General features: G+C 42.7%; 7 protein-coding genes, 2 long non-coding RNA genes and 1 pseudogene across 27 annotated transcripts in view; 4 read left to right on the top strand and 6 right to left on the bottom strand.

The window, feature by feature from the left end:
* sulf1 (sulfatase 1) overlaps positions 1-14830 on the top strand; it is an 88007-nt gene extending 73177 nt beyond the window's left edge. For 4 of the 5 annotated variants that reach the window (XM_086190828.1, XM_086190827.1, XM_086190826.1 and 1 more), the window contains 13 exons: positions 1-163; positions 252-380; positions 835-891; positions 2554-2680; positions 5032-5236; positions 5720-5966; positions 6048-6144; positions 6223-6317; positions 6423-6494; positions 7826-8001; positions 8420-8562; positions 8697-8820; positions 12248-14830. The exon at positions 1-163 is cut by the window's left edge and continues 13 nt beyond it. In XM_086190828.1, the coding sequence (XP_086046954.1) occupies positions 1-163; positions 252-380; positions 835-891; positions 2554-2680; positions 5032-5236; positions 5720-5966; positions 6048-6144; positions 6223-6317; positions 6423-6494; positions 7826-8001; positions 8420-8562; positions 8697-8820; positions 12248-13161 (2549 nt within the window). In that variant the 3' untranslated portion in view covers positions 13162-14830. The remainder of the gene's footprint in view (positions 164-251; positions 381-834; positions 892-2553; positions 2681-5031; positions 5237-5719; positions 5967-6047; positions 6145-6222; positions 6318-6422; positions 6495-7825; positions 8002-8419; positions 8563-8696; positions 8821-12247) is intronic. The other variant, XM_086190829.1, reaches the window with a different exon arrangement.
* Positions 14816-53556, bottom strand: slco5a1 (solute carrier organic anion transporter family member 5A1). The gene is made up of 10 exons (XM_086190830.1): positions 53474-53556; positions 51640-52995; positions 32583-32715; positions 32279-32493; positions 27676-27840; positions 22890-23088; positions 19326-19485; positions 18373-18614; positions 18233-18297; positions 14816-17389 (listed from the first exon to the last, which is right to left on the bottom strand). The coding sequence occupies exons 2-10, from the start codon at positions 52592-52594 to the stop codon at positions 16932-16934; spliced, it is 2592 nt and encodes an 863-aa protein (XP_086046956.1). The 5' UTR covers positions 52595-52995; positions 53474-53556; the 3' UTR covers positions 14816-16931.
* On the top strand, positions 21279-22469 carry LOC147241672 (uncharacterized). Its single transcript, XR_015111009.1, has 3 exons — positions 21279-21409; positions 21602-21646; positions 22360-22469. It is a non-coding gene; the product is annotated as an uncharacterized LOC147241672 (long non-coding RNA).
* Positions 53557-54175: 619 nt separating the features above from the next.
* Positions 54176-56954, top strand: LOC147241670 (uncharacterized; annotated as a pseudogene).
* A 24687-nt stretch (positions 56955-81641) lies between these two features.
* On the bottom strand, positions 81642-86033 carry prdm14 (PR domain containing 14). The gene is made up of 8 exons (XM_086191575.1): positions 85460-86033; positions 85242-85295; positions 84995-85155; positions 84641-84911; positions 84360-84562; positions 83978-84079; positions 82376-82595; positions 81642-81945 (listed from the first exon to the last, which is right to left on the bottom strand). The coding sequence occupies exons 1-8, from the start codon at positions 86028-86030 to the stop codon at positions 81776-81778; spliced, it is 1752 nt and encodes a 583-aa protein (XP_086047701.1). The 5' UTR covers positions 86031-86033; the 3' UTR covers positions 81642-81775.
* Positions 86034-90280: 4247 nt separating this feature from the next.
* On the bottom strand, positions 90281-153591 carry ncoa2 (nuclear receptor coactivator 2). 4 transcript variants are annotated; one of them, XM_086191005.1, is made up of 22 exons: positions 153383-153588; positions 135782-135864; positions 125891-125998; positions 123809-123981; positions 118262-118365; positions 114646-114823; positions 112951-113139; positions 109746-109847; positions 107815-107955; positions 107575-107722; positions 105814-107170; positions 99166-99370; positions 98544-98753; positions 97792-97995; positions 97208-97334; positions 96935-97109; positions 96557-96853; positions 95000-95077; positions 94433-94913; positions 93546-93723; positions 92617-92830; positions 90281-91738 (listed from the first exon to the last, which is right to left on the bottom strand). In XM_086191005.1, the coding sequence occupies exons 3-22, from the start codon at positions 125977-125979 to the stop codon at positions 91727-91729; spliced, it is 4662 nt and encodes a 1553-aa protein (XP_086047131.1). In that variant the 5' UTR covers positions 125980-125998; positions 135782-135864; positions 153383-153588; the 3' UTR covers positions 90281-91726. The 4 variants fall into 4 exon arrangements, with proteins under 4 accessions (XP_086047131.1, XP_086047132.1, XP_086047129.1 ...); XM_086191006.1 differs by having other exon boundaries at positions 94676-94913; positions 153383-153586; XM_086191003.1 differs by having other exon boundaries at positions 96557-97109; positions 153383-153591.
* A 1135-nt stretch (positions 153592-154726) lies between these two features.
* Positions 154727-163257, bottom strand: tram1 (translocation associated membrane protein 1). Its single transcript, XM_086191607.1, has 11 exons — positions 162947-163257; positions 161295-161358; positions 159709-159827; positions 159484-159600; positions 159337-159395; positions 159168-159252; positions 158156-158226; positions 157970-158074; positions 157723-157866; positions 157411-157562; positions 154727-156283 (listed from the first exon to the last, which is right to left on the bottom strand). The coding sequence occupies exons 1-11, from the start codon at positions 163067-163069 to the stop codon at positions 156213-156215; spliced, it is 1110 nt and encodes a 369-aa protein (XP_086047733.1). The 5' UTR covers positions 163070-163257; the 3' UTR covers positions 154727-156212.
* Positions 163258-164725: 1468 nt separating this feature from the next.
* On the top strand, positions 164726-168497 carry xkr9 (XK related 9). 2 transcript variants are annotated; one of them, XM_086191271.1, is made up of 4 exons: positions 164726-164887; positions 165222-165676; positions 166533-166750; positions 166831-168497. In XM_086191271.1, the coding sequence occupies exons 2-4, from the start codon at positions 165360-165362 to the stop codon at positions 167457-167459; spliced, it is 1164 nt and encodes a 387-aa protein (XP_086047397.1). In that variant the 5' UTR covers positions 164726-164887; positions 165222-165359; the 3' UTR covers positions 167460-168497. The 2 variants fall into 2 exon arrangements, with proteins under 2 accessions (XP_086047397.1, XP_086047398.1); XM_086191272.1 differs by having other exon boundaries at positions 164875-164887; positions 165349-165676.
* Positions 168498-185326: 16829 nt separating this feature from the next.
* LOC147241665 (uncharacterized) lies at positions 185327-206260 on the bottom strand. Its single transcript, XR_015111052.1, has 4 exons — positions 206050-206260; positions 203026-203260; positions 185579-185739; positions 185327-185465 (listed from the first exon to the last, which is right to left on the bottom strand). It is a non-coding gene; the product is annotated as an uncharacterized LOC147241665 (long non-coding RNA).
* Positions 206261-216423: 10163 nt separating this feature from the next.
* eya1 (EYA transcriptional coactivator and phosphatase 1) lies at positions 216424-279102 on the bottom strand. Of its 11 annotated transcripts, XM_086191174.1 has the most exons (20): positions 278901-279102; positions 273503-273550; positions 265232-265353; positions 250234-250361; positions 249628-249693; positions 248271-248348; positions 246181-246247; positions 245663-245808; positions 244321-244458; positions 239559-239641; positions 238876-239062; positions 237346-237488; positions 236581-236664; positions 232899-232988; positions 222476-222534; positions 222232-222392; positions 221890-222004; positions 221458-221579; positions 220205-220305; positions 216424-218563 (listed from the first exon to the last, which is right to left on the bottom strand). In XM_086191174.1, exons 4-20 carry the CDS (start codon positions 250355-250357, stop codon positions 218483-218485), a joined length of 1845 nt encoding a protein of 614 aa, XP_086047300.1. In that variant the 5' UTR covers positions 250358-250361; positions 265232-265353; positions 273503-273550; positions 278901-279102; the 3' UTR covers positions 216424-218482. The 11 variants fall into 11 exon arrangements, with proteins under 11 accessions (XP_086047300.1, XP_086047299.1, XP_086047306.1 ...); XM_086191173.1 differs by lacking the exon at positions 265232-265353; XM_086191180.1 differs by lacking the exon at positions 265232-265353 and having other exon boundaries at positions 216424-218208.
* Positions 279103-288358: the final 9256 nt, after the last annotated feature.

Raw genomic sequence — 288358 nt, 5'->3', positions numbered from 1 at the left:
TAGAGGAAACCGGAGAGCTGGACAATACATATATCATCTACACCGCTGACCACGGTTACCACATTGGTCAGTTTGGGCTGGTCAAGGGTAAATCGATGCCTTATGACTTTGACATCCGTGTGCCGTTCTTCCTTAGAGGCCCGAATGTGGAACCAGGGGCAGTGTAAGTCAAACTAACCACTACATTATCCTTTTTAGCTTTCAACTTTTAGTAATATTCTTGGCTTTTCTTTCTCCCGTGTGTACTTCAGAAATCCTCATCTGGTGCTGAACATTGACCTAGCTCCTACAATTCTTCACATTGCCGGGCTGGACACCCCTCCAGACATGGATGGAAAGTCTATCCTGAAGCTTCTGGAACAGGAAAGAACCAGCAATAGGTTTGTATGGATCTGGCACAACATTTTTGTAACGTAATGTTGCCATAATTGAACAAATTACCACAGCCAAAATGATTGCTTTTGCTCCAGCTGCACACAAAGTGGCTTCAAAGCTTTGACTTGGCTGTGGGACTTTGGCTGGGACTCACTCATTTTTAAAAAAAAATTATTTTTTTTTACTCTCTTGAAGTTTCTTGTAGAATTTGTTTGCTTGTCATTAGTTTACCCACTGAACTTATAGTGTTCAGTTTGAGTGGAAAATCTCAATCTTTCACTGTTAAGTTTGTGACATTAGAAGAAAAAGAAAGTATAGTTAATATCTGCATTAGCTGCTGCGATCATCCATTTAATCCTCAAAGAGCTTTTACACATGTTCTCCAACTTGCTGTGCCCGACGTGGTGAGTGCATTGGCCATATGAGTCCTATAAGCTTTGTGCGTTTTTGTTTTCCCAGATTCAAACCCAACCGGAAACCCAAAGTCTGGAGGGACACATTCCTGGTGGAGCGAGGGTAAACTGCAGTTCTTTATTGCCTTTCCACACCACAGGCACATCCATGTCATCGTGCCGTATTGTGTCTCACACAAACCTGACAAAACTTCTCAGTGAACCTGAAATGTGCAAAACTCCTAGTGCTAGTTTTCCGTCTTCCAGCAACACAGCTGCTTTTCCCAGTTATTGGTTATCTGACAGACGTTTCCTGACCACAGTTAGTTTGGAAGGCAACGACGGTGAAAGAAGTTGGAATATTTCTCAGATGTTTGGTAAATCTATAAGCGGCCCGGCAAATGATGACAGTTTGCGCGGGAGGTGCTGACACACGTGTAACCAGGTCATTTGATCATTTACAAGAAAAACAAGCCAAGCCTTTGTCTTGAGTGCATGATGAGGCCTTAAACCCTGCTTTAGCCAGCTGTTCCTGCAGACGGAAGATACATTTCAGTAACACGGTAGAGGCAGACAAGCGCAAAATAAACAAACACTAGCCAGGCTAAGTATGATGTTACCTGAGGAATGGCTGGAGGACATGTCACGGTCTCCCTCGACGTGGAATGCATTAACCGCTCTTCCCTCAGTGTTTTCTTTGTCGTGCCCACAATCACACTCTGCCTCTGGATATACATTACAATTTGACAACCGGCTTCCAATATTCAGCTGTGCTAATGAGAAGGTTAAACTGACAGACAACTGACGACCAGGAAAGAGAAATCTTTCTCATCATACAGGTGTCCAAGCAGCTAAAGTAAAATGAAGAAAGGCACGGATTCATTTGAAGGGGAGGGAAGGGAAGGGAAAACGGACCAACTGGATGAGGTCAGATTATACTGGCAACATACAGTATGTAATGACAGTATGTTTAATTCCTCACTATCATATCCTCCCTATTCCTCCCAAATTGCTGTCTTGGCCCACCTGTCTGTTTTTCCATCAGCAACTGAGTCACCATCTGCAGACACACATCCATCAGTCTGAAAGAACAAGTTCATGCACATCAGTTTCTCGCTGTGACTAGCTGGACCATAGTCTGCTGGTGTATGAAATGAAAAGAGTGTGACCTTTAACCTGTGGGGGGTTTAACTCTTCTAATCCTTTCTTCCATTAATCCACGCTGTTTATAAAGGCTGTCTGCTTGTGCGATTGTCTCTAAATGCTGAGATTAGCCTCCATAGTCCTTGCAGGCTGTTATTCAGGCACAGATGCAGCTGCACACACAGTAGCTAATGTTTTTAACAATTCTTTATCTGGTCATGTTATATGATTTAATATCCCCACACGCCCTTTAACAGCTGTAGAAGATCCCGTTGTCTATTCTCATATCAGGAGTAGACATAGACAACCCTACATCCAAGCCAGCATTGGAATATTGGCTGCTTTCTCCTGTAACCACAATACTCTTGAGGGGACAGGTTGCTCTGTGCCTCGTCCTTCTGTTTGTAAGTTGCGAGCGCCCAGGCTACATTGGCAGAGAAACGGGGATAGCCGGGGTTGGCATAGCTTGAACACACTCCGCCAGGCCTTGTGGTGGAGGAGATGGGACTGAGGTCAAACACACACAGTCTCCACCATGAAAATACACAAGAAAATGAATCCAGTGTTCTCATAACCTGACTCCCTGAATGAGTCAGCTTATTGATGATGGTTTCCTCTTACTTCATTTGTTCTGGTTGTGCAGAAAGATCTTGAGGAAGAAGGATGACTCTGCAAACACGCAGCACACCAACAGCCTGCCCAAGTATAAGAAAGTTAAAGAGACTTGCCAGCAGGCCGAATTCCAAACACCCTGTGAGCAACCTGGACAGGTAACGCACACTTGCACACTAGCGCTTCCTTCACATCCATAAAACTCTCATAAAGTTCTTCTGCCTGTCATGTGCCTGTGTAACGATTCTGCAGAGCCACTCGTGAGCTCGCTTTCATTACAGTACACGAGGGGATTCATAATTGGACCCTTTTGCAGTTTTTTTGTGGCTCAATAATTTTCCTTTCATCTGTGGCCATTAATTTTTGGCAGACCAGCAGTCAAGCAGTACAGAATGTGGCCTTGGAGCAGAACAATACAAATTGTTTCAGGTAGCGTAAAATGACGAGCAGCATTTCTGTCTTAATGCAACCCAGATCCGTTTTAATGGGCGCAGAAGTGTGTAACAGTAAGTTATTAGAGACAGCAATGGAGTAAAACTGGCTAAGGAGTATGTGTTGGATCTTGTGAATGAATGTTAGAGTGTGTGTGTGTGTGTGTGTGTGTGTGTGTGTGTGTGTGTGTGTGTGTGTGTGTGTGTGTGTACGTACAAGTACACTACCGAAATAGGAAAGCAGACCTCTTAACTACAGTTTCACATCCAAAGTACTGGTTAGTACCAGTAAGGTTATGGCCGTGTTTCTGCTCTTATTCCTGCTTTGCACAGCATTTACATCATAATCCCCCAGATGAAATAATAGCACATGCGTTGCGTCAACCCACACCAATGTCACCTCCAACCACGCAGTGATACTAAAACCTCAAACAATTACCAACCTCAGTTAAGCAGCTAACACGTTTTAGCAGTGGCTATTTAAGCGAATAGCATTCCATTAAGGCCTAATTATACCCGAGCTAACTGGTGCACAAGACACTGTCCAGTTGGCCAGCAGCTGACTGAAAGAAAAGCAGTGCCTCTGTTGGCAAACCTGTTGCTCCTCTGTTGTTCACATGTTGAGGACAAATGAATGAATGTGTTTCCATGCACAACCCATCACGGGAGGGGGGTGGGGACGTGTCCTGATTTGACTCAGAATGAGTGAAATGTTTTTAAGAAACCCTAAAAACCCTGTATTGTGGAACATTTGTTTCCCTCTTGGCAGTTGCAGTAATTACAAAAACACACTCAGCAACCCCCCAACCCCCCAAATCTCTTCTGCATCCAGGAGCTCTCTCATCAGATCTTTCTCGCGCAATTAAAAAAATTAAATATTGGCGACAGCTCATGAGCTAATATTCTATTTTATGCTGCAAAGATGTTTTTACAACCCTGTCCAAGAAGAGTAACGTGGGTTCTGTCAGTGCTCTGTAACAAGGAAAAAGTTAACCAATCATTAGCAGTTTGTGCACTGCATTGCTTTCTAGTGGCTCCTGAGCACTGATGGTTTTTCATTTAAAGCATCTGTAACAGCGCACCACGAAAATCCCTCCTGACTGCTGATCAGAAACGACGATGTTTTAGCTCCCCACGGCAGCTTCAACAGTTATTCGCAGACCACCTCATCCAGGTTCAAACAGAGCTGATATGATTTTGGGATACATCATGATAATGTGAATGACTTGGGGTCCTTCATGTTTCCACTTGCATACTCCCACCCCCCTCCTCTGCTGTCTAAAAAGCACTCAGAGGAGCTAAGAAGTGTGAGAAGGATGTAGAAAGCCAGATTTTGTTTTCATCTTAGTGACAATACATCCCTTTTTCTCCTTCGTCTTAACGTTGATAGAAGGGCTCTGCTGGGCCGTGAGCTCTTCATCACCATATCAGCCCTCCAAAAGAAACTTGATCCGCCTCACGGCCTGTCGTGTGGACCCTCGTTCCCACACTCTTCACTGATCATCTGCGCTGCACTCTGCAGATGTGTCTCTTCCATTTAGACAAGACCTAAACAGCGGCAGCACTCAGGGATCAGCCTCAGCTTTCTGCTCCTGGGGGGAATAAATGTTGAGAAAGATTCGGAGGATGTGCGGGGAGGGTGTGGGTTTGTATTTACACAATTATACCGGTGACGCACTTGGCAAGGACATTCCAAGTGTGAAAGTGATAGGGGTGTCCACTTTGCTTTCAGACACCAGACAGACCAGAATCTTTTCATGTGGTCAGTTTGGTTTATGTTTCCTGCTGCTTCTGCGGCCTTTTTTCCCCCCACAAGCTGAGATTTGCCTGATACACTTCAGAGGCATGTGGCTTTTTTTTAAAACAGGCTTTGTTTTAGAGTCTGACATTGTGTTTTAAGTTAAAAACTGAAGTGTTCATTAGCCATGCCAGAAAATCTGTTCATTGCTAAAGTAACATGGAAAGTTCATTTTAGATGGTTTTACTGTCTGGAAATACAAATTAAGCAAGTAGAGAGAGAGAGAGAGTGAACTTGTGCAGCAAAATAAAATCTCCTTTATATTGGTTGTTTTTGACAGAAATGGCACTGCGTGGAAGAAATCACCGGCAAGTGGAGGATACAGAAGTGTAAAGGTGGGTCCAAAGAGGGGTCCAGGAAGAGGGCTCGCAGCTTGAAACCTCGCAGCAGTTACGAAAACCAGGAGAGGGGCTGCGACTGCGGGGACAGTCTCTTCAAACCTGCCAGGATGGACCGCCGCTCCCACCGGCAGTTGTCTGGCCAGCGTGAGTATCCTAAAGATAGCTGCAACATGATTAAACAGATTATGGTCAATTCAAAATATAGAATAACGGAGGATTGGATACACATGTACATGCAGGACTGTTTTAGTAGTATCAGTTCCATGGTAGATGTATTGGCACAAGAAAGCCTGTTTCACTTCAACTTTTTTTTTCTTGACTCATTACACTGTATTGATGTCTGTCTCTGTATAGCAGCTGGCACAAAGAAGTCTGTATAGGCTTAAGGCCTGATTTCCAGTAATGGATTATTTATGCTGTAAAGGGAGACAGATGCATGGAAAAAGCAAACATCCTGCAACAAGCCCTGGAATTTGTTCTGTGTCTGTTAGTTATGTTGGTTTAGAATGGCACCCTCTAGTGGATATTGGAGAAGGTGCAACTGAAGTATCAATTTGTACCATCAAATCAAGTATCATTCAAGTAATAAAAATAAAAACCTATTCGTTCCTTTCCATCTTATGACAGGTTATCGTCCACGTTTTGTCCACACCCGCCCCACCAGATCTCTCTCCGTTGAATTTGAAGGCCAGATATATGAAATCGACCTGCAAGCAGACGATCAGTCAGCTGTCCGCCGCCGTGTCATCTCAAAGCGTCACCACAACTCAGAGGATCCAGAGTTTGACCCCGCGTCAGATGATGGGTCAGAGGAAATGCTGGCGGATGACACCAATGCCGTAGGATACCCTAACTCTGTGAAAGTTACCCACAAGTAGGTCTGCAGCTTCCTCTCTTGCATTTCCATCTTTTAGAAGAGCAGCGTACGATTTTGGTGTGTGTATGTGTGTTTCAGGTGTTACATCCTAATGAATGACTCTGTCCACTGCGAGAGAGAAATCTATCAGTCATCCCGAGCCTGGAAAGACCACAAGAGCTATGTAGATCAGGAGGTAGATCACACTTTCCCCCTGGTCACTCCTTTTTAGAGAGGTGCACAGGAAATAACCTGTATTGGCGTTTCATTCCAGATCGAAGCACTTCAGGATAAAATCAAAAATCTACGGGAGGTGAGAGGCCACCTGAAGAAGACGCGGCCAGATGAGTGTGACTGTGGAAAGAAAAGGTTGGCGTGCTTCCTCTCCTACCTTTTAGAATGGAAGTTTCTTTTCACTTGTTTTCGGCCTTGTTACAAGTGCTTCCTTGTGCGGTTCTTGCGGTTTCTCTCCAGCTATTTCAACAAAGGAGACAGAACAAAAGCTGACAGATTGAAGAGCAGGAATGACCAACTCCACCCATTTAAGTGAGTTTCTCCTCCCTTTTGTTTTTCCATTCAGTGTTTCACTTTTCCTATGAATACAATCTTATCATTGCAGCACGTTAGTACAACATTCATTATCATGTGGAAACAAAAGATCTAGTCTCGTGGAGTCTCCTGTTACAACAACAAATGTTAAAACCAGACAAGTCTCCCATTTTAATGAGTTCATACTGGTCATGAAAATCCTTGACAAGTCATGATATTTGAAAATGGACATTTGCAGGCCTGGGAAAAGTTTGTGAGACATAAATAAAGCCAGAAAAATGTGGAGAAGTTGTAAAAATTTGCTTTGCAAATTTTACCTGAATATTAGCATGCACTTGGTTCACTTAACAGAAGAAGTAAAATTACACATTTATCATTAATTTTCAATGGTCGCTTGTAAATTTTGACGTGGATGTTTCAGAGAATGTGCTACAATAGAAATTTTCGTCAAAGATGTGAAAAAAAACAAAAAAACAGCCTTTGTATCGATGCAGGTAACAGGTTTTGTGGTTTCACAAAGTTTTTCCAACTAGAAACATTTCTAGTCAAAACAGAATAATAAGTGCATGAAAATATCTTAGAATAACAAGAGAAACTTAAGAACAAACAGAATTTTCTCATTAAAGCAAGAAGCGGAGCCACATTCTGTCACGCCGCTGCCGCGTCGTCATTCACATGTTGTACTTTATTACACTCTTTGATTGTAAGTTGTTGTTGCTGGATATCTGCGTGATCGCTGTGTGCCAAGTTCACCAAGTTCACCTTCGTTTCGTGACTCTCTGGATCCCTGCTGACCCATCCAGCGAGTTTGTGTTGCAATTCTTTGTGTCTCTTAAACACAAAGGTGTGTCGGAGAATCATAGCACGTCGACGTCTTCACGGAGTGTCGTTGGAGTTTAAATGACTAAGCAGATGTACGGCCAGAGACCGATGTGTGTCTGGAAATGATTGAGCTGCTCGAAAAAGACAGCATGACTCAACAAAGGGGAAATCAGTCAATCCCTCAAACACAGTGATCAACTTGCAGCAGGAAACATTGGGAACAGATTACGCCAATACAAAGCAGCTGTTCTCTGCCGTGCCTGTTGTGTGTTTCGGCGGGGAGGAAGAGGGGACAGTGGCTAGAATGTCATCCCAAAGAAAATTGGACATGGTAAGAGCTTAAACATGAAAGTAAACAGACTGTCATAGCTTGGCTTCCACGATGCCTTCTGGAAGTCCCCCCGTCCAGACCTTCCACCACTGCGGTTACTGGCACCAGAAAGGGTAGTGGGCTGATGTCATTGGTGCGTCGAACAGTTTTGTAATGTGCTCACGTTTGTGTCCAGCAGGGAGGCTGCGCAGGAAATGGATGGGAAGGCCCAGTTGTACAATGAGATCCGCAGGAGAAAGAAGGAGAGGAAGGAGAAGAAGAGGCAGAGAAAGGGAGATGATTGCAGCCTGCCAGGCCTCACGTGCTTCACACACAACAACGACCACTGGCAGACGGCACCCTTCTGGACTCGTACGTATCATTACTTCAGCCTCATTAGAGTACAAAATACACAGTCAATCAGACTACTTGCTGTCCAGGAGCACGTCCACCTCCGGAACAATAGGTGGTTGCAATTGGACTTTCCTCCGTTTGATCTTTTCCGTCACACAGCAAACAATAAGCAGATAAAGTCAAGGAACAGTTCCATCCCTAATTGTGTTATCTAGGTTTGTTAATCTGACTTTGGAAAGTACAACATTCAAGCTAACATTCCTACATTCCTTTTAAACGTCTAACGCAAAAACATGAATGTAGTCCCTTCACATTGTGTCAGCCAGCACCAATCCTAGCTGATGACGGTTACGATTCACTCTACATGCTAATGCTCTTTGATGGTTTGTTTGTATTTGAATGAACAACAAAATAACACCTCTTCACCACTGTCTAGTGGGTGGATTCTGTGCGTGCACCAGCTCCAACAATAACACCTACTGGTGCTTGAGGACCATCAATGAGACCCACAACACACTCTTCTGTGAGTTTTCCACCGGCTTCCTGGAGTACTTTGACCTCAACAGTGACCCCTACCAGGTGGGTAAATACTGTCACTCTGTCTGAGCAGTTTCATCCACATTTGAACAGCTTTCATGCTTTTACTGCTTTTTGTTGGGGGGGGGTTAACGCACACTTCTAAGAAACATGTCGTGTGTGTGATTGCGCTGCAGCTGACCAACGCGGTTTACGCAGTGGATCGTGAGGTGCTGAACGCTCTCCACGCCCAGCTGATGGAAATGAGGAGTTGTCAAGGGTATAAGCAGTGTAACCCTCGGCCTAAAGGCTTGGACACAGGTACAGATAGTACTATTAATAATCCAATATTTGGACATAGACTGGTTGACGGGGTCTGGTGGTTGTGCGTCGGCTAAAACTGACCTCACACACAGCTGACTCAGGAGTAGTGTTAGTTCCTGCTGTGTTGGAGACCATGTTAGCCTGTGTGTTTGCACATATCTGCATGCTGCATGTGTTTGGGAATGATCTGCTCAAACATTTCAGGTGGAGGTCAAGGAACCATCATTGTGTTTTTCCTTATGATGCACACACACAAACACACACTCACACTCTCTGACCTCTTCTTTCTTATCTCAGCACCTTCCTGGAGGCCGTTCCCATCTCTGTGTGCCAGGATTTTTTGTCTTTATTGAAATATTAAAGCCGTGTTAGCGTCCTGGCCGTCCTCCCCTTGGTGACTCACCCAGTGTTTAGAGATTATTTGGAGGATGCTGTCATCGATGCAATTGCGAGCCCGTCATGCATCACTGCTATAATCAGCCATATCTTTATCGTCCCGGCATCCATGAGCATAGCGACGGCGGCAGTTTACGTCATGATGACCTAAACCTATAGAGCCCAGCTGCGTGTGTGTGGTTACGTGCATACGTGTGTGCATGGGCACGTGTGTGTGTGTGTGTGTGTGTGTGTGTGTGTGCGTGTGTGGCATTGTTTATGTCCTTGAAGGATCCAAACTGTAATTAACAGCTGGAAAGTGGCGCGGCCAAGCTCCCAGAAAGCTGATTGTGTTTCAGTGCTGGCATGCGGTGCTTGTCAAACCCTTGTGCCAACACAAGTCACATAGCAGCCGAAAATCCCTCGCTTTTGGTAAGACGCCAGAACTACAAACCGGTGAAATCACTCTAGTGGTTACGTTGAGTTTTTTTTTTTAAGGCAGATGATAAAAAAATTTGAAAGGGTATAGCAGTTTGTTGCATCTATTTGTAGAGCATCATTATCACTTAATTGGTCAGATAATGAAAACCCCCGTTGAACTCTCACGTTTCCAGTCTTTTCCTCCCTTCCCTCCTCCTCTCATCATCCAATAATGGCATTTCTCCTTAGGAAGTAGCGGCTGTGCATGAAGACCCTTCAGTGTGAATGTCTGATTTCCCCCCCACGTCTTCCTTGAATCCAAATATTAACAATGGATTGCTTTTATTTTTTCCGATCAGGAGGTAAAGATGGAGGAAGCTATGAGCCACACAGGTATCCACCAACTTTTGTGTTCTCTTCAGTGGCTTTTTTTTTCTTTTCTTTTTTTTCCCATTTTAACACCTGCATGGGCCGATTGCCTCATTCTCACTAATATTCATCCATGGAGGGTCGGCGCTTGATCTGTGGCTGCATGCTGGGGACGCCCTAACTTAAAAAAAAAAAAGGTTTTTGTTTCCATTTAAACAGCTTCATTTTGTTGTCACCTCTGTGCACATAATCTGTCTTCATTTTTTCCTGATTTTATAAAGTCAGTCCGAATGAATAAAGCAGCGGCTAAGAGAGTGTTTGGAGCCTGTTGGAGCTGGTCCAGGATAGCATGGCTGAAATAAAGCTCAGAGTCTCGGACGCCGTGTTGGGAAGCGCTTCTTCTTAGGAATCATCCAAGCATCAAGTGCACATGACTGACAATGCATGACTTCTGTGTCATCCCCCATCATGCATCGCATTCTTCATGAAGCGAATAGATTGACTTTTTTGGAAAACAGAGCTCAACAGTGATCGCACACTTTCTTCGAACGGTTCCCAGAAGTGAATTTCACTGATCAGCTTTTTCCTCCAACGTGTAAGAAATTCCTACAACCTGCAACCTACCAACCACCAGATGAATTGCAACTGCAACATGTTAAACTCAGTGGGAAAATTAAACAGGAAAATATAAAAACATGAAGGAGCAGGACTGTGTGCACAATTATCAATGCGAGTCTTCCTGAGAACGCAAGAATTCAGAAAACAAAAGCCAAATATTTCAGCTTGAAGCCGATGGAGACAAAACTGCTCCAAACGTTTGTTTACAAACTCTCACGCACATCTTCCAGTATCCAAATTATCTTTATCCAGCTGCATCCTCAGAATTAAACAAACTTACTAAAACAATTCCGGTCCGGCGCAAACAACCGTGACCAGCTTGTGCATTCACTTAACCGCACAGTCTTACACAACCTGAGGTGGTGTTGTGAAGCTTTTTTGCTCAAATTGACAGTGATTTATTTATATTTTTTAAGTATATGACTTAACAGCAAGCTGTTAAAAAAAATCAGGTTGCTCTTTTTGGCTAGAAATTGGCTCTACAAAGAACATCAGTGAACATGATTAAAAAAAATTGTATGTTTAGAAGAATTCAAAAGGGAAATAAGGTTCAAGCATTGCCATGGTAACAGCAAATGGTGATGTCTTTAGGATTGTAGTGCAGTACTGCAGTAAAATGTGTTCAGTCTTAGGCAGTTACAACATTCAGGTTAATAATCAACTGCTTCAAGTCGCACTGTTGAGTTCTTTATGCCAAGTGTTGGACTACAAGACCACCTTCTTTATGCTAAGCTAAACCTGTCCTGGCTAAAAAAGTCTTCACATCTCAGTTCTTTTTCTCCAGAAATGTCAAACTATTCCTTTAACATCACCATCAACACCCTCATGAGTCCAATCCACAGCCATTGCATCACATCCCAGTGCATCACCACCCCCCCACCACCACCCCGTCACGGTTGCTCGTAGCTGTTAGCTGGTGGTAGTATGGACGCTTGAGTTGCCATGACTTCTCTGTCCTCCCACTGACCTCTGCCCTTTTGACCTCTGTTTCTGGCACCTCCCGAACCAGGAAACAGCAGCATCGAAAGTGGTCAAAGAGGAGGCCGAGCCTCTCCTTCCTGTGAGTCCCGCAGACAAAACATCTCTAGTTACCATAGTTACGAGACGAGGGAAGCCGAGCACAAGTGGGATGAATATATTTTCTCTTCCAGACAGCAAACTTCTCTTAGACTTTTGCTGCCTTGTTATTTTTTTGTATTCCTGAGAGCATCTTTGGTCCTTCTGGTGCTTCAGCTTTCATTATTTAAGCATTTTCCTTTTTTCTTTCCTTGGCTGTTGTTTATATTCCAGGTTGCCTGATTTTTGCACTTCAAGCTCTATTAACTATATTTTTTTTGTTGTGCAGCTTTAGCGTGTTAGCTTATTTCAGTGGAGCATTCAATGATTTTCAGCTTCTTTTCGAATGCAAATTTTCCTCAGCAGCATGTTTGCACTACTTACAGCTTGAGCCTAGTGTGGATGCTGTGTTGAGCTGCCGCTGCCGCTGCTGCTGCCGCTGCTGTTGTTGTCAAGTGTGTGTGAGGCCGACGCTGGGCATGAGTGCATGCTGTTAGAGGCCAGAGATCTAATCTACATTCTGACCGTCCTGTCTCTCTCTCTCTCTCTCTCTCTCTGTGTCTCTGTCTCTCTCACTCTCCGGCAGCACACAGCCCGTTTGGGACGGACGACAGGGTTAAACTTCCTAACCTGACGGACGAGGACGTGAACTGGCAGGGACTGGAGGATCTGTATAGTATAAACGAAAGCCTTTATGAATGTAGGCCTGACTACAGCCCCAGCCCAGACAACTGGGCCAACTTCCAGAAGGATGTAGATAATATGTTTGCACTGCGACACGTTTTTAACAAATTTAACCAAACCCATAAGCTTGACGACTCCACCCTGCCAGAGCTGGGCTCCGGGGCCGGGGGTGGAGGCCTTGAAGTGGGTAGCGGAGAAGAGTTGGTGTCAGCTGGGAATGTCTGGCTTGGCCCGATTAGGGAGGATCGCCTCACCACCCCCGCCCCCAGCCAAACACCACCCATAGCCAGGCCCACGTCGGAGGAGAGGACGCTGGGATCTGCTGTCAACGACTTTCCTGAGAGGCAAATAGATGGATCCGTGAAGTTAGTGTTGGCGATGGCGTCAGCGGGTCCCAGGAGAGACGGGTCTGCCCTCCACCGCGACACGTGGGTGCAGCAGCTAGAGGAGGTGGAGGGAGAGGTGTTCAGCGGGAACGGAATGACCGAGCTGGGGTCGAGACAGGACAGCGTGCTGCGTACTCTCACCAGCCTGCAGATGGAGGCGGAGCCAGGCCACGGGGAGGACGCCAACCCTCACCAGAACCTTGGCCTGGGTCTGGCCCCCGAAGAAGAGGAGGACATTTTTCAGGACCAGGGCTTCCTCCCTTTCTCCCCACAGACGCTGAGGCCCCCGGTGCAGCCCAGCACCACCGGGAGCCCCCCCACCACACAGACTACCACCACCCCACAGAGTGTGGGGGTGCTGCTGCTGCCCCTCACCTTGGACTACGAGGGCAGCGGCTCTCTGCTTCAACCCTCCAATCAGACCCTCTGAGGCCGGACCAACCAGCCAGTGAGCTGCTGGTCGCCATAGAGACAGAGACACAGTGATTGTGAGATGAGCTCGCCCAGAGCAGCGGCGAGTGATGCCACCTCAGTCATCAGAGTTGTATAATGAGTATTAAGTTTATTTTTTTACAGGTGCCTACATTTATTAGTTAACAGTGTTACGTTTTTTTAAAAAATATATATTTAGATAAAAGCCTTAATGCAGCTATGTGTTGGGATTAATGATGAATAATTCCATGTGGATAACACCAGTGATGTTTTTAATAATATATGTTTTTATGAAAAACAAGTGAGTGGTGATCGGATAGTTGGCATTCTTCAGCTTTATTTTGTCCTCAAACATCCCAAATCCGCCGAGTCACAGAACCACTCGCCAATTCGCTAGAACGGACCCCAATGCACTTTGGAACGTCTCCTCAGAGTCACCCTCCACGGGATTAGAAACCAAGGTCCACGCTGGCGTTGAGTTTTAACAAAGGGTGATTTCTACGGACTACTTTTAAAGAGAGAGGAAGGTTTGACTGAAAATGTTACAGAAGTAAAATAGGTTTCATATTTCACTTTAAAAGAAAAAGATTTTTATTAAAACATTTCATCTTTAAGGGAAATGATATTATTTGCCATCCTCTGGATGAAAGCCTGACAAGAAGATGCGCTTCTCTCCTCTAAGGGAGCCACAGAATGGCTCGTTAGCTTAGCATAACGAATGGAAGTTGAGGGAAACTATTTACATTCTTCTGTCAAATCCTGCCCACATCAACATTACTAGGATTCTGTAGAATGTTTGCATAAAATCATTCAAAATTGAAGCATTTTAGTAAAAAAATTATTATCCAGAACTACATTCCTTCTAATCATGGCTGAGTTTGTGAGAGAGGATGAGGATTAAACGGTAACCAATAATACTGGGGGGGTATGCTTAACTGCCCATTCACTTCTGTTCATCACGTTAAGCTAACTAGCCGGGTTCAGCTCCCAAACGCACGGAGGAGAGAAGCTTATCTTCCTTCCTCGTCTGGCTCTGACGAGGTTGGTGCGAATTTCCCCAAATAAAAGTCTGCATGCTTCTGTAACTTTACTTGCCTTGTGATTATTTTCAAATTTGTGTGTTTACCTCCTTGTCGAACAGCAATAACAGTGTCTTGAGGGAAACATCTGAATGATCCAGCTGCAGCCCACAAAACTGATAATTTTAAGACAAAAAAACCCAGCTTGAGTTAGCATGAACTGGCCACTAGTTATCAGTAGTCACCGCGTTTTCTTTTTCTTTTTTTTCTTTTCAAGAAATATTCATCACCAATCGCAAATGCTGACACAATCACCAGGGGGATGGAACATGTTCATGATGTCACCTTTATGGGAGGGAACGTCACCGAGAAAGTTGTGCTGATGCTTAAGATAATCCAGACTCCAATGTTGCACATGGAAATTTAATTTTGAATGTTTTTAGTCCCTTATGACAGCACGCTGTTCTTGCAGCTTTGGCAGTATAGTCAGTCAAATACTCACATGTAAGTATTTCAACATTTCTAACCGGAGCGATGAGTATCCTCCCATCGGTGCTGCTGTCTTTTTCCTTTCTTGACAGTGTGTGTGGAAGTGTTAGACTGGTTTCTGGAAAGCCATGAAATAAACCCTCTGTCTTCTCTGTTGTCTTTTTTATTTTCTTCAGAACTTCGCAATAACGTAAACAGGCACACACACACACGCGTCTCAATATTTTTTTTCCATTTTTAATGACAAATATCAAGTATTCAAGGCATTTGTAAACCAAGTGTTCACAAACATCAATGAGACTTCTGCTCCTGAGGAACGTTCAGAATGTTAAAGCGAATCGGTCGACCTTGAAGTCGTCAGTCCGACCGGTGAGGGAGGTGCAGGCAGACGTCTTTTACCTGTCATCTGTCACGTGATTGGCTGATTCTCTAACCTTCCCCTTTGATGGCGCAGATTGGTTGTATGTACTAAAGGCTTTGATTTCTTTCAAGACCAGAGGAAACGGAGTGGCCTTGAGCATATTATTGCTTTCATAACACTTCTTTAAAGAAAAAAAACAAACAAACCAGGAGGCCAGTAAATGTTAAATATGTTAACAGGATCGTTAATTCCACATTGGTCAATTTGGAGGGCACGATGGCGCTCACAGGGAAGGTTAGAGAATCTATCAATATATATATATATATTTGGGGGGGGGGGGGCGCTCTGTGTAGCACAAGCATGGCAATCAAATACATTTCACTACCCCCCCCCCCCGACGTTTGCTGAATAATACTGCTCAGGCACTGCGAGACAAGTTTGCAGCTTTAAACCTTATTTAACTACAAGGGTTAGTTCATAAATATGCTTCTAGCTATGTGAGAGCTCTAGAATTATGTTTCATCAGTATTTACACCATGATCGTTTGAGTAATTTGAGGTACTACGTCACAAGTATACTAAAAAAAAAAAAAACTATCACTGCCGAAATGTATTGATTGCATCAGGTTCTCCATTCATTTTCCTGTTAAGATTTTGCTTGAAAGACTGATGGGAAAGTAAAATAATTTTACCTCTCAGAAGAAAAAGGGATCAGTTGATGTATCACCGAGTTCATTTGTGTAACAGTGAGAAAAAGGCCGTGTTAGCACCTCTTCAGCTGTTTTCTTCACAAACTAAACCCCATTCACAGGAATATTAAGATTCCAGTCAATGGCATATTTAAAAATTGGATCACTTCTGTTCAATGTTTTACCTCAAAGAGAGCAGCTCATCTGTAACTTTGAGCTCGTTTTCATCATTTATCTCCAGGAGCAGCAGGTTTGACGATCAGCACAACATTCACTGGCCGTCACACAATCATCCGTCCACCAGAGGGCGCCAAACACTCACATACCATTTATCAGATTGATAATCTCCTGACTAACTACTATGTACATCTGAGGACCATTGGAATGGAGAAGCCAATACAATACTGTCTTTCTGAATGAATACAAATAATTTACTCTATAGAAATGATATTTCAAAGAAGGGGGCAGATTTCACATTTCCAGTTTCCATCACATCTTGAGGACGTTACAGTAGCTTCAGCACATGGGACCCTTTCTCCTTCCAACGTCGTCATCACCTTCATCATGTTGGGGAATAAAATCATTAAGAGACGAGATGGTTGTCAGCTTCCAGCTACATGGTTGCCATGGTGAGGAGAGATTCCACTTGAATCGAGAACACAAAAGCGAAGGGCGACAAAGCAGAAAGTTGGCGCTCTACTGAGAGAGGACATGTGACTGGCTTTTGTGTAGCGCTGCTCGCTAGCTTCTTATACTGGACTGGCCCGAGACGGCCTGAGAGGCACTGGTAGAAAAAAAAGAGGCGAGAGGCTTTAAAAAAAAGGTCCTGTGTCAGTTCTGAAGACGAGAGGAGAGGAAGAATGGCTGATGACGAAGTGATGGCGAGCGGAGAGGTAAAGATACAGAGGGAGCTGTACAGGATCTTGCATAGTACAGGTGAGTCTGTTGTGCTTTAAACGCTGTGGTAATGGTGACTCTTTAATGCCCCGCCCCTTAACAGTAGCACCATGTGATGTCCGAACCTTGACCTCAGTAGAGAGTAGCTGATGATATGCTCAACGATAATGAGCAGCCCTTTAAGTACAGAGGGCTCATGTGTCCCCGCCCATCTTTCCTAAAGCAGCACCGCAGCGCTGCCTGGTGCCTGATTGGTGTAAAGCCGACACACAACAGGAAGGCACAATGAACTCCAGAGGGAGGCCTAAATGCTCTCAGACATGGGCAGAGCCTCTGTGGTGATGTGGCAACAAGATGGGAGGGGTTATTGCTTTGAGGGCGTTGCCAGGGCAGCTGAGGCTGCTGTGGCCCCGGTTGAGCAGCAGGGCGGTGGGGGGATCGGGCCGAGGCGGGATGAAGACGGGGCAGGAGCGGGTGCGGGCGTGACTTTTGTGTCCTCCCACGTGGCAGATGAGCTCGCTGACGGTGCCCAGCGGAGGCAGGTGCTGGCGCCAGCGCTCGGCTCGCTCCTCCTTGTGCTTGATGGAGTACCAGGTGAGGAAGATGAAGACGAAGCCCACGAATTTGAGGCTGGCAGCCAGACCGAAGTAGACAAAGCGGAAGGAGGTGACGTCGTACTCCCAGCAGGAGCCGTGCACACCACAGTCCTGCTGCCACAGCATGCAGGTGGTGTCGATGACGGCGCCGAAGTAGATGGGCGTGGGAATGTAGGCTGGAGGGAGAGGAAGGAGTTGGTTTACAGTGTGTGGGAGAATTAATTGACACAACTTTCCCAAAGTTTAAGATGCCACAAACACATAGAATAAAGTCTGATGAAAGATTCAGAAAGATCCGGATTTCACTGATGACATTCTATGAAAGATGGATGGAAAAACCCCATAAATTTACTTTCTGTGGTTGGAAAATAGAACATTAGTTTTTAAATAGTGGATTATAATCCCAAAGGAGACGGGATGTACTGAATCTGCTGCACCACCTCTTTACTACCACTTGGTGGCACTAGTCAGCCTCTGAAGCTCATGTCTGATTCCTCTCCTGTGTCAATGAAAGCGAGGAAAACATTTGAAGCAACTTTCAGATTAATGAATCAGACATTTTTCATTCTCTGGTCCAACATATTAAAACACAGCAGAGCTGAGTCAGCGTTTCTCTGATGCGGCGTCTACAAATCTTAACAATGTTAACTTGTTTTTGTTAAATGCATTACAGTGGTCTGGTGCAAGGTTGCATCAGGATGTATACACACACACACACGAGCGCAAACGCGTGCGCACAGACACACACACACACACACACACACTCTGTACTCATACCAAGCAGACCAGAGGCATGCTGGGGCAGAGGACAGAGGTGCTCCACACGGCTGCATTCCAATTCTCTGTTGGCTGTTAGTGAACTTCAAAAGAGAATCGTGAGAAAAGAATTCCGGAGCAGCTGAAAAGCAGCAACCCAGAACATTTCCACACTCCTGACTTCACTTCACATTCTGACCTCCTGACATCTCGCCTGAGTAGACGAGAGTCTTCACCCTGAACCACATGAAACATGAGCCTACCGAGCGTTCGCAGCAGGACAAACTGCATCCCCAGAGCGAAAGGCCTCTCTTGTTCATCCACAGACCTGAGAAGAGAGAAACAGCGTGTTGGTGATGTCACGTCCTCTCACAGGTTTTGATTAGTGGAATCATCTCCTTACCTGAGCGTGACGATGATGGCGGAGGGCTGGGCACAGGCTGTGATGAGGGTGACGATGAAGAGGAAGATGAGGAAGGGGATGAGCGTGTTGCAGGTGCGATCACATTTCCCTGAAACGGCGTAACCGTTCTCGTTCAGGTAGGTTTTGACGATGACGAGCTGGAGCTGGTTGACTTGACCGCCGGAGGACGGAGTGATGACCTGCCGGCTCTGAACGCAGCCGCAGTCCGTGTAGTTCCTGATCTAGAGACACGGACACCACCAGTGGATTATTTTAGAGATTTAAATCAATGATCCAATATGGCAGCCACAGGATGTTGGCGACGTGTGGAGAACATTTGAGAACAGTTGTTAGTGGAGATGCAAAATGGATCCCAACATCTTCTACAAATATCCACTCAGATGATGAAAAAAGACAAAAAAAACAAAAGCTGCTCACAGCTCGAGGCTTATTCCATTCAAAACTAGTCAGAGTAGCACACATGCGCGCACACACACACACACGCATGCGCGTGCACACACATGCGCAAGCACACACACACACACACACACACACACACACACACACACGGTTAATTCAAAGCTTTTGTTTCTCCGTCTCTAAAATCTTTTCTATGCAGGTATTGGTGAGTCAAGTGGGAAACAAAGTTGATCGATGAAGATGATTTCAAAGAGCTGAAGGACGTGCCACCATTCAGGCGTAATGGACCACACACACACACTCGCACATGGGCACACACAGACACACACCCACTCTCTCTGCTCTCCAAGTACAGGGAGGGACCAAACACCACAATAATGTCAGATAGGAAATTAGAACAACGCACGCGAAAAAAGGAAATGTCCAGATTCTTTGTCCAGATTGCAACACACCATTGGTGCCACCCAGTCTGTGTGTGTGTGTGTGTGTGTGTGTGTGTGTGTGTGTGTGTGTGTGTGTGTGTATACACTCACTCCGGTGCTATCATTGCCCACAGTGCTGCATCCAGCCAGACACGGGTTGAAGTAGGTTATGCCATCGGAGCCACAGACAGGAGCGTACTCATGGATCCTGCAGCCACAGTTGACGTTGCAGCTACCCGTCAGATTTCTGTGAGTCATGGTTAGGGTTGGTCTGAACACACACACACACACACACACACACACACACACACACACACACACACACACACACACACACACACACACACACACACACACACACACACACACACAGATCATCAGACCACACATGTCACCGTCATCTTCAAACTTTTAAATGTTGTTGATGTCATTGTCCCGTGGGAGGATGTGAATTCATACCTTTTTTTTAACAAATCCTCATCACAATTGAGTTCCTTCAGCCTTATTTTGGATCTGACTTGCTCTTTTTAAATCTCAGAAAAATGTTGCAAAAAAATTTTGTGCCTCTTTCCTTTTCTTTATCTCTGTCCCACTCTTTCCTTCTTTATCTCTGTCTTCCTCCATTTTCTGTCTTTGTCTCTGCCCTGCTCTCCTGCTCTCTTTCCCCCAACCGGTCAAAGCAGAAGGCCGTCCCCATTGAGCCTGGATCTGCTCGACATTCCTGCCTGTTAAAAGGAAGGTTTTGTCGCCGCTGTTGCCTGATGTGCTGCTGATGGAGAATTGTTGGGTTCATTGAAGAAGTGAGGTACTCGAGCTGCTCTACTTGTAAAGTGTCATGAGAGAACGTTGGTTGTGATTTGGCGCTAAACAAATTAAACTGACTTGACTTGAGAAGTTCCCCAGGTGGGTCATTTTTCATATTCGATCATTTCAACTTCCTTGGGACAACATTACGGGCCCAACCGCGGCAGTGTTTCATTTTCTGATGGGATCTCCACCAGTGCAGGATAGAAATGGGCCGTTTGCACCACGGTTGATGATGACAACAAACAAAAATAATGAATTACTTCTTGTGTGATTGACAGGTTGATTAGCACTTTTCTCGTTCATGTTTTTTTATTACTTCCCTTCCGAACCACGACTCACTCTTTGGAGATGATTGTTGACTGTGATGCCGCGTCAGCACTCGACCCTGCAGGAGGATTTATTCGATGTTTGTGCTTCCTCTTTACCAAGCGTCAAACTATTCCGTTTCAAGACGTTTTCAAAAGAGGTTTTTGATGCTGTATGTTGGGATTAAGTGGAAATCGAAGATGACGCTTCCTGCTGCAGAACAGATGTCACTTCCTGCCCCCCCCAACACATCACTCCGTCCAGTTGACAGACAGAATCAAAAAAATGTAACGTAACAATCCACAGCTGCCAGAAGCTGCCAGTTAACACTGTCTCATTTTTAATCTGTCACACATAATACCTTTAATTATCTGTAATATGGCTCTGGAGTTTGTGTGTGTGTGTGTGTGTGTGTGTGTGTGTGTGTGTGTGTGTGTGTGTGTGTGTGTGTGTGTGTGCGCGTGCGTGTGTGTGCGTGCGATGTTGTGCAAGTGAGGAAGTGACACCTCCTGGGAACAGTCGCTCTAAGCAAAACAGGACTTGGCCCCGTCTAAACCAGGAGCATTGAAGCGAGGCCGGGGCTTTTTTTTCTGGGAAGCTGCGCTCTGAGCCCTGCGGAACAGCCGGGGATGCCGTCTAACAACACCCCGGCGGCCCGGGATGATACATGCGCACACGCACACACACACACGTCACCGCTATTTTTGCATGCCTGTAATCTGTTTATTTGCCGCTATAAGAAAAAAAAGGAAAAAATTCCATCACGGTTCATCTGAAATATCTGTCAACTGTTAATCTTCCAGGAGACGGTCAATGACGGAAAACGATAATCATTAGAGGATCATATCTGGGCATGTCCTGACATAACAGTGTCACATACCAGACACTGGCAGTGTGTGAGTGTGTGTGTGTGTGTGTGTGTGTGTGTGTGTGTGTGTGTGTGTAAAATGGCATCAGCCCTTCCTACACTGATTGCAGAATAAATCCTGGAATAAACCCTGAACCCTCCTGGTGTTGCGCCGCTGTGAGACCGAGTGGCTTAATCGGGTTTAGAGAGGCGGCGGCAGCTATGAATCCTGAAGGTTTATGAAAAAAAATATTTGTTTTCCAATTAATGTGAAGATTTATTTTTAATAATCATTTAATCAAATTACGCCAAAGCAACTTTGTAATTACCAGGCTGAAGAATATTACATAACCAGATGTGCCTCTTGGCTCGGGAAAGGTTGGCGACCTTTCATGTCCCGTTTTTTTTCTTCTTCTTTTTTCGCCAGATTATGTGGAGCCTGTCAGCAGGGGGAGAGCTGCGTCTAGACTGTGTGAGTACAGACACAAAGGGTGGGCTCGGGGCGAAACATTCCTCATAGTGGTGCTACCAGTGACCAGCTCTGGTCATAATGAGGAGGGCAGCTCACACGGTCCGGTTGACCCCCCTTTACAGAGCGGCTTTAACAAAGACGGGGCTTGTTCCTGGGTCAGTTACGGAACTTTAAAGGCCACACTGGCTGTTTGGCAAATAATCCCTTTGATTATCTTCGTTATGTGAAAAGTAAATTTCGCAGGGGTTTAGCAGTTTCAGCGTAGTGGGATCAGAGTTTAGTGGGAAACTGAGTATTTTTATCCATAAAGTCGCAGTGGGTTAAAGTGTGTAGGAGCTTGATTAAATATAACGAAGCCAACATGGAGGACTGCTACTTGGGATGAATGATCATCAGTATCAGTACAGACTGATCTTTCTTTTTTTCAATTGATCGGTATTGATCTATTGATGATATCTCTATCGGCTCAGTTTTGCTCATCATCTGTAGTTACTGATGGGGGAACAACGCCGTAAGAATGTAATCGATGGGCTTTTCCGAATGTTTTAGGGATTCATAAAAATAGATAGCAATAAATATCTGCCCAATCGGTTGTGAAAATATCGACTAAAAAGCCAGTATATCCCGCATCCCTGGTTTGGTCCTGGTATCTTTTCTGCATGGTTCAAGGTCACTCCATTATTGTGTGTGTTCACGACAACGTGTGCCAACAGACGTGCACTCCATGTATCGGGCAGCGGCGTTGGCGTGTCAGCAGTCTGGCAGTCAAGGCAGCAGCAGCAGTTGCTTCAGAAATAGAGGTGACGGAGTGATTCACCGCGGCCACGAGAGCAGACGCAAGTGTTGCTCCTTATTCATTAACACTCCCACTACCACGTGATGATGATGATGATGATGATGATGATGATGATGGAGGCAACAGCAGATACCCACGCACTCCTCTGAGTTGTTTCAGGTATGACCTCAAAACCAGACCAAAATTTTGGTCAAGCTACACGTGTCAAATGATTAAATCTTTTTTGGACAAGAAGCTTAAAACTGCATGCTTTTGCACAAAGAGGAACATGTGTGTGTACATACACACACACACACACACACACACACACACACGACTGAAGATTCTGCAGAGTACTGGAAGATGTCTGCCAAATGTTTTCTTGTTTTAGTATTAAAAAAAAGTTTTTTTCTTTCTTCGCACAGCAGGAAGTCTCACACGTCAGAGGTAAACATGAACTGTGCTCACCCGGTGGTGTAGGGGATGTTGATGCCTCCCAGGTTGATGCTCTCACAGCCCACGATGAAGAGCGTGGAGAAGCAGAGCAGAGAGACGCCGCTGCAGATCATAGCCAGCTTAGCCGACTCTCTGGCCCCCAGCTTCAGCTTCTTGATGATGTAGCCCCCCAACACGATGCCAACTCCGGCGCTGGGTACGATGATTACACCTTGGGGGGGGGGGGGGGGGGGGGTCAGAGAAGTAGGTTGAAATGATGCAAACAGGGCAGAATTCTAAAAGTTGAAAAACGTGATTGTGGAGCGTTGTAAAAGTATTTCAACAAGGCACACAAACTTGACAAGCATGAAGATGTCACGCTGCTAAATGTGCATGTGACACACCCCCCCCCCGCCTCCTCCTCAGTTAAACCACGAATAAATAACCAGAATAGGCTGCATTGTACCAGTGTGACCAGGCTGCTCTGTGTGCTACCAGTGAGTCATTTCATGCTGTGGCGTCGCTGAGCACATGCTCACAGTCCACTAGCGTTAGCCTAATTGACAGCATGAAGAAAAGCAAAGCTGGCTGCTGGCAGGATGGGCCAGATAGTAAAGTGTCACTGGGCAGCAGTTCAGGCCCGAGGGGGCGGCACATGGCAGCCCTGGAGTTTCGCCACAGGCACTCACGGCAGCCGGTAGTGAGCGAGATCAGTCAGGAAGATGATCAGTGGAGGAATGATCCACAGAAATGTCACATGTCTGTTGTCTCTGTGCGCACTGCTACACCAGTGTTTCACATACATTTCATCTGGATTAATAGTGTGTGAAGTCCTGCAGGAAATGTGCTGTGACACATGAAAGCAAAATGATTGAAAAAAGCGTTTTTATGAAGGAAAGATACACCACCACATCTATAACAGCTGCAGTTGAGGGAGGAATGCCTGAGATGCTCTTTTATACTTTTAATAACAGCTCTTTAACTGACTCAGTAACATCAACACATCCACCGACTTCGCTCTGACATCTTTGACGCTGCACATTACTGTTTTTTAATACTCTTTCTTCCAGATCTGTCTTCAAATGCTTCACATGTACTCATTAGGAGCTGTTAGCTGTCGTCGCTATTGCTGCTATTCCAGATACTAATTTGTACTTCTATTTATTGCCGGGAAAGCAGCAGCTGCCTGAAACATAAAACACCTCACTCTCTGCGAAGCTCCGAGGATTTCCTAGAAAGGCCAACACACACACACACACACACACACACACACACACACACACACACACACACACACACACACACACACACACACACACACACACACACACACACAAAGTAAACAAAAACTGTAGAAAAGCTTTCACAATCACTGTCCAATCCATTAGTGAAGAGTTGGATTCTGTTATTCTGTTTTATGTTAAAGTAAAATACCCGCAATTTTTTTTTTTAAATCTTTGAACTTGACATGTTGGTTGATTTTTTTTACTCATCCAGCAGATGAAGTCATGCATCTGCTCATTTCATGAATGCAAGGACGATATTTTAGGTGCTTCGCTTGTCACTGACTCCAAAAACGTGGTCGCCGAATCCCCCGCGATGTTCACCAGCTTTTGACTGTCTGTGGCTTGATGCCATGCAGCTAAGTGAGAGTACGGCGGGATTTTGGAGATGACAACAGCTGAATGTATGCCGGGAAGTAATTTTAGTTTTGTGGTTTGCATTAAACGTGAATCCCCACACAAAGGCTAGAAAACACATAAACATATGAAAGGATGTGAATAGTAAAAAGTCCGAACAGTAACGAGCTGGATGATATAAAACAAATCCCTGATGAATGATATACTATTTCTAACTGGTTCAGTGAGATGTATATTTGCGTATATTTTATATTTGTATATTTCTTTCCACGTATGAACTATAAGAAGTATGAGGCAAAGCAAATATGATCAGAATTGCTCTTTCCTTCATTCTCCCAGTCTCAGGGAGAGTGGTGATCCTGACCAACAACGGTAGAGCTGGTGGCCAATACGCCAAATGAATGCGCTCTGCAGACAGTGAGAGTTAGAATGTCAGCATGACAGCATCAGCAGATACTGATCATTACTCCAAATATATCGGCGTAGGAGCCGTTTCTATGTGAACATATGTAAGGTACCAAATTGGGCCAGTAGGTGTCCTCACTGTCTCAGGTGGAAATAGGTGGGAACTTTCCATCAGGTGTCAGGTGTCGCTCGACGGAGTAGCGCAGTTTTTTGACAGCTCCACTCTGTCACGTTTGTTTGTTGTAATGGTGAAACTTGTCACAGCTGAATGGACTTTATATGCACTTGTAATGGATTCTTGCACAATATTGAAGATCCTGAGACGGTGAGAAATAAAGACAGCATCAAATGAGGAAGCGAAACTGGAAGCTGTTTGTTTCACGAGATACAAAGTCCCAGTCATGCAGTAGCAAACCTGTCAATTAATTTTAGCCTGTCTACGCAGCCCCTCAGTGGCTTTAAGTTTTAGGCTTAGCCGCTACAATCGGTATCAGTCTGATAGTTGATATTTACGTCAACCCACTTTTCTCTCTTTTTCCTCGTTGCCTGCCATTTACGATGAAGAAATAAGGCAGTAAAAATGTAATTCGTGTACTTTCACAAATGTTTTGGAAATGAAGAAAAACTACTTGAAATCTTCACGATGGTTCAGTGTGTTCTTCAGTAAGTAAATACCATATAAACTTGTTTTTAATCGATAATATTGGATACAGATAATATCTGTAAATATCAGCTAGCGTCCAATTCATCTGAACAGACATCAGGAATCCAATATCAGCATCCCTGTTCTTAATTTAAAAATATCTAAATTAAAATATATTACAATAAATTTTAAATTCAAATTCATTCAAAAAATATCGAAAAGCTAAAATACCACTACTATATAAGAATAGCTAGCTAGCGATAGGAAGGATATTAATAAAAACATCATAAATCATTTTATAGAAAAAACAGTCACATGTGGTGAGTCCATCAGGCTGCTCCCATCAACAGGAGGGTCCTCTCCTCCTCCCCTCACACCATGGTCACATCCTAGCTGGCCTGGCATCATTTTGGTGACTATGGCAACCACACCACCAGGTTGCCCTTACCCTTTGTATCCTGGCAACAGGCAGATGAGGTGAATCAATGGTATTGTGTGTGAATGTGTGTGTGTGTGTGAATGTGTGTGTGTGTGTGTGTGTGTGTGTGTGTGTGAATGTGTGTGTGTGTGTGTGTGTGGTGGGGGGGAACAAGCATATGTTGGGCCGCAAGATACTTGGACACACACACACACACACACACACACACACACACACACACACACGCGCAGAGCCATGATTGAGTTTTCTCTCCCTCCTTGAGGCGGCGACCCTGATACCAGAGGAGTCGTGTATAAGACAGGCTTCTTTGTCCACCCTCCGTAGAGCACACATTTCGGACACAGCAGAGACATGTGTGTGTGTGAGCTTGTGTGTGCGCGTCTGTGTGTGATGAATGCGTCTCCTGTACTTAACAGAATAGTGTGTTACAGTCGGGGGATGTAACTGAAGTTTATTACTGAATGAAAGTCAGTGAGTCTATGAGTCACTGGGACTGTAAATCGCTCCGGAGCATGCGGGGAGGTGAAAACAAATGTGAGCTTAAACTGCTACAGACTCATGATTTATTGAGGACATCATGATTAGATTTTCTCCTTTTTCAGAGGAGTACAATCAACATATCATGTTCTTTGAAACTAAACTTTTCAACAATGATTTATAAATGTCTAATATATTGAACTGAGGCTTTATTTTTGACTAGGAATTGAAGAACAGATATCTCCAACTGCAGAGGACAATTTGGCCTGAATTGTCTCATTGTTTGGGGGAATTTTAGACGTTTTCCCACTAATAATTCAATTGAGCTAAAACATAACTGCTCGATGACGGCATCATTATGTCATCAGCATACAAACACACATTTCTATGTCTAAGATCGAGTGACACTTGCACATTGCTGATATGAACGTATATGTGTAAGAAATGTGTCTACCAGGGTAGTGCTGCGTCTTTTGTGCTGCCTGCTTACACAGCTTGGTTGGGCGTCTGTACATTGTTGGCTTTGTCTGCAGCTATAGCTGATGTGTCCTGGTTGCTGCTCTAGCACCCCTTCTGGTCAGTCAGAGAGCGCCGGGGTGGGAGCCTACATCCAATACTTGCAGGGACTCGTGGGTCTTTTACACAGCCTCTCTTTTCAAGGTGGCGATACGACACCTTGTTGGCTGTTAAAGACATGGAATGGAGGAGCAGACAGCTCATCTCTAATCTGGTAGTGGAGGTAGTAATACCACTGACTCTTTGTTAAACGGGCAGCAGGAAAGCTCATTTAAAACATGGTGCGCCTCTGTTGCAGAATATTATGTGCATTTTCAAACCAAGGAGACATCTTGGCAGTTTTGGTTGTTCTTTACAAGCAAGGCAGAGCAAGTGTGGGCCCAATTTTATGGCATTATTGAGGAATGATCTCTCGTTTTCCCAGCTGCCCGAGGTAACTTGATTTAGGCAGACATCGAGGAGGAGTTGATCAGATTCTGGGGCTGTTTTTGGTTGTTTGGAAGTTCCTCAAATGGAATGAAGCCCAGTATAACTATTTTAAAACGTTTTCATGATTACATGTCGTGGAATGCTGCGAGAATACAGAAGAAGTCATCTTCGGTGCTGATTCAATAAGTGGAAAAAAAAACTAAATCTTGGCTTTAAAAAAAAAAGTTTAAAACAACTGAAAAAGAAAAGAGACTCGCTGTAGAAGCTTACCGGTGTAGATGCTGGCGTTGGAGGCGGGAATACCAAACTGTGATTCAATAAACTTGGGAATGAAGGTGATAAAGGCGGTGACGATGGCGCACTCAGCAGTGTAGGACAAGCTGACAAACAGGAAGGTCATGTTGCTGAGGATCCTCAGTGCTGCCTTGGGGAGGTCTGGGGGGGGGGGGGGTTTGAGGGGCAAGAAGACAAACACTTCATCACTGCGAAGCTCTAATTAACACTCAATCAGTCTCTTCATGTGGCTCTCACTCCCACACATCACATTAAAAGTATCTTCATTACTGGAAAGCAGTAATTAAGAAAGGACAGAAAAGGCTGCACATGTAACTCGACTCAACCGAGCGTAATAATAATAATGAAGCATTCAAGGGATTAAGTTAACAGGATTTCTAAATATCTTCTAAACGTGCACTCGGCTGTGTCTCATTACATCTGGATAAATATTGGCTCTCACAAGACATGCTAGAGCAAACACACACTGCAAAACACTTAATGAACGCAATCTAAACATCAACAGCGTCTTTCTAATTACTTTTCTTTGCCTGTAGTAGTGGCCTGACTTTACAGAAGCTCATGTTAAGTATTTATGTGCCATTCAAATATGTGGATCGTGTGGATCGTTGCTGTGAGCGCAGAACAAGGCGAACTCTGCAGCCTCCACGGCGTCATCCTCGCTTCATCATAACAAGGGTAAACATGCCCTTCATGTTGCCTTCAGGCTACTGTCTTCATGATTTGGTTGACATGTTGCAGAATGCCCTCTCCTTCTGTCACTCTAAAGTTGTCTGGTAAAACTCAATGTTACTGTTGCTATGCAGAATCGGCTGCGAGGACGAGCACTTACACCGAAGGGAAGTATTTTTATCAATTAACTGAGGAAAATGCAGTACAAAGGAAGTTAAAGCTCTAATAATATTCATAGCAACATCAGCAGGGTGATGCTTGCTGTCATGGCAACACTAACACAGGCCCTTCCAGAGAAAGATGTGATGTCAGGCGACAAACAGTATAACAAATGGTTTCTTTTCTTTATGTTGTTGTTTCCTGTGTTTAGTGAGCTGCAGATGTATTTACATTCTGGTGGAAAACACAGATCTGTTCTTTTGGTGCATTCCAGAAAATTGGAATTCATGAGTTCCCTGTCTGAAGAATAGGAGCCTGCATATCCCTTGTAAATCTGGCAGATTTGGTTGGTTTTAAATGCAGAAAATGAAAAGACGGGGTCGTTTAGTTAAGGAGCTTCTACTTTCTCCGTACAGCGTCTTATTTTCATTTTCCAACTGTTTTCCTTCTTCTAGTGTTGCATGAGAGGTTACAGCCTCCCTCACCATGCAGTTTTTGGTCCAAATTATACAAAACGTATTTCCCACTATCAACAAACTGCACCAGTTTATTCTGGATCAGACTACCACTTTAGCTTCAGATTTTGATTTGAGTCACCCTCCACCCACCTGCTCTGGTTCTCACATTATCTGGAAGACTTCGCTGTCTCAAGCTCCTTACATGAGAAAGGTCTGTCCTAATCGTCCTTGCCAGAGGACCAAGGTTAGAGAAAACCCTGTTCTTGAGTCACAAGAACATACAGTACAAACTTTCATCATCCACAAGGTGTACTAGAAGCCTTAGATCCCCAGAGCCATGTGACAGAATAGGAACCTCCGCAGTCTCAAGGGACTCGGGCTGCTCCTTCTCTACATTACAGGAGCCAGCTGATGGGAGTTTCAGGGTGGAAGACCAAGAACGTGTAGCAGAACTCCCCCCTCTCACATCCGCGACCATAAATTACACAACCTTTTAAAATCTATGATTCATTCCTACAATTAATTTACACAAAAAGGCAGCAGTTGTCTATTTTCAGATTCATGCACAAACATATTGCAGGGCCAAAAAAAAAGCTTCAAGATATTTTTTTGGCTCTTCTACTGTGTTACTGAGTGCCCAGTAGGAAAGAGGGTGCGAACAGAACTCCCTGATTCTTGCTGAAAACAGCTCGTCTTCCCGAACCTTGACCTGAGCTATCTGTGTGGTGGACGAGGACGCATTGAATACCTTTGAAATTGAAATATTACAGTGGATTAAAAAAAAAAAAATCATTTTAACTAGCATCTTTGTCTCGTCAGTGTCTGTGAGTGTGTGGGCTGTCATCATGAGCCCCATTTAGAAATAAACTGAAACATTTGACGGGGGACGTGTCATGCTACTAAGCACACAATTGGCATCTCTCGTTCAGCTCAGTGTAGGGGTCTTAAGCCCTTGGCTGAGGGCAAAAATTGATGACTTCATAATCTCAAGGCTATCACTAGTGCCTCCTCTGACTCGCAAGATTCACACACTGATGTTACCAAATGAAGAAAGAACAAAAGGAAGTGCTAAGTGGCTTATTATGGCCTTTTATGACAGAGGATGTATAGAAGCTGGCCAGCCCCTCATTGAGTAACACTGACCCGGGGGGGTTGGGTTGCCGTCACAGCACTAATTCAGCTACACTGCTTCTAGGTGTGGAAATGTTGGCATCTGTCACTGTTTTCTCAGATCAAAGTACCAATAGTACAGTCACGCTAATTGTTTCATTCCTGGAGAGCTGGGCTGTAATTTTGTCTGGAGGGGGACAGATGGCGAGATCCTGTCCACGTCTCCGGCAGCTGCTCGCCCAGACAGATCATGGGCTCGCAAAAAAAGCCGTTGCGCTTGTTTGTTTGTTTTTTTCCTCTGATAGTTTATTTTAGGATTCAAATCACATTGTTGCTTAAAGAAGGAGGCCGAGGGCCAAAATAGCATGTGATGTTTGTCAGTGGTAAAATAAAAACAATATTTTTAAGTTTTGGATTGTTGGTTGGAAAGGTCACCTGAGACTTGGGATTCTAGTTTTCTCCAGGGAAGAATCAAGATATTAGCAATAGCCACACCTGGTGGAAGCAGGAAATGACACATTTTGTTTCCTTTTTACACTCCAATGCACTCTTCCGAATGGGTCGACCAGATCATCTTAAATTTGGTCCGAAATGCCCGAAGAACATGAGGATGAGTCACTGTGCTAACTAAGAGGTTTGATTCAACTGTGTTACTGTGACGACTGCGGCTAATTTGGATTTTTGTTGTAGAACAGGAAATTTTCGACTCCACATGATCAGATATTTTCCAAACTTTACGCATTTGATGATAGTCCCTGCCTGAAGACATCTACAAACTCAATTTAAGTCGGTGTGTATGATTATAAGTAATTAGCTTGATGCAACAAACCAACAAAAACGACTCAGTGTTGTCTTTACGTGATATACAGCAACACGTGCTCTCTAGCACCACCTAATGGGTGCAGGAAGTGATATTTACTCACATTAGTCTGCTGCTTTTTGCAAAATCCAACCATGATCATGTTGTGATTTTGGCCTCAACTTGGTTCATTCTGCATCCTTAGAATGGAATAATCGATGTAAATGTCTGTTTGTTGCAGCTTTACAACGGAACACCTTTCAAAGAACATTGCGTTTCAAAGAAAAGTGTATACATAGTGCATCTTACAAGTCCGTTAAGATTACTTCAGTATTATAGAGGACTAAGTTCTTGAAATATGTTTATGATATATGCAGTAGCTGTTGTTCCCAATATCTAACAATGTGTCAAAGAAATGCAAAGTACTTTCTTCGAATAACATTTGATGAGGTTTTTGGAACATTCCATTCTCTAAATTCCACAGCACTGATGTGCATTACTGAAAATGTCAGTGTTAGCATTTTTCAGTGTTCGGTGTTGATGTGAAGGGCACGAAAATGCTTGTCAAAAACAACAGCTTCGGTGCAGTATAGCTTTTCACAGAAAGTGCTGAATTTGTACAATGGACAAACACCAATGCCTCAAAAGAAAGACATGCACAGCAGTACAATGCCAAACTTTGAAGTGTCAGAGGAACAAGCCGAAACATCTTGCTGGGACAAGTGACGCAGTGGGAGAATTTGCACACACACTGTATGTTATTCATGTATCAGCTCTCTAAGGTAAAACTCCATCTGGATTGCACAGATAAATGAGTATTCATCCATTTAAATACATGTTAGCATCCATGATGGCAAGTCTGCTTATGATATGCAGCTTTTTTATTTTTTGCTCGAGAGTCGGGCTGTTCCTGTGTGTGGAAATGCGACGGAGTTCCCCTGAGAGCTCATTTAGAAAGGGAGAGAGAGGAGAAGACGCTGGGAAACACTGGAGCAGGATTTGGCAGGAAGAGGAGGCGCTTCCAAGGAAAAATGAAGAGATTTCTTGTGAATCTGATCTGCAAAGGAAATGTTTTAACAGCAAGTGCAAGAGGCAAAGGACAGGATACGATTTTATTGTTTACATGTGTTGCAGATTTCACAAAGTATAGCACCGAGTATCCACTTCTCAGTGATTGACCTGCATCATTAAGTAACCATGCAGTCCACCACTTCAATCACAAATCAATAATGTCGTTGAAGCAGCACAATGAACTCTCCGCTACTGGGTAAAATGGCTAATCCTGGTCTTTGATTAGATTACCATTCAACTGCATATCAATCATCAGCTCAGCGTTCACAATGAGGAGTGAAGAGGTGGGACGTTATTGTCCATTACTCACCTTTGATGTCCTTCCCAAAGCCCATGGAGGACGAAACATTCTGGCTTTTGCTACCAGACTTCTCCTTCATCATGTCATCGTCACTAGACATGTCACCAGGTGAACCCATCTTTTTCTTCTTCTTTTTGTGGCGTGGAGGCAACTTTTTAGGAAAGGCAAACATAGGGAAGATGACCAGGAGCATGGCTATGGCGCACAGGAGGAAGCCACTCCACCTGAAAGATGCAAACAAGGACCATTTTTACAAAAGCAACAGTATATATACTAGAAACCGGCATCCATGCATGTTGAAAAACAGATTTACCAGTTGCCAACAAAGCGAGGGTCACTCTGATCGATGTTGACGACAGTTTTGGGGTCAACATAGAAGCCGATGAGCACGCCTCCCAGCAGGTAACCAGCTGCAGGTCCCAGAGCTCCCATCACATACATGATGGCTAGAGCAGAGAAAATATTTAAAAAAAAAAAAAAAAAAACTTTGTAAATTTGAATGAAGCACAAATTAACTCTCAGCATTTAGTTTGAGAAGTTTTTCCACTTTACTCATTAACGCTCTTAATGACCCGCTGTTCTATGTGGCTGTTTAAATCAGGCCTGAGGGGGCTGTTCATTACCACTGATGCATCGTGTACCACACTGAGAACACCTGCACTGTAATCTGTAGAAACTTTCCACACACCCCGAGGTCATCTCTCACAGTTTCCGTACCGTCTTAACCTACTGACCTGAAAGCTCCAGAGGTCTTGTATTGACCTGAGTGCTCGCCCACAGCTTTCCTTCTGAGCGGCTGAAAGATTAACCACAAGGGGGGTTCTCTGAGGTTAGCCAATCACACTTCGTCACTGTACCACAGGATGGCAAAAACTCATTAAAGCTGGAAAATCTTGGTTGGACAAGTAGGGAAGGAAAAACCCTGCGGATACCCAGCAGAGACACAAGTCAAAGCCATTTACCAGCCGTGATCGTAATTACACCTGGAACATTGCCGCTAGCTGTCAGGGAGTGTGTGAGAGACTGTTCATGACTTAGCATTAGCTCTTTATAGATGAGTGTGTGAGAGAGTGTGTGTGTGTGTGTGTGTGTGTGTGTGTGTGTGTGTGTGTGTGTGCGTGTGCAGTTAAATGTTTTTTTGAATGACGGAAGCAGACTCCATTTTCACTTGCAGTATAGCTTCTGCCACTCTTCACACACGCACACACACACGCACACACACAAACCAATGGATCTGGTTCTTCTCATTGTATTTCTCAGAAGTTTCTTTCTTGGACACTGCTGCTAAACCCCATCAGCAGTGTGTGCAAATGTGAAAGTGTGTTTATGCAGGTGTGTGTTGCGAACACTGTTTAATATGGAGGCGGCAGGTGTGCTATGTGTTAACACAGAACATCTCTCCCGTAACTCTTCCCCTCTCCCTTATTGCATAACAATATCCATCTCCATTTCATCTGTCTGGTTCTTTCCAGCTAGCGTTTGCATGCTGTGTCCCCACATCCCGAGCAACTGAGATCTATTACTGCCCTCATATTCCATCCAAAACTCTTTCAGCGTACTTCAACATCCTGTCCTCTATGGACGTAACCAACAGAGAACAAATATGCATGTTTGCTCCAATACTAAGGTTTCAACAATGTCCTAAACCCAAATGCTTATCTAGACTGAATCAAATCACGCTTTCCTTGTAACATACTATTAGGAAAAAGAGAAAGCCAGGAAAATATTGCTTAAAAAAACAAAAGACCCTTCGGCCAATCCTCTTATCAGCCTGAAACAGACGTGCATGAGCACAACACACTAACATAAGACAACAATGGTCTATTTCATGGGCTTTTATTTACGCAGACATGTACAAATGCTTAATCACCGAGACACAAACAAGTTATATATCTGACAAAATAAATATAAAGCATGTGTGGCCATGAATGTGAGCCTGAGGATCTGCAGATCTACATGACTCACTTCTATAAGCACCAGCAGCAGGGGTCTGTCCCTCTGTTCTCTTTACTTACGTACCATATTTATCTTTGAACTCCTTTCACTTCTCCATTTCTCATATCCTGCTGGTCACAGTGTCAATTCACTGCAGCAGTCAAACTGTTACGCAATGTAACAGGATATTACCAACCACGGACAATAATTAATTACAGCTGGCAAGAGAAGCAAAAGGTCTTGTCTGTTTGATCTGCATCTTGAAATGAAAAAATGTCTCACAAAAGCTGCTGGTGCATCAAACTTTTGTTCTATACAAAAAGTTCATTTGCATTCAGACAGCAGCGAACATAGTCGGCAATACAAAGGCTGACAATGATACCAGACAGGTGACTGCAGATGAGTCTGAACGGTTGGAAAAACATCCTTCTATAGACAGCAGGGCTTTCAGACTTGAATCTACTAAGATGTAAGCAAGTGAACACACACAAACCAAAGCGTGATGCAGGAGCTTTGAGGATAATATACTTCTACAGATAATACACCCCAGCTTTTGCTTCAGCCAGTCGAGGCAGATGGCAGCCCATCCTGAGCCCGTATAAAGGCAGTATTTTTTCGTCTTTAAGTCAAATTCAGATAGTACTCATCATTGCATACAATCTCTTTTCCTGAGGGGTTTAGTTCTTAGAAACCAAACATAAAATATCGTAAAAGGCAGAAGCAAGAGAAAAATGAGAGAATGATTCAGAGAAAGGTTGTCTTGAGCTAAGGACATCAACATTTCAGAAAGGTCTTTGCCAGTATGTCATCGAATTGAATTATTTGTTATTATTGTGTAAGAAGCTGGACCTGCTCTATTTGCACAGAGTCATTCTTTTGCTGTGATTTAGCGCTATATGAATAAAACTGATTTGATATTACGAGTGAATCAGTTATGGAGGATTTCAGCTCTTAGTATGACTTAATACTTAGACACTCATCATAGTCACCTTACTGAATGCTGGCACTTATTCAAACACAAGCTGGTATCAGCGTGCATGGAACAGTTGGCTCGTTGGGCAAAGGTCCCTCCACCAAGTATGGTTGTTTGGTTTTGCTCCAATCTCAATCCTCCTCTTTCTCTCAGACACCCAGACAGCAATATTTTATCTCCCTCGGGTGATTGTGTAAAAGCCTGTCTCGCTACTCCATCAATCATGTTAACAGTGTTCTCACCCACTGGAGGACGAGGGGAGTCATAAAGCGTGCCTGTCTTGCTCATTGCCCTATCTCGCCTGCTTGGCACCAGGCCGCAGCGTTTCAGGAACAGTAATTCGGGTTGAACGGACTGGAGGGCTGCAGCCAGGCTGAAAAGCGAGTGGGGTAACAGATTGAGAGATATAATGGCACAGCGGCAGCAGCAGTGCTCCATCACACACAGTCACACACATGCTCAAGCGTCAGAGGAGCGTAGGGGTGCATGACAATGAAGAACACGCCGCGCCACCGGCTCCCTTTACTCAATTACGCAATAGACCTTCACCGGCAGCACGTGAAGGACAATACATTATAGCCTTCTTATGGCTTTGCACACGTGTGGAGGTAATGGATGAGGACCTGTTATTGCTGTTATTGGTTTTCACTCGTGCGTTATACAAAGTCAGCAGCTACATGACCGTTCAGGCTGACTTTCAATATGTTGTGCTGACGACGTTCTGTACATTAGATATGCTACAAAAAGACACAAAATGAAAACGAGTACCCAGCAGGATTCCATTTCAGCAACAACAGTTTGATGAGATTTGATGTTTATTGCGCAAGCACACACAAGAACTGTCAATGGCAACGCAAAGATCCAAGGTCAGTGCCTCTGCATGTGACTAGAATACACAAAAGTGCTTGAGTGCATGTACATCATGGGTACGAATGAAGAAAGGGAGTCATCATCAACCCCAATTTCAGTTCCTTAGTTTGTGATGGATGGACATTGCAGGGTCGGACATCCACAGATGAGATTTACTCAACAGTAATCCAGGCGGAGTGAGGTATTATAGTGAGAAAAACTCATAAACTGAGAGTCAGGAAAGAGACAGCAGAGAAAACAGACGAGGTGGGAAGAAACAGAACAACATTTGAGAGTGATAGAACACAGAAAAAGAAGAGGATTGAGCTGCAGTCTGTGGCGACTGATCCTGCTGTGTAACCGAGTGATAAAGCTTGCTCAGCAGCAGCCTCCCTCTCATATCCCTCCTTTAGGGACCAGCGCTGCTCTGTTGTCTGCCTCCTCCACACTCTGCTCCTCCTGACTCTCTGTATTCATCATCTGCACTGACTCATTCACAGCGTCTCCTCTTAGATGTGAATTAGATGCACGGTTAGAGGAAGGTAAATGTCCAGATGGGCACTGAGGCTTTTGTCCTGGTAAAATCGTCTTTACTGCAGGGCTATTTTGTATTTCAACCGTCATTTTGCCCAATTATCAAGGGATGGAAGTAATGGTTTTTCTTTTACCAATCAGATTAGTCAGTCTTGCAATTCTTTAGTTTATGGAATGCCTGCAAATTGTGAAAAATTAACTTCCCCCTTTTTTCCCAGAAACTGTTAAGTGACTTCTTTGTCCAACCAAAAATTAAAGCTAAAACATATTTGATGTGTATTGATAAAAACACATTAAATCTGGAAAGTTAAGTAGATATATTTTACAAAGAGATTATGCATATTTCAACTGACTAGTTCAATGTCAACAAAGCCTCTTGAAAGTAAGTAAATTCAAAGAATTCTGGGATTTATGGCACCCAGCTGCTTCTATTGTTGCCTTGGCTTTGAATGGAATTTCAGCCATAACAATAAAATGGCGTCTGCAGCAACCCCCCAACCACCCCCCCCCCCAGCTCTTTTGACCTTCTGCTCACCTAACCCTCCCTGAATGACAGCCTGAGCACCAGAGAATGAAGGAGGGGTTGGTGGAGCAAACACACCTGATGAGACGGCACATTGGGCCTAATGAAGCAGCTCCCGGGTGGCCAAACTCATTAACACAGACTAATGATTTGATTTAATTACGTGGACAAAATAAAGGGCAGGACATTCACGGCCTTGTAGGAGCACTATGGGGTTAAAAGGCAAGAAGTCATTGAACAGAAGAATTATCAGGGTCAAACTGTCCGTTCATCACAACTCAATACAAAGTGAGTTGAGTACAAATGTGTTCAAGTGAGTGCTGACATCTGGTTGCAATTATGTCTTGTTCAGGAGTTTGTTGCTCTCTAGCCACCAAGAGGGTTCAATTAATTGGACTACTGTCATTAGCTGTGTTTGCATTACCCCTAGAATTGCGCAAAATCTAAATATTGCAATAAAAAAAATAGTAATGGAAACACCTACATTTCAAAAGGCTCTCAAATATCATTAAAGTTTGTACGCTCTCATGATGTGTTTTTTCAGATGTGGCGATATAAGAGTATCGCAAATGTGCAATGGAAACACTTTTTTCGCATTTAAACGTGACCAGACATGACGTAGGGAGTTAGGTTAAATCCCTTCGCAATCCCTTACTCATGTCCGCTCCCATACATACGGACTTTGACTTTGAACGATCATTCGCCGCCTTCGTCTTGTGATGCGAACAGTGGAAGCAGTAGTTGTGACAACCCAAATAGCTGCTCCTATATGCAAACTGTTTTATACCTCCATCCTCCTAAAAGTGGAGTCTTGCGGGACAAGATTTTACGAGAATTAAGGCTTATGCGCTAAACACCTTTCAATGGAAACACCGGCAAATCGTAAAAGTACTTTGTTGGTAATTTAGAAATATCGCTTTATTTTGCGAAACACTGTAATGGCTACAGTGTACAAGAACCAGGTAAGAATTGTTTATTATGCAGTGAAGTTGCAGTCTTTTTTCTGGTTCACCTTTTGGGTACATAACAACCAGGATTTTTCCTATTTAGGGGTGTCAGAGGGTTGGTTGGAAGGATCACAACATTCTGCCCAATAACCCTCCACCAAACAACCAGAGGAAGTTCTAGTGCAGTGATTGAGGTTTTGATTGACTCATGTAGGTTCTCAGCCACAGACACAATGGGCTGTTCTCCTACCAGGGTGCCCAAAATTAAACACTATTAAAGAAATGTGGACAACTATGCAGTACATGTCTTGTTTGCGGGGTTTTGCCATTGCACTTCTTTTACCGTGCAAGTTAGATTTGCATACTAAACATCATAGCGGGACCTACGGAACATGTGCACAACGCTGGCCAGTTTGGGGTCAACTGAAGCGTATCATAGTAGATAAATCCTCCAAATATCTAGTCGCGTTTTAGCCAAACACATAAATCCATTTCAAATGTCACGTAAACATACCGATTTCCTTTGAATACAAGGTTGAAAATGATGGTTTTATCGTCTCTCTGCCAGCAGAAGACTCAGGTTTTAGCATCCAAAGTCTAGTGAGCAAACAATCTCAAGAATGGCTGACAGACATGCAGGTACACGACCTTGAATTTGTGTTCAGAGCTTTACATGCGTGCTGGCCAATCTCAGAACGATGTGATCACCCCGTCTTCCCGGCATTACTTGTATGTAGCAGTATGCATCAGATATTATTGAATCACTAGGACTTGCTAGAATAGTAGCTTTTTATCACAGCTCTCTCTAAGATAAATGGAGCTATTCTGCTTTGTTGAATAATTTTTACTCTTTTTGATGCATGGACGCAGGCATGGTGCAGTCCAACTGAATGGTTGGATCTCTTTGTAAAGTGTTGCTGCAGGTGACAACTGCATGATAGATGATCTATGCAGCTGTGGGTGTTGAAAAGAAAGGGACACCACTCTATGTATCTGTCGGTCATGTGACCTTCCCCCCATCAGACAAGAGAAAGAAAAAGACAGTGAAATAGGGGAGCGATAGCATTGTCATAGCAACTTGCTGACATGGCAGTGTCTTCTTACAAGTCCTAACCTTACAGTTTTACCCAGAGGGCATGCAGAGTGACTGTAACTGCTCTCTCACATACACACATACCGGTAAAGGACAAGGGTTATTAATATGCATGTTATTGACACAACACACCACACCACTGCTTTTCCAAATGCTTTCTCTCTTCTTCTTTTTTTTTCAAGATTCCATGTTCTTTATTTGCTAAGGGCGCAATGCTTTTTTGTTTTGTTTTGTTATATTTCTGTCCACAAAAAAAAACCTGACCAAGTGAAAGTCCACATCGCGACTGTAGCTCCAGAATTCAACGTCACACCATGGCAAAAACAAAAGTCGGCTTTCTCTGAATTCATTTGTCATGTGTAATCATCTCTTTTAAGATGTTCTGAATCCCAAAACTGATATACACCCCTTAACATCTCATTCATAGTCATGGGAGACAGTTTGTGGGAGAACGTTCATGTGATTGTCAGTGTTCATGCATTAGGCATAAGGTGAAAAATGGGGGGAAAATGCACAAGTGCTTTTCATTGAATAGGGAGCGTTCGAGAGGGAACGAGATGGAAGTCAAGAGAGGATGTGAGGCGGGGTGAAATGAAAGATGACAAAAGGCAACAGAAGTGATGGAAATGAAAGAGAAGCTGTTCAATCGAGTGTACCCAGAATCATAAAAATGGTCTGAGAAGCCATTTTCGTTTGAGTCAGTAGCTTTTCTCTCTGCGATACACAAATGAATGCTGTTCACTTTTGGCGATCTGTGGCATCGTGATCAAAACAGGTCACAAAACAATGTCTATTCATCATTACTGTGTCAAAATAATCTGTGAAAAGATGAACCTGTGATAAGACAAAGCTCCATCCATCCATTGATCCATTTTCTACTGCTTATCCTGTTAAGGGTTGTGGGGGGGGCTGGAGCCTGTCCCAGCAGCCTTCAAGTGAGAGGCGGGGTTCACCCTGGACAGGTCACCAGTCCATCACAGGACCAACACATAGAGACAGACAACCATTCACACTCACAGTCACACCTACAATCAATTTAGAGTATCAATCAGCCTCGTCCCCTCTTGATGTCTTTGGACTGTGGGAGGAAGCCAGAGTACCAGAGAGAACCCACACAGGAACAGGGAGAACATGGAGACTCACACAGAAAGATCCTGTGCTGCCGCGGCTTGAACCCGTAACCTTCTTGCTGTGAGGCGACAGTGCTGACCACTGCACCACCGTGCCGCCCCTTGATAAAACTCAGCATCTCTTTTTCTTGTCTTTTTTGTCTTGTTTAGTTTTACAGTAACCTCCGATGTATTACAGTGTTTGTGCTCCTGGTCTGTCTTTAAGATAAAGAGGCCTGCCTAGGGAGGTGTTCCAGGCGCATCCAGGAGGCGGCAAGACAGAGGACCAGGCGGAAGGATTAAAACGCCACACTGGCCTGGTAACATCTTAGCCACCCAGTCAGAGCAAAGTCCATGTGGTCAAGAAAGGGGAAGTTGGGGTTCCCTGTTCAAGAGGGTAAAAATGGATGGACGGAAGCATCATAACTGTATAGCTGTTTTAGATTCTGTCGTGCTTTCCCTGAAAACTTTAACGGATAAAATAGAGTAAAGAACTTTGATCCTGGTATGAATCCAGTACTGACTGGTACAGGCCGAGAGCTCAGACTTGAACAGGCTGATGGGTCTTCAAAGAACTCATTGATCACACTTATCTAAGCTTTTCAAGACTTGTAAGTCAACATCCAGGCCACCCATCGTGCCTTTGTACCACTTTACCTCCCATGAATAATTACTGTAAGCCCATTAAAGACATGACAAGTCACAAGGGGCTCAAAGAACTTAATAAGCATCAGTTTGCTTTTCACATTTCTTCCTGCCTCCTACATCCTCTAAACTGGATGCTGCTTATTCAGTAGATGGAGCCTGACATAAATCTACCATTCCTGCGCCACAGTCCCTCTTTCTGAAAGAACTTGTAACTTTTTAATCTTTGTCACAATGGAGAAGACTGTTGCAGCAACACTGTAATAAATCTACAAGTAAACTGCGATATTTTGCATTCAGGGCTTCTCCAAGCTGCCAAATCAAATATTTGGACAATTGTACAAAGAAAAGAAAACAGAGGTTTCTCTACATCTATCTGCTGCATCAGGAAAACTACAATAGGGTTATAAGTCAGTGAGGTATAACAGAGCTCTCATTCACAGCCTTTTGTTATTAAATGGTTATAACATTTTCACAGAATTAAAACATGACCCACATCTTTTGCAGCATCGCATCATCCCTGATCCTGATACCTAATGACCCTTTTCAATTGTTTTCTAACGCCGTGGAAGGCTACTGGACCTGCACTGACAGCACGCCGCCGCTAATGTGCTCTGTCGGATGTCTAATTGAAGGGCAAAGCGAATACATCTGACTGCAAAAGTCATGAAGTCAAATAGTCCATCTCACACTCTCACTAAAGTCAATCAGACATAGTTCTTCAGCTGTATCAGTGATGGAATATGAGTCAAAGAGTTCAGCCTGAGAGAAATGTACCACCTCTCTTTAATAATACTTCCTCTTCTACCATTTCCCAGAAGTCTTGCAAATGCTGCCGCATAAATTAACCCTGCTGCTCTCTCCTTAACTCTCTAAACCTCCCTCTCTTCAGGACTTTTCTCCTAAATCTCTCTTTCCTTCTGACTGTTACTCTTGTTTTTGTTTTTTTTGTTTTCATGAAGCACTGACTGAACTCTTATCTCACAAATATACAGAACATCATGTACAGGCAGGGGAACAGGCAGGGAGAGAGCGCCCAGGGTCAGGCTCACTTTGGGGCCAAACTACACTTTGCTATTCTGGGTTTGAATAGGTCATCAGATCTGTGAGATTAGGGGCACAGTCAAGGTTTATAAAGACCTTTATAGGTTAGAATATATCAAGCTGGAGCTTCCTAACTTAGAAGTGCAGCTCCAGAGCTCAACATGTCCATGTCGCAGTTTGACAAAGGATACAAGCCAAATTGATATTGGCCCAGAATTTCATGACAGACACCAGAGAAGCATTTAATCAGCTGACCTGAATCTGCTGGAGGTGTCAGTTAGTTAGACATCCTACTTGACTTACTATGAGATTTTAGTTCCAATTTTTCCACGCTTAGGCAAATCCACAAATCAAAAGACATAGAGATTCTGCAGAGTGAACTGACAAATATCTTGCCAGCTAAATATCTTTACAAGCCACAAGAGTTTAAACATGGGGAGGGGGGAAACCGGCAGGAGGCATCATCTGAACCAATAGGAACTTCTGTCTTTACATGCTGTTGTTGTGCCTCGACAACACTCTACATTGGGCACTTTCACTTACAGGCTATTCAATGTGAACATGTGCAAAACATTTCAGTCTGTTCTTTCACCCAAACGTGCTCAGATGTTTACAGCTAAAAAAAAAAAAAGGGGGTCCAACATGCCTTACTGCATGACAAATCTTTGTCCAAACTTTTCAACTCGTAGGTTGCTACTAGCTAGCTGGCTAAGAAATTGTTTCAAACAGCAAGAGGTAGGGGCGGCGGGGCTCAGAGGTAGCGTGGCCGTCTAGCAACCCAGGGGTCGTTGGTTCAATCCTCACTCCCCCGGTCAAGTATCCTTGAACAAGATACTGAGCCCATAACTTGACTGTAGTTTCTCCTGATGGCCCTGCGACGGACTGGAAACCCGAAAGCGATATAGAAAATGGATGAATGGACAGCAAGAGGTACTTTGAAAATGGCAGCACACAGAAAGAGGAAAGGGCGGACAGTGCCACCTGAAATAATATCCTGACAGTAAGATTATACCTAAAATGATGTTCTGGTAAACTAGACTAAATAGTGTGGTTGCAAGTTTTGTAATTTCTACTGAATAAGACAAGGATTCAGCTACGAGACTTTTCAACTCTAGTTTAGCAGTCAAACATCCAAATTACGATGGCTGTTACAAATCATTTGTGGTGTCAGAAATGTGAGAAACAGAGCAAATTAAAAAGCCCCCTGTGTTACAGCAGCTGCCCGATGTAATGACAAACAAGTCCATCAGCGCTGTGTTTGTCTATGAATAGATAATGTTCCAGCGTTTGAGAGGGTGGCTGATCATCTTGCAGCTGATGAGTGGCCATGAATGAAGCATCTGGTAAGGGGGGTAAAACCATATTATTCCAGGGGTCTATTTGTGTGTGTGCATTTGAATACATCAGAGTAGTTAGCACAGATCTGAGCTTGTCAGGCACCAGCTTGCACCTGCAGCTTTTTCAGCCTCATTTTCAGAAACACCACAGAACTCTGGCCCATGGTACTAAAAGATTAACTAAAAGAATTTGGCCGATACATTAGTGAATCCTCCTCCCTCCAATCCTCCTTAAGAGCGACTCTTAAAGAAGACAAACCGATTCCAAATGTACTACAGAGCTCAGTCAAAAACACGCTTCTTTTTACTTAAAAGTACTGTTTCCAGTTGTTCACAGGCGCTTGTATCTTGCCTGACAAACAAGATAAGGCAGGATGTTGAGGTTTTGTCTTAATCTCATTGATTGCCGTTCTTTCTGTTTGCAATACGCTAAATTTACGTGACAATAATAAGAAAAGTCAAGATTAAACATTAAAAAAATGTTTTAAAAAAATCAATAAATCATATACTGTGGCAGGCTTGTCTCATTCACAGCCTTCATACACAGATGTTACCGCTAGCAGGAAAACTACTGCAAACACAGTCGCTCACAATAAGCCCCAAATCTCATCCGCCCCCTTATTGCAGGTACACACACACACGCACACAAACTAAACCCCTGTGCAAGCACCCTGCCAGTTCTCAACAGATGCCATCCCCCAACTCACACCCTCAGAACATCTACCCACAATTTGGCTCCTGACCTGTTAACAAAGTCTGACAACAAGATAAATGTTAGAAAGTGCCTGCATACTAGCTATCAAGAGTCCTCCTTTAAATAAACAAGCATTTTCCCACCACATCCCAAACTCATGTCAAAACACTGCCTCTCCAGTGAGCTACATCTTATTACATGTTAGCCTATTAGCCTGTCTTACATAATGCACAACCAGCTTAACGCTACATTTAGTGGTGTGACAGACCCTGGCAGAAGTGCTATGAATGTGCATAGTGTAATTCGCCCCGGTCCGTACGCCTGTCAGGCTGCATTTTAGGTCTTGATGCATTATTCTGCTGCAGCAGGTCTGTATCACTGATGGGCAGCGGCAATCCCACAGGGTTGAGTTGAGAGAGAGGCATCACCTCCAGGAAGTTCAACCCTGATGGCAAAGCCAGGACAACAGCGGAAGGTCAGACAAGGATACTCATTAATTATGTGTATAAATGTCAATAAAAATGGAGATATATGACTGGCAATTTTATTAATTTTATCACAATTTCTTCTCTAAATACCACAACTTTTTCTTCTCTACGCGATTTGACACTTAAGTATATGCCATTAACACTTCTCCCTCCAGCATCCCTCCCTCCTTCCCTCTCCATCTTTGCAGAGCTGAGGTCAAGGAGAACAATAGCCAGTCCGTTGCTCTGCGGGCACTCGAAAAAAGGGATGATTTTTTTCATCTTTGCAGCAAAATAACACTCCTAAAAAGAGCCTCGAGGCAGAATAGATGGCTGTCTGAGCTGAGGAGATAAGATGTTGAAGAGGGAGAGAAGGGAATTAAACTGAATGTAACTTGATGTGCTGGTACTGGCTGTGTCTCTGTTCACCAACTATTTCACCCGGTGAGAGTTAATGCTGCTGCAGGTCTTCTTTAGTGCATGATAACAATCACCCCTTGGATAGGGTATCTCAAAACATTCTGTGTCCCACCTAACAGCTAGCAACTGGTAATTATTGACAACAACTCATTTCCTGGCTGCTGGATGCCACAGGCAAGAAGAACATATCACTTTTCCCAATCTCCATTAGCTTAATCAGAGGTTTCAGGTATTCAACTTGGTAAATGTCACTTTTATATAATTAACGTGTGACTTTCATTTACTTTTATGAATAAACCTCTGTTATTTGCCCAAATTCACAGGAAACTGAGGCCATCGTATAATTCCCACGATTTAGGAAAAAAAAAAAAGTTGGGTGGAGGACTTTATCTTGAGTGTTAGAAGTTTTTGATGTTTTGTTTCGTCCATATTGGCTACCCATTTCATTGATTTAAAAAAAAAAGTTTTAAAAGGTCAAAATTGCTCATAAATCTGTTTCCATATCCTCTCTTTTGTCCATATGTATTTTTCTCTTTTGCTCAGGCAGTTTGTACAGTTTGTGTATGTAGATGATATATTGATTCATTTTAACCATTATCATAAACCCTTTGGTGTTTTTGGTAAAATACCTGGATATAACATTATTTGTGTGAAACAATCACGGATGCTTCTGGTTGACTTTAATGAGCAGGCACGCACCTCCTAGGATCATTCCATGTGAGAAATCTCTTCCTCTTGAGAGACAACTACAAACGATCAGCACATGTTGTCAGCCGGACTCGTGACTGCTAAATGAAATACGCTTACCACTGGAATAAAAAGAACCAAAAAAAGAGCAGCAAATATCTCTGTAAGTCAGAAAAGAACTTAAATACAGCTGAGTATGCTGCAGTTTATCGTGTTGTTTACATCGTGCAACTAGTTGTTGTGCATTAGCCCAAACTTTTATTGAGATTATTGCTGGAAAAAAAGAAGGGTGTCAGTAAGGGAACAAATGGCTCTTAAAAGCTGTTTTTTTCAGTTTCCATGTATTGGTTTGCTCCCATTTTTCAGAATATTATACAACTGCTGCATGTACATTCTCTATACCATTGAGGGAATAAGCGTAATAATCCAATTCCTTTGTGTTGGAACATTGGTGATTTATGTCAGTAGGGGTCATGGGATACTTGAGCAACAAAGGGGATGGGGTGGAATGGGTGGGCTGTACTGCATGTCTTTTGCAGGACTTCTTCTTGTATGTACACCGCCTTCCATGGTTTATCATGCCAGGGCTTAGTGTGTTGGTTTGAGAAAATATGGTAAATGAGGGGTGTTTAACTGTTGCATTTCACCTCTGTGACTGTCGAAAAACGACAATCATTTACATTTACAAACCAGTTTCTTTTGTTTAAATTTGCCGAAATATGAGAAATAAGTGTTTCCATGCTTAGACAATTAAACTACTTTGAAAGCTATTTTGGGAATCTATTTAATTTTAGCCAAAGCCAACAAGCTCCGGGGATCAAGAAGGATTAGGGGGAACAACATGGACCAAAGAGCCAGCAAGAACAAAGAAAAAATGTTCATTTTTCCATGCATAGCTGACAACAAAAGGTTTCTCAGCATTCCTGCTATCACAAAACCCTGTTGTGGCATTTCCCCAGGAACCTTCCCACACTGTCAAAACAACGCGTCCACGCCACTGATAATGGCCGGTCATCATCAGCCAATGAGGTCCAGAACTGAACAGTCGCTCTGCCTCTGGAAACAAATAAACTCCCACACACTCCAAGACTCTCTGCCTTCGACAGTCGCTCCTACTCTTCCTTCCAAGTGATCACAGAGGAAACTGCAAGAATTACAGGTTGTTGGAGGAAGAAACAACAGAAAAAATAATGACGAACGAACAGAGTCATCAGTAGCGGCCACAAAAAGGTCAGTGAATCACACGGGAGCAGAAGTAGAGAGAGTCACTCCTGGCAATCCTGCAGCTAAAATGTCGCCTGCTGCCGAGTAACCCCGAGGGCCAGTATGGCAAACAGGACTGCGTGGAACAAAATTTAACCACCATGTGAATAAGCCAATGGCACAGTGATGAAATAGGACCCGCCTCCTTTCTTTAAGTGTGCCAGCTTCTGACGGGGGCCAAATGTGCACCATAAACCAATCCTGAAATGCGATCTGTCAGTCTGGAGGGGCAGCTGGGAGAAGGCCGACTCTCTAGAGACTGGTGCTTTAGCTGAACAGGACACATGATTTATTAAAACTGACTGAGTAAAGAAATTGATGTGCTGAAGCAGAGACTGATAATCCTGAATCTGAAAAAAAACAAAACAAAAAAACACAGCAATGAGGTTTGTAAACTACTTTTTTGGGCTTTAATCTGCAGGGAACACACATTACATTCACACACACACCACAAAAAAAAAACAACTTCAGGACAGAAACTGAGAGCAACTGTTCTTCGAAATGTGAGCAGAACACACCCCTTGCTTATGCAAGCATGTGTGACAGGACCAGTGTTCAAGTGTTAAAGCGCCTCTCTTCCTAAAACTGGTCTGCACTTCTTTTCCCCCTCTTCAATAAATAAACAGTCCTCTACAGCCGCAGCTTCAGATTATTGGTTTTACCCACAGGTATTTAATAAAACAAGCTCAAACACTAACATATAAGATGTATCATAAGGAATCAGCCCATGAACCTTGTGCTGTTCGTGGTAAACGTGGCGCCATGCATATTTGCATACAAAGAAGCTGCAAACTAGACAAAACCATGGATGCAATTAAGTGTCCAAGAGTGCAAGTTAATGCATTTTAAAGAAAGCTCATCCTCTGAAAGGTAGGGAAGAGGACCGCAATCTAATCTGACCTGACCCCCCCACTCACCCGTCAATAACACCCTCTCAGAATCACTAGCTTGTAAATCACACAAGATCGTCTGTAAGGACAAAACTCCCGTAGGTCACAGTCACTGTCCAATGTTTGGAATCAATGACCATTTAAAACGCATGGGGTCAATGCTTTGCCAAATCAGATGGAGATGGTGACATATTGTCAGAGACATACATAAACAACAATAGCAGAACAAAAGCAGGACAGCGTTTCAAATCAGTTCCTTCCCACTTTGCTCCGTTCAAAACAGGCAACCTCATCCAATCCGACGAGCCACTTTCACAAAAGATGGAGTGGCTTCACAGGGAAGGGCATAGACAAGCCTTCGCCATAGTAACGTCAAGAATGGTGTGATGTAAATCTGTCAGAGCAGAAAGAGAGACGAGCTAAGGAGAGGGGGGGGTGTGCACACTACCATGCATTTCCAGCACTAAATCCATCGGTTCCTCTCTTTTTACTCACTCTCTCTACTTCCTTTACACTCCTGAAATTTACTGGTTTCATCATTTGCTCACAGAAAAGAGTAAAAGATTTTCTCAACAGCACAGTTCCTTCACACTCTGTTCCTCCTGAGGCCAAGGACTGGCACCCTAAAATGTGGGGAACACACATTCGGAACAGATTAGTTATCTAGTGGATGCGCATCATTGAAAAGGTCAATTCAGTTCTGCTGCAGTGCTACAATTTCATAAACAAAAGTAATCAGTGGTAAAGATGCAAATAGAAGGACTTTTTGTACTTGACTTGGTATCTTTGCAGGGGGACAATCTATTTTATCACTTTGAAAATAGAGGACTTTCTACCTCATTTCACGACATTCCATACACTGCTCATCCTCGGGTCAGAGGTAAGGTTCACCCTGGACAAGTTGCCAGTCAGTCACAATTTTAAATTCAATTTTCAAAGGGAATCATATCAAGCCTTCCCAGAGCCACCAGAGCTGATGGCAAACAGGCAAATTAGCAAACAGCTCACAAAAAAATATGCGACTTTTCTCTCCAGCAGTGATGGAACGATCACCTATCAAACCAGGCTGCACCCTGCATGGTCAGCGATGCTGTCATTCGGCACTCACGTCACCCTTGTATGTGCCATTTACCTTTAAAGTTGCTTGTGCAGAGGATTGTGGGTAAATTAGGACCTTGAACTGCCCTTCTGTAGTGCTTGATGATGTAACATATGGCCTTTTTTGTGATTGAGAAACACCTTTTCTCCCTCTCTCTCCCTCCCTCAGTGTCGACAACATTGTCCTCCAACAGAGGGCAACTCCTCCCCTCTGAGCAGGAGCAAATTGAGATGGGGTTTACGTTAATGGGTTTGGGGAACACCACAAGGTACAACGGGGGGGTATTCCTCCTAAAGAAATGGGTGGCCTGTATCTACATGAAATGAAACCGGTAGAAAGTTGATACAAGTCTGCTGGATAAACATGTAGCTCTTCTTTTATTTCTCCTTGTTGCAGGGGAAAATAAATGTAGAAATACAGCTGATTCTTACACAGGAGTGAGATGCGTGTGGGTTTCACTCAAATCAAGATAATACCTGACAGCAGTAATCACTGTCTCACCTGTGACTGACTAATGCAGCAAATACCACAATGGGCATCTGAGAATATCAAAGATATAAATGCATCCAACACACACCTGAATATTAACACTGAAACTCAGTTACCATGGTTATTTCCAGTATCTGAAATGCAAATCAAGGACATTTCCCACCCTTATTTTCTCCTACGGACATGTCAGAACATGTCTCTGTTCAGGCTCTGCTGGAACAAACGGCTCATCCCTCTTGGAGTCGCCTAAAAAATAAAACAGTCAAGATCATTTTAGCGTGTGTCAAAATACAGGTACAAGATGATTTGACTCGCGAAAAACTCGAGATGCTGATGCATTTGCTCTTAAGTACCTCGCTAACGTGAAAGGAAAGCATGTCAGCATTGTTTTCTCCCTGTTTTCCCCTGCTGGTTCAATAGCTATGCTGCATTGGCTACCAGTGACGCAGGGACCTAATCAATACTGGGTCTTGAGGGCAGCAGAGCAGGCAATGTGAGGACTCGGCTGCAAATATGCTCTATCGGCTGTGTAATGTTGTAATGAGCGGATGGTGTCAGCAGCACCTTGGCTAATGCTGCACAACCAGTTCAGTCTGTGATTTCATTTGATTCATCACCATTTTAGACACTTAGTAGATAATGTTTTGGATTAAAACAATTGTGACTGTGACTAAACAGTAACACATAGCCCTACATAGAGCTCAGTGCCCATCTGTGTGAAATCCTGCACAGGTTTGAGGGATGACCCTGTCCCTATGATGCGCTGTACGTATGCTGAATTTTTCTGAGTCCAACCCAGAATTAAACATCGGCGTGGGCTCCCCTTGACAGGAAGCCAACAGGATTTTTACAATGGATTATTTGCAAATAAACATTTCAGATTTACAAGCTGGTGTTGCTAGATAATCTTCAACAAATGGAAACCACTTTTGTGATTTGAGAGCCGTAAGTGTGCATTTCTTCAAGGTGCAAAGCTGACGTGAGCGAATTACAACAGCAACTACTGCAACTAGAGATGGAATATCGGAAACAGCTGACTATACATTCGCAGGGTGGATATTGGAATGATGGTGCTCCAAATTTCATTCCAGATGCCTGCACCGGATCATGAACTTGCAGTGATATAACGTGAGAAAACTCACAGACGCCGTTCAAATAAACTGCTTTGAATCCATTTAAACTGAATGCATTTGTGTATATTTTTCAGCCATTTTAATAAGTGTTGCGCTGTTTACAGCAGCTTCATGATGCAACTCTAAACACAATACCGACAACAGAACAAATGTTAGAAAGACAATATGCTTTGGTATTGAAATCAGAATCTGTACCACAGGATTTGTGTACGAACTGGAACCGAAAATAATGTGGATCGGCACATTTCTAACTACCATTACAACTACATGACTTCAACGTTACTGCATCGGACGTTTGTGTCTCCGCTGTTTTTGGCATGATGAGGTTTAAAGTCTGGAAGATCTTTTGCAGTCTCATTAAGCCACTTGTAAGACACTTAAGTGGTGCATCTTATGCCATAGAGCATTACATTAAAATATCTCAAGCCTTTATGTCAGGGATTTCCCCAACAGCCCATTTTCTTTGAGAAGAGGGAATTGGATGTACAACAACTTTCTTCTGTGGTGTAGCGCACATTTCCATGATTACTTCTATCATCATCATCTCCTATATGAACTATCTAAAATGTGTGGGAAGCTGAATCATGCTAAGCGTAATAATTAAGGCCAGCAAAACCCCGCTAAGCCTGTTAAATTACATGAAGCCTGTGCAGAAATATTCCAGTTATTTCAGGGGAAACCCTTGACTTTTCTCGGTGAACACCAGAGCATGTTGTTCTACTGCTGCCAGCCTTGCATGCACACTAAAACCTCAGGACACAGCAGTATTATGCATGCTCGCACACTCACACACACATATGCACACAAAGTACTGGGCCCATTAATCATAAGCAACCCAGTTCTGCTTCTTGCCCCACACTCCTCTCATGTTCTTCTGGCTGAAGGTTGACTTTGCAGTCTCTGTATTTACCTCAGTATGGAGCAGGGGTTGTATGCCATGGAGATTCATTGAAAAGGACACAGAACCGGGGGTGTCAGGGATATTTACATGTATGAACCCGGTAAACATCAGGTCTGAAAGGTTCTTCTGCATCAACTCATTCCATTTATAACGAGCATTAAACCAGCTTGGACAATAACTGTGGTAGAGACCGCTAAATGTGTAACCAGAGAGCTCTGAACCTGAGTTGCTTTAAAAAGGAAGCTTGTTTTCTATTCTACATCTTTCAAATAAATTCTGCTAGTCTGAATTGTTTTAACTGAATCTCTTGCGCAACAGGAACACCCAGATTGCCTTACCCAAGTAGAGCGATGCGTTTTCTTTCTTCACATTGTCATCCAGGTAGGTGGGCCCCAGAGTGTAGATTGGGGTTGACCCCATACCAACGAGTATCTGGGCACAGATGAACAGGGCCACATACAGGTTGTGCTCATTGCCCTCCTGGTCACGAGGACATGATGCCACATCCAGTAGCTCACGCCCGCTGTTGTTGCTGCTGAGACAGAGTCCTTCATGACCCGCTGATGAGTTCATCTCCTGGATCTGGTAGGGTGGCGAGATGAAGTGGGGTAGTGAAAATAACGCTGCCCCTACAGCAATGACTACGCCACCCACAGCTAGCCAGCGTGGCCTCTGACCTCTACCTCCAAAGTAGGAGATAAACACCACCACAAGGAGGCTGCCTATGTCGAAGCAGCTGACCAGCAGGCCCGACTCAGAGCTGCGGAGGCTGTAGCGCTTCTCGATGGTGGTGATAACACTGCTCAAGTAGCCCGAAACCATTAGGGACTGAATGAAGGTCAGGTAGCACATGCAGAACAGGAAGCAGCGAGAGTCTCGGAGGATTACACGCACATACTTCCTGGCTGGGATGCGGATAAGGCGAGAAAGAGAGAAGCCAACTTTTTTACCCCCTGAGCCTGCAGCCCTGTGACCATCCACAGCTAGAGAGCTACTGAGCCGCACCATGCTGGACACGGAGGGGGAGAAGTCTGTCCTGGATGAGGGCGACTCGGCTTGGCTGGAGTCTGGCGTTTTGGGCTGGAGCTCGCTGCTCTCATCCACAGCCACACAGGTCGTGTTGACCAGCCGAGCCTCCGCCGCCTTACAGTCCTGTTGACAGGGTCCATTCAGAATGGGTAAGCTTTTGGACTTGAAGCAGTTCTCAGAATCCATGTACTGATCCTGGAGCTCGCAGATCTCCAGAGACTCAGATAGATCGCTCCCCGTTTCATCGCTCTCAGGTGAAGTCATGGTTCGGTCGGGCTCCTGGCTGCGCTGGCAAGTCCGTCAGTATCTAGTGCCACATAGGGCCACCGCAGAGCTGCTGCACAGATGGGTGGTGGGGTAAAGACTCTGCCCTGCCAGAAGGACTGAGGCAAACTGACCCCCCTCTAGTTATGTGCATGTTTTATTCCACATGATGATTTACAGCAGCTCAACTGTCACAAGAAGCCCTTACCACATCACACATCATCCTTGCAACAGAGAAGAGCATCACCTTTCTTCACACCGATGTTCAGCATTTATCAGCAAAAATAATCAAATGATGAGCTGAGCAAATGATCTTCGCCTACTTTAAGAACCCATTTTAATCTTGATTTCATGGGTCTTTGTTTGCTTCATAGCCTTTTAGTTTCCTTTGTCCCATCATCCTAAAAGAAAAAGATAAAAAAAACGTGAAATTAACAAATTCAAAACATATTTCCAAAATGAGTGCCAATTTCGCCATACGTTTCTACAGCTAGAAAACATGACGATTCTGATTACACTTGTCCAACTCCATTATTATATCCACTTGTGTCGTTAAATTGCTGAATATGACCAAAAATCCCGCTTTGAAAAACCCACAAAAAAACACAAAAAATAACCATATATATCGTTTTCTAAAGTGTCAGGGCGGTTAAACAATATAACACCCAGCTGTCCTTTGTCAAAGCAGAAATATAGCTAGAGAACAAAAGACCACGCTGTCCACAAACGTCTCAGTCATGACTTTGAAAAGAAAATAAACCCCCCGAGTCTACGGGAAACTGTCTAAAATTTTGCCGTGTAAAACGAAAAAGAGGCGACGGAAAACATTTCACAGAACTTCTAGGGAAGAATGGAGGCGTAGCTGACGGTTGTACTCACCCAGGACAGGGGGAGGTAGCCTGTTGTTCTCCCGGAGCGGCCACTCGCTGAATGAGTCTGGGATGCGGATAGCAGCCTCTGCCGCTGCTGGTGCTGGCGGTGGGCTAATGCTGCCTTCACTGACCGTAGAACATTGGGGAATTAAGACTCAAACAAAGTGATAAGGCTGACAACGGGTTGATTCAAAATAGAAACAAACAAAACAAAACAAAACATACGTACATATCACGTAACAGACTGACTTTTACTAATTACACTAAATAATTGGGTGGATAAATCCATTAATCAACTCTATCCAAAGTGATTCCATTGTCTGAACTTAGGCTGCATTTGCCTTGTGTTTTATTATAAATTGTAACGGCAATCACAATTCATCTTTTTTTAATCACACGAGCAGAAATACCCCAAAATCCCGTGAATGTATTTCAGGCCACGAGTGTCACTCAAATCATCGAGGGAGCCTGAACGCAGCCAAATCGTAGGGCTGAATTGTTTATCACACTCGACACCTCGGGACTTGTAGTTTCTTTTTTGAATCTGTGACATTATTCATACCCCTTTTGAACTTCATATAAAACGGAGTTGATTAACAGCAACACCCTGAAGATATGTCACATCTCAAATGATTCGAAAATTTTACTCTGCAGATTATTTCATTGAGATGAATTTAGCTACACACACTCCAGGACTTCATAAACCAGCATGCACATCGGCTTCCATATGGTAGCTTGTTTAGGAATCTACACTACGTCATCTGGACAGCTGGGACCCTGCTGACCCTGTAGTGATTGACTGGTCACAGGCTCTAAGACAATGTGCCTGAGCCTGATGCAATAAAAGGTGGGACTATACATTAATAAAAAATATTCATTTTAATAGTGCTTGAATTAAGATGACAGATTATCCTCTTAAAAATGTGAATCTAGTTAATCCAACTACGTATCACTGTATGGGATCGATGAGACTTTCGAAGCTCGCTGAACGATCAGCATTGTAGCTCATATTGAAATAATCTTTGTTCTTTCTTAGGTCTATTGCAACACAATGGAATAGATATATAGATGTATAAATTGATTATTGTAGCGTGTAGGTATTGATTGTGCGTGTAAATTTGAACGTGTGAATGTTCTGCAGTGTCATTTGTGTAAAAAGAGTAGAAACTAAGAGCCTGTGGAGAGGATGCATGGCTTTCACCCAAGGTCATTAATTAATGTCCTCAGCTTGGTAAAGGCTGATCAGTCCTCTCCTCCTTTTCCTCCTCTCCTCAGTCTTACCCCTCTGGAAGAATGATGACTTAATGCAGGCCTATTGTAACTCCTTTTAATAGAAAATGTGTTCAAATATTAACATCTTTTTACTTCGGTTGAGACTCAAACTTAGGGTTTTGGTTTTTTTTCCACAACATGCAGCGTATACATTGACTATCTCTCACCAGTCAATCAGTGGAATCAATACGAGGGATCTCAGGCCTCTGTTGTCTTTTTTTCCCCATCTCTCTCTCTCTCTGGCGATAAGTTAATCAATACCACAAACCACCACAAATACACTGCAGCATGAGAGGATGCGATGATTGAGCAGATATCCAGAATGCACCGTATCTTTCAGGCAGACTTATTGTAACCCACTTGAAAAAGCTGTTGCCGCTGATTCTGCTATCTTTTGTCAAGTTCACATGTTATTCAAAGCTTGTTACATGCACCCAACCCTCATACACCATGCGTGTTGGATTCTTAATTGAGAAAGCTGAGCGAGCGGTGGTTATATAAGTCAGACTCTCAGTCACTCTAATCAATGATCTGATGAATGGCAGTGGAATTTCACACATGGTCTCTGGAGGATGAACCCTTTTCCTTGTGAAATACTCTGGTATTTACTTTATGGAGACATAATTCTTCCCAGAAAATGACTCCTGACAGACTTGAGTGATGCACTGAGTTCTCCGCCAGCACCACCAGGATCTTTAGTGGATGGATTTGCATCACATTTGATGTAAAAAATTAATGTCCCACACTCATTAATCGTTTACACGTTTTGTCGTCATCATCATTTGGTACAGGACCAAATGTCCATTAAACTAATGCCATTCCCCATCAACCTCAGCAATACTTTGCATGTGCATCTATAAAGGAAGTATCAAGGCTCTTAATTTGACACAGGAACATAGTATGTTTGTCATGATAGCACAGCCTCAGGATGGAATCACAATAATTCAGTTCATCATTTGCTCTCCTCTACCTGCGTTGCAGTAAGTGTGTGACCTCACTTCCTGTTTCTGTGCATTGCTGAACGCAGCGCTTTGCTTTGTTGTGCTAGCTAAAGTGTGATCATCCCTGCTAATTCCTTTTTTCGTTGACTAATTACCTGCCAAAACGACATACCTAATTTCTTTATTTGGCTGAAGTTTAAAGACTATCTGTCCTGTAGCAACAGTCTTTCTTTCCTGTAAACTCTCCACTCAAAAGCTCACGATTGCGTCCCCCTCTGGCTCTCCTCTCTCCTGCTCAGTGTGCCACATGTTCAGTTTCTCCTTAGCCTCCTTTAATGATTCGGATAAGTGTGTTAAATGTAGTTTGTTTGTAGCGTTGGAGGCAAGGCTTAGCAAGGGTGAATTTGGCCTGCAGCGGCTCCGCACCGATGGATCCAAACAATTAGCCGCTAGAGCTAACCAGTCCCCATTAGCTGGTGCAGACCGCCTTAGCTTAGCCCCAACTACCGCTCCCTTGGCAGCTCCAAAGCAGCCGGGAGACCAGGGCAGCTGGGTGACTGTCTGAAGGAAGCGTAGTCCTAAGCAGAAGCCTGCTGTCAGTGACCAACCCCTTGAGACCCCTTCACGTCTCTAATAGGTTCTCCCCACTTGGCAACACACCCGCCAAGAAAACAACTCTGGTAATCGGAAGTTCCATTCTGAGAAACGTGAAATTAGCGACACCAGCAATCATAGTCAAGTGCATTCCAGGGGCCAGAGCAGGCGATGTTGAGTCAAATTTGAAACTACTGGTTAAAAGTAAACATAAATATGATAAAATCGTTATTCACGTCGGCGGTAATGACATCCAACTACGCCAGTCGGAGGTCACAAAATTAATATTGAGTCAGTGTGTACATTTGCAAAGACGATGTCGGACTCCAAGTAGTGTTCTCTGGTCCCCTGCCTAATCAGACCAGCGACAACATGTTTAGCCACATGTGGTCGTTCAACCGCTGGCTGTCGAAGTGGTGTCCAGAAAACCAAGTGGGCTTCATAGAACGTTGGAAAACTTTCTGGGGGAGACCTGGTCTGATTAGGAGAGTCGGCATTCATCTCACGTTGGACGGAGCTGCTCTCATTTCTAGAAATATGGCCCAGTTTATAATAGAACCTAAATCCGGACAACCCAGAGTTCAGACCAGGAAGCAGAGCTGCCATCTTACACACTTCTCTGCGCGTCCACTAGGGGGCAGCTACCCACCCACAACACCAAACACCAAACACCAAAAATGACGAAGCGATTTTGTACACCGATTTGTGACCGCCTAGCACTGCATCAGCATCAGCTAATTGCCGCCAACTGTTGCCTTCGCTTGTTTGTAGCTGAACGAACGATCGTCGTGCATTGTCACGTTACAATCGGTAACGATGTAACACGATGTCCTCCTTCTATTAGCTGAAGATGCAACGGTATGTAGCATTTATTTGTGTGATCTATTTAGCAAAACATTTTGGTGACAAGTCATTTCATTTTTTGTAACCACACAGAACTTCAAACTTGTCCCTGTTATTTAATGTAAAGATGACTCTATGCAAGTCAAACTACTAAACAGTAAAAATACATAAGTATTAAAAGTACGACTTATTTATTGCAATAGTTTGACTGACCGGCCCATTGTTACACCAATTACATCATGAATATTGAAGCACGAGTGTTAGATCAGCATGTTACTGTTGTAACTGCGAGGGTTGAGGCAGTTAGACTCAAAGTACAACAAAAAGATATAACAAAAAACACAGCACGATTCATATAAATCCAACACATTTTATTTCAAACATTTTTGCCTTTTCCTCAGCCTCCACCCCCCAGGTTGTACTGCCAGGTCAATGCTTCAGTGCCACTCCTGGCAATGTACTTTGATGGGGAAAGTGACCTGCGCCCAGACGCCCGCCTCACCAGGGAGTCCTTCAGGGGTCTGATGGCCGTCCTAGGCACCCAAATGGACCATGACTGGGGGCCCACCATCGAGGCCCTGGTCTTCTTATTTTGGTTGGCCAGTGGGACTTACTGTGTTGTGGCCATAGCCCTCGCCATGGTTTGGACCACTGTGCACCGCACGGTGCACAAAACCAGCTGAAAGGTCATGGTGCTCCTCAGCTGAGGACCTTCCTCACCTTGATGCTGGTTTTGCCAAGTTGGCTGGGTCAGCAGCGTTCAATAAGGTTGTTGGCAGCATTGATGGCTGCCATATACGGGTGAAGCCACCATCCCAGCATGCACCCTGTTCCCTGAACAGAAAACTATTTCACTCAGTTCAGTTGCAGGCTGTGTGTGATCACACAGCCAAGTTTATTGAAATTTTTGTGGGCTTCCTTGGGTCAGCACATGATGCCAGAGTGCTGAAGCACAGCTCTATTTACCTGCAGCAGAAATATCCTCCGCTGGGCTTCTGCATCCTGGGTGATGGTGGCTACCCCTGCCTCAGGCAGCCCATGGCCCTCATCACCCCCTATCGGCAGCCTCTCCAGAGGAGCTACCATCTGTGGAGCAGACGACAGGCACAGGCTGTGCAGTGTGACACCAATGGTTAATTGGAAAATGTCAAGTGAATTCTTATGTTTGAATGTAAATAGTATCTGTAAATACCCCAAAACTAATGTAATGTAAATAGCTCATTGTACATAGACCAAAACTGATGTTAATAGTTCAGAGTATATGGCACAGAATTCACATCGTCCACTTACTATTATTGTTGTCTTGCTGTTTTTAAATGTCCTTTTTTATGTTCATGTGCACCGTCCTTCTGCCGTCAGTTTTCAATCTGCTGTAAAACTTAACTTACACTTGCCTTCTCATGTCTGAACATTTATTGGAAAGAACAGAAAAATTACAGACTATTTACATATTAAACAATTAGAACTAGATAACTAAAGATAAACTTAACATAACTACTTTTCACAACATTTTCTATAAGTATTAAAAAATGTTCCTCCCTTGCAGCCATCTCCCTGTCCCTCCTCTCATCCCTCTCTCATCTCCCTGTCCTTCCTCTCATCCCTCTCTCATCTTCCTCACTCCTCTCATCCCTCTCTCTCATCTTCCTCCACATCCTCTCCTCCCTTGCAACCGCTTCCTCGTCCGTCCCTAGAAAGAGCAAAACATATGACGTTACAAACGAATGAAAAGTGAACATACAAATAATGATGTGATATGCTGCTGACAAACCTCCGTGGCTGATACTGCCTCTATCCACAGGCCATCTAGCCAGCTAGCCAACAATAATTGCCGTATTATTGCGAGTATTTATGATGAAGCGAAGGCTTTGCTGATATTAGTGCAGCAGACTGAGGCGACCAAGAAAGAACTACAGTGCACCGCTGCAGTTAAAATACAGTACACCGATAAATTAAAATGTCAGGGTCGGTGCTTCTGGCTGCATCGTGTGTGAGCAGGCTCTGCTGGCCCGCTGGTTATTTTTACTTGCCACGGGTAACGCTTCGGAACCCGGCAGCTATTAGCTAACTCGTATTAGCATTCGCGATACCGTTTGTGGTAAATGACAAAAAAACAGGTTACACCACAAATATACTCAAAACGACAAGCATTGTTGGTGCTTGGTGGAAAGAAGTATTGCATACTCAATTTTCGCATACTATCCATACTTTTTTCCATTTTGAGTGGAGTATGCTCAAAATTGTAAGAAATTAGTGAGAATGTGCAATTTGGGACACACTTGACCGATTTGAGTACTTCATCCGCGTATTTTTGCATACTCAATTTTCGCATACAAGCCATACTTCTTTTCCATTTTGAGTTGAGTTCACATAAGATTTTAAGTATGTAGTATGGAAGTATGCAATTTGGAACACACCACATGTCTCTCCTGTACTGGCTTCTCTGCATTGGCTCCCTGTCAAATTCAGAATAGAATTCAAAATTCTCCTTCTAACATACAAAGTCCTCAACAATCACTCCCAGGATGCAGGGTTACTTGTGGTCCCTAGAGTTTCTAAAAGTAGAATGGGACCCAGAGCCTTCAGCTATCAAGTTCCCTTCCTGTGGAACCGTCTCCCAGTTGCGGTCCGGAAGGCAAACACCCTCTCTACCTTTAAGAGCAGACTTAAGACCTCCCTTTTTGATCAGGCTTATAGTTGGGCTGCTTAGGCTGGCCCTTAGATATGCTGCTATAGGCTTAGACACTGGTGCACTGGGCTTCTCTCTCCTCCTCTCTGTCCTCCTATATGTGTCATACATAAATCACACTCATATGTGTTACTAACTCGTCTTCATTTTCGGAGCCTTCAGGCTCCCCGCATCCCAGATCCCGGGTGCTGCTGGAGGAGGCTGCAGACCTGAAGAGGCTCAAGCTGCCACCCGTAGCTCCACCTGCTCACGTCCCCGTCTGTCCATCAGTCTCTTCCCTTTCTCTCTCTCTTTATCTCTGTCCCACTCTTTCCTTCTGCATATCTGTCTTCCTCCATTATCTGTCTTTGTCTCTGCCCTGCTCTCCTGCTCTCTTTCCCCCCAACCGGTCAAAGCAGAAGGCCGTCCCCATTGAGCCTGGATCTGCTCGACATTCCTGCCTGTTAAAAGGAAGGTTTTGTCACCGCTGTTGCAGGATGTGCTGCTGATGGAGAATTGTTGGGTGTAGATTCATTGAAGGAGTGAGGTACTAGAGCTGCTCTACTTGTAAAGTGTCATGAGAGAACTTTGGTTGTGATTTGATGCTATATAAATAAGAATTATGCCCCCAAAATTACGCCGCCAAAAATATGCCCCAATGATACGCCCCCAGAAATATGTTCCTGAAGTACGCACCCTGAATTACGCCTCCAGAATTACGCCTCCCGAAATACACCCCCAGAAATATACCCCCAGAATTACGCCACCAGAAATATGCCCCCAATTATACGCCCCCAGAAATGTGCCCCAGTATTTCGCCTCCTGAAATACGCCCCTAGAAATATACCCCCAGGAATACACCCCCAGAATTACACCTCCTGAAATATGCACAGAGAAATATGCTCCCAAATTATGCACCCTGAATTATGCCCCCAAAATTTTGCCTCCCGAATTACGCTCCAGAAATACATCCCCAGAAATTTGCCCCCAGAAATACGCCCCTAGAATTACACCCCAGAAATACGCCCCTAGAATTATGCCCCTAGAATTATGCTCCCAGAAATACGCCCCTAGAATTACACCCCAGAAATACGCCCCTAGAATTATGCTCCCAGAAATACGCCCCTAGAAACACGCCCCCAGAAATACGCCCCCAGAATTAGGCCCTCAGAATTTCACCTCCCGAAATACACCCCGAGAAATACGCCCCCAGAAATACGCCCCCGGAAATATGCCCCCAGAAACACGCTTCCAGAAATACACCCCTAGAATTACGCCCCCAGAATTATGTCCCCAGATATACTCCCCCAGAATTCCACCCCCAGAAATATTCACCCAGAATTCCGCCCCAGAAATATTCACCCAGAATTACACCCCAGAAATATTCACCCAGAATTACACCCCAGAAATATTCACCCAGAATTCCGTCCCCAGAATTACGCCCCCTGAATTACGCCCCCAGAATTCCACCCCCAGAAATATTCACCCAGAATCCCACCCCCAGAAATATTCACCCAGAATTACGCCCCCAGAATTACGCCCCCAGAATTACGCCTCCTGAATTACGCCCCCAGAAATATGCCCCTGAATTACACCCCGAGAATTTCGACCCCAATTATACGCGCCCAGAAATATGCCCCCAGAATTATGCTCCCAGAAATACGTCCCCCAAAATGTGCCCCAGAATTTTGCCTCCCGAAATACGCCACCAGATATATGCCCCCAGAAATACACCCCCAGAATTACGCCTCCTGAAATACACACCCAGAAATTTGCCCCAGAATTTTACCTCCCGAAATATGCATCCAGAATTATGCCCCTAGAAATATGCCCCTAACTATACGCCCCCAGAAATATGCCCCCAGACATATGCCCCCTGATTTATGCCACCTGAATTTCGCCCCCTAAATTTCACCCACTTCATTACACCCTCTGAATTACACCCTCTAATTCATTTTAATGTCATTTTTTTTGTCTGAATTACAGCTGACAGGGGCAGCCTTTACCAAAGGTTAATATTTCTCAGCCTTTTCAGAGATAGTTCTTATGGGATAGAGTGCAGTTTCTGGAAAAAAAGAGCCTCAATTTTCACACTCTGGGAAATGAACAATCTGTTTTTTGGTACAGAAAGAAGAACTTCCCATGTGAACAAGCCTGCCTGCATTTTTATGAAGGAGGAACGCCACAAAGCTTTTCTTTGTTATCTGAATGTTTCCCGCCATCAATGCCAGCATTTTTTAAAAAATTATTGGACTTTTCATAAACCGTGCAACAGCATACACAGATTCTTCTTAGAATAACTATAACTTTTTATGGGTCCGATATCAAATAATAATGCTGTTCAATATTCAGCCCAGAGTTAAGCAGAAGTAACTCATTCGTGTTTGAACTGGCAGTGCAGAGTGATCACAATCAAAGGAGATAAGAGTGGTTTACTCAATGTTTTATAGAGGACACAAAACTCCAAATACATTCTATACCGTGACATCATACAAGGTAATGTGTTAGTATGTTTAATTACAGTATGTGATGACTCAGTTTAATTTCTAGAAGAGGAGCGAAATCCAACACTGCCCTCTAGTGCCTAACCCCGCGCAATGAAAGCAGGGGCTGCGGCGTAGCTGCCTCTTCAAAGATGGCCAGTAGATGATGCTCTGGCATTAACGTTGGCAGCAGAGAGTCAGCAAGTGCTGCTTTGTGAAACTTGAAAATATGGAAAAAAGGAAATATGGCTTAAAGTATCACAGCAAGATAGCACATACAACTTTAATCAATAGAAGTAACATCTTGTTATATCTTGTAGTGTGCTATTATTAAACTATGATTATTTCCCACACTGGTCACAAATGCTTTATTCCTTCCCAAGGAGAAATTCTTCACATTACAGACACTCCCTGTCCAAATCTAACAAATATATGAGAAAATAGAAATTGTTGTAGAATAGAGGAATGTAAAAATAGATTAGTTTTATGACAATATATAAATCACAACCCAAAACATCTGAACGATTATAGTATGTACACAAATCAGGTATGTTTTCAAATATGTGCCTTAAATGTAACAGCCTATTGCTGACTATTGCACTCTTGTACTAAAGGGCATTACATTGATTTTACTCACAAATGAAGAATACTACTAATTAGAATAATGATTTTGGCAAAGACACTTCCTTTAATTTTTAGAAATAATAACATCAAATCATCTTGATTTGGGAGGAACTGGAGTCCTGAAGGTTGAAACCATGTACCAGGTAGGGAGTGTCCGGTATGCACTTGTGTCCATATAATAAATAAACAAGGATCTCCCTTGAATCTGTTTGACCTCTCAATGTCCCCCTTGTTAAAACATGCAATGAGACTTATCATTTTATTCAAACAAAATCTCCTCCAATCACTGCTAGCCAGCACACCCTGGACTTCTTTGTTACTAAGACGCCAACAACCTCCTCTTGTCAGATGATGAGTGATGATATCATCTCCGTCACCATCATCACCATCATCATGTGCAGCCTGGTCCAACACTTCTCATGTCCTTGGGTCTGTCTCCCCCTACTCCAGCCCACACTCTTCCTGTCAACCATCCCAATTTTATTGACATTACAGGAATCACTAATGTCTCAGTTCGTTGCCTGTGAAGCTATTAAAGGGAATCATGCAGACACAGAAACTTACGTGTGTGTGTTCGTGAATATACCCCCACCACACACACACACACACACACACACACACACACACACACACATACACACACCACTGCAGTCTATGTAACCTTGGATATTATGCCTACTGTGTAATATACGGGAAAATAGACTCTAAGGTGTGTGCATCTGTAACTGGAAGTCAAGGGTGCTTATCGGAATACTGTCCGACATGATAAGAGTTACCCTCAGGATTTTTTTTTTGTTGCATCCGTTTTTTCTCCTTTTTTCCCCTGAAAACATCACAAGAAAACACTCCAATCATGTTGCGAAGCTTCATCAGCTAATGGCTTTAACAGCACTCAGACATATAGAAGGACTCTATGTTTGAACTATAACCCTCTGTGGTACTGTTTTTACCACATTCAGCTTACAGGAAAGCCACCCTTTTACATTAGCTGCACTCTTTGTGCTGCCTTCTAAGGTGAACATTCTTGTATTTGTGGACACACTCTTTGGAAGGACCACTCCCCAAATTAGTTTAGCCATTCAGAGAGGCTTCTCCAACTCTGCAAGCCCAAGAGCACTAATGCATATGAATAAGACAAGCAGATGAGGGCAGAAGGGTGGTGTAGTAATTGTGTTAAAAAAGTGCAAGGGCTTCCAAATAAAGACCTTCAGTTTAAGCCTGCCGAGGCCCCCTTACTGTGCAGAGCAATCCTAGCAGATTGGGCTCCATGCTTATGCTAAAATCCCCCCCCGGAGCCCATCACCCTTACTGCCAGGTGACCCAATGAGTGTACTCACACAGGTCTCTCCATGACAAAGGCTGGCTGAATATCCCTTTCCTAATAAATCATGAGGGCATTAACAAAAATACACAGCAGCTTCATTCCCTGTGGGGATCTATAACACCGATGACATACTGCTTCGATTAGCAAGGACACACACACACACACACACACACACACACACACACACACACACACACACACACACAACATGGCTGGGAACTCTCCAGTACCGAGGTGGAGACAAGGAAAACATTTGACACAAACACAGAAATCTATAATGCCGAAAGAAACACGATTGATGAGAAGATATGCTGTTTAAATTTGACATGGGTCTTTCAGAAGTAATGTATATTTTTGCCAGTTAGATTTAAATATCCAATCTCAGTATAATAAATCATTCTAATTGCTCTTAGGAATAACTAATAAAGCCTATGTTTGCTTTCTGACTTGCGATAGACTATTTCCAATGAGATTATTCAACTTTTTTGGCTTTTTTCCTTTCTAAGTAATGTGAAAAAGTTAAACAGCGTTCACATTTATGAGATGGGAACATTGTTTATCATAACTTTGCAGAGTATTTTGATTGCTTTCAACTCTTTTAAATTTACAACGAAAGAAAATGTTAAATGTTCAGCTGTGTGAAAGCATTTTGTATTCTTGAGATTTCTACTTTTAGAATGTTTTTGGTTGTCAACAGATGTATCTATGTATGTATTTATATGTACTTGTACGACAGAAATAATGACACAACATGAATAAATAGTATATTCTAAATGGCGGGTTTCTTCTCTCTGATCGAAATAATTCTAATTAGAGATTCCACATTAGCTGTTTACATGGTTAACAAATATTTACAGTCCTCTTAGTCTGGATGAATATTCCTTCCTATCTTGAGTAATCCAGCCTGATTGAAGCGTTTACATGTGACATTTTTTATTCAGGTTTTGGTTGTAAAACAATATCTTTCCAACTGTATGGCATCACTGTAATTTACAATTAAAGTTGTATCATCTTCCCAAAATCGAATCAAAATCCATCTTCAACTTTTTTTTTGGATTATCTTGCTATCAGAGAAACAAAAGCTCTTATTAATAAGTCATAAATAAAGCAACACATATTGCCACTTGAGCACAAATTAAATTTTGTTTTCGGGAATTATTTCATGCTTTATAGTAGCGGATGAAAGTGGGCGAGCAGGCGGAGAGAAGCGCCAGTTCAACTGCATGCTTTGCATTTCTGTCCTTCCAGAGACTCGGAGGAGTTTACTGTAAACAGGGGGTTTTCAAGCACTCTCAGTTCCTCTAACACATATGGAAATTGCCAATACCTCCAGGGCTTTGTCCTTCTGCAAAAGCATCCACATGGCCCTCACAATGTTAAAGAGGGGACTGCCAAACATTTCATATTCATGGCAGACAATTACCTCCATATCAATGGAATAATTGGTCTTTAGAGTTTTAGGGTGAAGTATTTGTGCGTTTTTTAGGCCCTTAGGCAAAGGTGATCAGCCACCTAAGCAGAGGGTCTGCTCTGTCATCTGTTAGAGGGATGTTGCCTGCAAGTCGTACTTTTTATCGAGTGCTTTTATTGGATGCTTTGCTGGCTGAAACTGATTTGTTCTTGTTGTTATATATGTTGTTAGTGGAAAGGAAGCATGATTGCTGGAGATAGCAGTCAAAGAAAATATTCCCTGTTACTGGCTATTCAGCAATAAATGCCTTTAGGACAAAGATCTTTCGAATAATAAAAGGTGAGATAGTAACACACAACATTTCAGATTAGAGAAAGAAATACTCTGTAGGATCCAATCAGACATTTTAACAAGTGGGAAAACAATCATTACGCTCTGGTAGCTGTTGCCTCTTTTCCTCTTAATCCAGCTGCATCTGAAAAGAAATCCCTTTCTCATTGTGGCCCGTGCACCGTGTCACATATCCTCTGCCCTGGTGCTTAGAAGCCAGAGGTACTTGAGTGTGTGTGTACCGCCTTAACCCCTGAAGAGGATCCTTCTGCTCAGCTCATCCCACTAATTACCTTCAAGCCATACTGTAAATGGGCCACTCCTGATAATCAGCCTAAGCTGGGAGAAAGGCTGGATGGAAGCATAGACAGAGGAAGACTTGGATGGATGGAGAGGTGATGAGAGGAATTGTGTATGTGTGTGTGTGTGTGTGTGTGTGTGTGTGTGTGTGTGTGTGTGTGTGTAGCACCTGATCACATTGAAGCAATAGTGCTGAATACCCAGATGGACAACTTTTATAGTTCTCCTCAGGATACATATTACTAATTCTGATGACATTACATCTTAAATGTGTTTCAGCACCACACACACACACACACACACACACACACACACACACACACACACACACACACACAAAGAGTGAGAGAGAGAGAGGAGGGGAGAGAGGGAGGAGAGAGAGAGAGAGAGAGAGAGAGTCTGTCACCTCAGAACTTGAGTCATCTCAAATGCTCAGTCTTTCATCTTCATCTCAACCAACTGTCATGTCAGACCTCAGACCTCAAGCCTTCAAACTAGAATTCCTCGAGACACCAACAATGCAAGTTTGACACCAATCGAATACACACACACACACACACACACACACACACACACACACACACACACACACACATAAAAACCCTCCTCTTACAGTAATCAGTATTTTGAGTCACAGCTGCTAATGGAGCCATACCTTCTGCCCCCTACCCACATGTCTGTATACACCCCCATCACACACACACACACACACACACACACACACACACACACACACACACACACACACACACACACACACACACACACACACACACACACACACACACACAGACACACACACTGAAGCAGTTTTTGTAATGCAATTACAGCAACACTGTCTTTGTGTGGACAGTAATCCATTGTTGGTCATACATGCCTGCTCCTTCATTATTACCGATGCTCAGCCTTCATGTTGCCCCCCCCCCAAAAAAAACCACTCCCAAACCCCCTGAAAGCCTGTCTCCCTTTCACCCCCCTCTGCCCCACAAACAAGAGAAGTGTGCTGCACCACAAAGGGACTAAAAAAGAGGTTACAATTAGCCCCCGCGACATAAGAGGTGCAGGAAGCCTGGCGCACAATGGGACAAACTTTTATACGACACTTTAACGCAAACACAGGAGTGTGCTGCCTCGTGCCTTGGTGCTCGGAGCTGGACTAATCTCATCACAGGCCTTTGTGACACTCACACACACACACACACACACACACACACACACATTCATTTAGTTTATTAGTCAGCCATTAATTGGGGAGGTAACGAGGGAGTTGGTGTTACACAGAAATGATCAGCTGGCTGAGGCTTTAATTGAATCTCGTGCCATGTCATTCAGCCATTGTTCTGTCAATGATTATAAGACTCAATTCAGTCGGGGCAATGTGAGACGGTGAGCACACTGCTGTTTTCTTTTATTGCTATAGGCAGCTTGCAGGAAAACAATGTGTGTGTATGTGTGTTTGTGTGTGCACTGATTTGAACCGGTGTCTGAGCACTTCAACAGGTTTTCACTGCGGGTTTTTATTTGCACTGCAGGACCCACATCAATGATCGGCAGGCTTAGATAAATCCTCTGTGGTTCTTCTCTATCGATCAGGTGATCTGGCTATCAGATAAGCTAACAGATCTATGAGGGACTTGTGCAGTAATTGAGTTGCTCAGTGGGAGTGTTGCTGTGTTCTTTACAGGCACAAGGTTTGTTCCTGAAGGATTATCAGTGGCACCCTTTATTAAACACAGTGCTGCTTTTCTCCGCGTGCGTTTCATACTGTCGACCCAAAGGGGAGATGTGCTCCCTGCGCTAATTATGAGTTGTTAAGCAGGTTGTGATTGCGGTTGTTGGTTTGAGTCCCAGAGGGGGATCAGTATTCAGTCTGTCCATCGTGGTGTATGATTAGAAAGAGTGGGACGAGGAGGAGGGTAAAGTTTGGACGGAGTTGCATGAAAATCTCATTGATTCTGTCATTCAGTAGCTTCCAACGAGACTTTGTTTCTCTATGCGTTGCTCTGATGTCAAAATGATCACAAAACAATCCTAAAAAATGAGAAAGATGTCGTTATTTTGGGAGCAAAGTTAACCATAAACCACATCTGATATGCCATTCCATGTAACTCTGCTCTCAGGCTTTGGGGGAACAATCAAGAAAACAACAAATCAAGCAAGAATTTGTGATGGAGCTGATTCACAAAAGACAAATTGGTGGCTTTGAAAAGTCAATATATTCAGTCCAAAATAATGGCATGAGAAAATAAGAAAGGAAATTTCATCGGGACACATTTAAACTGTCTTGCCTAAAAGGCTGGATGGACGTCAACCACAAACAAAAGATACTGCGTCAAGTAGTTTTGAAATTTGACTGTTTCTATGCAGATGTACCTTTAATATTCAGCAAATTAATCTTTCGATGTTTGAAGTTTATTTATATAGCAGTAAATTGCAATCTGAATATTAAGATATTCAAAGTATTTCTATTTATTGTAAAAGAAAAATTTAGAGTCTCAATTTAGAGGAAAACCACACTGATAGAAACACAGCATCGCCAGTGACTTTGTGTAGCTTTGAAACAATACTAATTAAGTTAAAAAAGACGTAAGAATACCATGGATTTTGTGTGTGTGTGTGTGTGTGTGTGTGTGTGTGTGTGTGTGTGTGTGTGTGTGTGTGTGTGTGGGTGTTAGTCACACCCACACACAAGGGTTGGACAACAACAGTCACAATTAATGGAAACAGAATATGGGAGTGGGCATCATTAGATGTGTTATTTTTTCCACGGGAGTTGAAGGGACAGTCTAATGGTCAGGTTCAAGACTAACAGGACCCCAGGGGATAGGAGCACCTGAAAGAGAGGGATACACTCACACACACACGCACACACACACGCACACACACACACACACACACACACACACGGACTGTATAAAGGATGATCCATGTGATAATGATGATAATGTTATTGAAGCCTGCTTTGAAATGAACTTGAAAACTAAGTTTTTCTTCCATGTCCTCCACACTGCTGCGTGGAATTACACTTTGAGGCTGGACAGTCCTTCTCAGATAAAAACTTCAACACTCCGAACACCACAGAGGAAGAGAGATTGGCGCTGGGAATCTCAGACAGGTACTCAGATGCAGTGTACAGAGAACATTGAAAGAGAGAGCGAGGGAGAGAGAGAGAGAGTAAGAGAGATAGATAAATAGATAGATAGAGAGAGAGAGAGAGAGAGAGAGAGAGAGAGAGAGAGAGAGAGAGTAGAAAATGTGCACCCTTTTATCCAACACTCTCTAAAGCAGATGCCCATCTCGCGTGACCCTGACCTTACACAGCTGCATCCACACACTTACACAGTTTCTTCTGTGGCAACTGTGAGGATGACAACCCCGCCTCCTCCTCCGCCTCCTCCTCCTCCTCCTGCTACGCTCCAGACAGGAATGTTTGTTCGCTGCTGTAAATCTGGCCTCAGCTGAAATGAGCCCGTCTTTTAGGCTTCACCTCTCTTGCAGTGGTGAAATATTGAGGAGGCTGATGATGGTGATTATTGGTGATTTCCTGTGCCATTAGAGGAGGAGGAGGAGGAGGAGTTGGAGGAGTGGTTATTCTTTATGTGTGTTTGTGTTTGAAGGCCTGCTCGAGCCAGGATGAATCGTCTGTCCTCGGGTCACTGTTCGGATCACCTGGCTGATTGTATTTCAGCTGCTGATTAACTAGATGAATGGGAGAGCTTCATGCGCCAAAAAGAGTGAGCGATGCTTCAAACTGCGTCGTCCCACTGTCCTCATAAATCGGGGCTTTATAAATGGAGCTGAAGCTCTCTATCTCTTTCTGAGGCGAACCCTATCGCTCCTGCTCTTCCTCTCTCTCCTCATCTCCATGTTCCCTCTTCCTTTAATTACCGTCTTCATGCTTGACGGGCACTGATGACTTGATTAAGCCTGTCGTGTGCAGTTCCAGTCTCTACCCCGCTGATGAATGAGGCTAAAGCTTATTAACTTACTCATTCTGATCAATAAGGCGCTGGGCCTGAACGCCGCAAGGACAGAGGGGCTGCTCGGACTGCATCGCTGCCAGAGAGGAAGAAATCAACACACATGATTAGCGTGTGTAACCAATCTGGCTGCTCAGTGGGGAGATGAGTACAGGTGGATTGATTTTTCTGGATGACTCTCGGTTGCAGAGCCTTAAAAGCTTCCCTTCTTATATCGTGACAAAGATAAATGGCTGCCATAGTAAAGTTATTCTTCAGCTTATTTTGACTCATGAGCAGCTCAGCGTGTTTTGGCTGTTTTTCTTGAAGGATAACACAGATAAAATAAAAAAAAAGTCCTATATTGCTCACTATCATTTCTTTTCTAAAGAATTCAATGATGTGTTTCTGTAATATACGATAGCTCAATAACTGATGAATTGATTTTGGTGAGATTTGCTGAAAATATGATTAATTTGACAAGAAACATGCGATCAAATTTTGGAGGCAAACTACAGATCCAGGATCCTGAGGACTGTTCTAGGCCAGTGGCAGGATGTAACCATTAGCTGTATTTTTCTGGATATGTCACAGATGTATTTTCAATTGAATCGCTCGAGTCCACTTGGAATTGTTAAATCATGCAAAGAACAATGTCCATTCATCTTTTTGGTCGCGTTGTGGTCAAAACCACCCAAAAAACATTCTTATCTATTTTAATTGCAAAGCCCCCTGATGGTATAGATCATATTCTAGAAATGGAAGACTTATTCATGAACAGAGTCATTGGTGATCATATTTTGTGTCTCGGTGTAGTTTCCTTGGTGTAGGTATGCGCCCTTCGAGTGTTGTCTCATACTAAATATCATTTTGGGGGTATTTTAAGGCTTTATCAGATATTAGAGAGGGGGGGGGGGGGCTGGATGAATATTTGAGAGATGACGGTCCGTGAATGTCGCAGCTAAGAATTATTCAAGAGCAGGACAACAGTCTCAACAGAAATTTTCAAAAAGTTTTGGGGTTTTCTCGACAATTATGACACGACTTTCCCTCCATTCTACCTTTTTTTGCCGGGATGACGTCAGCTGCGAATATGTTCTCATAACTTCGGCCGACATTAGCTTCACTTTCTGATCAAACCTGAAAGACAAAGTGTTCATCTCTTCCAAAGAACATGTTTGGTATGCTTTTCAATTGACATCGTCTCTTTTTATTTGTGAGATTTAACAAGACAATCTGTTTTACTTCAACATTCTGAAGATGTTGTGGAAACAGCAGAATTTTGAATATTCAGAAAATAACCAATAACATCCTCAGTTGTCTTTGTGAACCTGAAATTTGATTTTTTTTAAAAAAAATCTTTATTTGAAAAGACTAGGCACCACCACGGCAAGGGCACCACTTTTTAGATACCGTGATATATAAAGAGTCCAAATTAGGTGACGTAGACGCTAATCTGACTCGGATTCATCTATTTTAAAGAAAAAGGGTGCTAAAAACGATCAAATGTCCTCTTGATCAGAGTCATGACATAGAACTACACAACAAAAAAACCCTACATCTCTGCTTGTGCCACACCTCAAACACAAGCCAGTCTCTCTTGGGGAAGTCGTCTCAGAGCGCCGCAGCTCACCAGGACACAGAAGAAGAAGAAGAAAGGTCACAAAACCTTATTCCCCCGAGGAGGCCTTTCAGCTCCGGCGGGGCCTTTAGAACTGAGAAGCTCATCATTGACGCTAATTTCACCTCCAATGACTTCCAACCAGGAAGTCAGCCTGCAGAAGCCACGAAGGCTAGAAGGAAGGTGACATCTCAGCTGCTCATCCTTGGAACCAGTGAAAGGAATATTTCTTTCTCTTCTGATATTGATTATGTTTTGGTATCCATTGTTGCTGAGAGGTGCCAGTATTAATGTAATGTGTGTGTGTGTGTGTGTGTGCGCGCACGCGTTTCTTTTTATACAGACAGCAAGGCCACACACATCAGAGGAAAGGTGTTGGATTCATTTTTCATTTCAGGAACCAAAAGATTCCTTCTATCATATCAAATGATATCCACCTCCATGTTTGAGAGCTCTCTCTGGTTATGTCGGGGGTCCTTAATGAACAGGACTTTGTAATGTAAGACTCTAACTGTTAGCAGGTCCAGCAACAGTATTGACCTCTGTTTCTCCTCTGCTGTGTTTGAACAGCACGTAAGAGTGTGAGCAGGAAAAGTCTTCTGGGAAAGAACCCTTTAAGATGATGTGCACCGTTAATGTGACTGCACATCGGCTCCATTTCACAGACATTGATCCGCCGCTGGAGCTTGCAGAGCGCCGTCCGTGGCGGCAGAGCAACTGAGACGGAGAAGACGTGGAGAAGGAGCAGAGATGCAGCTAAACCTGTAGCAGTTAGGGGCACTAATGCACGATGTCTGTTTGTTAAACACAACCAGTTGTTGGTGTATCCTGGTAAACTCAAGAAAATCATCATAAATCAAGTATTTATTTTTGTTGTGTCAAAATATTAAATATACAAAAACATAACTTTGGTTTCTTTGTCAGTATTATCTTTATTAACATTCTGTTTCACAATATATAGAAGAGTTTAAATTTAAGTCTAAATTTTAGGTACTTTAAGGAACTTAATGTGGTTAAATAACTTCTCGGTTTGGCATCTTGACTTTGAAAATGAAAATGTTCAATATAGTGGCATTCTGGCAGGTAAGTTAGACACAGACACACACACACACACACACACACACACACACACACACACACACACATTCATTCTGCTGTACCTCAATGTCTTTTTTACCCTATTTGATTATACATTTAGATTTAAATCAATCCAATTGTTTGATGTGTTAATCTCATCGAAACAGCTTTTTCATAGTTGATGGGTTCCTAAATTGGGGGTCTATATTCTATAATATAATACAATAATAATACAGTATAATTAAAAATATATTTCTATCTACACAAAATTCTTTGCAAACTGACAATCTGTGTTGGTCCAGAACACAAAGAACACTGCTGTCATGAGGAGATCCAGAGCTTAGACAGGTTCAGGATGTTTCAGTGAGGGAGGATGTCATGTGATATTTAAGGTAGTTGAGCTTTTGCCTATGAATTTTTTTTATTTTTTTTTAAACAGAATAGCTTTATAAAACACATCCGCTCTGCATCTGAAGAATTTATTTCACAAAATCAATTCAGAAAGACCAGCGGAGATGGTTTATACCTGTAGTCTAGACACTCAGCGGGCGCCATACATCCCTGCTAGAAAATACATTCTAAAGTGTAGAAAAAAAAAAAACCTGCAGAGCTCTGCAGTTTTCAACAGAAGAATGTACTTTATCAGAAATATGGGCTGAGTCTTACCGTATCCTTGGAGTGAGCCATCTTCTGTAACTTCTAGTCAATAAATAGACTGTCAATAATCTTGTCTGGGAGGGCTTGCGTTGGTTCTTTCTCTAAATTGAATATTTTACGTTTTAATTAAAAACTGAGAATGTATTTATGGAGGTTTCTGAAATGTCACAACAACGCTTTCGTAACGATTGACTCCCCCAAAACTGCTACCACTAATTAATTGGTCTCGGTGTTACCAGATGAATCAATGACCATCGGAAGATTGTTTACGGCTGAGATGAATCTCATGTTAAAAAAAGGCATAAATAGATCAATGAAGCTTGACTTTATAGTCTTGGATATGGCTTACGTATCCTCTCTGGTGAGTGAGTGTGTGGGGCCGACGGGCCGCCCGGTAACCAGAGCTGTAACGCAAGCTCATTTAGCATATGGCATTTTTACCATGGAGAGGTAAACACAGTGGGGAGGCCGGGAGAATAGTAAAACACACTACTTGGGCTGGATGTCCCTGCGGACACACACAGGGTGGACACACACAGAGGACACAGTGTCAAGCTGCAATGACAAGCCGGGGTCATTCTGCTCCACACAGGAAGTTTTTAACCTGTGCTTTACCAGTTTCGCTGAAAAAAGGTAAATTAAAACATCTAAATCCCTTCCACCTTCGAGTTTTAGGGTGTATTTCATCTTGTCCAAACACCAAAGGATGTTGATATCAGCTGTCAAACCTTATACCCTAATGGGGCTTTCTTTTCAAAGTGGCAATCTTAACAGATCAATGCATCCAATCGGAGTCGGATTACAGAGATGGTCAGTGACCACACGTGAAGGAGAACATGGAAGCATATGACTGAACCGACTAAACCTGGTTTAGAGGGGATGTTTGCGCCGTCTCCTTCCTTTCTTTCTCTCTGCAAGGATCCTCAAACTGGGAGGGTGTAAACACACAAACAGCAGCGACGGTGTGTTAAGAAGTTAGATGCCGGGAAGCTGCACTAAGGTGGCGCTAGGCTAGGGAGAGGCCATAAAGGGCTGTTAGGGTACATTAGGTGGAGGAGAGGGTCTAAAGGCTTCATGAATGTTTCAGTAGGATGGGCAGAGGGGGGGTATGTGTCTACCAATTCAAAAAGCCTTCATGACTTAGTGTTAGAAGTGGGCTGCAGCGAGAACACGACATCACGGTACTCACGCACAAGTACTCTGCTTATCCGCTACTCACAACTTCTCCTCACCAACTTAAGATTTAAGACATTTCAGTTTGACAACTTCCACGCTTCTACAGCATCAGGTGCTTAAACAGTCATTCCAGCTCTCTTCCATAGCTCCTACTTATCTGAAGCTTGAGGCCTTCCAGGATATATTCTCACCTTTGACCCTGCAAACCCTTGGGAGCTGCCTGAGGGTCATGGCCAATTGTCCCCTCAACCACAGAGGTGAGCGCAGCACACAGTCTGTACAAACTGGTAGGTAAACTGGAGAAGCAGGGCAACAGCATCGTATCAGCATCTTCCTGGAAGCCTGCTCTTGTTGAATTCCTTGAATTACACAGGAAGTAGTGGGATGCTATGGATATCAGCGTGCTTTTGGATGACTATTTCCCTTTCTGCGTGTGTGTTCTGCATTTTTAAAGTCCCTCACTGAACATGAAACAACTACATCCTCCGAGCTAGCTTGTTGGTTGTGGCCCACACACAGAAAATGGTGGGGTTTTTTTTTTCAAGATTTGGATTGTGCAGAAACGCATAGACGAATAGTTGTATACGATCCAAATGTTTGGAACGTTTGCTGTTGTGCAGGAATGTTCTTGCATGGTTCCCCTGACAATTTTTTGAAAGGGCACCATGGCTGCACCCAGGGTTTAGCGCCGTACGTGATCATAATTTAGATTCTGTCCGAATTGCTGTCTTTCCTAATGTCTCATCTCACACCTAAGCCTCCATGAAACAATGTGCTGGCTCCCCTTTAAGGTGAGGAGAGCTTCAGTATTAATCATTAGGGAGTCAGAGTAGAGGAAGTGATGACAGGAGGCGGAAACTAACTCTCTCTTGTCCTCTCTTGTCTGTGTGTTGTTCACTGTGTTAAATGTGACTGACAGCCATTAATGGCCACTGACCTCCCCCTCTCTCTGCCAACCCCCTCATCTGTGTGTCCGTCTGAACACCAACATATCCGCGCGTGTACATTTGCAGGATTTTGTATGCCATTGCGTGTGAATGTGTGAATATGAGGATGATGGATTGGTTGGCTGGTGTGGTTCATTTTCATGAGGGCCCCTGGGGGAATCAATCATCGTCTGTCCTGTGTGGTTGGTGACAGTGCATTCTGCTACACGCAGAGATGAAGGGTGGTGAGAACAAGACGAGAGTGCTTATCTAGTAATGCCCTTCAAGAGGGCTGAAATCTCCCATTTCCTCCACCCTTTTCCTGCTCTGATCATCTCCAGGCAATTGTGCACTGAAAGATTCTGTCTTATTCTGTTTCCAAACAAAACAAAAAAACCTCACCAAATTGCATCCTTCCCCCCTCTCCAACACTATCAAGGAGAAGGCAAACACTCCTATTTGAGAGAAGTCGATGTCTAGCATACGGGTGGGTTGCCCTGTAAGTGTTCATCTAAATGGACAGCTTACCAAGGATTAGCTGGACTAACAGCAAACATCTTTAGAGGCAGGGAGGTCACCTCGCTGGTGCATGGATGCGCATGTGGCAGGAGTACAGTGTCCATATGTCGTAAATCCTTCCCTGAGGCACAAAACGCACAGTCCTCTTTTTACTGACAGATAATACAAATGCAGGTACAACATGTGCATTTTTTACATGCAAATAAGTATTGCTTACATTTAACCCCTCACCAAACAAATTCCTACTATTTTCGTGAACAAAATCTGTATTTCACACTCCTACTGTTTTGTGTAGTTTTTAAATTTAGTTTCTGTGGGGATATTCTCCAGCTAACGCACTTGCAGTAATATGTTTTACAATTATCTGCCACGATAGCAAGTCTGTTATTAACTCCTAGCGACCTTGGTCTTGCAAGCACACTGGCTACACAAATTCCATCCAAGTTCAGCTAATTAAGACAAATAACAAAATAAAATCAACGGATGGAGAAGCCTGACATACATATTGGAGATCATGGAGGTTTCCATTGTGAATTTACAAATTTATGGACTCTGGACGTCCGTACGTGGAAATGAGGCATAGGCGCCACTCTTATACATGTTGGTATTAGTAAAATATTTGGAGTAGCCTACACAGCTGTAGAAAGGTTCTGCTTTTGTTATCAGTTCTGAAACCAAGCCAGGGGACCTTTTGTGGCTGTGAGTGTTTTACGTTAGTGGGCCAGTTTGCGAGCTAGTCAGTTAGCTAACTATTTAGCCAGCTAACTAGTGAGCTAGTCAATGGGCAAGTCAGCAAGCTAGTTAGCGAGCTAGTCGGTGAGCTCGCAAGCGAGCTAGCAACTTCTATGACCTTACAGTTACAAAACGTTCAAGAAGGGGGAAATAGAAGTGACACATACTGGCTTTAAAGATTACCCAGGGAATCTATTGCTGAATTCTTTGCAGGCAGTGAGTCTTTTCTTTGACCTGTAGTGTCGTAGCACCACGGGGTCCAATTGTTTTAAAGTATCAATTTAAAGGACCCCAGAGCCTTTCAACACCAATACCCCACCGAGACAAACATTCGCCTGAGAATAAGCTCGACACAGCAGGTTCAACCAGCACCACGAGACAACTGTCACACGGGAATTACGAGTCTATGAGAACACAGTGTATCCAATATACATATACTTTTTTGATTGTCAAGACAAGGTCGAGGTCGTGATGATACATCCGCACAAGTATGACAACTGCGTAGATTTACGCAGAGCAAAAAAATGTGGGGTGAAGCCGGAAGTGAGTGAGTGAGAGCAGTTAGTGCTCTTCCTGCTTCCCTCCTCATCACCTGCAGGAATAACAGTTACGCACATACAATAGTCTTGCGCATGAAGACACACAAATAGCACACTGAGAACTATTGTAAAGCATGACGCACGGGGAGAGGAACCCTATAACACTTTCTAACATCCCGAATGACAATGCCAGATGTCAACCTACAAGCTGATTTATTCCTTTCAGCCAGCCTGCATTTAAATCGGTGCCCTGCAGTCCATCAGAGGTGAAATGGTTCAAACATTAGCAAGGAAATAATGTGTTGTTTTTCTACTTCATAGAAAGATAGATGTATACAGTACATTTGGCGATGGGTGGTTTGAGGGTGTGTGTTGGGGGTAGCAGGGCAAAATATGTTGCCCCTTGGGACCACAGTGGAACCTCACACCAGCCCCCACAGAGAAGGATAAGACCATCTGCCTTCCTCGCGCATCAATCCCACCTAGAAGACACACACACACTCTCTCTCTCTCTCTCTCTCTCACACACACACACACACACACACACACACACACACACACACACGCAGCAATATGGAGAGGCTTTACAGGCAGTGTTTGATCTGGCTTTTCATCCAGGAGGCAGCATGCAGGACACTGAGCTGTCCTGTGTGTCTGCTGCTCTACTGTCCAGCGTCCCAGTGGAAATCACAGGCCGACAACCTGATGCATGAATAGATGAATGAATGAATGAATGAATGAATGAATGGCGAGCTGATCAGGCTAATCACTTGACTTGACTTGGGGGAGGTAGTGTGTGTAGGGGGGCACAGTTCAGTGGATTTATTTGCACTTAAATGACTTCAAAAAAAATCACATGAGATGAAACACACGAGAAATCAGAATGGGAACAGAGGAGCTCGAGTGAATTCGACATAAATAAAATAAAATAATGTAAAATAAAAAACAAAAAGTAAAATATAAAGATGCAATCACACTTCCATCATATGGTGTTAAGAGGCCAGGGCCCTTTTTTTGTAAGGAATCTTTTTTTTTTTGTTTTTTTTAGTGAGATCAGGGTGCAAGGGTATCTACTGACTGGCTTTGAAACCCTGAGGAGGTCAAATGAAATTAAATGATGTAGATAAACTGATGTAGCTAAAATAAAGTACTTTTATAGATTAATTAACAGGCAAAAAAAATGCAGGGAGATGGGAAATGGGGGGGGGGGGCAGCTAGTAGGATAATCAGGGTTCGACAAGCCCTGAAGTAGCCAGAGATAATACTTTTTTTTTTCAATTTATTTTATGCTTTTGAATAATTTTTTTTATGTACTTCTACTTACTGGTTGAAAAAAAAGGGGGGCCAAAAGAACTTATATTTTTCATTCTATATAGCCATTCCAGGGGTCCATACATGTGCAAAAAAAAGAAAAGAAAAAAGAACAATAAACCAACTGTGCAAAGATGTTATTTTGTTGAAGACCTAATTGTATATGGGGAAGTAGCATATCTCACAGTTTTCTCTCAGCTTCATCACAGTCAGTGAATTTCCATGTGGTTTGAGAGGTTGTATGAAGGGATGCAGGCGGCCAGATGGAGCGAGAGCTGGTGTGGTTCTAGTTTATGAGTCCACTCAGCTGAGAGTCTGAGGCCTGTCTGGAGCATCATCAGCCAGACAACACACACGACGCACACACACACACACACACACACACACACACACACACACACACACACACTCACACACACACACACACACACACACACACTGACAGCTATTAGGCAATCAATAGAGGCTAATACATCAGAGAATTTGACCACTCAGCTCCACCAGCTTAGTAGACAGAGGGAGAAGAGAAGAGAAGAGAAGAGAAGAGAAGAGAAGAGAAGAGAGGAGAGAAGGAAGAGAAGAGGAGAGAAGAGGAGAGAGGAGAAGAGGAGAGAGGAGGAGAGAAGGAAGAGAAGGAAGAGAAGAGGAGAGAAGAGAAGAGAAGAGAAGAGAAGAGAAGAGAAGAGAAGAGAAGAGAGGAGAGAAGGAAGAGAAGAGGAGAGAAGAGGAGAGAAGAGGAGAGAAGAGGAGAGAAGAGGAGAGAAGGAAGAGAAGGAAGAGAAGAGGAGAGAAGAGGAGAGAAGAGGAGAGAAGGAAGAGAAGGAAGAGAAGAGGAGAGAAGGAAGAGAAGGAAGAGAAGAGGAGAGAAGAGGAGAGAAGAGGAGAGAAGGAAGAGAAGAGGAGAGAAGAGGAGAGAGGAGGAGAGAAGAGGAGAGATAGCTGGATGTGTTATCCAAGGATGAGGGAATGAATCCCATTTGTGGGTGGCAACAGAAATCTATTCTTCATATCAATGGGCATTATTAATTAATCAAAGCATAAATGTATGAAAGTGTTATCAGCTTTTATTTGATGGCTGATTCATCCACCCTCTGAGGGACTTAACCTCAGCAAACAAGAGCCATTAAAGTCTTATCATTAATATCACATTAATACAGAGATTCATGGACGATGGCTCTCCAGAGGGCCTGTTAACTTGCCAGCAGGTTAAGTGTGAAATCAATCCGTATAAACAACACAGATTAAAAAAAACAGTCTCCATCGTGGAGAGGGAGCCAATCAGAGCGGTGCTAGTAAAACCAGTCGCTAACTATCTCGGTATTTCAGCTCTGGCAGCTCATTCCCCTTTTTCTCCTTCTGTCTTTCTTTGTTCCTGGTTCCACCCTTCTCCTCCACCCCTCTGCTCCTGAAGACCACAAAGGGGAGGATCTGCTTTTCACAGCGGGCCCTTCATGGAGGCTCGGGGGTGTTGTATACATGGGAGGGGCAGGGCCAATGATGGTTGATATACACTTGTTCAAGCCACCATATTTAGGCTATTTGAGGGGAGAGGGAGGCAGTTAAACATTCAGTGAGGAGGTGACCCCTGACCCTGAAGGCTGCCCGCCATCCGTTACAGCAAAATCAAAGCAGAAATGAATGCTGTCGTCTTGAGAACATCCATATAGAGGATCAGACACAGCATCGCCACTTCCCTCCTCTCTCTTATTCCTTTTTTTACTTCAGCGTCACATCTACCCATCTATCCATCTATCCATCTATCTGTCTATCTGTCTATCTAGAACACATGGGGGCCAGTTGTTGACAGTGTGAGGGCAGATGTCGCTCACGGCGAGCTTCTTTGTGCGTGTGTGCAGCAATAGACCACCTTCCTACTGCTACACACTGTTGTCATTTATTGGGTCCAGTGGGCTTTGTTCATTTTCACTCAGGCAGCATCACTCAGACACACGACCGGCAGCATAGAGGCACACAAAGAGACACGCTGACAAAAAGGTGATAAATGGACAAGCCTTCAAAGTGATCCACTGTAGAGCTCAAGCATGTTCGCTTCCAAAAGAATGCGCTCTGATGAGTGCAACTGGCATTCTTGACCCAATATTTGTTATTTGTCTCTAATATTTAAGTCATGAATGCGAGTGTCCGTTTTGGAGAGAAGACACAACAAAATTTAAATTATATATTTTTTAAAAAAAAAGAAGAAGATCAATTTCTAGTGGTTTATTTACACCACGACTGCTGTACCTGCGTGAAGATGTAGACAAGAGTTTGTCAGCACAATCAAAGGGGAACTAAACAAAAACAAAAACTGAGGGATGGTTGTGCTGCACTGATACATTTTTTTTTTTTTTTATTAATGAATAAACACAATTATTTCATTACAAAAATGAAGTAACCAGAAACATTTTCATGCGCTGATTTTTTATTTATTTATTTGCAATTCATGTAAAAGCGGATGCTCATTGCGAACAAACGGTGACACTCTGAATGGCCTCTGCTCATTACGTCACAGTAAAAATATGATCAGACGTCATAAATTAAGAAAGAGCAAGTAACATTTGTTTTCATAGACAAATAGGCTCCAATCTACAAAAAAAATATCTGTGCTTTTCAAGCGAGAAAATCCAATGTAATAACAATAATATTAATCATGATAATGATGATGATAATAATATTAATATTAATGATAAAAAGGGTCCACAAAATCGCATCCGAGTGAAAGCTTTTAGCCACAAAACAACACACAATACATTCTTATAAATAGATTGAGACACATTCGTGTCTATTAATTTAAATAATGGTGGCAACAATCAAGACAGTCTTTCATGAGCTGCAGTTATTAACACGTTTCACCTCAAAGTTGGCCCCTTCATCGCAGTGTCCCTGTGTGGACGCGGCCCTCGCTCTTCTATTTGTGGTTTGTTTATTTATTTTACAGAATTAAAGTGTTTTCTTTTTTTTTCCTTGGTCGGGTTTTTACTGCTTCATTTTTAAGATAAGCATCAATTCCACGGCCGATATTCCGGGTTTAAAACCGTTAACCCGGTGTAAGGGAAGTTTTGTCCGGCGTTTTTCTGTATTTTTGAATTGTCTTTCGCTGGCGACACAGAATCCTCTAAAGCTCCGCTGCCTGGAGAGGTGGACACGGGTGAGCCGTCCGAGCCTTGTCTCTCTGCAAAGAAGTAAAAAAACAAAGCAAAAACAAATGGAGTAAATAACCAGTTTTCTGGAAGGAAACCACTTTGTTAAAAGCCCATAGGCCCACATATAGAACAGCCCACTGAAAGCAAGACAGAAGCTGAGAACCAACTGCATCCGTAAAGAACAACCCAAAAAAACCACATTTATTGTAGGCGATATAAACAGCATGAGAAATCACTTCTTCTTTAATACATGTATCAGTATAAAATGGTTTCATATTGATGGACAAACGTCGCCCAAAATGATGGTTATTTCGTTTAATATTCGATGGTTTCAGGCAGTTGCGAGTATAAATGATCGAATATCCCACAGCATCTTCAAGTAAACAAATTAAAGAGAGAGGAAAAATAGTCCACAATCTGTGACGTTTTATTTAAAACGTGAATGAATCATTTTCTTACTTTTATGGGTTTTCGTATGGTATAGCAACTCCTGCTCGTCTTGAAAGGAGGCTCCACATAGGTCGCAGGGAAAGGGCTTGTCTCTGGCGTGGGTCCGCCGGACGTGGCTGTCGTGGGCGGCGTGGGAGGCGAAGGCCTTGCCGCAGTGTTTGCACTTGAAGGGCCGCTCTCCGGAGTGCTGGCGGATGTGTGTGCGCAAAATACTCGAAGCGGTGAAGGCCTGAGGACCAAGAGGAAAACAAACAAACAAACAAAAAAACACTCAGGAAAAATAATATTCAAGCTTTTCAACCTGGTTAGTTTCAAGCAAATTATGTCCAGGTTATTTAGTGTGATGTTAACAAATATATATATATATATATATATATATATATATATATATATATATATATATATATATATTTATATTTATAAATACGTTCCACTTGTTTAACAGGCACGATTTTATTTAATGTTGGATACCAGTCAGACTTAGTGAGCAAGTTGTTTAAGTTTTAAGGGCAAGTGAGATTATCTTTAACAAAAACCCGCACAAAAAAGAGGAGGATATCGAGGAGGACAATGAACAACAACAACAAAAACTTCTGCCCATCCCAGAGCCGTAAATTAAAAGTATAAAGCCGGCAGACAAAAGGGGGTGTACATCTGGCGATAATTAGCATGGAAGTGTCTCGGTGGAGCGTGCCCGCGGAGGGATACAATCACCAGCGGCTCGTGCCAAATGCACCATGAAACGAGGAAGTCCTGAATGGACCGAGGCTCGAAGGCCCGCGGGTCTAGGACCTCATCTCAGAGGGGGACTTTGTCTTCATTTTGTCTCTCATTTGATGATTTAGTCTCGGGTATAAGACGACTTTTCATTCGATATAAGAGCTGATTATTCGTGTTCCTTCGCTGTTCAGTGTAAACAGTGCAACATTATTTTAATTGAATCCTTTTAAGATATTTTTTCTGGTATTAAATTACTACTTCACCTCATAATTCTGTAAAACTCCCAGATTATAACGAATAAATATAAAGGCTGCAGTGTGCTCCTATATTAACAACGATGTTATAAGTTACACAGAGGGCGATATATTAACATCACATTGATACATCATCTGGATATACCAAGATAATAGAAATATGTTAAATACACTGATTAATACATGAACATATCTATAAAAAAACCACAAGATAACGTTTGTCTATCTATTTAATTCTAATTCTGTTTCTTCTACTTTGGGAAAGACGTGGAGCAGTTGCATGTGTATTTTTGCTAAGATAATAATAACAATAACAATAATAATAATAATAATAATAATAATAATAATAGCACAACCTATAGATGTCAATATGTGATATCGTTCCAGTTTAGTTTAAGAACTTCTTATTGAACACGTTCAAATCTCCCGTCCACCACCACCCCATCCCCCTTAAATGGATCCAATGTCTACAACATTCCATACAGTTTCTGTACATTTATTTATGTGCGCATCGATTTTTTTCGACTTCACACCGACATAGGCTGTATTTCAAATATGTTGTATCTGCATATGTACAAGTAGCAGACCTCGCATGCAAGCATAAACAAATGAGCAAGTGAATAAGAAGCCTTCTCACCTTGTTGCAGTAGACGCACTTGTACGGCCTCTCTCCGGAGTGCACACGCATGTGTTTGTTGAGGCTGGACGACTGGGAAAAACTCTTCCCACACACCGAGCACTGTGAGTCAGACCATCGACACATTAAAACGAATTCAGGGTATTCGATGATTCGAATTTTAACGAACTTAAACGAATATTATTTGTTCAATCCTTGTTCGTTCGATGTTTTTTAAACATGTCTTTTGAACGATATTCATGCAGAACACGTGGCTTATTCGCGGGGTGTCATTTGGATCCTGTCTGTCTTCGTACTGGCCCTGGTCAGGTCCAGGTTGAGGCTGTGCGGAGCTGTTCTTTCAGCACCACCCAGACAAAAATAACTCCTCTCATTTTAGTACCTTGTGAGGTCGGTGTTTCTCGTGAACGTGCAAGATGTGGATCCTTAACCGGTCTCTCTTTTCGAAAGATCTGTTGCAGAGGTGACAGGGGAACTTCCTGTCCCCTTGGTCCACGCAGCGTGTGTACTTGAGGTGTTTGTCTCTGTAGTACTTGTACGCGAACACCTTCCCGCACCTGTCGCACTTGAACCCTTCACCCGTATCTGAGGAGAGACGGGATCATGTTTAGCACGGCTACTAAGGAGGCAGACCGAGCGACCCGTGCTAGATTCACCTCTGACCTTCAGCGGGAGGAACCGTGCTGGCGTCTTCTCTCAGGTCTTTCAGGGTCAGTGGGATGCCGAGGAACTGCATGTAGCAGTCACCGTACCACACCAGCAGCTCTTGGTTGGGTCTGATGTCCTTGCAGGCCTCGTAGAAGATCTGACCCTGGACCTGGACAGCTATCAGGTTCTGCTCCTCGGGGAAGCGTGCGCACTTTACCAAAGACATCCAGTTCCCTGATCCTCCTCTTCCATCCACAAAATGGCTCAGCCGGCCGTTCTCAAACACCTGAGGCGGGAAAGAGCGCGTTTAGAGAAAATCTATTCTCCATTTGCGGGAGCAGAACTGTGAGACAAAAATGCAGCAACTACCTCCCACATGAGAGTGTTGTCGTCATAGGTTTTAATCTCGCTGGTGTTGACCAGTTTTCCCTGGAAAGGTCCGAAGCGCGTCCCTTTAGGAATGCTGCTTTTGTCCGTGAAGACTCCACAGTGGGAGACGTGTCCCCAGGCTGTCTGCAGGACGGTTAACCCTGGAACACCAAGACAAAGACGGGGTCACACATCAGAGGTGGAGGGTATCCAGGAACGCCGAAGATAGGACAAGACAAGTTCGTACCTTCTGGAAGATCCAGAGTTTCTTTGTCAAGAGGGAGGATGTTCGTGTCAGACACTGCAAGAAAATCATGTATTAGTACATGTGTTTGGGGGAATCTATACTGCATTATTACATTAGTATACTACATATTATTACGTATCATTATACGTGATCTTCAGAGGTTTTTGGATGTCAATTTAACAACTCTAAAATAAGCAGATTCAATCTATTTTCTTTACCTGGTTTCTCGGGCAGGGCCACTCCGGATATAGCGTGGCCCCCCCTGCGCTCCTGGCCCCCCGAGTAACCGTACAGCACCAAGGACAAGTCGTCTTCGCTAAAATTAAACGCCGTGCGCGTTTTCTCTTGCGACAAGTCCGCGCCCCGCAGCCGGAACACACTCTGCTTAGGCGGCGAGGTGGACGCGGTCGAGCCGCTGCAGGAGGACCTCTCACTGGACGGGCTGCTGAAGTCTGAGGACAGCGGACCGGCGGCGTGCTCCGTTACCACCGCAGCCAGCTCCTCCGGTTTAGAGTACATCGGGTGTCCCGGCAACATCTGGCTCAGGTAGGGGATGCCAGAAGCGGTCAACATGTGTTCGTGCAGGAGCGAGGCGTGGTGGCCGCCCTGGCCGAGGAACGGAGCCGTAGCACCGTGCAAGTTGAGCGGCAGAGACGCGTCCGACACCAGGCGACCGATAGACTTTAGAGGCTGGAGGAGGCTGTGCGTGCGCGGGAAGAAGTCCATGTAGTGATGGTGGCCGGGGAGAGGGGCTGGGTAGAAGCCCCGGGCAGGGCTGCCCTTCAGCATAGCGGCTCGGTGCAGGTTCCTCGGTCCTGGGGGAAACAAGAGGGGTGACTAACATTTTAATGCAAACTTAAATTCCAATTTTGTTAAAATACTCAAGTAAACTACATCCGACATTATGTGCATGAGCCTTTTTAATTTAATTTTTTTTTTTTTTTACAGTTTCAAGAGCAACGATCCTCTGAATTCTAACATCTTAAAACCGCTGATGCAAATACTGGGGCCAATATTGCACCATGAAGTCTACAATTAGACAGCCGATTTTGCAATATTTCCAGCTGAGAGAACACACACACATCACACACACCATTACCACTGTTCCAGTGGAAATGACTGCATCGCGTGTGTGTGTTTTTAGGAACCGTTTACCAATCAACCAGTAAATAGAGGTACAAATGAGGGTCATGACACTAGTTAAAGAGCAGGCGGCCAGAGCAGAGGTCAACATTAATGAAGCCGTTATCTATATAGACTTTACCATCATCTTCAAAGAGGCTCCAGCTGATGGAGAAAATGATAGAAGCACGAATATAGAATTTTGACAGTGTTACAATAACCATTCCAGCAGTAATTTGAAATAAAAATGTTAAAAATGCACACGTAATTCGAAGGACTGAGCCACAGCCCACTAACACACAAGCGCCTAAGTAGGTAACGGGAAGTGCAGTGATTTTACAGAAAAAAAATCTTACCTCCAATAAATAAAATGATGTTTCACAGCCAAATTTTCATGTCCTGCAGGTTTCAAAATATCTCCAGAGAGGTGTGCAACACTGGAAGCTGCTTCTGTTTGTTCTGTGTATGTGTGTGTGTATGTGTGTGTGTGTGTGTGTGTGTGTGTGAGGGTCTGTGGTCATCTGAGGGCACCTCTACTGTACACACTCAGGTCTGCTGTTGGAGATGTTTCCTATTGGTCAGCAGCTCAACCTCATGCATCTCAATGTCTCATAGGAATACATCTGGGACAACCCACCCTGTTAACCTCTCTCTCTCTCTCCCCACACACACACACACACACACACACACACACACACACACACACACAGAAACACACACGCACACAGCTTTCCTCACCACAATGAGGCTGATTGAGAGGATCCCAAAACATTTCCATATGAACCCCCCCCCATTTGATGTTATCCAGGGACCCCCCACCACTCCAGCCCACTACTAGTTTGTTATTATGACTTGGATGCGGCAAAATTCTCACCACACAAAACTTCATGTCATTGAAGAAAAACTGATTTGGTGCGATACAAATGATTTCAATTATTTCTCATCTAATTATTAGAAAAAAAGAACACCAAAAATGCACTTCCAGTTGAGTTGAACACTTTTTAAACAACTGGCGGATTTTTCAGCAGCTTAAAGCTCAAGACGCGTGTCTCAGTAAGAACTTTTCTATGGTGTTTTTGGATTTGGTGTTAATGTTGCATTTTCGAGGTACTTTTGATCATTTCAATCACAAGTAACACCAAAAATCTGAGGAACAAATACAGACGTAAAACTTGTGAGACGTACTTGCACAACGGAGTGGTCAGCAGGTTCAGTCGCAGGTTTCAGATGATGTCACCACCGCTGCCTCGCCGCTGTTCTCCCCAAACAAAGACAAATAAAAAAAAGTCTATCGTGGGTCTCTGTGGGTTTAAAGCAAACCACAGTGAAGTATAAAAATGCATCACTACCCTCACAGATCTAAAGGAATGCAATACAATTTCAAGTACTTTGCTAAAGATGAGGGATACTCAATAATATCAGCATTTCGCTGGTAAATATCTTAATCTACAGGCTAACGGCAGATATTTATATCGGCCTGCTTTTGCTTGAATCTTCCTTGTTCATCATTTGGGATGAGGAAGTGAACGATTTGGAAATATAAATCAAATACACAATGTTTAAATGTGCGTTTCAATAAAAGTACACAGTTTTTACACTTTAAAATGTAAAAGTATACTTTTCCTCCTTTTACACAGATGATTCTGACGTTAAATAGTGGCTACGGGCTAAAATCAGTTGGAAAATATTAGCTAAAGTCATCATCATTTAAAACCAAAACACTTTCCAAACCTCGAAAAAGTCTGCATTCGAATTTCAAGTATTTTCAAGGATTCCAGCAACCCGTAGAAACCCCGGTGACTCTTATTACATGTAAATTACTTGCAATTCACTTCTTACACTTCATGAAATAGAGACGTAAGCATGTCTTTGTCCTGTTACAAGAAAACCAGGTGAAATAAAAGCGCCTCGCATCAATATTGCAATAACAGAATTCTTTATTTACAAGGCAGATAGCATCAGCGAAGCCATATTAGTTCACAACTTGCATAACTGTGGTTTTAACTTCTCTTGTAGGCTATATCTAGTTTTGCATAAAACGCTCACGCACACTAATGTTTGATGCGGGGGGGGGGGGAGGAGGGGGGTACAGTGTGATTTTTGTGAACAATGCAGAAATAACCCTCAGGAAAAGGAAAAAAAAAAACACAACAAGCTTTCTTCAGAAAGTCCATATAGTATATTACATATTGCTTCAATATCCCTATGTATCATCTTTTTCTATACAAACAGTGAGGAGGGGTGGGGAGGGGGTGGGGGGAGAGGGTGAAATCAGTCTTCAACCCAACACAGAACAGAGCGATGACAGGAGGGGGGGGGGGGGGGGGGGGGCAGTTCAACTGTGAACGAGTCTCCAGCAACTGAGGAGTTGAACCGCTGTTAACACCCACTCAATATTGTACAAGTCATTATACAAATTTATACAGACAGCAATGTAGTGTACAAGAACAACAATGGACGAAATCTAAGGCAATATGCTAGGGTTTTTAGCATTTCGAGGTTGCATCTTAGCTCTAAGAAATTGGCAGAGAATACAAAAGGGCATTTCTTCAAAACCATAAGAGGAAAAAAATATGTTTTTTTTTTCTTTTTTTTCACGTGGGTCCAAAGCCTTGGCGAAATCATCGATTTGCACCGGTCCTCATTATAAATGCTAAAAAAATGCATTGCTACCACATGGCTTTTTCAAAAATCTTTGACAATCTTTGGAAATTTGCAAATGGGCGTGTGAATCATTCTTTCAAATGGCTCAAAAGTAATATCAAATAAATAAGAATAGTAAAAATAAAAAAAAGGCTTGTTTTGCAGGACTGTATTTTACAATCAAAACAGCACTTCGTTAAAAAAAAGAAAAAAAAAAAAGTGTGATCTCATATCGGCCATCAAAACATTTAATATCTGTCCCGAAGTCTGCAGCTTCCACGTTCTTATGAAAAGGAAGTGAATTAGAGAAACGAAGCGATAATGGGAACCTCCTATGTAAACACTGAGAAGAGCCTGTGCACCACCAGTCCGATTCTTAGGTTTCTTTGTTTTTAAATAATGACAGTACATTCAGAATGACTTTCCTGTTTTATGCTGCATCCTCTACATTGGACCCTGTTAAGTGACATCATCATAAATTTCTCTGGGCCTCAAAGCGAACCAGCAGACTATGAACATAAAAGAATTTAGAAATCCAATTGAAAGGTGAGGAATATTTGGCTTGCTCCAAGTCTGTCCTGGGTTAAAATAGTTTATATAAAAAAGTGTTGTTTTTTTTTTTTTTTTTCTTGAGGAAATTTTTTTTTTTTTGAGGTTAAGAGAGGATGACATGCATTTGATCTTGTGAAGGTCAAACCACACCCCCCCCCTCCCCCTCCCCACTCCCTTTTAATGGGGGCACAAGAATAGCACGCCATTACCGAACACTTTATAGTTGAACTAACTGCCTGAGGTCATAAAATATGGCTGTCTGTCAGAGCAGGTCTTGTGAACCATGCAGTCTCAACTCGGACCTCTGCTATAGAAGAACGGCCTCGAGTCAGAGAGGGTCCACCATGTCTGTCTACGTCCCCTCTCCGGGCTTCAGCCATGATGCTGCATAATCTAATAGAAACGCTGTGTGTGGATGTTCTTGGTACAAAATGCAATAATTCAAAATAAAAACAAAAACAAAAACCCAAAACTTTAATACTGCATCCAAACATGGAGCAAAAAAAAAAAAAGTCCTTTTAATTCAGGAAACTGTACAAAAATTACAAAAACCAAATAACACACACACACACACACACACACGCACACACACACTGGAAAAAAAACCCCAAGAGATTCTCAAGTAATCGTTATTGCTTGTTTACATCACACCCGAACAGTTTGCACCTAGCAGCTTGTATGAAGCATTTTTCACTCCAGACAACATAGAAAGCACACTTCTGTTTGTTTTTTTTTGTTTTTTTAAAAGTTTTTTTGATTTATCTTATGGCTGTGTTGAAATTGATCCTGTTCTATTTTTCTTTTGTGTTTGTGTGTGTGTTTGTGTGTGTGGTGTTTTTATGCTAAAGGCAGAGAAGCAAGCGATAATCTGTACACTGTATACACAGCACACCCTCATACCTCACCACCCTCTTCCTCACCCCTGTCGGCATCGTACCAGAAGGCTTCCAACCCCCTCCCCCTCCAAAAAAAAACTAAAACAAAACTGAACGATTTAAAAACAAAACAAAACCAAAACTCTGCTGCTCCAGTTGTCACCAGACAGGGGTGGCGGGGGAGGGGAACCAAAGCCTTCGGAATAAAATAAATAGAACAACAAAAAAAAAAGTTTTACTTATCGGTATGTACAATCTCTGTAATTAATGCATTTTGACATCTTTTCTGAAACTACAGGACCCAAGTATAATCCATTATTCAGGTTAACAGATTTCTCAGAAAGAATACAACCATTACTGTTAAAATTACGTTAAAAAAAGTGCCTTTGTCCACACTTTTAGAAATAATCTTCTCTCGTTGCTACCAGGATCAACAATAATTAAAATGAATCTATACAGAAAAATAAAACTTAATTTAATACACTATATAAACCTCTCGACTAAATCATTCTAATTCAACTCAAACCATTCTTCTGCAGTGTTTTTTTTTTCCAACCACACCATCATTCTACATCTTAACCTCCCTCCAAAAAGAAAAATACAAAAGAAAATACAGCTAAAAAGGCAAAACCGGCTAAGTATTTGAGCTCCAGCCACCATTCCTAACATGTCTTTGCTGCCATTTGTTTGGAGCTTTGTGGAAATGTCACACGTGTGACAACGGTGAAACAATAACAAAAAAACAAAACAAAAAAAACTAAAGAGAAAGGAAAAATCAGTGATTTTTTTTGAGATGAGATTGTAAATGGCCACTGTCCACTGAGAGGAATACATTCATCAGAACGAGGGATCCCACCCACTGCTGCCCCCTAAAGTCAGTGTCCCCCACCAGGAGGCCTACAGTAAGTCACACTACGGTGAATGCAGCTGGACAGGCAGACAGACGGGCTCATTGAGAGAGGCGCTCCTCTTCCTCCTCTTCTTCCTCCTCATCCTCCTGCTCCTCCACCAGGTTTAGGCATGTTTGGGGACAGAGCTCCGCCATCCTTCACCAGCCCTCTTTCACGGTTCAGTGTCTGTTCGAGGGGTCCGGGCTGCTCCGGAACTGCTGGAGACGCCAAGACGGAAAATATGCGCTTGAATGTGTGTGTGTGTGTGTGAGTGTGTGTGAGTGGGGGTTATCAGGGCACGGCCTGGCCCGGCTGGCTCTAGAGGGCTGTCGGTTACATGTTTGTACAATTTTTTGCTCCGTGCACCAGCTGATCACTGAGGTTCAAGTTAATTTGATGAGGGTCAACAGTATTTCTGCAATGAAAAAAAAAAATCATGAGAGACATTTTTGGATTAAATCACTTTTACAAACAAAAAAACAATTAGACCCCGTCTTAGAACACAACTTAGAAGAAGTCAGTAAATTGTGTGAGGCTGCACTAATGGCCTAACAGTAAATAATTGAAATAATCGGAGTGCCAATATATTTCTATAATCCAGCAAGAGGGATAAATCAAGTGACAGATATACTGGTGCGATACAACAGTCTGAAGAGTGGTTAAATATTCATGGCGCTTTATTAGGCTTAAAAGCATCATGGACAACAACAGTGCATTCCACGTAGCTGGCTAACAATACCAGCGAGACAAAGGAAGAAGGATTAACATTAAATGAATGATAATCAACAGACGAAGAAATATAGACAGTCTCTTATGGTGTGTGTGTGTGTGTGTGTGTGTGTGTGTGTGTGTTGGTGTGACAGCTCTAAGCCACACCTAAGTGTTCCATGTTAACAGCGAACGACCTGGTAATGTCTATATAGTCTAAATGGTCTGGCTCTAAAGTGCCTGCTGCTAATTACATCATTGTCCTCTAAGTTCAAGTCGAGCACTAGAACTTTGCTAGGAGGAGTTACGTAAACTATGGAGTAAATTATTTACTAGCATGGCAGTCCAATAAGTGTACCCAAACCCTTTGGGTCTCACAATGAGACGGACATAAGTAGCAAGACGGAGGAAGAAAGACAAGAACCCTTTTTTGTTTTTTTGTAGGCCGCCGTGATCACTGTTGAAAGTGCACAGGGTTCATTTTGTTAACTCCTGACATGTAAATCAGTGAGCTTAATGTGCAAACGTTGATGGACAAAACTGGCCTGGTCATACTGCATACTCCAAAATTCTTCTGGTGTTTACCTGTTCTTGTCCCATGGAGGGTAAGCCGGGCGAGGGCCCCGAGGCCATAGATGTGACACTCATCTGTCCAGCCATCTGGCCCATGCTGCTCATGCTGCTGGTCGCCAAGTTGCTGGCCATGGAGACGTTGTTGAGGTTCATACCATTGCCGTTGTACATGTTGCTGTTACTCTGCTGGGTGAACTGGGGCGACGCCTGCTGCTGCGAGAACATACTGGGGGGGGGGACGACAACATGTGAATGATGATTTAAAAAATAGGGACAGGCCAAGAGGTGAGGGGTTAAAAAAAAAAAGGTCATCATTGCTTTCAACCCATTCCTCAAAAAAAATATAACTATTACCCATTAGATCTGCATGATGTCTAGCATCTCATCATAAAGAAAGAACAAACAGTACAGCAGGCAAAAACACAAGAATTATTTACACAAAATACTGACATTAAGTGCAATATAGACAGTGGCAGTATATCTTGAAGACAGCCTTCCCCCCTTGATTCATTTAAAATATCTCATGTCTTACTTCCTGGGATTTTGTATTTCCAAAACTCCATATTAACTTAGAAATCCAGTATTTTGAAGGATTAGCAGATTAAATTCCTAGCCCCCTAAGAGTTAAACCCAGAGAGCACATACCTTTGCAGAGGTGAACTCAGTTTTTGCTATGTTAAGTGGATTTACCCCAGAATGTAATGGCGTCTTCCTGGGCCGATACTACACCCCTCCACCAATGTGTGGTGAAATTCAACTTCTTCGTTTTTGTGTAATATGGTAAACAGGAAAACACTTAGTTAACCCGTCTGAATATCTAAGTTATGCACTTCTTGGTTTAATTATGCTAAACAGAAACTAATCCCGAGCCATAAATGACTCCAGGCCATCTGATACGTGAAGCACCAGGAGCTGAGTGCAGTCATTTCCAGCCCTCTTACCTGTTCCCTCCCATGTTGCCCTGCGGCCAGCCGTTCATGTCAGGTGAGCCCTGGAAAGCAGCGTTTCCTTGGCCCTGTTGCATCATGGGTGACTGAGTGTGGGCCATGCGTGGTGAAAGCAGGGGGCTCTGCGGTGTACCCGGACATCCGAAGCCACCGTCTGCCTGTTGGCTCATACCTGCGGAAGACAGATCAGAAGGCTCAACCAGAGTAGACCAGGTTAGTGAGTATTCCATGTGACTGACGAAAACATACAGATTTGGAATGAGCAACTCTGCAAGTGTGACACTTAGTCTGAGTGAACATTCCAGATTATTTGCAGGCATTTAAGATGACCTATTATGATGCATAAGCAGTGAACAAGCAAAGAACCAGGAAGTAGAGGACTACAGAGACAGCTGAGGTGAGAAGGGAGAGGACAGGAAGGACTGACATGATCTGAGGGTTTATGACAAAAAAAAAAAGGAAAGAAAAAACTCCAGCATGTCATCAAAAAAATTGGTATTACATGGGATTATCCCCGGATTATTGTTCTGCCTGGTGACACTTTTAGGGCAGGTGTCAAAAATGCGCTAAAATGTGATTGTTGTGCTGCTGATGCCATCTAGTGGACAGAGTGTATACTCAAAACTATTTTGGTCAGTGGAGAAACAATGTATGTCCATGAGAACACGTGAGTGGGGGGAGGTCAAAATAAGCAGCATGACTGGAACATTTGATGGCAGCTAGTGAATGCAGTCGTCGGTTCAATACGTGACAGACGGGATGATAATAAAGCATGTGAAGCTGTGTCACTACGTCAACACAGAGACACAATGGTACACACACACGCGCACATACAGGCTGTGGGGTGAAGTGTGTGGTAGGCCGGGATGTGGAAGCAGTACCTGAGTTAGGAAACTGAAAGGCACTGTGCTGCATTTGGGGGCTGAGTACTGCCCCGTACTGTCCGCCCATCATGTTTGTGTTTCCCATCATCATCTGTGAGGAGGAGGAGGAGGTGGAGGAAGAGGAGGAGGTGCCATGCAGGTGGAGCTGGGGGTTTGGGGGGAGAGATGGCAGGCTGGGGGAGAGAGGGGAGGAGAAAGGGCTGGTAGGGGGAGGTGGCGAGGCCAGGCCTGTACTGGTACCGTAGCTGGGCGGGTAGGGGAACTGCTGGGGGTTGGCCTGGGGGATCCGTGGATTACTCATGCCTCCGGCAGCCATGTTGGGAGGCAGGTTGAGGCCCTGGGCCCTCATGGCCATCGTGCGCTGCTGCTGGACCTGCTGGGCTTGTTGGACCTGCTGCTGTTGCTGCTGCCTCTGTCTCAGGTGATTACTCAGCATCTCCCGCTGTCGTTGCGCCAACATCTGAGCGTTGATAGTCCCCTAGAGGGAAGGAGCGGATGGATGTTCGTGACAAGAGAAACACTGACATTTTGACATATTGTGATACAAAGGCAGCGGTGACTTACCTGGTTTGGAGCACTGGCTCTAAGAGGTAGGTTCACATTTGACACACTACTCATCTGAGTCATCATAGGCTGTCGGTTCTGATAGAGCAAGAGACAGAAGAGATTAAAACAACAACCATCCTGTTAAGTAAAATCCTTTACTCTTGAAGTCCATATAAAAATTCAAACTCCATACTTGAAGCTAGGATTAACAGTATAAGAATACACACGAAAATAATTCCAACACAGTTAGAATCCTGCATGAACCACGACTCAGGATGACATGGTTACAATGGGGGATCCAGCTCATCTTTTCTTTAGAACAATACGGATATGACTGGACTAAAACAAGGGTCCAGAGGGGGAACCACTTAAAGACCCACTCCGATGAAAACCACGTTTTTCAAGTTGTTCACATGTTCATATGGCATATTTCTGGTTGCAATGCTAAGAAGAAAGATAATGACATTAGCTTTCAGAATCTACTGAATCACTGCTGAGAGAGAGCAATGAAGGAGGTTTCTTGGTCATAGTAACATAATGAACCACACATTGGTTTGCAGTCAACACTTCACACAAGACTGTTTCACCAACTGGCAGCAGAAAAAAATGGTCTTCGCCAACAAGTTAAATTTGAAGCAGGATGCTGGTCCTTCCATCCAGTGGGCAGCCTGTACTTTTACCGGTAAATGTATTTTTTCTGTTGGGTGCTAATAATTCAACTGAGCCTGCCCAGGAGGTCCTAACCAGGTGGCACACCATCTGAAGGCCCCCGCCAGCCCAGGTTGTCAAGTGCAGCTGGCATTTCGGGCAGACAGTTCCTCCGGCACCATGGGTTCACCTCTATCGGCTGGGAAAGACGTGTCAGGTGACCACCTGTCCTCTTCCCGATCGCCGACCCCCGCAGAATGAGACCGAGACATCCTGTCTACCCTTGCGGTTTTGCCACAGAGCCTGCCACGTGTCCGGTCCAGTCTCCACCGCCAGCGTGGAGGTTCGGGATGGTGAACACGGAGGGTTTGAACTCTACAGCGAACACGGCAGACCTACAGACCTACATGTGGGGTATTGCATGTGAGGGAGGGCACTGAGCAGTGCTGTCTCCGCCCGCAACTCAGAGGCGAATTGCTAATGAGCTACTATCGCTCTGCAGAAGCAGAGTCCTGGAAATGGCACAGGTTTTATGATTTGGGCTAAAAACTTCATAATCGCAATTCAAAGACTGAGAGAACGCTTTAAAATAGCAAAAAGGAGGACTTGAGTGGGTCTTTAAGGTACGGACGGGTAGGTTGTGAGATAGTTTCCAGAATTAAAAAAAGATTAAAAAATAATTATGAAAAGATGAAGTCTCTTAAGTTGTGGGTGTGTATGCAGGATTTGTACGCTTTAAACATCTCAGAGGATAGTGGGGGATTATGAGGTTCCTATATATCTGGGGTCCTGAGCTGAAAAGTTGGGGAACCCCTGCACTAAAAGAGCAGCAGGGGAAAGGTAAAGTAAGGCAACTATGTCATCCTGAAGGATAGACAACACCACCTCTGTCACATCCAGCTGTGTAGCCAGTGTTGCTGCGTGTACCTGTTGGGACTGTAGCCGGTGCTGCAGCTGCAGTCGTAGCGCGTTGGGCTGATTGGGGACGACTCCGGTGGGCCTAAGTCCAGGCCGCGCCTGCATCCTCATCATAGGGTAACCTGGCCGAGGGCCAATCTGACCAGGCATAGGATGGAAGCCTGGCTCTTGCATGGCTGCACCAGGGTAGCCCCTTTGGGCCATGTGAGATGGAGGGGGCCCGAACTGCTGGGTATACATTGGCGGCTTCTGCTCTAACATCATGGAGGGGTCCTGCGGGAACTGGTCCTGCTCCAAAGTCTGATTCTGAAAGGGAATGATCAGACAAAAATGTAGAGGCACAAGTGATGATGAAGACAAATGAATAACAGCAAATATTGATCTCACCTGTTCTATCAGAGCAGGGATCCCGAGGGCTCGATCAATCTCCTCCAAACCATCGAAATCTTTTAATGCAGTGTACAGTTGGGACATCAGGGCACCCTCGTCTACTACGGTGCCGTCACCTGTGCTGAGCCCTGTACTACACATCAGGTCATCCTGGGGTGCTGAGTGTAATGGTCTGGGCAGAGATGATGCAGATGGAGGAGTACAAGGTTTTGGATATTCTCAAAGTTAAAATTTGAGCTTGACTGCTCATATGGAGGTGTGGCAACTTACCTGTTCTGGTTTACAAAAGCTGTCTGGTCAATGGGCATCATACTATCCGGCCATGGAGCTGTCTGGTTAGGTGGAGCCTGCTGCTGGGAGAAATGGCCCACAACACCGATATCCATGTCAGGCTGGGCTAAATGGGGGATGAGGAGAAAAAAAAGGATTACGGCAAAATAGTGTCATGTGTAGCTGATGCAAATGGGCAAAATGACCCAGAAACAAGCACACCACAAGGAAAATCATGAAGACTTTTATGATTATGCCATGTACTATCTTCATCTCACCACTAGATGGCATCATTTTAAAAACTACAGGAGAGTTCAGGCCTTTTCATTTGAGCCTTCTGCGCCATAAGTTTTAGATTTGGCAGATTGGACATTCTGTACTGAAGCTTAATCCATAAATGTAAGTGCTTTCATCTGCACTGAAACATTTTAGCATCTGTTAAATGGATACAGGCTGGAGTTATAGGGGCTTCATTGTGCTGGGTGACCCGGAAATCTACTGCATACACACACACTTTTATTGTCTAGTTATGGAGTTGGAAACACAAAATCAACGTATGTATCCAGGGTCAACCAGGGTCTTACCATTGGCCATCATGGAGGACTGCAGTATCTGCCGGGGCCCTGGCTGGCTGTTGGGCCTCATGGGAGTACCGTTGGGACCCATCCTACCCTGAATGGCACCTTGCTGCCCGGGACCAGATGCTCCAAGAGGAGGGGCAGAGGCTGAGCCCACCCAACCCTCCTGCTGCTGCATGCCTGGCCGTGGACCACCTGGACCCATAAGACCTGGAGGAAGAAGAAGAAGAAAAGCGTAAGAAACACACTAAAACAGAGGCTGTCCACCGTACCCATGAAGCAAGAGAGCAGTATTAGGGGCAAAATCCAATGTCCAGATGTTTGCAAACTGATAAACTTTGTGCCAGCACGAGTGGCATTTATTTCCTATCACAGGAAACAATTTTTGTTACGATGAGTGATGCCACACAGGAGGAGCGGGAGGAAGAGGTCTTTGTGACACTGAATGAGAGTGCACACAATCTCACACATGGCAGCATGTCTGCTTCAAATTGTGACAAATGTTAAAAGGGGAATTAAAAAGTATGACACTAATTAAAATATGCACAATTCCCATTTGAAACATGGTTCCTGTGGGAATCCAAACAAATAGCGATGGACGTTCTATGAGAGAAGTCCATTTCTTATGACATCCCTTCCCTGTGGGGGCTGGTCACTTTCACTTGAAGTACATGACACTATGAGTCACTATTCAACCTGGTTGTTTAATAGTATCTATGCATGGCAAGCAACAATATGCTATGAACTGGAACACCGACCTGTGCCAACCATGCTGGCCTGGTTAGCCATCATGCCATGGCCTCCCACCATGCCTTGCTGCTGTTGCTGCTGCTGCATAAGGGTGTATGGGCTTGTAGCCCTTATGGGGTATTGTAATGAGGGCTGCTGGGGTGAAACATTCATGTCCAGAGACACACTCCTCACAGGTAGACCCCTGCCCGGTTGGCCTGGACGCACACCTGCAAAGTCTGGAGAGGGAGAGAGAGAGAAATGGATTTTAGATGTAAAAGTCAAACACGAGTGTCAACAGTTACATGATAAAGGAAAAGTAAAAAATATCAAAATGATGTTTCTCTCTTTTTATGATGCTTTTAATACTGATGTTGCACATTTTAAGTACAACAGCTGTTTATATGCTGTATTTAACGTGGTTTTATTTTTATTTTTTTAAAGTATACCACCACCCACAGCATTATGTAGATGTATTTGGTGGATTCAATCAATCCAAAAGATCATATGACACATTAATGTGGTGCAGATATTGTGCCTGATCGCCACTATATTTGATTTACTTGAAATTCTCAATCAGAGTGTTTTTGGCACATTTTGAACCCAGGAAAGTCAGTGGGACTGTAACTTCTGAGTAAGTGTGGTACTCACTGGTCGGGCCCATGCCAGGCCCAACGTTCCGGTGAGGCTGCTGTTGCTGTGCTGCCAAGGTAGGACTGGTCTCGGACATCTGCAGGATGTCATTGATGATGTTCTGTTTGTCCATGGGACTGGGTAACGACACAGGCCGTGGCTCGCAGAAGAGCTGCGGCTGAGCGTTCTGCAGGTCATTCAGGATGTCGTCCAGCTCTGATGACTGGAGGGAACAGGGGACAAAGAGGGGAAATTACAAGAAGGAGAAATAAGAGGCTTCCAATTCAAAAAGCAATTGCTGCTTCTCTTGCAGACACATAAAACTGTGGCAGGATTGGACATTGACTTGGTGTGTAAATACAACAGTACTTACATGAGGACTCTTATCTAGGAGATGAGAACTTGGCCTTGTTTATACAACAGCAGGACTTGAGGATTATATGGACCGCTTTCTGTAAACTACAGGCCACAACTGACTTTTATTTAACTTACTATTTACAGATTTTATAAAGAAAAGTCCTGTACCCCATATCAGTATGTTCACTGTTGTCCTTTTCTGATGGGAGGGCAGAATGAAGTGGCTCTTTGGCCCCAACAGTAAACAGAAGTACTCAGTCTGCCTAGTACACCCTCAGGCTGCCATCATATGCAGCTGAGTTGTGGGTTATCTGGACAGTTCTTGTTTGGTTTTTCACACAACAATCTTAAACAAAGACCATGCTGGGGTCTAGTTTCACTTGCCGAATTGTAACACTGTTAGAGCTGTGAAAGACAAATGTCCCGATAGAGTTTAAGGACACTGACACTGTCCTGTGTGTGTGTGTGTGTGTGTGTGTTTCCTCTTCTTAGTTTGACATTAAACAATTAACAACAGCTGCACTCATGCAACACTGAACCCGAAGTCTATAAACAAGAGGAGTATATGAACACTAATTTGATTGCAGTGTTACTGCATTATACTGGAAGACAAATACATCAATATAAATCTTTAGTCCAAGAGAGGCCTGAGGGACATTAGGTAAATAAGTTGCAATAGCTAAAACCGACCACCAGAGTGCAGCACACCTGGAAGGACAGACACCTCCTGCTCGTGACATAATGTACAGCATGAAAACAGCACACCAGCTCTCTTTCAAACATGTACTTAATGTCACGGATGATGAAATGACGCATGTGGGTCACCAAAAGTGGTCATATTTTATTGTTAATCCTCTAGCCCCTCCTCTTTTGAAGATCCCATTTCGAATCACAGCAGCACACGGAGCACCACACAATGCTGATGTCTCTATAAACATACAGGATATATGGGAGAGAGTAGCATAGACAGAGAGGGAGGGGTGGTGGTGGTGGTGGGAGAGAGAAAGGCCCTAATGAGGTCAGGAATGATGTAATGCTCCTGTACACTCAGTTTGCTTTCCTCCTCCTCCTCCTCTTTTTCTTTCCCCTCCCACTTTCTATTCTCTTGACCTCTCTAGTTGCTTTTACCCTTAATGGGTCCTATTTCTATCAATCCCTGTTACTCTCGTCTTTCCATGCATGTCAAAGCATGTAATGCAATCCATGTTCTTCTTCACTGTTTGTCATCACCACTATAAAATATATAGCATAAAGGTCACGTCCTATTTTCGGATCATAATTTCAAATCTTGACGTCAAACACAGGAAGAGCAGCTGAGGACACATAGATTACATATCGATAGGCGTCTGAAAAAACAAAAAAACTCAAGAGATTTTGAAAAGGAAGAATGACACGACTCACAACGCGTCAGTTTCAGTCATGCTTTATACAAAGTGGACTTGCTCCAGAGACAGTAGCGTGCTCCCGAGAGCAGCAGAGGCTGATTTCTAACAGCAGGATATCTGTGAGGTCCTGCCAAATGTGCAGAACTGACAACACGACTTCAACCTGTCTTGCATTTATTCTCTCTCTCCACACACACACACACACACACACACACACACACACACACACACACACACACACACACACACACACACACACACACACACACACTCCCTCACTCACAAAATTAAGCCAGAAATTATTCATACCCCTTGCAAATTTTGACTTGAAGTTACTTTATGCAAGTAACCAGCAAGTATTTTCTACATTACAAATGACACAGGCGTCTCCCAGAAAATATAAGACGATGTACAAGAGGCGCCAATGTGGAAAAATATTTCTCACCTTTAATTTATATTTGAACAAAAAGTGTCATGTCCAAAATTATCCATACCATTTGCAAACTGTTACAGACTATGGGAAAAATCCAAAGTTATATACCATTCCAAATAGTCCAAGCTAATTTAAAGCATCCTTATGGCACTGATTCAATGGGAACAGCTGTTTTAATGAACTCTACAGGTTAAAAACAGCAGCTCTCCTCAATTGGTTTGTGGAAAGTCATGGCTAAGACAAAGGAGCTCACTGAGGACCTGTGGCTGCGCGTTGTGGCTGCTCACAAGTCAGGGAAAAGCTACAAGGCCATATCTAAATGTTTTCAAAATCCAGTGGCTACAGTGCAAAGTATTATTAAAAAATACAGGACATTCCGCACTGTGGAACATCTCAGAGGACATGGTCGGAAGCCAAAAGTGACACCTGTGCTGGACAGGAGGATAGTGAGAGGTGAAAAAGAATCCAAGGATCACCACCAAGGCCGTTCTGGCGAATCTAGGCTCTGCTGGTGGCAACGTCTCAAGGCAGACAGTCCAACGAACCGTGCACATTGCTGGTTTCCATGGACGCAGACCAAGGAGGACACCACGTCTCCAGATAAGGCACACAAAAGCCTGCCTGGCTTTGCAAATTCTCATCTTGACAAAGAAGACTTCTGGTGTTCTGTTTTATGGTCAGATGAAACAAATATGGAATTGTTTGGCCACAATAATGTGTCCTTCATTAGGCATTAAAAAAAAAGGAAAAGCCTTCAACCCTATGATCACCATCCCCGCTGCCCATGGTGGTGGGAACCAAATACTTTGGGGGTGTTTTTCAGCCAATGGACCAGGGAACGTAATCACAGTGAACGGCACCATGAAAAAAGAGCACTACATCAAGATTCATCAAGCAATCTGCAGAGAAACTTGACCTTGAGCACCAGTGGACATGTCAGCCCGACAACGACCCAAAACATAGAGCAAAAGTGATGAAGATATGGTTAGCGGACAAAAACATTGACGTTTTGCAACGGCCCAGCCAATGGAGAATCCAATGAAGAATCTATGGAGGGAGCTAAAGATCAGGGTGAAGGCATGGAGACCTTCCAACCTGAAAGAGTTGGAGCTCATCGCTAAAAATGAATGGGCAAATATACCAGTGGAGACATGCAAAAAGCTTGTCAGCAATTAAAGGAAGTGTTTGATTGCTGTAATAGCCAATAAGGCTTTTCTGTTGATTATTGAGAAGGGTGTGAATAATTCTGGACATGACACATTTTGTTCAAATGTAAATAAAAGCTGAGAATCCCCCCCCCCCCCCCACAATGATGCCTCTTGTACATCGTTTTATTATCTTTTGGGAGACGCCCATGCTATTTTCAATCTATATTCTATAATCTGTATGTATATGTATGTATGTGTGTGTGCGTGTGTGTGATATATATATACAAACACACACACACACACACACATATGTGTATATGTGTAAACAAACACACACACACATACATATATACACACACGCGCGCTGAGATGTCAGTGTAGGATTGAGGGCAGCGAGGCCGCTGGTGTCTGTGACCTGGCCTGTGTCATTTGGTTGGAAGGGGAACTGAGAAAACAGGGTGGGGTAAAGCAGAAGTACCACTGTCAAGTAACACTAAAGGGAAAAGTCCTTACTGTCCCCCAAATGTATTCACTCAGAAAGAGCTGAAGCAGCACATTTTACAGTCACAAGGATGGCAGCGACATTAACTGCAAGTACTGCAATATTCAAAAGGTTAACTTCTATGTTGGGAGTTGCTTCTTTGTTTTTTTACTGTGGTGCTACTGTGAGATTATTTTTCAATTCTTTTCTTTCAAACATGGATTAATAAAAATTAATATTTATGCTATGTCCACCTCCTTTTGTTTCTATCCTTTTACCCTTGTATATAAAACCACCGAAACACTTTTTTAACATGTATTCGTTCTCAATATTTTTAGCCACCACCTCTCCCCTCCGTGATTCATGATGTGCTAATGAACACGTCTCAGTGTTGTAACACGGTGTTGATTACAGAAGAGAAACATAAGCTGCAAAGTTAATTACATGCAGTAAAATATGAATACTGCTGCAGTGGAAGCAGCTTTTATTAAGCCTCAGCAGAAAGTATGTTTACATGAAACTATGCAACACACACACACACACACACACACACACACACACACACACACACACACACGCACGCACTATAGAAAACAGATACTCCTGCCTCACAAAGACCCATGGGACTAGTCCCATACCTATAGTTCTTTCAGCCATCAGCCAAGCAACAACTAGTGAGCTCTGCTCTGATTTCTCATCTCGCTCTGCTCCGGCCATCAATAATTCAGCCCTCAAACAATCATGAGAAGGAGGAGGGGAGGCAGAGCCGGAGGGAGACGGCGAGAAAACAGTGGGTGAGGTTGGAAGCGAGGAGGATGAGTGGACTTTGTAACTAGTACAGTCATCGTTCACACACGGCTGAGCAGCCATTCAGAAACCCACTCACAAACACGTAATGAGGCGAGCGACGTCACAGCAGAGTCTTACAATTGTCAGTTCTGGGTTGACAAAAGAGCAATAACATAACCACTTGAAGCTACAAGTTGGTTGCTCTCTATGCAGACGTAAAACCACAAAATAGTCTAAATTTTTGTATTAGTTAGAGATGATTACATTCACATTAGCAGAAATAAAATCATCAGCATCAAGAAATGTCTATTTCTCTTCCTTTCTCTTTTCTCGTTCTACAAACACCACTCCCTCTGCTTTCTACCTCCATGATAGCAGAGAGGACACACAGGAGCATATGGCTCATCATTTTCACTCCGCCTGCCGTGGCTGGGCTCTCCTGGGGGTATCTACACCTCTCTCATCTCTCCCTTTGTTCAGTTCAACAGCAGTTCTTCCTTATTATCCATCCAGTCACCTTTTCCTTTTACATGTAGTCAAGCCTAACACATACTGAACATGTACTGAAAGCAGGCTTTTCGTAGCAATGCCCCCTAATTCAGTCTGCATAGGAAACCCACGTTGCTTCGACACAAATACTGCAGAGTGTCTGACTGATCTGCTCTGTTAGCCGGCATGTAGCATGACCTGCTTTCAAGACAAATATACATATGATGCAACTTTGCTCAAGACGCAAGAAGTGCTTGAGTGACTTTTTCCAAGTTATTGACATTTTATCATCCTGTGCTAGAATGTAGCCTCCACTGACTGATCTCAGTTAATGAGAGAAACACAGACAGCAAAGTGTACAAGAGCGCTCAAGTCACTTGGTGTAATTCTATGTAATTTGGTGGTTAAGCAGTGATGCGTTTGATAGCACTCAACTTGCAGTGTGTTCAGTACATAATACACAGGTTGTGTGTGTGAAAGGTTATGCATCTTAAATGCTGACTTTCTTTTCTTGCATTAGATAATCAAACTGTTATAAAAAAAACAAAGCAAAACACAAAAAACTCACAATTTTGTTTGAGTTGCACCAGCAACACTCTCCCAACTCTTTTCTCCCCCTTCCTTCTTTCAGCGCCAGCCATGACCTGAGCTCCGTGCCAAACCCGTGGATTCTCGCCAAACGCAACCAGGATCAAATGGCTGGAGAGCTACAGGGGCTCCTTCCAAATGTCAGAATTGTTTGAAGCTGGTGGACAGCTTCCCTTGGTTTGTGCTGCCAATGTGTAGGCAGCGAAAGGACCAGATGTATTAAAACTTACAATGTTTGAGATTGCTGTCCTGGTTGACTGGGTGACACCTGTTACTGGTGGAAACTGGCGGTTTGACACTGCTCTTTCCAGAATTGTGCAGGCAGTGTAACACACTTGTTTTAATGAAGAAATCGGGTAACAACTGACTTTTTTCCCATCATTGTGTGAGCTACCATGATCTGGTTTTTATGCTGCCAATCAGCAGAGTTCGCAGAGAAGTCGGTGTGCAGTCGCACTCATACAACACCGACAATGGCAGGTGTGTTTGTTTTGGAGCTAGTCAGAGTTTTCTAAGTCAACCCTTTTTCAACAGTTATTTTGTTCTTGATGCGAGGCAGCAGAAATGCAACATCACTCATTTTTTTTCAGTGAATATGTATGTGACACACATCTTGTCCATAATGACTGTCAGTGGTCCATAGGCTTACTTATGTTACCTCATTCAGCAATAGACTTGAAAGTACAAAAGCTGACTGATTTCTCCAATGCCTGACCTTGTGTTGAGCTGTAGCATCCTTTATGGTACTTGGAGGAGCCAACCTCTGCTACCTAACCCAGATTAACACTCTAAAAACAGGCAAGTGGAGCGGAACAGTGCGACAACAACATGTTTTTAGTAAATGGCGAGACAGAAGTTTGGGGTCAGCTCTGGTTCTTTCATCAAGATGGAAGGCACAGCAGAGGATATTTTTCTCCACAAGCTTAAGTGGAACAAACTTGTTTTGGTGTTGCTGGCACTCCAGAGTGAAGCGCAAAGGTTTTTATAAAAACTAACCTGTTCAGCCCGGTCGTATCCTACGTCTTGTTTCTCTGCTTTGAGCGGGTGTTTGCCCCCTTCCACCTTCACCTCCCCGGGCTCAAGCTTAGGGACTTTGTCCTTCAGTACAGTGTCATCCTTATCAAGTAGGTAGCGTAGCAGGGCATTGTCCTTCTTCTTTGGGCTTAAGGGCTCCTGCTTTGGAGTGATTTCGGCCCCAGATCCTGCACCGCCTGCACCTTGGCTTTGCTCTTGGCCAAGCTCTTTGCCTGTGGCCTCTGCCGTGATTTTGGCAAGGTCTACAGGAGACGTACTATTCTGAAGCAGTTGGTGGAGGATCTTGTGTTTTTCTTTAAGGGATGTGGCATGAGTATTCCCTCCCGTGTGGCCACCCCGGACCCCTGTCCCAGCCTGGTCTTTGCCTTCGCCACCTGCATTTGGGGACAGGGGTGTCTCCAGAGGCTCTGGCTTGGTGGTGAGCAGTTGCAGTAGCTTAGTGTGGCCCTTGTTGTCGTGAGAACGATTGTGACCATCATGACCCTCGAGGGGCCCTTCCCTTTCCTCCTTGGGCTCAGCTAAGTTGCTTTCTGTTTGGCCCTGGGTGGGCCCCTGACCCACCTCATTGTGAGGGCCAAATGAGTCTCCAGTACCACCAGTACCACCAGTACCTCCTCCTAGTTTTGACATTAGATGAGTGTTTACTCCTGACCCAGGTGTAACTCCAGCTGGGGAGCCAATCTTCCTGTCTGGAGACCCCAGTGTGTGTGCATGAGAGGGCGCATGCCCGTGTCCTACACCGTGGCACTCACTAAGGGCCTGTAGAGCTGATAGAGAACTGCTAGTGTAGCTGTTAGCATGGGTGCTGGTTGTGCTATTACTTCCTGCACCTCCAGGCCCTCCACCACACATCCCCACTGGGGAGGGTGAATGCAGACCTCCTGCTACACGAGGGCTGCCCGCACCGCCAGGACTCCCACGGTGCCTGGGAGACAGCATAGAGTTCTGTTGAGGTGGATGAGGTCCACCAGCTGGGCTTGGGCTGGCACGAGACGGGCTGTTCATTCTCCAGTTTTGGCCCTGCTGGGGTGGTTGCATACTCCCAGTGTGGTTGTGTGGTGGGGGACAGCCAAAACGGTAGCCCTGCATGTGGCCCCCCATGGCTGCTGGTTCTCTAGGTCCAGCAGGTCCAGGAGGGGAGAAAGGCGTGCTGTTGCTGCTGATGGTAGTGTCTTGGCCCTGAGGTCCCGAACCTGGCAAACTGCCTGGGGTTGGAGGAGTCATGGAGGGAGTGGAGGAGTTCATTGGTTTGGGAGCCATCCCTGTGACCTGACTGCCAGGGCCCATGTCCTGGCCCATTCCACATACTGTCTGCTCCCTACACATACAAACACACAAAATACAGTTAGAATACTAATCTTCTTGTAGCACTTCTGGCTAAAGTTAAAAAATACAGAAAAGGGACCACTGCAAAGTCTTTGGTGGCATTTGTCCTTTCATTTCATTAATGGATTTTTATTACCAATTTCTTTTTTTTTTAACAACAACAGTGCTTTGAGCAGGGCAAATTAAACCCTGTTCACCTGAAATAAATGAGACTCAGAAGTGATGTAAGATCTGTTATTTTTTCCAGTGAACCAACACCTATCACCTGGCAGGCATAAATTAACATGCAATCTCACCCACGCAGCATGCATAATCCTATCAAGCCTGGCTGCAGGGCACCAAAGGTTAAAATGTGTAAGAAAGTTCATGCTGCAGAGAGTAGATAGTGAAACACACCTCTGTAGAATGTGTAGAGACATGTAGAGCTGGGGCTCGTTGGTGGCAGGTGAGCGCACCAATTTGCTCTTGGTGTGGGCTGACACAATGGTTCCGTCAGAGAGGGAGAAACGGTAGATGGGGCTGAATGCTTGGCCATGGCGGAGCACTAGGGACACGTGTACTTACATTAGCACAAGAAGCTCCACAAATATTTGTTGTCACGCCATGATAACATATTGCTGTAGTTACTGGCATTACCTTCCTGCTGGTGTCGCTTGGCAAAAGACATCTCTCCATCGTTTTGTAGGTGGAACCTCTGGATGCAGCGCCGCACCAGATCCTCCCACCCAGGCTTCATCGAAGCCCGCAGCAGACTGGTATCCAGGGAGGTTATCTTACCTTGAAACCGTAAATAAAAAGGTCAGACACGGTGGTTAATATTTATACATAAATCTAAAAGGACCGAATAAAAGATGTTGTCCCTTCGGCTGTTGATTAAAAAAAAGAAAGGATTTTCTAATTTTTTTTTACATTTATCACAAAATATCAAAACTTAACAAAAACTAATTCAGCTTGACATCCCTCAAAAAAAAAAGAAAAAAAAAGAAAGATCAGATCATCAAACATATATAAAAATGTAAGCATGCAACATCACATCAACTTTTTCATACAACAAGGAGAAAGATTCCTTTCATTAGCCACCAGGGCAGCTTAGCAAAACATGTTTAGACCTCAACAAATACACTACATCTGTATAACAAACACATGGCATTGTACAGTTGTCCCCGACAGGGTTGCAATCTAAATAGAGGCAGTGATGCATTTAAAAGGCTGACGAGCAGAATGCTGTGTGAATGACAGCTGTAGGGACCGTTTAAAGACTTGTCACTGGCATTTATTATGGAAGCCTTCTGCATTTGTAACATAACTGGCACAAGCAGATTACAGAGACGTTTTTTTTTTTATTATCTAAATAAAAAGGTAGCGTAAGTGGGAAAATTAAAGTAGTTAAACTATGCTTAACCATGAAGCCGTAATAGGAAGGCACACAAACATGGGCATGTATAAAAGTAGACCTACAGCAGTCTGGATGGGGAACTACGGTAAATTACTGCATGTAAGTGAACAACTATGTGGGTGCATTTATGTTGTTTCTGTGTGTGTGTGTGTGTGTGCGTGTGTGTGTGCACAAACACAACATAAATGCACAAGAATATGAAGGACCAGGTGAAAGACAGACAGCTGTCTGAGTCAGTGTTCAGACAGGTACTTTACCTCCCAGAGTGAGAACAAGCCTTCATAACACGCATCGACTCCACTGAGACCTTACCAAGGCTATAATCATCTTTAAATATGTAGTGCGAGCTGATTTATGGGCTGATATAGTTGTGTCAAGACACTATTTCTTTAAAATGCAGGGCAAAGCTTTATTTTAACAGTTACAAGAGTAAATCTTAACAGGTGAACTAGTACGGGGGAAGGGGGGGGGGGGGGTCGGTCACAATATAAAGTAGTCTCTCTGGCTCAATCCCAAACTGGCCCCTGTTTACTTGGCCTTTGCTGCATAGTTGGGGATAAATGATTAAAGCCTTCATCAGCCGACTCCACCAACACCTCTGGCCCTCGGTGCATCAGTTAACTGACAGTTGAGGAAACATCATACAAATACCTTGCTACTTTGCCAAATATTAGATGTGGTCATGTATTTGAACACACTTAATCACGGAGTGTGTGGGTATGGTAAGGCAAACGAAATATTTTGTCCCCAAATGCACTCAAAACCTTTATTTCACAGGTGGTCAGTGGGGTCTCCGCTCATTGTTTTGAGGATGGAGTACCATTACAGGGACTTTTAAAAAGAATAAAGCCCTCATCAGCCTGATAACCAAGCATGAAAACATGTTTAGCAAATTGAAAAATACAGCCAAACAAGCTTGATTGTAACCATGGTGAGGGAATCTTCTGGTTTCTGGGGGAAAATGGCAAGGACGTCCGAAAGCTTTTACACACTCCCCTTTAATAAGGAGTGCCCTCAGGTGGTTACGAGTATGACTTCACGCTCCCAGTGACGAGAAAGCGGATTTACTACACTTTACTGGACAGAGAAATTTTGGTTTAGCCTGTTGGGAGAAAGCTAGTCTTCGTCTACAATGACACTAATCTCTGTGCAGTGTGACTGATTAGTGTACCTTGTAGGTCCTGGCGCGTGGTGAAGCTCTCGTGCGTAGGAAGCATGGGTCTTTCCTTCATGGGCACCCTGCGAGCCACACAGATCAGGCATGACTGAAAGTCTAAGAGGGAAAACAGAGAAGATAAAGGAAGAAAAAAGATTAGGTGGAGGTTGTGAAAAAAAAGAGAACAGGGCAGAGGAAGAATGAATGAACGGGGATGAGAGACAGGAGAGAAGAGGAGAGGAGAGGAGAGGAGGATGGGGGCGTAAATGATAGAGACAGAGGGAGGGAAAGAAAATGAAATGCATGTTATTCCCAGGCAGCATAATTAATACAGTTATTAATGAGCATGGGGATCAGGGCCCCTCTCCTTTCATGAGGAGGAGCTGCGATTGCTGGCGAGGGAAATGATGAAGCGTGACCTTTTGAAGGTGTGTGTGTGTGTGCACTTGCATCTCTGGATACTCACACCAACAGTACAGTGCCATCTCACACTGATGACACTTCCCCTGGCTCAACATTAAAAGATCGCTATCACTTAAATCATGACAGTTGACACACGCTGACACACACACACGCTGACACACACACACACACACACACACACACACACACACACACACACACACACACACACACACACACACACACACACCGCCAAGTCCAGGTCTGGGGTGACCCCAAAAACTCTGCCATCTAACTTTCCTGTGCCACTAATACCCACAATCCCACACGTCTCTGACAAAAAAAATGCACGCCAGGTCTGACACACACACATTCCTCATTTCAACTTGTAAACAGAGCCTCTTGGGTGGTCTAGTCGTTAGATCAGTGAATCTCTCTCCATTCTCTCTCTCTTTTCCTTCCTTCCTTCCTCTGTGCAACAAGAACCACTGATCCTGCCTCCTCTGGCCTCAATCCTAGTTGCTCTATTTGCCAAACTATGGCTGGCAAGCAGCTGGTGGACAAAAGAAAGACAGGTTGAGAGACCGAACCTGGAGCGAGAGTTTATAGCGATATAGCATGCCAGTGAACTCATTGGATTAAATCAGAAAATGGGGTTAAGGTAGTTGTGATGTAGAATATTCCGAATCGGGATCTTTTTGAAACGATGATCCATAAAGAGCTGTAAATGTTACTCAAACTATGGGATCTTGAACGCTGGTCTCCAGCCATGAAAACCACTGGAGGAGCCCAGTGACCTCTTCATGACTGAGAACAGAAAGGAAAGAAGAGACAACATGCAATTTCCACAATTTCCCAGAAAGAGTGAGCAGATGTTTACACTGGTGGCTACCACAAATGCAACTTTTTTCCATCTACTCCTGTAGCTTCAAATACATGTTCATGCAATGTTGATATAATGTCCCTAAGATGATTTAAAAGTTACCTAAAAGTTGGTTGACTTATGCAATTGCAGTTGTTTTAAACACACATACTGCTCTTGGACTCACAGGTCCGCATTTAGGAAGACCATGCATGAATTATAGATGGGCTTTAATGACAGCTGCCCAGCCTCTCATCTCCCTGGTGTCACTTAACTTTTCATTGATGTCAGCCGAGTGGCAACGGCACTGCTCTTGATCGATTGCTTATGCCCCTTTTCCCGTACGCTACCTACAGTAAAGCAAAATCCCAATGATCCAATTGTAATAAATCTAAATGTTAATGGTTGCCTATTGGAATTAATAGTGGAAACAATTTTTCATTCTGCAACAAGACAGCTTCTTTACTCTTTCTAAAGAGCCTACTCATACTGGGAAATCCGTATCGAAACAAGTTCATCCAACAAAATCCAGTTGGTTTGACTGGTGCTACTGCTCCATACCTCACCCAAGCCTGGACCGCTTTCTTGGCTCTGGCATAGTTTGAAGAGGTGGAACTCAGCGCAGTACAGTTGCATGAGCGTGAAATGTGATGAAAAAAAAACCTTCAAATTCTTATGGAGACCCCATTGAGCACAGAGTGATACAAGTCTATGCTAGCTCTTCCTGACAACTTTGCTGTAGGGGCGCACTCTTGTCACCTTTCAATACAGTGTGTGTTACAGTGTGTGAAGCTCGGTGATGACATAAGAGTTCTTAGACCAGGTCATGCTGGAGAAATGGGAGTGCAGGCCAGTATGGGAATGGTGAGGAGGTGCCAATCCAGACCAAGTGTGAGTGCACCCTTACTTACAACATGACAAACCAACTCTGCTGGCAGACATCATTGCTAGAGCCTTTGGTATAAGATGACTGGTGAAGTGAATATAACAGTAATGAAGATGATGCACAGGTTTTTACCATATCTAAACGAGAGATTTTTCACAGTTCCACCTAGACTTGAAGTTCTGAAACCATGCGTCATCTCTTCTATTACTACGGGTTTTAAGGCTTATGTGTAACCAAGACGACCCGAAATGTGTACAAAAGTGGAGGGATTTTTGATTTCTTGTAGAAACTAAAACAATTACAGTTAGTGATGTCATCTCAGTGCATGAATGTTTATTGTTGCAAGGCTCTGCATTGTGATTTGTTCTGCAATCAAAAGTTGACAAAGACTGAAGTATAAAAAAATTGCATTTCAAAATGAAAACATTCAAAGTTATCTTTGCATCTGTTGTTATGCAACATACAAGATTCAAAGCTGTAAAATGTTTCTAAATGACTCGTGCAAGAAAGGAAATGCATCATTTGGCATGACTGTCACTTGTGACAAGTGGATTTACGTTGAGATAACATGGAGACTGGCCAGGCTGAATAACAGAAAATGTGCATTTATTTGGACGACTAACTTTCTTGGTAAGGGGTTGGATCATTGATGGAAGATACTGTATGATTCATGTCACAGTCTGGCAGCAACAGGGGAGGAGACACAAGGTTGTGTTTTGACATATTTGCATAAAAACGTAAATGTAAAATCAGTGCATTTCATATCTGCATCTCCGTGACTACCAGGTTTGAGGATGACATTTCTTGTTTCTTGGTTGGTTAACAGACTGGATTAGAGTAGAGAGGTCAAAAAACCTGGAGAGACGCGGAAATTTCCTTCCTTGAACCAGATTAAGTGTAGTGAGTAGGGAGGGCAGTCACCTCACCTCAACCTTAAACACTGGTCTACAGGCTACATAATCAGCAAAGTGACCACCACAACGAACAACCAGGTTCATGAGTATGACACTCAAGTGTCAAATAATCTCTCTATTCACAACCCCTCTACTTATCCTTCTCTACTTCCTTACCATCTCCTTCCTCCTTGATGGACTTTGGCTCCGAAACAGCGAAGCACTGCATGGTCTCGTATTTTTGCTGCTGAGGCTCATGCTCGTGTGGCTCGTCCTGGCTTTCGCTGTGGGGGTTGACCAGCATTCGGCAGTTGAAAGTGTGACTGTTCCTTCTTGGACCCTCGCTGGACCATGGGACACCATTCACTGTAGGAGAAGCAAATAAAATTACAAGATAGTCTCAAATGGATTTTATCTGACTAAATTTATTGTGGCTGACAAATCGAGGAAACTGGGAGCAGTGATGATCGAGCCAAGAGAGGCTGCCACGCTGCAAGAGAAAGACCTAATGAGAGCAAGACAGAGAGAATGAAGGCTGAAAAAGTGTAAAAAGCAGAGAGTAGTTGCTGGGTAGAGATCAGTAATGAGCAGTTGGAACCCTGAGCCCTGTGCCATCTATCCACAGCCATGCATCACAGCCAGGCGTCCATATGCATGTCCTCTAAAAATGACTGCCAATCTTTCTTCTTCTCTCCAACACTTTAACAGGCACGAGCAAACACGCATGTACACACACGCATTCAAATTCACATAAAAATCAGACATGTACAGTCTCACACACACACACACACACACACACACACACACACACACACACACACACACACACAACTCTCCGTTCACTCTAGCAAACTCCCATCACACTCCATCTGGTTTGTGATCTCATTTGGTGCCTTGATAATCTCCCAGTATCTGGGACACAGCCCACTGATGGTTTCCAGGGTACTCTGCTCAGTGCTGCTCTCCCGCCCAGATGGCTGGGCACTCAGACCTCAATCCGAAGCACCAGGAGAGGAGAGGAGAGAGGAGTGGAGAGGAGAGGATAGAGGAGAGAGAGGAGGAGAGGCGAGCAGAGGAGGGGAGAGAGGTCGGTGTCAAATAGAGGTGGGTACGAGAGAAGTGAAAGCAGACATGTTTTCCTGCAAATGTTTGCCTTATGAGAGGAAATGGCCTGTTTTCATGAGTTGCATGATGCTGGGATAAAGGTAGTGATTTTCAGGAGAGCTCAGAAACATGAAAATAGGAAGTGAGGGTGTGTAGCAGAGAGAGAAAGAGAGAGAGAGAGAGAGAGAGAGAGGCAAATGAGAAAGAAGAGAGAAGGGGAAGGAAAGCATGAGATGAGGATATAGAAAGGGAGCGATGCTGCTGACAGGAGCAAGAAGCTGAAAAAGGAAGTTAATTAGCTGAAAAGGGAGGGAGGAGAGAAGAGCAATAACAAAATGTGTGTGCTGAAGATCAGCAAAAAGACAACATGACAAGTGTACAGGTATTAATGTGTTGTGCCAACTGTTTGACATTTAGTGGGGGAAAGGTGGCTCATGCCTTTTCCTACATCCATCCACAGCAGAAAGGCATGAAATGGACACTACCATAAAGCAGCCACCTACAACATGAATGTCTAAACAGGTGACGGTGCTATGAAAGTAAGGCGGCGCTTGATGTGAAAACCAAGACATGAGGCCAGGGTATAAATCAGAATCTGCTTCATTCTGCGCAGGGGAGGTGATGCAACATAGAGGACATACAGAGATGTAACCCCCCCCCAAAAAAACCACAACATAGGAAGAGAATGAGAAGACCAAAGACAGACACGAGAAAGTCAGAGAGCAAAAGTAAAGCTGGCTGGCCGGGTGAATAAGCTCGAGGGCTAACCGAGGGATTTGGGCAGCAGGTTCTTGATGAACTCAGCATGATCTCCGACATGCAGCACACTGTAGACGCTGGTGTTCATCAGCTCCTCCTGGTTGTAGTGCAGGTACTGGGTCACATTTTCAGACACGAACACAATGTTGCCCTCCATATTCACCACAAAGAAGAAGCCGTCCAGGGCCTTGAGGGCAGAAAGAGAAGGAGAGAAAAGACAAGTCAATATTGTTCACTGGTATTTGCACCGACTGAAACACAGTCACGTGGGCGCAAGTGTAGGATAATTCAGATAAATTCTTCCATATGTGCAATATTTTGACAAAAATTACAGTTGTGATGTCAAACACTGGTTTTATTGCCAGAGGTAAATTTTGCAATTAATGTTACACAAAAGCTGCTATCAAACTTCTACCACCTTTCAAAAATGACTCTTACCCCTGATTGTAACGTCAGTCTTTGCACATGCTACAACACACGTAGGACAGTCTTTACAGGTACACCACTTCCCCAACACTTGGGATTGATTCTGCAATGCAGGCTTTTACAAATTTCTAATTGTTTCAACACACTTTTAGCAAGAAAAACTCTGAGATTTTCATCTAGGAGTGAAACTGATCTGCCGGTCTTCATTTTTGAGTTAGTTTCATTGCTCTGGTGTCAAATACATCAAACACCATGAGCCACATTTGGCTAACAAGCAGAGGTTTTCCAGGACTTTCTTAATAGTCCACATAGCAATTTGAGCTGTAGTAAATAAGAAATATGTGCACAGTGTTACTGTTGGTTCAGTATCTACTTTGCCTGACATAGGGATACTGTCTATCAGCAGGCATTCACATCCTGCACTAAAATTTCAACAAAGGTCTTATCGAGTTGTTCAAGTACTCATCTCCATTGTGTTTAAAAAGTGGTGATTAGTGCGGCATGTGCCGGCTACATCCATCACTCCTGCAGATGCTCAACATCGGTGTGGCTGATGGAAAGCAGGGTAAAAGCATTGTGCCTGCAGAAATAGAGGATGAGGAGGAGGAGGAGGAGGAGCACTTAATTGAAAGAATACAGCCCCAGGTCAGCCATTACAGACAAGATGGTGGCAATTAGGCCATCAAATCACCCACAGCCCTTAAAAGGGGAAGTCTGGTGGTTGTAAAACCTGGTGTCAATATAAGAGACAAGAGGCTCCTGCCAAGTTGTTTGCTCCTCACCTCAGCTGTAAGAATAATTACCCACAAGCTAAATGTTTTTATAACAACTTATATACTCCCATGGGTATCACTCCAGTTAAATACACAACTTTGAGCCTTAATTTTGAGGTGTGTGTGTGTGTGTGTGTGTGCGTTTTTATACATTCAATCCATGGGGATAGAAATGTTCCCTTGCCTGAATAACCAAAGCTTAATCTGAAAAAAGCTTTAAGGAGATCTCATCCATCACTACATGATGTGGTGCTGATCCAAAACGCAGCACGGGTTTCTGTTTAAGTCCATTCTGCGTGCAGAAAGGCTGTGTACTGGACCAGCAGGGCAAACAAATAACAGCAAACACGCTCGGCTGCCAACTCCTGCCTTCCTCCAGAAACTCTTACATAAGGCTGTTAGCCAATACCTCAAATACCATGGAGCATAATTAAATATACACTGTAGAGATGACTAAAGCCATTACATATTAATATTAACTCGATAAAAAAAGCATTTTCCTCTTTGCACCAAGCCTAGTGTCTTGATTGATGACTATAGTGCTCTGTGTTGTAAAGGAAGTATTGGATTGGCCAAAATGTAAATATGTTCTTTGTAATCCAAGAAAAAAAATGAGGCAGGTTATCTTTTTTTTGTTTAATACTAATACATATGCAGTTGTGCTAACATGAATTCAGGCCTGTTGTAGACTTGAGAGTTAAATAAGCACTGGCTCATAGAAAGTGGTGGTGACATTCACAAATGTCAGATAAAGTTACTCACGCAGTTTTTGGGGAATCGGAGACCCTTCATCGCAAATAATGTCTAACCTAGAAACAGGAGGAGTCCCAAGGTTTCTACACATATTAATGTAGCATGTATGTAAATATACCAAATGACGGATGCAGTAATGTTGACAGCTGGATGAAGTGGAAATATTAGTTTACAGCAATAAAAAGTGGATAGGGAGTGTAGTAATGGAGCCCTGGGAGCGGAGGTCAGGTCAGCTGCCCTTTCCTCTGGAGGTTGTGTTGTTATCCTTGTGATCCTGAGGCTTTGTGGGCAGGGGCTCTCGTCACATGTAGACAAAGCGTCACTATCATGCTTATTATTCTCTTGGGGCACCCATTGAAGAACAGCAGCATTCTGGATCACGCAGAACATCTTGAGGGCTGACTGGCTTGACTTGAAATAGTGCAAATATACCTGTGGTGGTATGATAACGACGACCGAAAAAGTTCTAATTGTGGGGAGTATTTGTAATTGGTTAAATCCTTTTTGTGGTTATGTTATGTGCTGTATTTAAAGTGAATCAATTAATTGATTCGTGCAAAACTACCATGAATAAATGTATCTTTTTCGTGGCTGTTGACTGTCGATAATGTCAGAAAATACTTCACAAATCTTCACCCCGAGTTAAGGACCGCCAAGTTCTGTTCTCATTAATATATTCCTCAAATCAATTTTAGCCAGGATTTCAGATTCTAAGACCTTTGAAAGTGCATTGAAAATTGGGATTTTACTTGGGGAGGGGGGGGGGGTTTCCCCCCCTAATATTGGCACAAGTATAAATAAAATAAAATGATCAGGAAAACAAAACAAAGCAAAAACAAGACTCAGTCAAAACGTCTTTTAAACAATGTTGTGAAGCTCCACAGCAGCTAACATATGGAGCAGCCCTACCAGGAATGCACACGACATGCCACAACGGTCATATGACAGAGCAGGACTCCCTCCCAGAAGGTTAGAACCGCAACACACTGGTGTTTTTTCACAGCCCTCCGCCCTGCATGAGGGTGGGCTCCAGAGAGGCTTGGAGGAGGGTCATGGGGCACGTGGGTGCATTTCCTGCCGGCAGCCATTCCTCTTGGTGCATCCTCTAATGAGCCTGGGCTGGCGAATGGGAGAGGGGGGCATGGCTAGAACAGAGCGGGTGTGAATGGCCGATTGCTGTGTTTTGGGGCTGCTGACAGATGGGAAAGCATGCAGGCAGCACTGGGCTATATTTAGCCGCGAGTCAGTATGTCGATTCAGTGACGCTGGACCAGGAGAGCTATAAATATTCCATGACAGGACAGATCTAGAGGCGAATGAAGAGAAGACGAGAGGGAGAGAGAAAAGTGAACTGAACAAGTAGGAGAGAGAAAGGGAGGGAGGAAGTGAGTGCGAAGACAGGCTCAATGGAGTGATTCATTCGCCAGGCTGTTGCTTTCTTTCCCATTATACGTAAGCACTTCAGTGGCCCTCCGCAGGACAATGAGGCCATTGCTCGGCTCTGTGATTTACAGCCAATTCAGGGCAGATACAAGATGCTGGCAGCTTTTACTCCACACACACACAGCCACTACAGGCCCATTTGTGATTGTTCTCAGAGGACAGCACTCTTCACTATATAGCACCTCCGTGTTAGTATTAGAGTTCAGATATCCTCACAGATTTCTACTCACTTCTAGCATCATTGGTCCCAAGGCATCTTTGTCAATCACACTTTGGCCCGTTGATGACACGTCAGCCTTCTGCACCTCCTCCTCATTCGCTGCCGCAGCTTTCTCTGTTGTCGGGAAAGTAAATGGCACAAGTTACAAAGGAAAAAATTAAAAATAACAGATGCTATTGCAACTTTTACTGGCTATCAGACTTGAGCTGGGTATTGTAGCCTTTGACCCGTACAATCAACAGACAATTGAAAGCTCAAACTCCATTTTAATAACTCTAACGAGAACAATGTTCATGTGCGAGCTGGAGCAGAGAATATGTGGGAAATAATTCCAGTGAAAGAAAAATGATGGAACAGCTGCGCTCTGTGGGATTTTATGGATGTAATAATGTGTTTTGGACTTAATGTTTTACTGGATGGGATCGTCCGAATCTGTAACAAGACTGTTTTTACTGGAATGTCGTCAAACTCAGTGTCAGATCAGCTGAGTCGCTGTTTATTTTTTAAAAAAGATTTTAAAAACCCACATGTACTGATCAGCATTTAGGTAATATTTTAGATTATTTCTCAAAGGTTTTAATGTGTTTCACAAATAATATTATTGTATTTTTGTGAATTTTTTTCTTGTTAAAATACTCACACCCTTGAAAAGTGCTATAAAATGAATTTATTCTTACTGTGAAACACTATGAGGCTTCATAGGTGAGTCGTCTCTGTTTTGTAATTTTTTTTTAAACAAGACTCTACACTCTTAGCACCCACTCACAAAACACTATTGTGTATTTTAACAGGTAGAAGCTGACAGCATCAACTTGATTTATGAAAGAGACTGACAAGAAATGACTTCATTAAATACTGTGGTTAAATCTTGAAACTGGCCTGATGTTGCCTTAGAAAAATTCAAGCAGAATTGAGGACAAGTGGTTTCACGGGTCAACTTGTTTTGTTCCATATGGGCACAGACAACATCCCTGCATTTCAGAGAAAATGTAGTTGGCTCCTTGTGAGTTCACATTTAGATAATATAATCTACTTCATGGCGGCACGGTGGTCCAGAGGTCAGCACTGTCACCTTACACTAAGAAGGTTCCAGGTTTGAGCCCCAGCTCCAGCATGGGGTCTCTCTATGTGGAGTCTGCATGTTCTCCCTGTTCCTGTGTGGGTTCTCTCTGGTACTCCAGCTTCCTCTCACAGTCCAAAGACATCAAGAGAGGACGAGGCTGATTGATACTCTAAATCAGGGGTCACCAACACGGTGCCCGCGAGCACCAGGTCGCCCCCAAGGACCACATGAGTCGCCCGCAGGCCTCTTCTAAAAATAGCACAACTCACTCGTGAGCTGCGTCTAAAATTTAATTTAATTTTTTTGCTATTCTTTTTTTAATCACACTTGCATTTATATAGATTTAAAAATGACAATATCTTAAAAATATGTTCATCATACGTGAACTTTAGATCAGTTTAGGTGAACTCTGACCTGCTCTAGTTCAAAAGTCAGGATTGAGTGCGTGACAAAACCAGTGCTAGTGGAGAGTAAGCTAGCGGGCGCAGCACGGATGGACGCTGGATGGTGTTTCTTACCCCAAAAACATGGCAGAAAAAAAGAGAGAAAACGTATCACTTTCACAACGAATGGGAAGAGGAGTTCTTTTTTACAACTGTGAAAGAAACCTGCATGTGTCTCATTTGCAGGGCGAGTGTGGCGACGTCAAAGCGGCACAACATGGAGAGACACTTCACTACTTGTCATAAAAGCTACCATGCTAACTACCCACCGGGAAGCGCACTACAGGCAGAAAAAGCCCGTGAGCTGAAGGCAGCTTTGGGTAAGCAACAGTCTTTTTTCATGAGGCCGGCGAAAAAGTCACAAAAAGCAACCGAAGCCTCGTTATGTGTGGTGATGTAGGTGATCGTCTGAAAATGTAACAATTACTGAGATTAATAAAGTGCTGAATATTGATATGTTTCCCACCTTTTGTCATTGTTGATCATTTTTGTGACAAATCATTAACGTGACCAGTGTCTTCACATAGATGAGTGTCATTAATCATTATTAATAATGTATAACTCAAGGCAAACTGAGCAAATGTGTTATTTCAGGAGAGCCTTTCTAATTGGTAGCCCTTCGTATGACTCAGTACCCAGGAAGTAGCTCTCAGTTCCAGAAAGGTTGGTGACCCCTGCTCTAAATGAACTGTAGGTGTGAGTGTGAGTGTGAATGGTTGTCTGTCTCTATGTGTTGGTCCCGTGATGGACTGGTGACCCATCCAGGGTGAACCCTGCCTCTCACCCTAAAGCCGATGGGATAGGCTCCACCCCCAGTGACACTTAACAGGATAAGCAGAAGAAAATGGATGGAATGATGGATGGATTTACTTCATAGAGAGTTACTCGTCTTAAATTAATAAATACGGGCAAAAACAAAAAAGCTGATGATAATTTGCCAGAGACACACCGATGAATAAAACCCAAATCTCCTGATCCTGAGAGTGGTTTATTTAAAAAGTAAAAACCTGGACTCTCCATGGCTCTAGACTGTACCTGTGCTACGGTTCTCGGCGTATGTCCATGTGAGTGATTGGGTTAATAACCATGCAGAGAAGCCGTATGCTTAGAGTGTAGGCTGCCCTACTTTTGGAGATTGTGATGAGAGGCGGAATATGAGTGGGCTGTTGGGGAGGGGAGGGAAGGAGAGTTGGGGGGGGGGGGTCACATTTAACTGTTGCACCACGCCAAAAAGAGGGCTTACCATATGGTGAGAAAATGTTGTGATGAAAAGCAATCGGAATTTTTTTTTTAAATTTTTTTTTTAGGTGTGTTACACAAATGAAGGTTCCCCATCCTGAAGTTGTGGGCTTGTGCAACACAACATAGAAGCCACATTCATCTCTTTCAGCGTTAATGATGTATGCATCAGCAGGACCTCTCCGGGCCCAGCGGGGCTCGCTCTACTAGCACAGCTGCCCAGGGTACAGACCCATCACTCAACGTCAGAAAGGTCCTCACTGGCTCTCAGTCCGTCTGAAGAACTGTGCTATGGACCGAGGGGGGGTGGACTGGTTCTAAAGCTGCATCTTGGAATTGCTAAATAATCCATAACTACATGTGGCAAGCTATTTGTTGATTACTTTTCTTCCTAATGTAAAGCAGCAATATTTATTTCATATATTAGGTGTAGAAATTATAATCCTGAAAGTATGTGACTGTAGTGAAGCTATATTTTCAGCAGGGGCTTGTCTGCATTGGCAAGAGCGAGCAGCTTAAGGGTGTAAAGAAAGCTGTAAAACTCTTGGCTGGGTCATTAGTTTATAGGCACTATAAAGACATCATTACTCAACATACTGTCTATTGGATGCAACAAGTTGGTGGGAAAACACACACACACACACACACACACTGCCCACATTTATGCTGAATAAAACTCTGCGCTAATTTCAACCAGGAAACATATGCAAGCAGATGCATAAACAGATGAATTAATAACATCGAACGGTGAAAGTTGTTCTGTCTCATGCATGCAATTTTGTCACCGTAAACCGAGCGTATCAGCAGGGCTGGGTTCTGAACTTTGCTACTTTTATGGAGCCAACTTTAAAGTTTCGATGAGAGCTGAGAGATTTGGAACAAAACTATCTAACTGTGATTATTGCGAATGGTACTGCAGTAGTCTGGAAAACGCAATATGAATGCTGCGGTATCTCTGCAGCACCACAACACCCCCGCCCCAGCTACTATCAAAACCGCCATTTTTAATTCTGTTTGCTTTTGGAATTCCTCTTGCGTCTGTGTTTCACTCCCACTTTTGGGATCACCTGTAGGAGACCATATACTGACTTCTATAAATTCCTCAGTGCCACCACGTTTTAGTCTATTGTTTTTTTTTTTTTCATCTTATGAAACTGTTTTGATTGTTTGAAAATACCAGGGAGCTGGAAACTAAAACCAGTGATTTGTGTCATAATGTGTGATGTTACTTTCGTTTAGTCAAAACAGATTCTTAATTATTGCTATTGAAAAAAGAACTGCTCATTAAATCTACCATTATCTAATTTGTTGGGTTTTTTTTTTTTACAATAACCAGCCCTGGAATAATAATGTTCAAGGTCTATAGAGAGTGACTGAAAACTACAATGCTTCAGAACATGACGCTGAACAGATGATGGTAAAAATTATGTAGTTGAACCACAATGACCTCTAGATGAGTTTTCTGTGCTTTTGCTTCTTGTACAACAAGAAAAACAAACGTCTGATGAAACGCTTGCACCTCTGAATTGTGTACGATGAGGTCCGGCAGCAATCTGTTAACTATAAAAAGGTGTCCCTAGTTTGTTTTCCAGACCTCAATAGCAAAGTAGAGAAGCAAAAGAAATGTTTAGCCCTTCCATCTGTGGTTGCTCTACAAACACAATTACGCCTTCAGATGCAGGCAGGGGATGTAACTCTAGCTCGGTGTACAAGTAGGAGAATGAGAGAAGGAATCGTTGAAGGCAGAGAAGGAGCGATTATGGAATAAGACGACAAAAAATAAAGGGGAAGGGACTGGCAAACAGTAGCGAGAGTTTATGTGTGATTTGGAATCACATTGCTCACTATTACATAACACTGGGCTCGATGAGTCACATAAAACAAGATGACATCAGTCCGATTTGTAACTGCAATAGCCCGCTCTTTGTCTAACTGTCACTTGGCTGCATTTTGATCAAGCATGGTCCACACTTATTCAAAACTTAATTACATACCTCCATATTTTCAACAAAAATTATGGATTTAAAAAAAGAAGGATAAAAGATTGAGAAGACTTGAAAGGACCAGTGTGTAGTTGCATCTATGTCGAAATGGAGGAAGGAGTCTTGGTTCCGACGGGATTATTCCCTAATGAAAACAAAATTATGAAAATTATATTCAATTTCTTTCAATAGATCTCCTTAAATCCTCCACAATGGTCCCTTAAAACCAACATTAAACGTGAAAAGACAGGCCTCAACGTCCTGCTATGACTACTAAAAAAAAGAGCTGCTTGCAAGTACAACCAGCCACACTGATCTATTTGCCTGATGTTCTGGCTCAAGATAGACGTGGAAAAGCCAACACACACACACACACGCGCGCGCACGCACGCACGTACGTACACACAAAAACAGCTCTGGAAAATGCACATTATGAGATGAAGTGATGGAGGGAGCACTAAATCAATTGTGTTACCCTCAACAAAAATATTAAGTTGTGTGTTAGTGGTGCAGATTCCAAAAGTACATCAAGTGCCATCGCATATGATGCTACACACGTGGACGTTGTGGTCAGGCTGGCCTTACAGCTGCGGCAACATTCTCAGCATATTCAGGGAATATTCTAGCAGCTTACTGACAGAATTTATGGCTACAACTGAAACGCGTGCTACATGGCACAAATTTTACAAGGATACTATGAGAGGGACAAGCCTGTGGATGAGACTTCTGAACAAGGGGTCAGCTGGGAGGTCCTTTTTTTTCCGCACAAGTTGGGTTTGACAATTTGTTGAACAGGCGTGTCACGAATCATGACATGTCGCTACTTGTACCTTGCTCCTTTATTTGTCTGATCTGCTTCACAGTTTCCTTCAGGATTGCACATTTGTCAGGCTTGACATTGAAGTTGTCGATGTCATTGAAGTTGGCGAAGATCAGCTCAGCAAGCTCTTCTATGTATTTGTTCTCGTGCTCCCGGTTGCGTTTCTCGTTGCTCCGCTTGGGACTACAGACAAAAAGAGAACAATGAGGTGAGATATAGATAGTGAGCCGTTCAGTCAAATGAGTGGTTCATCAGGGTGAACCTTGACGGCGCAGAAAGCTTTATCTGTGAAAACACTAGATTATGCTAAGTATGGCTTGAGATATTCTACACCAACACGGATCAATTAAAATATACATTCTCGAGTGCTTCTCAACAGCTAAGTGATGCAGATTTATTCCTCAGTGGTGCTCCACACTTAGTTGTCAAAATCCCTCCTAATTATCAGTTTGCTCGTGTATTCACAGTTTATCAGGATATGCATGAGTAGCTGGTCCTTGATTGAACAGCAACCATCTTCAACAGTGTTGTTTTACTGTCATACAACAGATGATAGAAGGTTGAGGTGGGCATTATAGACTATAGTGTGTTATGGTGCACACGTATGGACTTTAACTCTACAATGCCTAGCTTGCAGGAACGAGGAAGATATTTGGCTGAAACTGTCAGTGAAGCTTTCTAATACATTGATTTTTTGTGATGCAAGCCCACCAGCCCTGGCAGAGGTTATGCAGAAGTGGCAGCATTAAGAAGTATTATGATGGCTGTTTTGTTTAAATGCGTTTACTTGCACCGTGATTCTCAAAATCAAACCCTGAGAAAACCTGAGGACGGGCTGACTCCACTCCAAAAGGAGCAAAGACCGGTTTAAAATATTAGCTGGTCTAGCAGGACTTAGCTGATGAGGGGCTGCTTAATATCATTTAATGTTGGCTGGCTGTTGAAATAGTGACACTGCTGGACCTCATGACCCATGACGGTCAACTGCTCCCTTACTTTGAGTCAATGCTTCATTAACTCGCTACAACTGTAAGGGGGCAGTGTTTTATAGTTTCAGGGCCCACTCGCACCAGGAGATCTGTACATGGTAAAGTATGTTTGTCTCCCAAAATCTAGTTTGCTTGAATAGCCAGTACTGCACCAAGCTTTGGCACGCTTTCCTGGCTCCGGCACAGGATCGTTGCACGTGCGTGAAATTTGGAGATTAGCTGGTGACACATACAGCAAACTCCGGTGGATGGTGAGAATTGGTCAAGATATATAAAGAGCAATGTTGCAGTGTAATGAGGGCACGACAATACTTACTTGCCGCTTTTTTGCGCGCACTTGCTGCATGTAAAACCAAATAGCAAACCTTCATTTGGGGTTGCAGAATTCTCACCTGTCAGTACACAGGGTGAATTTTTACTCTCGCCCCATCCTGCCATGAGATGTAAACTCTGATCTGCAGGATTGTCGACTAAATATCAGATTCATGCAGTTCAGTGATGACATAAACATGTTCAGGCCTGTGGGGCCAGTGGTGCTTTTAGCGTGGTACAAGGCAAACCGGACAAGTGTGAGTGTGCCCTCAGTGGCTACTGTAGCTAAAATACAATGTTCAGAGCACCCTGAGAACAAGCCATTCACGCATGGGTGACCTAATGCAACGTTCAGGCTTTGCTTTTTGCATTCCATGGCATCTAAATCAGGTACATACAAACATGAATTCCTGTTCCTGGCCACATGTCAATGTCCATGGACCGCTGGTTCTTTGGTATGTTTTAACAGCCTTTAATTTAAGCAGATAATGTTTTACTCCAGTTTCTTAGTTTCCCCTGCTCAAGGCAGCCACGTTGCAGCATATTTGGCTCTGACGGGGTGCATCTCAGTGAGAAAGTCACGCCAGTACATACCATCCATAGATGATGCGGCTGGGTTTGGATGCAGAGGTTTTAACAAAAGTTGGAAACGTTGTTGATCTTGTGTGTGTGATAGGTTGCTCCTGGATACTTGCTTTTGCTTTACTTAAATGTGCCCATCATATCTTTTCTCTTTGCATTCAACAGTAGCAACAGAAGTATTTGAGACTGGCTAAGCGTAAAACTCTTACCTGGGTCCGAGAAGTTCAGCAGAACATTCTTTGCGTTTTCGTGACTCTGCCCTGGCAGGGTCAGATGAGTTTTCACCGACTCCACTCATCCTCAATGCATATCAGCCTCTGGAAAATGAACACAAAGAGGCACAATTTATCAGGTGAAATAAAGCATGTAATATTTGATGGATAAACTACGGGTGTGTGAACGTGCCAACATAAGCATCTGCATGAAGCGCGCACGCGCGCGCGCACACACACACACACACACACACACACACACACACACACGCACCACTGCTGGGGCACAGGTTGAACCACTCCTGGAGAAATAAGTGAAAATGGAGCACAGACAGAGATCCAATCATTTCTCTCTGATGGTGCAGCCCTCCCCAGAGAGGCTGAAATAAGAGCACAGCGCTTAGCCCACAGCACCAGACTGTAGGCTCGACTGTGTACCAAGAAAAACCTATTCGTCATATACAATACTGAGCAAAACCATCTGACATTGAAGGCAGAGTGGGGTTTTTAAAGTCACAACGTGTCAAGGTTTACTATGAAACCCTGCAACTGCTTTACCTGGATCCAATTATGTCACCACCTAGAATTACTGCCTTCCATTTGGCACTTGACATACATGCTTGTACAGACTCCCGATAAAAAGCTTGTAGAGCAGACTTTAACAGGGTTTCATTCAAAAAAAAAAAAAAAAAAAGAAATAACATGCATCATTATTCCCTCAGGGCGTTACTGATGGTACTGAGTAAAGACCAGAAAAGAGTTTTAGCAGAACTTGATAACGTCACATTGAAGGTGACCGTTTGGATAATAAATGTAGTCATTTCATGAGATATTTTTTGTTTGAAATTTTGACAAAATTAGCATGTAAATTCAAGAGTTGCAGTCACAGCGAACTTGACCTTTGACCACAAAAATCTATTAAGTTCAATCTGGACTCCAACGAACATTTTTTTTTAACCAAACTTCCAAAGTTTCACCAATGGGTTACTGAAAAGATGCATTCATGAGAACAGGATGTCAGAATAATATCCCGTCTCCTTTTTGAACTCAAAGCATAAAGTAACACATACTCAATCGAACATTCTTCCCTTGTAAAACCCCACCTTTGTGAAAATCCCCTCAGGCTATTTCAAAACTCAAACAGGGCTCTACAGTAAACCATGGTTTAATAAAAAAAAAAAAAAAAAATCTTAGCAATTTGGCAAAATTCTGAAATCTCAGTTCAACATGCAACAACTTGTTTATCTAGACTAAAACTGAGGTTAAGATTTAATTCGTTACAACTGATTCAGTTATATCACACATTCAGAGGGCGAGAGACCACACTGCGCTGAACTTTTTATTCACTTTTTCAAGGCGTAAAATTAGTGGTCCACTAGCGGGGCTTTTTTGTTTGTTTGTTTGTTTTTTTATCAGTAGCTGATGCAGAAATCATACGGAGAAAAAAAACAAAAACCTGACAAGATTAGAAGATAAAGCTCTTTGTCACTGACCGTAATGTCTTGTATTCCATTCAAGAGAATGATGAAGTGGTGCTACACATTTTAGTCATCACTGCTACACTGAAAGGTACGAAACCGCACACTTTTGTTTGTAAAATGTCTCTCTTTCTACAGCTGCCAAACTATGATACATTTCAAAACTCATTTCAAATGGGGCTATCTGCTACTTTTAAAACTGACAAGCTTCCAAGGGCTGTTGGTATTGGATCACATTTCTTGTTTTGCAATATTCACAGTAATTCAAATATGACTTCACCAAATAATGCAGCACTACGTGACACCAACTTAAGATTTTTATTCTGCTCCACCCTTTACCCTGTGAATCCCTTGCCACTGAATATATGAGAATCAATTATTGATTGAAGTCATGTCTGAATAATTACCACCATCATTTGCAGCAAAATTTGATGTTGGCTGATGGACTTGGGTTTCAATACAACACGAAGTGTACTACACATAAAAGATGTCAACACACACTTGTTGCTTTCAAAAAAATAAAATGCATGAAAGTAATTTTTCCTTGTTCATGCAAGATGAATGAGTGGCAGAGGATGCTTTAAAAGGGTTATGGAGGGAGGTGAAGAAAGACAGGCTTTACCCAGCACAGTGCAAACGGAGGGTGCACACTGTTGTGATAAACTCGTAGCCACTCTAACCATGGAAACAGCTATGACACAAACACCGCTCGCTGCTCAGCCGTTACATAAGACAGAACCGAGTACAGCACAGCACAGTGTACAAGAGCAGGGTGGCATAGTGTAGCTTAGCAGAGGCAGGCTACACTAAAGAGAGCTAGTGACCATGCAGACTGGAGTCTGGCTCCCTTCTGGCCTGGGGTGACCTACTTTAAGCTAATGGTAGGGGTCTGTGCTCAAATGGACCAAGTCAAAGCGGAGGAGACTCTGAGGGGTATGAACACAGACACCCTTCCTTTGACAAGTGATTGAATATAATTTTTGGTTTTAATAATGATACAAATATGTGTCCTTGCATTAGGCGATTTAGGAAGCCGCCAGGGTGTCTTTACAATGACACTGTGCAGTCCACTGAAATTATAACGGTCTCTATAGCAGAGGTTATGCGCTTTTATTAATGACACCAGAATCCAGGCCATTAAACTCTCACAGCTAAGTGGCTCCCTCAGCTCCTATTGGTCGTGCCTCGGCTTCCAAGCACAAGTTACCATGGGGATTCTAGCACTGATTGGTTGCGGCTGTCCCGCTGGGCTGCATGAGATTGGGTGCCTTCGTCTCCTTGACATGGCAATAATGATGGGTCATTGTATGTTGAGACAAATAAGAGAGACTAGAAGTACGAGGCACGTCTCAATGACATTACAACAGCCAGCCAGACAGTCTGTGCAGGTTGGCAGGCCATTCCTTTCGGGGGGGGGGGGGGGGGGGGGGGGGGTAGTGGTGGTTCACATGGAAAGACTTAGCGAGGCACTTCTAATGCTAGGGAATGCTCCGGATCCCCTGGCAGCTGTGAACAGCCGGACACTGGTGTTCACACTTACTGTACTGAGCTATGCCACTGACTTAATTACCATCAATGATGACAAAGGGTCAGTTTCTCTTTCAGCAAAACTCCTACCAAGGACCTCCCTGATCACAGTAAGTCTGGAACTCACTATTCACTTTAAAGTTGTGTTTCCTCTATCGTCACACAAAATAATATCATTTTTTATGATTTTCCATAACAGGGGAAAGACAGTTAAAATTGTATTTGCGGATGTGACAGGGATTGAGTACAGAACGCTAACTGTGCTTTGAAGGGTACGGACTAAACCATGTTCGCACTACCGAATACCAATTGACGCACGATCAAACTGCATCGGTCATACGTCTAACTTGCAGGGACGCCTCGCGAAACATAATTTGAAAGATGAACATTGCATGGTTTTGAGCTAGCCTAAGAGTAAGTCTCCTGTAATGTTAGCTAGTAGTGCTAGCAGTGCACCTGTAGCTACTGTGAGCAGTGACAAATTACCTGCAGCCAGTATTTCAGATGAGGATGACTGCAGCACGGCATTAACCTCTCAATTGCTGTTACAGGTAATTCACTAGCATGTCATTTACTGTATTTAGGTATAAGTTGCTTGGCATTTTATAGTACAAAAGTTAGTTAAACTAATAAAGGAAATTCATTCAGCAGGTTGGATTTTTTAATTGAAAAAAATTAAAAGAAAGGAAAAAAAGCTAGTTACCTGTCGCGTATTAGTTCTAATATTTACTGTATACCACAAGCACGCCACAGCTCTTTGACAACTTCCTTTCTATTCCTTTTTAGGATTGTGAAGCATAGAATGTATGAATGACAAATGAATTGCAATCATTATGGCAAGCAAGTTTTCATAGTTTCCAATTGATCTAATAAATACAAAGGAATTTGTCTTCAGGGGGTAAACTTCTAATCTGAAACACAGTTAAGAGAATGAGTAATATTCAACTCTGACATTTCAAGACGAGGCCTGTGCTGACTGGCTGTCAGGCTGTATATTAATGCCTGATAACAGTAGTTTTCCCCACACTGATATTAAAGTTGTGACTTTATCATGGATTTGGGTGTCAAACTCTGCTGTGAGCAACAAAGGAGCAGTTCATGTTAAATTTTGTTGGTTTATTTAAGATAAATTAATTTTAAACAGAACTGTCATTTTGTTGCATCAAGCTCTGATCTAAAGCCCCTAATATACCCAAATACAAGATGTTAAAGTGCTCCCACATTTCACAGGGACACTATGATGTAATCACCCCCCCCCCCCCCCCCCCCCCCGCCTCTGGCAATCAAATAATTTCTCTGCGATCTCAAGTACCCAGGATTGAGATTGGTTGGTAGGATTAGCTACCATTTAGACAATGTAGTCACCTTCAGGCCATGGCAGCACAGTTGTGGTGGATGGCACAGCTGACAGCATAGCGCACCCCCCACCCCACCACCACCACCATATACTGACATCTACTTATACACCTGTGATGCGGGCGCTTAAGTGGGTCAATAAAAACACTCCCTCATTATACAGCACAGTGATTTGGGATTATTCCAAACAGAATCAACTATCTTTGCAGTTCACTGAATAGTCAGCTTGTGTATTTCATTTGTGTGTTGAGACATATGCTCCATCATTCCCTGCAAGCTGCTAGAGGTCAGCTACAGAGAGTGAGAAATGAGTGTGTGGCTAAAAGGATAGTTTAGATTCAAGGAAGAAGTGAATGAAAGCCATCATGCAGCTTTGTTTTAGAGCTCTGGGGTCTGAAGGGTATCACAGGCCACAGCAGACCCTCATTACACAAAGAAAACAGTCAGATTAACTAAACTTTCAAGAGAGCCAGGCAAATTAGGATGAGAGCCTTGTACATAAACAGCCATGGCACATTTTATAATTGAAATATCATCCACAATGTACAGATAAGAACTGCTAACTGTTACTGGCAAAGCACTGGGAACGTATAAAGTGAAGACCTGACTGGAAATGATACCGGCGCCACGTGGATAATTTGAGTAGTTAACCTTTAATGCAACTGTTTTGCTACTTTGATGTTGTGATGGGCCAAGTTTCTCATCACACGAGGGTACTAAACACCTTGAACCCCTCTCGCTGTCTCACCCGCCCAAATGCTCGTGCAAAAATATTATATAAGTGTATACTTGTGAGCTCACAATTTCGCCCTGCCAGAGTAAAGTCAACAATTCATTACAGGTTTTCATCTTCATCGAGGCCCGTCTCGGTGACTGACTCAGAGGGCCAAAGGAGGGTTATGTTATTAAAGTACCAACCGCAACACTGCCACAGCAGCAAAAATCCAAGGATGTTCCAGGAATTTAACGCTCTCATACATCGGGACAACATAAAACATTTGGTAATCTGTGAAACAGTCGTTAAGATTCATCTCAACCGTCTATAAATCACACAATACCCATGGAATTAAAGATCATTTGACCAAATGGGAGGACACACTTTCTAACACATGTAGAACTTTAAGAAAATCAATTGACTTTGAAAGCATTAGGTGCACTTGAGGGAAGTAATCCTGTCATTGTGTCATTGCTTATATCTTAGGTATCACGAGAGCAGACACTCCAGGACAGAGCTGGAGCCAACAAGTCTGGCTGGGGAGGAACGCCGAGACAACAAAGAGCTGCTGCCTTGATTTCTGGAGACAATTTTACCTCCTGTCGAACCATGCTGGTACAACCTGTGCATGGCACGCTGCATCGCACTACAATAAACACCTTGGTTGCTCAACAAATTTAACCTTTAAATGCACCTGTGAGGCCGCTTCAAGTGATATAAAATGCAACAGAGAGCAGACAGTGGTGGGCACATTTCCAAGTGTGGGGGCTGAGCGGTGATGCTGCAGCACACACATGCGATACAGCTGTAGGTCTCCACCTCTCTACAAGGTACCACTCTGCTGCTGTTCAAACTTTTATGCCCATCTTGATCGGACTCCTTGGGTTGTTTAAGTTTACAAATGTGGAGCTCATATTAATTTGAAAAGACACTACAGGAAGCTGAGAAACAGTTATAGATGATGTACAAGTCAGGAGCTGGCAGTCAACAGGAAATCAAGAGGAATACATGGATGTTTTAGGGTTTATGCTGAAGTCAATTCTAAGGGCGTTACTGCTATCATCTATATACAGAAATCTATCAACAAGGAATAATCCTGTTTAATTTATATTCATATTCCATATTATATCTCGTGTAATTTCATGGCACTAAAGTGGGATTAAATAACAATAACTTTTATTTTAAACATAGGTATCAATCCTGGCCACACATTTCAGAAACCAACATCGCTGACATCATTTAATGATAGTCTAATGTATCTACTTTTGTTATATAATTGCCTACATTTATGCAATACATGTTTTGTTCGTATCAACCACGTCTGTAAGACTTGGAAACACATTTCTATGACACAATTTTATTAAGCCAAAATATGGTCCTTTTTGGTCTTTTGGATATAAAACGACCAGCAAATACAATATTTTTTGCGACTGTACATTGGTTTGTTCCAACAATATCTGAACAACTTTCTGATCATTTTTTCCCCCCAAAAAATATTTCAGAGCAATGACGCCCTTTAAGTACCAGGGGCAGACAGGTTTTCGGTAAATTTGTGATTTTTTTTTTTTTTTTGGCAACTTAAAGGCAGCACAAACAAGTCACTGCACTCAGCTTTTAAGCTACTAAATTGTGTTCACCAGTTTGTCACAGCCTCCTGTGGCTGCTATGGATGGTTATGACATGTTATCGTTGTAAAACACATTGTAGCCACCTCATTTAAGCCCTCATAACCCCACAAATCGAGCGGGGCCGCATACACCTAACAAAAAACACACAGTCCCCCTCCCCAGTTATAGTATGATGCAGGGAAATAACATCAGTGTGTGACTGCCAAGGGGGAGAGGGCATGTGCCAGTCCTGTAATCATGATGTTAGCAGAGCTTTGATTATAGAGGCACACCTAGCGCGCCTTGAGCTCAGAGTGATGGGCATGACTTTGCATTTAACAGCAGCAAAAGCTGTTGAGGAAGTGTTTGAAGTCTCCTGCACTATAATAATGAGGGCCCTTCCAGAGAGCACAAAAACCTCTGTGGGGCACAGAACAATGTCCGTAGATGTAGTGTGCAATCTGTCCTCACATGGCTTTTTGGCACAACAGGAGACAAACGAAATAAAAGAGTGCTCCGATGAAAAAAAGTGCTTCTTATGATTCCCTTTGCCTCATTTGAGGAGGGAATTGCGATAGGGGAGGGGCCCATAGGAATTATGTCTTCTCATTTTACATCTCAATATTTGCAAGGCTGAGGGGAAACACAGAGAGCCAAAATACACACAGAAACATGTTGGGGCTGAGTCAGATGGTATTAAAAACAAACATGTATTTAAAATCAATTTGAGTGACTTGGTAGGGGGTCCTCAGTGAACCCCGGCCTTGCTGACAGCTGCTGTTACCTTGAACCAGGCCTTCTGATAGAAGCCGTGGGTCAAGGCAGAGGTGCAGGGAGGGGGAAGGAGGAATGTGATAATAGAGGGAAAAGAGATTAAACCTTGAATGTTGATTTTAACCAAAAGGAGTCAGCTCAGTCACAAGCTAGCATGGTAAATGAGAGATCAGAATATGAGACAGCTGAGGGAAGAATAAATGGTATATGAAACTTCTTCAATTACCGGTGGGCAAACATGCAAGAACATCCCTGTTTGACAGCAAATACTGGAAACATATTTGTTGCATATCTCTACAACTACTCACAAAATTTAAGACAAACATGGCTGCATGACAATCTACATCTCATCAAAATTAGCCTTTTTTTTTTTTTACCTAGTTAATACCTTTTACTTCATGTAGCAAGAGGGGTTCAATGGCAAGCTTAAATCCATCATACTGTTCCAATTAACTAGACTAGATTTTCCTTTAAAACAGTGGCAATCTAGTAGGGAATCTAGGGAGAGACAGAGAGACAGACAGAGACTTTCCTATTTGTCTTGAATGCAATGCGCCATGAAAACGTGATTAAGTCACGCCCCACAGCTTTTACAACAGAGAGCAGCAACGGCGGGTAAAAGCAGTCAAAAGTGTCGCTACACTTTTCAAAAATGGATGGAAACAATACCTGCAGTGACCTTTGGAATGACATGGCTTTTCAGGATAATGTATCTAAGTTGTGGGAGCACCAGAAAAACATCAAATATATACTTAAAGGTCGACGATTGCACATTCTGGTAGCCAAGCTGACCTCAAAGCGTCCAATTGTTACATTAGCTGGTAGAAGCAGTAGCGTGCCGGCAGCTAGCCTGAGCAGTGGCACTTTGCCTGCAACCAGCAAGCTCGACCCCAAAGATGACTATGACACGGCATCTCACAAGTATCGTTCCAGGTGCTAAATGATCCTGACGTTTGCTTTGTTTTGGATATGCCAGTGTGCTTTGTTATTGTCTTGGCTAACATTAATTTGGTGAATTTCAGTAATACTAAACAAAACACATGTGTGAAGTTTTAAACTTTGGACTTTTTCCCCTAACAAACAACAACTTCCCAAAAAAAAGGTACAGTTGAGTATCAGTAAGGAATTTCAGAAACGAGTTAAAAATGTAAACATTACCGCATTAGTTCAGCTCTAAACGGTATCCAACTTTAGTCACAACAGCACTACAAATAACAACACCTACCTCAAACAGATTCAGTAAAAACTGAACGTTACAAACACCATGTAGGGAGAATTTGTTGCAGACGTGTTATACTATACTGTATTATCTAGGTGTAAATATGTTATTTACAAGTGTGTCTGACACAACCATACCAAAGAGGCCAATGTTGGTATGCTTGTTACTAAGCTCCAGTGAAAAGCGTGTCCACTCTAGAATCACAGGAAGGTAATGGCTGTAAAGTGCTGGAGTCCAACCAAGAGCCAGCTCCCCCTTTGCTGAAAGCTGATCATGCTCATGAATCTTTAACACTAGCAGTCACTTCAGGATGTCGCAGGATGGGAAGGGGAGGGCTTTCAGGATAATAAGCACACAGCAGTGGAGTTTGGCCGTCATGAGAGATACACATAGGAGACGGGGAGATGCAATCAGTGGAGGAAGACACACAGAGTCAAAGGATGGGGAAATTGATTAACTGGTATAAACAACCACCTCTCCACAACAATCTAGTCATCAATTCAACTGTGGCTGATGTCGTAGCTGGAGGGTAGAAACTGACGTCACTCTGGAAATCAAGCTTCTATCTACTCAGTGAGCTGATCTATATGTACGGGTGGCTAGTTTTTAAATTGATCAACGCTACCATATTTTGCTTCACTCGTGTGCTCTCGTATGCCAGCAAAAACACACACCATTGCATCCTACTCACAGCTTCCGTGAGCAGGTGAAGTGTTGGAGCCAGCCAGCCCTTTCAATTAATGATACCGACACTCACTGTTTGATGCTAATAAAATAAATGCATCAATTTGCATTTTCAGGTGCTGTGTGCTTTAAAAATGCTGCTGTTAGTGTAAAACCACTTATAAAAACCTGACATCTCTCAACTATTAACATACAAAACACTTCAGAAGGCTATAGGACATTACATTAAGCTCACAATTTATCTGCAAGCCAGATACTTGTGCATTAAATCAGATGTATTATGTAGGAAATTGGATTAATACTGCCTAGAAGAGTTACGGCCTCACAGATATTTGCCTCTACAGCCAGTCCAGTTTATGTAATGTAGTGCAAACATGAAGGAATTTAATAAAAGGTTTTGAGTTTATTATTTGATGAGGAGCTCATCATCATTCCCTCAAGGTGTTAGTGAGATGGCATCGACTAAAAGCTGAAAAAGGTTTACTTTGGGTTGCAAAAATGACAGCTTGCTGCGGCGATGCTTCTCACCTTTGTTTCAGTCCAGTGAGTCCCTCAGGCCATTTCTGCAAGACGGTAAAGCTAGGAAACCTTTGAGCCTCATCCACTTCTCCCTGCATCAAAATTGATATATACAGTGCATCGAGTCAATTGGCACAATTATCATCACAAAGATATGACAGTGTAAAGCTAAGGCATGCTTTAAGATTGAGGCTAGTGGTGGAGATTGTAAAACTTTTATCGATACTGATAAAATTACGACTGCTTAACGGTGACAGTCTTTATCGATATATCATTTGGTGCAAAAAGCGGCAATAAATCCTTAGCAATCCTGCAACGGAGGATCGCTCACGTTTTGTCTTACAAGATAGTAACTTACAACATAAATGGCACCTCATCTTCTAACCAAGCAACTGACTAATCCCCAGTAAAATGATCATGATGCACAAAAACACAACACTACACACATTCCACATCTCATAATAATGATAGGATCCTCTTTTCTTGATGTTTTAGTCCCCGCAGGCAAGTTTACAGCTTATTGAGTTTTTTGGTTTTGAGAAAATTTGTAGTCCATAGGGAGTCAGGTCTCAGTAGAACTCCTAATGGTATCCTCTATGCAACGAACAGTGATATTCCTACTATGGTATTCAACTGATGAGAAGTATCAGTTTCGAATTTAAATAAAAATTAATGGATGACTAGGAAGCCTCCCCAAAGCATCTGCGAGTGAACCCCCCCCCCCACACACACACACTAGATTCAAAAGGTTGGTGAGACTAAACAAAAACAATTTTCAAAAAAAATAAATGTCATAAACCATACATGAAACATAATTATTGGAAGGTGAGTTTCCCCAGTCGTAACTGTTTATGGGTTGTGTGGAAAAATCACGGGAAAAGCAGGTAAGCAGAGATTTAAGGACCATTTACTAGAATAAAAAGTGTATTTTAATATCTTGTGTGGAGTATTGCATTAGTAGTACCACAAGCCATTTGCTATTCTAATAGTATGTTAAGCTGAAGATGCCGTACAAAGTTGCTCACCCAGTGATTTTAAAAGCCAAAGCTATTCAGGTAATGTGTACTGTGCTTCAAGCCCGGAAGAAGTCATCTTATCTAGTGCTAACTGTTTGAATTACGTTAGCATGTTCTGCAAGTTAAGTGTCTAAGGGGGTCTTTTCAACTCCTTGGGGACCTCAAAGCCTATTACATCGTGGAACACAGTGTGCCTTTTTAATCACGCCGCACAATTAATTAGACGGGAGAAAAGTTTCAATTTAAAGTCATATTCCCTTTTGGATAATTAGAAAATACAACTAGCAACTCAAAATAGGATTCTGCTAAGAGGACTATGTTGAAAAATGCTTCAAGTGAACGGTTTCTGTACATGCAGTCTTAATGCAAGCGGCCCGTCTTGGCCTGAGTGAGTTCTCTCAAATACCTGCCAAGTGAGCCAGCTGAAGAATGCACTCACGTGATGTCATGTGCTGACATAACTGGAGAGTAAACCATTTCCCTCGTGAACCCTGCTCACGTCCAATGCAAGAAGCAATGTGGAACCATGGTATTTATTATTTTGGATGCTGTATATCTGTGATGAGTCAGGGGATCAACAAAGAAGGCGCTCAAATGTCCGCTCACTGATATAAATGTTGATACACACACTCTCACTCCTTCCTTTGCCTGCTAACAGCTAACGTCTTCAATGTTATGGTCGAACTGAAGTTTGTTAAGCCATTTTACTTTGCAGTATTTCTAAATTCCACCTTCCTCTTTTTCCTTTCTTGCGTGGCTTTAAGTTCTCATCCTCTGGAGGAATTTCCTCTGAGCTTTAATGCTGTCACATGCTCACATCCAGCCCGACCCTTGATCTCTGGACTGGGCAACAGAATAAGGCAGGGCGTGAAAATACTCCACTGAACTAGTTTACAAGGTGGCATGTTTTAAAAACTGAATCAAAAGGGATTGATCTGAACATTGAGGTATTACCAGGATCTAAACAGAAATAAATAAAACAGTAATTTTCCTCTGAGAACATCAGACTGAAGCTTGAATTTAGTTTCCAGGCAAATTTGGGGAGTCCTGGAACATTTGTAAAGATGGAAGTGTGCATTAGGTATTTTTTTTAAGTTTCTGTCAATTTGGAGAGAAAAATACCTGCATCGTGCCATCGCAGATCGCAGTATAACCATGTTATGGATGGCTTTAACTGCTCTTTAGTCAAAGCAAGCATTGGAGAGTTGCATGCTGTCTGGAGACAAAGTTTGGGAATATCCGTGAAGACCCTTTTGTTGGTCAGTCATATGAGATAAAGTTTCACTACGTCAGCGCTTATTTCATAAGGGGGTTCCACCTCCCGTTCTGACCATTTGACCTTTTCTAGAAAAGACAAAAAACTAGCTTGTGCAAATTTTTAAAAAAATTATTGCACAAATTTAGCCATTTCTGTAAGTCTTTTCTCATGCGATTCTTCAAAAATCGGCATCAAAATAACTTGATGGAAACTTACAGGACCAACGATGATACTCACTCACTCATCACAGAACATAAAGAAGAAATACTGGGGGGGCATCTGTACATCCAGTACAACCCCTTCAGCCCCTGTCATCCATCCAGTACGAGCCATCTATCAGACATTAAACCAGCCGTGCCGTGCCAACACCTCCTGTGATATTAGAGGTGGGTACACGCTGACAAAATTAGTGGTGTGACCCATGACCAGCGGTGAGTCACACCAGAGCTATGCGTGCACAGATGCCTGCATGCATAGAGTCCAAATCATGCAGATACACTGAAGAGGAAGACCTCCAGAGGAAAAAAAGGCTGCATTCTGTTGAGACACAGGCAGCGCTCCATCTCTGAAGAGCTATTCTCCTTGGCGCTAGAGTGTTGAGTAACATATGGTGTCACGTTAACAAAAACACACATATCGCAGCCAGATTTGCTACTGAACTTCAAAAGAAACATGTGCTGCGTTAGCCTGCATGCTGACTGCAATCAATACTTGTAAGTAAAGAAAATGCTCTTTTCAAGTTGAGACAGAAATATGGAAAGTTATAAAAACAGCTGAAGGCAGAGAAATACACCCGCTACAGACTCGCACCTTCACATTCTTCAACCTTGACACTGGCTCATGGGCGAGCGAGCGAACCTCATGGCCAATACCACTCTCACAATCCGACCATCTGTTGGTGTTTAAAACGAGGTCAAAGATCATCAGATTAAAAGTTCAAGCTCCTTTTGCAGCCAATTAAACTAGCAAGAGAAAGTTAGTGTTACAGTTTGGCTAAATGAAAAATGAAGAAAGAAACCATTTGTGACCTGAAATAGCTGAATGTACAACAGATTACACGTATGAGGTCAAAGTTTGAATGTTGTACATTTCCATTGACACAACTGGCATTTGAGCTCAAGTGACAATGAGAGGTGAGCGGAAATGTTGCCTTGAGCCTAACCTTGGGGGTGCTTGTCGTAATCCCTCCTTTATCCCAGAGTTGGTGATGGGCTCTTTCTGAGTGAAAGGCATTTGACACCCAGGCTTGGCTAACAATGCTAATGAGCCGGCAAATCAGCCTCAAATAGGACAAAGAGTAGAGGGTTCATGTGCCAGAAATTGACCATAATGGACAGGTCAGTGAGGGGCTAAACGCCAATGGAGCCGCTACTGGGGACACTCTGAATGACCCACTAATGGCCTTTGATTCAATAAGCACAAAGGTTGTTGTCTAACCTAATGAAAACACCTGGCCTTTTAGCCCTGGACAAGTCATGCTAAGGTTCGGTCAAGATCCCCTGAACATCAGTTAAAATAGTAGTTTTCTATCTGAGGGGTCTCAAAAGGAGCAATTATAAACATGGGGTTAGATAAATCACATAATTTTTTTTTTTTAGCCAAGGAAAATTTTCATCATGTGTCTCAAAACAGGTATACAAAAGTGGATGTTTCACCACTAATGAGGTTTGTAACAGTTGAAGTGAATTATAAGCACATAGGAGAAATTCTAACTCCAGAGTAGCTACACTTGCTATAAAAATATTCAAATTTACAGCATAGGTAATGTGTTAGGATGCCCCAGACAGGCCCTGGATATCAATTTCATCTCGGTGCATTTTGTACAGAGCAGCAAGGCATAATATAACAGTGCAAGACTGTAAAATGAGCAATAATATCCTCCCTTAAAATACCACACGAGTGATTTATCACATTTTAACCAGTACCTTATAGAGTATCAATAAATACAACATGATGTTAAGATTATAATGCTTCAAATTCTCCCAGCTACTGACCCTGGTTTAATAACATGGTCATTTCCATGTGTAAACACATCTACATGAAAAGCAGACCAACAGGTCTTTCTGCTTCCCAACCCATTTCACCTGATTGACACAAACCAGTGTCCTAAATCTATTAGAAATAAACAACTTTTCATTTGAGCAATACTGACTGTGTTCCTGATAGCATCAGCAGAACCAGACGTGCTCAGAACCAGAGGGACGGTACACACAAATGTGTAAAGCAGCTTCTCCACCAACTGGTAGCAACCTGAATTTTCCATCCAGCGAAAGTTGAGGACGGTGTCTGACACTTGAGGTCTCTAGCGAGCTGTGTGGACGGTAAAAGATAACGTGGAAACACTGGAGACCACTTGATTATTGCATAAGACACAGGTGGGCTACTACTGCAGCTGCTGCAAATGTTTTTATTGACTGGAGACCTCAAATAAAAGGGAATCCGCAAAACCACATGGTGGTCAACTGAGGAGGTGCAGATGTTCCTGTTTTGGTTGTCGGCAAAAGAACTCAATGATGGAGCAATATGGACTGTAAAGAACTACCAAGAAGAGTGCAGGACCACTTTGCTCTATTTTACTGGTTGTAAACACACCAGTGCTGCAGCTTGATTGGGGGTATTGATTTTTGGCCTTTCACCAGCACGTTGCTTCCTGTATACAATGCAAGAACGAGAATTTTGTCCCTGGTCAGTTTGCAAACAGTGGGCTTGCACTGGAAGTCTCTGAACTGTTGTTGTGCGTTCAAAAATATCACTGCAGTTTCTCATTGGGTTGCTGTGACAACCGGCTACTGTGAATGGGCACTATGTGCAGTGGAAAACAACATCCTGGTACCAAAAAGTGAATAGTCATGTTAACAACAGAAAGCAAACGTGTGTAGCCATGGAAATGGAGAGTCAAGACTACAACCTGTGTGCACAGATGTTTGAGTCAGGCTTTAAAGACAATTTGGAGCTCATCCTGTGACCATCTTCTTTTGGATGTCAATTGCTGATCTATTGTGCCTGTGTCCACCATCTTTTATTGCCTGTCACAGTTTGTAAGGAATCAGTTCCTGTGGAGGCCCCTGGGGCTGTACAGTGGAACAGGAGGGGGGATCAGCTGACACAACTATGTCACTTTTATCTGCTGAAGACTGAGACAATGTGACAGGACAGTGCTCAGCGTCACAGCAAAGGCACGCGTGTCCAGCAAGTCTGTACAACACTGAACTAATTTCAATGTGGAAGGATAAAGAAATCGATTCATAGTGTTTTTCTGCTCTGCTGAACCAATGTGTGAGCATGGTAATAATCTGCGGAGAGAGGACGAGAAGGGGGATGACTTTAAACCCCAGCATTACCTGATTAAGAGTGCTGCTGCTCTGACAGTGGAACATGTAATTGGACCAGACAGGGCAAAGAGCAAAGTGAAGCAGCCTTCTCTCTCTCTCTCTCCTTCCATTTACATAGTCCCCTGTTGAAACACTCCGCATCAGCCAGGTCAGGCAGACCCTACAACTGAGGCTATTTAACCTTTACAGTCAATAGTCCAAATTCCATCCAAATATCAACCCCGATCCACAACAGAGCCAGACAATTTTTTTTAATGCCCTCAATTATTTTGTCCATTTTAAACTTGCACCTTAAAACGCAGTGTTTAATCGGCAATCAATTAATGGAGATTCAGCTATATTGGATATCATCTCATTGGCTTTGCCTTCTCGTTCTCATACTACATGATGCCATCACCCCACAGGTCACAATCACATCTCTACAACCTCCCTGTAAAACGCTTTATTGAGCACCAATCCTGTTTTGGAAGCCAACAGGTGCTGAGCAATAATTAAGTACTACTTCATAATAAACAGGGAATACCTGCAAATTATTCATTGTGCCAACTAAAAAGGCACTTTTCTAGCAAACCACCATCTGACCACGCATGCAACAAACTCTACCAGACCAAACAGGACTATGGTCTTCATATCAGATACAGCAGTGACATCCACCTGACTGGTTACCACGGACCGTTCATCAAAATGGGCCCTGACATCCATAATGAACTGGTACACTTTCTCCCGATGATGATGATAATGATGATGCTGTGTGTCATATGTATTTCCGATTGTAAATTAATCGTTTAATACATTTCATGGTGCCGTTTCCTTTCCTTTATTTTTTACCAATACCACAAATAAATACCACAAAATGATGTGGGGTACATCAATAGGTATTATTACCGTAATTAAAACAGTAGTTGATGCTAACAGAGGCGCAAACAGCCAGTGGTAGCAACACAAAAAGTGATACAGTGTTTCTGAAATGGATGTGTTTTAATAGAAAGACACATTAACATAAGTAGATTGTGTGTTAAGAGATGATGTCAGTTAGTTGAGAGCTACAGAGGATGGAATCGTCCATCTTTGCTCACAGCATCTCGGCCTCATCTCCTTTCAGACGTGCATTTAACTACAGGCTTTGGACTTAATGAGGAATTAAAAAAGTATGAAAATGTGAAACTTGATGATCAGTCATCCCTATTGGTTATAACATGCCGCTAAGGCACACACTTGCTGGCTAGCCATGTTGTGCATCCCTAGTTTTAAGTGTGTATTGAATGCTCCCTGACTCTTAATGTACATGAAAAACAAAACAAAAAATAACTCTGAAAGCTGAAAGATTAAAAAAACAAATGTGTAATTTCACTGCTGTGTGGAGCAGACAAAGTAAAATAGTATCACAATATAAAATGGCGAGTAAACTCACAATCACATTAAAAAACTACTTTGACACCCGTGTGATTAACAGCATGAGCAGAAGGGTGACATATCCCAAGATCACTTGATATATTATTGAAGGTTCTAACAAACAAGTCATTGGTTTTTTTCTCTTATTTCCAAAATACAGACAAAGAAAGGGACAAAAGCCATAGAAGGAGAGGAGAAAACAAAAATAGAAACTAGAAGGAGGGAAGTAATCTCTAGTTTATTTCAAATTTCCTTTATTGGTTTCTTATGAGTAATTCTTTTTTATATTTTCAGTTGTGTTTTGTTGCCAGTTATAAATAGATGTTGGTTTAACAACCAGCCAATTGTGTGTTAATGTCTATTGTCTACTCGATCTTCCATTTACATGAAACATTTATCTACTTCCAAGTTTGGTTTCTAATATAAAATTAGACGACCGTAACAACGTCTCCAAATCTAAACTAGGCTGGAGATGTGCATGGTTAGCCTCCTGTTCCCCCATAATTCCCTCATATTTCTGGTGTACTGTACTTTCATTTAATTTTGAGTGTCATGAATAGTCTCGTGCTAAATTTCCAGGGGAATTCTTTCCAATAATTTGATTGTGTTTGGAAAAGTTTTTTTCCCAAAAATCATCCCATTTTGTCTCAAGTGTCCACATTTACCTTTGTTCCCTGTAGCATTTTAGAATTAGCTTATAAGTTACAGAATAAAGGAGGGGGGGGGGGGGGGCACAGACCTTCACCGGCCACATTGAGTTGTAACATACAGTCACTCCGTGTCAGTAACTGCAGCATCAATATACCATCATGGCTTATCTCCAGTATAATATTCTCTCCTATACAATCAGGAATGCCTTTGTTTCATACTCCAGCGCAAGATGAGAAAGGAGGTGGTTTTGTTTTGACGGCCCACTTCTTCAGGTGCCAAAACCACAAATCTCTGGAGCAGCCAACAGGCATGAATGGAAGCACTTCAGCATGCAAACAAACACATGAACAAAACAGACAGTTCGGCAGCTCTGTTGGAAATTAATTGAATTGTGTTGATTTTAGTGCTTGCTTACAAGAATTACAAATATGACCCAGTGCTCTGAGTTGGCATTAGTAACATAAATATACCCATAGATCCTGAAAAAGTAATGAGACGTGCATCATTTTCAACCATTTTACCAGAAGAACATACTTTTTAGCGTGGCAGGATGTGTGAATGGGTACTGATTTATTACTACCAACAGATCCTAGAGAATCCCCACCCTCATGAATTAAGCAATACTTGAGTAGTGAATTCCTGCCAGTGCTTGTCTACTGATGAATGAACACCAGGTGAAGTTTATTTGTCTAAACTGGTCAACCTCACAAAACAGAGTAAATAAAGAACCCCAACAATCTGAGCATTTAAAAAGATACAAGTTGTATTCGGCAAAGGCAATTCAATTTTTGCAGTCATTTGGTCAAATAAATCACAAGCAGATACGATCGTCTAAAATGAGGAAAAATACCTGTTCCTCCAACATTACTTGAGTGTATTTATTCAGGCAGGACAGTTTTTTAAGATATCATGTTGGATTTTAAAGTACATCATGTTCTGAAAGGGGACTGCGCATTCCCAGCTCTATCTCTTTACTCTGGGATTCCACTTGAGCAGCTTTGCATATTCACACTAAACAAATAATAAAAAAAAAACATCTGGAACTTGTCTTATATTGGCGCTTTCTCTTAAAATTCAATTCATAGTCTGTCCGAAACCAGCTGTTTTAGCATCCGTCTCTTGAAGGAACCTATACCCTAAAGCTCAAACTCTGAGGACTTGAGCAGTAGTTCTGAGAAGTTTTGTTCCTAAATAAATAAATAATGTCTAATTTGAAAGTCGGACTAAAACTGAATATCTAATAAATACCGACTTGAATTGTACTTATGTCTCATCTAGATAATGACTTTGGGAATAAAAGAACTCCGGCACTTTATATGTTTCATTCGTCCCAAACTGGCCTGGTGTTGAGCCCAAACATGTCCCTTAAGTCCAGCTATGGTATTTTACATGCGAGTCATCATCAACTTTATGCAGTCACGATTTAAGGAATTCTCTGGGTTTCTTTGATTGTCCATCCACTGTTTATACTGCTCATCCTGCTGGAGGTTGTGCGGAGTCTGGGTGGAAGGCATGGCACACCTGGGGCAGGTCAGGGCAGACATACAGAGACAGACAACTTTTCACACTCATATTGTCACCTACGGGGAACGTAGGGTCCCCAATTAACTGAATTTGCAAGTTGAGTTTGCAAATTTGAAAGAGAGCACGCAAACTCCACCAAGAAAGGCCCCCAGCCAGCTAGGTCCTAACCACCACAATGCCACCTTCTTTAAGTGTCTTTGAATGCCAGTCCAGGGTTGTACGGGGACATCGCCGGTTAACTTGTTTTGGTTTGAGACAGAGAAGGTGAACCGGAAAGAATTATTGTGAATCTATAGTTGGGACAAACTCCCATCAATACGTTGATTTTTCCCCAGTTCTTCTATACTGGGATGGAGACAGCAGTCCAATTAATCCAGCTACAGTACTACAATAACAGCAACTGTACTTATGAAACCTACTGGCTGACTTTGAGAGGATGGGCTTGTCTGGATAGTCTGTGAGCGTCCTGTGCCTGAGTGGATGAGCGTATCTTCACTTAAGTACAAAATAAATTGTAGGAACTCTAGTATTTTTGGTCCGAAGCCTGAGCTTCTTAGTTCAGAGATCAGTTTTATACATATTTGCCTTGTTAGTTGAACATCTGGCAAAATTCAAATGAAGGAAATTTCCTTCAATTACTGAGCAAAGCTCTGCTTGATTACATGATAAGAATCCTGCTCCGTTCACCAAACCCTGATTTAGATGCAAAGCATGTTCGTTTATTTATATTAGTCGTTTTATTAATTTTTACAGCTCATTGTGGGAGTTAATGGGCCGTGATACAAGGCTCACGCACTCGTGGAACATTTCAAACTGTCTATGATTCATAAAAAGAAAGGGGGGCGCACTGCCGCCAATGGCTTTGGGATTAATTTAATAACAATAATATTAACCTCCGCCTGAACTGTGAAAATGGATAAAGAGCACAGGTCAGCTAAGGAGACTCCCCTACACGGTTGAAAACAGTAAAGACAGAGCAAGCAAAACCATATTATAGGTCACTGACGGAACAGTGCTGAGTCAGCAGAGAGCAAGCGAGCGCTGGTCAGAGTTTGACCCTCACAATGTGTACACAAACGAAAAACCTGAAACTGAATCCCCGCATTCCTATGGCTTAATGACAGGAGAGTGAGAACGGCTCTACAACATGTCATGCTACCTTCGCCCGGCCCGCCACTGTGTGTGCGCGTGATGCACAAGTGTTGTTTACCTCTCTCTCCTCAAGAACAAGAGTGTATTCTTGATTTTCTGTGTGGACTGATTCGCACTGCATATTTTTGGACCACCCACCCAAACTCCAGCAGGCAGCTTGCTCAGTCCAAGTTTTCGCTCCTTTCTTCGGTGCCAAGGATTCCACCCTGGGCAGTGGGAAAGGTGCCAACCACACGCAAGCATCCAATACCACAAATACACTGTGGCAAGAGGGGAGAGTAATTTACCCCCTTATTAAAATTAAGATTAAAAACACACGCGCCCTTAACTGTGATGTAAAATGGCATCCTTGCATTTTGAGAGTTTTGTCTTCATCATTTACCATTTTGCCTTTTATGCCTTCCAATATTGGACTCCTCTTATTAAAATTGTTTATCGTCATATTATTGGATCAGCGGTGCCTGTAGAAGCACAGCAGAGAGCCAGATCCTCCAAAATGAAAAAAGAGCTACTTAGAAGTCCAGAATAGTAACAGCTATCAGATCAACGATACTGTGCAGCGACGTCGTGGAAGCGGGCTTATAGTGCGAGGGAGAACAGCTGCTGAGGCGTCATGTGACCTCTGTTGTCTCCTCTGTTCTGAGGGCACCTTCTTAGCGATGAGCAGTGGAAGACACCACAATATCATTTAGCTGGGGAGATCAATATGCACTTTGCTAAGGCTGACCCACATAAGCGGGTGGGGGGCGGGGTTGGGCACGGACTTTTGAAATCATTGGATTGCCCGTGAGCCTCGAGCTCCTTGGAGCCCCGGTGACATCGTCATTGGTGTAATATGACTGCCAAAATGATAGCAAATGATAGCATTTTAGGGTAACAATTTCCTGCCGGGAAGAATCAGCCCACGACAGTCCACAACTTCAATATTCTTGAATCTTCCAATGGATAGACTCTCTTTTTAAGCCGTTCAAGGAATAGTTGATTAATAGACAGAAATAACCTCCTAAATCATGAGGGTTTCCTGAAAAACTCGCTAGAATTGTCAAAGTCCACCAAAACCGTTATTTCTCAGCCTTTGTTGCTGATTGAAATCTGAAATTAAAATCAGATAAAAAAAATCTTAAGACGTTTGGCTCGTCTGTTACAAGACGTGCCTTTGCCCTCCTGTTCATTTAATATTAGGAAAATAAATGATTTAACACCAATGTGGATGTTAAGGTTTTAAATGTAGGACAACTCGTGTTGTATCAGGTGTACATGACTTTTGCGGCTGTTCAAATGTAACAGAAACTTCTACACTGAACAACTTTTAATTTTGATGAATTTTAACATTTCAGAATTTTTTTTCAAATTCTTTACAGACAAAAGAATTGCAGAGAAAACAGTAAGATGCAAGCGGCCGTGAAGATAATGTAAGCAACTTTTTTTTTTTTTTACTTGCAGCTCAAGACTCGATAGCGCGTAACCTTGAGGTGAAATTGAAGAGGGAAAAAAAAAAAAACTCTAGCAGAAGATCATCAGCAGACGACGCTCTCCCACGCAAAGCAAGTCATTAGGTTCATATCTGACAGTAATTCTTTTCATTGTCATCACCCTCAACTTCTTAGTTACAAGGTGGAGGCGGCAGTTACCGAGCCTGGATTTCTCAGCACGGGTAGATGGGACGGCAACACCATGACAAAATGCCTCCAAGCAGAGTCGGACTAAATAGTCTCGCTCCTCCTCTTACATGTCAAAGCCCTTTCAGCGTCCCATCAACCATCTCTGCTTCACTTTACACGCCTGCCTGCCTGCCTGCCTGCCTCTCTCTCTCCCTCTCCATTCCTCCCTCCCTCCCTCTCCCTCCCTCAACTGTAAAAACCTGGCCATTACCCCCACAAGCTCATCTCTCACACCCACCCAGGACCTGTCACACTGCTGTTTCCATGACAACACAAGCACAGCAGACAGCAGGGTGAGGTGCCCAATGAGACCAGGCTGAAAAGATACCAAGGGGAGGGATGTGTGTGTGTGTGTGTGTGTGTGTGTGTGTGTGTGTGTTGGGGGGGGGGGGGGAAATCATGTCAAAAATACGCTGTGGATCTTCTACTGTTACGTGATGGACAGATGCAGCCCACCACTGCGGGATGGCTGTTGTGACTTTGTTATTATTTTGCAGCCAAAGACTATTTTCTAGTTCAGTCTGAAGCACTGAACTTGTAATGATAACACACACACACACACACACACACACACACACTTTATATAATATAAACAAGAGGCTGGTCACCACTTACAGTCCAAGGGTTGCCATACAGACCCGTGCGTAAAGTAGATTCAAATATGAAAATTAAACATTGACTGTTAAAGAAAAAACCTGAAGTGTCAGTACTGCAGTTGCCGAGTCCAAAGTTCTCTCGTTGGACTGGGCTGCTGCACCGACTACACTTTGTCACCACACACACCTTCATTGCATACAAACTTAATATTGTGCAACATGTGCATAAAATACATTTATGTTGAAAACACTCCAACCGATAGAAAGAATAGTGGAGCATCATGCATGGCCAGCCTAAAACTGAATATACACATAAAACATTCCTGTGTTTTGGTGCCAGCTTTTGCTACATCAGAGTCCATAAGCACGCACACGCTCACCGTAATCAAACACTGCTGCCACTGATTGGCTGTCTAATATGACACATGATAAAAACACGCTAAAATACACTGACAAGAGACGTGCGTGAGCGTGTGTTAATGGCACTGAACAGGGATGTGAGGATTCCATTGAATTTTCAATTTTTTAAAAAAGGTCCCATTTTCATTCAGCTAGGCTACGATGCAACTGTCAATACGGCTGAGCAGCTGTTAGCTGTTAGTATTTTCAAACCAGTTGGACATTGAACCTGGTCTGGTAGTTTTTCAAATTTGACAACAAGGTGACACATGGACGTGAGTGAGGACATCCTCCTCATCAGGACCCAGGTTTAATCTAGTGTCAAAAATGTGACACTCCCAGTGCCAAATACATTTGGAATTAATCTGAGGACATCCAAATGCTGCTCTGTTTCATCAGGGTCCGTGCAGACAATGCAAATATTTGCACAGATTTAATTTAATAGCTGAAAAGCCAGAAGCTGTGTACTTGAATGCAAGACAAAGTGCAGGTCGCCGTCGTGTCAGCAGGATTATTAATGAGAAATTAAATTGTGGAAAACAGGTACTTTTTTTTTTTTTAATTGAATGGAATTTTTCTCTTTTTTAAAAATGTACTTTAAACTGTTATGCTGTGTAATATAAAATTTAAAAAAAAAAAGTATTCTTATCGAAGTCCACACTTCTGCCTACCTCTGTCAGCAAAGTGAAGTGTGCATTTTTCTAGGAAAACCAGAAAAAGCGTTCTTTGTCCCAAACCCAACTAAAAGGCCTCATATTCTTTTAAGACTCTTATAATAATCATTTTACATTCCAGGATGATTATGATTGTTTTGCTAAAACAAACAAAGTCTTAACAGAGTATTGTGTAGGCCACAGGAAGCAAGAAAAAAAAGATGAGTTGAATGTGGAATATACTAGAGACACTAAACAAGTCTCTCTGTTAAGATCACTTTTATGCACTAATAACAAAAACCGGCCAAAAATAATCTACTCAGGAATTTGCACTTTTGCAATGCAACTGCAAAAATGTGTTTGAAGAAATCATGAGAACTTTAAACCATGAATTTTATAACTCCAGCGGACATTATTGTAGCTGGAAGCTGCTGACACGTTTTAATGCTGAGTTAATTTATGATTCTGTTCACATTTTGGTCATTTTCAAACAGAACATCTGCGACAGTCGTGCTTTATTATCACCACTGCTGCAGATGTGCTTGTTCACGGGGAACTGCATGGTGTAAATTAACTGAAAGAGCAGGATGCTGGAGTCATGAGGAGTTTCATTTTTGTGATTTGGCGACATACAAGTAAAAAACTGACTTGACGGTTACACATGTATTTTGAGGTTCGCGTAGATTTTTTTTTTTTTCCCTGACATCGGTAGAAAAATTTGAGACGCACGGTAATAATGGCAAGTCAGGAATGTCGGGCTGACTGCCGATATTTTTACTGGCGTCCTGGTTTTACAATGTAGCAAATTTGATCAAATTTCAGTTCATTGCTGTTTCAAATTTATTATTCTAAAAATATATAAATATTCTTACGATAATATTTTTTAAAAAATATTTGTACATTTCTTTTTAAATAAATAATAAACTAATTGATTTTCTAATAAAAAAAAACTAATATAAAAATCTTTTTGGCAATACAGAAAAACATTACTTTTTAAAATTCACAATGTAGAGGAGTTTTCAGTGTGTGCAAAACATGGGTATCATACAAACTTGTTTTTTTTTTTTTAAATACAGATATCATCAACAACTTTCAATTATCAGCTACCAGACAAATCAGCTGTGAAATATCGGCATGAAAAAAAAAAATCGGATATTGTGCATGTCTACCAAACGTGGTGCTGCTTTTTAAGCTGTGTGGAGACTGTAGTCATCAATGGACGATGGTGCTGGTCCAACCAGAAAAGACACCTGCGGCGCGCACGACAGAGCAAGGGTCAAGTGATTAGTGTATCACACTGGTGATGCAACATGGCTACCTGTCACAGGGCAGAGGCCAGCGATTACAAAATGAGGTTTGTCTTCCAATTGAAGCAAGAATGAATGTTTTATTGGATCATCACCACACAGTAACGTCAGTCTAGAAAGATTCTTTTTTTTTTGGGGGGGGGGGGGGGTGAGATGGGAAAATTACAGGCCTGAGTGGAAAAATATAAATAGAGAGCGAGTGATCAAGGCGGAGGGACTGAATCATGTGATGAGCTGCTCTGTCACACACCTGTTGTTTTAGCTGTAGTTTATACAGAGGACGCCTATATGGGCAGAACACGTGGAAGCAAACGCCCGCTACACGCGTGGTGCCAAGTCAGTGTGAGAAAACCTCCAGTTTATCCCTGTGTAAACACCCACATACTTGCATCGACGCTGCCATGGATCCCCGAGCTGCCATGATCCCGCCGCTGCCACTTTTTTTGTTGTCGGGTTAAAATGACATCAAATAAATTAGGCAGTTAAGATAAATAGGCCTGTTTGTAAGATTAAAGCGATGTAACAAGAAATCCAATAACGCTACACGCTGCAGGAATGTAAGAAAAGGATTGCATTCTTTGTACACAAGCTGTGACAGGAGTCCTTTACATGCTCCATGTCCTCACTTAACACACCCCTCAGATCAAAATAAGGACACTGCTGTGGGGAATTTTATTTCCAGCCACATAAAGAAATGTGTGTTTCCCTGAAAATTAACTTAACACACTGTAACTGCGGGTTAAGTGCTCTTTTCAAGCTAACAGGAGGAGAATTTTTTAATTTTAAATAAAAAGGTGAAATACATCAATCTTTTGGATTTAATTAAAAAAAAAGAAAAAAAAACATCAACCGCATGCCACAATTTCTGTATTATAAACTTTTTAAGGTTCTAAAATACACATGATTGACAACCAGTAAGTCTCCATCATCTTCATGGAAGCCGCTTACGTCCCTGCAGCAGCTGCACAACATGTCACATTAAACCTCCCGTCAAGTGACGTGACAGGAGCCCTGCACACCATCAGGTGGGCACAGAAACTGCTCAACTGGTTCTGCATTCCACCTGCATTACTGAGAGCAACGTTGACAATCATTGAAATGGCACAAGCTCGTCCGCCTGTGTAGTCCTGAACCAGTCAAGCAGGAGGGCCAAAAGCACACAACAAACCTAAACCAAACCTCTCTCCACGCCGCAGCTACACGTGTTCAGTATTCAGGCTTTACTTAAACCTCCACCTTAAAACCTGGGAATGTGCGTGGATCGGTGCATCTATTAGCAGGATTTTACAAAAAAGAAAAAAAAGTGACAGGACGATTCGCCACAAAAATTCTACTAGATGTATCTCTTGGCCCAGTGACGAATCCATTACATCCAAATCTATTTCCAGCATGTATTTAATGATTCTTCACCAGTGTGAAATAGGGGACGAATTTTGGGGTTTCACATTCACGCGCGCACGCGCACACGTGCACACGCACACACACACATACAAGAAAATGAATCAAAATTGTTGATCAAATCTGACCCAGATATCCTTTTGACTCCAAAGATTAAATCAGTGCAAAATTGTGGTGAGTTTTTACAAAATATGACACAATTGAAAAAGTGACTTAAAGATGTAGAGATTTCCAACCACAAAATGATGACACAGTTACCAGCGTCTCCAATAGTTGGTGCTCTATTTCTATGCCCTGGACTTTTCTATAGATTGTTATCTCTGTCAGGTTGGTTCATTACTTCCCAGTATGCTTGTTATACTTGAAATTATGCAGAAACACATAAATTGAGGGGATTTTTTTTCTTTTTTTAACAGCCTTGGAAGAGGTTTACAGTCTTGGTCTGCTCTTGTTTTGGACTCTCTTGGAAGAGAACACCACAACAAACATTCTGGAGCCTTCTCAACCATAGAGACACAATATCACTCTGTAACTTTATGAACACTTCGTCCAAAAGTCTGAAGCCATTTCTTCTTTTTTTTTTTTTTTTTTTTACTTGAGCATGCTAGTGAAACACCTCGTCAATGCATAGTAACGCCAGTCAAACCAGAATCATAAATTTGGCAATAAATAAATAAATAAATAAAATAATACAAAGCACCCTGCATCTTATTAAAGTAGAAATTCAGTACACTTATTTAACAAAGCAAGTAGCAAAGAGTATTGGATAGCAACACAGCAAATAACCACGCAAACACATGGTTGTGACAACTGTCCTGACTCACACATAAACTGACAACGACGTTCTAGCAGCCAGACTAGCCTGCAGCTAAACAGATAGCATGCTAGCTACGTTGCTGCTGCACTGGCGAACTTCGTCCGGTGTTGTATGCACGGTCACCCGCTCACTCAGCACAAAACAATGACATAATAAAGTAATGTGCACGCCATATTTTACTTTAACTGTATACGTGACCGTTCCATCTACAAACGAAAGCTGCTGACACTCATTGCAACAACTGGTTTTGCAAGCTCACTGTCTTCTCCGTCCAAGTGAGTTTGCAGCAGAACACACTATTGACACGGGCAGCGAGCTTAGCCAGGGAGCTAACGCTTGCTAATAAGCTAACGCCGAAGCGAGAGCCTGTGCCAGACAACCGAGATTGAAGACCTCACGCTGGATCTCAACGAAAACACCGTTCCCCGTCTCAACAACACGTGTGGCTACTTACGATTTAAGACTTTTCTGCTGTGTCCTCGCTGTTAAATTCCGTTTATCAGACGAAGCTCTGACCTTCGCGGGAGTGGAACAACATTTCTGCTGGCTAACTGTGCCGCCATGTTACTCCTGCGCTGCAAACCACTGCTGAGTGTTTATCTGGCTGGTAGCTGCTATCCTCCCCCACACCAAACCACATCACGGGGCTCCAGTAGGATCAACTCAGTCACCGCCGGGCTTCGTGAGCAGCCCCGACACTGACAACTCTGTCTCAGTGACAGGCCACTATGATTGAATAGCAGTGTCTTTACTGACATTTAATCGGACAACCAATAATGAGTGGGGCCACTTAAAACGCCATTATGCCACAGATGGCAGTGCGTTTAAAACGCGTGGTTGGGTTGTGTTTTAAACATTAAGAAGCCATAGATGTATGTAACTTTACGGTAGGTGATAAATGTTTTATAAGCCAATAAAATGACGTGTTTAAGCTCTGCTGTGAATTATAAAGCTGGTAAAAGAAATGTAGTCGGACTATCCCTTAATTACATTACAAATGAAAGTTCAATTTCTGTCCAGTCAACCTGACGTTGTACAATTTCTCATTACGTGCAACACTAGCATTAACTCTGAAAATGAAATGTGCACAATTCTTTATTTCTTTTTTCAACAGGTAATTTTGCATTGTTTGTGGAATTGAAGAGAAAAACCCGCGTAAAAGTTGCAAAATTAAAGGCTATCAAACTGTAAAATCTTTTCAAACATTACAAATATGAGTGCCCTACTTATTTTTCTTATGAAATCGATACTATCATGTATCAAACAAGCACGCAGGCGTGTTCTGGCACCTTCAACTTGTGCAACAGCGACACCAAGTGGCCACATTGACATACTGCTTTCAGTACCACATAGAGACAGTTCCAGTTTGTTCATTTGTCTGGCATTTTATCGAAATTTAAGAGACTTTTTTGAAGATGGTTCTGTACAAGTAAGATAAGGAGAGAAAAGGAGAGAGAGAGAGCAGCCAAGGGAGAGAAGGCGGACAGTATACTGAACATACATACTTTCCTTTTTTTTAGTGTAAATGAAAGAATCATGTTGTCATCATGTAATTTAATTGAGTCAAGTAAATTTTAGCCTTAAATGTTGAAGTAAAACTCACTTCTAACATGGAAAAAAATGCTATTTGAAATAATCCTCCCATGAGTAACAGAAAAATAAAGAGGAAATGAGATGTCACTATTTTGTTTCAAATGTCAGTGTCATGTGTATTACACTCTCTTTGCAAAAAGCATTGAATAAAGTTTTAGGCGCTTGTAAATGCAGAAGTTTGACACAAAGTAAAAAGTGCTGATTCTCAGTCTTAAATGTACTTAAAGTGTAACAGCTTTTCTCCTCTGTAATAACGTGCAAGTGTGGATAACACTGCCATTACGTCAAACACGGCAAGAACACGATCGTGAAAAAACACTCTTTCATTAAAACATTTTATTCCTCTGATAAACTGTTGGGATAAGTTGAAGAAAAACCACATACACTGCTGATGCACAGCACAGCTGGAGGCAACAATACTACCTAAAAATCAGTTAATAGATATAAAAGAAATAAAGGTGAGCAGTTCTTACAATGCATTTGACTCCTTAGCTTGGCGTGTAAATGGAAAGGCAACAGTCAATCAGGTTCATTTGGCACAGTCAGTGGTGTGTGTGTGTGTGTGTGTGTGTGTGTGGGGGGGGGGGGGATCTTTCATGATCAGTCCAGGCTTTTACAACATTGGTCTCTTTTTTGTTTTTTTAGCAATCATAATCAAACTAATGCAGAAACTCATTCCTCTTAAAATGAATCAAGCAGTGACGTCACCAAAAAAAAAAAAAAAAAAATTAAAACGGAACTTTGAAATGCGGTCATAAATTCAGTCTGATTCCACAGCAAAAAAAACTGTTTTCTGTGATTAAAAAGTTTTTTTGAGTCTTAAAATTCATCGCTACAACGTTTAATCAACCTTTCCTTGCTACGGAAGAAGAGAGAGAGGCCATATTTGTAATCTTGTATGCCCTTTTCATAGGATAAGATACAAAAAAAAAAAAAAATTACAATTATGGCTTCTTCCCCGGCAATCTGAACTAAAAATATACTTCCGTATTACATTTATTGGTTCTTGAATTGGTATTTCAGCTTGTATTTCCTCTGGTCGTGTCTTTTGACCAGTTACACGATCACCCCGTCAATGGCTAAAGATGTTTATCACAAGATATTCATAAACTCTATATATAGTGTTTATGAGGATCCTTGGAGAGCGCTCATTTTGGGAGGAGCTAAACAGGCAGCCATAAAAAGACCAAAAGAAAAATACAGAAGAGAAATGAAAGCAATTGAATCTGCAGGATTTAGGGGGGGAAAAAAGGCAGGAAATGAGTCAGTGAGGGAGAAACATTGAACACTTGAGTCAGAATTCCTGAAGTTGTAAAATTTCACACCCTGTACAAAACAAACCTCGTCAATAGGCACTTCTTAAATAAGGTCTTTTTTTCTCCAATATAGTTTATTCCAGAATTAAGTTTTCCTTTTCATTCAAAAAAAGAAAAAAAAAATGGCACAGCAGAGCGATGATTCTGAAAAAAATCAAAGCGCGCTGGACGCCTGGCGAAGCTGAACGCGTTCTCGCCCCTGGAGGTTCAGCTCGGGAGGTCAGTCCTGTGGAAGCTGAGAATGTATATCGTGGTGGCGCAGGAGAGCAGGACTATCTCTGGGTGGATGTGGCCACTGGAGGCACCGGGGGGTAGGTGGGTGGGTGGGTAGGGAGGAAGGTAGGTCTTTAAGAAGAAGGGAAGTGGGCGGGGCATTTACGCTGACTTCTCTTTTCTTGCTCTTGGCGAGTCGGCGCCATGGGAGGTCACACCGTTTACTCCGTTGGCTAAAAAATACAAAACAAAAACAACAACGACAACAAAAGTTATGTTAGACTATTCAAGACTGCAAAGCGCCTTTGGCGAAGCACGGAAGCGTTTCACTTACCAGAGTGAGTGACTAGTTGACTGTCTACATCAAAGCACAAAAAAAATGAGTGTGTAAAAGAAGCAGAACCAGGAACTGATCTGAAATTTTACCCTGGTAGAAGTGAACTCCGGGGCAGATCCCTGCTGGGGTCCAAATCAGTCGTCCCCCTGCTGTTCGTGCGTTACGTCTGAACAAATGTGCCGAGCAGACATCCCACAATCCTTCACTTCCTGCGAGTGAGTTGGACTGTGTTCTGATTACAATGGAACCGTGTCTGGGTTTGCTTCTGGGTTGTTTTGGTCTGCACCGGAGTACAATTACTCCTTTCATGACAGACCCACTAAAGGGTTGGATTAAACTGGATCAAAGTTGCATTTGACAAATATGTCTTCACTTACTATGGCCTACTCTCCTAGGACACTTCACCAAAAATCAAAACTCTCTCCCCCGTTTGAGGATATCTGCCTTCTCTCAAATACGATGGAACTGGACGGCGTTTAACTTGAGCTGCTCAAACACCAAAGCACACGAAGAATTTATTCGTGAAGTTTTCTCTTCCAGAAATCACGGCCAGGTTTTTCAGAAGTCGACGGATGAAAATTACTACATTCGTGCGGGTTTTGAGTTGATCGGAGCCGGTGAACACCACTGTCTACTGCAGCATCATTCAACCAGGGACTGAGCGCTGAGTAAACCCCAAACCCTTTGCAAATAAAAGACAGATGTCTGCAGGCTTTCTAGCTTTTGTTTTTGTGTGTATTGTGAGGTGAATACGGTTATTGGAGGGAGAGAGAGAGAGAGAGAGAGAGAGAGAGAGAGAGAGAGAGAGAGAGAGAGAGAGAGAGAGAGAGAGAGAGAGCGAGAGAGAGCGCAGACGTCTCTATGGCTGAAATCTTCAAAACTCTCATACCCACTCGTACCTAAAGATAAACACGACAGCTTATTTTGGGGTGTACTGTCTCTTTAAGATTAACCGGACTTTAACCATTTCATTCAAGTGTTTCTTTTTGCTGACTGTTTTCCTCTCTGCGCTTCTTCGCCCACCTTTATCTTTCTTTGGTTTGCTCTTGGCAGGGACTTGTTTCTTTTTCGAGGCCTGAGCTTGAGCGTGCTCTCTCCACCGGCGCAGCTGGAAGTTGATAAATTTCCACATCATGAAGGCCTGAGTGAGGCAGATAGCAGCCAGGACGGTTATCCTGGTGGAGAGAGAGAGAGAGGGCAACGCACAGTGACTCAAAAGGGTGTAGAAATATCACCAAAAGAAAAGGAGTGAACAGATACTTAAGGACATACATGAGAGACATGTCTTCGGTAGATCTTTAATAGGATTTAACGGACGCCGTGTGACACCCTTACCTAACAAAAAGAACATTGAAGTTTCCAGTGGACAAATCAAAGCCTTGATTCTGAGACGTGGCGAGGCCGAAGCCCACCGTGAGGACAGACAAGGACAAGGTCAGCAGCCGCCCGAGGACGAACAACGCGGCCCATACGGTGAAGCTAGGAGACAAGAGGAGGACCGTGAGGCTCTCTGCTCGACAGAAGTCATCAGTTCTTTTAAATGAATGCCCAAAAAAAAAAGAAAGATGAAATGAGAATTTACCCTAATTGCCTGTTCTCGTTGCTGAAGTAAACCAGGCGGGAAACGTGGAAGAGGAGCTCGATGAAGTAGTGCAGCACTAGAAGCACCAGACCCAGACGGTTGAGACTGGAGGACGGAGGGAGACGAGATTATTAACAACACGGGGCATCTAAGGAGGAGGACAACGTTCCTTCCACTTGTTCTTACTTGAGAATGTAGGCACCAGCAATGTGGACCAGGTAGAGGAAGATGTACACAAGCTGGCGTGGAATATCCTCCTACACAGTAAACAGCAGAGGGACGGGAGGCAGCGGGCGGTCAAAATATTTACAGGTGTGTGGCTGCGCGTGAGGGATCGAGCAATGAGGAGAGGATCCCTCCAAACAATGAAACGAGTCAAACAGCCGAGTATCGAACATTCATATACAGAAGTCTAAATTTAACCTTTTGTCAGGCTATTTTATTTCTTCTTGAAATGGTTTAGTCAAAGTGCAGTGTGCCTGCCAGTGTCGAGAGTAAAGGTGAAGTGCTGAGATGTTCACTGACAGTCCGAAAAATCAAATGACTGATTCGTATCTCATCACAGCCTTTGAGATAAACCTGACGTACTGCTTTGCTCTACCCATTAACTTTTAAAAAGGAACAGATCAGACATTTTCTTCTCTCTCTCTCTTTTTTTTTTAACTCTCATTTACTTGGATGTCTTAGCATCGACTTGTTAGCTTAGCACAGTGATTCGTAGGATGGTCGGAATATGGGGAAGTCTGAATTGATCGGAAAAGTTTAACCTTTAATCGAATCATCGAGAAATTCCACACGTTCTTAGCAGGAAGAGTGTCTAATCAAGGAGGATAAATGCAACTCAAAATTCTAAAAGGACAAATTTATGGCGATAGAACACGGTGCCATTGTGAGCGCAATTACACAGTTGGGATACTTCAATCTTTTTTTCCCCCTTTCATCAAATTATGGGCCACAAGTGAACTTCACATTCTCAATATCAATCGAAACAGGAAAAAAAAAAAAACCCACGACAGACCAAGAGAGATGCACCGTAGCAGCCAGAGACAGAACGATATTTTGTGGCCACAAGATTCTAATTGTTCCCACAATTAGATTCAAAATGTTGTTTTATGTCTCCGAAACAGAGGCGGGTCCCTCCAGTGGGAATGTAAGAGAATGTCCTCCCAAGCTAAGAAATCCCCCGCTACACACATACCTTCTTTGTCTTCTGGAAGTACAGTTCAGGGAGAGCGTGTAACCAGTAACCAATCTGACAGATGTAGTAGAATTTCATCTGGAATCTGTAAGGAATTCAACAGTGTTGACGGTTTCCAAAGCCACATCTGAACTGAATTACAAATTCGACGCGCTGCAGGTGGACTTACGGCATCAGCGTGTGAGGGTAATCTTCCCACAGGGTGACTGGTTTCGACAGGAAGTTTTCCTAGTGACGAAGAACAGAGTATTTAAATGACAATTCCATGAACTGTTTAGGAGCAAAGGAAACAAGTCAGGTGAGCGGTTGTGCGTACGGAGAGCAGGATGCTGGCACCCCAGAGGGAGGAGAACAAGTAGAAAGCGCTGAGCTGGCCTGACTCATTGAACTTGCTGTGTTTGGTTTTGGAGAAGTGCTTCTTCCTGTTGATTTTCTGCACAGAGAAATGATAATAAACAATTCAGGAGGAGGGAACTGAGGACATATAATGGAGAGAGAGAGAGAGAGAGAGAAAGTGTGTATGTGTGTGTGCGTCACCTACATCCAGCACGTACTCCTGGATGATGGCGTGCATGATGATGGCTACCAGCATGTAGAAGAAGACGGTGGCCACGTCCTTGATACCATGGTGGAAGTGATTGACAGCCATCTCCTCTGGACCTAAGGTAACACACGGAGGTCAAGACGTCTGCAAACGCCGCTGAGGTCATTTTTGAGATGGCGTTCGTTTAACCAGTTTTTACACTTTGATGGGCTCCTCTAAGCGGGTCAACAAGATCCGTCCTGAATTTGGTCAGAAACACTACAAGAACCCAGAACATGGGTTGACTGTCTGTTCAATGGCGCTGCCATGGAAAGGCGGCTCATTTCTCCATCAAACATGCAGTCTTTCAGTTCTTTTTTTTTGTGGTTATTGTCCAGTTCTGCATCTCATCCTGTTTAATTGTTGCGCCTCGCCTGTTTTTGTTGTTTCAACACAAGGTGCTGTACAGTCGCGCGCGTTGTCTAGCGCCACCTAGTGGACGCAGGACACGATATTTGCATGCATCAATCTGATGTTTCAAGTAAAATCCAAGAATTAATCAAGTTTAGATCATTAGTCAACCAGCTCACTATTAAGTCAGTTTTAGTTTTGAGTCTCAGCGTCTTTATTATGTAAAACGATAAATGTGATATAGAATTATTAATACTACTTTGATGATAATCTTGCTCTTTGAAGCACCTAAACACTTCAACCTGTAGCTTTAATTAGGACACCAGCATAAAAGTACCAGTGACCAGGAGCACGCGCGCTCAATATGTTCACGCAGCTGTTTCTTTGTTTGTTTTTTTAAATTCTTTTATCCTGAACAGTCCGACCATTTTAACTGAATCAATCGACTCATCTGGCTGACGCACTCGTCTAATAACAGTCGATCCTGCCGCGAAGGACACTGTCACCAGTCTTAAGTTCCATGTCCAAAAATCCTCCTACTGCTCCGCCGTCTCTGATGCGGTCGGCGCTACCACAGAGATGGAGGACGGATGAAGACGGTTCAGAGAGCCAATAGCTTGACGGGGACCTGCGTGCGACTCCTGCTGGGAATCAATACGGATCAAAAAAAGGTGAACAGATCAGGGATTTATTCAATCGCGTTTGAGAGCTGCATGTCATTTATCTTGCCAGGGTTAAAAGAAAAAAAAAAAATCTGTAAATAAGTTACAGAGAGAAGTAAGTGGTTAGGTTCTCCTGATAAAGACTGAATCAACAACTGGCAGCACACACACACTCGTGCTCTGAGGTCGAGTGCTGCTTTAACTCTGTGTGTGTGTGTGTGTGTGTGTGTGTGAAGTTGGCAAAGAAATTGTTCACCTTGAAAACGACATGAATTGAGAAGTCTATATTACACCTTAGCCCAAATTCGCCCAGCACAACCTTGCCACAAGAGAACTTGATAAATCAGGTGGACTAAATTTAGCTCTAAAGAGAGGGGAAAAAAAAAAAAACCCTCTCAAATGGGTTTTATGTAAGACCACGCAAGTCGCGCTCCAGAATCTAAATGAGAAGCTTCCAGGAGACAAGACTGTGCACTGAGAAGGAAGAACTCCACCGCGGTCTTGCGTTTTATCCTCAAGCCTGTAACTCACCGTTTGTTGAGATGGTGACGTTGTACTGGACTGTTATGAATAAGACCGCAAACTTTGAGGTGACCTGTGTGTTAAGATAAAAAAACAAAACAAAACAACAACAATCAGACACACTCCTTTAAAGTCATATCAACCAGAATCACACAAAAGGTTTACACACACACACACACACACACACCTGTAAGTGTTACAGCACATAAATGTAGTTTATGTGCTACTGATGGAGGAGGTGTTGGAAGAGTTCACTGAATGTGATGAACATAGAGTAAAAGAGACCATAACGATAAAAAGTTAATGTGGGGGCCAGAACAGAGGGAGGAAAACAAACAGATGGTCACATGACACAAGCCCTTCTCACGCAGACACTTATCTCCTTCCCACGATTTGATCAACCCGTGGCCGGCAGATAAACAAGGTAACTTCTCTCCGCGTTTTGATTGTTTGAGTGGCCGCAAGATGATTTGGATCAATTCGAGGACAAGATATCAAACTTCTTATGACTAATTAGTGGCCAGACGTCACAGGTTCTTACAATGTAATTAACTTGAAGACAAAAAAAAAAAGATAACTGCGTGTAAAAGACGATCAGTTAACCTGCTCCTACACTTTGGGAAAAAAAAGTCCTATTTATGGCAACAAATTAATAAAAACGTATGTACCGAGGCTTGTGGGAACAACTTCAAACTCATTTCCAAAAAAAAAGGGAGCATTTTTCTCTCTCTATGACCTCTTAAATGATGAAACTGTAAGAAATGTATACAAAAAGCTCAGCTGGGAGGATGAACTGCGTAGGAGTTTCAAACAACTGTCAGCAAACTTTACTTTGGAAAATTAAAAAAAAAAAAAAAAAAAAAGGAAGTAGCTTTCATAGCGCCCAACCATGACACTTCAATGGCGCTGCTTTCTAGAGAGGATGACCAGAATTAAGCGATATTCAGAGGCAGGGGGGCGAGGAGAGGAGCGGAGCCCGGCCACGGTGCCTGTGTACGGGGAGGATGCTGGCGAGCAGCCCACGGTGTCCGGTTACATTTCAAACGCGGCTTCGCTGGTAGGAAAGTTTTGGCTTCAGGTGGCGGCGGCAGCAGCAGCGGACCAGTAGTGATGATGACAGCCCTCTCGCTCCGTGTAAGATTGCCACGTAACACATCGACGTATAAACTAACCGAGGCGAGTGTTGCACAATCTTCCAGCCGCTCGCATCGACACATCCCTGCAACTCCACCGACACGTTAAACACATCTGACTTCTATTACGTTGCTTTTGAGTAACTTTTATGCCGTGGAAGCGCGGGCCTGCGGACGAGCTGGGATGTCTTTTTTTTTTTTCTTTTTTAGATTCAACCAGATGGAAAGTTCTACATCGCGTTCTTCGAGGTGAATTTAAAAACAAAACCAATGATCCCGTTTGTGTGAGAGTGCAACGGTGAATTATAAAAGTACAGTTGAGGCAAACATGCACAGAAAAAAAAAACCCAAACTTTCGATCTCAGGAGGAAGCGGAGCGAAGAATAGACCAGAGAGCCATGTCAGCTTCCAAGAGGACAGTTGGGGACGATTCGGCATCCCGTCCCAATCCGCTCCCTCCGCCGAACCCCGCCGGCACCCCGGCACGGTCCACAACCCGAACCCATTCAACATGTGGACGGGATTTACCTCGAACATCAGTCCCAGGAGGAACACCATAGCAACGCAGGAAACAATATCTGCATGGTTCTGGATGACAAACTCGTGGCTCATCACCGGCGGGTTCTTGGTAGTCTTTTTTCGGATCCCCATGTCGACACGGTTCGGTCCAACTTTAGCTCGGCGTAGCGAAACTGCAGTCGGCGTCTTTTAATTGTGTTATCCTTGTGTACGAAGGCGCTCAGGGCTCCCTCCTGCTTCCGAGAAGCTCAGGGCCAGGCAGCAATTAAATGGCGTGTCACTCTTCTGCTAGTGGGAGGGTCCACGGAGAGCGAGGCTCTGCGCCTGACCAACGACTCGCTTTATCCACTGGAGAGACACGGCCGAGGCTCCATGTCGCCACCTGGCGGGCTGGAGTATAACACATGAGCTGCTTGCCCATTCGGGGACAGCTGGGTCTGTCTGTTGTGCTCCATTGAGACAAGACAGAAAATAAATAAAGGTTTGATACAGACACATATCAATGGATCAGGAAAACATAATCTGTGGGAGTGTGTGTGATGACACACCTTCTGGAAGAAATAGTTCTTTGATAGACTACAACAGCACAACTTTTGTCCTAGGAGGGATGAAACTCAAGCTAAGGGGGGGGGGGGGGGGGCAATGGGTTAAAAGCAAATGCATATTGTCTTAGTCTTATTATGCTTCTTTGTCTGTGCAACACTGTCCTTCCCTCCTCATTTTCTTCTCGCTTCCCTGTAATTGTCAGTCTCTTAATGAAATTATGAAATAAGACAATTAATTGTTCGTTTCCATTTTTTTAAATTCAGAAATGAAAACAGCATATAGTGACTCACTTTTTTTGTGTGAAGTATATTAATATTATTATCATTGTTGTTGCATTCATATTACAATGACTATTATTTTATAAATGACTGACCAAATAAAAACCTTGTGGCAGGCTAAAGTTTGGACCCACTTTGGGATACCTTGGTCTTAAAGCACAGACTATAAAAAAGTGAACATGTTCGCTATGATGTCATCCATTGCTTGGTTGATTTAAAGCCCTGAGTTTTGCATTTTGGAAGATGACAAATGACCATACGAGATGATGGATGAAACCGCCAGTGGCCATCAGACAGAAAGGCGTGTCTGTATTGGCTCCACCGTAACCACGCAGTTTGCCTGATGAAGACCTGGGAAAACTCATGAAAGAAATGCCATTTCTACTAAATTGCTTGGATTCATATATTTTGGTCTATCAGCATTTTCAAGAGGGCATCTTATTCTAATATGTCCAAACCGTATGCGAAGGAACCCTGTGACCAGACGCAGTAACCATGGACTTGTTCTCATGCTCATCTGCAACACAACAAACTTTATGAGTCACACAATCAACGACATGAGCAGAGTACCTGTCAATGGGGCACTCCCCTCATGGTCATGTCAGACACGACACATGCAGTGTGGAAGGGCGCGGCCTTTGGATTTTAGTTAAACTACAAATTTGTAAGATGAAGAAACTTTTTCCTTCCTAAATGAGTTTTTGTTTTTTTTCTTAGCGTATAAATTTCCAATACTATTGCTACTTAAAATAATAATAATAATAATAATAATAATGATGATGATAAAACCAGGAAAATGTTGACAAAAGGCATGTATAGAAAATAGAAGATGTTCAAAAACTTACTGAATGAATTATATATATCTATATATACCAATTTCTTGATATACAACTGTCCATTTATTATCAAGTCAGAACCGTCATTAGAATCGAGTGGGATCCTTCACCTTGGACAAAGTTTTCAGGATCTCACTCAAACACATGCATACAGAAACTATTATGCAATAACATTCTTGTAGTGGAGCGTTTCTGAGGCGGAGCCTATCAGGAGCTTCAAGGAAAGAGGAAGACTTCTGCAGAAGTGAACTGTGCTGTGCTAAAGCTGATCGTCACAGTCGTACTTCACTGTAAGTTCCACCACTGTTTTCATTGCTTTTTATAAGGATTTCAGTGTTGTTGTCAATGTTTTACCGCCGCGGGATGTAAAATTATTTGACACTGTGATGAGTTAATATTCAGCTGCTTGCTTTAAAAATACATGATATAATTCGGAGTACATGTGTTTTTAATCAGGATTCCAGATTGTAAAAGTGTTTATCACAGCGACTGAGGGGCAGGAGATAGTGACAAATCAGCTGACTTCAGCTGGAATGATGTGTCACATGTTAAGCATAGATATGAGTGGATAAAGGTGTTTGTACATGGGATGAAGGATGTAATGACAATGCTGTGACTTTACAGATGGACAAACATGGACGCTGAAGAGTTGGACTCCAAAAGGAAACCATCAAGAGCAGATTTGATTCTCGAAACCAAGCTAATAGAAACATTCACCCACCACTGTAAAACGCTTTTTTGAACTTTTTAGATGACAAGAAAATGCTTCACACGGACACGCAGTACTCCAAATTACGATGGTTGTTTACCATTGGTGGACTATTCTTTTATGTCGTGGACATTTGGACAGATGTTGGACTGGCTCTGAAATATTTCCAAGAAGAGCATTATGTATGGGCCGGACTGACTCTGGTCTTCGTTGTTGCTGGGCTGTTGGTGACGCAGATCTTCAGTTATGCATGGTGCAGAGATGACTTCAACGATCCTATGATTAACCCTGAAGGAAACACGACCATACTTGGCATGCAAAGAGGTGAACTTGCTGTTCTGCACCTGTTGGGCCTGGGCATTTTCACCAGGTATGTTCTAGCTTTAGCAATAGGAAATGGACCAATCCCGCACACTCAAAAATGGAGTTATAAGACAGGAGCAGTTTAAAGAGCACTTTTGAAAAAAGTTCCCTCCAAGTTTTTAGAACTTGAGAAGTATAACAATCGACGCCAAAAGGCCAGAAGCACACATTTTGACCAACACAAAGAGGGCGAAGTGAACAAAGGGGTACGCAAAAGGGTGCACACATTTGTACACTTTTAGGAACACACTGGTACCTCTACTTTTGAGTGTGTAGTTGAAACTGTAAGATTGCGCACCTCCGTTAAGGTGGTTAGACAATTTACGGTCACTTGAGTACTAAAGATGTCAGTCAAACTCAAATCAAAGCAAATGCATTTTCTTTTTTGTTACATCAAATGTGTCTGCCCCCCAAAAAGTAGCCTGTTTTGTAATTTAAGGGGTTTTAAATGCTAAACCCTACAACCAGTTTTGGAAAAAAAACAAAGTGCATTATAGTTTTAATGCAACAAACAAATTAGAAGGTGCATATCATCGCTGAGGTGAACCAAACCAAACACAATTCAAAGTAAAAAAGACGTTTATCCCCTGCTATGTGGCCTCCTCCTTGGCCAGTGATGCACTTCTCCATCCAGTTAGATGGAACTCAGCTTAATCGTATTTCCAGCAAAGAGACAGACAGATAAACAGACACAACCTCTCCTCGGCGGATGCCACGTTGAGGTTTGGCTGCAGGCTCTGACTCAAAACGTGAGGCACGCCAATCATGTGAAAAAACTGGAACAACCACGCTTAAATTGCAGCTCATAAAATTGCCTCTCAAGTGTTGACATCCTCTTGTATTGTCTGTCTTCATTGGCTTAGGTATTATCACCTCCTGAAAAAAGGCTTTGTTGTTGTTAGCCGGAAGACAACACATCTGGATACCTTGGCGGAGAGGAGGGTTGTGCACCACCGTCTCTTTTGCCATGCTACTGATCTGAGCATGCTCAAACTGTTGGAGGCTTTCTTGGAGAGCGTTCCTCAACTCCTTCTACAGGTGTACATTGTGCTGGGCCATGAAGAGAGCTCATACATGCAGTGTGAGTTTCCATACGTGTGCACGGATAAAGACAACACATGCATGAATTTAAAGTATCTCTACTTATGTCTCCTTTTTCAGATGTATCTATGGCATTTTCTTTTTTAAATATTGCCTGGGCCCTGGTGGATTATCGCCGCTGCCTCCGAAGATCGCTTCCTTGTGTCAGGGAGATGCCCTCGGGCCTCCCCACCGCTATTTACCTCCTCTACAAATTCTTCACCATCAGCAGCCTCATCCTCAGCTACAGCCTCCTCCTCATACTGAGCACGTACAGCACCATTGCCCTCGTCATCCTCTGGTTGCTAGGGACAACCTGGTCACACCTGCTTCGCACAAACTTCTGCTCATCTAGAAGTCTTGAGTTTCTCTACCGGGCGGTCATAGGAGTCATCCTCACCTTCACCTTTTTTAATGTTAAAGGACAGAACACGAAAGTCTCCATGAGTGTCTATTATGTCTTCTACTCTCTTATAAACATTACCGCTCCAGTACTTCTGGCATTTTTGAAGCCGGAGTCACAGACGGCTCCGTTCTTTCTACCAGTCAGCAGCGTCATCTCTGGCGGTTCAGTGCTGGGGCTGCTGTTTCTCCTCTTGTATTACCGCTGCCTGCATCCCAGGGAGGAGTTGCATCAGTCAGACGAAGTGGACGGCCTGGGGGGAAAAGCAGAGACCACAAAGACAATAAGATGCTTTTTACAACCTTGATGAAGAACTTTTTTTAATCTAGTCCTGACACTTGCCTTTCATCTAAAATAATCACATAGAAGTACCAAAATGTGCTCTTCAGATTGTTCTCATAAAACCGCTGTCCATTATCCTGTGCTTCTCGAAGATCTCACTCAGAAAAAAATGTATAATTTCTTCTAATAGTTTTATTAATTCTTATATAACATTATGAAGTACTGTATTTATTACATTTCTCTATATATTTGTATTTATTTATCTGCTAATAATGGTCAGATCTTGCTGGAAGATATTAAATCAGTCCATTTATTATCAAATGAAAAAAGTATCATGGGATTGGGGAAAAATAGTTTTTCTTCTTTTTGTCGTGTTCAAAAGGCACATTTAAGTGATGCACAAAAACACAGATACGTACGAAACTGTAACATGTGAGCTGTTTTGTCGATGTGTCATATAACCCGTATCATCACGGCCTCTTATTTTCAATGAATGGCTTGGAAATTAAACACACAAATACATAAAAGCAAACCTGCTAAGGTTAACATCATAAGTACAAACAAATGTGAAAAGGTATTGAAATAAAATATAAAAATGTGAAAAATCAAAAGACTTCAAGTAAGTTGACGAGATCGGTCCAATTAAAATCCGTAAGACCTTATGAAGTCATTAGGCACAGTAAAAAGTGCACTTGTGTGTTGCATAAACAGATTCATGATAAACTGAAGCGTAGGGATTTACAAAAACAAACTGGGTATCTAAACACATCAAGGCTATGTAAGAACAAAATCATGTTTTAATGCTAAATGTCAAGTTCAAGTATGCAAAATATACCACATAAAAAAAAAAAAATCAAAGTAAGGGTACCAAAACCACGAGAAAGCATCTTTTTGCAGGTGTCTTTGCACCTCTATAACATCATTACCTTGCAACATTCTGACACGGTGCAACTGGTGTCGCTTGGCAGGGTGTGTAATGTTGTTAACATGTAATGTGTATTTCAAACACAAGAGTGCGCCATTGTCAAAGCTGAGTTTTCTTAAACTTGACCCAGGCGTGGTTGGTGCTGTGCTGTGTTCTGAGTCAGTAAAAATACCTTAAGCTTTTAACCCGAAGCATTTTCTTATCATTCTAAGGTCATTACTGGAAATATTTACAGTACCGGTTTGCATGTCACTGTGCGTTTGTTTAAACAGCAGAAAAACGTCTTCATTTTCAAACCTAAACTGGATGTTGTACGTGATTCGTTAATCTCCTTGGAATTCCTTGTTCAAATTAAAATGAATGAATGGAAGTGAGTAGGAATACATGACATCAAGTTGGTCAAAGTGCAACAGCAGTTGGACAACGCACGGCGTCCCACCACCTACATCCTCACCTTGATTAAAACTGTAATTACCAGGTGCTCTTTGATCTCCCCCACCTTTAATCAGTCAACATTAAAGTAATGTGCCTCCAGAAATGGTCAAGAGAAGGCTAATGGATGAGCTAACTAGAAATAACAAACCGAGTACTAATTTTGTTTTGACTACCAGGAAAATATTGTGTGAGTCAATCCGGAGATGTGAGGATTCCTTCCTGGCCAGGGCAAGAGTGGGTGGAGGTGGGGAGGTGGGTGGCCGTGTTGGACAGGCCCGGTCTGAGCTCACCTGGGTGGAATGCTGATGAAATGCAGGATCTGGGGAGGATTGTTGGTGGTTGGCTCTGACATGTAAGCGGCCTTTCCTCTCCTTCATTTAGATTTGTCAGCATTGCTCCATCAGAGTCCCTCCATTAAGTGACAAATTTAGGAGGAGAGTTGTTTCAGAGAGGAAATGAATCAGCGGCAGGTAGCTACAGGAAGACTTTAAAGGGATAGGTCATCCAAAAATGACAACTCAGTTACTCTCCACCCACTCCCATGCAGGTGAAGTGCCGAGGATTCAGGACACTTGGATCATTTTGAACAAGTAGTATAGCGTCAATTTATGATTTCATTACTTGTTTTTCATCTTTGAAAATTGGTCTCCATTACTTCAGCTGTGTCAGAGATTACTGCAGCACCTTTCCCTCTGAAACTCCAGCAGTGTTTGGTGAACTTAAAAAAAACGTGCCCCAGTTTTCCATCAACTTCAGGGCGTGCAGATGATGCCTGGATTTTCATTTTTTGGGTGAACTATTCCTTTCACTCCCATCGTTGCTCCATATTTACAGGGGGAAGGGTACATGTTTTATGTAAATAATACTTGAATGTTGATGGTTAGGACAGTTGGAACCAACCTCTTGAACATTGCACCTGTGTGAAGAGTTCTCTCTATGACTCAACATCAAGGACAGATCCGATGACATCATCCCTTTGCATGTCAGATGACGGATGCTCCCCTCTCTCCCCTCTCCTGTATTTCCTTGGGTTCAGTACTAATGCGATGTAAACCTGCCAGGGGGACTTTTATTGGGAGAAGATGCATGTGTCCTGGGCTGGACTCCTTAGCAATAATTTTGGCCGTGACTCACCCTAATAGCCTTGCCAGGGACCCATCACAATCCATTGGCATGGAACATGTTGAGGAAGGCATTACCTCCCTCCCCTCTAGGTGAAAACAAGCAGAGAAAACTCTGGCGTTGACAACCTCGCTGTAATTTGCACTTCTGGCACTGAGAGCATAATACCTAGTAATCTCTGACTCTGATCTCACTGTAATGCACCTCCAGGAGGACTGGAGAGCACAGCGAGAATCTGACAAACTAATAGCAGCTCAAAGATCATCATACCTGACAGTGTAAGATTAATCTCCGCTGCGCTAGAGAGCTTCATTTTGAAAAGAAAACGATGTGATATCGAACAAATAAGAGAAGAAAACATGTAAATAGTTAGTTTTATCTGATTGCTTTGCTTTTACATAAACAGCCTTGACCACTGACCTCTCCCTAACCACCAGCTCCTCACCAAACCTTATCGTTTTGTTTTCTATCACTACATCCTGTAAGGAGGAGGTGTGTGTGTGTGTGTGTGTGTGTGTGTGTGTGTGTGGGTGTGTGTGTGTGTGTGTGTGTGTGTGTGTGTGGGTGGGGGGGCATTCCTGGCGTACGCCGTCCCCACAATTTGTACAGACACAATAAACCAAGAGAGGCAGGCTGTTTTTCATTAGGGCTTCAAAGTCCATATAAACCATGATTAATGAAGCCCTGAAATGCTGTATGTCTTTAATTATTATGACTATACTGCTGCACCAGCGCCTCACATGCATTAGCAATGTTGGCGATGTGTACACGTCCGCCCGGCTCACTTTGTCATGGCAGCTTTCGCCTCATTCCTGGAGAATTCCCCCAAATGTGGAGGAGGGCGGGAGAGAGCGATAGAAGTGACCCCCCCTATTTTTTTTCCTTTTTTTTTTTTTTCTTTTTGCAATGGCACAGAAGTTTCTTTAATCACTGTGCATGCACACTAACAAATGAGTTTGGGCAGAGACAGATTGGAGAGCAGGCTGAGGATAATTACATGCAGTGGGCTGGTGCGTGTGATCAAAACGTGGCATTGCGTTGCTCAGCGGGTTCTGTAAATAAAGCCCTCATGCAAAGAATAAAAATATTCTAAAATGCCGCAAAGTCTTCGTATTGTTGCTGTAGGGTTCTGCTGCAGAGTCGATGTTGTTCTGTGTGACAAAGCTGCAACGGTCAGTCTAGGCTGAATACTGTAGATGAGGTCAGTTGTTACCATGAATCTGACATACGGCACCAATTACCTTTAGAAACTAGTCATATGGCAACATACATCAGCTGTAGAATATTTCTTGATCCTCCAAAGCTTAGAGGTGACCATACTGAGGGAAACTTCCCTTTTTTGATAGTGCATGTATCATATTAAAGTGTTTATTTTGAGTGGTTTCAGACTGTTAAAGACACAGTACGTCATATTTTCAGATAATGAAATCTCCCTTACACACAAGCCCTCACACAAGGCTCCGTAAGCTTATCTCCACCAGGCTAATCTCTGTATTTAACAGTATATGAAGTGTGTTTCCGCGGCGATGCTGGGAGAATGCATACTGAGCGTGCTCTGTAGGCGCTGGCCTCATTGGCTTGGCCGGCTACTTTGATTTAGCTCCTTTCTAGCTCGAATAGAGTCGTGCTACTCTTCCAGACTTTCCAGTGCTATCACACCAAATGGATCAAATTGGGATTGTGAAATGAGTCATTTTGCAGTAGTTGTGTGTTCAAAACTATTTATCGACCATTTTATATCTGCACCAGTAACGATGTGGTGGGCCTCCCAGCGTTTTAGTGTCATTGTGTTCTGGTTCACTTGATCTAGCGAGTGGGTGCAAGCAGGTCCACATCCCCCATAAAATTTACAGTGACTCTGTAATGGTGGACTGAGCAAACACTCATATTTAACACTCTGACTTTAACGTGTTAATATGCTAATTTTTCCTGTATGTGACAACAAATATTGGAGAAACCCCCCAAAATGACGAGAAGATCCATCCATCCATTATAGCAAAACCCAACACACATCAGGTGAGAGGCAGGGAACTCAGGGTGTTAATAGAGAAAATTAAGAGTCTCAAATGAACTATTAACAAGATGGGAACCAGGCAAGCACGAGGACAACAGACGGCTTCCAAGTTCTTGTTGTCAGGAGTGGGTGCTAACCACCGCCCAACCTACACTACTTCAACTCTGCGAGGGGAATCTAAATACTTGCACCTCATTTCACGGCAATCATTCCAATAGGCAGACGTTGGACTCAAAACCACAACGTGTTGGTAGAGGAAACGCGAGCAAAATTCATGAATCCTCGGGGGACCAGTAATGACTATGTGAAATTGTGTGGCAATCCAGTTGTTATTGCTGCTATTTCAAGAGAGGGGATCTGACAGACAGACCAGCCTCCTGTCATTGCTACTGACTTTCACAGCAGCCGCTCTAACGTATTGTGGCGTGAACACCGTGTGATTAATAACAGTTCCGGTGGGCCAGGGTCCCAATGTGCACGCTGGCTCACTGGAACGACTGTGAGACACTGAAAAGAATGGGGACATGCTGGGAAAATGGAAGAGAAGATTATCTTAAACAACAATATTTTATCAATAAATATGTTACTTTAAAGGAACACTATATTTTTGGGGTGGAAATTCACTCATTTATCATCCTTTTCAGAGTAAGACAAGAAGATGGATGCCCTTCTCTTCACTATGTGTGCAGAAGGACCCCTAGTTAGGGTTAGTGCAAAGTTTTAGCACAACCCCGTCAGAAGTTATCTAATACACTTTTCTCCAAAATGGCCTGCATCAATCAACAAAGGCTGTGGATAAAATGTAACAGGAAAGAACTTTTTTTTTTTTTTTAAGTGCTTTCTTGCAATTTTTAAGAAAAATAGTCAAATTCCCCTTTGAAAATTCAACCAAGAAAAGAAAACGTTGCTGCTGATGATTAGACTGCTGCTGACTTTGTTAGACAGGATGAGGATGATCACTTCTTGGCAAATCATTTATCCGCTCGATGAATTTTGATGGCGGTATGCTAACACTTCCTAACCACTACCATTCATTGTGCTAAGCTAACTATTCCATTCCCTTGCTCTGGGGATGATGGAAAATGAGTGAACAAGGTCGGAATGTTCCTTTGACTCACCTTTTGCCTCCGGTGCCATAATTACATGATGAGAACAGTACTGTTCTAATAACAAAATATGTCGTAGAATAATTTCACAGATTTTATGATGTGAAATTGTTCTACAAGACTGAGAAGAGTGACATTTGTAAAGAAACGATCTCTGATTTATTGAGATGGCGGTTATCATTGGTAATGGGATTTACCAACCTGGCTGAAGGAGTCATCAGGATTTAATAATCTCAGATTAGAAACAAAAGGACATCAAAGAAGTGTTCTCTTTACTCTTTCCCAGTCAGCAGAACCCAGAAACAAACTCATTTGTGTAATCCTGGTTCAGCGCAGGAGGTTTATGTTTCACAGTCATGGACAATCAGAGAGCACTAACATAATAAGTGCGACCCATCCTGGCCCTCACACACACTCGCGCACACACACAAACACAGGCGCACGCAGTCTCTCTTCGCTTCACATACACAGTCATATACACAGATAGAAAACAGAAGCCATGTTTGTGTTGGGCACGCTCCCGCTGCACACAGGATGATGGATTATCCAGTGTTCCTGTTTATTTATGCTGCGCTGAATATAGGAGAAGACCTCATGCAGACTGCATTTATATATGTATATGTATATCAAATACAATCAACCATAAAATAAGATTGCATATTATGAATGAGAAATGGGTTCACACATACATTCACACACATGGGCTGCAATCAAACACACACTTCTTTTTTTTTTGTTGTTGCAGGGGGAGGCTTGTCTTGATTAACCTGGCCGGGAGAAACTGACGTGTTTTTCTTTTTACGTCATGGACGGTTCCCTGAGCTGCGCGGTGGAAGCCATCAATTCTACTTTGTCTGCAGTTTGTCTGTTTGAATCTTTTGCTAATCTGTATTATTCACTGATGGCCTGTTGGCCTTGTACAGGAAGCGCTGAGTGAAGACCTGTTTTTTTTTTTTTCTTCTTCTTCGTCTTTTTTAAAACTCAGACTTCATACATCATGTTTTTTTTTCTTCTCTGAGAAAATCTCCCTTACTCACTTCCTTCCTTTGCTCCTTTTTTTTATACCAAAAGAATTTAGAAGCTGCATGAGAAAAAATGTTTTATTTTGTCCCAAATTCCCTGCAGAATAGTTTTCCCAATAAGAGCTAAAGGGGGGGATTATGAACATGCTCCCTGAAAACACCGAGGAGACATGCGTATGCGGCAATGAGGGACAAATGTTTTTCTCTCATACTGCTACTCTGTGAGCTGCGTACACTACAGCTTATCACCGCTTTGACAATTTTCTGTTTCGGCCAGTATCAGAAGGCACACTGATCTCGAGTGGAGGAAAAGATGCCACGCCTGATTATAACAAGAGGTCAGGTCTTTGATGCTGGTACGGTGAAATTTGTTATACATTAAGCCAGTGCTAATGTGATTATGGACATTGATCCATTAAATCTACTGTAAAAATGCAGCCTGCACTAGTTTTGAACTCGATACCGGGGAGAAATGTGAGAGGTACTGTGAAAGATTAAAGACGCTTTGATGTAATATTTAACCCATCTGCACCGAACAGGGGGAAATGTCCATAAAATGCATTTTGAACCAGAGTAAGAGAGACGGACCAGTGTGAGAAATGGGATGTGTGATTTTCTCTCCGGTCTCTTGCAGTGCTGCTGGAGTGTGGGCATGAAAGGGCGCAACTGCTTGTCAGAATTACCCCAGAGGACGTTTTATCAGGGCTATAAAATCAAGCTCTGTGTGGCTGTTCCTGCCTGCCGGGACGGGCGTCTCAGACTGTCACCCCATTCCTGTTTCGCCGTGGGCAACAGGGGCAAGGTTTTAGTCTTCTGATGCATGTCTGACACTGACATGGAAGCAGAACTATCTTTTAATTGCTCCATGTTCACTGCTCTCTAAACTTTTGACGACACAAAGTGTAACTTAACACCATCAGACAGCAGAGGTCGACTGATCCACGCCGATGTTCAGGGATAAAAGCAGCGGGTGAAAGATGTATGAGGCTGATATTTTTTGGGAGAACTTTTTTTCATTTTCTATTTGTGCATTATATTGAGTTATCGTATATTATAAATCATTAAAAAAAAAAAGTTAGAAAAAAAGAAGTTAGCAAACATATCTCCACAGGTAATCAAAACTTTCAGTGCACTTAATGACAATTATCAGCCAATAGCAGCATCTCTTGGTACACAATTAGGCTGCCCACGGATGTGCCTGTGTGTTAATCATCCTCATTATCTCAGGAATCGATTGCCAATTGTTATTAAAAAAAAAAAAATGCCTTGACCCGAAAAAGTACTTAATTCAATTAAGGGCTTTCAATCATTTCCAACCTTTAAAAAAAAAAAAGAAGAAGAAGTATGGCCTTCTCATTATTTTAACTGTAATGTGTTCAAAACATTGGATCTGATACTATGAAACCAGTATTTATCTGATTTCATGAACTTGCCACGAACAACAGTCAGTACTGTGTAACTGATATATCTTTGCAGTAAACATGTCTGTCTTTACACTGCAGGCCTCAAACTACAGCGTGAGCCAGTAGAATGTTTACACAGACACAAATATACGTTTGACGGAGGAATAAACCTTTATCAAATCATAGAGTACTTATTTTGTTTGTTTTTCTCAGTGCCTTTTTATTTTGATGGGCTGAGCTGTTTGTTATAATTTTATTTATTCATTTAAAGTTTATTTTTACAGGTAGGCTCATTGAGACAAGGGGTTTCCATCTCAAGAGAGACCTGTAAAAGCACATGCAGGAGGATTTATCGAAATAAAACAACTTGTTTTAACTCGGTGAGCATCACAACATCACATCATCCCTGATATCACGCCACCTAAACAGGAAAAGATCTTTTAAAAGAGAGAATAAACTCTTTAAGCTTCCCTCCAGCTCAGACCTCACATCATGGAGTCCAAGCTGAGGTGGTTGACGTTTGGGTGTCAGACAGCTGGAAGTCCGGCGTCTCCGTGGGACGCTCACAGTTCACGGCCTTTCACTCTTGCCCATAATGCAACAAAGGTGCAGTGACTGACTAATCTCCTTAAACAGGCTCCCTGGTAAAGTGACGGGTTCACTCCCGGGCCCCAGAGTGTCTACCAGAGGAAACTACAGCCCCCTCAGATCCTAACTCTGATAAAACACACTGATGACATCATCATCCACCCCCCACCCCCCCAACTCTTTTTTAAAAACATCCCAGCGGTCCTGCCTTATTAGCATGTGCAGTATAGCAGGGAATAATAATGTGCTCTCCATCTCACACCGGTATTCACATTGAAACCACAAAAGCCAAAGCAGCAGCCAAGCTAAATAACGCTCAGGGTGGAAGATGGTCGAAGCATCCCAATTAGAGCCAGTTTATTTTGTCCGTGCCAGGACAGGGTCGTAGGGTGTAATTTGTGAGCGCTAGGAGAGAAAACTGTGGAAAACTTTATGAACGTTTGAAAGGTTAGGTGGAGCAAAAGTACAAATGATACTTTTATATATGACATACACCAGAGCTGGAAACATGTAAGTTAGCTCCTGATGAATTTAAGGAACATTCAAAAGAGAAAGAACCCTAGAAAGAATGAATAAGGTGCCTTGTTCTTCACTTCCCAGCTTCTGTATTAACATTCTAAAATAACAACTGTAACTTTGACTTATTATGACTCATTGGTACTTTTTCAGCATCATTGACCCTCCATTTGTAATTTGGTGTAAAACACAGACGTTAAAGCGCGTCGCACCGCGAGAAGCTAGTATGTGTACGAGAGGAAGAGTAATAGTATCAGTCTGTGTACTGAGATTTAAGTATTTGACTCTATGATGTTTTCTTCTGTTGATTCAGAAGAGTTTATATCTTAATATCTTGTTTCTTTTATTGCAAATTGCAGCGCAAAAACTATATTTTAGACTGACGTGTCTACAATTTAGCATGTTTATGCAAAATATACAAATAAACTGCTACATTAATGTATAAAAAGAAGTTACACTGACTGGCCACAATGCTACAAATGCTAAAAGATGGATAAAAAATAATTAAATATGATCATATTTATACGGGTGAGTTATCCAATCAGAAATAAGTAATTAATTGTAAAGTGTGAAAGATCAAATAAGTGCAAAATGCAAATTGTACATGCAAATAATCTCAACATGTCTCAACACAATGTGTCTCACTGATTTATCCTAAAATAATCCTCTACTGTAATCTGTAGATCCCTGCTGGCCTCTGGCCAGTAGATGGCGCTACATCTACATGCAAGTGCAAACAAAGCCATGAAGGTTTTTAAGGCCCCGCAACGCTTCCAGTCCCTGGCTGGTCCTGACTGAGTAGAGTCCAGCGGTCAGAGAGACACCTGATCCCACCTCATCACCACTCTGGAGTAGTTAGCTGAGAGGCCGCCTCAGTTGGTCCAAAGCAAACGAGTTTTTACCTAATGATGTTTTTAATGAGAATGTTGGAGTGGAACTGTGCAGGGAGCTGAAATGTTGGTTTAACGTGCTAGTTAATGCACTGACGTGACTTTTGATAGAATCTAAAACTATTGTTTTTGTTTTCACAGTGATGGAAGCCTTGTTTTACCAGATTAGGGATGAATAACTCAGTTTAGCAGCTTGAAATGCAAATAAATAAATAACAGGAAATTTAAAGTTGTTTACTGTAGACCAACATTTAAAAAACAAAACAAAACACTAAACTACACCACACTAAAAACCAGGAAGAGATCATGGAAATTAATCTTCAAGAAAAGTCCATATGTAGGCCACAGTATCATAATTTACTTTCATCTCGGAAGCATTGAACTGCACATTAAGACATGTTTATCATGTGATTAATACAGAAATTACCACATAATAGAACCTATATTATCCTGATTTAGAGGGCTTTTACACAATATATGAAGTAAAATGGAAGTAAAATTGAGATATCCTTATTAAACACATAATCATGTTTAATATTAAAAATGAATTAGAAAAATACATTTTTGTAGGCTAATCTAATCAAAATATTTTAAAGGGCCTAATTAATGCAAATAATAATAATAATAATAATAATAATAATAATGTAGAGGCTATTTTACATTTCACCACAATATTAAATATTGATTGTCTCCATACTGGCTACAGTAAATGCCTCACTCAGAGCGGCGGGTGATCAATAATCTTGGCGGTTTGGGACAACGGGGTCACATGACGGCAGATTCCATGAGAGGGACGAGCTTGACACTAAAAGGGCTATTGAATTACAAGACAGTGAGAAGTTCAGGTTTCATACCTAAAATGAAGTGCCCACAATTAATGAAACCTGGAAAATTACAGATGCTTTGTTGGTAGCTAAACAAAACTGATTTATGGATGGATTTTTATTTTAAGTCAAATACGAGCATTTTTGACATGGCATAGCCTCACACTGTCAGCTATTTGCCTGCAAAAAAAAAAAATCTCCAGAAAGCAGCAAATGCAAACCCGTCAACTTGTTTACTTTTGATTCAGATGTGACGCTGGACCTCTCCTTCAATAATATCTCCACCTGTCCTGGAAAGTGATAAAGCTCTTCATCTCATTCACATGCTTGGCCAGGAAGTGACGGCCTAGTGCTCCTACTTAATGATTTCCACAGGATAAGCTGTGCATGACAGACGCCAGAGCCCTCATCAAACACACACACACACACACACACACACACACACACACACACACACACACACACACACACACACACACACACACACACACACACACATCAATACTATCTTTGAGACGGATACTCGGTCCAGAGCGTCTCTGTCTTCTCTGTGTTTGTATAAGCTTGATTTTCACAACTGGAAAGTAATAACCATCTGCCCAAGCAGGCTGTAGGGGTATCATATGAGAGCAGGTAACTGACAGCTATTAAAATCACACACACTTTCCCTTCTTGCACACACAAGTACACACTGCAAGTTGTTGCAAGAGATTCTGAGAGAGCGAAAGAGAGAGAGAGAGAGAAAGAGGGACAGGAATGAAATATAGAGCAGGCGCCGGTCTGTCAGACAGGACATACCAGGCTGAGGAACATGGCATTGATGATGGTGATGATTTATAGGTGTAATATTTGATAAACCTACACTACACCAGCTTTGTTTCCTACCATAGAAAGGCCAAAGTGTAGCTGATGTCCAACTGGAAGCCTTTCTCTCAAATATATCACATTACTGAAGCATTCTTTGACAGACAGATGCTCATGCAGATGGACAGAGCCAGCCAGACTGGCCAACATAAATACAAGGCATGTTTATGACCAGACTGCCAGCTAGAGAGACAGACAGGTGAGTGGAGTCAGACCAGGTCCAGCTTTGCTGCATTCCCAGGCTCCCCCCTGTCTCTCCAGGTAGTGTGGGAAGGTGACCCCCCCCCCCCCCCCATACGCCTCTCGCACTCTCCACTATACAAAACCCCACCTCTCAGCCCTGCTCAAAGCACGAACGCAAACTTGTGATGACACATGACCTCTTGAATGGCCTTCCCGAGCCGTACCTGTCATTTCCCACAATGCTGCTCTCATTTTCATCTCACTGTAAGCTGGAAATTACAGGAAAGAACAGCAGACGCTTCCCCCTGCATTAGACTACAAGGGGCTTCATGTTAGCGCAGCAGTTTGGTTTAATTTATGTATTGCTTTTTTAAGCTTTAAAACAAATAAATGTGTTGGTTTCTTATGGAAGCTGCACCTTTTAGCATCTCATGTTCTCAGAGGACATATAGAGGGCTCTCGTTTATTCCCCTGGTTATCTATAACGGTTTAATTACCTTCTAAAAGCCTCAGTGTAATGAGGCTCCCTAGACATACAGGTTGATATAAGACTGCCTTCATCTCACCCTAACTGCACCTTATACACCCCCCCCCCCCCCGCCACCCGGCCTCAGAGGCCGATAGCGCAGCAGCAGCAGCTCCATCTGTGCAGGACAAGTGCAGACGGAAGCAATTGAGGTGGAACATCCAGGAGAGGGCCTGACAAGATAAAGATATCAGGAGCAGACAAGGGCAAAGGAACATATTGATGGAGAGGGCCCCCCCTCTCTTTCTCTCTCTCTCTCTCTCTCTCTCTCTCTCTCTCTCTCTCTCTCAGGGCAGCTGACACCAGATACCTGCTATTTAAAACAGTGGTTTCGCTTGCTCATGGATTTGTCGGTGCTGCAGTGCCATAGCCAAACTCAGAAGGCTTGAACTTTTCTATCTCTTCTGCCTCCCCCTCCTCCTCCTCCTCACACCATATAGGCCCGAACCCTATTTTACAGAGTCAAGCAGACAAACACTCCTATAACTCCTAATGCTGCTGACATAAAGCTCCATCTTTGGCCCCCTAATGAAATCGGAATATGTGTTATGGAGTTCCAAACTGGATCATATTAAAATGATCCACCCCTCTCCCGTGTCTCTTCCTCATGGCTCAATTCACAGTTAACCATTAGTGTTGCTCTGGTCTTTCAGAGCAACAGGGGCCCCCGGCTCAGGCTTGTCTGGCTAGGGGCCAATGCCCCTTTGAGGACGGATGCTGAGATCAGGTCTACCCATTGGCCATGCATTGTGTGAGTGGAGCCAAATGACAGTGAGTCTTGGGCAACAGCTGAAAGACGCTGGCAGTATGAACCTTATATGGGGGGTGGTGGTGGTGGGGGGGAGTCATGCCGCCTAAATCTCACAAAAGTGGAAAGTGTGCGATGGAAAATTGTAGCTGTGAAAAAGTGTTTTCTTGTTATAATTCAACGCAAAATAGACAGAAATTCCCAATTAGAATGTTTGATTTTGGTAAAATGCGCTAAAAAAAGCTTCTAAGCAACAAGCAATGAACAAAACATTACATTTTGTTACATTTTCATCCTAAAAAAATATGGAACCATGCAAAAAATGCAATTTAAAAAAAATGATTATTTTATTAGTAATATTGCAAAGGACTTTCACAGACTGAATTATTTTATTATCAATTATTAAGCTTTATCAAATGATCTAATCAGATTGGCTGAATGCTTCTATTGCTATCCATCCATTTTCTTCCAAAAGTTTATTTCTTTTGTAACTCTAAATTGTCACCTCTTAGATATTTTGTCACCAAAAAAAGTAAAAAATAAGCTAAGCTGAGCTAAGCTAAGCTAATACAATTACAGTTGACCACAAATGACCCTAACCTTAACCTGAATCACTGCCCCGAAGATCAGTATTTCAATTAGGGACACACCTTTTTTAATTAAAAATTAATTGAATTGAAAGTAAGTGGTTTAAGTCTTACACACACACACACACACACACACACACACACACACACACACACACACACACACACACACACACAAACTTTTGACATTGTTTCACCTACCTTGCATCACACACCCCTCCCTCTCTCCCAGCCCATTAACCTGCTCCATCCCTCTATAGTACACTGGCCTCTCCTCTCCCCAGTGACGGCCCCTCCTATGTCCCAGAGCCCATTATAGCCCCTCAGTCCCTTTTACCCGTCACCAGCCTTCTCCGCTTCTGCCCCCCCCTCCTGTCACATACCCCTACCCTGCCTTGTCACAGCCTTGCACTGATGGATGGTCAGGGTCACTGGTTCAGCTGTGGAGTTCAAGCCTGCGGGCTCTACACACTCCAAACTCCAACCCCCCCCCCCCCCAGCTCACTCACATACACCATCCCTCCTTTAACTACTCTCTCTCTCTTTCTCTCTTTTCCCCCTTCGGATGAAAACACTTCAGAACCCTAAAACTGGGCACTCAGCTGAGAAAACTCATAACCCTCCTCTCAGCTCCCACTGTCCCCAACACACACTGTTAACACTTTCATTCCCTGCTCGGCCCTCAAATAGACCCCGGAGTCCTGGGGCCGCATAAATCACAGCGAGGGTCAGGTCGGGCCTGGCGTCCAGTCTCACCTCCTGTCGAGTGGAAGGAGGCGCGCCACTGTCCTGAGTAATCTCTTTATAATCACGTCCTTGGTTGGCTGTAGAATATGGTCGGTTGTTTTTAATTAACTGTTCATTCAGTTAACTTGGTCACATGTACGTGGCGCTCAGGCCACATAGCTCCTGATCACCCCCGTCTTAACGACAACCACAGTGAGAGTGTCTGGAGATCCTCAGATCCTAAACTTGAATCTACACTGACACACACTCTGCACTTAACGCTAGTAACATTGAACCGACAAAGGAGGGGGCAAAAGAGGGTTTGTTCCGGATTCCGACAAATTCCAGTAGTTTTGAAACGTGGCAATTATCAGCATTAGCTTGCCCCCACCCCACAAGCCACCCCACCCAACCCAACCCGACAAAGTGAACGGAAATGGCAGCAATCATTCCCGATTTCCCCCAGAGATGCGGGACGGGCTGGACACACACACATCCCAGAGACATGGACCCTCAGTCAAAGGAGCTGCAACACAACAGCCATGCAAGCCCCTGACAGATGGAAGCTGAGTGGGGCAAGTCCTGGGGCTGACAGCAACGTTGCCAAAATTGCTCTTGGATTGACTAACAATTAAGATATCAAAAGAGATCACGGCAGCTCACTGACAGCTGCTTCAATTGTTTGCACCTGCCCCTCTGGTGTTCTGCACATGTCTGGCATGGATTAGGCTGACTTGTGCCGGCCACATTTCACCTTCCCACAAAAGTGATTTACTCCAGAATCATCCTCCTGTCTCGCTAGAGCACGCCGAACACAACCAGTTGCTTCTCCCCTGTTTGGAAAGCAGGGATTATGATTATGAATTTCTCCTGTTCATTGCCACAAACTGTTGACAGTTCAACGTGTCCACTTTTGGTTTGAGAATTGGTGTTTTCTTTAACGCTGCACGAGTGGCTTCTCAGTACGCTCCTAGAGGATCTTGATAAGCCTGTGTAAACTGAACTCCGGAGTTGAAGCCATGCTGTGATAAAGAAAGTCTTTGTGTAGTTTGATGCAGCCTGCTACTGGGTTAGTGATGGATGGACGGACGGATGAGGGTTAGACGGACGTGAGTCCAGCTCACCCGACCTATGTTTGGTGCACGTGTAGCTCATGCCACGGTGATCAGGAGTTGGTGTGATTGTGGATTCGATCAGTGTGCTTTTTTAAGTGTGCTAGAGTAAAATAGGACTTTCAAAAGTACATGTATGAAATCTTTTTTGATAAAATACGGTCGGGAATCAAATTAGTCTGGTACTCTCCAACTGGTCCCAAACTGACCCGGTGGTCCGCAAATGTTCCGTAGGTGTTTAACCCAGTAGCCGAAATATGATCAGTCACAGTTTGATCACAGCAGGCGAAACTACAGCAACAAGAATGCATTTCTGGTCAGACGAGGAGACAAATTTTCTGTTTTTCTTCAATCTTGCGTTCAGGAGTTGGATTTACTTCAGTGAATAATCATTTTTTTCCCCTGTTCATGTATACCGGAACAACAACAGTAGTTCAATTAAATGACCGCATCAAGGCACAGCTATACACAGCAGACCAACTCTTTTCAAAGTGCTGGATCCTTTGAGTCAGTACGTGTGAATGTATAGAAACTTTTGAGGTTTGATACTATTATTTGAATTTTTCTCCAGTTTTTTTGCAAATGATGATGAATGATGGTAGCAGACTTGCTGAGAGGGTAAACAATGAGCTGGTGTGTGCAATTTTGAGTGGAATGGGAATATTCATGTTAGTACCTCTGACAGGCTCACACGGTGCTTCCTGGACACTAAAAAGTTCAGTTCATTATGACTCATTCACTCATTTTTGGTAAATACTACAATGCAACCTTGCCGTTGGTTCTTCTCAGACATCCAGATGGGGTTCATCTGGGGCAAGGGGGTGGCTTCTGAGAATGCACACCTTCATAAACAGGGAAGAGCATGCACACACACTATAATGCTACCATTGTTTATGGTTGCCCTTCTCATCGTAGCTTGACCAGCAGTTTTGTTTATAGACCTGTAGGAAAGACAATTACCAAAAAACAAGAACAAGAAGGAAGGATGTAGAGCCAGCCAGCAGCCAGTGTACCCCACTCTACCTCCCCACCTTACACAACCCTCCCCTCATCTGTCAGGGGCAAGAGTAGGCCGGTTGTACCCAGTGCCAACCTCTCTGGAGCCAGGCCAGTCCCTTTGGACCCTCTGGATCGTAGTCTGGCTCTTTGGGCCGTTGTGGCTGGTGGGTCCCACTGTGTAACTCTAGCTGGGTCTTTGACACAGTACAGGTATGTCCCCTGTGGCCCAGATTACCAGGGGACTGTGTAAACAGCCCTGCTAATCTGAGGAAGTATCCTATTGGCGTGTTTGTGAAACCTGCCTCAGCAAAAGGTTTGGTATTTCCTTTGGAAAACTGTTCTGAACATCATATGAGGGATAACTGAGGGGACTTTGTTGTACACATCTAAAATATGTAAGTCTTTTGTCCACGCACACACAAATACAGATACAATGTTTTTGGACAATAGTTAATTTTCATGCATTTAATTATATATGGAGATATAATTCTTGCGTAATATTTTAAAAATGGAAAACTACATCCAAGCCTTAAAATGACCTCAACAAAATCTGGGTGTCATCTTCCGTACCTTTTGTCATGGCTTATTCAGATCCCCGTGACTTTAAGTCACTTTAATCTGCTAACAGCTTGGGCTTGGGCCATTCGGTCATTTCTTTGGCCGTCTTTCCATTGTCCTGTATGTCATCTCCAGGCAGACACTGTTTAGATATTAATGGCTGCATGATGAGATGGCCTCCTTACAAGGCTGCCACTACTGGATAATTGATCATGTAGTGAAAGACATGATGTGGTTCAGGTGTAGGTCTAGCTAGGCCAACGTCGAAGCGCGAACGTTTAGTTTCTTTACGCTGCACCTTTTATTTGACTGAAAAGATATCACCGTTTCTCCGTGTACAGAAAAGAAGGGAACGTAGCTTTAAGGCAGGAGCAAAAAAACTCGCTGGAAAATCCTGACAGACATAAATCACAAATTTAAATAATATTTCGTCTTGTGGAATATACAAGTTGAAATATCTGCGAGTGGTTTCTTTGATGACTTTTCTGTTGCGGTAACTAATCCCAAGGCCAAATGAGACAAGTAATGAGCATTCTTTTCTGACATGAGTGTGTTTATAAGAGCGCAACTCTTGCATGTAAAGAGAGACGCATGGAAGCACTTCTCTTCCTTGGAATAAAGTAATTAAGGATCTCTATATCCCATTTTTCCCTCCAGATCTCAGCCAAAGAACAGAGCTTTTCTGTATGTCAGTCGATCATCGCTGCAACTTGACATCCTGACCCGGACGTTTAATTTATTGATCTTCATTTTATTCGGATGTAAGGACCGTTTGCTCTTCAAAATTAATCCAGGTTAATTTGGCCGGGTCCTCTATCCCACCCAGCATGAATGGGTCTTCTGTTGGGTCGAGTCGGTCTTGGCCACCCAGTTTTATGGGAATCTGCAGTGAATTAGAAAATCTGTCAATGCGAGAGGAGCTACGCGGGCGCGGATATGCCGTGTCACTCCACCTGTAAAAAGAACTACTCTTTGTCCATTATCTCCCGGTCTTACCTGAGGAGAGTTAACCTTGAGGTCAATAACATCTCCATGGTGTTTCATGACTGGCTGGGCCTGGGCCGAAGGTCTGAGGAGAGCCATTGTTAACAAGGGGGCTGCAGACCCGACTTCCTCCCTCTTTGGCTCTCCTCATCACATACCTCTGGGAAACAGATCTGTAAAGAGCAGTGACGGGAGCCATAAAGACGTGATCACTTTCACAGGAAAGTGCAGCCACTGTACTATAGTTTGTTCATTGTGGTCAACAGAAACGGTCCATTTCTCTAAATTAAGTGACAGCATCTGCGCATATTCCTGCACGACGTAATTTCTTGGCATCTTAAAGAACATTTACCTGGCAACTTTTGTGTATTCATCCTCATAATTACACATAATATACAGCTCTACACTACAACTAAATCCTTGGACTGCTCTGAACTACCCCAGAACTGTTGGCTTCATGCGCTCCTCTTATTTTCCCCCTCTCCCTCATGTGATTCATTCTCCTCTCTAGCACTGGTCTTTGTAGTTAAGCATGGTATTCAAATCTAAGCATCTGAGATTGGACTATAATTTGCCTGTGCATATCTATTGCTCTATCCGTAATCATCCACATGGTTGAAATAATTGTAAAATTGTAGGAAACTTTTAGACAACATGCCAGGGAAATAATTTTGTCACAGGGGTACAACGTTATTTCTCAAAATCCCACCCCGCTGTACGTAAAAGGAAAGATATTTATGTGTAGTTGCAAATGTGATCTCATATTCAATATTTGTTGCTGAATCTCGACAGCATCAAGGGTTATCAAGTGCATTTATGTCCTTTTTGCTTTTATATTTGTTGTGTCAGTTGAGGGTGTGTTTTCTTTAGATGAAGCCATTTGAATGTGATTTGACCTGCATGTAAATGGGGGGTAAAGTTTACACTGGGAGCAAGTAAATCCAGGTGTGCTGCATCACACAATGACACTCCACCTCAAAAACAGACAAAAAATATAATGTTTCTTACTGGTTTGTTTCAGAGATATTTTAGTTTCGTAGTTTTTTTTTGTGTGTGTGTGTGCAACTCTTCATCAGAGCACATGGTAAACAACAGATTTGACTAATTTGAGAGATATTTTCAAGCCAGTCATGCATTTGTCAACAAAGCCAGGCCGACTGCTCTGCGCTACGCCAGCTGACATCGAATTAAACAGTGCTGGACTGATTACCACTTCCTGTCCAATGTGGATTTCTTTTACCAAACAAAAGCAGAGACAAGTGTCTTTTATTGAGCCACTCATGGGAAACATGTCTTTTTCCCATGATAAACACAACCATGCGTGTCACGGCTCGCCAGCACTTAGGCTATGCTAATCAGCTATTGATCTGTCATGTGGAATAGAGCGTCCCCCACCTCCTTCCCATCCCCACCCCCTTCCTCTTTTTGATGTGTGTGTGTGTGTGTGTGTGTGTGTGTGTGTGTGTGTGTGTGTGTGTTTGCGTGCGCGCGCCTCTGCTCCTTTTCTTGGAAAACTATGTTGTCATTGGCCCCAAGGGGGTGGTGTAGAGGCGAGGGAACATGCTGGGTCACATCACCTGTTCCTCAAACCAAAATAGGACACAACTTGAGATTCAATTTTAGCAGCCAGTGGGTCGCTAACTCACAGCAGCGACAACGGATGGTGATGAGTGATGATTGCAGTCCTTCACTCAGTCCCTCACGGCCTCATTTCACAATACTTGACACTTACATCAACCTAATAATAACCATGGATCTTTAAGATTTATTTCATTTTAAAGTCTTAGTTGAAATTAACTACAGTTTCAGTGCAGTCTCATCTAAAAGGAAAAGGTTGATATGTGCGCTCATCCAACAAAGCAAGAATGAGACCATCGCAGAGATGACAGACCAGGCTAATTCATCCAAATCCCACAAGGAAGTAACAAAAGCTCCTATTTCAGACAAAATCTGCATCTGAGTAACATAATCAAAAAGATTAAAACTCAAATAATCAAACTGGGCAGTAACTCAAATCAGAAATCTTCCTCAAAGGAAAATTAAGTCACAGGCTCTTCATGAACGAGACAGATCTTATTCGTTGATTCCAGCAGCTGCATCCCACTTTTTTCTCTGTATTCAATTTGAGTTTTGTCTTGCTGCCATATTAAAGTACAATAAACCCCAAAACAAATATTTATTTTTGTTTTCTCCCTGGAAGTCAAAGGGCTTTGAAATCAAAACCTGCCGCCTTCAAACTGGTGCTGTGAAATCTAAAGTGACAAAGCATTTTTCTCTCTTCCGTCAGGGTCATTCCAGGACTTTTTTAACCTGCACGTTCAAACTGCAGATGTTTCACTTTTTCATCATTTGGAAAATATATACCTGCCTTTTTTCTGCTATTGTGTATTTAATCCTTTGTGAAAGCTTGTGGTTATTTGCGGTTGTAATTAGGCTGTTTCCATTAAGGAATATTACTGCTAAATGGATCCATTACTCTCGACCCTACTCCGTCATAGGAAAATGCCTGACCACCACAGTGATTGGATGAAGGCCCAGCCTGGATCTCACAACAGAAAGAACTCACACCTGAGTGAAACAAAAGCAAAACTAATTCTTTGTGGTGGTGGAAATCCATTTTCTCCTGGGTATTTGGGTCCAAGTCAAGGTAAGCACCTTGGTCGTGTTCTCCAACTCCCTTTGGAGATCCCGAGACGTTCCCGGACCAAAATACACATTTTTTCCAGTTGTTTTAATTTTTTCTTACCAGAGAAGTTGGTTGTGCCTGGAACATCTCAGGCAGATACCTGAACCTCATCAACAAATGAGCCGCGGTTATTCCTCTGCAGTAGCATGGGCTAGCATCTCTGTTTACTTTTTACTGATGATGTAGTTCTGTTCGTTTCATCCGACCAGAACTTGTTACATGCACAGAGGTGGTTAGCGGCACTGCAGCAGAGTGAAAAGCGGAAAGCAGGACAACGTGATGGGAAATGAACTGGGCTGGCTGTGTTTGACACGACTGACACACGAATTGGCAGCGAGGCTCCTATGACACTGTCTTTAGTTTCCTCACGTCCTGTCCACAATGGCCAATGAATCACTAGATGTCACTTCACCTTTTGAGAATTGTTTTGGCATGAATGAGAAAGGAAGTGACATATAGGATAAACAGGAAGTCAATGCCTGAGGTCAGCCGGGATGCAGATGAAAAACATTCAACTTTTGTCATCCATGTTCATCGGAATGTGTTTATATCCCATCCATCTCTACATAAAGTTATCAAAACTAAAGCAAGATTAACATAGCGCTACGTTAGCTGGGTTCCCATCAACCTGTTTTTAATGCGCACTTTTGAGTATCACATCAGAAAAGTGGGGGGAAAACGCAAAAATACCCCAAAAATTAAAATCCTCTTATAAGCAAAAAGGATTTTAGGGTCGCTTGAGGTTTTATTTGACCAGTGCAAAAAACAGTTTATGCACATCTTGGCAGTATCCCCCATAACACGTGACATCATGGCGGCTAACAACAAAAAAATACATGTGAGAGAGCAAATATACCTATATTAGGTCTTATCCATGAATAAAACATGCTTACTAATTCGCCAGGGCGACTACTTGTTTTGTTCCCAGTTAGTCTCCACTTCATCTAAATTTGATTACAGCCATGTTAGGGTATGTTGCCTACGCCGCCATCTTCCAACAAAACTAGATTATCTGCTTGAACTAAAGAGGTCAAACCCCCCGTTTCAACTCAAGTAGTAAATATATGAAAGTTAAAATGGTGAAGTCTAATAATAGAAGGCAAAGCACTGATGTAGAAGAAAGTAATACTTGCATGTACAATAAGTGGATCTTTATGTACGGTGTTCATTGTCTATTTACGGTGTGTTGACGTTCTTCCTCCCTGTCAGGATCACACCACCTTAACGGAACCATACAGCCTCTGGGCTTTTTCGACACTGATCCGACTGTGTAGTCCCATAAATGGGTGACACTGACACTAGGATGTCACGAGGACTTTGTCTCTTAGCGTGCCTCCACCTCTCCACCCACAACCCTAAGGGGGATTCCCAGCTTCACTCTCTCACTCCTCCCGTTTGTATTGAGAAGGCAAACAAAGCATCCCAGAAGCTTCCAGGCTATTTTTACACCTAGTAGCTTTTGTTGTACCCTCCTTCTCCTCTTCCTCCTTGTCTTTCTTAAAAAAAAAAAAAAAATCAGAGATGATCAATTGCTCAGAAAAAAAAAAAAGTTTCTGGAAGTGATGCACAAGTGCATGTGGCCCACAGGGCTGTTCTACAAAAGACTGAAGGTCTTATTGTTGTTGTGTGTCCTCATGGTGGCATAGCGTGAGAGCATCGTGACAGCATTCTCCCTTTTCAGATGTAATATTGAACGACGTATTGTTGATAATCATAAACAGATTGAACTCCTCTATATTGAAGTTGGCATGTTCCATATGGAAGGAAACACTATTATTATGACTATCGTGCAGTGATTTAGTCGATGGGAAGATCCCTCCTCAAAAAATGAAGTATTACTGTCCGTTTTAACCAGAATGAGCTTGTTTTTATAACTCTGATGGGAGCGGTTTTGGAAGGTATTTTACAGCACGTTGAGTTCAAGTCAGTTTCCTAAAGAAACATACATCTGTGGCACAGTAAACCAAGAATCCTTTGGGTGATGGGTTATGTTTGCCTACGGACTTTAAGTCATAAGAAAATAATGTACTCCAGTGAATATAATCCACGCTACAGAAAAACACGCCGGTCCAGAGTTTACTGGTTAGTGTGAGCGTATGAATTTGGCGCTTGTTCTCTAAACATTCTGCCCTCTCAGTGAAGCATGCCCACAGATCTGTTTCCTTATTGTTATTAAGTGCCCCGTATCCTTTCCCTGGTCTTAACCGTGATGACAATGCTTTCCATATCCCAATCATTTAGAATTCTGTAAACAGACCACCGCTTTCATGTGAGCACAAACTACGCAGTGAATACCCTCTAATAGCGCATATCAATTGCTATTAAGACAAGGGGAAAAAGTAGAGAAGAGAAAAAAAAGGGGGGGGGCAGGGGGTCTGATTATCCCCAAGTCTCTCACAGGCCAAATAAATAGTACCATGTGAGTGATTTGGCCCAGATGGACACCCAAGTCCAGGGAAGTTAGAGTTGTCCAAAAACCATTACAGTTTAGGAGGAAAGTCAGGGTACCTGCCTTACTTCAGCATCCCCTCATCATTAAGGGCTTAGTGTCCCAAATGTATTTTACAGTCACTGCTCTGGGACACACAGCAGCATGGAGGCTGGACGGTGAAGCCCAATTAAAAACACTTGTGGAGTCACTGCTGCACTCTTGAATGAGGGAAAGGGTTTTGGTTTTTTTTTTGGAATGAATGAAAGAGGTCAAGAAGTATTTCATCATCGCTGTTTCCTAAGGAATGTTGTTTTAAGCTAAAAAAAAATTTGCTTGCAAATGTATGAATTACTCTCTATGTGATCTATTAATTTGGTGTACAGTAGCCAATTTAGCCATAAAGGTTAGCTCGTATTTTGAACAAATCCCTTTAAATTGGAGTATAAAAAGAATAGAGTGGGTTCAGGTTATAATCTGGATTATAGGAGGGATAAATAGAATTTTAAAACATAACAAATTGGTCTCTTGTTTCCAGTGTTTTCTGCATTGTTTACATTTGTATTGTATTTCATCCCACCATGTGAATATTAATATCTTTACTCTGATAATGCATTTGTGACCACCCTAGTGCAAAGATGTCCACATAGAAGTGGCATGTGATATTAACACAAAATTTCACTTGTTAGATTTTGTTTTGCAATGTCTCCTCCATTATTGAAACAAAAAGATAAAAATCAGCCAAAATATGTGGTCACAAAAGGAGATTTGAGAGAGTTGGTTACCCACAATGCTAAAAAACATATTTTTGCCATCCATTTCAGTTTTTTTTTTCTTCTGTGAAATGTTCAGTGTTTTACTTGGAAAAAAATGTGATCCAAAAGGTCCAAAAGGTTTCTCCGACTTCTCCGACTTAGCTAGTACTATCCATCTATCTATCCACCGTCTACCGTTTATCCTGTTAAGGGTCGCGGGGGGTGGAGCCTATCCCAGCAGCCCTCGGGCAATAGGCGGGGTTCACCCTGGACAGGTTGCCAGTCCATCGCAGGGCCAACACATAGAGACAGACAACCATTCACACTCGCTGCCACGCCTACAGTCGAAAGTATTAGCTAGCACTTGCGTCTGCTTATTCAGAATCAGACACATTTGGGTGATTCCCGCCAGAGAACTACTTAGTTAGCAGAGAAATGGCTTAAAACGCATCGCACTTGAGATCAGGAGGAAATCAATGGGCTGCAGGAACATTTGTATAAAGTCCCCAGCATGGCCTCAGTAAAGCTAGCTACTGAGCAGCCTCTTTTCTTTCCCCTCTCGGATTTAGTCCCCTCTCGGATTTAGTCCCCTGAAAGACTCTGAATGTATTCACATACCAATAAACTAATCCACCTTCCAGAGACCGCACATTGCCCATTATAACAGCAGGGAAATATGTCTAAATCTAGTGTTCTCCATAAATCTCTTCCCTCTTTTCACCTCCTCTGCATCACCTTTGTCTCCTCTTCATCATTTCTGCAGGGATGTCCATTGTTCTGGATGTCATTATATTATAGTCGGTCAGCTTCAGTACAGTCAGTTGTTCCTGGTAGGAAAGTTATCATTCCAAAAATGCAAAGGCCTTTGGTTTCTGTTTTTTGGAAACACCACGCATTTTAGTTTCAGGTGATTATACACGAATGAAAAAAAATGGACGATGGAAATGTGATTGAAATTTATGCTCATCCTAAACTCTACACACTGTACCTTTAAGTTCATGGTCCAAAAAGTTCTCTGTTCAATTTCAAATCTCTTTACAAAAAGCAGTGTCTGACTTCTGGTGGGAATGTAGTAAAACATGGAGAATTAGAAATGGCTGCCGAGTAAAAGTACATGTTTACGTACTACATACCGCTTTACATTTTGACCACACACACCGATAGCAGCAAGCAATTTGGGGTTCAGTGTCTTGCCCAAGGAGACGTTGACATGTGGACAGGAGGAGAACATTATATATGTATATCTAATATAATTGGATGATTCAACTATTTAGAATTAAAAGTAGACAGGGCATTCAGCAGAATGATTGTTCTGTCAAATGTAGATTCTGGCCAGCATCCCATCAGTTCAACATCTGCTTCTTTTACTGTCAGCCTCATTTGTGTGTGTAAATAAGCCAGAGCCTTGACCACACTGTAAGCTTGAGCTCAGACTTCACCCGATGGAAATGAGCCGCGGTGTGTCAACAGCCTTGAAGCATTTTCAACGCGCTCATCTTGCCTGTTGCTTTCGCCATGGCGAAGGCGCTGCAACATCTACCTGTCCCTCAGATTGATGAAGAGTATTTTGGAAAGATGACAAAACAAGAAGAGACGAGATTTGTCTCTCTGTCAGTTGCTATGACCTGCTGACATAAGTTGTTGTAACTTAATATCGCAGAGGAGCTGCAGCCACTAGCCTTCTGTCACAGTGTAGCGAAGCCAAGTGAGTCCACAGAAAACAGCGTCCTGCTTCCTAGTCATGCGCCCGTATGTCTAAATGCAGCAGCACATGGAAATGGTTGCAGTGGAGCTGACCTCGATCTGCCCAGTCAGTCCTCTGTTTGCGAAAGATGGAGCCTGTCTTTTATCAGTCGCCATTAAAGGGGACAGGGGTCTCAAGTGTGTGCGTTTCTGTTATGTGTGTCCTGCTGGAGCAGCCACATTAATCTCCATGAGTGAGTGCTAGCAGGTGTTAACCTATGTCACTCCTAATCACCATGGCAACAGAGTTGTGGCACCTGGAGGTGTCTGTGACGTTGTGTCACGCTGTGTCCCACCGCAGCGCGCACGCACACACACACACACACACACTTACCTAAACAATCAATGACTGAAATACATTAATGTTGTTCAAAGGTTTCACAATTTATGAAAGCTATAGCTTAGCATAAGAGATTATTCATATTTACTCTTTGCATTTAAACCTATAAAAAATGCACAATAATTCATATGTGATCTTCTACTAGAACAGGATTTTTGCAGTTATTTTTTTTCCCGCAGACACAATCAGGTATTGTGAGTGAGACATTGGGAGATTTACAGGAGGTTTTATTTAGCTCTTTAATTATTTGTAATTTATTTCAAATCCCTGAACCAAAGCCTGAACCCAATTTTATTGAATTATTGTGTTTCCACTAAAAAGCAAAGGAACATCCAGAATTTTGTGTTTCCTGCAGGCCTGTCGATGGACCTTTGCAGGATTACTTCTGACAAAGAGTTGTGCATAGCATTTCCGGAGATGGTACAAATATTTCATTAAGGTAAATTGAGTTTAAAGACTAAAAAGGTGTTGGAAGGACAAAAAAAACAAGTTTTCCAGCGATAAGAAAATCCATCCCCCTTGGATTTGGTTGGAGAGGTTGTTGTTTTACTAGCGATTATGTGCTGGAGTATTTCTCAGCCAGGAAAAGTGACTTCCTTCTGTTTTTGTAAGAATAAAACAAACAAGGTAGAACATGCTAATTAGGGAATTATAGAGGTGCAGATTTTGTTAGCTTTGGACTGAGCCAAGCTATATTCTCCCAAGGTTTTCAGTCCTCTCATCTGCAGAATAAAAGCACAAAATAAAAGGTAAATGACTTCAACAGATATTTCAAAGTCTCTCTTGGAGTTTTCTCCTCTCGTATTAGGCAACTAAATGAAAGACAGCATCATTTTCTCCAAAGGCAGAATCAATTCATCCCCTTTAGGCTCTTAAGCACAAGATGGGACTATCTTCTGAGATCAACTTCAAATATCTTCCTTACAGTGTAATCATTTCAGCTGAGGTCAAGTACCGATGGTTTTCGGGAGAGCTCTCTTAATGCACCCTTAAGTCCTCTGGCTCTGGCTATGTTCGTCTGACAGACAGAAGTAAGCGATGGCTTGTGGAGGAAATGCTTGAGGAGGACTTTGGGGCTGGAATGTGGAGCGGTTTGCTCCCAAAAGGCCATGCTGCAGAGGCCCCGATGTGGCTGCCACACGCTGTGATTGCCAGGGGTCACCGCCTGGAGCCCGGAGCCTTCAGCGCCAGACTCTCTACGCATGATTTGGGGTTAACGTGTCAGAATATTTCTCCGCTTGCTTGCTCGCTTGCAGACGCCCACATTATTCCCCCATCCCTCATCCTCAGGGAAGGTGCGTATGGAAGTATCAGATAAGCACATTCAGATCAGAGATAGAAAAAGTAAAGATAGAGAACTTGATCTCGCCAAGAAGACGTGTTACGGCAGCATTGTTTACCTTCTGGAGGAGGTGATGGCGAAGCAAAATATGGCAAGCTAATGCTGGGTGGCAGCTCTCTGAGGCCGAGCCCCCTGGGCTTTCCACGCTGGCTGGACCAGCTGTCATCTTTCTAATGATTTCTTTATTTTGCAGGAAGAGCTTGTCGCCAGGGGAAACGCGCCACTTCCGGCATGGGGAAACCCGACGCTGAGCCAGGCCGACGCTGGGACCCACTACGTCTGCTGCCACATCACAAGGGACCAAAACACCCTTTCATCCTGCCTGCGTTTCTTTGCTTTCTTTCTCCCTCTATCCACACAGTCATCAGTATCACCCTCTCTTTTTAGAGCTCCCACTTGTCCTCCGGGGTTTTACTTTACTTCTCAGGAATAATAGTTTTCTTTTGACTTCTAAATGATTATTTAGCGTTCAGTTTTGGAAGGAATATCAGCGATAATATCTAACTGCTCAATATAAACGCTATCAGACTGATTAATTAAGCTTTTTTTGGTTCTGGATATGAGAAGGTTGAAAGGGATATTTTGGACACTGAAGCAAATTCATACCTATTAACAACCACAATTCAATTCACTCTTTTTTTTTTTAACTGTTCGCCAAATAAGAATTCAAATTCCTATCACAATCAACCACATTAAAAATGCTTTAAACCACACTTTAACCACGTCATCGATTCTGTAATCTATCTGAAATCCATTAGTGAGTTTGTCCCTGGCCAGTTGGCCGAGGGTGAGAGGGGTTACAGCCCTGCAATGACTGATCTCACCCTGCTGAAGCGTCTCTCTCTCTCTCTCTCTCTCTCTCTCTCTCTCTCGCTCTCTCGCTCTGTGGGCGAGATCATACAAGATCCCAATAGCCCCTACTTTTCTTCCAGCTCTCCATCAGGAACCTTCAGAGGGCCTTGACGAAAAGAAAACTAACCCCACTCCCCTCCTTTTCCCCTCCACAGTCGAGCATAATCAGGCCCAGCCTCCCAATCATGAAACCCAAGTTGAGCGCGACTTACAGCTATTCCCCTTCCCTGTTTCTCTGCGGGGCCCCCGGCTGCTGATTGTTCCAGAAACAACAGATGGAAATTGTGAGCGTAAACATGTAAATATTGCAGGAGTTATGACTGAGAGCAGCTCGGATCAGAGGTCCTCTCCGCCGTCACAGGGAAGCTATTACAACATGAAACGGAGCAAAGCCTTCAGAAAACAACCGCTTTGTGTCAGAAGTGATAGCTGTCAGGATCCGACACACAGAAGCATAAACACACACATAAACACGCACCGTCCAACCAAACCGACATAAAAGAAGGACTGAAATGGAGCATAAGTCAGTTATTGTAATTTGATTACAAGAAAATTACACATTTTGACAGAAATTGTTGTTGTTTTTTTTAAAGAATTAAAGCAGCTCAAAAAGATGTACCAGACAAAAACTATGACCTAATCTTAAATAAAGGTAATATATACTCTCTCTATATGCGTGTTTGTCCTGTATGTAAAATTGCTCTGATTTTGATAGCTCTTAATTGTGGTGGAGAAATCTATATAGGGGCACCTGAAAGTCAAAGCATGCAGCGTAGTTGAAATGTAAACATTTTCAGAGACTGATTGGTATCCAAACCACAGGACCGTTACCTGTCAAGTCTGAGCAGTGCTTATGAGCTTGATGAGAAGTGTGTGTGTGTGTGTGTGTGTGTGTGTGTGTGTGTGTGTGTGTGTGTGTGTGTGGGTGTGAGCATGCCTGTAAATGTGTGTGTATGTACATGATTAAGTATGATTGAAAGCCAGGCCTGCTCGAAACACCACAAACGCTCTGGTTAAAATCAGAGAGTCAGCTTGACTCCAGACTGACAACGTCATCATATCATCTTGAACACTCTTTGATTTGATTTCTGGCAAAATTACAGAAAAAAAAAGGATATAACTGTGCAGTAAAAAGTGAACTGATACAGCAGATAAATGATGGGAATGAGGGCAAAGACATTTCTCAGGTTTTTAAAAAAAAAATATAATTAGCAAAAAATATTTTTTGTTTTACACATGCAGTATTTTTTCCATTCTGCTGAAATAATTACTCAATTAAAAGTAAATGGCCTTTTTTTCATAAACAGCTAGCTGACACAAAATATTTGACACACAATAATACATGAGCTCACTGACTGGTCCTGCTTTGATTTTGAATATTACAGCATTATTTATTATGATTACTGAAATTCACAAGAATATTTTCAAATTTTAATAAAACAATTCAATTTTTTCCTTTCATTTAAGCGTGAAAATTTGCACGTCAAATAAAGCGATATAAAAGAAAGACTGAGATGGAGCGTACATTCATGCTGAGGTGAACACTGTGACAAATGGCATTGTAATTAAACATAAATTGAAGACCTTAACACAGAAAATTACTGTTACAGATGTTAGCATATACACTCTATTGACTGAAACGAAAGGTTAAGAAGTTGTTTCTATTCCAGTTTTTCTTTTAAACTGTAGAAATATGATTGGATTGAGTGTAACGTCACGTCAGTCATATTATGAACTAGCTACGTAACAGTTGCCCATTTTTAAGTGTTACTGGGGTTGAATTCTGGTCACTGGTCTGGTTTTAAAACCATACCGGTTCAACATCAAGCCACATATCTTATTATTTTCCTCCTCCTTTGCCGTGACTACGGCCAACGCTACACATCACTTCCGCGCTATTGTGTGTGTGAGCAAGTGATTGACAGAAGAGCCCCGCCTGGAAACTCTGGGGGCTCAACACCGAGGGGAGACTGCCATTGATATCCGTTGTGTAATTTTCTATTGGCAGGTGGGTGATGGGTGTGATTAAATCTGGGCTTTAGCCCCGACCATCAGCATTATTGTGTCGGGATTCCCCGAGTCCCTGCTCTGCGGATCCTCTGTCACATTCTGTCATGCCAGCTTTGGGCCCTGCCAGCTGGCCCTGTCGCATGGCATAACACAGACCACGTTAGCCCCACTAAGGCCCCCGTTTATGCTCTCCCCCCCTCTAACAAACAGACAATCACGCCTTCTCGCTAGTTTTCCACCCTCCTACCCCCCTCTCCCTCTCTCAATCACCCATCATCTAAAGCCCCATGCTGCCATCCAGCAGCACTTTTCCTATTTATTTTAGTCTTCTGCTGCTCGCTCAAGCGGTCCATCATGCTTTACACATCAGCTGGGTGCAGCCGCGTACAGATGAGAGGGTCACGCCAAGTTTACCATGTCACTTCTATGACATGATTGCAGCTAAATGTCTGGGACGTGCAGGTCTGCTGGTTGTGGGCACAGACCGGGCCACCAGCTAAAGGTCAGACGTGTTAAAACAGACACACTTCCTACTGATGTCTGACTCATGTGTTGTTTTAGGAGCATGGAGGAGAGCAGAGCCACAGCCACTTTCACTGGCTTCGACTGAGGCCACTTTACCTCACACACTTAATTGGTAGGTCTCAGAACGAGTTTGAGTCACGTTTGGGCTGTCAGCATCAGAATGAGCCTGTTTGCCCTCCAAACACTGACAAATTACTCTGAGGTGAGACTTACTGAGCATTAAAAAAAAACATGAATTGTCTGAAAGGAATGTTTACATAGTTTTATTATCAGCTAATTAAATCAATTTAAAAATCAATGACATGAGAAAACTCATCTTTTTATGTGCAAGTTGTTTGTCCATGTGCTTAAGTGCATGTAAGCAGAGAAATCACCAAACACTGAATACATTCAGAAGTACCTTATTTATATACTTTGGGGTATTTAAATAGATTTGCTTACAAAGTCTCACTGTTTGCCCCACCATCATGAAATTTCAAGTCTTTTTTTTAACAAAAAGAAGTCTGATATTATTTTTCATAAATGTGTCCGCAGCTTATCTGTGGAACCAGGTTGTGGTGGCAGCAAACCCATCGAGGTAACCCAGGCGTTCCTCTCATCTGGCCTCGGGGTCCTTCAGCTCCTCAGAATGAGACATATAATCACTCCAGCGTGTTCTGGGTCCACCACAAGTCTTCTGAATGGTCAGACGTACCCGGGACGTCCACAAGGCGTCCTCACCAGATGCCCGGACCACCTCAAATAAGTCTTCTGGACATGAACAAGCAGCAGTTTTCCTCCCCTCGTCTCTAAGGCAAAGCCCAGACAACCTTTATACTTTTAAAACACCTTAACCTTGACCTCTGCCAAATTTTTCTCCTCAACATAACCTTTACTTTAACCCTAAAAATGACTTCCTCTTTATATTTACTGTATGTACTTGAGTCTACCAGGAAAGAAGTTTTGCAGACTATTAGGATGGGGGACAAGATGATTATCGATCTAATATGGTCATTCCTGGGAGTAACTCTGGGTTAGAGCACTGGTTCCCAAACTTTTTTAAAGTCCTGTAGCCCCTGAAACATTACACCTCCTGCTGTGTACAGATGGTGCTAGCACCACCAGCGGCAAGGCTGCCACAACCAACGGCTATGCTAGCATCACCATTGTCTAGGATACCACCGCTGGCAGCCAGGCTAATACAACCAACAGCTAGGCTAGCACCATTAACTGCTAGGCTAGCATCACCAATGTCTAGGATACCACTGCTTGCAGCTAGGCTAGCACAACAAACAGCTAGGCTAGCACTACGAAAGGCTAGGCCATTATCCCCCATTTGTGGGACACCACTACTGGCAGCTAGGCTCGCTCAACAAACAGCTTGACTAGCACCGCTAAACGTAATGCTCGCACAAGACTCGGTCCGTAGCCGATGTACTGCATCCACTACTCCTGTGGGTGTGAGGGTGGGTTTATTTCAACCATTTATCCATATTTCATGCAAGTATGGCAACATATTGAGTGGAGGAGGAAACAGACAAAGGCCTACTGGGTGAACATTCCCCACACCAGTTAGGAAATCAGGCCCTGAGTATACACTTTAGAACCCTATGTCAGCTGCCCAGTAATTGGATGAGGAGGGTGTCCCATGTAACAGGCCATCCTCAAGTAAATGGTCTTAAAAACACACACACACACACACATTTATAAAACTAGTACATGCAGCAGGAGACATATATCTCCTAACTGCTCCAGGTCCGTTTCAGTATCATACCTCTCTATTTTCTCACGTAACCGAAGTATTTTACCGATTCAAAATTAGTCTGTGACACGTCAGGTGTGTACAGTATATCATCTGAGCGCTGACCTCGTGAACGGCGCGCTCCATGCTGCGAACGTGTCAATATTATGAAGTGCTGTCATCTGATCTAATGGGGTCTGTGACAGTGGACGTGGTGACCTGTGTGCACGAACGTATGCGCGCGCGCACGCACGCGCACACACACACACACACACACACATCACATCAAGCTCATAAGCACTGCTCAAAGCCCAGGTCTAATCCTGGCTATTGTTTTAACTAACTGGTTTACCCTTGTGGAATTTGTTCAATGCATTCATTTGTGACTGAAGATGTTCCTGATGACATTTTTCCTGTCAGAGGACCAAATGCTGATTTGGGTGACAGGAGCCATTCAGTGACACTCTTCTTATTCTGTCAAGTCAACCCCAGAAAGCAACATTAGAGCCCCACTCTTTCCTGGAACATCCAGACGGATTAAAAAAAAAAAAAAAAATCTGTGTGTGCACCATTATGCTCTTAAGAAGCTACAAATGCCAAAACACATACACGCGCGCACACACACACACACACACACACGACATTATGTGTGTACTCGAAGAAGGAGTAATTTCAACATTGCAGACTTGGAAAAATAGAAAATCATCATTATTACCGTTTGTTTTTATTTCAGCAGTACAGTATCTGCCATTGATGTCGCCTTCTTTTTTTGTATTGTTTATCTTTAGTATCTATATCTGTTTACCTTGGGCGTGGGTGATTCCTCTGGGGTGCTTAGAAACGATTTATCCCATGACCTCATCTAGTATACTTACCTGTCAACTCAGAAGCAAGACTCAGCAGCGCAAAGTGGACGCAAACGATATATTTTCTCACGTAGTTGAGTCGTCTGGGAATGAAGAGGCTTGTCAGGTGCCAGCTAAAAGACCGGCCCAATGCAGGAAGGGCTGTCCTCCCTATATGCCACATACCAAATTTGGGATCTACATCGAATCCAGATCGAGTTAACTCGTGAAAATAATGCTGTTATATCCACGTGCGATTCGCATACAAACAGACTCATGCAGCGGCTGTGTCTGGGGCTCCCAACACTAAAAGCCACATTAAAGGTGAGTGTTGTTATTCTGCCTCGGGTCCTGCTAGACTCATCAGTTATCCTCTATGGCCTCCAGGATGTCTGCCATCCCCTCCCTTCTATTTGTTTTAAGAAAAATCTCAAAAGTACGAGAGGAGGGTGGGGGGGGGGTGTATGGGTGGGGGGGGGGGGTATAGAGTGGGTGAGTCTGACACAAAAGTAAAAACACATCTTTCATGTCTAAATAAATCTGACAAAGAAATGCTTTATGAACTGCCACCTGAAGGTAGTCCTAAAAGCAGCGGTGAGCAAAGTGGCCATAACGTTTAATCCAATTGGCTTCCAAGTTCCAAAACCGTCTTAGCAGATGGTCGGCTGTAATATGAAAGTTATTCACCCACTCACTACTGCAGTGTGTCTGTTATATCACCATGTCCTGTTATTCTTTATGGCTTCCATAGGCACTAAAGAGGAGAGAAGTTATTTTCTTTTCATTACTTCTCTCTCTAGGGGGACTGGGAGACTTGGTCCAGCTCTTCCCCTTCGCTCCAGAAATTCTTTTCAATTAAAGTCCTATCCTACCAGATGGTAGAGACATTAGACCGGTGCTCTGCTGATGTGCCGCCCCTGCAACCAACCAACGGACAGCCATTTCATTTACCAGACAGTAAATCTTAAGGCACCTAATGCCCCTGCAGTACAGGCAACCCGACAACACACACCAGCCAGGCCGGGCTCAAGAGTGTTCCAGAGCTCTTGGAACCTTTTTTTTTTTTTCCCTTTCTCCTTCCTTTCAATCTCGCTCGTACATTGTCTTTGCTGCAGATCAATTAAAAGGATGAGGTCTAAAAAAAGAGCCATTTGTAAAATGGATGTCCTAAAGAAGGAGGCACAGAGCATTGGAAGCGTGAATAATTTATCCCGAAACCCTATCACAGTGTTTGTATCAGTTTCCATCATAAAGCTTGGTGAGGGAGGAGGTGAGGGGGTGGGGTGGGGGGTGGAGGCGAATACATCAGCCTGTGTGACAGGCTCTGCAGGGAGGGTACAGTAGAGGGTCTTATGGGCAACCGCATACACATAAATCCACGAGCTGTCACTGGTGGAAGAAGGTTGAGAGGAAACGGCACACTGAGAGAAGGTACTTCTGACTGAGGAATTGTTGACCTTTCACAATAAAGGCCTTTTTTTTCTTTTTGTGTGTGTGTGTGAGTGCGTGTGTGTGTGTGTGGGGGGGGGGGTTGCTGCTGAAATGTCATAAAAGCATTGTGAAATATTGTTACATGAAAGCACAAAAAATGGGTGAAATTTTTTTTGGCAGGATTGAAAATATACAGGGAGAAATGAACGGATCCGTCTTTGTTTTCAAGGACTAAGATGACCTTTGCCGTCCCTTCAAACACACGCAAAGAACTTACAGCTTATCAAAGGACACTGCATTGCATTTTAATTTAATTTCTCTAATTGTTTTAGTTTGCTTCAAATGTGATGAGAAAAAGCCTACGTTGAGGCTTTTTTTTCCTGTGACATCACACAAAAGCACCTTCTTCTTCCCTCCTCGCAAGCTGAAAGATGTTGCTGCACACCGTTTCCTGTACACATGTTTTTATTGTAAAGTCTGAAAAGGTCAGCTATTGTGTAAATAATGTCTCTGCTGTTTCCTGAACATAAATACAGATTTGATTCTTGGCAAAGTATCGGTGGGTTCTTCTGTGTCTTGATTTACATTTTATATGTCCGTATTATATTGCAGGGAATATAAAATCATAAATTGAATGACATTGTTACCTGATTTTATTCAAAATGTGGTATGTTTTGATGAAGCGCATCATAACTCATTTGCTGCCCATTTCCTGCCACGTTGGAGACTTGTAAAAACAGAGCTCCTGGTGAGTGAGTGAAAAGCGGCGAGTCTGAGCTCACCTCAGTTTTCTATCCTGGCTGGTAATCACAGCCTGCAACTCCCACTGTTCCCAGCTGCTATGGAAGAGGAGCTGGAGGAGGGTGGGAGGTGGTGGTGAGGTGAGGCGAGGAGGGGCAGGCTGGCTGCTACTGCCAGCAGACTCACCGCGATCGACGTCTGAAGCCCACGCCAAAACCCCCTCCCCCGCGCGTCCCAGCGGACGGTGTGCCATTTTCTGCAAGAGTGAGGGGAAGTCTGGTTGAAGAAAGAGAAGGCAGCTTGTTAGGCGTCTCTCGCTCTTTCAACAGGAGCTCGGGGATATTAGAGGAAATCCCAATCGAACCCCCGCCCCCACTAAAAAAAAAAGAAAATGTCAGGGGCCACAAGCATTTTCACACATTGTTCTACCTGGGGAAGGTGTCACCTGGGAGGGATGGGTGGAGTCAGTCAAAAAAACAAAAAACCCAACCAATATTTTTGTATATATGAAGGAATTTTACAGAGTAGATTTGGCAGTTATTTCTAAAAGAGCACAAAAAAACAGTATCTTTAGTGATGTGTGACATGTGTGAAACAAGGTTGATAACCATCAGCTCCGCCAAATTTATTTTAAAAAGGAAAAAGGCTTGATTATGTGGTTAAAAAAAAAAAAAAAATCCTGTCACAATGAACACAAAAACATCAAAGTTGCAGTAAATATCAAAAATAGTTTTATTGTACGTGCGAGATTATAAACTGACGACATATGGAATATTCAAGATATAAATGATGTTAAAATCATTTTGTTCCACCAGCGACTGCACCATGAATGTGGATTTACACTGAAACAAATTCAAAGAACTGATTTGAAGCTGAGCTACGCTGCAATAAAATCACAGTTTCACAGCGTTGAGAGCGTGTCTGATTTGTCCCTCTTGTCCCGATCTGTCCTCCAGGTAACACATCATCTTTTCTCTCTCTTTTTTTTCCTCAGTTAGACGTGTCACTTTACTCAGCATCCGTAAATAGAACGTGTGGAACATACCCCCCCCCCCTTAACATATCATGTTAGCAGGGCTGAGTAGGTGCTAACCTGCTGCTGGCAATCTCCACACTAAACAATATACTTGTTACAGAGAAACACAGAAACTAGATCACCATTGTGTTTTGTGGCGTAAAACACTAGAAAGTGTAACACAATCTAATGCTCATTGTTGTGAGGAGGAGACAGAGTTACAGTACAAGTTCAGCGAATAACAGGAATGCCTTTGTTTAGGGTGTGAAATGTCTGATCAAAAGTTACGTCAAATGTATAAATGCGGTTTTCATGCCGTGATTTCTCCCAAAAAAAAAAAAAAAAGACGCAAAAGCATGCAATCAGACAGGTTAATCATCGAAATTCCACATTTTACCCTGATAGATCAGAGTTTAACCAGGGGATCTCTGATGATATATCTTACAGTTCTACTAAAGTGTTGCCAAGATTCAATCTGGAACAAATTATCTGATCCTGCCTCTCCTTTACAGGTTTAATCATCCCAAACCTTTAAAGACAGAGCGGCCCTTGTGGTTAGGCCTGTAACAATGTGTAAAAATGACATGCATCATCAGACAGTGTCAATTACACAAACCTCAACACTGCTATTAACATAGAGCATTTTGAGCTCTGACACCGTACACTCCCTGATTTAAAAAAAAAAAAAATTTGTACCTGAAAGTCAAACCAAAAAAATATCCCGGGGCATCGAACAAGCCGCTCGAGAAACCACTAACAAGTCTGCTTCCTTCCGAGACACCCTCCTCTGCCCAGTAAATGTCTTTGAGCCATGCCAGCGACGTGATAACTAATAAAGTCTTGGCTACTTCGGTGTGCCCTGCAGGCACAGGCCCATTGTTGCTGTGTTCTTTTGAAGCCTGGGAAAGATATCAAAGTGTTGGAGTCTGATGGAGCTTTGAACAATTAGATGTTGGCTCGGTGACAAGAAAACCTTAGACATCAACAGAAAACGGACTCGGAGAGAGAGGGAGAGGGAGAGAGGAAGAGAGAGAGAGAGAGAGAGAAGATATTTTGGGAAATTTCTGACTGACAAGGCAAGAAGAAGATGAGGTACTCAGGATATTAATGTCCTGACAGCTTGACATGACATCCTCCATTAACATGAAGAAGCTAGAGAGCAACCCAACACAAATTATATCTATATCTATCTATCTATCTATCTCTCTCTCTCTCTCTATCTATATAGATAGATAGATAGAGAGATAGATAGAGGGAGATACAGGTGAAGAGAGTGCAGACAAGCCAGGCTGGATGCCAGACGTTCAATCACCCCGTTTCCAATTAGAGCCAGTCTTTGTTATTGGTTTCCACGCTCTGACAGAAGAGGAAGAACGTCTGGCCTAGCTGCAGCCTGCACCGCTCCTCTGTTCCCAGCCAACGTAGGAAATGAAGAAATAGGATCGCATCAAAATATGCAAGCACCGATCATCAAGAGCACACCTTTCCGACCAACTCAGGCCAGATAACATAGGATTTAAGAGATTTGCTCTTTGCCAGATGAAACAATTCGATGTGTTATAACAAGGAACAACAATACACTGATGACTGCAGTAAATTAAAGAGATACTTCACCAAAAAAAGTGTATTTTTCCTTCCAAGTACTCACAAATAGGAATCTTGCTTTTCTGCGGTTCATTACTTGCAAAAAGAAAAAAAACAGTAAGGCAAAAATAGAATTAGACATTTAAAGCAGGTGCTGCACCAGATGATCGAACTCCATAACATGAAAAGTCTGTGCTCTGTTGCCCCCTTTCTTTGCTATTCATAGGAGCGTACCAGCCATTTAGCTAGAAGCTAATTGCACCAACAACTCCTCAAGTTTGCAAAACTTTCCGAAGAGTTACAAATTCTCCACTGCATCCTCCATTATGACCAATATTTTCTTTATACAGCCGTTTGCTCTAATCCACAAACTAATCTGAGCTTTAAAACAAACTTGCAACAAGCTTTGCTAAAGTTCCGTTGATTAGTCAGGATACAATCAATTTGCTCCAATAAATTTACTCACTTTAAAAAGGAGAAACTTGCATGCAAATGCTATGACCTGAGGTGGTAAAGGCACCATGCCAGGGAGAGAAGGCTTCAAAACTCATGATGGGATGTCAGGCGTGAGGCAGAATCAGGACCCAAATTTAGAATCCAGAAATGGCAGACAGGAGGGGAGAAAACTTGAATGTTTAATGAAAGACGCCATAAAGCAACCACTGACCTAAATATGAACATTGGTGCACTTGAGGAGAAAAAGGACAGCCAGGTGACACATGGAATAGAAGTTAAATACAAACTCTACTAACTGGGCAACAAGAACCAGGTGTGAGCGGATGAGGGCAAGGAAGGCTGACTGGCTGAGAGGCACTGCGGGCAGGGCTGTGACTGATGAGGACTGATTCACAGATGAGACACAGGTGATTCGCTTGAAAAAAGATGGAAACTGACAAACAGGTGTTTGGACGAAAAGAAACATGTAATCGATACTTATCAACTGCATCTAAAGGTGATTTCACTTCATCTTGTGTTGTGAAATGGGCGTTCTTCAAGTCAGTACCTTTAAGGAATATCAGGAACAATACTTTGGGATATTCGAAGATTTTGTTTTGTTTTTTTTCTTAATCCAAAGCATGGTTTTTTCCCCCACCCTAACTTGACCTTAACCACAGCATTGTCACAATGAAAAAAATGCTCATTTCCTTAAACCACATAAATCTCACTGCATTTTAGTGGAGATTCTCACTGCTAGGGGTAAGCACACGCAGGCACTCTAATGGCCTGGAAAAATTTGGGGAAAATGCAGGAAATAATTTGTCCTTAACTTTCCAGAAGACATTATAAGAGCGTTTCATGAGAATTTCTTGCATGTGACGACAGCAAAAACAGCAAGGAGGAGCTTCGATCAGCCTGCTGCTAGCACAACATTATCTATCTAAGTAAATCCCCTTCTATTTGATTTAATGCTTTGTTTTGTAGTCAGCGTGGTTTCGTGACAGAGGCCCATAACATGTGCGGCCCAACAGTTCTGAATATCATAAATCCATGTATAGTTTATAAACTTTCATGCATTGTGGTAAAGTACATTAACCGAGGGTAAATACATGTAATCGCCTGCCTTTGATTGATTTACTGCACATGTCGAGCATAGAACATACACAAGGCTTTGCATAGTGGCGTTAACAAAAAGAGAATTAAACCTTGAAATCAAAGTTCTTTAGATGTTTTGTTTGTTTCGTTTCACTTTTTCTCTGCCGGTGGAGATGAGGAGATCTCATGAGGAGACGTGGCGGCAGCTACGGGGTGATGTAATTTGCCCTTTGCGTCAGCGAGCGGCGGTCTTGTGATTTGGCTGTTAGTGTGCTGAAGACATGACAGAGACTAATTGCTTTCATTAATCAGGTTTTGCCGGGCCCATTCTGAGGTAAACTAATTGAAATCCTCTTACCTGTCAAGGCGCCAACCATTGTGCTCAAGCAAAGAGGAGGGGGAGGGTGGGAGGGAATGGGGTGAAGGTGCAGGGAGAGAGTGCAGGAGAAGGAACGGGGCAGGAAATGAAGCTTTAACTACAAATAAACCATGTCTTTGTCTAGACAAATCTCTTTTCAAGCCGTAATGCTCTCTGAAATGTGTTAATGTCATGTAAAGTCTTTCTGGGGGCTGTGGAGGAGAAGCCAAATGTGGCTTGGGAAGAAAGGCTTTTTTCCAGCATAAAATACCAAATCAAATTATGCCCTTGGCCCAGCTGCCAGTGGCTTCGTAGAGAGAGCGAGAGAGAGAGAGAGAGAGAGAGAGAGAGAGAGAGCGAGAGAGAGAGAGAGAGGCTTTAGGTTTTAATACCTTTGTGTGTGACAGGGGCCATTACTGAGACCCCATTATGGTGGAACACAACAGAGACATCAGAAAGACACTATGAGGACAGATGGAGACGGACGGACTGATGGACAGTGCAAGGATCAGCGATAACAATGTAGGAGTTCGTCATGTACCCTATCTGATCTTCCTGGTTCCAAATGAGGCCTGGTTGCAGGAACTTACGCACTTATGACAAAAAGTCGATTTGCATGCCCATTTTTATACATTTTGAAGTAATTTTACCACAAACATCAAGGCTTCCTGTTGTATTTCCAGCTACATCATTTTGTGCGCGGCCTATAAATGACATAAAAGCTCTTTAAATTTGGTTGAAAAAAGTCTTGCCAAGTACATTTCTGGTACAAAAATATTATTATACTTAATCTAAGACAGAATCACTTAACAAGAAGCATTTTAGTAATATAAAAGGGGCCTGTTAAGGTGAAGTAATCTTGTTTTAAGAAAGCAAACAAAATTGTGACTTTTTTTGGAGTGTTGCAGAAGGCAAATGAATAAATTCAGTGACATATCAAAAAATGCCATTGAAGCATACGATCAAATCAAAGCAAATCCATGCATTTTTTTCATGTCAAATTACAAACTTCCACTGACCACTTCTACTAATTTATGTTCTAATGAAAAGTATAAAGTCAGTTGCGTGATAACGGAGTATCCAAAGCTTACTGACAATGCAGATCACATGACTTTGGCATCGATATGCCTCCTCTTCACCTCACATATATTCTCTGCCAATCAGAAGCAGATTGATTTTAAAAGAAGGGGTCACAGCTGCAGATACATAAACTCCTATGCGCTCACACTCACACTCACACACACACACACACACACACACACACACACACACACACACCTCATTTTAGCAGTGGTATTCAGGAGTTGCATAGAAGACAAATCCAAAAGTGATTGCCGTGTGAAAGGCCCTCCTCCTGCCTTGAGAGCGCGTCTCCAGTTACGAGGTCACAGACAATTAGAGAGAGAGGATCAGACGGCCCCACTGTTGTCATGGTGCAGCTGAGAGAGTCTCGTCTCACACACACATGCTCTCTCTCTCACACACACACACACACACACACACACACACACACACACACACACACACACACACACACAGGCAGAAATAAATTATTTGATACAGTACATGCGTGTGCGCTATTGCAAAAGCACGCAAACACCTCGACAGCTGGAACCACCTCCGAGCTAACACCTTCAACCACCCCCCACCCCTCGCCCTCGGAATACACCACCCCAGGCAAAATGTAACTTAAGGTTCAGGAATGAATTTATTTGCCAAAAAAATATTATCTGTTGATCTACAGGGTGTTCACTGCTTCCTCTTGTCACTGCACTGGTGGTGCAGTGAGGAGGAGGCGGAGGAGAGGGCCTGCAGGGACACGGGCCGACTCCAGATCTTATCGATGCTACCATCCCGTGTTCGGTTACATCCATTTTTTTAATTTAGCATACTGGGAGACAAGTCAGCAGTCACAATGAGTCCTTTATGATGTGTATCACCTCAGCGCCGGGGATGTGTGTTTCTCTTTATCACACTGCTGCACCTTCACAAACACGCAACAGGCCAACGTCCAAATGTTTAAATGACGAGACTTGTATCTATTTTGTATTTTATTTTGAAAAAACTTGATCGAAAGAGCATTTAATACATTAATGGGACAAATTTTAAGTTTGCTCATATATGAAGGTAAGTGGAGAAAAGAGGGACAGAGACACCGCCGGTCTTTGCTTCAGAAAGACGACTTTTGACGACCATTTTGGTTTTGGTCTGCAGGCTAAACCTGCACTCTGCTGCCACACTGGATACTGGAAACACCAGCTTTACCTTTGGGAATTGCAAAGTTGGAGAATATTTCTCCCTGGGAACTGATCCGAAGTGTGTGAGACTGTTCACTGGTATAAAACCACTCGAGCGATCAAATCAGAAAGTCAAGAAGTTCAGAAGTGACATCATCACATCAGACCTGCACCCATGCTACAAGGATCCTCCCAACTGTCGTTCCTGCAGGTTAGACCTCTTCCACCAGGCAGACCAGTTCTGCCTTGGCCCCTGATTGACAGCACAGGTGTATGACAACATGAACTCCCTCCAATATTCCCTTCCTGGTTGTCGGGAGTCATATTTATATCGCATAGATTTCTCTGATTCTTGGATTTTGCTTTTGTGTTTGTGAGGAAAATGTAAGAGAAAAGCAACCATGTGGCAACTAGAGTGGATGACAAGTCCATGACATTCTGTGACTTGTTCCTGTGACAGTCTGAAATAACCCCTGACAGCGTGAAGGGGGCGGAGTTAAACTAATCACAACAAAGAGAGGGTGGGACATCAGTGATGGACAAATGAGGAGTATGGGAAATATAGGAGAAGGTTACCTTGCAACTAGAAGCTGCTAGTGGTGTGTGACTGTGTGTGTGTGTGTATGTGTGTTTGTGTGTGTAGAGGTACGCGGCACAACACGCTTATTGAGGCTGAAAGTATGAATGATCAGAGGGTAGAGAGGGAGGGTGCATGTGAGGGAGAGATGGGCATAAGAGAAGGTGAATGTGTGTGTGTGTGTGTGTGTGTGTGTGTGTGTGTGTGTGTGTGTGTGTTTGTGTGTGTAGAGGTACGCGGCACAACACGCTTATTGAGGCTGAAAGTATGAACGATCACAGGGTAGGGAGGGAGGGTGTGTGTGAGGGAGAGATGGGCATAAGAGAGGGTGAATGTGAGGTGTGTGTGTGTGTGTGTGTGTGTGTGTGTGTCTGTGTATGTGTGTGTGTGTGTGTGTGTGTGTGTGTGTGTGTGTGTGTGTGTGTGTGTTGGGGGCAGCTGGGGGCACAGGGGAAGGAGAGCAGGAGGGGAAGCCTCGGTTTCCTGTTCCCCAAATTCCCAGCTCCTGTCTGAGGAGCAGGTACACAAAGCCTCTCTTGAAGGGTTTCGGAGAGGGGCGGCAGGATGAAACGAGGCCACTGATGGTTAACAGATCTGTCCCCCTGGACGCCTCCTTCCCTTCCCTCCCTTCTCCTCCCGCACTGCTCGCCAGCACCGCATTTGTTTACATTCTCACAAGCCTTTTTAGCGTTTTCTAGCCAGGCCAGGAGACTTGGCGGTGCTCCACGCTGCTGATTGCCATATTCCCGGACCAGAAATGTCACTTACCACTTTGCTCTCCTTCATCCGCCAGTTAAACCCTTTGTAATCCCCCAGAAGAGCCGAGTCACCCAGGATATAGATGTTTTTTTTCTTCCTTCTGTCTCAGTGGCTCCTCGCCCGGCGCTACCCCTCCATCCCCTCTGCCCGGACCAAGCCAGAGCAAAGAAACCATTTCAGCCAACTGGAACAAGACATTAACATTCCTACTGGCCCAGTAGGAATGTTACGGAATATTGAGTCAGACCAAAGAGAAGATACCAGGAGAGCAGGAAAGATGTACTAAAGGGTGATTGGATAAATTTTTTTTTTTTAAAAAGTCAAGAAAACAAGACTTATTCTCCCAATTTACCCTGAAAATCTCTATTTAGGTATTTATAGGGTCAGGTTTATTAGCCTAGGTTTAGAGATTTCGGTCATTTCTTGTAGGGGGTGTGACGACTTGCCAAAGTTTAGGAATTATAAAAAGGTTTTGGCCGTAACTCCAGAGATCATAATACAGGATCCAAAATGGAAAATTGGAGTGGAAAACAAGCACGACAACCTTTTCTTTTAGATGTGAGTGAGGAAACCAAAATTTGAAAATGAAATGTTACTGTCTGTTCTTGGGGTGAGAGCAGAAATCTGCAACAAAACCAGGAAAAAAGATGTTATTGTACCACCAGGGGCACTTTTTTTTTTCCTTCAATTGTTCAGATGAAGAAATTAAAGGGCCAATTTTTCCGATGTATTTGGGTCAAAAGTCATTTCTTCATGTCTGTCCCCCCGGAACAGATGGTTTCAACAGTCAGGGCTTTAACTGATGTGCCGCGCCTACTGCTGCTCCCATGGGCACTGTGGCGGATCATTTCAAATGTTTATCCATATTTGAGCATGCAAGGCAACACCTACTGGGTGCTAAAGGGCCTTATTTTTCCGACCCAGGAAGATTTGGACATAGGCCCACTGAGCGCGCATCCCCAGAAGACACGCCTGCAGCCCTACTCAGCCTCTGATTGGCTGGAACTTGCTGAACGCAGGTGGAAAACATTAAAAATACAAGTTTCTTTTTGATTACTGGCCACTGGGGGTACCCATAGTCCCAATCCAATCCACATACTGGCAATCATTGTAAGTGCTTCATTCAATTAAAGAAAACATAACCACAGAGAGTAAAAATGTGTAAAATATATACATTCCAAGCAATTTATGAAGGAAATAGTGTCATCTGTAATATAATGCAAATACATACCGATCAAAAATGTAAATAAAAATATCTATCAGTGCACAAAGGAGAAATAGAAAAAGAAATGTGCATCAGTGAGTAATTTTAAATAGAAGTATGATCTAATGACACTGAATATGATGTTCAGTTTAATTAGTTTTACTCATATTTACTCAACAACAAAAATTAATTTTATCCCCACTGATGAGTTTTTGCACATTTATAAAGAAAAGTACTATAAACTCTATGTACTCACATGAAAAATATTAGCAGTTCCCTTTAAATGTCCTGATTATACGCAACAAATGAGAGGCAGTGAAGAAGTACGCCCTTATTTCCATTACCTCCTGCTGCTTTTAACGACTTGGAGCTAAAATAAAAAATATACTGTAAGTGGTGTCATATAAGAGGCCTCTACCCTGGGGACTTCGATGAGACCAAGGATCAAAATATACATTTGTAGTAGTGGTACATTCATCTGCCCTTGCAAGTATTTAATGGCTGATGTTCAATATTTCAGGACTCATATGCTTTGGCACTGTTGTGAAAAAGGAAATGAGCGAAAACCTGCATATGAAACAGACTTTGCCTTTCCTTCACTTCTACTCACAGAAAAAAAAAATATAAGAGGAAAAAGAAAACATCACCCGTGACTTATCGAGAAAAAACAAGCCAAGGTGGGACGTGCGGCTGTTTTATTAACCGGACCACATCGAGTTTATTAAACCGACCGAGAGGCTCCTTCTCTTGCCAGACTAGTGGGAGCTTGGCCTGGATCCGAGACCTAACTGGGGAGAGCCAAGCCAATTAACACCCGAGAGGGAGGTCCTTACACACACTCGCATTCACTTACAGAATACACACAAACACACATATACATAAACACCATGCTTACACACACTCACAGCAGACAGGGAGGTCTGACGGGGCCACAGCAGCCAAATAAACCCTCAGGGACCCAGTAGCTTGCAGCTCTGTGTTAGCTGTAGTTATGCACACACACTCACTGTTGTGGGGTGGCCTTAGCTTGCCATATAAATCTCTGCCAATCACCTTCAAACGAAGTGGTGCGGTGGGCCCAGTAAATACGTTTGACCACAGATGCAGGTGGAGCTGCCGTGTGGTTGGGTCCCTCTAGCTCCAGCCTCAGCAACACCATCACTCTAGTAGACAACTGGGCCGTGGTTATGACCTGTGTGTAAGTCATTGTTGCTGAATTTGCTCACAACCAGCAGAAAGTACTTAAAGGTTAAGTCCATCGTGAGGCTTGTTATGGTTTGTAAATACAACATACATTAATATTTGAGCCCCTCCTCCCAGACTCAATGGCGCCAGAAGCATATGCCCCCTGGATTGGACAACATGATCATCTCCACACAGTACATGCTAAAAAATGTCTTCAACAAGCTTAACACTGGCTGGGACAAGCTAAACACCAACCAATACAAAATAAATGCTGGCTATGATAAGCTAAATGCCAACTAGGACAAGTTGATACCTGCTGTGACAAGCTAAATGTCAACTAGGACGAGCTATACGCTGGCTACAACAAGCGTAACACCAACTAAGACAAGCTAAGTGCTAGCTATGATAAGCTACAAGCAGGCTAAGACAAGCTTAACACCAGTTACCTCATGCTCAACGCTGCCGTCAGGCAAGCTAAATGTCAGCTAGGACGAGCTAAAGGCGCTTGGTCAAGCTAAACACCGCTTAGTTCATGCTCAACACTGGCTAGGGCAAGCTAAATGTCAGTTAGGACAAGCTAAAGGCGCTTCGTCAAGCTAAACGCCGCTTAGTTCATGCTCAACATTGGCCAGGGGGCTGGCTATGATAAGCTAAGCGCTGGTTAGGTCCAGTGAAATGCCAGCTAGCACAACCCTGCTAGTGTGAGTCACGTACCTGTTCGTCAGAAAGCAGGCCAAGTCAGCATTGCCCTTCATCCCCAGCTTCTCCTTCTGTAATTGAAAGTGAAAACCAAAAGAGAGTTTCACTCGACAAGCATTTTGTCAGAAATGTCCCCACAAAACAAAAACATTGAAATACAGACAGAGGACAGACATGTCTAGAGACCCATGAGTGATATGTTAGCCAGACTAATTTTGTATATGTCTGTTTTGTTTTTTGTGTTTTTTTATGACAACATTGTATACTCTACCTTTAGAAAGAGTGTCTTTCACCTGCAGTCAGAGCACAAAAACACTACTACAGCTTTTGAAATGCTTTATCCTGTGGCTCCATTACGACCAATCAACACTTGGGGGAAAAAAAACCCTCATCTGTGAGGGCACAGTTGTAGACCGCCTGGCCCCCTCTGAGTTGATACTCCTGGCTTGGATCCCTGGCATCCACAGCTTCCTGATTACCAGCTGTCCCAGCCTCACTCTGCCTGTCAAAACCCAGTAACTGAGAAATAAACAAACAGTAAACAAAGAGCCTAGTTTAGCACCATCACCCACTACAGCATGACAACAGGTTTGTCGTCAGGGGAAACAGCAGCGTTCATCTCAAAAGCACCGCAACGAGCCCCAAACTACCTCATGGTGTCTTTGATTGATTGGTTCTTTGCCCCTCCCCTCCAACCACCTTTCTCTTATTGTCTCAATCTGTGCACATCTGCTTTCTCCAGAATCCAAACTTGAGACACACTAGCCACCAAGAGGAGAGCCTATTAATAGGCTTCCTGCTCGTAAAAAGAGATGTGGCAGATCAAGTTTTTTGGAGGGGGCATGAGGGAGGGGGAGGGGGGGTTGATATACATGTAATACAATATTAGTTCAATTGTGATGCACAGTCAGAGGCCCTCTCTATGGAAAATCTGCATGAAATCACTGTCTGGGCGAGGTTGTAAATCACCGCTGGCTTGTTTATTATTGCAGTACAGTTTTATGGAGGGTGGGCGCTTTGCTGCTGGGACGTCCCGGTGAGGAACGCCTAACACAGGACCTCAGTAATGCTATGGATGAGGATTTTTGAGAGCCTTATTGAAGCAGTGGAATATTTATGAATGAAAGGAAGATAAAACTGCTCCTCATTCTGCTATTTTCACCTCCTTGGATGCTTAAAAAACATTTCAGCGCAATGCCAGAAAAGTTCAGTCTCATGTAATCCAATCTGCGGTGTCGTCGCTTTTCGCTTTTTTTTTCTTTTTTTTTTTCTGCCAACTTTCTGAGCGGCAGGAGAAATTATCCAAGAGAACAGACGCTCGTCTCCTAAAATGACAACCAGTCAGGACCTCAGACGGCTCTTTCAGCTGTTCAGAAGTGGGGAAAAGCACATTAGAGTTCATTGTCCCCGAAAATTCCTGAGGTTGCTCTGTCCAGTCCGGCCTACACACACTCACACACGCCTCTCACTCCTGGCATTCCATCCGAAAGTATAATTGATCCAGATATTAAATGGGTCGTGCGGCTCTTAATAAAATTCCACGCATGCTTAATTCACCAGTGTGGTTTAGAGGAGGCTGTTCCTCCCTGTCCAGGCTATAGTGTTACATGATGGGCCTTCTTAGCTGTGGCCACCTCATAAAATCACTCATAAATACTCTTCATACGTTGCTCTCTATAGCGCAGAGTGGTTGGATCTATTCTAATTACACTTGGAGCCTCTTTGGAAGATTATAAATGCGAAGCTGGTTTTAGGAATGCGCAGACAGTATGAAAATAATGGTGATTGAATTTTACGCGACAGAAAAGTTCCTTGCGCTACAAAAGAGTTGGGCAATGTCTCTGTTTTACGCAGCAGCTCTGGTGCAGATTGAAAGGATGTGATTAGCGCGTGGCTACGTGGTGTTGTTTGGTCTAGACTCGCACCAGCTCCAGTTTCTATCTGTTTCCTGGTAGGATTAGCAGCCGAAGCCCGTGACATCAGTGTCAGTCTCGGGACACTGCAGCCGCAAATAATAGCTGTTATTTTAATACTAACAACAACACAATGGAGCGTTTAAGTTTAACCAGATCTAAAAAAAATAAATAAAAATCTCTCGGCCTTTAATGTTTGAAATCATTTTACATCTACATTTGAGACATTCGTACATTTGACATTTCACCCCCGCCCCCCCCCCCCCCAAAAAAGCATCCAAACCACATTTTAAACTACAAGCGTTTCCTTGATTTATGAGGAGCATGGAACATCGTCTTGTCAAAAAAAAAAAAAAGAAATAAATACACCCGAGAACATAAATAAAAAGAAAGCGACATGTACTACTTCACAAATCAGTTTTATTAATTTAAACACAATCAAATAATAATGTCAAAAAAAAAAACAACAAAAAAACATCTGTACACATATTTTTTGCAGACACAACAATCCTTTTCACAATGAGGCCTGTGTAGTGTAAAGTATTTCCAGTTTGCATTTATGATTGCAACATAATAAAAAAAAGCGTGCTGTATGAATCTATAAAAACTTCCTCTATTTACCTACCGTTACCTTGATCTAGCAGCAATACGCAGATACCCCCCCTCTTCCTCCAGGAGTGAAGTGGGGGGGGGGGGGTTTGAAGATCAGACAATGTGGTAAGAGGGAGAGGAGGAAGGGAGCGAGGGAGGCATCCGAATTGAAATGTAAAGGCCAACAGTGATCATGTGCAAAGGAGGGAAAATCAGAAACACCAGTTGGTTTCTGTTTAAGAAATTCACAGTCGATAGCACATATCCTGTATGTTCACAAACCCCTCGTAGTTAGTGGCTTTTCTCTCACTGTTAATTATGGTTTCCCAATCCACAGATGTCGAAGCCCCATGAAAAGGGCTTCGTGCATGTCAGCTCGTTCAAAAAAAAAAAGGGGGGGGGGCGGGGGAGTGGAGGAGGAGGAGGAGGAGGAGGAGGATGGTGGTGGGTGATGCAGGGTCAAAATCAAATAAAAACACCACATCGTAGAAAAGTACGCTTGCTGTACAAGAGCTTTTATAGTGCTTGTATAAAAGACGATAAAACTTATTCAAGCCTGTTTTTTTTTTGTTTTTTTTTTTATTTTAATTCAAACTTGTTGTTAAAATGGCTCTCAGGAGGCAGGAAAATTCATCTTGGGTGCCAGATTTTTTTTTTTTTGGGGGGGGGGGGGAATTAAAGTTCCAAATATTTTTGGGAGTCAGGGCTGCAAGCTGGTGAGATGACATAAAGAGTTAAAAGCTACCTAAAATACCGATTTGACTTATGGAGGAGATTAAATAATCCTGTAAGAATCAAATGAAAGGTCATTGACACTTGACATCCATGCTTTTGGTCTTGACAAAACAATTTATCACAAAATCTCATTATCTACATATTTGTTTACTGAACAAAACACATCAACGCTTTCTTTTTTTTTAAAACTTCAATGAAAAAAGCATTGCCACCTTTTAAAGAGCACGTACCTAAATGAATATAGGAAGGAATAGTCCAGTGATTACAAACTTACACACACACAAAAAAAAGATTTCCTCTGTACAAGATTGTCTCAGCGTTGTAAATAAAGTTTTTTTTGTAATTTTAAATTATTAGAAACCCCCCCCCCTCCCCTTTCTGCCATAATCCTCTTGCTGTGGTGGAAATCAATTGTTCTTTGTAAAAGGCACGAGTCTTTTGTCATGGAGGTACCTTCTTGCTCGCCACTCACAAAGTCTCCGTTCATAAATAAGAAGCACGGGACTCCCATGGCGATGGCTAACAGTCGCTTTTGTCAGTCTGTCCCATGACGGAGGGGAGCAGGAGGTGGAGGACTGAGGAACAGCAATACAGGGGGAGGTGGAGCGGGACGGAGAAGAGTCACCACCAGTGGGCCTGCGTTTCGACTGTAGCTGAGTTCTATGGCGAGGTGGCGAGGCCTTCAGTAGCTCTGCTCTCCTCACAGGTGTGAACCCTGACAGAGTCCCGGCACAAGCGGAGGGCCGTAAAACACTTTGACAGCTACAGAAAGCAGCCAATTCACAGTAACCAGGGCAAGCAGCTGCAGCGCCGTAAATTCACCGCTCTCCTTCGCTTCAAGAAGAAAAAAAAAAAAGTTTAGGGTTAAGACAAAGTGTGACCGTATGTCAGCACATTAATCGTGCGCTCTGCCACCCCTCCCCCCCATTCTCTTCTCTTCTTCCTGTGTAGTGGAAGACAGACGCCAGGTAGCACAGAGGGGTGGGGTGAGGGGGGCCTTTGCTGAGCCTCAGGGTCTGTGGTAAGCGCAGGGACGGGGCCGTAGGGCTAAGGTGAAAGGTTGCAGGGTGTGCTGAGGCAGAGCAGGGTTTACGATGGTGGTGTAGTGCTACAAGTACTCCAGGTCTAGAGCGTGATGGAGGGCCATGAGGTCTGAATGGCTGGAGATCCTCCAGAAGGGCATGTTGTGCTGCGGGAGCAATAAGAGTGGTACAATCAATTTTAACACAGGGCTGAAATAATCAATCACACTGAAAACTAAGGAGCCGTGCATATATTTAGGTTTTAAATGCTGTTATCGAAAGATCATGCATCATTATTGGATGTAATTATGGTTAATTCATCAAGAGAAGTATTTAAATCAACAATACGCCCTGATTCCTGACTTCTGCACAGCAAAGTACTACATCTGTACCTCAAACTAAGCTGTAGTTTTACACCACCAACTACTCCAGTAGCTCTGTTCCAAGGGAACTGAACATAAGTCCCCACAGTGTTTTAGAATGAATCCCCCGGCTGCGAGTGTGTGTTCAGGATAGTGCAAATGAGCTGTTGTTCCCGAGCACAGGACGGAGGCGAAACCTGAGTCGCAGAGAATGAAAGGAGCTTGTCAGGTAGAGTCCTCAGCCCCTCCGTGTGTGGAGACCATTACCCTCCCCTTATCAAAGGTATGGCCTCTCCCAGGCATATGTTCCGCTTAGAGGAGCCTGCACTGACCCTTAAAAGCTCTTTGCTTTTTGTTTTGTAAATTGTCTTTGCTTTTAAGTTTAAAAGCTGGGAGATGTTATCAGAAGTTCTCTCCCTGGCTGTGGCAATAACCACGGAGAGAACTGCTGCTGGATTTTTCTCAGGTTAGGAATGATTTTTTTGGGTCTACTTTTCGCACAGCGTCACGTCCGATACGCGCCTCCTGACGGGTGAAACTGTTGTTTTATTTCACGTAACTCTCTGATGTTGACACAGAAACCTTTTACCGCGCGGTGAGTCACGGCGAAAGGAAAAAACCCCCACCTTCGTTTTATCCTTCCATCAACGTCACACTCCAACAACTCGAGGCTGAGTAAAAACATTTGCATCTTTTTCCCACAATCATCCCTCAAGACCATTTTACTCAGGACTTTCCCTAACACACACATATTGCTTTACACACTTATCCAGGCAAAGGGCTGCGATGTCCTCTTAATCGCTGCTTCATCTGTCCTCGTGCTTCTTGTTTACCGAGAACAGGTGAAAACCGCGGCTCACCATCAAATATGCTCCTAGCTGCTGATTCCTTTGCTAATGATTCTGTTTGCTGTGTGTGGTTTGCGTCCAAACTTGGCAGAAATGCTGAATACACAAACGAGGGAGCAAGAGCCGACAGGTAAGTCAGATGTCAGATTTCCCTCTACAGACAACGGGAGATGTCGGCGTTTTTTGTCGTGCTTGCTGTAAATATTCTAATTTCATCTAAGTCTCCTTCATGTGCGCTCTATTTACCTTCAACATGCCTGAAAGGGCCTGTCTAACATTACACATGCAGCATTCACACTGCTGAGGGCGACGAGCAAGAATATATAATTATGCTGTATCCCCTCCCCTGCTCTGTAAACCTGAGATGGCGGAGGAAGAGCGCTGATTACATACTACTGACTTTCTCTCTTGTACTTGGACGACCTAGAGGATAAATGAATGAAAGTAAAGTAGTGAGGAGGAGGAGAGCAGTGGGAAGGTATGGCTGGTATGTTTTGTGTTCTGAAGCCATTTATAATGAACTCTTGACCTCGCCGGGTGTTTTCTCCTCTCCTCACCTCTCCTGTATTCTAAACTCACTCTGTACAGTGTCTCTTACCTTTTTTGAGCCTTGCTCCTCTTCCACGCCGTCTCCAACGACAATGTAAACAACTTTCCTCCCGAACCTTTGAATTACTCTCTCAAAGCAGCTCTCTTTGCCTGCGGAGGAGGTGAAGATGTTAGTGAGCCGTTGCATGGTTGCACAGACATACTGGCTAAACTCTGTCAAGTTGATTCAGAGGTGCACGGTGACAAGAGCCTCCTTTAAAAGCAGCACAAGCACAAAATAGGGCAGAGTGTAAACACTTTGATAAGATCAACCTTCAGATAAAGACAATCTGAGAAGCATTAATGCTCTCTGTCCTCCTCAGAAGTGGGACAAATGGTCAGCTAAATCACTCCAGCATAGACCGGAGAAGAAGAACTGTACTCTGCTCCAACTCTGGACTGATGGGCCTGAAAATGGCGCAGGAGTGAAACTTGATGTTTATTTTGCATTTGAAACAGCAAAGGAGGGGAAAAGGCTGGAGGAAGATTGGGGGGTGGGGGGTTTCAAGGAGGAAGAGGAGGAAAGGGGGCTGTGGAATGACATAAATGTGGAGAAGTGGTTTCATATGCAGAGACCGAGCAGGAGGAGAGGCCTGGGGAGGCCCAGCACAGGCCCAGCTCCAAGAAAATAATCCCAGGCTGATTAGAGCAAGTCCTTAGTACAAGAACATCAATCCTCCTCTCTGAGTAAATCTCCCACCTCGTCCACACCTCTGTCCCATCACTTAAGTAGCCTGTGTGTCTCCATTAATTCCTGTTCCTGTTCCTATTGAATTGTCAAGCGGATTTGAAGAAAAACGTCTTGAAAGGGAGGAGCAAATACACTACTCATTGCGTGGTTTCATCAGAAGACAGTGGTACAGGAAATGTTTGCATGGCTGTACAGAGTAGAAGAAGAAGCTTAGTCCTGGTAAGCGAGAAATTCTGAGATGTCCTTGAGGAATGACTTGGATTGTGATTGTTGCTTTGTGCAAGTGTTTCTCAAACATGCATGCTGTCCAGACAGTCTGGGAATATACAGAAATATTCCCAAACTAACAATGAGTTAAAATTTTTTCTGTCAGCGCTTATTAGAAAAAGGAGTTTCTACCACTTGTTTTACGTATTTATTCTTTTATAACGAATGGCAAGAACTACATTAAAAAAAAAAAAAACTCTTTCTGTCTCCGAAAACCTTGTATGAAAACACCACTGCTGTCTGCACTCCCTCGACCGATATAGCAACAGATTTATCACAATGAACAAAAAGCTGCAGGCGTTTACCTATTTTGGTTGCGCTATAAATATTCTCAATAGGAAAGACTATGCCGAGGCCGTAGAGCAGGACTTTGGCCAGCGCTGGGATGAGCTGCGTTGTGGTCACCAGGATATTCACACAGTTTGACCTGGGAGAGACAGAGGAGGACAGCGAAACCATGACATCATTGGACATCACACTTAGGGAGGACAAAAGAAAGTAAAAGACACAATTCAATGCATTGACAGTTTAAAAAGCATCCAGCAATGATGGATTGGATGTGCTTCTCTTTTCAGATCTCTTTGGCGCAATCTTTCAAAAGCAGAAGACTGACAGCTTCGAAGCCCTGGTGTTTTCTTTAATAGCATGGGCGGATGGAGTTGACTTATTTACACCACATGCAAGTTAATATATGTGCGGTGTGGGACTGGGTACAATTTTCCTCACTGGAGTCCTACCTTGAGTGGATTAATGTTAGTGCTTTCAGTGCCAGTGTTAACCAGGAGTCCGTCAAGGCTTCAATTTCTGCTCGCAATTGCAACCAGGCTTCCCTTTTGGCCGGGCCCAGAAGACCTGAAACGCAGAGTAACATTGTTTGGGTTGGACCAGTACTCCAAATACCGCTGAAATTTTCAAAATTTACCCAGACCAAGTGGTGTGGCATGTGTGCTTTCATGAACACACGAGTGAACACGTGCAGACACTCACACGACCACACAACGAGGAGGCATGTACGTGTCTGCATTTCTATTTTTTTTCCTGCTAATCTCTATAGAGCAGCGCTGCTTGTTGGGGATTACCTCCGACATTATTTTTGTATGTGGTGTAGATTTCTTTTACTCGTCTGTAGCGGAAGGCCAACTTTCTCATCCAGTCCACGCCACCCCTCACACCTGTGGCCAAACACAGGTTGGCACTGGTCGCTGCCGCATGGAAACCGTCAGCGCTGAAGTTATACGTGCTGGGAGGAGAATACACTGTTAGCGCGTGTTGCTTCAACACTGAAAATAAACCTTAATAAGAACTGAAGTGTGATTCTCGTACCTAAGATCCTGGCCGTTGTCATCAGAGGAAACATCATCAATGTGTACCTGGTCGCATTCCTGGAAAACCCCAAAACATCCAGTTTGAACCATGTCAGACTAACACACGCTCAACAAATGTTCTCTGTTTTCGAGAAATTCCTTATTATTTCGTTCTTAGTCATTCAGCATATTCAGGAACGCCATTCTCAGAGGGGTATTTCAACCAAAAAGTGTTTGCCTTTCAAGTACAAACAAATACATGTCTTGAGGTCACAAAGAAAAAAGCTGAAAAAATCCACTCAAAGCTCAAATCAAGGGGCTGAATAAAGAAGACATGGATAATATGTGATGATGCACTTTTAAAATTTTAGCTTTTAAACAAGATCTTTTCAGCATCGCATGTCTAACAACTTTTTAGTTTTAAACAAACATTTATTGACAGTTATTTTTCATAGTTGCTCACCAATATTGCCATTAGCTTTAAGCTAAATATACTTTGCTGGCTTTTTCTGCACTCTGGAGTTAACAAAAACATACTGCAGTGAGACAAATAATATCTTTATGATCCAAAGACACATTTTTTGAAAGTAGCTGAATTGAAAATCTATATTTTGGGTGAAGTATCACTTGAAACTACCTCTTCATCCCTCTCTCCTGTATTGACACCCATTATTCTGCCCTTGTGACCTCACTAGCTCTCATCATCAGGCCCACAACGTTGCCACCACTAGAGGGGTCTAAAGTTATGCACAGCCACGCGCGCGCACACACACACACACACACACACACACACACACACTTAAGAAATTAAGCAACTCTACACACTCTCCAGGTTGGCATTTGAAGTGCTATGTCTGCATGTACAGATATATATGGTAGAATAACGTATGTAGGCTAACTGGGTGAATAAGGAGCCTTGGCACCAATGTTCTCTGCATCTCCAAACATATGCGCACACTCATCTCCCCCCTTGGGGGTGCCTGGCTCCTCTTGGAAAGGTATAGGGATTCTGCAGCTCTTCGCTGATTCCACCGGTGCACAGTAACACAATCCAGACTTTCTGGTAAATGTAACCTACTAGAAAAATTGAACCTGATGCTAACCGCCAATGAAATTATGACCTCTGATTGCTGCTGCGCCACACACCAACACAGCCCCAGGGCCAGTCAGCCAGCCGGCAAAAGAGTGCAGGAGAAAGCAGACTAAAAATCTGTTATTAGTTTTCCATTTATAGGAGCGCTCTAGTGCCTCCCCCTTCCTCCCCTCTCCCCACCCCCTCGGCCTGCTTGAAAAGTGAGGGAGTCCTGCCCTCACATTCAGATCAACACATTTTACACGGAGCACAGGATAGAGTTGCTTTTATTCTGTTGCAGGATTGAAAATGATCATCATGTCATCATCGAATTGAGTCTGGATCTAGAATCCGTGACATAGAATATATTTGGTATCTTGTTTAAAGAATATCTATGGAGAGATAAAGTTTTTGAATTAGTTCTCCAACAGCCAAAAAGGTTAGTCCCACCTGTTTAAAGTTATGTTAGTAGTCATACGTTCTCATGAAGGAGAGAATTTCTCTGCTTTCAAATATATATAAAAATAAACACTCATGATTTTTAAAGCTTTTTAATTAAGTTTCATCCGGCTGTTAAGACACCAAAACACAGAAAGGACTTCCTTGTTTTAAGTCAATCTAACTGAGGCCAAATGCTGACGTTATTGCATTCCTCTCTAATGCTAGAGCAGGGTAGGGGTAAGGGCTTTGGACCGTAAACCTTTTTTATTTTACTGGTTCCCCTCTGAACAAATTTTTCATCTCCCTGGATTTGTGGGGAGAGGGAGGGGAGAGCGACGAGAGGAGAAACTCAAACCAGCTGTTCTTTAACAGAATTAAAATCTTGACCCCCAACCCCTGCTCTAATGCAGCCATTCTCTCGCCAAGCCTCTCCCAGCAAGCCCCGAGATCCAAAGAGGAAAAGACTTTGACCCCGTGACCCTTTCCCCTCCTCTCCGGGGCTCCGGCACCCCGATAAGGGAATGGAAGGGTAGCAGAGCAGTGGAGATGGAGGAGAGCGGTGGGTAAAGAGGCCAGGGGAGCCGGCCCAAAGTGACCTCACATGGAGCCAGCTCTGAGCCCTACGTTCCAGAAGATGGACTGCCAATTGGAAATGGGGTACAGGCGGGGGTGGGCAGGAGGGTGGGGGCTGGGGGGTGTTTTTGGCCTAATCTGTTTCCAGACACTCACCAGCCGATCTTTAATAGTTGCAGAAAGCTACAATTTGTCCCAGCTTGGCTATCTGCTGCCAGCACACTTGTGGATAATTTATGTTCACAAATTATCCAAAAATGTACCTCTGAAGAAAGCCAGAAATATCAGTGTGCACAATTCTTTTAGAAGTGTCTGTTTGTTTAGGAAAACAAAAACAGCTCCCCGGGTTAAGTATCTCATAAAGCCTCCATTCAGAGACCTCCCATTCTGGCGCAGGTTACTGGAATACTTCAATGGGCCAGTAATTATCTGCTAATGAATCAAACACAAACGGCTAACTGAAAACACTCCTTTGCCATATCACTGCTTAGTTATACGTCGCCTCCTTGTATGACGACAACAGTTCCTTATATTTGCTGTTTCAGAGTCTGACACCAGCACGGATCTAAGCTGACATCTGAGAGCAATATTACAGCATGTTAATTGTAGGTCAGCCAGATCCCAAACTCTAACATGATCCGGAACACACAAACAGGTCTCAGTAATTAGGTGCAACACAGGCTAATATAACTGCTGCCTGAACGAGGTTTTTTTTTTAAAATTCTGCAAATGAAAATAATTAACAGTTCAAACCTTTGCGTGGATGTATACCTGTATGTGTGTGTGCATTAAATAAAACAGGAAAATTGTGTGTGTGTGTGTGTGTGGGGGGGGGGGGGGGGGGGTGTTGGAAGAATGCTCCAAAAGTAAAGTTACTGTTCCCAGCTGGGCCTGGCATAAACCTCTGCACCGGCTCCCTGGGAGGACCTGGGGAAGCTAATGGAGGAGGTGGCTGTGAGTAATGTCGTACAGTAACCCTTACACTTACTCATTAGGAGCCACTTCTGAAGGCCTCGTAAACACCACAGAGCCATGGATGGTGCAGGTTCAAGTCACTTTAGCACAGTCATATAATGGAAATGGATGAGACGGAAAGAAACATGGTGTAGCAGAGGTCCAATGGACTCACTGAAATACAGGATCTTGGTATTTGCATTTCATTGTTAAGTAAGTGAACTGTGAATATGTGGCAAAAAAAAAAAAAAAAGGAAATCAGGATTAGGTGGGTCTCCATCCACTGGTTTGGGATGATTAAAACAGGCCGCCAGTGGACAGGCGATGTCAACACTTGGTTGTGGCAGCAAAAAAGAGAGGTCTTTGGGAATTACTTCGGTTGGCCACGCTGTAATTGCACGTTGACTGAAACGTCAGTCGGCCGAAATATCGGTCGGCCGACTGATCTGTCCTACAATATACCAGTCAGTCGATATATCAACCATTATCAGCCTGTCAGAGGAATATCACATATATATTCTATCTGGGTAAATGTTTACCAACATGCACCGATGTTGACATTTTTTCTTACAGCACACATAATGTAGAAAACAATGGCCATGATCACTTTAAATTAGTGTAATGTTGTGGGTCCACTACATAGTGCACCTCTGCCTTTTTTACTTCACGGTTTTATTTTGTTCTTTATTTAAGTAGTCATGTATGACAATGTTAATTTTTATCTTTTAATAAAGTAACTTATTTGTTGAAGAAATTAGCCTCCTGTGTACTTACATGTCATATCGGTACAACATTTGTGATCAGTGAACATAGATGGGGTCTCTTTTCGGTCCAGGACAAAGTTTCACTTTATCGGTCGTGCTTATTGCTAATCTGTGATTTCTTTCTGCTGTTAAATTAGTACAGGGCTAAAATCCCATATCAATAAAGTCCTGTGTGTAAGTTAAAGATTTACTATGTAAGAGCTGATTCATAAAAGGGATTTCCAACACTGTTTTGCAAACTTTCTCAAGTGAACGTGACAGTTCTTTTGAATTTCCATAAACTTTCTTAAGATAATTCATAATAAGCATCAAAATATGTTGATGAAAACCCGATTTACAATATTCTATTTGGATTAAACAATGCCACTCTTGTAAATGCATATAGAATGCAACTCAGAGCAAACAAAGATGATGTAGCATAACAATCCATCCATCCATCCATCCCTTTTTCTTCTGCTTATCCTGTTAAGGGTCGCAGGGGCTGGAGCCTATCCCAGCAACCTTCAGGGGGGAAAAGCCGGGGTTCACCCTGGACAGGTCGCCAGTCCATCACAGGGCCAACACACATAGACAGACAACCATTCACACTCACAGTCACACCTACAGTCAATTTAGAGTATCAATCAGCCTCGTCCTCTCTTGATGTCTTTGGACGGTGGGAGGAAGCTGGAGTACCAGAGAGAACCCACACAGGAACAGGGAGAACATGGAGACTCACACAGAAAGATCCTGTGCTGGAGCTGGGGCTCAAACCCAGAACCTTCTTGCTGTGAGGTGACAGTGCTGACCAATGCACCACCGTATTATAATAATATGCATTATAAATAAGGGGGGGGGGGACAAAAGTGCTTCAAAAAGATTGACAAGCCTTCAGCATTGTGGCACATTGAGGGGAAGTCTGAGAATTTCTCAGAACCTTTTGAACATCTCTTTTTCATCACATCCCCCCCATTCTCCCCTCACCAAGCAAACAGTGGTCTCTGTAAAACCTACAATCACTGCTAACCTACACCAGATGTTCCTACTGTACTCAGGAGTAAAGATTACTCCTGCAAAAATGACCACTCTCTGTTAAATTCATTAGCACCTTTTCTTTTATTTGAGGTCATTCGTCAATAATTCAGCATTAAATGATTTAAAAAAAATAAGGCACAAAAAAAGGCACAAGAAGTGAAGGACAGGATGCATCTACTTCTCTCCATCCTTCACCCTCTCTTCCCTTCTCTGTCTTTCCACTGCTCTGTTGAGAACTTTTCACCAGGGAGGAAGCTATCAGAGCTCTCTTTGTTCCCGTGGCATCTGTCATTGAGCAATCAGCAATGACGGCCTGAGTCTTCCTGTAGCCCTGGAAAGAGCTGCGAGTGGTGACGGCAGCAGTCACAGGCAGGAGACAACTGAATTCTGCTCAGAAAAAACACAGAAATTGCTGTTTTTTTCCGTTTAAAAAAAAAATTTTGTGCAATGATTGCCCCTACATAGATAGCGTCCACTCTTTAGAGACAAGCCCCTTCTCTCTCGGGTGAACCGATGGGTGGGAGGGGTCCACACAGCATGAGCGATAACAGCCATCATCAGAGAATTCCTTGTGACCCTACAGGCTAATGCCATGTGAAAAAGGCTCATCCATGGTTCGCAGGTTCTCAATACCGCCACTCCGCCGTCAGAGGCTGTCATCCCCCCTCCCCCTCCTATGCTCTGTGACCCCCAGCAACTTCCTTCTCTGTTCCCACCACAGGTACGCCTGTCTGTGAGCAGAGGAGGAGGGTGCAGAGCAAGGGGGGCTGATTACCTGGGGGTCAAACACAGGATGTGGGTAACAAAGGAGGAGTTCTTTCGAATCTGCTTCAATCCAAACCGCAAATCTGTGCTTGAGCAGTTGCGGAATTCAAACAGCGAAGCCAAACAAAGCACCGGTATAGAGAAGCCAATGCTGGTTTTACACCAATTCACACCAAAACCCACTGAATTCTGACCAAATGATTCCTTCGTAAAAGCCTGTTGTAATGACTGGGAAAAATTAGGAAGCGCCTGCCTCACAGGTAGGTGATGGACGAACTGCTTCTCATTATTCCATCTTTTCAGCATCGCATGTCTAAACCACACCAAGAGGAAAACAACATTATACAATATCAAATCTCAGTCATTTCAGTGTTTTCCCTCACTACAGTGTACACACAGAGAAACAGCTCACTCTCCTGCCAGGTGTATGGACGAATCTCCACCAACAGTACGAGACAGGTGCCGCGTCTTGCTTTGAAAGCAGGACAAGAAATCTATTATTAAATATAACCATTTGTCACTAGACAGTAATGTTATATTTTCCATGAACCCACAAACCCCTTTTGGTGCATGTTGTTAGGATAGTGGGTAGAGAGTTGGCGGGTGGGTGGGTGGGGGGGTGGAGTGCTGTGGATTGAAGACTGACAGGGCGGTTTTTGAAACCTCGACATTTTCTCTGTAGTCTTTCCAAAAACACATCAGTTGTCTCTCCTTCAGACTTGACGGAGCTCTGTCGAGGAGCATGACAGAAGCGCTGAATTAGTGGCTAATGACGAAATACCCGCATTGGCGTCTGCCAAACTTAAGAAACCAATGTGAAAAATATCGAAATAAAAATTGCATTTTAGCTCACTATTTGGCTGCAGTGCCACTGAAGACTCACGAAGGGATAGTTTTTCACCAGTGCAGCTCATATATGTATACTTTTATTTATGACGGCGATAAATATACTGTAGAACTGTGAACTTGTGTACTCAAGTAAGCAACTGAATGACTTTAAAGATTTAATGCAAAGCACAGCTGGCTTAATGTTGGGTCCTTACTGGGAATAAAAATCACAAAAAAGGAAAACACCATAAAGCTACCAATCATATGGAACAGCGAGTGCAGGATCTGACTCTCTACCGTGAGACATAAAACCAACAGAAGGGCTCAGCGCTAAGAGACTCTGGAGGCCTCTAGGAAAAGGTAACCGTGCATTTCACAGCATCTCTCATTAACAGGCCGGCCCAGGGTGAGAGTGACAGAGGAGGGTTGAACCTTGTGCCTACAGACTGGGAGCTATAAAAAGCAGTCAGCTCACATTGTCACAGGGTTGTTCCACAGATATAGTGTGTGTGTGTGTGTGTGTGTGTGTGTGTGTGCGCGAGCATAAATGTATGTGTGTGTGTGTGTATGTGAAGATGTGGGTACTTCTATGAGTAGGTGTCTTTACATGTTACATGTTATTGAGCACAACATGTATCAGGCATCAGTGGACTTTAAAATATTCCCAGAAACCCTGCCCCCCTTTTTCTGGCCGTGAGTGGTTTGCCCCTATGCCCTTTATCCTTCAGACAGGGAGAGTTGTTTTCTCACCCGGGGAGGAGGTGGAGGCGGGGAGGGAGACGGCAGCCCCTCGTACCCCACTGAGAGGAGAGCACAAGGGGGCTTGGCCAGCAAGAGAGAGGCCCCCGGTTCCCACATACCGCTGCAGCAGCGCACCTATAGTTGTCACACCCGGAGTCAGTGCCAAGCTGAGGGGGCAGGGGGCTTGGCTTAATTATACGCATCACTATAGACCACTCCACATATGACATCATGACAGAATGCTGCAATCAAAATTGCAACAGACACACTTAATGGAGAGAAAAATCTCCAGAATTAAGAGCCCTTCTGTGACCAACTTAATAAATATCGATTTTCAAGAACAATTTTTTTAACTTAATTAATCAAATCTCATTTAAAAAGCTTGTAATCAAACATACACACAGACACGCGCACACACACACACACACACACACACACACACACACAAATCAATAACTGATATTGCCTGGTTGGGTTTCTGACACTTATTTTTTTTTAATATATCCCAAAAAAATCTGAAAAATACTCATCACAACTACCCAAAACCAAAAGACTCTTCATTTTTTGTGAAAAAAATGACCAAAAGAGCAACAAATCTTTCTACTGAAGAGCCTGAAACAGCAAAGCTTTGACAATGTTCCTTGAAAAAAAAAGGCTAAAACAATAAATCGATGCTCAAAACAGGTGGCGATTACATTTCACTCAATTGCCTAATAGATTAACTGCTTCAGCTCTCATTTTTATATTATATTATCAATCATATCAATCTCTCATCTCATCTCTCTCTCTCATCTCTGTAGCTACAAAAATATGACTTTTCCAGACGGAAAATTAATTGAGTGGCGATCGCATCAATAGAGATCAAATTGCCTCGAATTACTTTCTTATTGCTGGCGTCATTGAGAACATATTTGATGATGAAAACAGATCAAATACTATTTTAGAGGCTGATTCGAAAATCTGTTTGGTGAGACGATCGATGCAGAGATTTGTGTGTTTGGGTTGTTGGGGGAGGGGGTCTTTCAAGGAGGCGCAGTACTTTTGGGACCCACCTTTAATACTACCTAACTGAATGAAAACGAGAGAGAGAAAGAGCACTGATCCAGAAAAAAAGGTTAGAGAAGAAAAAGAGGGAGAGAGAGACGTAAGGGTGAAACTGATCCCTGTTGACCCCTTTGGCATGCCCCCTTTCTTTTTATGACTTTCCTCTGAATCGTCACTCAGCAGCTCTATCAACATGGTCCAGCCTTCATTTTCACACACACACACACACACGCATGCACGCACGCACATGCACGCACGCACGCACATGCACGCACACACACACACTTGATAATACACCAGCTAAGTCCTTGCTGCAGTGTCAGCATGCAGAATACAATCTTATATTCAATTGTGATGTTTAGATGCCTCATAAAAACAACAAAAAAAACCCAAAAACACAACAACCCGGGTAAGTTGAAAATGTCGGGACTGGACTGATTTGGCTCAACTGCTCTGGCGCTGACTCAGGCCATATTTAATGTTCGCGTATATAGGCTGGCAGGACACCAGTGTTAAGACTTCGATTCACCCCTCGCACACACACTGCTAGGCCACTAACTCTGCACCTGTGTTTCTGCACAGCCTCTGGGGTCTCCCTTTATGGCTTAGACTAAATTAGATGGACCATATGCATTTCTGCACATGCTTAAATACATAACTGCTGCTGGTGGTGGTATTAATAGTTGGACTCTATTTAGCTCTATCTGAGATGGAGGTCTATAAATCAGCGGAGAGGAAACACAACTGGTTAGGCATTGCTGAGAACGGGCACTTAACACTTGGGCTGGCCCGGCTCAGTTTAAGAGAAGAGATCAATACGCATTCAGCAGAATGTCGCTCCTCCTCTAGTGTGACTGTTAGTGACAGCGTCTGCAGAGAGGTCTTTATGTTCTATAAAAGCATCCTCTAAGCCGGCTGCTATTTTAGTCGCACGTCGAGTTTGGAAAGTGTCAAAAGAAAATCTAATAATCTTAATTCTGAGAAGAAACAGAAGACGGTACATTTTTAAACAATGTTTTAAGACGTCTGAGCAGCCAAATCATCTGCGAACAGTTCCATCACACATGAAAAGAAATCAAAACACAGGACAGATGTTGAGCAAAACCACATTTAAGCGTTGTCGCAAACTGACATTTTTTCAAATGATTGGGGCACATCTATTAAAATAAAGTGCAGCTACGATGGATTCTACATGGCCAGGGCATAAGGAAATATTTAAGCAGCCAATTGCAGCCAATTAACTTTGATCACGATGACTACGTTTGGAATCTCAGTCACTCATCTGTCTGGGAGAACATTTTCTCTCTCTCTCTCTCTCTCTCTCATCTTTTTAAAAATTTTTTTTTTCCTCTGTCTTGAGTTTGCTTCATGTAACACAGCCGAACATGGTGGTGAGTAATGAGACTTGGCAGGCTGGCCACAGATCTCTTCACACTTAAGTATCAAACAAAACATTTCCTCTCCTGTGAGGTCAGCATAAAGCAGGACACTGAGGAAAAGCGCTGGGTCAGTGGGATCAGATTCGCCGGGAGGAGGCAGGGACGAAAAGAAAAAAAAAAAGGAGGAATGAAAAAAAGCGAACATTGAAAATACGAGAAAGATAAATTGATTGCACTGATACTTTGCTGACATCTGGATCAGAAGGGTAGCGGGTGCGTCTTCATGTCTTTACGTGTGTGTGTGTATAAATATACACATGGCAAACATGTATGTGCACAGGCATCTTTGCTTGGCCTCTCCCTGTAGAAGACACACACACACACACACACACCCCTATCCCTCTATTCCTGTGTCCCAGGGGCAGATTTTACACTACACGAATTGGGGGGTGGGGGGTGGGGTGTGGGAGGGAAGACAGCGGAGGATTTTAAGTCCGTGGTGTAGGTGGATAGCGACTCCAAACACACAGCATGACATGCAGACAGACAGAGCGGCCACGGAAACACTAAAGCCTGACAAATTGCGCCGGCCTCTGTGGGAGTGGGAAGGATCTGGGGGTGGGGGCAAGGCTGGGGACCAAAGAACGACTGAGACTGACAGCACATGTAAAATTCATAGTATCCCTTGGGCTCGAAGGTAATGCTTCTCCAATATGGGACTGATAACTGAGAAACAGGCTCCACTGTAAGAATTTACAATATATACTTCTCAGACTACTAAATCATCATAAGGTGAGGCACATGAGAAGAATTAAACAAAACAAAAAAATCCTTAAAGACGAGAGTAAAACACACAAACGCACGCACCTCTAAGTCATTAAAGAATAAGTGTGTGTCGGCCAAGTTGAAGATCATTTCTTCCATCCTCAGTCCTAATGACACAGATGTTGGCGGGTCCTGAAAAAAAAAAAAAGAAAGACAGACAAAAACAACGACGTAAGACTTTCTGAAAGTTCTTAAAGAGATAATGCAATACAGTAAACAATGCTGTTCCTCACTCTATTAATTTCCCAGCAGGCTATTCTCATAAAAGAAGACATTAGGCAGACTTTAGCTCGTGTTTATGACCCTCCTAAAGGGACCAGAATAGTTATCAGAAATGCCTCAGACTTGAATGAACGCAGTAAAAGCATGACTCTTCTCTGGAGGGGTGGTTGAGGAGTAGAGCAGTCGGGGTCACCGCCTCGTCGTAAAGAGCCCATTCTTCACATAGTTGTACTGATGCATCATCTGATTGCTCTCGAGGTGATTCAACACAATTTCTCCTGATGTTCTCTACATCTCGGACACCCAATGTCATATGTTTATTAAAAAATAAATACCGATATTTTTTCTTCATTCTTTCTTTTTTCCTTCCTCCCTTAAATCCTGATCTCTGTCAGTAATGTGACACGTGCGGTAATGGTGATAGTGCTGCACTGTCTGTAAGCTAATACTTGGAGAAGAGTGAAGTTCACTGTAAATAGTTAATGAGCCTGGGACAATGTGTGTGATTTTCCCTTTAAAAAGATAATGAATAGGCAAAAAGTCTCCAGTGCATTTCATAAAGTCATTTAAACACTGCCCTGTATTTATACCGTAAAAACAGTGCCTAACTGTTTTTTTGAATACAAAATAGCAAAATTGCTTTAACGCAGTTTGAAAAAAGAATCAGTTAAACACAAATGTATATATTTAAACAACAATGAAATGATGGCGGAGTTTTGGCCGATAACAGATATTTATTGATGTTATCTGTATAAAACTAGTTCATAAGATTTTTACATTTTGTACATACTGAAAAGCACAATGCCGATTTTGTAAATTTGTAAAAGTAACTGATGTCCAATAAATCATATATTTGCTGCACTGTTTCTACAAAGATGAGATTTGACCAATATCAGTCCAGTTTTACACATCAGACCTCAGGGTACAGATATTGAAAAAATGACCAATATCTATGCTGATAAAACTGTGTATACCAAATGTAGACATAAATCCTAAATAATATACTCTTTCAATACAAAATGATTCCGTTTTTAAAAATTGTTGCCCAATTTGATTACCTTTCCCCGCTTTCATTTTTTTTTCTGACTGGCTCATCAGCATGTTTTTCGCAGGCAAAGACAGACAATAGCGGGGTGTAAAAGGAGGATTTTTCGACCCAGGCAGGACCAGCAGCAGGGATTACAGACTTAAACCACCTGAAGACACACCTGAGCTTTCTACTGATTAGCTGTCACACCCCACAATGCTTGTGTTTTCCCTGAAATGACAGCGGGCAAACCACACAAGTAGAGCTCAATCCCCTCTTCTACAGGCTTTGTGCTTTCTCTTCACCTCCCAGTTAATCTTCCTGTAAGAATTCATCAAAAATAATCGACCTCCTGCATCAACAGGTTAGCGGCTCACTCCCTCCAACCTCTGGCACTGTTGGGTGATTTAACTAGTTTGGTGGGAAAGGGCAGTCTTCCGCAGTGCGAGCGAATCCTCTCCAATTAAATCTAAACAATCAGTCAGTGAGGGAGTTAAGAATACAAGCAGGCCAGAAGGCCAAAGTGCTGCTGCTGTCATTGCTGCAGCACCACCTGTCCTGAGATGTCAGTGCCATCCACTGGGGCGCCAAGTCTCTCCCTCCCTCTGAGGCCCTTACCAATAACACCCCACCACCAACACCCTCCTCCTCCTCCTCATCTCCACCTACTTTAAGCTCTAGCCCCGACCAGCCCAATAGCAGCACAGCTGGCTTTAGCCATCAGCTTTATGGGGGTGAGCTGCCTTGATGCCAATTAAAAGAGCTGATAAGAACAGCAGTGTGTTTATGTGGGTATGGGAGCGAGGGAGGAAGAGAGAGAGTGGGTGGGAGGTCACAGCTAGCAGGAGAAAGTGTGGATGTGTGCTCACTCAGATACACATCTATTTATAGTCAGCTCAGAGAGGGAAAACTATTTTATAACTTTTCTGTTTGCGCCATCCAGATAGGGATGACATGAATGACAGATGGGGTAGAGAAGGGGGGAGAGGCACCCTGGTGGTTTTGGTGGACGGGTAGTTGTGGGGAAGTGCCTCACTTTCTTTTCAGAGGTAGTTTACAGATCAGCATTTCTGATAGGCATGGAGGGAGCGTGCTTTGTGGTTGCTGTGAGTAAATGTTTTTTCCCTTTTATGGTTTAATTTTTATGGGGTAGTGTCAGCTGCTTGGAGTGTGAGAAAAAGAGAAAATGGGGGAAAAGATGGAGGGAAAACAGAGAGAGCGAGGGACTCTAGCTGTTGTCATATCCTATATGACATCTGATGAAACGAGCCCTTGTGGAGTCAGGAGTGTTTCCTGCTTCAGACGAGTACACTGGAGACCCTGTGTATGCAAGTGTGTGTGTGTGTGTGTGTGTGTGTGTGTGTGCGTGTGCGTGTGTAGAGTCCCTCATTACAGAGGCGCAGGTCCTTGGCATAAGCCTGAGCTCACTCTTTACCCAGAATGCAGGGCTGAGAATAAAGTAAATAAACAGTGGAGGGTCGTGGGGCAGCACTCTTTCACCCCAAAAACAAAACACTGCCCCCATCAAACACCCCCTCGCAGCAGAACAAAGGCACAGAGTATGGGCCGCAGACGCTAAGCTCTCTGATATATGAGCAGCAATATGTCATTTCTGACTTTAAAACCAGACACCCCTATTGCCAAAACAACCTGTGAAATGCTTTCAGAGCAAAAACATTTCTGTGAATTTTGTGTACAAGTGATGAACAGACTTGGACTGATTTTTTTTTTTCCCCCCAATTTTAAGTGTAATATATCTGAATGGGAAAGCAGAGTGGATGACGAACTTTGAGAGCGATATATGACCTCAACAAAGCCATGAGAATAGGATTCTGCCTTATTTCCCAAATTGTTTATTTGGAAAGTTTAAATTTAGAGAAGCAATTTACGTGGAACAACAAATAGCAAAGCCTGGAAAAGTAAACGTTTTATCTTGTGAGCAGAAAAAGAAAATGACCTTTCAGTATAATAATAATAATAATAATAATGATAATATATATTTTTTTAAGATGTATATGTATATATATATTTCAATTTGAAGCCTAATGAAGGCAGGTTTAAGGAGCTTTAGTTTGGACTGAATTCCATTTGGTAAACTCCCGCCAGGGTCTCCTGGGAGATCCTTGCCTGAAAAGGATGGATTGAGAAGCACTTAATTAAACCAACAATGTGGTATTTTGGAGGGAGAAAGGAACACTTAAGATGTGTCAATAGACATCCAGTGTGCAACTGTTGTGAGCCTCTGTGGCCGAGCCCCGACCAGCCATGCACGGCTCCAACAGCTGCACAGAACAGTCAAATACTTGCCAAGCCTCATTGGACCTATTAAAAAAAAAAAAGAAACAATTATCCGTACTTCTGCTCTATCCTACAGTGAAATCTATCCTCCACAAAAAAGCCATTTTCCCTCCTTTTTTTCCCAAAAGTTATGTGTTTTGCTGATAAAGTAAAGCACTACTGCCTGATGTCACTCACCCGTCCATATCTGTTGGCATATGAACCCGTAAGCAAGGAATGGAAAACGATGATTGTTTCATCCAGGTCCCATATGAATACTCGCTGGAGGGATGGAGAAGGGGAAAAAAGACACAAAAACAGGGAGAAAAGAGGCAAAATCAATGGTGCACTCTGTAGGGCTGCAAGGTGATCCTCCTGGTCAATAGGCCAGGAGCGTGTATTCGTGCACCGCAGGGACCACGATCCATTTGCTTGAGTTGGTCACCGCAACACTCCTCCCATCACACGCTTTCCACTCCTTGCCCTTTACATTAGAGTAATCAATAGTGACAAACTAATTAACTAGATATGTTAACATGCCATGATGTCAGCGCTATAATGGGCGCTATTAACCTCGCTCAAATTCATACCATATTAATGAAGAGCCCGCTGAATTATCAGGAGTTTATTTTGACATATAGTCACTGTTCAAGTGGCTCATGCAGCAATGTCCAGTCACTGAAGGCTGGAATATAAATATTATTCACTCGGACAGTGACTCACTTAATCACATGGCTAATTGTTTATTTACGAAGTTAACATGAGAACTTTATATACGATATGTGTTGTCACATATTCCACTATGCATCAATAATTCATTCTCAGTTAAGGAATCAAATCTTTAAGAATTCATGCCCATCAAGTGTTAAAGCTGGAGTGTAAGCCATATAGTAAATGGATTAGTGTCCATGTGCCTCAGACAGGGCGAGGCCGTCTGTCGCCAAGGTAGCGGGCTCACCCTACCTCAAGGTCGGAGTCGGGCGGCGGTGATGGGTTGTTGTTCCTTCTTCCCCGGCCACGTGACTTTCCATCTGAGGCCCGGCGCAATCGATCTGAATCTGAATCTTTAATGGGGGTTGATGGACTGTGGATGGTACTGTAGTCTCCTGAAAGGAAGGAAAGGAGGAGGAAGCAGAGGATAAAAAAGAGATTCAAATGATGAGCTATTGGTTGCTTTTAGAACGGATGCTTCATTCGTCTTAATGCAGGACTTCTTGGTACGTGATTACAAACATATAAGTAACAAATGTCATCAATCCCTTGAAGGGCACATTCTAAACGCTATGGGGCTCCATTATTTAATGAACGAGAGTTAACAGAATAAAAGTCAGCTCGTCAAAGCAGACAAATCCTTTTATCATAATTATGTTTGGTTAAAGTCAGTGTCTTTGCTGTTGATTGATCGCAGTTTGAAATTCATCAAATTTGAATGACGTATAAAAGAAGCGATCAGAATCTGATTGTAAGATGACTTACTTCTGTCGTGAAATATGAGAGCAAGTTATTATTTTTAGTCTTAACTTGTTCTGCACACTGCGGTGCATGACGCATATACTGTCGATTTGGGAAGAGAAAAGCAAGGATTTGGGGCATTTAGGAGTTCCTCGTAAAAAAGAGGAGCTTCTATTACACCTGGTGCACACAAGGGAATTGTCAAATCTTAAAAAACGTGGGAGACCATAGACATAACAACAGATTTTTAACATATTAATCCTGAGACTGCACACACCTGACAATTCAATCAAGACGCAGGACCACGCATTTGGCATCACCTGTGCGATCTCAGAGCACCATTCCAGGGACTCAGAGAAACTTGCGTAATCAAACTTGACTTCAGACCAAAAACAAATACGGTTGAGAACAGCCATTGTAAACTGGTGGTCATGTCGGTAAAAAATATCTTGCATTTAAAAACAGAAAATGATTTAAAAAAAAAAAAAGTGAATGAATTCATGGCTGAAGAGATGGAATGAGCATAGATTAAGAGGCAGAGAGAGTTGGAAAGGAGGGGATGTGATTGCTGCCGTTTATTTTTCTGGTTGTGAGCAGTATTAGGCAGAGTAAGAGGCTGATTTTCACAAAACTTTGCGGAGGGGTGGAGCATAAAGGAAGAATCCCAAACATTTTGAGACAAAGCAATTTAATACTGCAAAAAATTTGCTTTTTTTTGGTGTTTTTTGCAGAGTTCTCCCTGGCAGAGATATGTGTTTTCCAAGTCTCCTCTAATTTCTCTCAAAGAGGCCAGTGCTAGCAACTGACACAAACTAAAATATGCAATATCTGGTTAGTGATACATCCCAGTCCGCTTGCTCTCTTAGGTCACTGAGGTCCCAAATCTTTTTGACTATCCAGTTGGTTGCACATTTAGGTAAACTGGAGCATGTACAATGAAACACAACTTGATTTTATAAGTTAATACACCTTGAACCTCAATCAAACTCCTGGTATATGCATTACGCTAAGAAACCATGGTGGGTCTTGCTTGATTCCTACCTGCTGGGTTTTCTGTGAGGGCCTGGCTGGTGATGCCTGCAGGTGGCTCCTGGAGGGTGTAGGTGGTGGTGGTGGATGGCGTGCTAGGGCTGGTGTTGTTACTTGTCATGTAGGGCGAAGTGTAGGGTGAGCTATTGTAATACTGAGCATACTGGCCCTGGCCAAAGGCTGGATAACTGGGGTACTCCTGAGAAGAGAGAGGGAGAACCAGGACACGGGAAAATTACAGATTACATTTAGATGAAGACAAGATGCGTATGAAATCATGTAAGGGAGACAATTTTGCTCAAAATGGTGAAGGCAATGATAAATAAAAGGTAGCAGATCTGAAAAAGTGAAGTAGGAGGATTGGAAGAGTAATGAGATATGCCCTTCACCAGTGTTGCTACTTTACAGTACAGATTCCAAAACATAAATGCAAACACATGTCTGTTCTGTCCTACATCTGGACTACGATCACTCTCGTTTTTTTCTTCCCTTTCCGCTGTGGCAGAATACACATGTTGGAGGAGGTACAGTAGATAATCCTGCGTACAAAGCATTTGACATTCTGAGTGATTTATGTTTGAATATGTCATGGATGAAATGTAGTGTATTGCGTATAAATATTTCTTACAGATTTCCAGGCTGGGGGAAAGTGATTCAAATATGCATAAACCGATCAAAATCAAAAGTGCAACTACCTGTTGTGTGCTGTTGAAGCCGGTTGAGTTCGTCAGGGAGTTGTTTCCTGCATATAATCCTGACGTTGTTGTGAAAGTACCACCTTTAGGGGAAAAATATGACATTTAGGAGAAATAACCTTTAAAAAAAATCATCGAATCTGAGGTGGAGAGACAGAAAAAAGAAGGGCTCATTGTTAGGAGAAGAGGTGGTAGCCAGGAGGCCTGAGGGACAGCTCCCAACAGTGACCTTATCTTTCTCCTCTTCCTCCCTTATCAGTGATTGAATCAGGTTTGATGAATGACGGGGGTGGGGGTAGTAGTTGGGGGGGGGGGGCAGAGAATAGGTGGACAGGACCTGCTTCCATAGCCCTCCAAGCCTGCACAATATAAGGAACACAAGAGACTGTTGTGTGTGAGCTACTGAAGGATGGCATGGGCTAAAGGGGGGGGGGGGGGCAGTGGGTGGAGCGTATAGATCCAGGAGAGGGGAGTGCATTGAGAGATATATGGGGGGGGGGGGGTGAGGCATGGTCTGGGTGATTTGCACTGGGGGAGGGGGGCAGCTGCCATCCAGCATGAATGAATATGTATGTTTCTTTTCACTTGCTGGAATGATGGTCCTCCTGGGTAATTAAGTCATTCAAAAGGGGCTGATAGCATCTAATGGCTTAATAATATACATGACATGAGTTATAGAGGAGAGGGGGGTCTGCTCCTGAGCCCAAGGCTTCTGTCTTCAGCTGAAATCCACCTGTACCGACACATCAGCTAAGAGTAAAGGTGGAGGAGCAGCTTGAAGGGGATCGCAAATTGGCTGAGCTGCAGTAACAGGCGCAGGAGGGCTGGAGAAGTCCCCTTTAATAGTCATTGTGTGTGATTTGTTTTTATGTTAGAGCTAAAAATCATTCCATTCGTGTACTAATTTGAGAGATCATAATTCAGTTTAATAGGTAAATACTATTCTACTCCTACAAACTCATTCTAAACTGACAGAACTTGATTTAAAAACACTAAAAAATAATAAAAGGTTTACATGAAAAACAGTCTGTGATACATAATAATGCCACCACAGCATATGCCTAAATAAAATTCATACATACTGGAGAAACTGTAAATGTATATGCTGGTCGCAATTAGTTTGCAATTCTCTTTCATGCAGCAACAACCTTAGGGAGCGTAAGAGATAATCAGTTATTTTTAAATAGCAGTTTACTAATGTGGCTGCAAGTTATTTTTCCATGGCAGCAAGGTAATGTGACGCAAGTACACACATTTTTTACCTGAATAGTCTATCAAACTGATCTAAATGTACTTTTCCAAATTCTAAACCTGTGCTGAGTATGAGGGACAGAATTCAAAATATCGTGTTTAATTCACTAACAGTATCACTACAGTGTATAGGAGATTTTAGACCATAGGTGGGATATGTTGCACTGACATGGTAGCCATAACAGCCAGCCATTCATATTACGACAGCTTCCTGCTCGCCAGCTAACCGGAGGAACACTGCCATTGACTTTATATTACGTCACAATTATGCTGCAGGAAGTTGCACAAATGTAGAAATAGCTGTATAAAAGCTGGATTCATAAAAAAAGAACCTTGCCAACAAGATCCCTCAGTGGATCTACAGTTTATGTCAGTGCCAAAATGTCCCGCCCACATTCCCGGGCCTCCAATCTATGATTGGAAAGTGGATTGTTTTTCCTTTTGGCATTGGCAGTGCAGCTCCATTTAAAAAAAGAAAAAAGAAAAAGTTTATATAAAGTATTGCCGCTTTTATTTGTTGCCTGTTGTGATGAAATTTTAATGTGACATGGAAACTTTATGTCAAAGAGAATATAAATAATTCATTTATTAAAGACTAAATAGCTGTCATGTAATGTTTTTTCCATTAAATAAAACACAGTAAATGCATACATGGAGAGGAAAGAGAAATCATTTATTTCTTAGCCTAATTTGTTTCAGTTTTTTCCATTTAAAATATTCCATCTTAATTTTCTTCTCTTGGTAAAAAAAAAAAAACCCAACCCTGAGCCTCAATGAAAACAAAGGGGCAGATAAATCTACTGTTCCTAAATGGGGGCGTAATTACACCTTTGTTCCCAGAGACAAACAGAGGGAGTTCCTTTCATCCTCTGGTCACTGGTCCCATCAGGAGGGCCCTCCCACACCGTGACAAACGTGAAGCAGCTTTCAGAAAAAGGGGAAAGAGCAGGGAATTGGTGGGGCATGACGGGTAGTGGATGGAAAGAAGGAAAAAAAAAAGCACAGACTACACACAACACAGTTCACTGTTTGGCCTTGTCAGTCAGCTAAGTACCCGTCTAAAGCAGAGAAACAAATACCTCCCAAGCTCGCAAGATTACCAGGATCCACTAATTATTTGTGCAGTTTCCTTCTCTCTGCTTCCAGCAATTACACACACACAGCAGATTCTACCTTGTTTTTCCTGCTGGCCTCTACCGGTTATTTTACAGCAGAACTCCTTTCTGTAGTCCTTGTTTTGTTTGATATTTCAAGGCCTGCGAGGGGATTTTTCAAACTTTTGTGCTCTCTGTAGAAAGTTCAATATCATAGTGAAAGTCTGACAGAACAAGAAGTCAAGACAGAGAACGCCTGCAAAGGACAACAAATTAGCCTAAAGCACAGTTCAAACAGTCATAAAAGTTCTTGCTGGCAGGGTTTGAGGCTTTCTCTGTGGAGGACAAGGAGCCACATAAAAGCTGAGAGGACCCCGCTAGCCCAGTGAGAATGGACCCATGCTGTTGAGAGTGGTGGTGCTGGTTAGAGTTGGGGGAGAAAGAGGGGGCCTTGTGGTTCCCCGGGGGCATGTTTTCTCTCCCTCCCCCTGTCCTGCTCCAGTTAGTTCACTCACTCAAGAGCAGACATCAGCCCCCCACCCCCACCCCTCCTTCCCTCCTGCCTTCTGGCTCCACAATTGGAAGTCCATTTGCTTTGCTTGATCAGTCTCCTTGCCATGGGCTATGTCTATCATCAGTGCACAATATTTGTAGCAGAAGTTTGTATGCCCCTCTTGGGAATAGGCTATCAAGTCCAGATGGGCTCTCCTTTTTAAAACGGCAGCTTAGGCTTGTGCCTCGTACTGCCACTCAGACAGAATGCTGGAATCCAATTATTCACCTAATTAGCATCTGCTCAATCCCGCTTTCATTGTGTCTTTGCACACCTCTGATGGCTTTTTCTGACAATCCATGAGATGCATGACATAAACTCGCTACATGGTGTTGTACAACTATGGTGCCTTTATTCCCTTTATGATTTGGTACCATGACTTTAGCACCCATGCAAAGCTCCATGGCATCGGACATGAAAGCAAGGAGCAGAAACATTATTCTAACCGTCTGCTGCCTTGACAGCTGGCCACAAGCTGGTGGCAGGGACACTGACAGAAAAAGGGAGTATCAGATGTGGAAAAAGTCTTTGGTTGGGACACCCAGGCCTGAGGCACCTCGCCCAGGCAGATCAATAGACCAGAGGGAGTAATGATGATGGTGTGGCTGAGGGCCAGGGCCACGGTTAGAGTTAGAAGCCGAAATAGTGGTCAATCTGTCATCTAACAGGGCTGTCAATTACTGCGGCACTTAATGCTACATGGGGCATCCGCCAGGGCAAAGATAGCAGGAGGGAGAGATGGAGATTGAGGCAGGTAACGACAGCGTAGGAGCGTAATACTTAGAAGACGAATGGGCACATAATACTGTCATCGTGAGTTAAACCACTGAGGGCGGGGTAGCAGCTTGTGCATTCTGCCTCACATGCTCTATCTCTTGTTCTCTAACTCTCTCTCTCACTCTTTCTCTCTCTCGCCGCCTCTCCTTTTTCAAGCTCTCAGTATTTGGTTAAGAGCCATGGAAAAGAGGCTTCCCCGTGCCACATCTGCTGCTGAGCTGGTATTATTTATTGTGAGATATTCTGGAGGCTTTTCAGCAACATGTGGAGATGTTTCTGCTGCCACACATTAGATATTACAGGGGAGAACGTTGAATACGCTAGTGGTTAGCTAAATATGCTTGCCTGATGCAGGTGGAAGGGAGACTCAATTCCAAAGAGAGAGTAATAGAAAGACTACATGGCAGCAGGCCTGAACTACATTTCACATGACTGAATGGAAGAGCAAAAAGAGTCCAGGGCGCAACAACTCATCTTTATCGGTTTCAAGGCCATAAATCTCTACGGTCTCAGCTCTTAAACAAATACAAATATGATCACAGGGAGTAAAAAAACAAAGAGCGGGGAGCTTGGAGCGACATGGCTGGTGCCTCCTAAGTGCCTGCCATTTTTCCATCTGTGTTGATTCTTTTAAGAGGGGAGGTAGGGAGGGAGGGGGCGATTGTGGCTGCACATAACGATCGCTGGGATGCAATCATCTTCTGGGGTGAGAATGTGAAGTGTGTTGTGAATCTGTCTGGATTGGCGTGGCATTAAATCAGGGACAAATACAGATTTCTCTAATATTTTATGAACTGCAACCTTATTCAATTTGTGAGTGATATATTAACAAATGTACCAGAGAACAGAGGCGATGACTACTCTGACATTCAAAGGACAAGAAGTGACAGAGATTAAAAGAAAAAAAAGGGGGGGGGGGTCAACAAAGTTAGCTATTTTTAGATTGTAAGTGAACTAAAAAAATCTCAAAGAACAATTGTAAAAATGGGCCAGCTGTCAGTTCATGGAAGTATGATGTCTTCTTCGGAAGCCGCACAGACTCCTAACTGACTTATGAGAATGTACATAGAAACAAAGATGTCCTCACCCTGCATCTGGTAGCTGTAGGGGGCTTGTCCTGTCTGTGGCGTGGTGAAGCCAGAACTGTAACTTAGGAAACCCGTCTGTCCCGGGGATTGGGACTGGCTCAGACCCCCTTCCGTCTTTATGCCTGCCCACAATGGACCTAAATCAGTTAGTGACACCAGATCGGTTTGATGCACACACAACAGTCAACACGCAGGTGTAAATTTCACTAGACACAGCAAAGGGACAGACAGCCACTAGTCACTTAGCATACCACGATAATTGCAATAAACTGATTATATATTTACTGATATTGACTATTATCATTTATTCAGATGCTTTATCTCACACAAGGTTATCTTTCGCTTCAAGAGAAAGCAGAACGAATGCTCAGATGATAACTGCTCGATACATTCCTCATCTTTTTATATCAAATATCGTGGAGTTAGTTTTATGTAGCAGAATAGTTTTGTAATCAAATCACATCAAGCTACTGCCACTTGTAACACTGCAAGTTAGATCACTTACAATAAACTAACATGAATCCAAAAGATTTGTTTGCTGTAAGACTGAGCTTATGCTGAAAGATTTAAGACATGTCTCTGTAGACCAGGCCTGATCGGAGTGACAGCCTGTCTGGAGTCTGGCCAATAGATGTGTTTTACATCATTCAGTCAGATTCAACAGCAAACACACTGTTTGGATTATAATTGTTGTGGGATTATAAAAAAAAAGAAAGAACTATTTTGATTGGACCCTTTTTGCTTTCAAAAACACTTTTTTTGATTGCACAGTAAAGATTCAAAAGAAACTCAAAAAAAAAACTGAAAACCCAAGTAATAAAAAGTAATAAATCCTTTTGTTTGTGCTTAAACTAGTCACTGCTTGGATTTAATCAGTCACGATGCAGTTACTATGCAACGGTGGTTTGCAGGACCCCATTCAAATAAACAGTATATTCCTCCTCATATTAAAGAGTCATCTGCGCTGAAAACATTCCAAAGGCTTTGGACAAATAAAGCTGCCATGTTTCTGAATGCCAGTTCTTGTAGTCTGATTGACATCAAAAATTTTGCACACCTATCTGAACGGCTTGATAAGCAAATCTGGTTTTAATGCACGGACAGGAGAATATGTGGCACAAAACAACAAGTCAGCATATCTGCTGCTCTTGCTGTACAGGAGGAATTGTGGGAACATGGCTTGTCATGAGCAAGACTTCAACCTTGAGGAGGGAAAATGATCTTGTTGTCTAATCAAATGTATTATACTTTTCTACTCTCCTCATGCGATGTACAGAACACAGACAATATCATTAAGAAAAAGACGAGAGGAGTTTAAGATTTGTGTTAGGGAGCTCTTACCATAGGCTGGGATGCCATAGGGCTGGCCAGGCTGGGGATAGCTAGCATAAGCTGCGGCCTGCTGCATTCCTGTGGTGTACTGTGTCTGCCCATACGCAGCCATATTTTGGGATGAAGGGGTAGGAAGAATATGCGGATATGTTCTGCTGTTCGAGAAAAGAAACAAAAGACAAAATTGAGACAGGAAAGCAAGGAGGACCAAGTTTTAGCCCCAAAACCATAACACCGACTTTGCTAGCTGACCAATTCTTTGTGATTATGCTTCTCAATTTTAAACAGTGAGTCAAGCTGTATGAAAGATAGCATCGTGCAGCTCAAATATGTAGCGAAAGAACAATAAATTGCAAAGGACATTTTTGCAAGATAATAATTACAACAGATTTCAGAGTACACAAGCTGCAGACATCCAGGCAAACAAAGCCAGTCGAACCTCCTCGATCTGACAGGAGGATCTAATTAAAGATCCAAATGAAGTTGGATGCTGCTTATTTTTTTAAGAAAAATAAAAGAAGCCTTACTTGGAAGGGTAAATCTGTGGAGAGAACTGGTGAGTTTGTCTTGGGCTGAAGCCACTGGTTCCAATAGCTGAGGAGAGTTAAAAAGAAAAGAGGCAAGCACATTTAAACACTAGGAAGTAAGGTAAATATTATCTTTTGCCAACAGAACTTCTGGATTCCAAGGAAACAGTAATTACATTGCATTACTCTATTTATTTCGGTAACCTTATTTAAGGTTGAAAAACCGGAGAGCAATGATGAAGTAAAATAATCAGGTAAGATCATCAGGTTTTTTTTTTTTTTTTTTTCTGCTGACTCACATATTGTATATGAGATACTTCGGGGCTGCTATGACGACCAGTTGATGTAAACACACACAGGATGGTCTGAATCAGTCTCGGCCTGTGGCTTCAGTTGCGCTGGGCCTTTAAAGCCACAACCGCATTGGAAGTGACATCACTGATTGCAGGTAAGGAGTGCTACTGCTTAATCAGTCCTTCATGAGACGCACAACTCTGCGGTTCCACGGTGATGTTAACTGGTAGAAGTTCACCAGCAAATAAGTCTCAGAATTTCACTTGTTCCGAATCTGCAGCAAGAACTAATACACACACACGCACGCACACACACACACACACACACACACACACACACACACACACACACACACACACACACACACACACACACGAGGCTTTTCTCTTGTTATTCTCAAAAAAGTAAAGCCTCAATTATTACTATTAGTATCAAATAGTTCCAATTGTTCCAATGTTTTGAATTAAAGAAATACATAAATAAATATAATTTGAAACATCTCATCCCAAAATATCCAGCATCCAGTTAAAAAATTGATTCTTGACACTTACAATTATCAATTGTATAATATTCAATCAAATTTAAGCAATACTTAAGTGATGGATAAACTTTAAATTCTTTTAAATCCAATTTTACATCTATAATTTTAAAAATTCCTTCATAAATATCGAAAAACAACCAAAGTCCTGTGACAGTAGTCGCATGAAACATCCGTCTAATTGGTTGTGACATGTAAAATACAAGTTTTGGCTGTGGGGATGTGTTCGCTGAATGTAACTGTACACTGTAACCCCTCACACACGTTATTAATATTGAACACTTTTCCCACACCAAGCAGCAACTGCCACTGGACAAAACCTGCTCCTCTGAACAGAGCTTTGGGTTTCCCCGTGGAGGATACAGGGTATAAGATTACTAAATGTCATTAATATTGTTAGAGACAAAAGTCGTAGAAGTGATTTGTGCATGTCTCGCGTTAAAGTATCAAGTACTTAGTTAAACAGTTGAGGGAATACAGTGGAATTAGCACTAAGATGATAGTGTGTACAGTTGGAGGCCATGATAATAGTATGTGTTTATAGAAAATGTAACATGGCGGCGAGTAGGAGGAGGAAAGCTCACAAAAAAGATCACATAGGAGACTTATTTATTTAACGATTGCTCATAACGGTTTTATTTACTAATGGCCCTGTGTGTGTATATGTGTGTGTTTGTGTGTGCGTGTGTGTCTTTGTGCAGGGAGGAGGGTGTGAAAACCCTGGTTCTGACAGGGTGATAGGGTAACAGCCCCCGGAGAGCGAGGGCCACTGGGAGGCCTTGTCATTCCACTGGACAGACAAGCTTAATGCATAACAAGTCATAATTGAGCCCTCACTTGCATGGGATCCAGCAGAGTGGACACACACACACACACACACACACACACACACACACACACACACACACACACAAACGCACGCACAAACACACACACACACATATGCTGTCAAAGGTAAGGTGCAGTCCCTTGTTCTTAAGCACACACACATGCTATATTGGCGTTTGAGCTGCGGGGACACTTCCTGAGGCCCAGCTTATCAGTCGCACATCTCTGGGCTCATCTCGCTGTAATCGGTTCAGCAGCTGTGTGTGTCTGTATGCGTGCATGTGTGTGTGTGTGTGTGTGAGTGAGTGAGAGAGAGAGAGAGAGAGAATGAGAGAGAGAAAGGGAGGGAGAGAGAATGAGAGAGACAGAGAAAGAAAACCAGGCACAAGAGCACAAAGAGACACATGCAAAAGCACTTGTCCCTCCTCACCTGATCCTGAGAAGCTGTCTAGAGAGGTGTCTGCTACTGAGGTGGCGATTTCGCTGCTGCTCATTGGCTCGGTTTTAACTGCAGAGAGAAAAAAAAAGTCACATATTGTCACAAAATGCACCATTTGATTTCAGAAAATTTCACATTAAGAAAGTTATTTTTTGAAATAAAAACAGACCTGTAAGGAAGCGGGGAGTGGCAGAACAAGGATAAAGTAAGCAAGTTTAAATGCATTATGACAGTTCAGTCATGGATACTCTTATTTTATTATCCTTTTTACTGGGACTTATCTGAAGATCCAAGAGTGAGATTTATCTTCATCCTCATCATTCAACCAGGTGAAAAGCATTTACATTCGTAATATACTGGAAATGTAAAGCTCTTGTGCCAAATCTATTTCAAAAATGCATTTAAACCAGTTTACAAGGGTGATAAACCTTATTTTGACACTGCAAACTACTAACCAATATTTCACTACTTCTATAAATAAAGATCACTGGGAGTCCCTGTGGAGAGGTGCAAGTACAATTGAAATGTCAAGGAAATATATGGAATATAAACTCTTTTTAAAGAGTGTGGCGAACGCTGTTTGACCTTAGATCCATTATACAGCTCAGTGATAGATCTACAAAGACAATTTCACAGCTATCTGACAGCTGAGGTATCTTTGAAATCAATCCATTTTACTTCAGGCCAGAGGGATTTTTTTTCTTTTTCTTCTTTTTTTTTGTGGCAAAACAAATTGACAATGTGGGCAAAGGGAGTCATGCTCAGTGGAATCCCTCATGTTTGAAGGAGCCATTTGCCATCATGTTTCACATGTTTCCGCTATGCTTGTTCCGTGCAGGAACACATTCTGACAATCTTTTCAACAACATACAGATGAAAAAAATTTTAAAATATATATATATATATACTGGTAAGGTGCATGCATCAACTAGCACACTCTCAAGTCACGGAGCACACAATAACCACCGGCATGGGGGGGGGGGGGGGCGCAAGAAACATCTGACTGAAAACAATATGCACGGAAAATCTACAATCCGATCATTCTTTAATGGACTCAAATGCATCTAGAGTCAAACCATGCTTGAAACAGAATAACACAACAAATAAATACCACAGTATCAAATGAAAGGTACAATAGTTGAAGCAACAGTAAAATAGTGCTGCTGTTTCCAGATATTTTCTGGGTTTTAATTTTTGTTTTTTTTTAGAAAATACAAATTAACTTGAGCAAAGTACTTGCTGAAACCTGTTTTCCTTCTATCTCTCTCTCTCTCTCTCTCTCTCTCTCTCTCTCTCTCACAGAACACCAAGTATTGTCCTTTCATTGTGTCACCAAGAGTAGACAAACCTGCAGCGGACTGTGAGTTACAACCTAACAACCAGTCTGCAGTGGTAAGCATTGTGATGTTATCACCTATGGGAAAGAAAGAACGGCAAGAGAGCAAATGACAGTCTGTACAACGTCTAAGGGTCCTGTGTCACGAACACAAACACACAGATTTTTTTTTTTAAAAAGAGGAAAAAAAAGGCTCAAAGTGGCATGATGAAGTGAGGAGGGGGGATGATTTTGGTTTTGTGCCATGACTGCTTCTCTTAACAAAGGCTCAGATTCACGCACAGGTGAACCACCTGAGTAAATAACTATGTACAGTAGACACCTCATGCAAAACTCCATTATTTGAATAATTACATGGTTACTTAAATAAACAGCTAACACACATTTGGAAAACAACAACTAGCATCAGTGGAGTGAATCAGCTGTGATGTACAAGATAAGCATTACAAAAGCTGCAGATGTGATGTGAACACTTTAATGTTTTCCAACCGAAAGTAACAAATTTATCAATTCATTGCAATAGCTTGCATTAGGGATTTTCAGGAATTGATCTTGAAAGGATTTCAGGAATTGATCTAGAAAGAAAACCTCACACCGTTTTAGCCAGTGCACACGTACCTTCAGTGCCATTGGGTGTCATGGAATTGTTATTGATATGGGAGTTATCGAGGCTGGGACCATTAGGAGATTCACTGCTTCCACTTACTCGGCTGTGAGGACTTGCTAGATCCTGCATTTCCATAGACCTGATGACACACACACACACACACACACACACACACACACACACACACACACACACACACACACACACATCAAACTGTGCATAAAAATAACATAAAAATAATTGAAGATGACTTGCGCTAATTTTACAATTAATTTAATCTTGGATAAAAATGAAAGAACCAAAATAATGTAACCAACATTAAATGTGACAGCCAATTATTTAAAAAACAATAACAACAACAACAACAACACACACTCACATATGTACATAGAAAAACAGTGTGGCATTCTGTAAACTATTAAATGAAAAGTAAACATTTACGCAAGATAATCTCAAATTCCTCGTTGCAAAAAAAACCCCAACATTTTTTAAAAATCGCACTGCAGGTCCCTCGTCTTTTCCAAGAGCACAGAATGTTTACTGTTAATTTGTCCTGATGTATCTTGCAGCAAGAGTGGCCTTAAGTGTATATTGTAGCGCGCTGCATCGGAGACTGTTAACAGATGTTTGCTGGTTTGAGGCGATAGTTAACGTGCCTGTTAAAAGTGCTGCTTGATTATAAGAGCCCATGCCTCAGTGATAGGCAGATGAGAAGCTCATGAGGCATGTGTTTGCTCTGGCAAGCTCCTTAATTGTTTCTGTGTTTATACAAACCACCACGCCACTGGAAACATTATTCTGGCGACTCATTTGTACGTTCAAAGGATTTGATCGAATCTAGACAATGGAGTAGATAGACGGGCACGAGTGATTTGGGAAGCGAGACAACAAACTCCAGACTCCGATTTGTCTCTGCTGCTGCAGCGATAGTGACTTAATGAGTTTATGACAAAATTGTTTTGAACATCATTCTGTCATTTTCAATTATATTTCAGGGGTTCTGGGTATCTCTGGTTTTCATAAACATTGGCCTTTTACACAAGGCCGCAGAGATATTGCTCGTGTAACTCTGAGCGGTATCGGATGACAAGAGAATTATGAGATAAAAAAATTAAATCATGGTATGCATTTTCTGTATTTAAGATGATGTGATGATTGTAATGTTAGCGGTATATTATACTTTGCAAGTTTTTACTGAACAATATATACTTTAAGAATAATATTACACACCACAATAACAAAAAAATATAAACACTACAACATGATACTAATCACTCTTCTTCACACAATCTCTAAAAAAAGGCAGCTACATTGTTCTTTTCCCAAAGGTATATTACTTTACTTCTCATCTAAAAATATCTCCAAGCATAAAAAACAGAAGTATTAAGCATGGCTCTTACACTCAATGATATATATTTTTTTAAACCCCACTTTTCAGCGTATCACAAACTCTTTTCTGATGATCTAACGCTAGAAAAAGCCCTTACATCTCCAGTCAGACGAGGCAGAGCTGACAGTGTCTCAGGTAAAGCTGCTGGCACTGACTCAGTTCTGCTCTTACCTGGACCTGGGCGAGTCCTCTCTAACCACACTCCCTCCACCTGCCCCAGCAGAAACAATGTCACTCCTTGTTATTGCAGCCCGATGTCACAGTCCAGAGCCATCCATGACACAAAAAGCCTTGTCTGAGAAAACATTATTGTTGTTCCGGAGCAGAATGGGAAGAGAAGGCTAACAGGGGGGGAACAGAGGCGCACATTGTGTGTCTCTCTCTCTCTCTCTCTCTCTCTCTCTCTCTCTCTCTCTCTCTCTCGCTCTGAGCTGCAGCCCCGCTCCACTGTTGTTTCCTCCTACAGGTCCTCCCTCCTCCCTGACCAAGGGGAGCACTGCCAAATGACGGAAAGGTGATTCATCATTGGTCTACGACAGCTGCAAACTGGATTAGCCCTCCCCCAATCAACATGCAAAGCGGCTTAGCCAAGGTAAGCAGGAAGGGGTGTGGGGGTTTGCGATGGTGAAGGTAGGCAGGAGGGGTTGGGGATCACAGGGTCTGAGGGGCAACCGAGGGTGGGAGAGCCTCTCCTGCTCTACTGCCGCTGGAAGGAAGATGGGACTTGTTGAGCGGCGGCAAGTCAAGCATGACACCCCTAGCATCTTCAGCAGATCTTTCATGTGCAATTGACACTATCTGAAATTTATCAGCACTCCCCCTCCCGGCATACTGACAGGTCCTAATGACCGTCAGGGTTGCTTCCCGCAGGCCTGCCCCAGCCTGGGGCGATGGCACAGCATAGAAATACACAACTTCAAAGCCTATTCACAGCGAGCAAATGGCAAGAAAGAGAAAAATATACACACTTGCATGGACTTTGTGTAAAAAATGTTCTTCCTCTGTGGCGACACAGTGCCTCTATATGTGTATTCTCATACACAGGGCACTTCAGAGGCCCCCACATCAGTGCTGCAAAACACACACACACACACACACACACACACACACACACACACACACACACACACACACACACACACACACACTCAAACACAGGGCACTTTAGAGGCCCCCAGATCAGTGGTGCATCTCAGACAATGAAGCAGACTGGAAACAAGAACACAGAGAGCATATGGAGCCACATATGTTTCCTATGACGCTACGAATGCCTCTATTACTCTCCTTTAGCTGACAGTTACATTTTGCTGTCCACTGCCGCTCGGCTCATCTCGCTCCAAACATCAAGCGGGGCCATATACACGCCTGGCTATAACACTATATTAGAGCTGACTCCAGCCCACCATGGGAATACAGGGTCCAAAAAAGGCCAAAGGTATTCAACTGGTCAGGAAAAATAAAATGACATATGTAGCCTTCTTTAGAAAAAAAATATATGGCATGATTTTTTTAATGGCTGACTGTTTACATGAGCCAAGGTAACCGGAGCTGCATGGTCTTAAGTTTTTTTTTTTCCTCTTTTTTTTCAGCAGGCTTTGCTCTTCACACCAAGCCAAAGCCTTCATGAATACACTCCAGCTCCACAGTTCGCCTTCTCTCCCAACATTTATGACACAGCCATTGTAGAAAAAAATAATCATTACATTCAGAGGAAACGGACAACAGCCAAAGCATTTTTGCCATACGCTGAGAGGATGTTAAAAATACAGTCCAGTGAGGTGAAAGCCATGGAGACAAAAAAGAAACAAATTTGCCACAGAACATTAACAGTGATCACAGCGTTTGGGTAAATTATGGAGAGGGAGTGTTGTGGTGGAGTGATGTGGTGTGGTGTGTGTGTGTGTCTGTGGTGGTGGCTGGTGTCTCTGTTCAGCAGCGTAGGCCGATGAAACCATTACTATGCTGATGTCTTGGCTATTGCAAGCAGGTGAAGCCAGCCAGGTGAAGAGAGAGGAAGGGAGTGGGGGTTTGGAGAAGGAGAAGAAGAAGAAGAAGAAGAAGAAGAAGACAGGGTGATTTAAAAGCAAAAACAAGCCTTTCTTCTCCGCTGCTAAATATTTATTTTTTAAGAGGAAAAAAAAGGGTCAGTGTTCAGCATCTTTGATGTGCGTCTAACCTGAACAGCCAGGTCTTTGAAGCTAAGAGGAACAAAGCCAGGCGAGATGAGGCGCTGCATGTGTCATCAAGAGAAAGAAAAATACGAGTGCCACAACACGCTTCACTCCCAGTTGTTTGCTGGCCTCGTATTTCACGACCTGCGTATTTCAAGGTAAACATAGCTGCAGCCAAACTTTTCGCATCTCAGCATGCTACAAATGGATACTACTACACAGATGAGAGTTACCTTTTCACCTGCAGCACCATAACATATTTGTTTAAAAGCAGCATGTCCACAGCTCCTGCTGCAAAGAAATCTTCGTAGAAAATCAGAGATGGGGCAGAAAAAAATGTCAGCGTCACAGATATTTCATAGAGCAAATTTTGAATTTTACAAATATTGAAAAAGAATGGCGGAATCAAAATCTAACTTTAAAACAACTAATCCTCACTTAAACTGGTCAGCTGGATCCACATGGTGGCCCAGGAAAAATAAATCCACTCGTGAAGAATGTAGATGGAGACAACAATTGGACACAGATGTTGAGTGGAATTAGGCACAGTTTACAAAATGCTATACTTCACTTATGTCTCTATACATGGCCCGAAAGAATGACGGCTGCCAGCGTAAGCTAATTTAAAGACCTTGGTGTGTTTTTGTTCCCAAAAGTCAAGCGACTAAGAGGAGGAGAAAACATTTGCATATTTCAAAAGCAACCATTATTTGCTTGCTGAGAAAATTAATGCATTAAAATGTGTTTGTTTATACAAAGAACAATCATTAAAATTGTTTCGATGAAAATACTTTCAAAAAGAAATTTTATGTTGCTTTTAATTTCTGTATTTCAGCTTAATTCATTGAAACTGAATCCAACAGCTTTTAGGTGACAGCTGATGAAGCGCACAACATCTTAAATGCTACACTTGTTTGTAATTAAATACACAATTATGAACAGATGCGCTCTTGTGAAATTTGTCTCTCTCGTTTGCTTCAATCTGACACGCTGATCCAGTCATGCACTCAATAGCTACATTAAATCTGTTAATACTGTGCTCTTCAACCTTCGAAATCATTTCCAGAAGGCCAGCTCGCCTTTGAGGGGCCATCAAACATGATTTAAGGTGCACATTTGATCACAACCTGCCTACCACTGCGACCACCGCGACACAAAAGATGAAAGCAAGTCCGGTGACAAATATGAATGATTTTATTACATTAATCCTTTGTGACTTGCTGTTCTGATTCTCCCAGCACTGTTGCGGAGATCGTCTTTAATACAAGCAAATTATTACCAAACCTTGATGGGAATCTCATATTGCACCTGAAACTGTATCATTTTCCAAGTACAAAAATGAATATATAAAAAAAAATCTGTAGGGAAGATAGGTACTCAAGGCACATCTTAAATTCCTGTTTAGACTTACAACTCCTCTTGCACCACATATTGCCACAACAAACACACATGGGAGTAGTAGTGATTGAGGGCCTGTTGTAGTTGCAATCACCAGAAATCTTTAAAGCTCATTTCCTGCCCTCTCAGCCACACATTCTACAACCAAACAGTGATGCGTTAACCAAATAACACCTCATAGTATTTAGTAAACAAGTCAAGCTCACAAATCAGGCTGTTTAATTGCAGGTCCCACCCATTTCCTTATTCTTTCTCTCGCGCTCTCTCCCCTTTCGTCCTTCTCTTCTTCCTCACAAACAGCAGAGTGAGGTTGGATCAATTAGCCCTCTGTGTCTTTCACCGTTTCCAATCTCCACTTTGAGAGAAGAGGACTCAGCCGGGTAGATACATCCATACGGAAGGCATCAGGCCTTGGGCAAACAATGCCACCATCACCGCCGACCACTCCTGCTTGTACACATGCACTGCTGCTACACATGCATGGAGCTCGGCAGCCAGGCAGAGAGACCGTGATCTCTCCCTGCATAAAGCAAATACACAGTGTAAACAACCCCAAATCAGCCCGCTCATTATCTCTTAATTGGATAAATAAGGTTATTGTGTGAGTGAATGGTTGCAGCAGGCAGGCGCGCGCGCACGCACGCACACACACACGCGCGCGCACACACACACACATACACTGTCATGTACACAGAGCTGAGGCCACTCTGTAAGCAGTCTGCCTCACACAGCCATAACTTCTTCACTTCCTCGCTTTAATCTGCTAACACACACCTTTCTAAACACCAAAAAGGACCAGGAGTTTGAAAATGACAGGAATTAGAGAGTGGAAAAGGAAAAAGAGTGAGGAAAAAAAAAAGCACAATTTCAGTGAAATTAAATGCCCTTCGCAAACACACACACACACAAACACACACACACACAAACTCCCAGCGATGTAAGGCTGTGATTATACACAGAACATTAAACCAGAACATCCCTCAATTAGAGAGGCTAGTGATTACAGGGAGTGACTCATCGTTACTACACGTGAAATACTGGCGAACGGAGACGCAGGCATGGCCGGGGAGTCCGGCCTGCTGCCCTGGTCAGACTCGAGGAGCCTCTCAGGTCTCCTCATAGCATTCCTGGCCTCAGCAGATGGCATGAAATGTCAACTGTGTTGGTTTTGTTTGTTCTGCCATTTGAAATGGACTCCTGCAAGCACCGGCATGTTTTTCCTGTGCGGATTAAAAAAAAAAAAATGTAAAAAGGGGCCAAGCAGAAGAGGATCCCAATATAAATGCAGCTATCATTTTCTGGCGCTAATGGTGCTTGTACCTTTTTTTTAAAAAAAAAAAATTTTGTTCAAGCAAAGAAACTTTAAAGATGCATTTTTGAGATGGAAAATTATGTCAGTAAAAAAACTTTTTTTTTTTTTTTTAGAAATACCCCGTATGGTTAGAAATGTTTATCGATAAATAGAAGTAATCCTAAAAGACAGAATGCTGTATTATTTCATTACAAATAATTAAACAGCAAATACAATGCGGATCAGTCTCCTTTATCAAATGTATCGGCCAAATTATTGTACAAATACTGCTATTGTATATTATTTTAAATGTCTTTTTTAAGAGTAGGAGCTATATTTACTTAAATTATATCTACACATTCATGCATCAATTGTTTTCTTTGCCATTTAATGCTTACTATCCTCTATGAGGATTAAAATCTTTATGATGTTGATGCATTTCTTTTTTATTTATGAAGAGCTGTTGAAGTACTAGTTCATGTCATTTAAATTAATGAAGAATTTATCTCATAGATGAATTTATTTCCGGTTCTGTTGACATAAATTATCTAATAGAGAATTTTTATCCTAATTTTTTGCTGATGCATATTTATGAAATAAAGGAATCAAAACATACACACACGCACACACACACAAACACAAACACACACACACACCTAAATACTCAAAAATAAGGAGAAATCTGACAAGGTAGTTCCAACAAACAACACCAACAAACGTCACGTATAAATCAAAGTCATACTCACTACAATTATGGTTGAATCCTTGTGTTTATCCCTTCTTATATCTTCTTTAAAAAGAGATCTTCTACAGATAGATAGTGCAGTCCAGCAAAACGGACAGCAAACTTTCTAAAACAGTTCTTCGGGTGTTAGCAGAATCTCTAACATCGCACGTGAAAACTACAAGATGACTTTTTTCTTTTTCATTTTAGGTGTTGGAACCCATAGAGCCCCACGCGGTATCTCAAGAGACCCGGTCCTAGTGAGAAAGAGAGTTGTCCGATTACTGCTTCAGGCAGTGACTAGTGTGTGTCTGAGGAAGAGGGAAAAAAAAGAGAGAGAGTGAGAGCGTAAGAGAGAGGGAGAGAGAGAGAGAGAGAGGGAGGGAGGGAGGGAAAGGCAGTGAATGAGGGAGGGAGAGAGAGGGAGGCTGCTGCTGCCGTTTCAAAAAGCAGAAAAGTTGCTCGGTGATCTCTCACAGGAAGACTTTGGGTCTGGAAGAGGCAGGGGGGAGTCGTGCCTCACACCAGCTCCCTGTAGGTCATTCACTTACAGCTTTGAGCAATCGGGTCTTCTCCAGATTGTATCAGTGGAGACTAAAGACAATGAAATAGCAGATCCCACCACCGCCTGTCCACTGCACGCATGCACACACGCACACACACACACACACACACACACACACACACACACACACACCCCGAGGGCCCATTTCTCCCCTTTTCTCTCTTGTGTTTGTTATGGTCCCCCCCCCCCCCCAACCCCACATTTTTTGCACTCTCTAGTGTGTCTTAGGTCACTGCTGGATTTCGCTCTGTCTCAGAGACTTCTGAGGGTAAACAAGGGTTTAAGTCATTAGATTAGGTGATGGGGAGCCGGAGGTTTAACAGCGGCCCGAGTGGCTCAGCTCTGTCCGTCTCCAAAGCAGTCTAGTGGAAGTCTTCCGTCAACACATGCAGCCGGTGTCTGTGTGCGAGGTAATGACTGCCTTCTGTCTGCTCCAGGTTATTATTTCAACTGCGAGAAGCTGCTGCACAAGGCCATGCTGCTACTGATGAGCCCTGGTGATTTATTCAAGCTGGTGCTGAGGTTTCAATCGATCATAGTTTCTTTTTTTTTTTTTGTGTCAAATATAACTTCTGTGTAATGAATGTTTAAAAGCCATTTAAAATTAGTTTAATTTCCTCTGAATAAAAGTGTGGGCAGACCGGAAAATGATTACCAAGCAAGTGGAAATCATACATTTACTATGGTAAGGAGGTGGTGAAAGAAGAAGAACACCCACAGATAGAAGAATGGCGCACTGTGTTAGCTGTTGGCCTCATGCTCTCCACAGTTGGCGACGTGAAGAAATAAAACATAAAAATAAGTGCCGCTACCAGAGCAATTCACTCAGTATTGTTATTATTTTGGCATGGAATACGTGAACTGATTATTGGACTCCTAAATTTGTCAGTTTCTAAAGTCAGCTTCAGAGTTTACAGCCCCAACCGAAAGCAGGTCAACCCAAACCAAACTGTGCAGCCGTAGTCAACAAGGAGCTGACTGAAATAGATTTGGAGCTGCATTGCTCCTGATTTAAATCCACTGCAGTAATGATTCGGACGTGCTGGAAACGTAAGTGCAACCTCTCTTTCCAAATCAGCTACCCACAGGTAAATCCTTCAGCTCTGGTTTCAATAACTGAGGGTGAAATATATTGCATGGCGAACAGGTTCTTGAATAACTCTATTGACTAATATATGCTCGGGGACTCTCAAATAACTACTTCTAATAGTGGGGGAGCACTCTGACGCTCTCTATTTCAATAAGCAACCATATAAAATTAGCTCAAGACGTCATTTTGCAAGGGACTTATTTTTATTGCTCTGTCTCATAGTCCAAATTTGCTTGCATTTGCTCGGACGTTCCCGGCATGTTTGGAATCAAGGCTCAAATCATTGGTTTAATTGGTGATTATATGTTCATGTTCAACAATCTTAATTGAAAGGCTGTTCGGTTGGAAAACAGGTAGGTTTAACTTTAAGGCATAATTATATATACATTTACACACAGTGTAGCTATGGCACACTGCACTTTAAGCTTTTTATTGAATGTATTGGATGTTGTCAACTGCTTATGGTTTTTACTATTCTACATGCCTCTCCAATTGCCCCTTGGAAACGAACATAGTTATTTTGAATTGGAATAATTGGATTGAATTGATTTCAAACTGAATAAAAGTAAGGCACTCAGATATTGTAAACATCTGCCAAAGTCGATGTAAAAAAAATAAAAAATACTGCTTTATGTGATGTTAAATGGATCTGCAGAATTGAAGTGGTTCTTCCTCAGCCTAGGCTCCGCCCCTCTACCTACTTTCATGAAATTCAGCCTGGTGTTTTTGCGAAATCCTGCAGAGAGAGAAGCACTCAGACAGAACGGACCTCTGCCAAATTTAATGGAAAAAAAATAATGTCTTTTTTTGCTAAATGGATCTCTCTTGGCGCATGCTTCATCCCTCAACTTAGTGTAAAGCTGCCCAGTAGTTTTTTTTGCGTAAAACCGCAAACACAAGAACAAACAACCCCACGTGTATTTAAGATGCATTAATCAGTAAAAACTCAACGATGCATGAATTAGAACAAAGTCATCTATTCAGCGCCTACAAACCTTAGTGGAACTTTCTATATTTGCCAAATGGAAGCTTAACAAAAGATACACTGATACTGTTCAATGGACATCAGTGCTAAAACGCCACTTGCCAAAAACTATATCAAGTGAGAAATTTGAGAGGAGGGCTAAGATTAAACGTGAAGCCATTCTTTATTAAGGATTATCTTGATGGGACTCTTCATGTGGGGTTGCAGAGATGCCTGCTTGCAATTTTGAGCGAAGAGAGATCTACACTTTCCTCTGCTGCCAACAGGTTATGCACTCAGCTTCTCAAACACATGAAAATAGACTGACTTCCAAACGCCTGATTCCATTTTCAAGATAAGGAATGTTAATGCACATCCAACTGGAATTGTAGTGCTTGGAAACTTTCAGATGCTAAACTGGGACTGAGTTGGGTTTTTTTTCTCCTCTGTTGTCCCCACAAAGAAGAAAATGTCAGTGTGTAAGAGTTTACTTATCTTGACAGATTACATAAACAGTGTGAAAGGAGCAAAAGTGGTGTGACAAGGGATCAAATGCTGCAGATGAAACAAAATACTAACACCCTGGTGACACATTTGCAATATTTTCTTATGCATATGCTGCAAATTTGTTTGCTTAGAGCTATTCAACTGTTGATACAGTGTCACACATTGGGGGAGTTAAGTTCCTTTTTTGACATATGTCTCAACACGGCATTAAACCCAAAACTTTCCTCCCAAGAAGGGTAATCCGAACTTGGGACAATTTTGGATAAAATAACAGTTTTTATATATTTATACAGACATTATCAGGTTAAGTGTTCACCTATTGACTAAGGAGAAAATACAAAACTCCCAGTGACTTGCCTTGCTCCTGACACAAGTGGGACATTAAAGTTGCTGGATGGCAATTTGTCAAATAGCACTGGGGCTAGGGCTAGGTACTGGATATCCCCGCAGTTATTTTATGTGCATAGTTTCCTGGTGAAAATAACGATCTACACAAAGTGATGGTTAAGTGCGAGCCAAGTATAGCAGCTTGTGCGGCAACAATGACAGCTAAAACACAAACAAAAAGCTACCCACATTTTAAAGCCCTGAAAAGTCAGTTTACATGATTTTAAAATGTCTTTCTGCATGCAGTATCATAGATCTAACTTTAACCCATCAATCCACAGTAGCGGGCTTTCATTAAATCCTGAAGCAATCTTTGATGATGAGTTGTCGCCACAATAAAGAATCTGACAGTGCAGACAGATAATTTTGAAGTCCCTCAAGGTAAATTAGTAGCAAGTCAAGTGCTTTCAAGTGGTGAATGAAAGTTCAGAGTGAAGCCAGAATTTCTTATAAACATAAACATCAGGTCGGCCCGCCTCACCGAGGAGCCGTGATAAAAGTAAACACAGTGCATACCTCCACATGAAAATACATCGCAGCTTTCCTCTACAGCAAACGAGCAACAAAGGAAATGGTTAACCTCAGTGGACGTCACAAAAAAAAAAAAAAAAAAAAATCAGAGTGGCCTTATTGTTGCAGCCATCTTGGGTCCAAACAAAACAAGGAGAACATGTTTTGAATTAAGGCATATTTTAGCTCAGGCAGTGCTTTAGAAAGAAGCGCCAGCATTTCTAAATTCTTCTTCCTGTTTAAAAATAACTGCATGTAAAATGTATTCATTCATTTGAGAGAAAAAAAAAACTCACACAGAATGTGTGATGAGACAAGTTATAGATCATGAGCAGTGATCCACACCTGGAGACAGTCTATGAGGACCCCTAAAATCCTCCAACAGACACTTTATTACTCTCCAATGGCCCCAAAAAGGCTAAACAAGCACACTTTAGAGACCTATTACTCAGAATGAGACATCACTACAGCTGGAAGTATCGCCGCAGGCATTACACTCCAAATATAGAGGCTGAATTGGAATGGGAAGAGGAGATGCAACTTCCTAAGTTGTTGAAATGAGATTTCATTTGCGAATTTAAAAAAATATCAATTCAAAACTTTCAGAGTGAAGCAAGCGAGTATGTATCAGCTGGATTTCAATAACTGTTGCTGCTGAAATATGTTTTGGTAAGCTTTGGTTTAGCCACCCCTCTAGGATTATATCTACACTGAGTCAAGAAGTGTCCCACTGTATCCTAGCTTTTGACCTTAGCATAGTCAAAGCCAGAGCCCTAGTCCTGTGGTAGCCATATTGAATTATAGATTTTTAATGAATTCTTGATATTCAACTGTTTTTTTTGTACAATACAAAATTTATCATTTCTTGAAGACCTTTCATGTTAATTGACCAACAAAACAGTAACATACAGTGTAAAGGTCTCACCTTTTTTCCATTGTTTTTCATATTTTATGTATTTTCTATGAACATTTTTGTTCAAAATTCAATGTCCATGCACCATAACAGACTTTTAAAAGAAAAAGCAAACTTCCATGTTGTGTCCTGGGGACTCAAGATCACGACCACATAGAAAGACACTGTAAGTACATGACAAACCTATTTTTTAAATTTAATTACCGCCTATAATTGATACAAAGGCTTTAGTACAGAATGCCTTCATAATTAATCACAAGTTCACTTTCTAGTTCAATAAATTCCATGTCATGTGACCTTGGGACTCCAAGTCAGTACTTGCGAGAGACATTTTCCTAATATTTTCATCACATTTTCAAATAGCACAGGTGTTTCATATTTGAAATGTACAATTTGAAATGTTACCAGTCATATCTCTGACATACCTTAAAGGATTTTTTTCCATGCTCTTACATTTTATTGTGTCAACAGCAAATGGCAAGGGACGAATGAAAAATGGTGTGAGTGGAGATGTATTTTATTTGAATATAAATGTTTCCGTCCTCAAACACTCTTCCAACAAAAATTGTTTTAAATTGTTTTAAACCTTAGAAGACAAGCGAAGCTGTCACTGCTTAGACAAAAATTACTTGAAGTGTTCTGATTCCAACTTACTTTCTCATAGACAGTCAATAAAAAAAAAAAATCAGCTTTTGATTAAATCTGAGGAGAAAAAGTTGTCCAAACTTCCTTTGGTTCAGTGATTATTCTGCTCGCCAATTTCTGTAATTTATAACTTGTGTAATTCTCAGAGGATGAAAGCTATTTGGCAAAACCCTTTGATTGCAGGCATTTTTTTGTAGTTGAATTCAACAACAGATTTGAGCTGGGTTTTTTTTCTCAGCAACAAAGCCCACAGTTTGCTGTAATTCATCAACAGATTATCTCCAGTGTAACACTAGTGTAAATGGACTGTGTGACTTTAAAACTACCCAAGTACTAACAATCTTGTGTTCAGGTTTAATGATGGAGCCTCAACCAGCAATGCCACTAAATCTAAATCAGCTGCACCCTAAAATACCAATATGTCTGGTAATAAATTGTCAGCACCCCTCTAATGGCAGCATTTGTCAGGGCTGCCCCAACTGTCTGGGACTGGCTTCTGATTTGTGCAACAAGGGCGGCCAGAAATGTGGCACTCCCTGTCTCCCCCACAGCTGCCGGCTCAGTTGGGACCTGGTCAGGGGAGCTCTGGGGGCTACTCAGCAGGATTGCAGTGAGCCTCCAAGCTCCTGTACATCCCAGCCACCCACCCCCGACTCACCAAACCCCCACACGTCCAGCCGCTGAGACATTTGTGAAGCCAGGAGTCCACAACAAAAACACATTAGGCAAATGTCTGGGGTCAAACGTCTGTTTGAATTGGCAGGATGAAAGCCACTTAGATTGGGCCTGTGCCATTCTGCTTAGTGACTAAATACAGTTATAAAGGAGGCGGAGCTGAGCAGGCCGGTTATTTGTGTCACTGACAGAACATGGAGTGTCAAGGGACAATACAAGAGTGCAGTCAAGGCTATTTAAACCAGCACAATCACCAATCAGCTGGCTGAAAATAAAAGACAAATACCACATACAGGAAAATGACTTCTGTTGAACTACACCCAAATTTGTTCTCACAGAATATTTAGCAATGATGATGTGGACTGGCACTGAACTAATAATCAATGGCTTCAAAGCCTCCTCCTGCAAGTGCACTTAATAAAGCAGAGGCTTCGTTTATCTAAATGTCACTCAGTGTGAACTATCAGCAACTTGCCAAACTTGTATGACCCCCCCCCCCCCCCCCCAAGTCATGCTGGTGCCATAGAGACATGAAGCAACAAGGACATCCAAAATAGGAAAGTACCATGAGAACACACATATTTCTACAGGAACAGCAAAGGAGCTCTTGGTGACTTCTGTACACGTGTCTGCTACTTGTCACTGCCGTTGCTATGAATGAGGGAGACAGCCTTGCATTTATTGTTTTCACTAGACCACTACTGCTGCACTATCAATATCCATTGAACAGGAAGAACTGTCCACTTAACTTTGCATGTTATAAAACACAGATTGTATTACATACAAGCGAAGAGACCGCTAAGAGTGGGTTACACAATGGGAGGAAATAATAAATATCGCATTAACTCACTGAATGTAAAAAACAATTCACTATATCCCATTCTAATTGTAATGCTAGTCAACGTCTCTGAAACCTCAGACTCTGCAGCCCCCTTGTGCAGTTCATTTGGACAAACATACTGTGAAAGACGTCAATGGAAATGACTGCTGACTCTCCATGTTTGTTTCCCTTCGATTTGTTCAGAGCAGCAGTGGCCCCACAAGAAAGCGACTTCCTCTCGGAGGAAATGGAATTTGCAAAGCACCTTACCTTACTCTGTCTTTGTACTTTTGTGGTAAAATGCTAATGTATGGTGCTACTGAAATGTGCCAAAATAAAAGCACAGAACTCGGCAAAACAATAAACCAAGAGTTTCAATATGCAAAAAATAAAACAAACAAACAAACAAAAAAAACATTAACAACATTACTCTCAATAATTCCTCATTCCTGGCCTCTTTCTCTATAATTTGTGTTGCTAGCATTACTAGCAATTAAACGCAACCAAAAGGGCGGAGAAAATAAACAGACGGTCCTAAATACATAAATGATCCAACAGAGTTACAAATGATTACGAAGCTTGAAATGATGGGACAGATGCACACTTTAAAAAGCTTTAAGGACAGCAATGACTGATTGTGAGTTAAGTTAATGTATCTCGGCCATAAACTAAATGGATTCCCATTGATATCTCATCTGTCTTAAAAGGTCCATCTCCCTCAATTATATTGCCTCTTAAAATCTCTGGATTTAAAACTGTCCACTGTGTCTCAATTGGTTAATTCTTCTGATCAAATTCCATTCTTTCAGAGAACCGCAGCAACATGAAGGCTGAAATTACACAACAGAACAAATACAGAAAATGATAGAAAGTGATATGTACAGAGTGTAATGACATTAAAGAGACCTTAAAGTTAAGACGTTAAGATGGAATTAGAGTTTTCAACTGCTGCCAAATACCTTAAGGGAGATCTCTTCTGCAAATCTTTTCACCTTTGATTATGATTACATCTTCCCAACACAGCGATAAGCCATCTGTTCTGGTTAACCTTTCGATGAGGGCAGCCTCTGTGAGGTGAGACCTAGGATGATGAACCCACAGTATGATTCATTGGTACCAGCAGCTCAACGTGTCTTTTGCAGAAAACACAAATGAAACCACAACAAAGAAATCCCAGTCATCCAGGGCATTGGCTCACACTCCAAAATAAACATTTGTTACAAGGACCCGCTCCTGCATTGAAGGGGAAAACAGAGCGCGAGAGAGAGTGAAGCCTACTTCCTCTAGTCTTTGTGACTCAACCACACTGGCCCCAGGTGTTTGTTGCTGTCAAAACATTCAGCCATTTATAGCTGACTTCTAGTTTAGAAAGAACTCCTTCTAAATTAATTAATATTGACATTCTCTCTAGTACAAAAGACATAGACCTATAAATAGCTGAACAGCCTACCATGGGAACAACTACCCGCAGTAGTCAAGGATCCTTTTCAGTAGGCCAAACTTTTCATGAGTCACAAACAAATTTAAGTTGCCAAGGAAACAACATGAGACTACTAGAAAATTCATGCTGAAATTTTGGCCTGTAGATTGGGGCATATAAACTACCAGGTCATCCAGTGAATCAAAAAGAAAGGCTTTCATTCATAGGGCAAAATACCTCAGTGGAAGTGAGTTCCCTTAAATGAATTTACTTAGTGTTGAGACTTTTAACAAATTTAACAGAAACTAGTTTTGTTATGAGCAAGATGTTTATTTTGAGGGTAAAACATTTAAAATGTAGATTTCTCATTTAATAGGGGTGTTCCACAGAATTGAATACTTCTAAAGAGCGACTTGAGAGGCGACCTGATGGATGTGCTCTTACTACAACTGAGCCCAAAGCATTGAACTCAAATGCTGACTTTGTTCAAATTATAACTATCCATGTTCATCATCTCTTACATGTATCACTTTTTACAAGCCAGACACTTACAGCTTTAGTTAGTCTGATATTTTCTTTCAGTCTCTCAACCTTTTAGGGAACTCATTCTTTCTCTATATCATTTTGTTGTTGATACAACTTGACCACATCTGGATTAAACTCTTCTTGTACCAACTAATAAAACTCACTGGCAGTGCTACGTATACAGCTGTGACTCTCAGAGAAGTCTGGCGCATCCATTGCATGATGACTACGCAATTTACAAAATTACAAGCTAGCTGAAACCCTGCCCCCAAGAAGCCCCAGACTCGGCCTGAATTATTAAGCAACTATTGATGAGGGCCTGATGCACTCGGTTCATGATCCCAATGACATTCTTGTCTCCTGACCTGAGCCACTTCTGTTGTTCTAGTCCATTTACGTACACATATAACATATGGATTCATAAAGGAAACATATAGAGAGGCTTATTTGAATCATGACCTATAGTTGTTTTCAATAATGTATCAGCTTGCAGTGCTAATACCTTTCCTGTGCAAATAAAAACAGTTCCATGCCAGCTAATTACTGCCTCACACTGTGCGACAGTGGACAATCTTCCCCGATTTTGTTGGCCAGCCACCAAAGTCTTCTCATTGGCACACACAAGGGGAATCAACATGCCAGCCTGATGGAGATACACAAACATCAGCAGACAATTACAGCCATAAATGTGATTACTTCTCTGCCTTTAGGTGTTAATATAAAATCCATTAAAAAACCAAGAATGTTATTGTATTTTTTTGGGGCAAAACTGTGACAAGCACTCTCTCATTGCATGGAATACTGCTATAAAGATATTAATGTATTTTGTGAACTTATCAGGGAAATACAACATGTATTGTGGGGATGTTATTTTATCAATGCGATGCACATGATCGAATGTCGTCAAGCACTTCAGTAGCACTCCTGAATGACCCCTGGGCCTAACCGTCCATATCTGCACCACCATCACCTTTAGCAGCTGTGGAGCACTTAATAAATTGCACCTTTAACAAAAGGAAAAGGTGATGAATTGAAAAAGCTCTTTCATGCATAATTAACGCTGCCTCTCGCTCAAATCGGCCACTGATAAATAATTAAAATTGATCTCATTATGGGAGTTTTCATTATGGGATAATTTAATTAAATGAAACCCAAAGGACCTCTGAGGGCCTGGAGTCACTAGGGCCCTGTGCCCTTCTCCTCTAATTGGTAGAAGGCAGAAGAGTGCCCCGGTAATGCACAGAGGCCCATATATTATTTAATGGAACCCACCAAGTAAGAGCAGATCAATGGAAACTTGTCATCTCATTGATGCCTTGAAAGCATTCCAGAATCCAGTGCAGAAAAAAACTGGGAAAAGAAAAAAATGTCTGCATGTCACTGGCTGGTTTGCAGATGCAAGTTTGAAATATTCTTTCTTTGAGCTCACTGAAAGGCAAAACCAACAGAGGATGCCTTTACATTTTATTATAGGAAAGCAGGTGAGTGGTGGAGGTTGAAAGATACAGAGAAAAGACTTGCAGTTCAGGTCAAATGTGGTGCTGAAGGGTACAAGGTGTACATCTGACACCAAACAATGCATGATATCACAGTCAAATGGGAGCCATTAAAGACCTTCTTAGAGGATGAGAGGGCTGAGGAGGAAGATCCTATCTGGGCTTGTCTTGTCTCCAGGAGCACTTAAGCACTCTAATTATTACACCGCAGTCAAGACGCACTCATATAGTCCACGTTGAAATGACTGATTTGACTTTCCCACAGCACATGGATCAGCTTATCAGACATGTGTTCAAATAAATAGCAGTTTTTAAATATGATAAATGAAGAAATGTACAATAATGCCTCGCAGTCATTTAAGTTTCCAGTTATTTATTATCCAATCTCGCAAAATAGCGAGTAAAGCTGCTTTAAATCATCTCTGCTTCTGAAAACACGTGAATACACATTCACTGAGTTTGTTTTAAGCAAGCTCAAATTCCATTACGAAGAAGTAAGCGCTCGTGCCAAACCAGTGTAATTTAAAAGGTACCAGTTATTTCATTTGACCTATTTGCCATCAAATTGTTGTACACAATGTGTGACTTTTTCTTGCCTCTATTACACTTTATTTTCTCACAATCGTATCTTTAAATCTGCTGTAGTCTGGTGAGGAAAAAAAACAACACACCTTTCAAAAAGGAGGCTTGCTTCTGTGTGAGATTTGAGCTTCTGCAGTTTTTAAAGATTCATACTCTTACAAATCACATTAATGAAAATATAAAGCTTAAAACATTGTGTTAATTGTGTGTTAATGAAGAGCGCAGATGACAGAGCTACATCTGAATACAAATCCACACATGCTGTATATGTCAGGTTTGCATTTCAAAAAGGAAATCTTTAACATAAACATTAGCATTTTGCAAAAACAACTGAGTAATTAGTTTAGGGCGTAATAAGCTGGGGTAGGCACACAATGAAAGAAAGCATTCTGCCTTTAAAATGAATAAAAATTGATTGTGTCCCAATAAAAAACGAATTGGTGGAGTGTTAACTAGATTCCACATAAACGTCTGTAGCAGTCCCTGGCCACTTTATTGTGTGCTAATGCAATAGAGAACACTTAGCAATAAATGCTCCTCTCTGATGAGCTCACAAAGGCTTTCCAAGATGGCCTGATGAAATTGTAAAAATTAGATTTGAGCTAGCTGCTAATGACTCCTAAAACAAAGGAAAATCTCTAAATAGAATTAGCCTGCCCTCCTCTTCTCTAAATACATCATATGTAAATTACTGTCATTTGGAGAAATATACTTGCCTGGAAGGTAAAGCCTTCATTAGAGATCTCAGTAGGTTTGGGACGCGAGCAAGAACTCCTCCAGGACATTGAAAAAGTTTCTGTGCAGCGAGGACGTGGAGGCATTGTTCTCTTCTGGCTACAGATTAGAGACAATAGACGTCCATTGAGAAATATTAAATGCATGCTTGTTTTAAGGTATTGTCACATTGAATTCTCATTCACTTCATGAATTGGTGAAAGTTATTTTATACACTAGTGAATATAAGTTGAAAATTATAATCTAAAATGTATTATATTTGATCATCTTTTTTTTAATGACTTCTACGTTGTCATTTGTAGCACTGGTACGCTAAATAAGTAGGATAACTGTTTATATTTTTCAAATTGTTTTTGTGTCACTTAAAAATCAATCGACATCTCGTTCAAATTTAACATAAAACACTCTATTTCCGTGAATTTTTTTTTTTTAAAAACTGCATGTAAAACCCACAATCAAACGAAAGATTAAGTTGTTCTAAATCTAAATCTCTCCAAAGTAAACAATGTAACTATGTGTTAGAAATTCTTGCAATCAATTGTGTCTCCTTGTTGAGAAGCCTCCACTTAACCACTCAATGACCTCTCACACTAGCCCACTCTGTTTGTGGAGCGCAAGAAAAACAGACATATATGACAACTTGGGGAGGAATTACACACCAATTAAACAGGATAAGCTGTGTTTGCAGGAGCTGCTCAACTGTTTCCTAATGCAAACAATAAGCTGGCCAGTTGCCTAGCTTCAGGACACAAGCCTCGTACGTTCCTACCAGGTAGGTAATTCACTTATCTGGCCATTGTTCTCAGTTCATCCCTGTTGAATAACATGGCTTTGCCCATAGATTTGTCCAGCTTTAGGTAAAACCAAATATAAGCAGAGACCTCACACAGTTTCCTTAAATAAAAGCATAGTGTCACACAATTGAACTGGAACAGCTTGAATCGCTTGCATACGTAGTTGTATTGTAATGTCTTAAATCAATTTAATTGTGAAAGTAAAAGTGGAGCATCTGTGAATTTATTGTGCCTGGATCTTGGACAGCTGAAGTGTGAATAAGTGTATGGTAGCGAAGTGTTTGACAGGAGGATCACATATGGAGCAACAGCTCAAGTGCAGCTGTGGGGTATTTCCACTGTCCATAAGCACCTACCTATTAATGGGCTGGGAAACTCATAATACCTACAGTCTGTCAGTTACTGCATTATGTTTAATCCTTAATAAATGCCACGATTTCTTGGCAATGTTTCTTGCATTAATTAATTAATCCGTGAAAAATCAGACGACGCTACAAAAACTCTTCATAAAGACAAAGTGGTGCGAAAAATAAATAAATTTAAAGTCGACGGTGTCTATTAATGATACATTAGGTGCATCAAAATCAGCCTCGATGTTCTTGAAGGAGTCAAGCAGCGGATTACAGTAATTGAAAGTCCATACTGTGACAGAAATAACTGCTCTCACACAGGGGCTAGACCCTCTGGTGCCTTTTGCTGTCTGTTGGCGAGAACTAAATATATTTTCTGCATTCTGAATGGCATTCCATCTGAACGCATACATGCCAGTAGTTAACGGTGCATGTGAATAAATAGCTTTCTCAGCCAAGCCTTGAGACATGTCAAAGATGAGCTTGTGATTTGTTTGTTTGTTGACGTGTATGCCAAAAGCCTCTGAATTCTTGTCAATATCGTTTCCCCCCTTTTTTATCCATTTACATCAGGTCAGATAAAGTAGCGCTCATAGATATTGATAGAGTACGATCTCTTGTGGTGACGGCGCCTAATTTCTTAAGATCTATGCCAGAATTACGTCACTCGGACCACCTGTTCCTGTGAAAAACGTCGCTGGTCTTAAGCAGTTCCGGCACTCATCCAAAATGTGAACTTCTGAACTGGAGTGCGTTGTTTCTCATTTGTGGAGAAGCAGAGCAGGAGGCAGCAGCGTGTAGCAACAGCCACTCTAATTTCGTGGTGGTCGAGGACGGGTTTACATAAGGGATGTGCTGCTCTGTGCCTGTCACTCAACCTGACTCTCACTGGCAAATGTGAGATTGATTTTGATGCTTCTGAATGCCACCGTAGAGACTGATTAAACTCCTGTAGCACAAACACTAATTATTACAGACAGTATGTATTTCAACAAAGACAAGAGTATCATTTCCATATTCAAAAATAGAAAATGCCCTCACCTCTGGCGCTTCAGATCATTAATTGCACATGTATTATCTTTGACAGGAGTTCACCAATATAATAGCTGAGCTCAAGCAAAGGAATTATTTTCTGTCACGTTAGAGAGCAAAATGTTCTGCTGCTTATACGATCTGTCTTCACGACCAAGTTCAGTGCAGGTGTAGTGTAATTAGACAGTATATTTCTTTTGGATTGGGGTATTAAAATAGCTGTGGTAGCATTGGCGGAACACACACACACACACACACACACACACACACACACACACACACACACACACACACACACACAGCTGCTGCTGGCTGGGTGGTGCTGCTTACATCATTGGAGTTCATGCCAATTAGCTTTTCTTCCTATTTGCAGGGCATTTGTAATGAATGAAATACAGTCACTGAAATAGACGCAGCATCGTTCAGAGCTGTGTACATGGAAGTTCATATACAGCAGTGAAAAAAGAAAAAGAAAAAGTATCATTGAGAATAAAATCATAATAACAGTTTTAACATCCCAATTATGACCTCTTTACCTGTTCTTACAACTTCCTTATCTCAGTTTTTCTTTTTTATCTCAAAATGATGACATTTAATGACATATTTTACCACCTATTTCTCACCATTTTTATTTGAATCTGTAAATTATGACTTAATTAAATTGAATATGTTTTATAATTGTCAAGGCTTAGTTTTTAATCATTTTTCTTCCTTTTAAAAAGGTAGAAGCTGCTTACCATACTTGCAGCATATATTTTTTTCTGGAAATAAAATACCCTGATGGTGATACATTTAAGGAAGTTCATGAATTATTTGTGATAGAGATTTAGATTTTTTGGGGCACTGCAAAAGTTTTAGGTGTGTAATGAGTTTCATTGGAGTCAGCCCATAATGAGGCCGGACGGAAGAAGCAGGGAAAACTGCCACACTGTGTTGGTGCTGGTGGCGGCCTTGATGAAATCAGCTTACACTGAGGCCATCGTGTTGACAGTGAGGATCAAGATGGTCTGGGTTATTCCAGGGGTCCTGTCACTCTACAGCCTGGAGGCTGACCTGTACAACAGGCTGATAAGCCTCAGGCACAGACTGAAAGACTCCGCACTGTAAACTGAAGCAAAACCTGAAGTAATGTTTCTATCTGCTGAAGGGGGACAGAGAGAGACGCGCTGGCAGAAGAGGGCACTGTTATTCTTCAGGTCACGATAAAACAGGATCCATAAATCTATTAGCACCAGTGAAACACCGTCACCCAGTGACAAAATGTACGCCTTTGTGTATAAGTCAGAAATTGAGGATTTTAATGCCGAATAAAGTTCTAGCGGTTGCAGTCTGTCCCCCTGTAAGCAGCCGAACACCCCGCCCCCATTACTCCATGTGTTAAGGTGTCTATCATGTGTGAAACAAGCTCTTTTTCTTCAGCTTTGCCTTTTTGACTTGGATGACATAATGCAAGAGAGAGTTGGCGCTAGGGTAACTTTTCCCCACACTTACATTTACACACCTATTTAAAGAACGGCAGCCTTTCACACCAAGTTCAGCAGGAAGAAGTAGTAAAATCAAATGGGCAAGACCCACAGTATTTCATAATTAATAGGTAGCTGTGAGTCCGCGCTGACGTAAAAAGATCAACAACATATAAAAGTGATCATTCATTCTCCAGAAAAAAGATTAAATAGCCGGTGCCATATGTCATTCTTTTTGCAAAAAAATCAAAACATATGAGAAATATGCGTCAGGCTTTTTTCATGACCTTCGATTGCTTTGCCTCATTTAAACGTCCTGCGGAGCTGCGACACTGCCTCCCTCAACCACCTCTTCAGTTACTGAGGTGGTCCCCAGCTCCTACCAGGTCACCACCTGCAAGGAGTACTGTAAATTACTCAGTGGGCCTAATTGCCCATGTCCGCTGTATTACTATAAACCATAAGTGCAGTGCTAACTCTATTGTCAGGTACTTAATCAAGGCCACCAGATTTATTTCCCTGCAGTAACTCTGAGCACAAGCATAAGGCAGAAGCCCAAGTAATTGGATCTTTTTTTCTTTTTTTGCATCTAAAATTAACCGCCTATTCTTAGTGAGAGCTGGGTTTTGGAAATGATAACAATAATGATATCAACCAATACCATATGAGGCCTTGTCTTTCATTCTGGGAGTTGCATAATGCACCCAGATGTTGCTCTGCATGACCTTACCTGGGGGGAGGTATGGTGCCATTATGCCAATCAAACACTGTAACACTTGATCAGTCACAGGCCTCGAGTCAAACTGGAGAGAGTCAATTATTCAGTCTCTTACCTCACGTGTGCACAGCAGCAACAGGCATTAGGGTTGGTCCGGTCTTTCCTGTACAGACATAAAGACGAAAACAACAATAGGAAATGCTCAGGATAATGCAATAAAAAAACGGGGAAGGGGGTTGTTTGAGACAGACATTTTCACATTCTCCCCAGCTGAATATAGGGAGAATATGTGAAATACCCTGGTAATGTTTTGGCAGGAACTTTTTAATTTGTTCCCACAATTTTCTTCCTAACGGTTGGATAAAATTCTGTACAAACTTTCTAAAAAATATATGTTGATGCAGAAGATGATATCAATAACGTCCCAAAAACATCTTGAGAATGTTGCTGTTATGTCTTGGTGAATATTTCACATGATATGAACATTATTTGAAATGGGTTACATCCATAAAACATTCCTTAAATGTCAGATTGAATCATTTTCTTTGACAATATATGAAATTGAAGTCATGCTGTCAGAATATAGCCAGCTCTATGTTTCCTAGCAATTTTTACACTTTTGTGTCGCAGTCCAGAAAGAACAAAATCTGGTCGGATTGAACTTAGGAGTCTATGATTATGATGTGCCGACAGTAAATATTAAAACTTCTATTTTCATAAATATCCATACAATAAAAAAGGAAAGGTGGCTTCTTATAGAAATATTAAACACTTTCACAAATCACAAGTGCTTTTTTTTTTAAAGGTATTAAGCATGAACTAATTAAACTGTAATGCATTTCTATTTTCAGTCTGTTTCATCGGATGAATGCGTGAAGTACTTTGTAATGTAACCCTTCTCTGTGCGTGTAGCGAGCTGCAAGGTGGAGCAGTGAGCATGCAGAGGGGATGTGGTCTGTGTAGGGATGTCAGGAGTGTAATGGCCAGCTGAGTCATAGGTTATAAAAAGCTGTCATTAGGGATTTCTGTCCTCAGCAGCTCATCACACAGGTCCTGTGAATTATTTATTACACTGGAAACTCAAGTGCCCTGTTACTCAGGAGGACCTGGATTCATGCATTTCCCTTTCTTTTGGGCTTGTTAATACAGATATTTGTATTTTGTGGTAGTCATTAAAATTCTAAAAAAAAAAAAAACAACAACTATACAATTCAATCTATAAATAGGAGTTCATTTCATGATTGTAATTATAGTGGATACAATCAATCAAACATAATGGAAGTATACAATCAACATGTGTTATGATGGGCAAGCAAAGTGCTTTAATAAGATTGATTTCTAAATTATAATTTTTGAGGATAAGAAGCCAACAGCAACATTTTGAAAATTCTATTACAAATTAGTTGTTAAACAACATTACATTATTAACTTCTGGCATATTCAGGGCTTTGATTACTCAGATTAATCACTGGTATTCAACAGGTAATGAGTATAAAGCGTCATCATCAAGAAAACTACAGATCCCATGAATCACTTAGTCGGTTTTGATTGTCAATGCAAATCAACTGAGGTATTTCTCTTTACTTTGCTTTGTTCTCAATGTATGAAAATAGTTTAAAAATCCCTTGGGTCAGTGAAAATGATCTCCCCACCACCACCACCATCACCACCTCCAGTCGCCTGCTCAAAGTCAGCCAAAACATTCCGGACTTCAAAAGGCAGCTTTGCCATTTCTGTGCCCAACCTCCATGGCCCACAAGGGCTTGGTTATTTGGATAAATTAATTTCTGGAGTCTGCCTGAGTTGCAAAAACAACCTTGTGCCTGACAGCAGATTAGTCTAACTGAAAATGCATTCGATTAAAGAAAAAATAAAGAACACACCTCTAGCCCCCACGACTTTTTTTAAATAGATGTTGTTGATGGTGCAAGTGTTTGTCATTTCATTCTTTGTTTTGTAAATATTAAAATTTTAGTATAAAAAAAATTGAGGAATACAGTCTGTAAACCGTCCTGCTGGCAGGTGAACAGCTTCAGCACTGAGGCTGTAAACTACACAGGCCGTGAACATCACACAGTTGACAGGCTGATGTAAAATCTTAACAACTGTCAGCGGTATTGGGGAAAAAAAATGACATAAAACATAAAACTAAAATCTCTTAAAGACTCAGACATTTACAAAGGAGAAAAAAAAATAAACCTGAGAGGCCGGACTGTGAAAACGGGGAGTTAAAAAATGGCTACGGAGGGAAAATTATGCAAACAGATGAAGACAATCCAGAATTAATGGTCCGCAACATTTTCAGGCACTCAAAGAGCTGTCCAAGGACACCATAGGGGAGACTGCGTGGCCCCAGTAATTGGAGGAGCATGTAACTTCAAAAGTAAGGGGAACAGACTGGAGAACTCTCCTCTGAAGTCAAGTCTTAAAGAAAACGTGAAGCACATGTATAGTACAGTAGGGAATCTGGTACATGTGTGAATGAATATTGCTCTATTCATTGCTGCAGACATGATACATGGCGGTATTCCTGCTGCGAGCAACCACACTTTAAAATACTGAATGAATTCTGAACTTGCATCTTTAGGTCACAGCTGGTCGCTGTCAAGTCAAGTGGAAAACACAATATGAAAATGGGTCAAAAACAAAACAATATATTGCACGATGTCAACAAAGACGTCCATAAAATAAATCATTAACAGGATGTGCAAGAGAAAAAGTTTTAAAAAGCAATGAACATCAGTCTATGAAAAGGAACATGAAAGGTAGATGAGCACTATACAATGAACAGAGTCCTCCAACATAATAAATATCACTGGAGCATGACCAGTACTGGATGTCTGGGGTGGATGAGATACAGCTACACAGATATTTTCAAGTAAAAATTCTGATACTGATTAGGCGCATTTGGACCAAGCTGTAAGAGGAACTATGGTTGTTACTGGTGCTGCATAAGTTGGTCTTCAACCATTTCCATCATTCCTACTGGATGGAAAAAAGTAGCAACTGTCCCCTGACCATGCACGTTTTCACGCTGTAGCCTAAATGGCAAATAACACACAACAAGCACGGGTCCGTATCAGGAAGCAAGTCGGACGTAGCAAAATTCTCTTTAAGTGAGTTGGTTTGAAAAAACTAGCGACCACAATCATGGGTGATAAGTGAAATGAAGGTGGTTATTCACCAATACCGAGCTTTCCTGATCAAACATGTATTCATGCGGCATTTACAACCAAATGACCAAACATGGAGAAGAGAATTTCATACTTCACCAGCAAAGATCAAACCGTAACCTTTGACTAATATAAATCCATAATACTGACTACAAGTAAATCCTATGCTTCAGCTGAAGTTACAGGTCTGATTCTATCTTTCCAGCTGCTAACCTGTCAGTGTCAAACATGTCTTGGACCCAGTAGAACAAAGAACAAGTACATAAATCAATCATTTCACTAAACAGCTGTACAAAGATATATGAAGTGGCTTTGCATTCAACAGGAGAAAAATACAACCTTGGAAGACTTGAGGGAGTGGGATCCTAGGCTTAGGAGTTTTTAGATTTTGTGGTTGCTTATCTAGATTTTAACCTGCACCACAACAGGTTAGATATACAGCTGAAGTTACCATGGCAATATCCTGCTGAAAGTGAACCATCTTTTCTGCATTTCAGCTTAGCTGTCATGGAATGATCGCCAGTACTCAAAGTCTGTAAAGCTGACTGACATCGGCTTTCTGGAGGGAAGAACCATTTGCCTTTATAGAATTATTTGAGAGAGTATTAAAGCATTCCTTAGCTAGAGATGGAGAGTGGGTAAGACAGACAGGCAGACCAAACATCTCAGTTTTCTGTTCCAGTCGTGGCATCGGCACATAGTTAGAGCAACCATGGGCCCACGCACTTTCAAGAGTGACCTCTCGCCAGAGGTTAGCTGTAACCGCATCATAACAGTTAACCAGGTGCATAAATATAGCATAGACATGTAGACACTGAGGGAGCGCTGATATTTGACAACTTTGTCCTGTTGGACAAAGAAAAACATCCAATCAGGGAACCACCGACTTTATCCAGTCGATCCACAGAGATGCTCACTCAGTACCGTTCGTAGAAGGTCTGCTTCTGCAGCCCAGACTGTAATCACCATGGCATATCTTTGACATAACCTACACTTCTGTCTTGATGATGTGCTTCAGCTATATATCATGAAAATGAGCGCAGGTCAAAAGAAAATGAAGACAAATTGTATCATATATGAATGGGAAAAGCAGAGGGGAACACAATCTTTCCAAGGTCCTTTGGTCTGAGAGAAGAACACCATGTGTGCTTGAGTTAATCCAACATACACTGAGGAGAAAATGTCCATTTTTAACCTGTTATCCATCACTGTCAAATGTGGTGCACAGTAAAAAAGGAAATAATTAGACAGAAAAATGACTGCAGCCTGAACCCGAATGAATCAAGACTAAAACCTAAGAATAAATTCTGTTAACTTCAAGGAAATTATATTTTGACAAATGCCTGGTTTGCAATGCGTAATACCCGCTTTCAGAGGCAAAGGATGTTATTCTTACATGATATCCTTCTAAAGTTTCAAAGTACGTATACAAGCAAAGGTACTGTGAGGTTTAAAAACACAACAGCAACACTCTAAAAACAATCATATGAAAATTTGATTATTATTGATACATAGTCTATAAAATGTCGAGAATTTTTTAAGTAACATATAAAGAATATCCTTATCTCTAACAGCCCGGATCCAGGCTAATATTTGACATTAATCTCAAGAAAACACAGAAACTATGGAGTAGTTTCTCAAAATAGCCAACCGATTGATTTTCTTCCTGTCAGCTTAATGGATTAACTACAGGGGCTCAAAAATAAAACTGGAAACAGAACAGAGAAACTGACTTTCGAGGAAAGTTCACAAGAAACATTGTAAGAAAAGACAACCACATGTCATTCAATGGCTAATATGTTGTTCATTTAATCGATTTCTGACTTGTCCTTGTGTTTTGCCCCTCAGGGACACTGTACATGGGCTCTACTATGACACTGAGGGACAAAATTGCAATCATCATTTGAATGCGGATGCTATAAATAGCCAGGGTGCTTGGTGATTGGCAAAGTAGTGCTGAAAAGTAATTTAACCCTTAGGATTTCTTTAAAGACTACAAAGCGTACTGTAAAGCACGTGTAGATTGTAGAATTATAAAAACACTTATTTTTATCACAGTGAGAGTAGTTGTTCGTCCCAGTATGGCAGTTACTGTTCACTCATCATTGATGTATCACTGCGCTGTCTGCTGTTTCACCTATGATTGATATTCATGGGGCTGTCCCCCTCATTTCAACCGTCTCCGCCCATTTCAATAACAACCCACTCATTATCACCCCGTCAATTCACCGCACACACGCGAAGGAGAGGGGAAGAGTCGCAAAATTGGGCAGAAACGGCTATCCAAAACTTCTACAAAGTCAAGCTAACCCCTGCTAAAACCGTCCCGTTGCTTCTTACCTGCCGTATCACCGCTGACACTCAACAGGTCCGCCGTCAGCTGCACGTCCCCTGAAGCCGACTGCTTCAGTGTCAGTCCGCCGGGGGTAAAAGCTAAAAACGCCACCGAAGACAGGTAAACCAAGACAGGAGCAGTTGTTGTCAAGACTTTTCATGGCGGTACACAGGCGGAAGGTTACACCGGAGGAGTGCCATGATGAGATGCCCGACGCGTCTGTGTGCGCGCGCTGCCCGCTGGTATCGAAAGTGGAGTTGGCACCAGGAAATATCACGCACACACACACACACACACACACACTGCATTACTGCACATTTAATGAGTTGTGGTTATTTTTACCTCTCAATAATTGCCTATCCATATCCATCTATTTATCTATAGATCTATCTATCTATCATCCATGGGATCTTCGTATAGAAACATAAAGATTGTCAGATTTTTGTGTCTAACATAAATCCATCATAAATGAATTCCTACTCACATTTTAGAGGAATTTTTCTTCTCTTTTGTCCTATTTCTTCACATCTTTTATGTATTTATAATTGAATATTAAAAAAAATGATCCTACACCTCTCAATACAGCACTATATATCGAGAAAAATCAAAAAAATTTTGAATGAAATTGCACAATATCTTACAAATAATTAGAACCTGACCACTACTGGATTTTGGAGGTTGATGTCGCTATTTTTGACGGAAATAAAAATTGGAATTACATTGAGAAAAATAATGTAGAAGTTGTTTGTAGATGATTATCGTCATGTAATTCTCTTCCACTGTAACGCAGATGTCATGGCACCGCTTTGATAGTATCGACTCATTGGATTAGACAGCTGGATGGACGGCCTTTAACAGCCATACATCAAGAGACAATCCTGCTGATTTGTTGCATCAATGGACTGCTCACGTAATCTCATTTGGGTCCGAAAGTACACTCATCCTCCGAAAGGTTCAAATCCAAGCCTTTAGTCGAGCACAACACTGGTGCACCTTCAGATAACCAGGATGCAAGTGGCTGCATATACTTGAGAGCATTGCGTTGTTTTGTTTTTTTTAATTTCTTGATGCTCCATCTGTGGAAATGATAAAGTGCAGCCATAATGGAGTGCAACAAGATTAAATTAATGAGGTTTGTCCATTACACAGCCGCAGGCTCTTCACAGATGATTGCAATTTTCTCTGTCAGGCCCATTATTGTAAGATCTGTTTAGTGGCTTGATGCAATTAAAATGGACTTAAGGTAAATTTAACAATACAAATAACACTTCTCTCTGTCTGGGTATGTTTAATGGGGGTGTGGCTTGAGGGTCCTGGGGAGCAACGGTAAACACCCACTATAAACTAAACAGTCCAAGGTGCTATTTGATTAGCGAGGAATCGGTGATCGATAACTTTGTTTCATGTTTTCATGTTTTGTGCAGTGTCGAAGGATCTAGTTGCAAGGGACCACCCTTGTCCGGACGCCCGCCGCGGAACACAACACCTTCCACGAGCCCATAGATCATTTAAACTTGGGGATGGAGATGGGAGGGGGGGAGGGGGGGATGGGGAGGCCCTCATGAAGGCATATAAGGTGTTTGCCTTTTACTATTACCACGCATGAATCTCAGTACAGCTGGTGAGTGAGGCAGACTTTTTATTAATATTTCCCAGAGCTGATCTAATATCTTGATTGGTTGCTTCCTCTGGCTGGATCAAGTCTCTGCCAAGGGGAGAAAGCTCACAGGATGTGTGCTTAACAGGAGGAGATCTGGGCCTAGCGTCGCAATGCTCCCGCCGCCACTTAAACGCAACGGAACAGCTGTCACGCTGAAAAATGTCACATGCTTTTTTATTCTCAGCACCTCTGTAAATTTTTGAGTTATGCCGTAGAATAAAACATAACAATGCCTTTTCAGTGCGGAGATCCACATAGTAGGTTTTGCGGTATTTCCAGGGCGAGACAACTTTTATTTTTTGTTTTTTTTAATAGATCTATCAGGAATCTCAGAGCCACATCTGTTTTAAGTGATCGTACTGGATTTGACGGGGCTGAGCTTAAGGTTATTGTGGCTGAATGAAGAATTACCAGAACCAATCAGACAATACACGTTATTACATTATGTGCTGCGTTTTCATTTTCAGCTCAGGTGTTTTGCATTAGACTCCTATCACATTACAAGCAAAGTGAAATAACCCACACCTGAAGAGAAATGCATATTATATTTGACAGATAAAAGTAAGGAGGTATTTCTTTTATTTAAATAGGACTTTTATGAAATAAAAACAACTTTTTATCCATCTTTTTTATCAAACAATGAGCTTTTTAATGCTACAGGTAACCCGAGGAGGTACGTGACAGTGTTAGATGGAGGCACCTTTCTCAGGAGGTGCATTCCTGTGGTCATGGCGGGCCAACACCAAGTCAATCAATCACATTCTGTACAGCAGTAATTTAGTAGGTAAGTGTCACACTATCTCTTTTGTTAGCCACAGGACAGCAGTGGGACACAAAGTGTCCGTCAAACAGCTGAGGACAAGGAAAAAGCAGCATTCTGAGATCTCTGCAGAATGGGTGTTCCTTTAAAAACTTGTTTGAATTGATGAAGCGTATTTAATCTAACATAAGAAATAACACGTCCAGAAACACATGCGGTATGTGGTCTATGCTACATGGCAACTTCAACAAATCCAGGGTATCTTTGAATTAGCTGGCTTGACAAAACCTTAAGAGCTGCAATCATGGATAAGCAGCATCAAAATGGTGGTTACCAACTTATTAAGTCAATCCGGCAAGGGAGGTCAACCTTTATTGCACGCGCTGTAGGTGGCGCTAAACAACACACACTTACTACAGATGTTCATGACATCACGGCAGTGTATTACTTTATTTTATACAGCTCTTTTACACCTTTTTAGCAATCAAAGCTCATTCAGCTACACGCACTTTCACACGCTGATGGTGGAGGCTGCCATGAATTCGGGGTTCTGCATCTTCCTCAAGGACTTTTCAACGCAGTCTCTGGAGGGAGCAGGGATGAAACCAGCGACCCTTTAATTACTAAAAGGACGCTCTGCCTCCTGAGCCGTACTGCCTGGTCTATACACTGCTGAACAGAGAAGCATCTTAGGCTTAAAATAGAAGTTAGGTTGTTTTTTTTATGTGGAAATCCAGAGAGGCCCACAGTCTTCAGGTGAAGGTTGTCATCTATTGGCAAATCACCTGCGTACAACTTTGCCGTACAAACAACGTAAAAGAGTAAAGCTGCGTTGCATGCGCGTAAGCTGCGGCAACTGGCTCCAAAAAAAAAGTGCTGTTGTTACATTGCAAAGGAAGTATGGCCAATGTTTCAGTGCGGAGTGCAAAAATAATGAGCCACCCATTTCAAAAAAATGTTGAATACAAACACACAAGCACTGACACCAAATACGAAAATCTCCCACAAAAGGAGCTTGTGAAGCCTCAGTCCAGTGGGATAGCGTCAAGTATGGGAAAGTTGGGAGAAGTGTTCCAAAACTGCTCAGTGCAATTACTCTGTATGTGTGGATTTTGGTTTTTCTTTTTTACTAATATCATGTCATGAAGTGCGCTGGCTGCGAGACTTCTCCTTTCTCCTCCGACAGGTATAAAACATGTCCGATCCTTGCCAAGGTTAGCGGTGAGGTCTCTGTTATCGTACAGAGCTTTTTCGCCGTTGCAGGGAGGCGTACAATGTGTCAGCTCTCGAAATTCTCACCATGCCAGAACTTTTTTTGGCTCCTGATAGAAAATCCCTTTTGGAGGAATAATGCGTGTGAAGCAAGCCTCTTAGACTCTTCTTGGATATAATGTGATTCCTCTGTTGGCCATATAATGCCTTTAATCCTTCTTTTTTTTTCTGCAGTAAAGCTATTTTCTGTGGATGTATATATGGTGATACAGCAGTGGTAGAGGTCTCAGTACTCTTACTTATAGAAAATATACAAAAAAAATAGGTTCAACATATCATGTATGTGCACACTGTCACTTGCAGGTACTACTACGTATGTACTATCCATTACTTTCTCAAACTCTGATGGAAATACAGAAAATAGCCGTGACATCTTAATACTGCTTGAGATGGTGCAACATCTGTAACAGTGTGTCAGTGCCACAGAAATAATAATGTAAATAGCAAGTTAATAATTTGGAGGTGGAAACTTAAATCCCTGTTCGACAACATAAAATTCATGGTGATGATTAATAATGTTTTGTAGTTTAGAAAACCGTATTTCACTGTAACTGTGGGATTTTTTTATGATGTATCAATTTGGTTATGTTTAAGGACAAAAAAACACACGGTTAAAGTAAAGCAAATATTGTCGGTTAGGTTAATATTACGAAACGGGACTTGAGCAGGACTCGAACGCTCGTCGCCGCTTGCGTTTTCCAACCAAAACACTCGGCGAAGGTTAAGAAAACGTCATTGGTGAGGTGTTGCGTTATGACCAGGACTCAAACACCCGTCTCCTGTTTCAGTGGTACTGTACCAGCTACCATGCCAACCTGATGCAGACTCTCTTGTGCTTTAATAACACCAACCACCACCCTTCCTGTGACGTTGTTGCACCACTGATGCCATCGTCTAATTCTGATGCATGATGTGCAACCGCTGTATTACTCCACAGCACTTTCTGACTGAAACAGCTTATCTGTGGAACTGCATGCTTGGGAACACAAAGGAGGTTCTAGAGTTGAAAATGTGCAATTCTACGATTCTGGAATTACATTAAGCAGACGGCTTTGTCCAAAGTAACGTACAACACAAGCAAGAATTGAGACCAGATGGATAAAAAACACCTTAGTAAGTACGACAAAGTGCTTCAAGTTTGATCGGCCACAGGTGCTGCCATCTAGTGGCAGGAGAAGTGCCAGGATTTTTTTTCATAATATAATTTAACCACAACCAATAATTCAACGTCAACAATATCTTTCACCATTCAACAAATTCAATATTCAGCATTGTCCGTGCTAAGTTTTCACGAAGAGTCGGGTCATAAACCTTCTGACTCATTCTACCCAAGAGGACAAAGAGGAGAAGGGTCAGATTTAAGTGCCTAGGTGTTCCCTGAACAGTTGAGTCTTCAAATGTCTCTTAAAAGTAGAATATAAAGTCGAAACAAGGGACTGAAAGTCGAAGCTGAGAAAACGTAACAAAATATCATGTCCAAACATATAGATTTTATTTGAGTTAGCTGATTTTTTGGTCTGCATCTTTTTTAGGTAAATTAAACGTGTTTTAATCATGACTGCTTGCTGCTGTCAGCTCCTTTGCACAGAGGACCTGCATTGACTGAACTCAAGATCCTTACGATGGTTGTCTACCTCTTGCAAACCCACTTCAAATAACCAAATAACCTCAAATAATCCAGACAATTTCTTTGAGATCATTTCATATATTTTCTGTGAGATCGCCCCTGGTTTTGCTTAAGGGGAAAGTGGTTTTTCAATTTATAAAGCACCCACCCTGCTCTTTTTTTTTTTTGTAAAAAGAAAGATGCAGTGACCTCTTCCTTAAAAACAAACCACAACCCATATGGTGAATTTTGCCTAATCAAAACATTAATAACTTCACCAGAACATTGAAACAATCTCATTTCATGCAATGAAAACATCTAGAGGGGAACACACAACGCTCTGAATGAAAATGTACCCCGTAGCAATAGGTCAGCAATAGGTGTGGTTGTGTCCACAGACAGATGATGATCATGTGGATTAAACTGCATTTAGCCACACTTGTCTCATGGGATTTTCCTTGGCTATGTGCGAGCAGACGCCGAGCCAAAGCCCAGCTCAGTATTTTGACAGCGGAGCCAGAAAAAACAAAAGTGTTTTGCTTTTCCATTGAAAAAAGTGAGAGAGAAAGAAATGAAGATGTAGTGGAGAGAAACGGTAGTCCCTCAGCCACTGCCTTACTCAATCCATATGCGAGGCTTAGAGGCAGGAAATACCCACAATTCAGTGTAATCAGGGCAGAGGCCGCATACGCCATTAGAACAGACCTGGTGGAACTGATTGGGCACCATTAGGGCCAGCAAGAACTAAATATGCAGCACACACAAAATGTTACATTTTCATACAGCGCGAGACACATAGTAATGGAAGAGAACTGTCTCACACGGTTGGAGGTGCAGTTTTCTTCTGCATGATTTAACCATACAGCTTCAGTGAGCTCGAACTTAGTTTAGAGCGACGCATCCAAGCTGCAGATGTTTGATCAGTACAAAAACACATCGTGTTAAAATCTCCCAGATCCTCCCTGCTACGCATTCTCAGTTCACTTCGAATCACACAGGATCATTTGTGTTTGGTTCATTGCTCATTCACAATCTGGACCCAACATTTAACCACAAGTAAGACTTCAACAAAGCAAATAACAATGTGAAGGCAACAGTTGTTTGACAAGCTAGTTTGTTTCACGATGACGGAGAACTGCTGGCATGTTAAACCATAATAACACTTCCCCCAAAACTAGCGTGCTAGCCGTAGCTGAACCAGAAAGGGGTTTCCCAGTTATAAAAACAGATGCTGGCTGGCTTCTTGTCTGTAGCCGGTGGAATTTTAGGAGTCTGCATGTTTGCTGATTTTGGTTTGTCCCTTTTGAGAAATAATTGGTGAGGCTCAAGGAAACAAGGGGAGTGACAGCTGATGTGGTTTGGTCCAAAGGGATGAACATCTGACTTTGATTTGACATGCGGCCCAATAAAGACAGGCACTGTTGCAATATGTATCTTTCTCCCTGTCTCTGTCTATTGTTAGATCTGTCTCACAAACGCGAGCATCATCTCAGCAGCTCTGTTATAACTTGCTTTTCTCAGTCAGCAACTTTTGAGCCGCCAACACCACACACGGTGAAAAAAAAAACACACTTTGAAACACAGGCCTACACATTTAGAGTAGGAGAGAGAGGCTGGAGTAGTTAAACCCTTGATTTGTACCGTACAGAACTCTCACAAGTCCCCCATGCCGTCCCCTCCACCTCTGCTGTGCACCTCCCACACAATTCCCAGGTCAACAAAGCTCTCAATATGAGACGCGTCTGGTCTACTGTGACAGCATATGGTTATCCACTCAAGGTGTCCAGATACACTTCTTCATACATTTCCTATAAACAATAGGAGCTTATTCAGTCAACAAGAGTCTTATTGAAGAACCAGAGTATAACTTGGCGTTTAAAAAAAGGTATATACCATCAAAAAATATTCAGCAAAATTGAATTTAACAATTTCACTCCCTATTTTTTTTCTCTCCTCTCTTTCGCTGCAATCAAAGTATCCCCTTTTCAGCAGTTAAACGTCTGGCAAAGAGGAGCCACACTGTGCACGAGCGAAAAGTAAACACACTAAATTAGACACTGATTACATCATATTTTGAATCAGGGGCTAGAATGGCATCACTTGAGGTTTTATGAGCACTGTCAGTTACCTTTCAAATAACACATTCACCATGGAGATGATGTTTACAGAAAGAAAACAAGTGTGCCTTTAGCCTGAGAGAGGCACAATTCCTTAAGTGCTCGGCAGCTCCACGCAGATGTTTATATTGTAAACATATTAGAATGATGTAACCTAAAATGAGCCACCTCGGCTAGTTATTTAATGAAAATTCCGAAAGATTTACAATAAAATTTCTTTGGAGGATGCAAGTGAAGGGTTACGTCATGCCGTGATCTCTCCAGCAGATTTGACTGCTGTCTGGATGATAGACAGATGTTACCTCTCCAAGAGTTTGTGCATTGCGGTTGCATGGCGACAGTGTGGCAGCAGGCATGATGGAGACGTGTGCTGGGATAGATAGCATCTCTGAAAGGCAGCTCCCCTGGGTTAATGGGGGAGTTTATCCTATTAGAGGCCCTTCTTTACTCCACTCCTCCCTTTTTTTCAGCAGCAGAGCTCCCATCATTGTACAGAGTCTAATGGTCTCTGCTGCGCGTGCGTGCGCACGCACACACACACACACACAAACACACACACACACACACACACACACACACACACACACACACACACACACACAGACTTCTCCTCCCTTTCTGAATCAGCTGCCCGTTTACCCGCTCCTCCTTTGCCTCTTCCCAGCTTCTTTCTCACTGCTGTTTCCCAGGATCAATAATCCTCAACGGGTGCCTTTACATTTCCCTCTCAACATGTTGGACCATAAATCACTCCCCCGTGCTCCTCAAGCAGGAAGGATGCCTCACTTAGAAAACATCTCCAGCGAGCTCAGGTCAGGCGGAAAGGTGAGGACAGCTTAACGGACTGTCCCCAATAACATGCCCTCCTCTATGGCTTCTACAAAAGAGACTCCTCTATTTTTTCTTTCGTTTTGAGTTTAAGGATGGGTGGATGAATGAATTAAGGACTCACATTAAGCTGTCACCCTGGACTTTGAACAGCATAGACGTTAAAAGTTTTCACATGGGATGCTTTGAAGAAACCATGCACAGCCGTAAAGCCATAATCATAAATTTAAAAAAGCATTAAGAAGCATTAAGGCAAAACATTGTCAAAGCTTTAGACATTTTTGTAACTATTGCTCGCTCTTACCAACGTATTCATTTTTAAAAATTAATCTACTCAAACAGCCTGACATGATTGCTCATTTGTTCACGGGAGAGACTTTCCACACATTTAAGAGTTGGCATGTTGCCTCGAAGCTAACCCTGCACAACAGCAGACCGTCGTATAAAGCATTTTTATTGCACATAAGTTTGATAGTGAACAATACAGGAAGGAATCTTTGAAGGTTTCAGGACGTTGCATCTGGGCTTCTCTCCACTAGAGCTGCCAGTTATTTCCCCTTGGCTTCTGAAGCCGGCAAAAGACATTGACCCAGGCCTCAGTAATGGCCCCTTTGTGGCCATCCTGTCTCGCTATGTCCATCTTCAGCATATTTGAGTGCTGAAGCGCATGACAGTTTAAGCTGTAACTTGAACACCTCGGCCATATCAGCAAGGGTGTAATTTTAGCATATTAGAAGAAGGGAGAAGTCAGGGGAGAGCCATAAAAACTGGGAGGATTAAAACAATCTTATACATCACAGTGTTTGTCAACCGCGTTCTCATGTGGGTCGCTCTTAAACGAAAGCCCTACTTGGACAGCCTTTCCAATGTGGGACTTGTATTTTTATTTGTATTTTTGTTTTTTTGGCCTTTTCCCCAAAATTTTTATCCCCCTCTTTGTGCACTGGCGGTTCACCCCACAAAGCTGTTACGTTCGTTGTTCCACGCCTGTCAGGGGATCACCACACGCTTCCTCGATCACCTGTGGAGTCATTTGCCGCATTTTTTCATTTAACAACGAGGAGTTTCACCAGGGGGTCATACTATTCTCTCCCAAACAGACCCTCCCAACCGACCAGAGGAATCAGCGACCAGGGCTCGTACCTTCATCCAGCTTTCCACTGACGCGGCCATATGTGTCTAAACGGACACCCAACCAAGCTGGAGGGAACACAGGGACT

This window comes from Aulostomus chinensis, chromosome 21 (genome assembly GCF_037954235.1).
Source record: "Aulostomus chinensis isolate RoL2024-O1b breed Wild chromosome 21, RoL_Achi_v1.0, whole genome shotgun sequence".
NCBI lineage: Eukaryota > Metazoa > Chordata > Actinopteri > Syngnathiformes > Aulostomidae > Aulostomus > Aulostomus chinensis.
The sequence above is the reverse complement of the archived record's forward strand: the minus strand, read 5'-3'. Positions and strand labels throughout refer to the sequence as shown.

What these genes read in the sequence shown, in the direction of transcription:
- slco5a1 (XM_086190830.1), bottom strand. Translation starts at nt 52,594, where the DNA reads ATGACTTCACCTGAGAGCGATGAAACGGGGAGCGATCTATCTGAGTCT. An exon ending in AAACGCATCGCTCTACTTGG is followed by an intron (nt 32,716 to 51,639) that starts GTAAGGCAATCT and finishes TCTCTGCTCTAG; the next exon opens with CCATCATGTATGTGATGGGA. An exon ending in CTTTGGGAAGGACATCAAAG is followed by an intron (nt 27,841 to 32,278) that starts GTGAGTAATGGA and finishes CCCCCCCCCCAG; the next exon opens with ACCTCCCCAAGGCAGCACTG.
- prdm14 (XM_086191575.1), bottom strand. Translation starts at nt 86,030, where the DNA reads ATGCTGAAGGGCAGCCCTGCCCGGGGCTTCTACCCAGCCCCTCTCCCC. An exon ending in CACGGTTCCTCCCGCTGAAG is followed by an intron (nt 84,563 to 84,640) that starts GTCAGAGGTGAA and finishes GTCTCTCCTCAG; the next exon opens with ATACGGGTGAAGGGTTCAAG. An exon ending in AGTGCGTCTACTGCAACAAG is followed by an intron (nt 82,596 to 83,977) that starts GTGAGAAGGCTT and finishes CTTGGTCCTCAG; the next exon opens with GCCTTCACCGCTTCGAGTAT.
- ncoa2 (XM_086191003.1), bottom strand. Translation starts at nt 125,979, where the DNA reads ATGAGTGGAGTCGGTGAAAACTCATCTGACCCTGCCAGGGCAGAGTCA. An exon ending in CAAGCGACACCAGCAGGAAG is followed by an intron (nt 107,723 to 107,814) that starts GTAATGCCAGTA and finishes ACGTGTCCCTAG; the next exon opens with TGCTCCGCCATGGCCAAGCA. An exon ending in GAGCCAGTGCTCCAAACCAG is followed by an intron (nt 94,914 to 94,999) that starts GTAAGTCACCGC and finishes CCTTCCCTCTAG; the next exon opens with GGGACTATCAACGCTCAGAT.
- tram1 (XM_086191607.1), bottom strand. Translation starts at nt 163,069, where the DNA reads ATGGGGATCCGAAAAAAGACTACCAAGAACCCGCCGGTGATGAGCCAC. An exon ending in TCCAGGAGTACGTGCTGGAT is followed by an intron (nt 159,601 to 159,708) that starts GTAGGTGACGCA and finishes TTCTCTGTGCAG; the next exon opens with AAAATCAACAGGAAGAAGCA. An exon ending in GTGCCAGCATCCTGCTCTCC is followed by an intron (nt 159,396 to 159,483) that starts GTACGCACAACC and finishes CTTCGTCACTAG; the next exon opens with GAAAACTTCCTGTCGAAACC.
- xkr9 (XM_086191271.1), top strand. Translation starts at nt 165,360, where the DNA reads ATGCTTCACACGGACACGCAGTACTCCAAATTACGATGGTTGTTTACC. An exon ending in GGCCTGGGCATTTTCACCAG is followed by an intron (nt 165,677 to 166,532) that starts GTATGTTCTAGC and finishes TCATTGGCTTAG; the next exon opens with GTATTATCACCTCCTGAAAA. An exon ending in AGAGAGCTCATACATGCAGT is followed by an intron (nt 166,751 to 166,830) that starts GTGAGTTTCCAT and finishes CTCCTTTTTCAG; the next exon opens with ATGTATCTATGGCATTTTCT.
- eya1 (XM_086191174.1), bottom strand. Translation starts at nt 250,357, where the DNA reads ATGGAAATGCAGGATCTAGCAAGTCCTCACAGCCGAGTAAGTGGAAGC. An exon ending in TAACTCACAGTCCGCTGCAG is followed by an intron (nt 248,349 to 249,627) that starts GTTTGTCTACTC and finishes TTCTCTCTGCAG; the next exon opens with TTAAAACCGAGCCAATGAGC. An exon ending in CTACAGCTACCAGATGCAGG is followed by an intron (nt 239,642 to 244,320) that starts GTGAGGACATCT and finishes TTTCCCCTAAAG; the next exon opens with GTGGTACTTTCACAACAACG.